At 35.9% G+C, this 288358-nt stretch overlaps 2 protein-coding genes across 6 annotated transcripts; one reads left to right on the forward strand and one right to left on the reverse strand.

Moving 5' to 3' along the window:
* Nucleotides 1-52947: 52947 nt before the first annotated feature.
* On the reverse strand, nt 52948-187953 carry LOC111597164 (stromal interaction molecule homolog). 2 transcript variants are annotated; one of them, XM_030223747.1, is made up of 7 exons: nt 111973-112460; nt 88168-88319; nt 87124-87356; nt 54014-54129; nt 53770-53942; nt 53115-53706; nt 52948-53058 (listed from the first exon to the last, which is right to left on the reverse strand). In XM_030223747.1, the coding sequence occupies exons 1-7, from the start codon at nt 112334-112336 to the stop codon at nt 52967-52969; spliced, it is 1722 nt and encodes a 573-aa protein (XP_030079607.1). In that variant the 5' UTR covers nt 112337-112460; the 3' UTR covers nt 52948-52966. The 2 variants fall into 2 exon arrangements, with proteins under 2 accessions (XP_030079607.1, XP_030079608.1); XM_030223748.1 differs by lacking the exons at nt 52948-53058; nt 53115-53706; nt 53770-53942; nt 54014-54129 and adding exons at nt 82317-82368; nt 187881-187953.
* A 175-nt stretch (nt 187954-188128) lies between these two features.
* LOC111598472 lies at nt 188129-199778 on the forward strand. 4 transcript variants are annotated; one of them, XM_023313731.2, is made up of 3 exons: nt 188129-188315; nt 188372-188457; nt 199532-199778. In XM_023313731.2, the coding sequence occupies exons 1-3, from the start codon at nt 188246-188248 to the stop codon at nt 199556-199558; spliced, it is 183 nt and encodes a 60-aa protein (XP_023169499.1). In that variant the 5' UTR covers nt 188129-188245; the 3' UTR covers nt 199559-199778. The 4 variants fall into 4 exon arrangements, with proteins under 4 accessions (XP_023169499.1, XP_023169500.1, XP_023169497.1 ...); XM_023313732.2 differs by lacking the exon at nt 199532-199778 and adding an exon at nt 188573-188654 and having other exon boundaries at nt 188132-188315; XM_023313729.2 differs by lacking the exon at nt 199532-199778 and adding an exon at nt 189168-191776 and having other exon boundaries at nt 188146-188315; nt 188372-189103.
* The last annotated feature ends 88580 nt before the right edge of the window (nt 199779-288358 follow it).

Here is a 288358-nt window from a genome sequence, read left to right on the forward strand (position 1 = left end):
CACTGAGACTGCTAAGTTGCAAGAAATAAGCTGTCCGTTGGTAGCCCACACGCTCACATACAATGTATTGAAAATTTGGCCGGTCGGATTTCACTGCGCATTTATTGGATATGGCTTACGTTAGCTTTACTATTTAATGCTTTCAAATAGTAACATTTTCCTAAGTGACCACAGGTATTTTTTAAACAAGGATTTCACTTACAAGATTTTCCTCTTTCAGTTTATTTGTCTGCTGATCGTTGCCGCGTCTTCCAGTAGAAATTGGTTGTCTGCCAAGGTGTGGGGGTTTCTGACGTTTCTTATCCCAAACCGACCGTTTGATGTAACAAATGTATTTTTCAGTTGCCTGTGTTCTCACTCGTGGCTGCGACTTTCTTCTTCTAGCCGATGAACTGGCTTTTCATATTTTATCAATTTTATAGTCTTTGGTTTGGCTTAACACAATTTATTGTTGTTTTATATTAATTTTTTTATACCCTGATCCCATTGAAAATGGAAATCAGGGTATAATGGTTTTGTGCAAATATATGTAACAGGCAGAAGGAGGCGTGGCAGACCCCATCAAGTACATCTATTCTTGATCAGGACTACATGCCGAGTCGATTGAGCCCTGTCCGTCTGTCTGTCCGTCCGTCTGTCCGTATGTGAGAACGCGTGGATCACAGCATCTATAAGATCTAGAGACTTGAAATATTTTTGTAGGTCCGTGTATAGCACGCTCATATCGAGTTTGTCTTAAGTCTTAAGAGCTAGAGCCTCCAAATTTTGTATTTAGTTTTATGTATATTTTATGCAATTTTGATTTTTGTTGAATTTTGGATCCCGGCTCTAAATTTCCCCAAATTCTTAAAATTTAAGTTCAATTGAAACAAGGGCCATTATGTGAAGGCGTTTGCATCTCAACCAAGCCGATAGGATATGTAGATAATGTGCTGAAAATTTCATTAAAATCAATTAAGTAAAACAGAAGTTATTAAACAAAACGTTTTGCCAATTTGCAAAAGCACATGTCAGCAGCGCCACTCGCAAGCATTTTTCCTATGCAACAAGTCCCAGGGTTCGAGACCGGTGGAGATGAAATATTTTTAATTGTTTTATTTTTTTTTTAATTATGAATTGGCGGTGTTGGTAGAGTTGGTGCACGTTGCTCAAACAATCCTCGTCGAATCCTGCTCTCGTAATGTCGGTTTTTATTTGTTTTCTTTTTTTTTTTAATACTCGATACAAACTACGGAAAATATTAATAAACTGAGATCAGGGTATCTCCTAGTCGGGTACCCCGACTAAAGCTTTCTTATTTGTTTTTTACTTATTTATCACTTCTCTTAAACCGGTGAGAGTTCGATTCTTTGTTGGGCGGCAATTATTCAAATCTATATTTTAGATTTATTCATGCGAGTTTTATGAGAGCAGCGCGATCGTTCCAATCAAAAACTAAAGCTAGATACAACTTCATTCTTACATCTAGCCCTAACTTTTCGCTGAGCCGTCGCTGGTGAGAAATGCACATTGTGCAAGTGTCGTGCTTTTGCGACAGGGAGTCAATGATCTGGGTGCATCTTCAGCATTATCGCAATACCAATAATGCCGGATGCCCAATTTAATTTAGCCACAGTTGCTCAAATTTTGGCTAATGTTAACTTGTACACGAAATTTGTATCCACAAATTTGTATACTGAATGACGATTCAGTCGATGATCGTCATTCAGTCGAGATATTGTTTATATATATGATATCTAAGCCCCCATGTAGGAAACACAGAAATGCCAAAAATTTTCCAAAAACCATTCTCGGTTCACCACTACACCAATAGAATGTCTTCTCAGTCCAGTCCAGACCTAATAAAACTGCTGAATTTCTTTTTCATTTTCAGAGCTCGCATTGTAAATCACCACATACACTTGGTGGCATCTTATTGAATAAACGTAAGGCAGAAAAAAATTAATGTCAAGCGACATAGCACATGCTCAACATAAGAGGCTATATGCAGTTTTTATGCTGTTGGAGAAGAATATTAGTGGCCTTTTATACAACACATATTAATTTTCGTGCTTTTGATTTGTCCTATAAGTACAACTAACATTTTGCAAACAAAAAATTGTATTTTTACATAATATTTTATTTTACATAGAACTTTCTCAGAAATATTATTTATTTATTGATTAGATGTATTGCTTTAGTAATTAATTTAATTTTTGCCCTTAGATCCTCAATAGAGGATCTTGACCTCTAGTCACTCACTGCCAAATTGTTGCTTTAATACTTAAGCATGTTTTCTTCTTTTGCCAAGCTGGGCTGAGGTCAAAATTTATTTCGCCAAAGCAGCTCCAATGAAGCAGCGACATTATCCTGATAAGCGTTAAAAAAACTCTAAAAGATGCTGGTATTCCTAGTCGTTAAGTCATTAAAAGTTCGATTATTATTAGGTAGAAGGGGTGTTAATGATTGATGGATGTCATTCTAAGCAGGCTACCGAATTGGAACAACATTTGCTAAATGGAAAGAGTCCTTGAGCAAAAAGATTAGTTATATGATGCACTATATTGAGAACTTCTTCAACTGAATGACAGAGAATGACATCTTCTCACACCGAAGCATGGAATCTGGCACATATATACACAGTATATTCAATAAATATGGGGACCCTTTATTTACATCATGGAACACGTTATCTATTAAACATTGATAGCATTAAAGAGGTACAGGACTCACTTTTCAAGCACAGCCGAATAATTCATGAAAATCGGTTGACAGATAAAAAGTTTCGCACTTTTTAATGACAGTATGTTTTGTGCTTGTACAATGTACAATGGCAAAAAAGCAAATATTATTATTATATTTTATATTTGCTTTTTTATATTTATATTTATTATATTTTGTTTTAAGCTTGGAAAAACATTTAGTGCGACGTACGACTTGATGCAAAAATAGTATGGTGGGGAATATTTAACTCGTTCAAAAGATCGTAAGTGCTTTAAACATTTAATAATGGTCGTGAAGATTTGAAAAAAATTACATCGTTTGTATGTAGTTTAAACTGTGTACATTTTGGGATGGTAACTCCTCCCCCCCCCCCCCCCCCTGTGTGGAGTGACGGCCAAAGGTTAGGAACGGCCCGCACGTAGAGTGTGTCGGGTATTGTTTCCTTAAAAATGACTTATTTCCTCCAGTGTCTTGTGAGTATGATCATGCCGATCAACAGAAGGATTATTGCAGAATAAATCGTAGTGAAGTGTGTCGTGTTTAGATGGGTTGAGTAATCATAGGTGTACGATTTTTCCTTCGAAATAGAGACTTTTTAGTTTGAGCGACTTAGTTGTCATATTAAGATACATGTGTTTGATTGTTGGCATCTCTATTTCGAATTTGTCCAGGGCTTCTGATTGGACTGCGGTGCATTGTTGGTTGTTGATGTTAAGTGTGCAGTACTCGTATTGTATTATATAGGAACCGTTGATTGATTGTGTTGGGGCGCAATCGGTTTCCACTTTTGTGTTTTCGCCGTTAAAGATGAATACGACTCCCTCTTGTGGTGTGAAGATCTGTTATTGTCGTTCGACTTCTAGGAGCTCACACGTCGGCATTTTATTACTCAACAATTTTTCTAGGCATTTGTTTCTATTAGTTGGTTTAGTTTGTCAGATATTTAGCTTATCTAGTTTTATACAGTTATTTTGGTATTCCTTAGTTTCTATGGAGTTACTTATAACATACTCAGGTATTTTTAAAAATGTTGTCCCATTAATGGGCAATGGTATTTATACAGATGGTATTCTTCTTTATACAAAATTAGTATTTTAATCTTAAAGATAATGATTTTATTTTCTATATAAAATTCCATCTGAAGGATATTGCACATTTCGTAATCTGTTTTTATGGTGATATTTTGTAAACATTGTTTTTATTTTTTCAAGTTCAAGGTCGTTAAGTATAAATCGTGGAAGTAGATTAATTTTAATAAATAGCAAACATTCTGCCAAATTGTTTAAATGGTTAAACATTATATCTATGTTAAGGCTTCCTCTATTTGCTAATAATATTGTTTGAATATTTTATTGTTCTGTGTTGATTTCTTTGAAAATTCTATTTTGATTGTTATTCCAGAATTCATTGATTGTTTTTTGCTCATTATTAATGTGTTCTAAAATGTTTTTGAACCTAATTTGGGTTTCTGCCTGTAATGAGCGTTGCATATTAGTATTATTTTGCAACATTTGCTCTAGGCTTTTCTTATTCGCTTCAAAACGAGCAGAATCCTCTGCATCCATGTTACCCCGGTTGTTAATTTAATGACAGATCCTAATCCATTAATAAGACCCCTTTTCTGTCGTACGTGTGGCATAAGATTGGAGAGTTTACTTGCAAATTGGGTTAATTTACTTTGCAATGTTATTTTTAGGTCGTGAAGATCTGGGCTTGGTAGAATATTGTTCACAAGGCTTCGAATTCCCTGATAGTGTGTTCGTAATCTCTGAGGTTATCCAGGTGGACAAGTATTTTAAATCCTGAGATTATTCTGGTTGGGCCGAGGTCAAATTTAGCGATTAGTTGGTCGTTGTCTAGTTTCTATAATTTAAGTACTTGGCTAGTGGAAAATCTGAAAGGAGAATTTATAGCGTCCGTTATATTGTAGTTTTTCTAATTTTTGCTTTATGTAGTTTTTGTCCTCTAGATGTCATTAATGTTACTCCCTCATCTCTTGTCGCTTTCTGTTCGGAAAACCTATTGGTCAATTTGCTCCTTCTATTTTCCTTTCTAAAGATGATGTCTCCTTTTTTTACAACCTCTGGTGTTTTCCTGTTGGCATTTAGTTTTTCTGTTCTCAGTTGGGCTTGTTTGTTCAGCTGCTGTCTAATTGTTGGGTATAGGTTGGATCTGAATTCGTTAAGGTAATCGTGTACTGAATTTGGCGTGAATGAACATTCGAAGGTAAGGGTTCTACCTGTGAAGGCTTCTTAGGGTAAGAGGATTATGAATTTCGGTAAGGGTTCAGTGGAGTCGTTCTACTGGGGCGTTGCTAGAAGATTGTTGGAATCATGTAATGTGGAGTTCGATATCGTGCTGTTCGCAAAAGTCTTTAAAGATTTTCCCTGCGAATTCTGGCCCTTGGTCGCAAACTATTTTCTTTGGGATGCCGAATGTTTTTATAAAATTGTTAATGGACTTTACAATGTTTATCGTGTTCCTATTATCGATTGTGTATGCTTGCGCAAATTTAGAAAATTTATCAATGACTGTCAGGTTATATGCTTTGTTAATAGTATATATGTCTATGTGTATAACTTGTAGGGGTGAAGACGTAATTTCAGGGATGACAAATGGTACTTGTTGGGGATGTCTGTCATACTTTGTTGTTAGACAAACACTGCAATTCTTAATGGTTTTGCTCACTATTTCTTATATATGTCTCATCGATTCCCCTGGGATTTTTGTCTTTGTGGTACTTTGAGATGATTTTATCCAATTGTGTCAGGTCGGTTATTACCTTTAATATGTTCTTGCATCTGACTATTTTGAATGAATCGTTATGATTGAAATGCATGTTGTATATGCTGTGAATGTTAGAAAAGTTTTGGTCGTCTGCCATTATGGCGTATATTTTATGAGGTTTGATATGATCCCTAAGTATGGTTTTTATTATTTGCTCATTGAAAGTGGAGGCTTGAATTATTCGTCTTAATTTGTTTTTAAACGGTGATATTATTTTATTTGTGAAGTTGGGCCGGTTTTCGAAGATTATTTGGGATTTAAAGTCATTTATAGGTGTCTTGGTATATGGTATGTTTGATATCGTCAAGTCAATGTTGTCATTTAAGTTGCATTCTACTCTACTCATCGCATCTGCCACTACGTTCTGGGAGCCTTATTTGTACACTACTTCATAGTCATATTTTAGGAGTTGTAACTTCCCTCGGACAAGCTTAGAGTTTGGTTCTTTGAAGTTCATTAACCAGGCGAGAGGTCTATGGTCTGTAACAAGTGTTACTTTATTGCTGAAAATATAGGGCCTGAAATGTTTTGTAGCCCAGACGATGGCTAACATTTCTTTTTCTACTGTTGAGTAGTTGATTTCCGTATCGGAAATCGTTTTACTGGCATGAAGTTACTTGCATGTGTTGTGAGAATGAAGGGCTTATTGAAGTCGGGGTGTTGTAGAATTGGGTCGTTACAGAGCAAGGTTTTGCATTTGTCGAATGCTTCTGTAAATTCGGTGTCTGTGGAGATATTTTTCTTTCCTTTTAGTTGTTTCGTCATTGGTTTGGTGATTTTGGCGAAGTCCCTAATGAATTTCCTATAATATCCGAGCAACCCTAAGAATGATTTTAGCTCCTTTCTATTCTTTGGGTAAGGGAAGTTTTTAATTGTCTCTATCTTGTCTGGATTTGGTTTTATTCCGTTTCCAGTAACAATATGCCCTAGAAAGTCGATGGTGAAAAGATAATTGTATCGTCTAAGTAGACCAAGCAAATAGGGCCAACGAGGTCGCCTAGGACGTTGCCCATGACTCGTTGGAATGTGGCGGAGGCGTTTTTCAGCACGAATGGCATACGGACAAGCTCATAATGCCCTTTTTTCCACAGTAAATGCTGTTTTTGCATTTTGTCACCAGGTTCCATTTGGATTTGGTGGAACCCCACTTCTTATTACCAGTCGAGTGAGATTTTTTTGGGACGAGCCACACGGGTGAGCTCCAAGGTGAGTAGCTATTTTGAATGATGTTTTGTTTAAGAAGAGCTGCTATTTGTTTTTTTTCTTCTAATTTGTGGATGGTGGGATATCTAAAGGACTTTTTGTAGATAGGTATGTTATCCGTTGTAGGTATCGTATGCCTAATTTTATTTGAAAAAGTGAGGTTATCGTTTTCATTATAGATCAGGTCGGAAAAGCTGTGACACAGTTGAAGGATCTTATTTTTTTCCTCTGTGTTCATATATTCCGTTCTAATACGTGTTAGATCGGTACAATGAGTGCTCAAGCTAGGGATTTGGATATTATTGTCTTCTTAGTATGACTCTACTCTTAAGGGTTGTTCTAGGCAGAACAACAGGTCCTCAGGTGAGCTATTTATTATATATTATTTTTCCCTCTGTATATATATATATATATATATATATATATATATTCCCTCTGATATGATAACGCTATCTTTGATATTTATTTGTTGACAGTAAAAGTCGCCGGTTTGAATTACAACTTGAAAAATTTCGGATGAATTATTGGCACCGTTGAAAATTTTTAATGACACTCTTGGTGTTTCGAGTAAAAGATCATTTAGATTTATTTTTGCACTAAGTGCATTTAGAACGTCCATGCCTAATAGGCCTTCGAAAAATGTATGGAATTTAAATAGCAGTAAATCGCATAAACGGGTTTGTTTGATTTCTTCTTGCGAATTTTAAAGCTGCTGAGGGCTGTTGTTATAGTTTTTGGTTCTGCTAAATCTGTTATATTCGTGATAGGGGCATATTCAGGATTAATGACTGAGTTGGTGGACCCTGTCTCCAGTAAATATTTTAGTGGTTGTTTATTGAGAGAAGTAATTAAGATATAGGGAAGGGTAGAACCGTAGGACGTTCGATCTATGTATCCTGTGGGTAGGTTGAGGCTTTTGAGCAAAAATTTTGTCCATCTTCAATGTTGGAAAGCTCGGCCTGCTTCATTGAAGTATTATTAAGATCTCCTCGTTGGTTGTCCCTATTAAATGGAATACGTCGGGTGTCCCTTTGTTCGTGTTGGCCGTTTCGCTGTCTGTCTGTTTGTCTGTGGCCATGAGAGATCGACGCGTGCACACATACGGACAGACGGGCGGACGGATAGACGGACAGGCAGACAGACGGACAGCACTCAATCGACTCGGCTTGTCGTCCTGAGCAAAAATATATATACCTTATGGGGTCTGTACGCCTCCTTCTGCCTGTTACATACATTTGCACAAAACCATTATAACCTGATTTCTCATTTTCGGGGTATAAATTTAGAGGCTCTAATTATTAATAATTTATTAACTGCATTTCAATCATATTTTTATTCGATAACGAATAAATAGGAATAGTTATCGAATGTATGAAACACTCTTAATATGCGCGAGTTATAATTGTGGTCCGAGTGGTGGAGCTTGCGACGGTGGAGACGGTGTCCCTCGGCGAGATGATCAAAATATTCTTCAAGGAATGTTTAAAGTTAGACCAAGAATAAATTTACGACTGGTTGGTTTGAGATTCAAAATTCAAGTGTTTTTATTCAATTTTCAAGTTGTTGGCTTAGTTCTGTGTGCTGCCTGAAAATTGCTGAGTAAGTTTTCTCCCGGATGTTTATTGAAGTCGGTCAGCCGCTTGCCACTCTGTAGTTTGTCATCAGATCCAATTCGCGATCAGTGCTGTTGCTCTCGCTCGTTGCTACATATGTTGTTACATATGCAGAGTTGTTGGTGGGTGCGAGGTGGCTTGAGAGGGGGTGAAGCTGTGACCAGCCTCGGGATGGTAACTCCTCCCCCCCCCCTGTGTGGAGTGACGGCCAAAGGTTAGGAACGGCCCGCACGTAGAGTGTGTCGGGTATTGTTTCCTTAAAAATGACTTCTTTCCTCCAGTGTCTTGTGAGTATGATCATGCCGATCAACAGAAGGATTATTGCAGAATAAATCGTAGTGAAGTGTGTCGTGTTTAGATGGGTTGAGTAATCATAGGTGTACGATTTTTCCTTCGAAATAGAGACTTTTTAGTTTGAGCGACTTAGTTGTCATATTAAGATACATGTGTTTGATTGTTGGCATCTCTATTTCGAATTTGTCCAGGGCTACTGATTGGACTGCGGTGCATTGTTGGTTGTTGATGTTAAGTGTGCAGTTGTCGTATTGTATTATATAGGAACCGTTGATTGATTGTGTTGGGGCGCAATCGGTTACCACTTTTGTGTTTTCGCCGTTGAAGGTGAATACGACTCCTTCTTGTGGTGTGAAGATCTGTTGTTGTCGTTCGACTTCTAGGAGCTCACACGTCAGCATTTTATTACTCAACAATTTTCCTAGGCATTTGTTTCTATTAGCTGGTTTAGCTTGACAGATATTTAGCTTATCTAGTTTTATACAGTTATTTTGGTATTCCTTAGTTTCTATGGAGTTACTTATAACATACTCAGGTATTTTTAAAAATGTTGTCCCATTAATGGGCAATGGTATTTATACAGATGGTATTCTTCTTTATACAAAATTAGTATTTTAATCTTAAAGATAATGATTTTATTTTCTATATAAAATTCCAATTCTATTTGCTAATAATATCGTTTGAATATTTTCTTGTTCTGTGTTGATTTCTTCTTTGATTGTTATTCCAGAATTCATTGATTGTTTTTTGCTCATTATTAATGTGTTCTAATATGTTTTTGAACCTAATTTGGGTTTCTGCCTGTAATGAGCGTTGCATATTAGTATTATTTTGCAACATTTGCTCTAGGCTTTTCTTATTCGCTTCAAAACGAGCAGAATCCTCTGCATCCATGTTACCGGTTGTTAATTTAATGACAGATCCTAATCCATTAATAAGACCCCTTTTCTGTCGTGCGTGTGGCATAAGATTGGAGAGTTTACTTGTAAGTTGGGTTAATTTACTTTGCAATGTTATTTTTAGGTCGTGAAGATCTGGGCTTGGTAGAATATTGTTCACAAGGCTTCGAATTCCCTGATAGTGTGTTCGTAATATCTGAGGTTATCCAGGTGGACAAGTATTTTAAATCCTGAGATTATTCTGGTTGGGCCGAGGTCAAATTTAGCGATTAGTTGGTCGTTGTCTAGTTTCTATAATTTAAGTACTTGGCTAGTGGAAAATCTGAAAGGAGAATTTATAGCGTCCGTTATATTGTAGTTTTTCTAATTTTTGCTTTATGTAGTTTTTGTCCTCTAGATGTCATTAATGTTACTCCCTCATCTCTTGTCGCTTTCTGTTCGGAAAACCTATTGGTCAATTTGCTCCTTCTATTTTCCTTTCTAAAGATGATGTCTCCTTTTTTTACAACCTCTGGTGTTTTCCTGTTGGCATTTAGTTTTTCTGTTCTCAGTTGGGCTTGTTTGTTCAGCTGCTGTCTAATTGTTGGGTATAGGTTGGATCTGAATTCGTTAAGTTTGTTAAGGTAATCGTGTACTGAATTTGGCGTGAATGAACATTCGAAGGTAAGGGTTCTACCTGTGAGGGCTTCTTAGGGTGTGAGGTTTGTGAATTTCAGTAAGGGTTGAGTGGAGTCGTTCTACTGGGGCGTTGCTAGAAGATTGTTGGAATCATGTCATGTGGAGTTCGATATCGTACTGTTCGCAAAAGTCTTTAAAGATTTTCCCTGCGAATTCTGGCCCTTGGTCGCAAACTATTTTCTTTGGGATGCCGAATGTTTTTATAAAATTGTTAATGGACTTTACAATGTTAATCGTGTTCCTATTATCGATTGTGTATGCTTGCGCAAATTTAGAAAATTTATCAATGACTGTCAGGTTATATGCTTTGTTAATAGTATATATATCTATGTGTATAACTTGTAGTGGTGAAGACGTAATTTCAGGGATGACAAATGGTACTTGTTGGGGATGTCTGTCATACTTTGTTGTTAGACAAACACTGCAATTCTTAATGGTTTTGCTCACTATTTCTTATATATGTCTCATCGATTCCCCTGGGATTTTTGTCTTTGTGGTACTTTGAGATGATTTTATCCAATTGTGTCAGGTCGGTTATTACCTTTAATATGTTCTTGCATCTGACTATTTTGAATGAATCGTTATGATTGAAATTCATGTTGTATATGCTGTGAATGTTAGAAAAGTTTTGGTCGTCTGCCATTATGGCGTATATTTTATGAGGTTTGATATGATCCCTAAGTATGGTTTTTATTATTTGCTCATTGAAAGTGGAGGCTTGAATTATTCGTCTTAATTTGTTTTTAAACGGTGATATTATTTTATTTGTGAAGTTGGGCCGGTTTTCGAAGATTATTTGGGATTTAAAGTCAAGTCAATGTTGTCATTTAAGTTGCATTCTACTCTACTCATCGCATCTGCCACTACGTTCTGGGAGCCTTATTTGTACACTACTTCATAGTCATATTTTAGGAGTTGTAACTTCCCTCGGACAAGCTTAGAGTTTGGTTCTTTGAAGTTCATTAACCAGGCGAGAGGTCTATGGTCTGTAACAAGTGTTACTTTATTGCTGAAAATATAGGGCCTGAAATGTTTTGTAGCCCAGACGATGGCTAACATTTCTTTTTCTACTGTTGAGTAGTTGATTTCCGTATCGGAAATCGTTTTACTGGCATGAAGTTACTTGCATCTGTTGTGAGAATGAAGGGTTTATTGAAGTCGGGGTGTTGTAGAATTGGGTCGTTACAGAGCAAGGTTTTGCATTTGTCGAATGCTTCTGTAAATTCGGTGTCTGTGGAGATATTTTTCTTTCCTTTTAGTTGTTTCGTCATTGGTTTGGTGATTTTGGCGAAGTCCCTAATGAATTTCCTATAATATCCGAGCAACCCTAAGAATGATTTTAGCTCCTTTCTATTCTTTGGGTAAGGGAAGTTTTTAATTGTCTCTATCTTGTCTGGATTTGGTTTTATTCCGTTTCCAGTAACAATATGCCCTAGAAAGTCGATGGTGAAAAGATAATTGTATCGTCTAAGTAGACCAAGCAAATAGGGCCAACGAGGTCGCCTAGGACGTTGTCCATGACTCGTTGGAATGTGGCGGAGGCGTTTTTCAGCACGAATGGCATACGGACAAGCTCGTAATGCCCTTTTTTCTACAGTAAATGCTGTTTTTGCATTTTGTCACCAGGTTCCATTTGGATTTGGTGGAACCCCACTTCTTATTACCAGTCGAGTGATATTTTTTTGGGACGAGCCACACGGGTGAGCTCCAGGTTAGTAGCTATTTTGAATGATGTTTTGTTTAAGAAGAGCTGCTATTTGTTTTTTTTCTTCTAATTTGTAGATGGTGGGGTATCTAAAGGACTTTTTGTAGATAGGTATGTTATCCGTTGTAGGTATCGTATGCCTAATTTTATTTGAAAAAGTGAGGTTATCGTTTTCATTATAGATCAGGTCGGAAAAGCTGTGACACAGTTGAAGGATCTTATTTTTTTCCTCTGTGTTCATATATTCCGGTCTAACACGTGTTAGATCGGTACAATGAGTGCTCAAGCTAGGGATTTGGATATTATTGTCTTCTTAGTATGACTCTACTCTTAAGGGTTGTTCTAGGCAGAACAACAGGTCCTCAGGTGAGCTATTTATTATTTCTACTTTTCCCATGTTGTCCTTTGCATTATATATTCCCTCTGATATGATAACGCTATCTTTGATATTTATTTGTTGACAGTAAAAGTCGCCGGTTTGAATTACAACTTGAAAAATTTCGGATGAATTATTGGCACCGTTGAAAATTTTTAATGACACTCTTGGTGTTTCGAGTAAAAGATCATTTAGATTTATTTTTGCACTAAGTGCATTTAGAACGTCCATGCCTAATAAGCCTTCGAAAAATGTATGGAATTTAAATAGCAGTAAATCGCATAAACCGGTTTGTTTGAATTCTTCTTGCAAATTTTAAAGCTGCTGAGGGCTGTTGTTATAGTTTTTGGTTCTGCTAAATCTGTTATATTCGTGATAGGGGCATATTCAGGATTAATGACTGAGTTGGTGGACCCTGTCTCCAGTAAATATTTTAGTGGTTGTTTATTGAGAAAAGTAATTAAGATATAGGGAAGGGTAGAACCGTAGGACGTTCGATCTATGTATCCTGTGGGTAGGTTGAGGCTTTTGAGCAAAAATTTTGTCCATCTTCAATGTTGGAAAGCTCGGCCTGCTTCATTGAAGTATTATTAAGATCTCCTCGTTGGTTGTCCCTATTAAATGGAATACGTCGGGTGTCCCTTTGTTCGTGTTGGCCGTTTCGCTGTCTGTCTGTGTCCATGAGAGATCGACGCGTGCACACATACGGACAGACGGGCGGACGGATAGACGGACAGGCAGACAGACGGACAGACAGACGGACAGACAGACGGACAGCACTCAATCGACTCGGCTTGTCATCCTGAGCAACAATATATATACCTTATGGGGTCTGTACGGCTCCTTCTGCCTGTTACATACATTTGCACAAAACCATTATAACCAGATTTCTCATTTTCGGGGTATAAATATAAAATTTAGAGGCTCTAATTATTAATAATTTATTAACTGCATTTCAATCATATTTTTATTCGATAACAAATAAATAGGAATAGTTATCGAATGTATGAAACACTCTTAATATGCGCGAGTTATAATTGTGGTCCGTGTGGTGGAGCTTGCGACGGTGGAGACGGTGTCCCTCGGCGAGATGATCAAAATATTCTTCAAGGAATGTTTAAAGTTAGACCAAGAATAAATTTGCGACTGGTTGGTTTGAGATTCAAAATTCAAGTGTTTTTAATCAATTTTCAAGTTGTTAGCTTAGTTCTGTGTGTTGCCTGAAAATTGCTGAGTAAGTTTTCTCCCGGATGTTTATTGAAGTCGGTCAGCCGCTTGCCACTCTGTAGTTTGTCATCAGATCCAATTCGCGATCAGTGCTGTTGCTCTCGCTCGTTGCTACATATGTTGTTACATATGCAGAGTTGTTGGTGGGTGCGAGGTGGCTTGAGAGGAGGTGTAGCTGTGACCAGCCTCGGGATGGTAACTCCTCCCCCCCCCCTGTGTGGAGTGACGGCCAAAGGTTAGGAACGGCCCGCACGTAGAGTGTGTCGGGTATTATTTCCTTAAAAATGACTTCTTTCCTCCAGTGTCTTGTGAGTATGATCATGCCGATCAACAGAAGGATTATTGCAGAATAAATCGTAGTGAAGTGTGTCGTGTTTAGATGGGTTGAGTAATCATAGGTGTACGATTTTTCCTTCGAAATAGAGACTTTTTAGTTTGAGCGACTTAGTTGTCATATTAAGATACATGTGTTTGATTGTTGGCATCTCTATTTCGAATTTGTCCAGGGCTTCTGATTGGACTGCGGTGCATTGTTGGTTGTTGATGTTAAGTGTGCAGTTGTCGTATTGTATTATATAGGAACCGTTGATTGATTGTGTTGGGGCGCAATCGGTTTCCACTTTTGTGTTTTCGCCGTTAAAGATGAATACGACTCCCTCTTGTGGTGTGAAGATCTGTTGTTGTCGTTCGACTTCTAGGAGCTCACACGTCGGCATTTTATTACTCAACAATTTTCCTAGGCATTTGTTTCTATTGCCTATTGTTTCTATTCTATAGCTTGACAGATATTTAGCTTATCTAGTTTTATACAGTTATTTTGGTATTCCTTAGTTTCTATGGAGTTACTTATAACATACTCAGGTATTTTTAAAAATGTTGTCCCATTAATGGGCAATGATATTTATACAGATGGTATTCTTCTTTATACAAAATTAGTATTTTAATCTTAAAGATAATGATTTTATTTTCTATATAAAATTCCAATTCTATTTGCTAATAATATCGTTTGAATATTTTCTTGTTCTGTGTTGATTTCTTCTTTGATTGTTATTCCAGAATTCATTGATTGTTTTTTGCTCATTATTAATGTGTTCTAATATGTTTTTGAACCTAATTTGGGTTTCTGCCTGTAATGAGCGTTGCATATTAGTATTATTTTGCAACATGTGCTCTAGGCTTTTCTTATTCGCTTCAAAACGAGCAGAATCCTCTGCATCCATGTTACCGGTTGTTAATTTAATGACAGATCCTAATCCATTAATAAGACCCCTTTTCTGTCGTGCGTGTGGCATAAGATTGGAGAGTTTACTTGTAAGTTGGGTTAATTTACTTTGCAATGTTATTTTTAGGTCGTGAAGATCTGGGCTTGGTAGAATATTGTTCACAAGGCTTCGAATTCCCTGATAGTGTGTTCGTAATCTCTGAGGTTATCCAGGTGGACAAGTATTTTAAATCCTGAGATTATTCTGGTTGGGCCGAGGTCAAATTTAGCGATTAGTTGGTCGTTGTCTAGTTTGTATAATTTAAGTACTTCGCTAGTGGAAAATCTGAAAGGAGAATTTATAGCGTCCATTATATTGTAGTTTTTCTAATTTTTGCTTTATGTAGTTTTTGCCCTCTAGATGTCATTAATGTTACTCCCTCATCTCTTGTCGCTTTCTGTTCGGAAAACCTATTGGTCAATTTGCTCCTTCTATTTTTCCTTTCTAAAGATGATGTCTCCTTTTTTTACAACCTCTGGTGTTTTCCTGTTGGCATTTAGTTTTTCTGTTCTCAGTTGGGCTTGTTTGTTCAGCTGCTGTCTAATTGTTGGGTATAGTTTGGATCTGAATTCGTTAAGTTTGTTAAAGTAATCGTGTACTGAATTTGGCGTGAATGAACATTCGAAGGTAAGGGTTCTACCTGTGAAGGCTTCTTAGGGTAAGAGGATTATGAATTTCGGTAAGGGTTCAGTGGAGTCGTTCTACTGGGGCGTTGCTAGAAGATTGTTGGAATCATGTCATATGGAGTTCGATATCGTGCTGTTCGCAAAAGCCTTTAAAGATTTTCCCTGCGAATTCTGGCTCTTGGTCGCAAACTATTTTCTTTGGGATGCCGAATGTTTTTATAAAATTGTTAATGGACTTTACAATGTTAATCGTATTCCTATTAACGATTGTGTATGCTTGCGCAAATTTAGAAAATTTATCAATGACTGTCAGGTTATATGCTTTGTTAATAGTATATATGTCTATGTGTATGACTTGTAGGGGTAAAGACGGGATTTCAGGGATGACAAATGGTACTTGTTGGGGATGTCTGTCATACTTTGTTGTTAGACAAACACTGCAATACTTAATGGTTTTGCTCACTATTTCTTTTATTTTGGGAATATAGAATTCTCTTTTAAGATGTTGATGTGTCTCATCGATTCCCCTGTGATTTTTGTCAGCGTGGTACTTTGAGATGATTTTATCCAATTTTGTCAGGTCGGTTAGTTCCTCCAATATGTTCTTGCATCTGACTATTTTGAATGAATCGTTATGATTGAAATAAATGTTGTATATGCTGTGAATGTTAAAAAAGTTTTGGTCGTCTGCCGTTATGGCGTATATTTTGTGAGGTTTGATATGATCCCTAAGTATGGTTTTTATTATTTGCTCATTGAAAGTGGAGGCTTGAATTATTCGTCTTAATTTGTTTTTAAACGGTGATATTATTTTATTTGTAAAGTTGGGCCGGTTTTCGAAGATTATTTGGGATTTAAAGTCATTTATAGGTGTTTTGGTATATGGTATGTTTGATATCGTCAAGTCAATGTTGTCATTTAAGTTGCTTTCTACTCTACTCATCGCATCTGCCACTACGTTCTGGGAGCCCTATTTGTACACTACTTCATAGTCATATTTTAGGAGTTGTAACTTCCCTCGGACAAGCTTAGAGTTTGGTTCTTTGAAGTTCATTAACCAGGCGAGAGGTCTATGGTCTGTAACAAGTGTTACTTTATTGCTGAAAATATAGGGCCTGAAATGTTTTGTAGCCCAGACGATGGCTAACATTTCTTTTTCTACTGTTGAGTAGTTGATTTCCGTATCGGAAATCGTTTTACTGGCATGAAGTTACTTGCATCTGTTGTGAGAATGAAGGGTTTATTGAAGTCGGGGTGTTGTAGAATTGGGTCGTTACAGAGCAAGGTTTTGCATTTGTCGAATGCTTCTGTAAATTCGGTGTCTGTGGAGATATTTTTCTTTCCTTTTAGTTGTTTCGTCATTGGTTTGGTGATTTTGGCGAAGTCCCTAATGAATTTCCTATAATATCCGAGCAACCCTAAGAATGATTTTAGCTCCTTTCTATTCTTTGGGTAAGGGAAGTTTTTAATTGTCTCTATCTTGTCTGGATTTGGTTTTATTCCGTTTCCAGTAACAATATGCCCTAGAAAGTCGATGGTGAAAAGATAATTATATCGTCTAAGTAGACCAAGCAAATAGGGCCAACGAGGTCGCCTAGGACGTTGTCCATGACTCGTTGGAATGTGGCGGAGGCGTTTTTCAGCACGAATGGCATACGGACAAGCTCATAATACCCTTTTTTCTACAGTAAATGCTGTTTTTGCATTTTGTCACCAGGTTCCATTTGGATTTGGTGGAACCCCACTTCTTATTACCAGTCGAGTGAGATTTTTTTGGGACGAGCCACACGGGTGAGCTCCAAGGTGAGTAGCTATTTTGAATGATGTTTTGTTTAAGAAGAGCTGCTATTTGTTTTTTTCTTCTAATTTGTGGATGGTGGGGTATCTAAAGGACTTTTTGTAGATAGGTATGTTATCCGTTGTAGGTATCGTATGCCTAATTTTATTTGAAAAAGTGAGGTTATCGTTTTTATTATAGATCAGGTCGGAAAAGCTGTGACACAGTTGAAGGATCTTATTTTTTTCCTCTGTGTTCATATATTCCGTTCTAATACGTGTTAGATCGGTACAATGAGTGCTTAAGCTAGGGATTTGGATATTATTGTCTTCTTAGTATGACTCTACCCTTAAGGGTTGTTCTAGGCAGAACAACAGGTCCTCAGGTGAGCTATTTATTATTTCTACTTTTCCCATGTTGTCCTTTGCATTATATATTCCCTCTGATATGATAACGCTATCTTTGATATTTATTTGTTGACAGTAAAAGTCGCCGGTTTGAATTACAACTTGAAAAATTTCAGATGAATTATTGGCACCGTTGAAAATTTTTAATGACACTCTTGGTGTTTCGAGTAAAAGATCATTTAGATTTATTTTTGCACTAAGTGCATTTAGAACGTCCATGCCTATTAGGCCTTCGAAAAATGTATGGAATTTAAATAGCAGTAAATCGCATAAACCGGTTTGTTTGAATTCTTCTTGCAAATTTTAAAGCTGCTGAGGGCTGTTGTTATAGTTTTTAGTTCTGCTAAATCTGTTATATTCGTGATAGGGGCATATTCAGGATTAATGACTGAGTTGGTGGACCCTGTCTCCAGTAAATATGTTAGTGGTTGTTTATTGAGAAAAGTAATTAAGATATAGGGAAGGGTAGAACCGTAGGACGTTCGATCTATGTATCCTGTGGGTAGGTTGAGGCTTTTGAGCAAAAATTTTGTCCATCTTCAATGTTGGAAAGCTCGGCCTGCTTCATTGAAGTATTATTAAGATCTCCTCGTTGGTTGTCCCAATTAAATGGAATACGTCGGGTGTCCCTTTGTTCGTGTTGGCCGATTCGCTGTCTGTCTGTTTGTCTGTGTCCATGAGAGTCAGATTTTTTTCCGGACTAATTACGATTTTGATTATAATTAGTATTACGGTCTCTAAGTTCACGGAAGAACACCCTCAGACATAGGTTGCTGTAAAGAGTTTCTTTAGCTTGTGCAACTTGTCCCATTACGTTTTGGGACCTCAATAGGGAAATCAATTGCTTTTTTATATTGAATATATCAGAGTATAATTTGCTTAAGGTTGAGCCCCCAGGCACATTTTCTGTGTCGCCGATTAGAGTTTCTTCACTTCGTCTAACCCCAAATGCACGTATAAAACTTCTCTTTATGTGGTCCCAATCTAAGGAGGGGCTGTCTTGGTCGAGAATATCCCTGGCCTTGCCTACGATTTTATTCCCAATGTTCCTGAGGAGGACTTGTCTATGTAATGTCCGATTTGATTCAGAGATTAATAGAATAACTTCTTCGACACTGGTTAAGAATGAGTCAAGGGTGTTGGGAGAACCGTCAAAAGTTTGCAGTTCCTTAACGTATGCTAACATATCGGAGTGTGTTAGAGTCAACCCCTTTTACTGAGGACATGCTAACCGTAGGAGTCAATGGTGCATTAGAAGGGCCGGGTTCATTAATAGAAGGTCTAGGGTCCATGTTATTCACGTCTTTATTAAACAATGTTATTTCTGTATTAATGGGAGGCTAACGCTGTTTCGAAGCGAATATCTATGTTTCTTAGGTAGAATTAGTTTCGAGACGAACCCTAATTTGTTTTTGGCATGTAGTTTAGGTATTTATGAATATCAACAAAGTGTGTTGCGTTATTGGCTAAGCGTTTAAGATGCTAGGGTGTGTGTGTTGAGGAATAGTATTATTTGTTATTTTTTTTTGTTTGTATCCTTATTTGTTTTCAGAACTGTAATATATATTTGGTTAGTGTATGTTTTGATTGAATATGCGATTGTATGAACGGTTATTCGCCGTGGCGTAAAACGTGTGTTTGATTCTGATTGTTGCACAACTGCTGAGTGGTCAACTTTGCGATGCCTTATCTCTTGTAAGCGTATTGTAAATTTTGTTACCTACAATGTAATATGCGGTAATCAAAAGAGACGCGGCGTCGTTGGCTTCACCGCTAACGCAATACACATTCACAGTATCTGGGATCTGCGGCGTCAGCGCTTGTTTTGGAATTTATATATATATTGAGACGCATTGAGTCAAGAAGTAAGATGTGTAGTACTCAAAAGTCAAATATAAATATCATTTCCCTACAATGTAATGTGTGGTACTTAAAAGAACCCCGCGGCGTCGTTGGCATCAATACATATTCACTGTATCATGGATATGCGGCGTCAGCGCTTGTTTTGGAATTTATATATATATTGAGACGCATTGAGTCAAAAAGTAAGATGTGTAGTACTCAAAAGTCAAATATAAATATCATTTCCCTACAATGTAATGTGCGGTACTCAAAAGAGACGCGGCGTCGTTGGCATCACCAATAACGCAATACACATTCACTGTATCTGTGATCTGCGGCATCAGCACTTTTACGATTTTTTATATATATATATATATGTATTGTGACGCGTTGTGTCAAGAAACTAGCTATGCGGCCTATGAAAGGCACGGCGGCGTCACCGAAATGATATCGCTATACACCGCTATCTATTGTGCACACATGTAGCCACTGTTAGGTTTTCGCAAGATTTTCTTTCTTTGTCTGTTTTTTTTTTCTATTCTTCGACACACATTCTGTCAATCATTTTACCGTTCGTACTCACACTATGTATAGGATCGTTTTCCGGCTGCGCCAGTTATACTTGTGGTCCGAGTGGTGAAGCTTGCGACGGTGGAGACGGTGTCCCTCGGCGAGATGATCAAAATATTTTTCAAGGAATGTTTAAAGTTGGACCAAGAATAAATTTGCGACAGGTTGGTTTGAGATTCAAAATTCAAGTGTTTTTATTCAATTTTCAAGTTGTTGGCTTAGTTCTGTGTGCTGCCTGAAAATTACTGTGTATGTTTTCTCCGGTCAGCCGCTTGCCACTCTGCAGTTTGTCATCCGATCCAATTCGCGGTCAGTGCCGTTGCTCGCTCTCTCGTGGCTACATATATTGTTACATATGCATATGGTGGGTGCGAGGTGGCTTGATAGGGGGTGAAGCTGTCACCAGCCTCGGGATGGTAACTCACGCGCTATACACAAAAAAGATTTCAAAAAATATTTCAAGTCTCTAGCTCTTATAGATGGACAGACAAACAGACAAGACTCAATCGACTCGGCTTGTCGACCTGATCTAGAATATATATATTTTATGCGGTCTGTCACGCCTCCTTCTGCCTGTTACATACATTTGCACAAAACCATTATACCATGATTTCCCATTTTCAATGGGATCAGGGTAAAAAAAAAACAAGTTTGTAAACGGCAGCAATAAAGAAGAGTAAAACAAAAAGGAAAGAAAGCAACAATTGCCGGTGGCAAATCGACAGTAGTAGTAGAGTAGAGTAGTTTTATTTGTATTTTAATTCTACAATTAAAACAGAACAAAAAAACTGTAAGAAAATGTAAGAAGAGTGCTCACTTTCCGTATTAAACAAACCAATTTACCAAAAATTTAAAAGTAAATAAAAATATAATTGAATTAAAATAAAAATAATTTTTCCCTGCAATGAAATTAAAAATTTCTAAACAACAAAAAAAAGCAAATTTTTTTTTTAAATATTTAATACAAATCAAGTGCAACCAAGTGCAGGTCAATTTTCTAAAGCCATTGATTTGTGGAGGGGGTTGATTCCAGAAGAAAATAGTAGTAAAAGGAAAAATGAATGCAGCTCAGTTACAGGAAGTCAGCCGTTACAGGTGAGTTAGCTGTCGCAAAATACAGATTTAGAAAACAAAATAGACGTTGTGAAGTCCCTACCAGACTTCGAGGCGGAAAGCCGCAAATATAGCATATAAAATTTTTATGCCACATAGTGGAAGCTCCAAAAACCACCAAGCGATAGCAATAATTAGAAATAATAAATATTTAATATTGTAAAATAAAAAGAATTTTAATATTGTGAACAACTTTGATGCGATCATTGACAGACTCGATGTCACGTAGGCAGACAAGCGACCAATATATCTGCTAGAACGCAAAATGTCATTCAAGGAAACTTATCTCTACAAGAATATTATGAACAAGTTTAAAGTTTGATTTACTTACAAATAATACCACTATGACACACGAGACTTCCTTAGTCAAAGTCATGAATGATAAATATATAGACTATAGACTTACCGTCAGCTCTAGCGCTAGCTCATGAGGTCGAGGCTAATCATAAGCGTTATTCCTTTGCAAGCAGTTATGTAAGAAGCAAAGAGGAAAAAACGGCTAGGACTGAAAACAGGCATCAGAATAAAGACAAAAAAGCTTATCTGGAAAATGCATATGCAGAAAAAAATCCGAATTATACGAACACCAATGATCGCGAAAAAATGGGTTTTCGTAATCAGAAACAAGGCGAGCCGTTGAGTCGAGGACGTTGATCCATCTTCTTCAAAGCATAGATAGCCGGGGAAAGTAATCCGTTTGTTAGTGGATACGGAAACTGGGAAAAACTATATAGTACCATGATTATGTGTTAAGAGTTTAGCCGCGGACTCTCCCTTCTTAATAATTATAATTTAGTTTAACATATAAGAAATGTAAAGTTAAAAATTTAGGAATAATATCCAATTTTTTCGTATTAAATTCTTTAACAATTTTTGATTGTATCATCGGTCTTGATCTGTTAAACCAGGTAAATGCAAATATCAATCTAGCCAAACGGCAGATAACATTTGATTCTTGTACGGAACATTTGAAATTCCTCCATTGTCAAAATGTTATGTTAACAATAAATGACCCTGGTGTGCCATTCGATATAAAAGACGAGCTTAAAGCCATCATCGGCAAATGAGCTAATACATTTGCCAACCCAAAAGGGTGTCTCTCACTTAACACAAATTTCGTAGCGACCATTCGCACTTAAAGTGATCGACCAGTCTTCTCGAAAATATACAACTACCCAATGGGTGTTGCCGATTTCGTGAACTCAGAGGTTAAACAACTCCTGATTACCGGAATCATCCGACCTTCTCGGTCACCATACAATAATATAATTTGGGTTGTTGGTAAGAAAGAACCGATGAAAGAGGAAATAGAAAAAAACGGTTGGTGATTGATTTTCGAAAACCCAATTAAGACACCATCGATGATAAATACCTGATCCCAAATGTCACGATGATTCTGTCCAATATGGGCAAAGCAACAGGAGAACAGGATCGCGAAAAAACAGCATTTTCCGTAAATAACGAAATATATGAATTCTGTCGGCTGCCTTTCGGACAAAAAACGCGCCAAGCGTATTTCAAAGGGCAATCGATGACGTACTAAAGGAACAACTTGGCAAATTTTTCCACGTTTACAGAGGAAAAGTCCCATTTTTTTTAAATAGCGTAGAATTCCTAAGGCTTATCGACTCGAAAAACGGAATTTGTTCTTCCCCTGAAAAAATAAAAATTATTAAGGGTTATAAAGCCCCAGAGACATTATTCAGTGTGCGCTCATTCCCTGAACTAGCAAGCTATTGAACCGTTAACAGATATCTTAAAAGGTGATAATGGCAAAGTTAGCACAAACCACTCGAGAAAAGTTGTCATTAACTTCAATGAAGTCCAATTAAAGGCACTAGAGAAATTAAAGACGTATTGTCTTCTAAAGACGTGCTGTTGCAGTACCCAGACATTCGAAAATGATCTTTCTTTAGTACCCTTAGGGGAGCAGAGCTTAGTTTTTCCACAAATGAAAAGGAGTAACTGGCCATCGTTTGGTCGTTAAGAAGTTATTTGTACGGAGTTCGGTGTCTCAACATTTATACAGACCACCAACCACTAATGTTGTTTAAGACAAATGTTACGTCATCTCGTACCTTCATTTTATTTTTCAAGAAAACTCGACAAATCGTAGTTTCATGATTGAACCGAACTATTGCCGATTTTAAAAGAAAAAATCAGTTCTAATGTTGTAAACGGGATCAAATGGTTGAAGAATTCCCATCAACAACCTTTTGGCCCTGTAAGACATTTGTTCAGGATGTTGTTAACAATGATGAGCAGGTAGAAATCGTCACCAGAGAACACAACAGAGCTCACAGGGCAGCTCAAGAAAATGTAAAACCAGTTCTGCGAGAGTACTTTTTTCCAACAATGACAAAAATCGCAATCTAAATAGTCATTAACTGCAGGGTCTGTCAGAAAGCCAAATATTGCAGACATTCTAAAAAACATGAAGTTGCTGAAACGCCAATTCCTTCATGCCCTGGGGAAATATTACATGTCGATATTTTTTCCACTGATGGAAAATATCTCCTAACCTCGATCGACAAATTTTCTAAATTAGCTGTAACAGCCGATCCCCTCGCGTGCTACTGTAGACATTAAGTCGCCGCTCCTGCAGCACCTCTAATGGACAAGTGGAACGATTTCACAGTATGCTAATCGAAATTGCTAGGAGCTTGAAATTAGATAAAAAAAATTTATGACACGGTACACCTTATGTTAATAGCTACAATTGAATATAACAACACCAACATACATACATTCGGTCACAAACAAGTCACCGTCCGAACTAATAGGTGGAGAATCGCAACAGATTTTAAGTAAAGTCGAAAATCGACTAAAAAAAGCACAAAATAATTCGCTCGAATGCCACAATAAAAACAGACAGACTAGATCCTATCAGGTAGGAAAAAAAATCATGGTCAAGAGGAATAAAAGCAGATATAGGCACAACGTTAATTATAAAAGGGGGAGAGTGGTCCATAAGGACAATATTAGATAAAAAAAAAACATTGAAAAGAAACCTTGGAGCTTATGAAATTATGTCCACAATCTCACAGGCAAAAAATTCCAAAGGCTGAGATAGAAACGTTATATAATTTACTGGCTGAATTGACGGTTCACCATAGAGTAGTTGAAGAAACCTCAGATTTTAGCAACTGGCAACCACTTACCATTCAACAAAAGGATCTTGTTAACTCAGAAAGACATCAGGTAGAAATTAACACTAAGACACAATTACAAATCAATAGGATAACAGATACACTCAACACAGTAATCAAAACAATAAAGCACACCGAAATCGACACAGAACACCTTTTCGAAATCCTACTATCAAGAACGAAAATGATTATCTCAGAATTATAAAATATAATATTGGCAATTTCACTAGCAAAAGTAAGCGTAATAAAGCCAAACATCTTAAATTTCCAAGACATAGAAAAATTGGTAAATGAGCACTCTTCTGACACAGGATTAGCCTCGATAATGGAGGTGTCTAGTATTAAGATTCTTCAATGTTCGGACTATCTATATTTTATTATTAAGTACCAAAAGCCTAGTTTAAGGTGTGGAAAAATGACTATATTCCCGGTACAAAAGAACGGTACAACTTGGCGAAAACAACAACGTAGATGAATGTGGCAACCGAATTGTCCCACTTTCAAACTGTAAAAACGCTATCTCCACAACACTTTGCAAACTAGAGGCAGGGCTTGTCGTCCTGATCAAGAATATATATACTTTATGGGGTCCGTCATGCCTCCTTCTGCCTGTTACATACATTTGCACAAAACCATTATAACCTGATTTCCCATTTTCAATGGGATCAGGGTATAAAAATTAACTATACAAACTCTTACAGATGCTACCACATAAATGCGCAATTAATAAATATTGAACATTTAACGGATAATGATAAGGTGGCACAAATAAAACTTGGAAACGCAAAAAATTGTAATTTCACATAAATATTTAATTCATAAAATCAACCTACAAGATTCAATTGACAATGTAAACAAATTCGAAATAGCGTTTAATGATCTTAAAGATGCAAAATTTTAAGGAGAAATTAATCATTCAGTCAAGACAATGTTAACACAAGTAAAATATAAAATTAATGCACTATTACCAAAAACCAGAAATAGAAGAGGGTTAATAAACGGACTAGGGAACGTAATTAAAGTAGTCACGGGAAACATGGACGCCACGGACGAAGGAATTATTACAAACAAATTCAACAAGCTAGAAGAAAACGAAAGAAAAATAATGTAGATCATATGCTCAAAATCTCATTAAAATCCATTAAGTAAAACAGAAGTTATTAAACAAAATGTTTGGCCAATGTGCAAAAGCACATGTCAGCAGCGCCACGCGCACGTATTTTTCCTATGCATGTGCACACATACATTCAAAAGCGTGTATTCTTTTCTATTCGAAGAATCCAAATTGCGCTTGAATTGTGCTGAATTATTAGCTGCTACTTATATTAAAATGCTTATGCGTCAAATCGCGGGTACATCCTAGTACATAATCCAAAATTGCAAACCTAAACAATTATCGCAGAAGATTATCGCAGCCCAGTGGCATAATATAAACACACTTTAGCAATTAGCAGCTGCGTAATATTAACATACTTTAGCAATAGACGCAAATCACAATTATTAATATAAACAAGTATCGAAGCTTCCGCTGCATAACATAAGCATAGAATCATATAATATACCTCTTATCATTGAATAAGGGGCAGTTGTATTTCTGGCTTCAAATAAAGAACATGTATTAACTCTTATGAAAAATATACAAAATTCGCGAACGCAGTTTTCCTATGCGTGTGCATACATACATTTGAAAGCTTGTATTCTTGTCTATTCAAATAATCGATATTGCGATTGAATATCAGCAGCTACTCAACTTCAAATTTGCAATTGTTTTAAAAAGCAGTGCAGTGGCTGCGTTGGTAGAGGCGGCGCTTGTATGCAGCTCGGTGCGGGGTTCGATACCGGTGGAGATGAAAGATTTTTTATTGTTTTTTTTTTAATTATGAAGTGGCGGTTTTGGTAAAGGTGCACCTCGCGCAAATAATCTGGGTTCGAAACCTAGTCTCGCAATATCGTTTTTTATTTGTTTTTTTTTTTATTTTTTTTTTGAATACTCGATACAAACTACGGAAAATATTAAAAAACTCAGAGGACTGGGATCAGGGTATCTCCTAGTCGGGCACGCCGACTAGAGCTTTCTTACTTGTTTTTTCTTAGCTTGTTGGTGTTGGTTCTTTATTTTAGATTTATGTCTCTTTTGAAAGATAAATGTTATTCCTGTGTCTTTAGATACTATGTGTTTAGTAAATCTTGGGGTTAGTTTGTTTCGTCTGTTTTCTTTTCTAAATATTATGTCCCCTGTGTCTAAAGGCAAGGGTTCTTGTCGGTCTTGATTTGCTCTTTTGATTCTAAGTTCCATTTTATTTTTTATTTCTTCTGCTATTTTAGGGTATAGATTTGCTTGGAATGCTTTTGTAGATAATCGTGTTGATTATCGAATGTCGTTTCTCTGTTAAATAAATGGGTTTTTCCTCGGAACACCTCATATGGAGTATATTTAGTCCCTGAGTGTATGGCGTTGTTGTATGTAATAAAAGTTTCAGTCCGGGTCTCGTCATGATCGTTATTTGTTCTTCTTTCTTTTGGTTTACAATAATTCGGTATATTTCGGTCAGTGTTGAGTGTAGTCTCTCGACTGTGGATATGCTCGAGGATTGTTGGAAAGAGGTGACGTGTAGTTAAATATTGTATTGGTCACAGAAATCTTAGAAAATTTTTCCGGCAAATTCCGGGCCTTGGTCGCAAACTATATTTTGTGGGATTCCAAAAAGTCCCATAAAATTTTTTATGGATCTGATTATGTTGAGACAATCCCGAGCTGGGATTGTATACCCTGAGGCAAATTTGGAGAATTTGTCGATAATCGTTAAAATGGTTTTAGCGTTTATGGTATAGAGGTCTATATGGAGAATTTGCATTGGTAGAGAAGGAATTTCTGTTTCTCGGTATATGAGCTTTTGTGGTTGTCTGTCATATTTCAACGTTTGGCAAGTATCGCAGTCATTGATAACTTTCGAAATTATTGTTTTCATTTGTGGTGAATAGATTTTTCTTTTTGGTTGAGCTAAAGTTTTGTCAATTCCTCTGTGGTTACTATCTTTGTGATATTTTTTAATTTCTGCTTCAAGTTTACTTATTTCCGTTATATCTTCTAATAGGTTTGTACATCTTATTATTTTGTACATTTTTGTAGGCAGGACATATTCTAGTAAGGTTTCTTCTATAATTTTGAAAATATTATTTGGTGCCAGTATGGCGTATGTTTTATTTGGTTTAAGAATTTTTGAAAAGGTTTGGGCCAATTTAGTTTTGTCGAAGGTATCCTCAGAAATTGTTCTTAGTTTGTTTTTAAAGGGTGTTGTAGTTATAAGCTGTACTTTATTGTCTTTTCGGAATATAATTTGTGAACTAAATTCGTTAATGGGTTTATTCGTTTCCTGTATTTTTTCTTTTTGACTACTGTCCTTGTTGCTAGTGTTTACTTCCGCGGTAATGCGGCTTACGGCATCCGCCACAACGTTTTCAGATCCTTTTTTATAAGAGATCTCAAAGTCGTACTCCAACGTTTCCAACGAACTATTTTTGAGTTTGGTTCTTTGAAATTCATCAGCCAAATTAATGGTCGATGATCTTTAACGATTTTGAATTTTTGACCAAACAAATAGGGTCGGAAATGTTTCGTTGCCCAAATAATTGCTAACATCTCTTTTTTAACCTTGGAGTAGTTTAACTCTGTATCGGTAAGGGTTCGACTAGCAAACGCAATCGGTCTTTCGTTGTTATCTGAACCTTGTGATAACATGGCACCAATTGCCACGTTACTCGTATCGGTTGTAAGGGTGAATGGTTTGTCAAAGTCGGGGTATTGTAGTAGCGGGTCATTACAAAGGAGTGTCTTACAGGTTGCATTCGTTACTAATTTTTACAGCATTCTTTCCTTTTAGCTGTTGGATTAAGGGCTTTGTAATATTTGCAAAATCCCTTATGAATTTACGATAATACCCTAAAAGGCTCAGGAAAGATTTGATTTGCTCTCTGGTCTTTGGAATTGGAAATGATTTTATGGTTTCAATCTTTTTGGGATTTGGTTTAATGCCCTTATTTGTTATAATATGCCCCAAATATTCAACTTCTTTCCTTAGGAAATCTGATTTATTAGGTTGGAGCTTCAGATTTGCGTTGTTAATTCTAGTGAACACTGTATGTAAATGTGACATGTGTTCTTGGAGTGAAGATGAGAAAATGATTATATCATCTAGATATATTAGGCAACATTTGCCATTTAGGTCTGTTAAAATGTTGTCCATAACTCTTTGGAAAGTAGCAGGAGCGTTAATAAGGCCAAAAGGCATTCTAACGAATTCGAAATGACCGTCAACGGTGGAGAAAGCTGTTTTATCTATATCTTTTGGGTGCATTTCTATTTGGTGGTATCCGCTGGCTAGATCTAGAGTTGTAAAGTATTTTGCTCTACCGATTCTATCTAGAACGTCATTGATGTTGGGCATAGGATACTTATCCTTGACTGTTTTCTCATTTAATTTGCGGTAATCGATAGTCGATAGTCGGTAGTCCATTTGGCAATATTAGATTTATCTTTCTTTTTTGCTACTAGAAAAGTTGGAGAGCTCCAGGGCGAATAGCTATGATTGATTATGTTTTGATCTAGAAGTTGTTGGATTTGATCGTTAATTTCTTTTTTTCCCCTGATACTGTATCGAAGTGGTTTTTTATGTATTGGGATTTGGGCGGTAGTTTTGATTCAGTGTTTAACTAGATTAGTGAAAGTTAGGGGCTTTCCTTCTCTATATAAAAGATGTTTGGGAATTTGGAGCAAAGTTTCTTAAGTTCATTGGTTTCTTCTTCGTTTAGGTGGTCGGTCTGAATAATTGGTTCTGTCAGGGTCTTTGGTCTTAGTTACTGTGATTGTATTGACTTCAAGATAATCCTCTTCCTCGTATTTATCGACTTCTAATTATTATTCTTCGCAGTATGAAGTCTGCCTGATATAAATACTTCTTTAGAAATGAAGGTGGGTTCAAGTAAAATGTGCCATTTTTTAGGTTTACAGTTATCGGGATGATTTTCTTTGATTCTTCTTCTATAGTGTGTACAGTGGGCACTATTTTGCTTTCTAATTCAATTTGTATATTGAATGTCTGTGTGTTTAATGATTGTTTAGGAATGTCTACTATAGCTTCAAGTTGATTAAGAATGTCTATTCCGATGAGTCCATCGAAGTAGTCATGGAATTGAATAGTAGAGAATTCTTTAAAAAGAATTAAATTTGCTTTTTTGTGTAAGGGATATGTATTTAACAATGTTTTGATGTTAATTGAAGCTTGTAAATTGATTTATTTTTCCTGCGCTACTATATTTTTTGATTTATAAAAGAGTGTGTCGCTCCTGTATCTATTAAAAATTTTAAAGGTTCGTTTGGTTTGAGATGAATCATGATATTTTCGTATTTACTATTTATCTCTTTGGGCATGATAGCCGAAACATTATTGTTTCGTCTTTTGCTGTTATCTCTGTCATAGCTCTGTTAGTGTCCACGTTTGTCCAAGCGCCTTTCGTTGTTCCTACCGTCTTCATTATTTTGTTGCCTATAGTACTTTGAGTTTTCAGTTTTGCGGTACGATTGTTGTATTTTCTTATTCTCCTGAGCAAAGTAGATTTCTCGTTCTTACAAAGTCCATTGAAAGGCCTCTCGAATGTTAGTTGGTTTCATGGCCCTGACAGTTGTGCCTAATGGGCCCTTTATTCCAGATAAAAATGAATTTAGACAAATGTCGGCAAAGAGGCTTTTCTTGGTCTTTATCGATGTTGGCACGAATTCCTTTGTGTCTGTCAATCTAAACAACGCGATTTTAATCGCGAAGGGGTAGTGAGCTTTAAACCAAATTATGTAACTCGTACATTAAAGTTGGTTCATCTCTCTTATCGGAACAATGTAGGATGAGAGCATCCTTTATTTCGTCCCAATTAAGGCTAGCTCCTTCCTCTATTATGGCTTCGTTAGCTTTTCCCTCGATTTTGTTCCTAATAGTTCTTAGGAGCATTTGACCATTTGGTGTCTGATCAGTTCCTCTAATGAGGAGAAGAATTTCTTCAACATTAGTAATGAACTCACTAACGGTTTATGGATTACCGTCATATGTTGGTAAGAAGCGAATTGCATCTGGAATTTTCAATGAGGTCAGGAAGTCCAGGTGATTATTCATTATTGGGACCTAATTGGGTGGGGAAGAACTTGTGTTGGTTTTCTTTTTTTTTTTGTCTTAAATATAATTTCTTAATTACAATTTCTTATTTATAATCTTAATTTATTTTACTTAGTGTATAATTGTGTGTATGGTACTCTGGTGGAACGTTTCCTCAATGTAGTCTGTAGAATTGAAAAATACGGTTAGTGTTTGTGTATTTGTATACTTATTTGTATTCATTTTTATTTTATTTTAAACTTTATATTTTATTTTTATTGTATATATATTCTTTCCCTCTTTTTCTTTTTATTCCTTCAATATATAATTTTGTTATTATATATTATAACTACATGAGTTAGGAAGGGAATGCAAAAGTCGACATTGCAGTCAGGTTCGATTAGCTCATGGGTGAAGTTCGTACGTATCTGTGCGACAAGTTGTAAGTCGTTTCAATAAGTCGCACTGAAATATTGGTTCGGCCGACAAGTTTTATGCAACAATTGTATCTAGCTTTCACGTCATGTTGACTTTGTCTGCTCATACCGATTGTATGAATTCCGTTTTATGCGCTCTTTCGTTTTGTTTGATATGTTAGTGTACGCAATGTTCGGACATGTCTGTGCAACGAGTCGTATGTCGCCCCAATAAGTCGCACTGAAATATTGGTTCGGCCGACAAGTTTGAATGCAACAAGTTTGTCTCAACACTCACGTCATGTTGGCCACATCTGCTCATATGCCTTGAACGTATGACGTAGCGCAACATGCTAACTCACACCGAAAATGCACAGAACTTGTTGCCATATATGGCTTTTCGGTTTTTCTTTTTATTTTGGTTGTGTATGTAATTTTGTATAAGAGGACACAATTATGTGTATACTATTTATGCATGTATATATATGTAATTCCGCGTCTGTGTTCATTATCTGCGCTTCTTCAGCATTGAGTTCCGTCCACTTTACTGGTGGATTAATGTTAAGCATAGTTCTAGCCTGACCTTGACAGTGAAGACCTGGTCGTTGTCATCGTACTCGCACGAATCCATGTAAAGTTCCATCCTGTCCATAAAATGTAGGTAAATATCTCATCTTCTTCTCGATGCAGTTCCTTTGAGTTGAAATTGGATTTCTGCCTTCACTTTCTCTTGCGATAATTACGTTTGTTAACAGTTGAATGCATTGCTGCAATTCAAAGATTTGTCGTTCATTTGCCACTGCAGTTTTTTTGTATATATTGATCCCATTGAAAATGGGAAATCAGGGTATAATGGCTTTGTGAAAATGTATGTAACAGGCAGAAGCGTGGTAGACCCCATAAAGTATATATATTCTTCATCAGGACGACAAGCTGAGTCGATTGAGCCCTGTCCGTCTGTCCGTATGTGTGAACGCGTGGATCTCTGCAACTGTAAGAGCTAAATACTTGAAACCTAAAAACATGATTGAAATGCAGTTAATAAATTATATCTCGTACGTTTTAAGTGGTAAAGGCTCCAAATTTGTATTTATTGTTATGTATATTTCATGCAATTTTGATTTTTGTTGGATTTTGGATACCCAAATTCTTAAAATTTAAGTTGAGTTGGAACTAGGGCAATTATGTGACGACTTTTGTATCTCTACCAAGCCAATAGAATATGTAGATCATATGCTGAAAATTTCATTGCAAGTGGCGCAGTGGCTGCGTTGGTAAAGGCGGCGCTCGTAAGCAGCAAGTCCGAGGGTTCGAGATCGGTGGAGATGAAATATTTTTTATTGTTTTATTTTTTTAAATTATGAAGTGGCGGTGTTGGTAGAGTTGATGCGCGTTGCGTAAAAATAGTGGGTTCGAATCCTGGTGTCGTACTGTCGATTTTTATTTATTTTTCTTTGAATACTCGATACAAACTACGGAAAATATTAAAAACTCAAAGAGGACTGGGATCAGGGTATCTCTTAGTCGGGCAGCACCACTAGGGCTTTCTTACTTATATGTCCAAAGTTTCCAGAACTATTTTTCCGTACTTGTGGCACTTTATCCGGTGTTTGTAAAACTAATTTCTTTTAATTTTGTTCACTTTCATAAGATTTCACATCATTTTTTGATAAGAGTTAATACATGTTCCTTATTTGAAGCCAGATATACAACTGCCCCTTATTCAATGTTAAGAGGTCTTTTATATGATTCTATGCTTATATTATGCAGCGCAAGCTGCGCTAACTGTTTATGTTTACAATTGTGAATTGCGTCTTATTGCTAAAGTATGTTAATATTATCCAGCTGCTAATTGCTAAAGTGTGTTTATTTTATGCCGCTGGGATGCGATAATCTTCTGCGATAATTGTTTATGTTTGTTTGGATTATGTATGTTGAAGAATATCATCTGCGAAATGATCTATCGATAAAAGCATCTACCATATACATATGAGGTGATAGGTACCATCTCTAAGTTTTAAGTAGTTACAAATAAACCATTGCAATGAAAGCACTCAGAGTTTCTATCCAACAGGTTATGGGCTCAGTTGCGGATATTTATTTGAAATATAGTGTTTGTTTTTAGTTATGAACTATGAATATTGAGGTGACTCTAATTGATAATAAGCTATGAGCGGGATTTATCAAATAGAAAATTTGGCCAAACCCAATTATGACACTTAGCGCGTTCAAATGCGAAGTGTGTTGGTACACCAGGAGCTATGGAGTGTAGCATCAGGTGAACGGGCACCAACGGATGCTCCTGAGAATGTTAATTGACAGGCCATAGATGAGAAAGCGCTGGCAGTGATCACATTAAGAGCGAAGGCTTCACAATTGGGCTATTTGAAAGATTGCAAGAAGTCTTCCGAGGCATGGAATCGGTTAAGAGATGTCCATCAGCAAACTGGACCAACACGTAAGGTTCACCATTACAAGAAATTGCTTTTCAAGCGCATGGAGCAAGGGCAAAGCATTTCGGGTTATATAAATGAATTTATGGGAATTCTGGATGGCCTTGGGACAGTAGGAATTGAGCTATGCGACGAATTGCGCATTTTGCTGTCGAACTTTCCAGAAAGTTTCGAAAATTTCGTTGTCGCCATAGACGCGAATTTTGTTTTAATTTTTAAATTATAAAACACAGTATCATTGCTGGACTTCTCCATTTTAATCCCAGAAGTGAATTCATCTTTATTCATTTTTCTTCTTATTGCTAGTCAATCTTATAATGTTGCTAGACTATCCTGGCGCCAGTTTAGCATTGCTGTTTTCTAAGAATTTTAATTTCATAATGTCGCTCAATCTGTTATCATGCTTTTATCATGTTTGTTCATCTCTTAGTGATGACATATCGCTTAAAAATATGCTTATGTCGATTAATATATATTTATATATAATGAGAAGAGTTATACATAACTTCTCCCCTATTTAGATAAGAATTCTCCTGAATTCTATTATTGTTATTAATTTTCTTATTTATAGGTAATATGTAATGTAGGTAATGATTATAATAATTGTTTTGATTAATGACTAGTAACTTGTTTATAATATTACAAATATAATATGTATATATATATGTCGGATTACTCTTATTTTCCATTTCATTAGCGCAGCGAGTTTCGGTCGCACTCGAGTTTTAACAACGACTGACTGGAGACGCACAATTCTTGTGCGTGTCTTCCACCGAACCACACTCGACGACAGTGACAGAACGCTGTCGCCCCGCTAAAACGGGACTTTACCAAACTACAAAATTTAGGCAACCAATCACATAACGTTGCAGTTATGTTTCTACGAAAATGCTCGAAGACGCACCAATATATATGAATTGTCACCTTCAAACATATTACCAGCACGCGCCTGCAAGGCGCCTATACATTTCTACTACCTACTCTCCGACACGGCCATCCTGACCATAACACGACCTCGTGTAATTCCCCAAAAATGTTTTACTACAGAAATCGTTTTATTCATAAATTATCGAATAGAATTTAACATTAACATTTTCCCTACAACTATTTTAATTATAACTACATCATTTTAGCTTCAACTTTTACTTTCTTCCATAATTTTAATTTCATCTCTTTGTATCATTCTTAAATTAATATAAAATTCATCTTTAAATTAATTTAACTTTGATTTTTTTATTTTTTTTTTTTTTTTATTTATTTAGTTTTTTATTACCATAAACCCAACTGGTTTCGATTTCCATCATCTTATGCGCCACACGCCATGATCAAAACATTTGTTTTGCACTTGTGCTTGCATTATGACATTCTTTAAGTTTTATAACTAGCCTTTCAGGCATCCATACTGTCTCTTTCAAGAGTTTCGATTATATCATTACTGTCTCTTTCAACAGTTTCTTTCCAATCATTCCATTACTGTCTCTTTCAACAGTTTCTTTTTCAATCATTCCATTACTGTCTCTTTCAACAGCTTCTTTTCCAATCAGCTCTTGATTCTGCCAAATCAACCTCTTGTGTCATGTCACGTAGTGGAAGCAACCCCAACGGACGAGCAATCTCATCCAATGCATCCTGAGACCCTTACATAAATTTCCGAAAATATGACGTCAATCCAATAAATTGTCTTAAAGTAGAGACCGACTGTGGAGGTGGAAGAGCATTAATGCTTCAATTTTCTTTGGGCTTGGACGAATTTTACCAGCACTAATATCGTAACCCGAAAATTGGACAGATGACTTTAAGAAGGAACACTTTGTAATGTTAAATGAAAATCCAGCCTCCGTAAGAACATTTAACACAATTTGTAATCTTTCTAGTGCTTCAATTTTTGTGGAAGCAGCTATCATTATGTCGTCCATTTAGACAATAACGTACGTGTTTGCTAGATCTCCTAAAGCCTGTATAACTAATCGTTGAAAGACAGAAGGTGCGTTTCGAAGTCCGAATGGCATAGATAAAAATTCGTACTGTGCATCTGGTGTCACAAACGCGGTATACTCAATAGAATCTGCATGTAAGGGAATTTGATATTTTAACTTTAGTACATGGAATACCTGTTATAAAAGAATCTGAGTAGTTTGTCAACAGTGACTGCAACTTTATTTTATCTGTCCCCCTACATTTCTACTACCTACTCTCCGACATATATGTATATACACTGGTTCACACCTTATTTCAACCAGCACCTTAAAAAAGTTTGTTGGGCTATAAAATCTAAACTATTGGGGGTATCCCGAAAATTTAAATTCAGGTTGTTAGTGTGATGTTTAAACTAATATAAAATCAATTCATTTATTTTTAAAATATTTTTTCAATATCAAAACAGTTCCACAGCTTATTTCAACCACTTATGAAATAACATTATATAACACTAAAATAACATAAAATAATAAAAAATTAATACTTAGTGTGACCACCCTTTTGGTTAACTATTATTTTAAGTCTTTTTGGGATAGATTCCACCAACTTTTTGGTGACTTCTGAAGTAATTTTTTCCCATTCCTCAACCAATGCAGCTTTTAGGTCCGAGTTGTTGGATATATTGTGTTTGCGAACTTTTTTTCCAAAGTAGACCACAAATTCTCGATTACATACGATTTCATAACGTGCGGATATTTCCAGATCAGCCAAGTCTGGACAATTCCCGCAGTGTGTTTCGGGTCATTATCTTGATCAAATCTGAAGTCCTCCTTTATGCCCAGTTTCTGAGCACTTTGAATTAAATTTGACTTCAAAATATCAAGATATTTGCCTTTATCCATCGTAGTCTTAATGAACTCTAAGTTCCCAACCATAAGGCTGCCTCCGCCATGCTTTACTGTAGCCCTCAAATGTTTTGCGTCAAGCTCTGTCTTAGGCTTACGCCACACATATGAGGGCTCATCCGACACAAACAAATTAAATTTGGACTCATCGCAAAATAAAACTGTATTCCAGAATCCAATGTCCTTGTGCAAGTGCTCTTGGGCAAATTTTAAGCGACACTTCTTGTTTTTGTCACTTATAAAAGGCTTCTTGCGTGGTACTCTGCCATTAAAGTCATGTTCCCGAAGCACACGGCGAATAGTTTCTGGGTGACATGACTTGTCCAACTCCTCCTGAACATCATTGGCTACTTGTCGAGCCGATATCCTTGGGTTATCCCGGATTTTTCTCACAATATAGCGCTCATCCGTGGGATTAAACATTTTGTTTGGAGTATTTCTGCCTTTATCGTGGGTTCTATTTTCACGGACAAACCGGTATATGATGCTTTGAACTGTAGAATCACTAAATCCAACCATCTCAGCAATTTTTCTACGGGAATGACCATTTTTATAGTGTTTGAGAACAAGTTCCCGCTGCTCAATAGGTGTGCGTGGCTAAATTCACTTTTCTGAAAGTTGAGCTTTCAAAATTCTGCAAAGATGTATTTTATCACACTGCGAAAACAGTGAATAAAGCATAGAACAAGAATCTACCGTTGCAAATAACGGATCTTTCATCAGCTGCAAATTTTGTGGTTGAAATAAGCTGTGGAACTGTTTTGGTCTCATTTTTTAGCTTTTAAACATTATTAAATATTGAAAAAATATTTAAAAAATAAATGAATTGATTTTATATTAGTTTAAACATCACACTAACAACCTGCATTTAAATTTTCGGGATACCCCCAATAGCGTAGATTTTATAGCCCAACAAACTTTTTTTAAGGTGCTGGTTGAAATAAGCTGTGAACCACTGTATATATATATATATATTTTTTATTTTCTTTTTGTATTTGTCATTGCTTGCATATCTGTTTTGTTCAAGTAATTGATGAGTCTTCAATCCTGTTGTCATTGTTCTCTTCTGTAAATTTGTAAGCACGTTTTATATGTGTTAGGTTGATATCCTTAAGTTTAGCTCTTTTAAACTTCGGTACCTCTTTGTGTCTGACTGCTCTAGAGTTTTTAATAAACCCCTCTTTTCTTTTTTCCTCATAATTTTCTCTGTTTTGGTTGTATTTATCAAGCATCTTGTTTTAGTGGTTTCTATGTTATTCTTAATTATTTTTAAATCTATTTTATTATTTTGCGCTTCAAAAGGTGTTCACTTAATAGTAAAGTGGTACCTGTCATTATAATTTCTTACTGCCCTTTGCATAGTTTGTTTAACTGATATGTTATCTATTTCTGTTTTATATATTATCCTAAACTTTTCAGCTAATAAGTTAGGCAGTCTTTCTACATCTGCATTGCCCGTATGGCTGTTTAGTTTTGTTAAATGTAATTCAATATTTTCTCGGCTTAATAGTTCTTTAATTCTTATTGAATTAAATTCATTATCAGCCACAATCTTTTTTGGTTTGCCTATTTTTGTTAAATGATTTTCGATCTGCTCTACAATGGTTATATGGTTCCTATCGTTGTAATCGGTAAACGGCTAAAAAATTCGAAAACTTATCTATAATAATAATACGTATGTGTCCAAGTGAATTGCTTGGTTCTTATCCAATGGAGTTTCTGTTTTAACAAATTTGCTTTTAACTGGATTTCTGTTATATTTAATTTCTTTGCAAGTCACATTGGTTGATAACTATCTGTATTAATTTTAATAACTTAGGATAAAATAGTTTATTTTTTATTTTGTTATACGTCTCTTGAACACCTGAATGCATACTCTCTTGTACATGGTAGATAGATATTTGTTTTACAGCTTCCGTTTCATTTTCTATATCTTGAGCTCTAAGCGTGCATTTAGTGAATTCTAATTGTTTGTTATTAGAGTATAATTGAATTTAATTTTCTTGCACTATATTATCCACACGATACGGTAGATCTGAATAAATGCCTATTTTTCCTTTTTTAAATATTTTGTAAAAATGTCTTCCATTGTTGGGAAGTCGTCTTTTGCTATGAAACTTATTGTTTTTGTAGTCATGATTTTTCTTGCTGGACTCTGCCTCAGAATTATACCTATTGGGTTTAGTTTTTTTATATTGGAATCTTATACAACTATTTTCTTATCTACGTAATATCGTTATTTTTAAAATGGCATTTAAATTTCTTTCTTCGTATATTTTATCAAGTAAAGTGCCTTGAGACATTTCTTTAGCTGCATTTACTAATAAACTTTCAACATTACTTAAATCTATAAAATGATCGTTTAGATGGTAAACTGTTAGCTAGTCGGTTTTATAACTAATATTTTGTAATTCTACCACCAGTTCGCTTACTGTGTCTACTCTTAACTCATAAATTCGACGGTAAATTTGATGGGGTTCCGTGTCTGGTCGATACCTCAGCTTCAGCGTTGACTTGATTAGCTCCCAGTTGTCTGGTTCCGGCACATTGATGACCACATCCTTCGCCTGTCCTTGGATGGTCTTGTGGAACATTATTCTAGTGGCATCTCGTTTTAGTTGAGAGTCCTCCACTACTTGGAGAAGGTACTCTACGCTGTTGAAGTAGTTAATTGTTATATCACCTGTTCCCGTGAACGTTGCCAAATAATTTATATTTCCTTCTGAGCCGTATTGGTGTTGCCTTGTAACATAACGTAAGCATGATGCAGCTCCTCTAGCTGTCGCTCCTTGTTGATCAACTGCTCCACTAATTCCTCCGGTTAAATTTGTCAACTTATTTATAGTTTGACATTTTCTTATGATCGATTTATAATTTATTCGACTTATTTTTAGTTCGCATTTATCACTGACTCCTTTAAAAAAAAAAAAGGATCCTACCGGCTGCGCTAATTTTATTTTTATTCTAACTTCTTGAACTTCTTCATTCTAGTCCCAGAAGTGAACTGATCTTTATTCATTTTTCTTCTTATGGCTAGTCAATCTTACAATGTTGCTAGACTATCCTGGCGCCAGTTTAGCATTGCTGTTTTCTAAGAATTTTAATTTCATAATGTTGCTCAATCTTCCATCATGCTTTTACCATGTTTGTTCTTCTCTTAGTGATAACAAATCGCTTAAAAATATGCTTATATCGATTAATATACATATGTTTATGTATAATTAGAAGAGTTATACATAACTAAAAAAAAAATGTCATCCCTTAGCTGCAGCGACCAACGAAGCGGCCCTTGTGTAAGCATATGTGTACTTGTTTGCATGATAAAAATTACCCTTCCAGTAACTGGAAGTAGTTTTAAGATTGTCATGTAATGTATATAAGAATAGTATTTTAAGGAAGTAAAACAGTTCCGATTTTGAATTCGGTAAATCTGGAGGTGTTTTCCTATTAATACAATCCAGTGCAGTTTCCGTATATTCGCAATCTATTATAGGTAATGTTCTGCCGAACAAGATAGAGAACTGCATTCAATTGCTACTACATTTAGTTTGGAATCATTTATGTAAACACTAGGTATGAGGCAAAAGCTGTCCATTGCGAGGTAACGAGAACGTATTCCGCGATGATCTGCATCAATAGCGCAGGTTCAGTTATAATACGATGTCTATTAGCCAAAAAGATCCACGGCATTACGCTTAACAATATTCTTAATATCTGTTTAGTTTTTTAGGACCGTGATCAAGTTTCGAGCCTAGCCTCCTCACATCGATAAAGCCAATGACATTGCAGAAGTCTTCTTGAATGTTTGGTCAAAAAAACATTTGTAGATATACTTCCGCATATGCTTCTAAGAAGTCTTATAGAAAAATGCATGCAGCATCAAGCCTGCTTACAGACGAAGGTGAGTTTACATACAAACGTAAGGCCTTCTTAAGCTGAAATGTTACTGTTACAGTTGTAAAACTGCTAAAGAGCTAGCTTATAAGAAATATTCAAAATTATATTTCAGGGCCTTGTTCACAATACTTGAAACTTTCAATTACTGTGTGTGCGATAGGTAAGTTTAGTTGGAAATGATAAAGCTACATCAAGCGCGTGAAACTATCGATTATAAGCCGCTATTTCAAAAGTTATCCATAATCAGCATTTGTAAAATTCTATAAGCCAATTTTCTCATTATGCCCAAAAATATATTTTATTTTTTATACCCTGATCCCATTGAAAATCGGAAAACAGGGTATAATGGTTTTGGCAAATGTATGTAACAGGCAGAACTTGATTAAAACGACAAGCTGAGTCGATTGAGCCCTGTCCCTGCCCTGTTTATAGTTTGTTTCAAATATTCTATAACTATTTACGTTTTATTATTATCGAATACAATCATAATTGAAATGCAGTTATTAAATTATATCTGGTACGGCTTTATAGCTAGAGCCTCCAAATTGTGTATTTAGTTTTACATATATATTTTACAAAATTTATTTGTGCTATATTTTGGATATCGGCTCCAAATTTACCCCAACTCTTTAAATTAAAGTACAAAATAAAGTTCAATATAATAATAAGTGAAGGAGTTTGTATTTTGACTAATCTAATAGAATTTGTAGATCAAACACTGAAAATTACATTCAAATTCATTAAGTAAAACGTATGTCATTAAACAAAACATTTGTGTATTTAGTTTTATATATATATTTTACAAAATTTATTTGTGCTATATTTTGGATATCGGCTCCAAATTTACCCCAACTCTTTAAATTAAAGTACAAAATAAAGTTCAATATAATAATAAGTGAAGGAGTTTGTATTTTGACTAATCTAATAAAATTTGTAGATCAAACACTGAAAATTACATTCAAATTCATTAAGTAAAAATTCATTAAACAAAACATTAAAAATTCATTAAACAAAACATTTGGAAAAGTTGCTAAAACAAATGTCAAGCAGCGTCAAGCATACGCATTTTTCTTATATATATGCTCACATACATTCAAATGTGTGTATTCTTTTCTATTCGAAGAATCGAAATTGCGATTAAATTGTGCTTTCAGCTGCAGCTTAAGCTGAGATTTCCAACTTTGTACAAGAAGTGCAGTGGCGGAGCTCGAGGCTAGGCTAGAAGTTTTTTTATATACATATATCTATATATATTTTTTTTATTTTTGTATCGCGATGCGTAGCGAACGTTGGTTCGAATTCTGACGTCGTTTCGTATGTTTTTTTTTTTAAGATATCCCATAGTCACGACTGTCTATTGCCAATTTGGCCATTTTCCCGCAAGCTCTGGCGTTGTACAAACATACAACGCTGAAGAAATTGTAAAATAGTAGCTGGCGGTAATTTTAGATTTATTGAATCATTAAATGTTTTTTTGTTATTTTTAACAACACTACTGTCAAATTTGCATACATGCATGTTTTCTGATTGAAAGATTAAAACATTCGCTGTAATTTCATGTTCAAACATAATTTTTAATAATATGCGAAGTAATTAAAAATATTCAATGTTTGTGGCGAATTTTCCTATGTATAATGCCGAAAAACAATTTTACAAAAAAAAAGTCTCGAGAGATGCCTGGATATCTTTTATTAAATGAGTGGCTAACAATACGTATTAATTTTATAATTGTCTTAATAGATAACGCATGGCAAATAAATGTTAACATAATTATAGAATACATGCAAAATATCTAAAACACTTATAAATCAGTTTTATAATAAAGCTCCCTCTAAAATACTGTTATTTGCGTATTAATCTCTCTTCTTCTTCGCATTAATTAATAATTTTCTTAATTTTCGATCAAGACACAGAAATTGTATCATAAAGGGCTTTTTTAGAAGTTTAAAACTTTAAGTTGGCAACACTGCTTTATTTGCTTTTTGTTGACTTTGATTTGACTTTTTGTTTTCAGAGTTACAACACTCGTAAATTGTTGACATTCTACCAAAATAATAGATCTATTAAACAAATTTATCGTGCACTACGACAATTTAAATGGGTACGTAAATCAGTAGAATTGTCATATTTAGAATAATGATAATCCCTAAGCTTTTGTCGAAGCACAATTACACAAAAAGACAACCACTGTTTGGTGTGCTTTATAAGTTGACGGATTCATTAATCAATTTATTTATCATAGCAGAAATAAAGCCACATTCATATGACATAAAATCTATGCTAGAATTTGTTGTATCCTGACAAATTGAAAATAAAATTGAAATTAAAATTCAGAATATAATGATTTTGTGCAAGTTGATGTAATAAGTATACATATTCTCCACCATAAACACATGTTAGCCTGTGTTTTTATCTATCCATATGAACATTCCTAAACAAAAACTATAGACTTTATATTTATGTATACCTAACGTAGTAGGTAAGTAGGTAGGTAGGAGCAAAACTGTAACACATGTTCAATGTTCTTACTTCAACGGTCTGTATTATCTTTTCTACTTTATGCATGATTATGATCATAGTCTTGTTTTGTTAGTGAAATATTTGGCTCTTTTATTTATAAATTTGAAGAAAAAAAAAAAACATTTCTAGCTAAAAGGCACATTAGTTTGCGTAGAAACTTTGCTATAATGCATGAAAATTGGGCTCTAGCTGATTGGGATGCCGTAAGTTACAAATACTAAGCTTAAACAATGCTAAAAAATTTTTTTCAAGGTTATTTGGTCAGACGAAACTAAAATTAATCGTTTTGAGTCAGACGGACGATCGTGGTATTGGACTAGGAATCCCACAGTCCAATCGGCAAATACAGTGAGGTGCACGGTGGCGGGTCCATAATGGTTTGGGGCTGTATTTGTACAAATGGAGTTGGGCCTTAGTGTTAATCGATGGGATAATGCGTAAGGAGCAATACCTAAAAATTCTGCAAGAAAATTTGGGAGGAATCATTGGCAACATGGGTCTGGCTGTTGAAAATTGCATTTTTCTGCAAGACAATGACCCAAAGCACACATCCTATTTGGTGAAAAATTGGTTATTGAACCAAGATTTCAAACTATGAAGTGGCCACCGCAATCTCCAGATATGAATCCCATAGAAAATGTATGGAGCCATCTGAAATCGCAGCTTGCGAAATATGCGGCCCCTACAAATGGCAGGATGGAGTTTTGAGAGAGAACGAAGGACGTTTGGTACTCGATTCCACCTGAAATGGTGCGACGCTACACGCAAAGTATGCCAAACCGTATAAATAATCAAAAGGGCTGTGGACCCGTTATTAAAAAAAATTTAATAAAAATATTTGTTTAAAAATATTTGCAGTGCAAAACTGTAACATTTGACTTTTTTTACTCTTTGCTATTGTATTTCTCTTATCGCTAATCAAATGTCTTCAAATTTATAGATAAAAGAGCCAAATATTTCACTAACAAAACAAGACTATGATCATAATCATGCATAAGGTAGAAAAGATAATACAGACCGTTGAAGAACATTGAACATGTGTTACAGTTTTGCTCGTCAGTGTATATAGTTGAAGTCTATTTTGAATTGTAGCATATTGAATTCCTTTCTGGATACTATAAAAAAGCGATACAAATATCTGTATAACATAATTTACTCGACTAGAGGTTATATTATGTTTAAAGTGGTTTATATATCAAAGTTTTAGTTTTGACTTTTGTTCATTAGGTAATACAGTTTTAACAACGATAGCTGGCAGTAACGATAGCTGGTCTCTGAAATGAAATATATATACAATTATTGTCGATGGTGGAAAAAGACTACCTATAAGATGATACATTTGTCCCTCAGTTTAAATAGTCAGTATGAATTTTCTCTTCTTCTTCTCTATTATATATATTTATTATCAAAGTTACTATACGGATCCCAACGTTTTTAAAATGTTCTCTTACCTATGTTCATCAGGAATAATACGTTTCTAAAAGTTAAAAAATTTTTTGATATCGGTCAATTAGTCTTGGATAAATTATTATATATAAGTTAATTATTAACATCATCTAAAATATAAAAGCTATCTAATTCACAACCCGGCTGCACACAGACACATAATATATAATAATAGTAAAAAATACATTCTGAAGTCTGAATATTATTATTTTAAGATTTTGTACTTATTCCAAAATGAAATGAGTATATTGGTTTTGTGCAATGTCAATCTTGCCCGTCCGACTCTCTGTATGAATATGCACCATTTCGGCACTATTGAAGCTAAAGACTTGAAATTTGAAATATATACTCGCATGTGGTTCTATGAACTTTTATACATGTATATACGTTATATATATATGTTATTATATTTAGATCTATCGATCTTTATTATCGGAATTATTGACGCGCAAGTATGTCTCAACATGCAGAGCGATCACTAATAATGCTGGCCAAATGAGTTAACTGCTGCCTCGCTAAGATGAGGGCTGTCCCTATAGAGAAGTTAAATTTCTAGCCTTCACGTTTCTTTTGCTTGGTTTCCAGACTCAGACTCAGGTCTTCTTGTTGGCCAGTGATTTTACGAACAACTGAAGACGCTGAACCAGGAAGTTGTTGTACTGTGGCTTTCGGGTTCCGCAACAAAGACCCATTTATTTTTACTTCATCGTCGAATGTTAGCAGGAATATACCGTGGATTATCCTTTCCATGCCACAAAACGTGGTAGCAGCACCTTCACTGATTATGATGACTGCATCGTCCACCACTACTATTTGTTTGAGGTGGCTGGGACGAGTGATGCAGTGTGCGGTGTTGACAGCGTTTAGTTGTTGGGCGCATGTAGCGAAGTCTACTTCTTTGCATAACGTTGATATAATAGTAGCATTGCAGTTTCCAATAGCCAGAATGTTACTGTTCCAATACAGGGTAGGATGACTTTTTACAAACTAAGCTAGGTTTTGGATATTTAATTATAAAATGTAAGAATGTATCAAATAACAGAGCTTTGATATCTTAAATTGTCTTTATGGACTACCCTCCCTCTAATGAGAACCGTTGTTTCTAAGTCGGCTTCCATTTCCTTCTCATCATACAGGGACGTAAGTTTAGTACCTAACCTCCTGTTAAACCTAAGAAGGACTTTTTCGACTACCTGGAATGTTTTATTTCCCAACCTTCTTATTTGAACTTCTTGGGCCCTTTTTAACCTTCCCCTTATCTCTGCATCGAATTCTGGCGTAAGGGAATTTATTATGTCAACGGGATTTTTGTTGGTTAAAGAGTGAATTGTTTAGTTGTATTCAATTGTTGACTGAAGTATCAGATCAACCGTATCATTCAGATGTTTTTCTACTTTGCAACACCGAGCAATTTCTGCATGTGAAATCTTTCTAATTGCCCGTTTAATGTGCTATGGAATAGTGGGACATTTGCTATTTGGACATCGAAGTGGTTATTTAATAACTACTTAATTGTACCAGAACTTATGAGGGCTAATTTTCGCTTGATAGTTCTATGTATATTATTGTTCTGGACGCTATGTGTTGTACAATAGCAAATTTTGAAAATGTATCTATGCAAGTTAAAAAAAGTTTTGTTGTCAATATGTACGATTTCTCCTACTTTATTTTTTATTTTATTTTTTATATTTTTAATTTTATTCATTTGTTTCTGAGGGTGACGATCGTACTTTGTTTTGTTACAAGCTTGGCAGTTTGTACGACTTCGTTTACTAAACGAGTCATCTTTGGAAAAAATAGTCCTGTAGTTTCTGATTTACGCTTTCTTAAGCTGCCCTATGCTCTCTGTTAAGTTCTGCGACTATTATTATTCCTTCTGCTCGTTTTTATCAATAACATCAATGACCATTCGTTTAGTGTAGCAGAACTTTGTGGTCCGGAATGTTTCCACAAGTTTGTTCTGGATAAACGCCAAAACTGGTAGTTCACACACGATTGCATTCACTATGTTCTTATTTACTGAACTCTTACTAACTCTAACAATTATTGTTTGTCAGAAAAATGTGTGGTATGCCTTTTCGTCAGTCGTCAAGTCAAATGGTTTTTGATCGTCGGGGTAGAGTAATAAAACGTCCTCGGAAACAAGAACACTATTTCGCTTCTCGAATGACAGATGTTGGTTTTCCTCAAGGTTAACTGGTATTTTCTTTGATCGTGCAGCACTGATTTTGACATTTTTCCTTTTAAAATTTCTGTCAGCAGTCTAGCTATTGAGGCATCATATTTTATGAAGCACCTATAATATCATGATAGACACAAAAATGATCTAACATGAAATAAGTTTGTCGGCTGCAAAAACTTAATTGCGTTAGCTTTACTGGGGCTTGCCGAAATGCCGCCTCGAGAGACTACGAGTCAAAGATACTCTACTTCTTGTTTGAAAAATTAGTACTGTTCTTTTAAAAACGCTCATATTTGCGTCATATAATTTGTTCAATACCCAAGCGATGTGCCTAACGTGTTCCTTTGTAGTTGTGCAGAAAAAATACTTACGTCATCAACGTAAACATAACACGTTTTAACAATGCTTTCCCTGAACACATCATCAAGAGCTCTTTGAAAAATTATGGAACAAAACTCATACTTCCCGTTTCCTACAGAAATGGATGTTGTTTCGTATCTTTATCGTCAGTTCCTTTTTTATCAACCACCCACAACGAATAAATATAAAATCTAGATGGCCTAATTATGCCCTCTTTCAGCAAGGTGTTAGTTTCTGAGTTTTCGAAATCGGACGCCCCCATCGGGTATGGGTATAACTTTGAGTATATTGGATCTTTGTTTTCAGTTCGTGTAGTTGCGAAAATATTGATATAGGGTAAGACTTTCTTAGGGTCTGCAGAGACAGCGGTTCTTGCTTCGAGCATTTCTTTTTCGAGGTCCCTGTGTCAATTAGCAGTTTTATGGCTCTTCCTACTATCGTTCGCTCTACAAATGGTAGCAGGGTGTTATCTCTGAAATATGTACCTCATCTCTTTGTGCAGCTTCATCATTAATATCTGTTAAATCAGCCTTAACCGTATTATCATATTCTTATTCGTGTTTGCTATATTGGTATTTTTCTTCCACAATATTGTTTATTCTTTGCTGTTTTGGGCCTGTTTCGCTCTCTGTTTTTGAAATGGTAAGTAATCCTGTTTTGCGTGGTATTGTGTAGGCTGTCTAAATCTTGACGAAGTGGCCACGTCATTAGCATCAGTCCATCATGTTTCTGTACTGAGCCATTACTTTGTGCCCTGGGTTATCCGTTCTGTATTTTTCATTAAGGCAGCCAAAGTAACGTCATATGTCATTGTAGTTTTGTTATAGTTTTACTCATCATAGTACTCTATCGTTGTCAGGTTACCTTGATGAAGCGTTGATAGTTCCTGTTCTATCATTGGCCGCTTATCACATACGCTGATAATCTCTGTTGTACAGGTCTTGTTGGCACTTTCCGTTATTATTTATATTTTTTACACGCCCGAGGGTTTTTTTATTTAATAATTTTTTGTGTTAAGTATAATAGTTAGATTTTAAGTGACGGGGTTTTTTAGATCTGGTCTATATTTATGGTCGGAATTAAACTAATGCTAGTCTTGTCACTTAAGAGCTGACACAACTCTCACTCAAACGGATTATATTTCGGGTAGCCAGCGCATATGAATGTTGTTGACGTTTAATAATGTCGCAATATGTTGAGTCTGATCGCACGATCATTATAACGCCCCAGAAGGCATTAACTGTCGCTAACCGTATGTGTTAACTTATACATGATCATTTGAAGCTGCAAATTAGCCATTGCGTTAACAGACGAAAGTGGGGTTATAACAGTTTAGTTCAGGGCCTTGTTCACTATACTTCAAATTTTCAAATACTTTGGATGCGATAGGTAAGTTTAGTTGGAGATGATAAAGCTACATCAATTGCTTGGAACTCTCGATTATAAACCGCTATTTCATAAGTTTTCCACGTTCAGCTTTTGTAAAATGCTTTAACTGACGATAATATGGCCAACTTGACAATAGAGTATTATGGTAAAAGTAAAATTTTCGATACTTGTAGCTAAGAAGACGAAAGTTCCATTCCTAGCTAAGACTTTGTACAAATACATATGTATACCCTATACTGATTGATATTTGAAATTCAAGCACGCGAATTTGTTTGTATTCTCGAATAAAAACATGATCGAAATACAGTTAACAAGTTATATTTCGTACGTCTTAAAAGCTAGAGCCTCCAAATGTTAAATTTAGTTTTATGTATGTTTTCTGCAATTTTGATTTTTGTTGGATTTTGGATACCTGTTAAAAATTTCCTTCAATTCTTTTAATTTAAGTTCAGTAGAAAATAGGGCCAATAGTAAAGGAGTTTGCATTTTCAAACCAATAGAATATGTAGATCATACACTGAAAATGTCTTTAAAATCCATTAAGTAAAACAGAAGTTATTAAACAAAACGTTTGACAGTTTGAAAAAGCACATGTCAGCAGCGCCAAGCGCATTTTTGCTATACGTGTGTACACATATTCAAATGCGTGTATTCTTTTCTATGCTATATGTTACTGTTAAGCTTATGTATTCATTGACATAAAAATTTGGATACGCCTAGTCTTTTGTAAATGTGCTGTTATTTATTAAATATTATTGATGCTAGACATGAAAATTGTGACATTAACCCTGAAACGAAAACATATAGATTATATACCTATTTCCAAAAGGGCCATTTCTGACAAAACGCAAAAATCAATATCTTGGAAAGTTTTAGTTACTGTTACTGTTCTGGAGCTGACAACGTTGATACCGCTTTATTTGATTAGAGCTTTCTTGAACCTGATACTTGATGTTTTTAATTTTGGCAGAAAATAAATTGATTTTCTGGACTCGCAGGAGTCCAACATGGAGTTCATTGGTTTGAATGGAATGGCCAGATAAATTGGGATTATCGGTATATGAGTGTACATATAACAGTTCTCTGTCGTATATTTTAGTGGTACTGCTGCTACACTGACGAGCAAAACTAACACATGCTCAATGTTCTGACTTCAATGGTCGGTATTATCTTTTCTATTTTATGCATGCTTAAGATCATAGTCTTGTTTTGTTAGTGAAATATTTGGATCTTCTATCTATAAATTTGAAGACATTTGATTAGCGATAAGAGAAATACAATGACAAAGAATTAAAAGTTTTGCACTCGCAAAGCTAAACCTATTTACTTTTGTTTCAAAGCCTTTCTTACCATTAAAGCTTATTTACTGTCGCTTAAATCGCTCAGCTTTGATCTTTTTAAGTCAATTTGTAAAATAATTATGATGAAAAGAAAAAGAAAATAATCGAATTATTGTTAGGGGGCGAATCCGTTAGGAAAGTGGCTAACAAATTTGGTGTGCATCGTTAAAAAAAAAAAATAAATAAAAATAAAGGAGGCCGACCGCGAGTTTTAAGCGAACGTGACACGCGCTACGTGTCTAACTTAGTTACAAGTAATCACGACTTTACGCAAATAAAAGCGGCTAATGTGTTAAATTTAAATGCCAGTGAGTGGACAGTCCGTCGCAGTTTCGGCAGATTGGGCCTTAAGCCCAAAGAAAGAAAAAAACACATTTCTAACTAAAAGGCACATTAGCTTGCGTATAAACTTTGCTACAATGCATGAAAATTGGACTTTAGCTGATTGGGATGCCATACGTTACAAACAAATAGCTTAAACAATGCCAAAACAAAAATTAATCGTTTTGAGTCAGACGGACGATCGTGGTATTGGACTAGGAATCCCACAGTCCAATCGGCAAATACAGTGAGGTGCACGGTGGCGGGTCCATAATGGTTTGGGGCTGTATTTGTACAAATGGAGTTGGGCCCTTAGTGTTAATCGATGGGATAATGCGTAAGGAGCAATTCCTAAAAATTCTGCAAGAAAATTTGGGAGGAGTCATTGGCAACATGAGTCTTGCTGTTGAAAATTGCATTTTTCAACAAGTCAATGACCAAAGGCACACATCCCATTTGGTTATTGAACCAAAAGTTTCAAACTATGAAGTGGCCACCGCAATCTCCAGACATGCGACCCCTCCAAATGGCACGATGGAGTAGTGGGAGAGAGTTTGGTACTCGATTCCACCTGAAATGGTGCGACGCTACACGCAAAGTATGCCAAACCGCATAAACAACCTCAAAAAATCAAATGGGTTGAGGACCCGTTATTAAACAAAATTTCATAAAAATATTTGTTTAAAAATATTTGCAGGTCAAAACTGTAACATTTGACTTTTTTACTATTTGCCATTGTATTTCTCTTATCGCTAATCAAATTTATGTCTTCAAATTTATAAATAAAAGAGCCAAATATTTCACTAACAAAACAAGACTATGATCATAATCGTGCATAAAGTAGAAAAGATAATACGTGATAATAAAATAAGTGAGAACATTGAACATGTGTTACAGTTTTGCTCATCAGTGTATATACTTAGCTCTTAAGAAAATATTTCAGTTAATAAATAAATAAACTAAGTCTCCCTGAAACAATTAAACCTTTTTGTTATTTTCTTTCCACTCGCAATCGACAACAACTAAATTGTCTTTTAACACCTTGGGAAGCAATCTCATTGCATTGCTTGTAAAATTCTCAAAACCATGCGTGGAATGCCGAGTTGAAATATCAATTCGTGTGGCGGCAAAGGGCTCAGATGTTTAAAAATTCCTGTGGATAATGGACATCGCCTTCGATGACGTAGTCAATCGACTAGGAATATTTTATCTGGCCGGGGACTTTTTGATTGTTCAGATTACTAGATTGCAGACTTCTATATGAACGCACAAAAATGTCTTACCCGATTTTAGCAATGATTATGGGACTTTACTAAGTTTCATTCCATGAATTTATAAAGTTATATTGATTTATAATTGTTGGGCATTGCCAAATGCAAAACTAGTCCCGCTCATGAGATGAGGCGCCTTATAGTAATTTACCCAGAGGCCCGGAGGTGCAGCCTGCAGTAGGCGCTCTGAGTACATAATTAACTTGAAATTATTATTGTAGTCTATTCTGAACGGTCTGTAGTTCTTTAATTAAATTGATTTTTAGCATTAAAGGTCAGTTTGACAGCAACGATAACTGATCTGCATCTGAAATTAAATACATAATTCGTAAAAATGCTGTTCCCTAAATTAATTCCAAATATTTTTTTCCACACAACTCAAATATAAATGAAAATCAAATATTAACAAACTTTCAAGTCAAAGCTGATATTAAACAATAACCATTGATGACCTTCATAGTATCTTTGATCGTAAAACAGTAAGTAGTCAAAAATGTCTGGCCATTTCTAATTATCGGGATCCACTGTTTGCATCGCCGAGTGGTTGCCGAATTGATCAGGACCTATGTGTGACAGGGTGGAATTAAATCAGTTTTGCACAGTAGTTCGATGCGCGTATGATAACGTGGCTACATACAAAAAAATTTTACTTACTCTAGATTTTCTTTGTGTCGTCGAGTACACGGCTAGTCTCAATCGCGAAGAAATTAATTTACTTGTAATGTGGAAGAAAACAGCGCACACATATATTTCAATGTGTATTTGATCTGAACACCATATGTGATATAACGTGTTTTTTAATGTTTTTCACACGTTTACTTACGTTATCGAAATTTTCATACAGATACCTAGTGTTTTTAATATTATATCACCGTTGTTAATTATGTGTTATTCTAATAATATATATATATAACTAATGTATTAGATTATGAAGTATGACATGTTTGCGCTGTTAATTTAAAAACTTAGGTAATAATAAAGATATTGACCATATTTATAAATAATTTTAGCTCAGTAAACGACATTACGGATGTCGAACTTGTCTTTACCGTTCGTGGTGGCTCTTTTACGGTAAAATCATAATACTTTACTGTAGTTCAGGCCATTAATATATGACTAAATTCACGAAAATTTGCAGATGGAAATAATATTTTACTATTATATACATATATTAAATTATACAATATTTAAATATATATATATATTCTACATATATGTATATAAGAGTAAAACAGAAACAAATATGTACAATATATATATATATATATATATATAAATATATATATATATATATACAATAAAATTATAAATATATTTTCTTATATGAGTATTTATTTTATTTGTATATCATTGTATTATTAATTGATATTTGTTCTTTAAAAAAATTGTATTTGCTTTGGATTCTTTGTTGTGCTGTGTTTGCTTATAAAAAAGGTAAGCCCGACCTTTTGAAAAATGTATTTATTAATGGTTTGAAAAGAAACAGCATAAATTCACATTACATCGTATCTCTGATTCTGCTTAAAATGTATAATATAATGATTTTTATTGTTAAGCTTAAAATTTATTTTTAACTGCCCTACGTAAACATATCTGTATTTACAAAAAAAAATCATCATACATGTATTAATAATGTTTGCGGCATTCAATAGTTTGACGTTTTACATTGACAATACCACTTTTGAAATTTAATTCGATAAATATAGACATTAATCCAATATGTTACCGTAATATAATATATAGAATAGAAACACAAAATATTCCCATTATATTATGGAAGTAATTAAATAGTTCATAGGAAAATATATATACAGACTAAATATGTTATATACGTGGAACAAATGATTGGCCACTTAAGTTTTATTATTATGACATTTAGGAAGTTTAAGAATTGAACAAAATATTTCAAAAAATAATATATATATACAAATCAATGCATACATTTGCATAAATACATATATTAAAATTTCTTTTTATATGAATATATCGTCCTAATGACAGCCCATTTTAAAGTTACGGCAGGTTTTCTTAATAGTAAAATATCGGTTTATGGTTGTAAGTAATAACGAAATAGCTACACATGATAAAATGTTTAAAAATATGTCCATTGGTCAATCACATACTGGGCCCGCAATGGAGATTTTTCCTGTACTGTCTTGCCAGTCAAACGTAACAACGTTACTCCGTTGCAAGCAGTGAAAAATTCTCAAAATGCATCTTACCTTGGACTGATTCATCGTCTAGATCGTCGGTGCTGCAAGAGATCCTTGCTACAAATAGAGACATTTCAGAAATACTTTGAATATCATTTAAAGCTGAACCTTACCTCTAGATCCTTTTGTGGAATTAACACCAACAATACTGTTAATACCACCATTACGACCATAAAGGACATTTTCTAAGTAAGATAATCCGTTATTGTTGACAATATTCAATCCTAAGTATGTTTCTATTTGTTTCCAACGTTGAAGGCGCTCTTGTAATTCGTTAGTTACTTCTCCAAGAGCATTACGTGCTTCAACAATAGAGCGGTCAACATCATCAATGCTCTTTCCGTGCGTTGAAACGAACGCGCCAACCAAGCTTGATCGCTTTTTACGTAACTTTTCACATGCTTCCCGTGCGGATTGAAGTTGCTTTTCCGCAGAAATACGTTTCTTTTGATGATTCTTGCTTTCTAACTCATATGTGTATTGTAGCCATGACTGCAACTGCTGGGGTGGGGTCCAACAATTATCCACCAACTCGTATTCAGCACGAGTTAATTCATTGCGTAACATCTCAATTTCTTTTTTTAATTGCTGTACCTCTAGATCTGAGCTTGACGAACTCGGTGAAGGCACTTCTTTAAGCCGCCTTTCAAGATCCATTTTTTCCGTTGCAACATTTTCCTGCTCCATGCGAGCTAGTTCTAATTCCTAAGTTAACAGATTAAATGTGAAATATCTGGTTATGTTCAGAACAGCAAAGCCGTAAAGTACCTTTTGCATTTCCTGCAGACTTTGTTCTGCCCGTTGTAGTCCTTCCATGTCCTGCGCCATTCGACGCAAGTGTCGCTTAGCATTTTTATTTTGCTGATAAGCATACCAACATCCTATTATAGCACTCAATAAAAGAGTGACAAGAATATAGTCCTTCCAGCGAGTACCCGTTTCTGAAAATAATAATGAAGCGCACTATTAACCAACTATAAAAATAAACGTGCAAACTTTTATTTGCACCTACCTCGAGGCGGTCCAAAGAGAACAACATCCATAGCTTTAAGCGAAATTTTTTGCTTATGTATTGGGTCTTTTATACCCAAAACATTGCTCACGTAATGTAGATTATTTACAGCCAGTCTAAAACAAATCATTTTAACAATATTAAAATAATACTTGAATTTAATTTAAATATATATACACTGACGAGCAAAACTGTAACACATGTTCAATGTTCTCACTTCAACGGTCTGTATTATCTTTTATACTTTATGCATGATTATGATCATAGTCTTGTTTTGTTAGTGAAATATTTGGCTCTTTTATCTATAAATTTGAAGACATTTTATTAGCGATAAGAGAAATACAATGGCAAAGAGTAAAAAAAGTCAAATGTTACAGTTTTGCACTCACAGAGCAAAACCTATTTACTTTTGTTTCAAAGCTTTTTTTTACCATTAAAGCTTATTTGTTTTCGTTTAAATCGCTAATCCTTGATCATTTTAAGTCATTTTGCAAAATAATTATGATGGCTGATGAAAAGAAAAAGGAAATAATCGAATTATTGATAGGGGCGAATCCGTTAGGAAAGTGGCTAATAAATTTGATGTTGGCCACATGACTGTGCAGTGTTAAAAAAAAACAGTTCAGAAAACATTGAAATCAATAAAGGAGGCCGACCGCGACTTTTAAGCCAACGTGACATGCGCCACTTGGCTAACTTAGTTACAGGCAATCGCGACTTTACGCCAATAAAAGCGGCTAGTGTGTTAAATTTAAATGCCAGTGAGTGGACAGTCCGTCGCAGTCTCGGCAGATTGGGGCTTAAGGCCAATGAAAGAAAAAAGAAACCATTTCTAGCTAAAAGGCACATTAGTTTGCGTAGAAACTTTGCTATAATGCACGAAAATTGGGCTCTAGCTGATTGGGATGCCGTAAGTTACAAATACTAAGCTTAAACAATGCTAAAAAAATTTTTTCAAGGTTATTTGGTCAGACGAAACTAAAATTAATTGTTTTAAGTCAGACAGACGATCGTGGTATTGGACTACGAATCCCACAGTCCAATCGGCAAATACAGTGCGGTGCACGGTGGCGGGTCCATAATGGTTTGAGGCTGTATTTGTACAAATGGAGTTGGGCCCTTACTGTTAATCGATGGGATAATGCGTAAGGAGCAATACCTAAAAATTCTGCAAGAAAATTTGGGAGGAGTCATTGGAAACATGGGTCTGGCTGTTGAAAATTGCATATTTCTGCAAGACAATGACCTAAAGCACACATCCTATTTGGTGAAAAATTGGTTATTGAACCAAAAGTTTCAAACTATAAAGCGGCCACCGCAATCTCCAGACATGAATCCCATAGAAAATGTATGGAGTCATCTGAAATCGCAGCTTGCGAAATATGCGGCCCCTCCAAATAGCAGGATGGAGTTTTGAGAGAGAACGAAGGACGTTTGGTACTCGATTCCACCTGAAATGGTGCGACGCTACACGCAAACTATGCCAAACCGTATAAACAACCTCAAAAAATCAAAAGGGCTGTGGACCCGTTATTAAAAAAAATTTAATAAAAATATTTGTTTAAAAATATTTGCAGGTCAAAACTGTAACATTTGACTTTTTTTACTCTTTGCTATTGTATTTCTCTTATTGCTAATCAAATGTCTTCAAATTTATAAATAAAAGAGCCAAATATTTCACTAACAAAACAAGACTATGATCATAATCGTGCATAAAGTAGAAAAGATAATACGTGATAATAAAATAAGTGAGAACATTGAACATGTGTTACAGTTTTGCTCGTCAGTGTATATGTAAATAAGTTAACAACAAATATATTGAATAATCGCATGTCAACTAAACTTCGAAATTAATTTAATAGTGATGTCACAATAAGTATTAAAAAAGTTTCTGCAAAATAAGCCTTTAGATCAGAGTTAGCGTCATAATTACAAATTCAAGACGTTTGAATATCAAGTTTAAAGTTCATGTTGAAGTTATATAAGAAAAAAATATTATTTCACATTACTTCTTGAAGTTTAAGTTTGAATATTAGCCCATTAATATTAAATAAGAGTTTAGGAAATACACCGAATCATTAAACATCATTCACCGGCCGCGCCTTTTCTTTATGCTATGCATATTGAATTTTTTAATAACGTGTAATAATAAAAATATTCATATATATTAATTCATTCAAATATAATAAGCCTAAAAATTCTAAGAATTTTAATTTTTATAAATAGCCCAGTATAATGATAAAAAATAAATAAAAAATTGTACTGGTTATAATATTTGGAGTCTGTTCTATTGCTCTCTACCGCTCTGTTACTTGTTATACCTTGAACCCATTGAAAATGGGAATTCAAAGTTTGTTTTTTTTTTTTTAAAGGATATATATTTACGAAGCCGATCTGTGTCGATCTAGTCTGTTCGAACCCCGAAATTCTCCATTACGTAACACAGAAGTTATTAAACAAAACATTGTTTTATTGTTCTTTACACATTGAGTTTTCAGTATGAGCGCATTGTTTAGGGTACTTTGGTATAAAATACATTCAATTTGTTCAATATACATCTTTTTGTTCGTCGGTGTTATGGACTAAAAGTATATCATCGCTATTGCAGACAGAGAAATTAAAAATTTGGGAAAGCCGAAGACACTCGAATTATTCAAGCAATCAAAATAAAAAAATGAGGAAGGCTAAAGTGAAGTGCAACAGTTTTTTTCTTACCACGATCAAGATCAAGGCCCAATTCAAAACGCTTCCTCTCGTTTACATTACACTTATTCACTATCATTTGTTTTCGCTTGAGTTTTGTCTTATTCGGATTCGCATTCGATTTGATCAATGCATTTAGCATTGTTCATTTGAATTTGTTTCTTTTTTTTTGCCATTTATTTATACAAAATCACAATGATACGAAGATACAAAGATACAATGATACAAAGATACAAAGGATTTTTACTTTTGATTTACAGTAAAAGTAATTTTTAAGGCTATCAGAGAGCCCCACAGCTAAACTTTTTTTCGTTAATTGGATAGGTTTCTTCGGCCTTCGAAGGCGTTCATGAGAGAAATGCGGTATGTATATTGCCTTGGGATACTACGGCACCCATTGCATCATTGGAGCCGTTAATTGGGAATTGAAATTCTTTGTTTGGGTCGGGGTAGTGGAGAGAATTACTTCTTTGAATACTAGTACATTTTTATTTTGTTAAAGGTTTCTACCAATTTCTCATGGTATGAGTTTTTCTGATGATATTTTTTTGGGAAACGCGTCCATCCCCTTCCTTCTGTATTATCCTGTTAACCCTAAAAATGGAGCTTTTAATATTTTAAATTGTCGATAATTAACTATCTCCATCATCGTTATGGTTTGGCTTTGTTTTAATGTCTTTATAGGATATGACAAAGCCGGGGAACTGAATGTAGATGGAACAAAATTTCTGTTTATGTTCATTCAAGATGTCATTAATAACAGGTTGGAATATTGAAAGAATATTCGGAAATCGGAATGGAAGAGTCGTACTCATAGTTTCCATTATTAATAAAGAATATTAAGGATTGGTCCACCTCTTTCTTTACATTCAAAATACGGTAAAGATGAGTTTCTTATTCAAAGCATGTAAGAGTGCTCTATTCGAGACAATTCGATGAGGAGATACCCTGAATCCTGCAAAGAGCTGATACTCCACTCATTATACGTTTCTTTTATACAATATAATACATACACACATACACACACACGCATAAACACAAGCTCTGCTATCATTACCGAAATTTACAAGCTACCCTAAGCTAACCCTAAGTCAATTTTTCGAATTTTTATAGACAATAAGGAATTAAAGTAAGCACGAGTACATATTTCCATAGTACATATTTACGAAATCGCTGCGGCCAGACAGCTCATCATTCCGATCAAGAATATATATACTTTGTAAGATCTGTCGCGGCTCCTTCTGTTTGTTACATAATTTTTAATAAGTATGTGCTTTTTAGCCACGCGAGTTGACAAAATTTTGGTTTGAGTGTATCTGGTCGTAAAGCTGTCATCAGAAAATACGCATTATAATTTGGATAATCTGAACCTGTAGTATCGAAATTCCAACTTGGCATCCAAGTAGTGAAATGACACAAATAGGAGAATTGATGATTCAATTGGCGGCGAAATCAAGTTTTTTATTATATTTTTATACCCTCATTGAAATAGGTAATTTAAAACAAGTAAGAAAGCTCTAGTCGGGGTGCCCCACAAGGAGATATCATGATCCCAGTCCTATTTGCGTTTATTAATATTTTACGTAGTTTGTATAGAGTATTCAAAAAAAAAAAGAAAACAAATAAAAATCGGCATTAAGAGATCAGGATTCGAACCCGGATGTTTTGCGCAACGTGCACCAACTCTACCAGCACCGCCACTTCATAATTAAAAAAAAACTAAATTAAAACAATTAAAAATATTTCATCTCCACCGGTCTCGAATCTGGGCCTAGCTGCATACGAGCGCCGCCTCTACCCACGCAGCCACTGCACCTCTTGCAAGAAGAGTTGAGTAGCAGTTGATAATTCAAGCAGTATTCATTCGCAATTTCGATTCTTGGAATAGAAAAGAATACACGCATTTGAATGTATGTATGCACACGCATAGGAAAAATGCGTGCGCGTGACGCTGCTGACATGTGCTTTTGCAAATTGGCCAAACGGCCAAATAACTTCTGTTTACTTAATAGATTTTAATGAAATATTCAGCATATGATCTACAAATCCTATTGGCTTGGTTGAGATGCAAACGTCGTCACATAATGGCCCTAGTTCCAACTGAACTTAAATGTTAAGAATTTGGGGAAATTTGGAGCCGGGATCCAAAATTCAACAAAAATCAAAATTGCATAAAATATACATAAAACTAAATACAAAATTTGGAGGCTCTAGCTCTTAAGACGTTCGAGATATAATTTATTTACTGCATTTCAATAATGTTTTTATTCGATAACAATTTAATGCGAATAGTTATCGAATATTTTTTAAGTCTCTAGCTCTTATAGATGCTGAGATCCACGCGTTCACACATACGGACAAACAGGCGGACAGGGCTCAATCGACTCGGCTTGTCGTCCTGATCAAGAATATATATACTTCATGGGGTCTGCCATGCCTCCTTCTGCATGTTACATACATTTGCACCATTTTCAATGGGATCAGGGTATAAAAATGTTATTGTTAAAATACATAATGTATGTAACAGGCAGAAGGCGGCATATAGAATATATATGCTTGATAGTCTCAACAATCTGAGTCGATTTAATCCAATCCGTTTCTATGTATGTACGAATGCGTCGATCTCAGGAACTATAAGAGCTAGAGAATTGAATTTGTATCGATAACTCCTCCCATTTTATAGTTATCGATTAAGACCGTCATCGAAAATTGTTATTCAATAATATGTACGTTTGGAATAATAGCTCCAAATTTTTTAAATTGATGTTCCGTTGCAAATATTACCAACATGAGAGAGAAATTTTATTTTACAAAATTTACATATATTCATTTGAACGTGTAGATCAAATGCTGAAATAAAATCCGTTAAGTGACAGAAGTTTTTAAGCAACATATTTGGTCAATTGGCAAAGCGGCGCCAAACGTAAGCATTATTTCCGATATACACTGATCGGCATTAAGTTGGGGTCTCCTTTTTACTCGTTTGTTTTTTCCATTTTCTATTTTCCTATTGCGCGAAATGAATATCTAGCTCAATTGGTAACCACAATTACCAATTTTTTTGCGTATACAAAGAAATTGATCTTTACGAAAAAATTTACAATGTGAAGAAATTTGAGTTTATCTCTAGGGGAAAAATCAATGATTAAAGCTTACATCGATTCTCGACTATATGGACAAAAAAACGCTTAAAAAACAGACAAACATTAAACAACTATTATTTCTTGGAAATGGCTAATTCTGTTGAAAAAAACTACATTCGTGGTAATTGGTGAGACGGAAGGATGTTCCACCCAAAAAAAATTGACGTAAGCTAAGTTCTAAAGTTCTATATCAAAAGCTGGATATCTACAGAAGCTTTAAACAATAATAAGCCCCCACTTAATAAACTTCGGAGCAAATCACACCTAAATTTTGCATAAATGTATATGATTCGGCCTTCCCAGTTGAAGTACTTATTTTGCTCCGATAAAAAATCTTAATTTGGAAGTCCCGAATGGGCTTAATTTTGAGCTCAGTTCGATTGCTTGTATAGCCGGATTAGGGTGTGATGGTGTAAGGAACCACATCTTATAATGGCACCTGTAAATTGTAATTTTTAACTTTGCGTATTATTGCGAAGAGATGTAATTACGTATTAAAAACATTTTTTCTGCAACTCGAAAAGTTGAGAATATAAACTGGCATTTCCAGCATCAAATGCCCCAAATCCTACTCCTAAAACATCGAGATTATTCAATAGCCCTCATACTCTCCCCAGGTAAATATCATCGGGAATGTTTCGGAATGATTGGCCAAAAAGGTCCGGGAAACAATATAAGCCAAAAAGGAAAGTTTTTAAAGGCGTCCAGCAAGCTTAATTCATGATTACATTAATTATATTGCTGATTTATACAATTTGATGTCCAATCCAATTTTCGAAGTGCTTCCGAAAAAAGGCGTGACCGCCATAGACTAATCTGCTCTAAAATATCTTATATTTTAAATATAACAATTTCATTATAAAAGAAAACACAAAAAAAAAATAAAAATTTTCGCTGGTGTCGCTACCCTAATTACCAAATTTGTAGTGTTTTTTTATACTTTTTCCAAATTTAATTTTTATAATATTATGTTACAGCAGCCTATTTGATTTTATTTTAAGACAAACTTATGGAAGTTGATTGGATAAATACTGCAGAGCTATGAAATGATTAATTTGGATACTATTTAACATAAACGAAGCAGCGCCAAGGGTACGCATTTTTTCTATACATACACATACATACATTCAAACGCGTACATCCTTCTTTTTTTGAATAAACGTAATTGCGATTACATTGAGTTAGAATTATCAGCTGCTATTTAATTTACATTTTTTAAATTTAGAGATGAATCGCATCGCTGATTAAATATTTCTTTGAGTCATGATGTTGGGGTCCTTCGTTTCAGGGATTTCCAACTTTCTTACATGTTATTTTTTAATTTTTAAAAATTTTGTTTTTACCACAAAATACGTGTCAGTATCATAAACCCTTGTATGATTGATGTTGATACACTCATGGAAATTCTATTTTTAAAAACTAAATCTGCTTGCAATACCAGCATGAGTAAAATGATATCAGTTAAATGTCGGGTACATTATATTACATTATTAATACTTCTTAAACTATATATAATAATTTTCAACTAATAAATGCCTATCTATGCTAAATCCAAGCAACTAAATACAATTTTATTCCTCGATTTATTTAACCATTTCAGTCAATACATCAGCTACTCTTCTATTTGTGCTTACATATACTCTTTTTATACTCTATTTTTTAAAGTAATGATCGGTAAGCGAACCAATATATTGTGTTATATTACTATAGTCAACTGAAAAGCTTGTATCAAGTTGAGTGCCGACATCCCCATATTTGCTCATCCCATATAGTTCCTACAATCTCTAATTGTGACTTCTGGCATTGCAATATTTAACCCTGTTCACCGTCCTTCTCAATTTCCGTGAATAGGAAAGAACTTATGAAACCTCCGTTGTGCATTTTGAGCTTTAATCTTCTTGATTTCGGCTGTGTCATCTTAGACTAGACATGCGATAATTATGTCGTGGACGTAGACTGCAATGTAGCTAAACGCGTTTTCAATTTACTTAATATAAGGGAATGCTTAGTTGTTGCACTGCCTAAATCCTATGGAATATATTACCTCACCGAGCTTCGATTCAATTTTTATGTAAGTGGCTATAAACCGAAATTTAGTTTTTTATCGAATGCACAGTTACTCGATTTCCCTTGCATGTTATCAATATTCATGCTGTGTATAAAGTGATTATCATTGTATTGTTTTAAGATTTTCTCCTTTGGATTATATCTCTCGCCCTTTATTTTTGCTCAATAGTCGATTGCTTGGTGCCCAATTCCTTTTTTTTTTTTTTTGCATATGTTGCAACTTCCTGCAAGAAGTGCAAGAAGCACTTTACATACTGAAAAAAAATATTTTGGATTTAGGAAAAAAAATATCCTATTATCCAAATTAACGAAAATTTGTTTATGCTAAGCTGTAAAATAAAAGGTATTGAGTTAAATTTTAAAATGGTAACGAAACCAAAAATGTAACTAAAAAATAACTAATTAAAACTACTGTTTTTAAGAGGTCAAGGAACTGTTTACACAAAATACTTTGATATTTCTAATCTTAAAATATAAAAAAAAAATGATGTTAATTTCAAAACTTAACACATGTTGGAAGTGTTCAGGAGCAAGGTTCACATTGAGACTCTGAGTGGTGTAAGAATAACCTTGCCACAATTATAGAAGAGCCAAGACCATACATTGTCTCATCTCATTGTCTTGGTACAATTTTTAAATTAGGCCTATTATTGTTTCTCTTTAAATTCATTAAAATATGTAGGCATTCGTGGAGTACTATACCAATTCGCCGACTCCTCGGCTAGAGATGCACTTTTAAGCAATAGCCGAAAGCTTTCCAAGTTATCCGGTCGGAATGATGTTTCTGCTTTCCAATGCAGATAATACATACTCTCGCTGGACGATTGTTATAGGAGGACATTACTTTTCTTTCGTAAACTGAAAATTACTTTTCTCACTTTTCTTTCGTAAACTGAAAATCTTCATTTTGGCCCCTTTACATTACATTACTTTTCTTTTGTAAACTGAAAATCTGCATTTTGCGCCCACATGTACCCTTTTCTTCACGGTTACCTTCGTTTTCCGCGTATAATCTTGTAAAATCTTGATACAAAAAACTTTTCTATTAGCTCTGTAATAGATTTGACCAACTTGACCAACTTAATCAATGACATCAAAGCCGATTAATTTATTAAGCATTTAAATTTTACAACCAAATTAAAAGAAATACAAAAATAAATATGAATTAAAAGTGGCAACAAGAAAACATAAGACAATAAATATTATTAAACCGTTTAGCATTACAAAAATTTCGTTAGTTATAATAAAAGGAAATTAGTTTGCAACCAAAATCAAAAATTGTATTCGCTTTCTTTAGTGTGTAAAGAGTTTTTAGACAAACTATACATATATTTTTGTAAATATGCTTAGATACAAACTATGACGAATTCAAGCCTGTAAAAAAGTCGTGGTTGATATTATCAACCAAGAAAATTTATTTTTTAAGTCCTTCAATAAATAATTGTTAGCGGCAACGAAGCTGGTGATATATATATATCCTTCTGCTCGTTACATACATTTTAAAAAAACCACTACATTTATGGGATTCAGAGTACTAAAAAACAATTTAAAAAAGAGTTTTCTAGATGAGACTACTCGCAGGAGAATACCTTAAACTCCGCGATGAGGTGATATTTCGATCATACATACGTACATACGCTCTGCTGGGGAAATTAATTGCTGAATAACTTTTCTTGTAGATGACGAAGAATAAGTCTCCAGAATATCAAGTATATTGCGAATTTTGGGAAAGGAGGGGTGATGTTCAAAATCAAAATAAAAAATTTTTTATTACTGTTTTATATTGTTATACAGTAGGGAGCAAAGGTGTTTCCATTGTTGACACTTTCAACTTTGTGAGTCGATAATTTCCAAACGAATGAAGCAAATCAAAAAAACTTTTTTTTCCAATAATATGTATTTAATTCTTAACAAATTGCCGTATATAACAAAAACAGATAATAATCAGTAAAATATTCAAAGAAAACTGAAACAAAACGCATGTGTACAATTTTGCACCTTCCGATATTCTTACTTTGGTTTGATTTCTTAATTTTCTTATCGGCAATAGACATTCAGTTTTACCCTTATATGTTATATTTTTGCATTCTACACCTTTATGATCCAGATCCACGTGTTTCTTATTATTTGAAGTAGATTTGTTAATTTTAGCAATAAGTCTACAAAGTACCACGAAAAAATGAAGAAGCGTTCGTCAGATGTCGAAAATAGTATTATTAGCCTAACTGAAAGTGGCTGTTCGACTCGTAGTACTTCAGATCAGCTTAATATTTTTCATTCAGCGGTGTCCGAGGTCCAGAAAAGACGCAATGGTGCATCCAAAAACACTATTAAAGGCCGCAAACGACTCTTAAAGAACTCTGACGCCAGACTGATAAGTTCCTAACACCGTAGAAGGCATCTATGGACATAGGAAAAGACGTGAGTCGGCGGGTGGCTAAAAGAGCACTAGCTAAGGTTGGATATTTGGCAAGTGTGAAAAAAAATAAACCAGCTCTATCCGAGAAGAATGTCAAGGCTCGATTGAAACACGGGAACACGGGAACGGGAACACAAGAATTGGACTGTAGATGATTGGAAACGTGTCATCTGGTCGGATGAATCCAAGTTCAACTGTTTTCAATCAGATGGCAAGCAATACTATTGGCACAGGCCCGGGGACAAGCTTCAAAAACACCTTGTGAAGCTAACTGTTAAGCATGGACGAGGCAATGGGGATGCTTTACTTGGTGGCTTATTGGACCATTGCATAAAATTGATGGTATAATGTTAAAAGAAGACTATCTCAATATTTTGAAAACCTGTCTACCCAATTTTCTGGACAAGTGTGCATATCCCGTAAAGGAAATCATTTTTCAACAAGATGGGGATCCAAAGCACACTGCCAAAATTGTCCGCGAATGGTTACAAAACCAAGATTTTATGCTGATGGAGGGGCCAGCTCAAAGTCCCGAACTTAATCCGATTGAGAACCTGTGGTCAATCGTGAAGCGACGGCTCGGGCAATATCAATCTATGCCATCCAACCTAGACGATCTTTGGAAGCGTGTAGAACTAAAGTGGAACCGAGATCCAAAGGAAACCGTAGAAAAGTTGGTCGAGAGTATGCCAAACTGAATAAAAAATGTAATAGCTAATAAGGGCCTGTGGACAAAATATTGATTTAGAATCATATTAAATTTTTTTCACTGAAGGTGCAAAATTGTACACATGCGTTTTGTTTCAGTTTTCTTTGTTTGAATATTTTACTGATTATTTTTTGTTTTTTTATATACGGCAATTTGTTAAAAATTAAATACATATTATTGGAAAAAAAAGTTTTTTTGATTTGCTTCATTCGTTTGGAAATTATCGACTCACAAAGTTGAAAGTGTCAACTATGGAAACACTTTTGCTCCCTACTGTATATAAACTACATTAGAAAATAAGCAAGTTAAATGATTGAGATTTATCGATAAAAAAGAAGTTGGAAGAGTTACGGATAAAAAATTATAAATTCTTTCTGCGTATGGTACAAACGCGTATGCATTTAAAATTTTAAGTCCCTAGCTTTTGTTATGCACGAGATCGCTGCGTCCATACAGACAGTCGGGCATGGCTAAATTTTCATTTTCAAGTAGTTCAGGGTATAAAGATGATAAATAAAAGTACCAAATAAAGTGTGAGTCAAGAAAAACCGAGTGGAAAAAAAATCAGCACTAATCGCAAAATATATGCACTCAGTGCACCATACCTATGTACATCACACAATAGATAAGATTGACCCTTGGTGCACTTGATTTGCATTTTTTCTCCTTTGTTATTTGATACATTATTTTTGTATTGACATATAAACATTAATTTCTCACTTAGCATAGGTTACAGCCTGTACTTTCACCATTTCTTCGCTGGATATATTGTTAAATTAAGCTTTATTTATACATAAGATATTATTTGTTTTTGTGTATTGTCAGTCGTTCAACATTAGTACGGGCAATCTATATACATATATATAAAAAATGCTATAAAACCATCTTTAAAGTCCTTTTTTCTTTTTTAACTTCTTTCCACTAATATTCGAAGTCAATTATGAGAGGTGCATGACCTAATTTCGGCGTGGCTTCAAACCTTTTCGTACTGCGCATGTTTCACATACCAGAATAAAAAACTAAAAAAAGCTCGTTTGGTTTCTTCGCTTTCAGATATCAGACAATTTAAGTAAGATGGCGAAGCTCAAGATTTACAATATAAATATTTTTGAGTGTACTCCCTCCTGCTGATGTTCACAGAAAGAACTTACACTGGGAAAGAAATTTGTTTTTCGGTAGATAAGGAATCATCAAACATTAATATTGCACATTGGCTACTTTTGAAAACCTCTTTTGAATGTTAAATCCATTCACGGTTAAATTAAGCTTTTTGGATCGGAGTTTGTTATATTACTATATGAAGACAAAAGGTTAATGCTCGAGTCGGTCTTGCTAATCAAAAAATCAAATTGATGACCACTTTAACGAAAATATAAATTGCAACGTCGTAAGCGCCATTAATTGTGACTTGCATGTGCTCACCACATAGTCAAGGACTCCCCCTGCTCAACCTTCTGGCACTTTAAAAATTTGCAAGTCGTCGTCAATAAAGACGAACCAACGGAGCTCATAGGCGAACACACGAAAATGGTTTTGAAAGATTACTTTACCCAAAAGTAACCAAAAAGCCAATACAATAGATACCCGATGAAATAGGAGATTGCTGAAACATAAATTTTGTTCACTTCGGAGAAATACTACACCTCGACATATTTTCCACAGATATTGTGATGATGAGAGATTTGTTAATTCGAATACAATAAAAGTGCTTAATAGAAAAAGATGTTCAGGTACTTAATGTTAGACAAGTAAAACACGATCATAATGCAATAAAACAGGTATATTTCTTCGTTGCAAACAAACCCATCCCTGAAATAATTCAAAACATATCAGCTAAATTTCTGGTTGAAATTAAATAACCAAGATTGGGAAATAAAACAACGCCTCTCTACGAAGGCTAAGTAAGTCAGCCTGATATAGAGCACCATTGGCTCACAAAAGAGATACGTGAGATGCATTCGTGATCGATAAAAAAATTTCAAAGGACAACCCTCAGAGTACACACCCGTCCGGCCTAATAGTAGACAGAGTATTATTCCTAACGATCAGAGCTCTTGCTCGTTCAAATTTGAACTCATTGAAACTTTTCATCAAATATTTCGGCTAAATTATAACCATTTTTAAAAAGGGCGGAGCTTCTTGTTTTTTTTTTTATGAAATTGAGGTGTTGGTTTGAGTCTTGATGACCTAATGCCGGATATTCTTTTGCCTTTTTTAATACTCGATTCAAGCTATGGAATATATTAAAAACGCATATAGAACCGATTTCTAGTCGGACACCCCGACTAGAGCTATCGTTATTTTTGTTTTTTAATAAGTTTGTTTGTTGCAGCTTTATCTCAGCGAGTTTACTCTCGAAACCTTATCTAGTAAGTGGCTCATACGCTAGTATGAACATGTTAAATTCTAGACTTAATTGATTCTCCAACTGTGTAGAAAATGTAATCTCTTTAACTCTCGTCTGATATCGATTGCAAAATTATCTTCAAGATGGTATTTGGAGTTGTTATTTTCGCTGTAGAAATGAAATATGAATGAAGTTACAAGTCTTACCCCATCAATGGAAAAAGGTAAGCAAGAACGCTTCGAGTTTACATAAGAACAAAATTACTTGGAGACACGAACAATCTGTCTTTTACAACGCGTAAGGTAATTCTCATAGCAAGATAATTTAAAAGATTGAAATTTGACTTGGTTATGGAATTAACTCAGATTTTTAAAATTATTATGTTATGGAGGAAGCGTAAAATTAACAAAATCTGTAAAAGTCGAGGGAGATACTATTGAATTGAATTATTTTTAAAAATTGAACACTCAACACACTTAGTTTATTTTACCAAGCATTTTGAAAAATTCAGTAATAAACCATCATTACTGATATGAACTTGATTTCACACAACCAACTGTCAAATTTTGGTAGTAGCTATTGCCCGCCTATTCGGACATAATTTCTTACATGTCATATTAGCAATTTGTATCAAACACACAAAAGAAGCAAAACAACATAATACAAAATGAAAACGAGGTAATTTGTTGAGAAAGAGAAAGACAAGACCAAAAGCACGCAGCGAGAGAATTTCGTAAAAAAAACGAAATTTGTTTCGAAAGAACAGAAACATGTATAAATGTGACTAAACATTTATACTAATAAGTAACAACTGAATATATAAAAAACAAAATATATAAAATATGTAAGAAAGCTTTGTCTACGCAACGCGCATCAATTCTACCAACACCGCCACTTCATTATTAACAAATAAAAAACAAAAACAAAAAAAACTTCCGCCTGGTTCAAACTCAGAGGTTGTCGTCTACAACGCCACCGCACTGCATATGCAAGAAATTGCAAATCTCAACTTAAGTAGCAGGTGATAATTAATTCACAATTCTATAGCAATTATGATTTTTGGAATAGAAAAGTATACACACATTTGAATGTATATGGCGATTGGCGCTACTTGCCATGTGATTTTGCAAATTGGCCAATCGTTAAGTTTAATAACTTCTGTTTTACTTAATTGTTATGACATTTGGAGCATATGATCTACATATTCTATTGGAGTAATAATTGTCAGCTTAGTAAATTTAGAGACTGTATCCAAAATAAAACAAAAGTCAAATTTATAGAAAAAATACATAAGGCTCAATAAAAAATGTTGATGCTCTAATTCTTGAGCCGAACGAGATATAATTTAATAACTACATTTCGATAAGTGTTTAATCGATAACAATAATACGGGAATAGCTATCGATCATTTGTTATGCGCGTGCTATAATCTATAGCTCCTATAGATGGTGAAATCGGCGCGTTCCCACATACGGGCAGACAGAAAGAGCTCAATCGACTTGGCCTACCAATATATATACCAATATATATTTTTTGGGGAGTGCCACGCCCTTTCTGCCTGTTACAAACATTTGCATAAAACCATTATACGTCCCCAAAAGGGCATACATTTCTTTGGTAAATCAATATAGGTCAACATTGACTCAATAATCGAATTGAAGTTTCTGCACTGAAAATTTTCTTTTAGCTTGCTACTTGCTGTACTGTATCTATAAGCGTAGATAATTGATCTTTATCTTTTCAAATACGTACGTAGTCACGAGTACCTACATATCCTGAATTTCAAGTCTATAGTAGTATAATAGAAAGTATTCAAACTATATAGTCCTTGTGTGCTTGCACGTACACCACCAAATGGATACACATACATATGAGCTGCAAGTACTTTTGAATTCGTTAATAAAGCTAGATATAAACTTTGATAGAGTCCATATATGTTTGAAGGAATCGGATTTATATTCCATTTCTAGTAAGCTACTAGCCAAATTCGAGTCGGCGTTAATAAAGTTGGAAACTATCCTTTAACGCGAAATTGGCAAAGCTTTATTCAAATCAAGCCCAAGTAATTCGCATCCCATTGCCGTTACGTAAAACCGATCGGAATATAAACTGACTAATAAACACATCGATCTCTATTCCATCGAGATGATTCCATTGCGTTCCTGTTTAAGATGTGTTACTGTGGAGTCTATCAGCTCGTGCGAGATAAAAAATTATTGTTGCGTTTGACACTATATATAATAAATGTTTTATTTTACAGGTCTACATGAGAAATCGTTATTTGGGTTGGAGAAAGCTGATACATCTTTATGCTGGCTAATTCAGTTGATTGATAGCTATACTTCTCAAAGTCGTGCAATGGATTCTCTAGTATCGAAAGAAAACAATTTTTCCTTTATACAAACAGTACTCCAGAAATTCAACAATGAATTACCATCTACTAATGACAATTTGAGCAATATTATTAAAGATGATATAGAATGATGGAATATGAAGATCAAGCCATGCAACGACAAGATAATGATGTTTGTCGGTCAGGGAAGAACGCAAATAAGCATCAAAGAAAATCATTTGTTGCTTTCACGTCCCCATGCGTTTTTCTGCGAAGACACAGGTCACATGATCTTCCAATTTAATCGGGTTAAGCAAGTGTTGCTCATATTTATCAAAAAACCGAGCTGAAAATATTGCCCCCTGTCGTGCACTCATGGACTCAACTGGACATCTCAACTACACTTCGTTACCAGTTGGTTAGCAAATTAACTTTACATTCGAAAAGCCAAATCACTGCCCATAGTTTATGGCATTGATAATACTTCTCAAAAGGCTACGGAATCTTTATATATGATTTTAGATCATTTAATCACAAGTAACACTGCAATCGTCCGTCGCCCAGCTGATAAGTTAAAATAAACTTGGGATCTCAGTTACTTTAAACTGTTTTGTGTCGCACTTTAAGTTGGTACCTATATTACCAGTTCTGCAGAAAATACAGACGTGCAGGCCAAGCAGGGACTCGATAATCGAGAGCGCAAGCTCGTTCGACATCAAACTCTTAACCTGAAAACCAAACGATCTGCGTATTTACATATACTTCATAGCTAATATTTTGATGTGAGCCATATATCTTTGGTACCCCGCGAAAAAATGCATATATGCAAATCATTGCTAACGCATCGCTGTGTAACCAAATATAACACTTCTGCAACATTATTGATTAAAAGAATAAATTTAAATGGTAAATATAAGCATTCAAAACTAGGTAAATTATTAGCCTGAGAATAAAAAGCAAAGTAAAAAATATTCCACTTTTCTATTGAATTACATGAAGACTTTTGAAAAAATTGTTAATATTTTGGTTTGTTGAAAGATATATACAACTTAATAAAAAAGAACATAATTAAGAATGTTGCAGTTGCTTGCTTATTTTTTCTCAAATAATTTAGTTGCTCTATATTGATTTTTTATCTGTAAAATTGTAGAATATAAATTTTCCCGGTTTGCCATGATTCTAGTAGACGTGCATATTTAATTTCAGGTCGATGGAGTCATTCATAACGTAACTGTAAAATGTTTTTTTAGATGCGGTCTGTACTCTCGAGTAAATATTCAGTTTCTGCTCTGTTGGCCCCACTGTTCAACATGTAACAGAATTTGACCTAATCGCTATATGTAACATTCATATAGCTGTTAAGCTATGCCAGTCGTTTAAGTCGTTTATAATATAACGACTTGTGTCCATTAAGTAACTTATTATCCATAGTGGTTGGTGCTATAACTTAATTTTTGACCTTACAAGAGAAGAAACCAACGCTAAATCATTTAAGCAACAAAGAAACCGCTTAATAAAGAATAGCTAAAGAATTTCCATTGATCGTAGGGTAATGTGATACACCATTATACATTATAAAATCAGTTCCCTAATTTAACGGGACTCTTGATGAATATGTAGCCTAAAGGCATCACATGGGCTTTTTAGACCTTACGCGGGATTAGCACATAATACCATGCGGTCACAACAATAAGGAACAAAATTAAGAGATCAGCAAGAGTGTTGTTGGAATCACATAAAGCAGCAATCAACCAACTTTGACGCTATATAGCGCGCAACTTATGCGTCAGGGGTTAGGGATGGTCAGTCACGGCAATTTTAATCTCATGCAAGACTATGATGAAGTTGAACGAATGTTAGAGTAACTCTGCTGAACGAAGAGGTCAGATACGCTTCACATGCTTTCGGCTTAAAAAGCTTTTGAAAGCAACTGTTTCCGGTTGAGCAGAGACTTGTAATATGAATTAGCTTTGGCTAGATAAGCGATTGAGCAGAAATTCAATTATGTGGACACTGAAGCTGTAACATAAGTCCAAGATGATTTCGATTATGGAGTAATGATCTAATTAATATTTCAGGAAACGTTTCCGGCGCCGATTTAATAAAAATAGAAACTAGAAAAGAAGAGACACAGCCCAAATACAGAATAGGGTAGGTGAAAAAGTATTTGCCAAGACCAAAAAAAATCCGTGCTTAACAATCAGACATAAATAAAATGAGAACTGAATCAAAGATAGTTGAATAAAAGACAGGTAGTAATAAGCACAAAGATAATACAAAATAAAGAAAAACAAATTGGTTGACACTCCACAATTATACGAGGCATTCTTTGCTTTCAATATAATATAAATAGTGGGACTACATATCTTAATACGTACAGCTACGCTTGTTAAATTTAGCATAAAAAATAGTAAGCTTTTTGATTAGGACGATTGAATTTGTATTTATTAAACATTCACCAGAAATTTTCATGGTAAGTTTGATAGAAGCAGGTCCGAAAACATATTATATTTTGATTTGATTGACGATCATACTTCTAACGAGGATTAGCTAACGGATGCCCCTCGTGATTTACGTAGCTTCGAGCAGCGACTACAGTGTAAAGTCTTGAGCGCATCAATCTTATGTATGTATATGTATATCAATCTTATCCTATGCAGTTATGGGATGTTTGAGTAGGGGCCAATGGTCTACGGAATGTGGAACTATGTGGCGCTTGAGCGATGCGCCTTTGAATTTCTAAATGTGTTGTATATATGTACATTATTAACTCATCAAAATACATGCCTTGCTATTATTGTTCCAATCAAACACTTATTCCAAGTTAATTTTATAAAGTTACTTGCTCTTCTTGGGAAACTATATTAGCTTAAACACTAGCCATGACGTGTACAAGAAACATACAAGCAAAGTACTGATAGATTAAAAATGGATGGTATGCAAACCCTTCCAATGGTATATACTATGCCTGTATGTGCTTTGGCAAATACACCAATATGAATGTTAATATCAAGCTATACAAATTTAAACAAGAAAGTCCATTTAGAAGAAATGTTATTCCAAATCTAAGTTTCCATAACATAGCCAATAAAGCAGCCTAAGGGCAACCTCTGCGTTAACTACACAATGCATGCGTGTGTGTATATATGCATGTGTTACTTGTAATTTATGTATAAAAGCAGCGTAGAACATCGTCTCGATTAGAGCCGTCTTGTTATAATCAGCCACGATATGACAATGTCCGCCTCGCTATCGGTGGATATAAACGCAAACAATTTCGTCACTATTGAAACTTGAGTTATTAAAATTCTGAATTTACTCTCGTGGGTATCCTCGTATGCTAAATTGTTAAGATTTTTCCGATACGTCGACTAAGCGTAAAGTCTATATCTTTTGAAACTCTGGACCTAAAAACATAAAATTGAATTATAAAATTAATGTTTGCCTGCTCTATCAGTGCATTCAATGCGTTTATTATTTTCTATTCAAAAAATCGAACATGTGATTGAATTTAATTTAAATTGTCAGATGCTATTTTAGTTGAGTTTTGCAACGTCTTGTGCAAGCAGTACAGTTTCGATGTTGATAGAGGCGGCGTTCGTTAACGAAAAGTTCTGTGTTCAATGACAGGCGGCGATAGGAGTTTTTTTAATAACTTTTTAAATATTAAGTTGCGGTATGGTAGAGTTAATACGCGGTGCGTAGCTGATGTTGGTCCTAATCCTGAGGTCACAATGTCAGATTTTTCTTCAAGCTAGAACAAATAAAAACAAGTAAGAAAGCTCTAGTCGGGGTGCCCGACTAGGAGATACCCTGATCCCAGTCCTTTGAGTTTTGTAATATTTTCCGTAGTTTGTATCGAGTATTAAAAAAAAAAGAAAACAAATAAAAATCGACATTGCGAGACCAGGATTCGAACCCGGATTATTTGCGCAACGTGCACAAACTCTACCAACACCGCCACTTCATAACTAAAAAAAAAAATAAAACAATAAAAAACATTTCATCTCCTCTGGTCACGAACCCGGACCAGGCTGCATACGAGCGGCTCCTCTACCAACGCAGCCACTGCCGTTCTTACGCGAACTGTTGCAAATTTGAACATAAGTAGCAGCTAATAATTCAGCACAATTCAATCGCAATTTCAATTCTTGGAATAGAAAAGAATACACGCATTTGAATGTATGTGTGCAAACATATCAGCTAAATTTCTGGTTGAAATTAAATAACCAAGATTGGGAAATAAAACAACGCCTCTCTACGAAGGCTAAGTAAGTCAGCCTGATATAGAGCACCATTGGCTCACAAAAGAGATACGTGAGATGCATTCGTGATCGATAAAAAAATTTCAAAGGACAACCCTCAGAGTACACACCCGTCCGGCCTAATAGTAGACAGAGTATTATTCCTAACGATCAGAGCTCTTGCTCGTTCAAATTTGAACTCATTGAAACTTTTCATCAAATATTTCGGCTAAATTATAACCATTTTTAAAAAGGGCGGAGCTTCTTGTTTTTTTTTTTTATGAAATTGAGGTGTTGGTTTGAGTCTTGATGACCTAATGCCGGATATTCTTTTGCCTTTTTTAATACTCGATTCAAGCTATGGAATATATTAAAAACGCATATAGAACCGATTTCTAGTCGGACACCCCGACTAGAGCTATCGTTATTTTTGTTTTTTAATAAGTTTGTTTGTTGCAGCTTTATCTCAGCGAGTTTACTCTCGAAACCTTATCTAGTAAGTGGCTCATACGCTAGTATGAACATGTTAAATTCTAGACTTAATTGATTCTCCAACTGTGTAGAAAATGTAATCTCTTTAACTCTCGTCTGATATCGATTGCAAAATTATCTTCAAGATGGTATTTGGAGTTGTTATTTTCGCTGTAGAAATGAAATATGAATGAAGTTACAAGTCTTACCCCATCAATGGAAAAAGGTAAGCAAGAACGCTTCGAGTTTACATAAGAACAAAATTACTTGGAGACACGAACAATCTGTCTTTTACAACGCGTAAGGTAATTCTCATAGCAAGATAATTTAAAAGATTGAAATTTGACTTGGTTATGGAATTAACTCAGATTTTTAAAATTATTATGTTATGGAGGAAGCGTAAAATTAACAAAATCTGTAAAAGTCGAGGGAGATACTATTGAATTGAATTATTTTTAAAAATTGAACACTCAACACACTTAGTTTATTTTACCAAGCATTTTGAAAAATTCAGTAATAAACCATCATTACTGATATGAACTTGATTTCACACAACCAACTGTCAAATTTTGGTAGTAGCTATTGCCCGCCTATTCGGACATAATTTCTTACATGTCATATTAGCAATTTGTATCAAACACACAAAAGAAGCAAAACAACATAATACAAAATGAAAACGAGGTAATTTGTTGAGAAAGAGAAAGACAAGACCAAAAGCACGCAGCGAGAGAATTTCGTAAAAAAAACGAAATTTGTTTCGAAAGAACAGAAACATGTATAAATGTGACTAAACATTTATACTAATAAGTAACAACTGAATATATAAAAAACAAAATATATAAAATATGTAAGAAAGCTTTGTCTACGCAACGCGCATCAATTCTACCAACACCGCCACTTCATTATTAACAAATAAAAAACAAAAACAAAAAAAACTTCCGCCTGGTTCAAACTCAGAGGTTGTCGTCTACAACGCCACCGCACTGCATATGCAAGAAATTGCAAATCTCAACTTAAGTAGCAGGTGATAATTAATTCACAATTCTATAGCAATTATGATTTTTGGAATAGAAAAGTATACACACATTTGAATGTATATGGCGATTGGCGCTACTTGCCATGTGATTTTGCAAATTGGCCAATCGTTAAGTTTAATAACTTCTGTTTTACTTAATTGTTATGACATTTGGAGCATATGATCTACATATTCTATTGGAGTAATAATTGTCAGCTTAGTAAATTTAGAGACTGTATCCAAAATAAAACAAAAGTCAAATTTATAGAAAAAATACATAAGGCTCAATAAAAAATGTTGATGCTCTAATTCTTGAGCCGAACGAGATATAATTTAATAACTACATTTCGATAAGTGTTTAATCGATAACAATAATACGGGAATAGCTATCGATCATTTGTTATGCGCGTGCTATAATCTATAGCTCCTATAGATGGTGAAATCGGCGCGTTCCCACATACGGGCAGACAGAAAGAGCTCAATCGACTTGGCCTACCAATATATATACCAATATATATTTTTTGGGGAGTGCCACGCCCTTTCTGCCTGTTACAAACATTTGCATAAAACCATTATACGTCCCCAAAAGGGCATACATTTCTTTGGTAAATCAATATAGGTCAACATTGACTCAATAATCGAATTGAAGTTTCTGCACTGAAAATTTTCTTTTAGCTTGCTACTTGCTGTACTGTATCTATAAGCGTAGATAATTGATCTTTATCTTTTCAAATACGTACGTAGTCACGAGTACCTACATATCCTGAATTTCAAGTCTATAGTAGTATAATAGAAAGTATTCAAACTATATAGTCCTTGTGTGCTTGCACGTACACCACCAAATGGATACACATACATATGAGCTGCAAGTACTTTTGAATTCGTTAATAAAGCTAGATATAAACTTTGATAGAGTCCATATATGTTTGAAGGAATCGGATTTATATTCCATTTCTAGTAAGCTACTAGCCAAATTCGAGTCGGCGTTAATAAAGTTGGAAACTATCCTTTAACGCGAAATTGGCAAAGCTTTATTCAAATCAAGCCCAAGTAATTCGCATCCCATTGCCGTTACGTAAAACCGATCGGAATATAAACTGACTAATAAACACATCGATCTCTATTCCATCGAGATGATTCCATTGCGTTCCTGTTTAAGATGTGTTACTGTGGAGTCTATCAGCTCGTGCGAGATAAAAAATTATTGTTGCGTTTGACACTATATATAATAAATGTTTTATTTTACAGGTCTACATGAGAAATCGTTATTTGGGTTGGAGAAAGCTGATACATCTTTATGCTGGCTAATTCAGTTGATTGATAGCTATACTTCTCAAAGTCGTGCAATGGATTCTCTAGTATCGAAAGAAAACAATTTTTCCTTTATACAAACAGTACTCCAGAAATTCAACAATGAATTACCATCTACTAATGACAATTTGAGCAATATTATTAAAGATGATATAGAATGATGGAATATGAAGATCAAGCCATGCAACGACAAGATAATGATGTTTGTCGGTCAGGGAAGAACGCAAATAAGCATCAAAGAAAATCATTTGTTGCTTTCACGTCCCCATGCGTTTTTCTGCGAAGACACAGGTCACATGATCTTCCAATTTAATCGGGTTAAGCAAGTGTTGCTCATATTTATCAAAAAACCGAGCTGAAAATATTGCCCCCTGTCGTGCACTCATGGACTCAACTGGACATCTCAACTACACTTCGTTACCAGTTGGTTAGCAAATTAACTTTACATTCGAAAAGCCAAATCACTGCCCATAGTTTATGGCATTGATAATACTTCTCAAAAGGCTACGGAATCTTTATATATGATTTTAGATCATTTAATCACAAGTAACACTGCAATCGTCCGTCGCCCAGCTGATAAGTTAAAATAAACTTGGGATCTCAGTTACTTTAAACTGTTTTGTGTCGCACTTTAAGTTGGTACCTATATTACCAGTTCTGCAGAAAATACAGACGTGCAGGCCAAGCAGGGACTCGATAATCGAGAGCGCAAGCTCGTTCGACATCAAACTCTTAACCTGAAAACCAAACGATCTGCGTATTTACATATACTTCATAGCTAATATTTTGATGTGAGCCATATATCTTTGGTACCCCGCGAAAAAATGCATATATGCAAATCATTGCTAACGCATCGCTGTGTAACCAAATATAACACTTCTGCAACATTATTGATTAAAAGAATAAATTTAAATGGTAAATATAAGCATTCAAAACTAGGTAAATTATTAGCCTGAGAATAAAAAGCAAAGTAAAAAATATTCCACTTTTCTATTGAATTACATGAAGACTTTTGAAAAAATTGTTAATATTTTGGTTTGTTGAAAGATATATACAACTTAATAAAAAAGAACATAATTAAGAATGTTGCAGTTGCTTGCTTATTTTTTCTCAAATAATTTAGTTGCTCTATATTGATTTTTTATCTGTAAAATTGTAGAATATAAATTTTCCCGGTTTGCCATGATTCTAGTAGACGTGCATATTTAATTTCAGGTCGATGGAGTCATTCATAACGTAACTGTAAAATGTTTTTTTAGATGCGGTCTGTACTCTCGAGTAAATATTCAGTTTCTGCTCTGTTGGCCCCACTGTTCAACATGTAACAGAATTTGACCTAATCGCTATATGTAACATTCATATAGCTGTTAAGCTATGCCAGTCGTTTAAGTCGTTTATAATATAACGACTTGTGTCCATTAAGTAACTTATTATCCATAGTGGTTGGTGCTATAACTTAATTTTTGACCTTACAAGAGAAGAAACCAACGCTAAATCATTTAAGCAACAAAGAAACCGCTTAATAAAGAATAGCTAAAGAATTTCCATTGATCGTAGGGTAATGTGATACACCATTATACATTATAAAATCAGTTCCCTAATTTAACGGGACTCTTGATGAATATGTAGCCTAAAGGCATCACATGGGCTTTTTAGACCTTACGCGGGATTAGCACATAATACCATGCGGTCACAACAATAAGGAACAAAATTAAGAGATCAGCAAGAGTGTTGTTGGAATCACATAAAGCAGCAATCAACCAACTTTGACGCTATATAGCGCGCAACTTATGCGTCAGGGGTTAGGGATGGTCAGTCACGGCAATTTTAATCTCATGCAAGACTATGATGAAGTTGAACGAATGTTAGAGTAACTCTGCTGAACGAAGAGGTCAGATACGCTTCACATGCTTTCGGCTTAAAAAGCTTTTGAAAGCAACTGTTTCCGGTTGAGCAGAGACTTGTAATATGAATTAGCTTTGGCTAGATAAGCGATTGAGCAGAAATTCAATTATGTGGACACTGAAGCTGTAACATAAGTCCAAGATGATTTCGATTATGGAGTAATGATCTAATTAATATTTCAGGAAACGTTTCCGGCGCCGATTTAATAAAAATAGAAACTAGAAAAGAAGAGACACAGCCCAAATACAGAATAGGGTAGGTGAAAAAGTATTTGCCAAGACCAAAAAAAATCCGTGCTTAACAATCAGACATAAATAAAATGAGAACTGAATCAAAGATAGTTGAATAAAAGACAGGTAGTAATAAGCACAAAGATAATACAAAATAAAGAAAAACAAATTGGTTGACACTCCACAATTATACGAGGCATTCTTTGCTTTCAATATAATATAAATAGTGGGACTACATATCTTAATACGTACAGCTACGCTTGTTAAATTTAGCATAAAAAATAGTAAGCTTTTTGATTAGGACGATTGAATTTGTATTTATTAAACATTCACCAGAAATTTTCATGGTAAGTTTGATAGAAGCAGGTCCGAAAACATATTATATTTTGATTTGATTGACGATCATACTTCTAACGAGGATTAGCTAACGGATGCCCCTCGTGATTTACGTAGCTTCGAGCAGCGACTACAGTGTAAAGTCTTGAGCGCATCAATCTTATGTATGTATATGTATATCAATCTTATCCTATGCAGTTATGGGATGTTTGAGTAGGGGCCAATGGTCTACGGAATGTGGAACTATGTGGCGCTTGAGCGATGCGCCTTTGAATTTCTAAATGTGTTGTATATATGTACATTATTAACTCATCAAAATACATGCCTTGCTATTATTGTTCCAATCAAACACTTATTCCAAGTTAATTTTATAAAGTTACTTGCTCTTCTTGGGAAACTATATTAGCTTAAACACTAGCCATGACGTGTACAAGAAACATACAAGCAAAGTACTGATAGATTAAAAATGGATGGTATGCAAACCCTTCCAATGGTATATACTATGCCTGTATGTGCTTTGGCAAATACACCAATATGAATGTTAATATCAAGCTATACAAATTTAAACAAGAAAGTCCATTTAGAAGAAATGTTATTCCAAATCTAAGTTTCCATAACATAGCCAATAAAGCAGCCTAAGGGCAACCTCTGCGTTAACTACACAATGCATGCGTGTGTGTATATATGCATGTGTTACTTGTAATTTATGTATAAAAGCAGCGTAGAACATCGTCTCGATTAGAGCCGTCTTGTTATAATCAGCCACGATATGACAATGTCCGCCTCGCTATCGGTGGATATAAACGCAAACAATTTCGTCACTATTGAAACTTGAGTTATTAAAATTCTGAATTTACTCTCGTGGGTATCCTCGTATGCTAAATTGTTAAGATTTTTCCGATACGTCGACTAAGCGTAAAGTCTATATCTTTTGAAACTCTGGACCTAAAAACATAAAATTGAATTATAAAATTAATGTTTGCCTGCTCTATCAGTGCATTCAATGCGTTTATTATTTTCTATTCAAAAAATCGAACATGTGATTGAATTTAATTTAAATTGTCAGATGCTATTTTAGTTGAGTTTTGCAACGTCTTGTGCAAGCAGTACAGTTTCGATGTTGATAGAGGCGGCGTTCGTTAACGAAAAGTTCTGTGTTCAATGACAGGCGGCGATAGGAGTTTTTTTAATAACTTTTTAAATATTAAGTTGCGGTATGGTAGAGTTAATACGCGGTGCGTAGCTGATGTTGGTCCTAATCCTGAGGTCACAATGTCAGATTTTTCTTCAAGCTAGAACAAATAAAAACAAGTAAGAAAGCTCTAGTCGGGGTGCCCGACTAGGAGATACCCTGATCCCAGTCCTTTGAGTTTTGTAATATTTTCCGTAGTTTGTATCGAGTATTAAAAAAAAAAGAAAACAAATAAAAATCGACATTGCGAGACCAGGATTCGAACCCGGATTATTTGCGCAACGTGCACAAACTCTACCAACACCGCCACTTCATAACTAAAAAAAAAAATAAAACAATAAAAAACATTTCATCTCCTCTGGTCACGAACCCGGACCAGGCTGCATACGAGCGGCTCCTCTACCAACGCAGCCACTGCCCTTCTTACGCGAACTGTTGCAAATTTGAACATAAGTAGCAGCTAATAATTCAGCACAATTCAATCGCAATTTCAATTCTTGGAATAGAAAAGAATACACGCATTTGAATGTATGTGTGCACACGCATAGGAAAAATGCGTGCGCGTGGCGCTGCTGACATGTGCTTTTGGAAATTGGCCAAACGTTTTGTTTAATAACTTCTGTTTTACTTAATGGATTTTAATGAAATTTTCAGCATATGATCTACATATCCTATTGACTTGGTTGAGATGCAAATCACATAATGGCCCTAGTTCCAACTAAACTTAAATTCTAAGAATTTGGGGGAATTTGGAGCCGGTATCCAAAATCCAACAAAAATCAAAATTGCATAAAATATATATAAGACTAAATACAAAATTTGGAGGCTCTAGCTCTTAAGACGTTCGAGATATAATTTATTTACTGCATTTCAATAATGTTTTTATTCGATAACAATTAAATGCGAATAGTTATCGAATATTTAAAACAAACTTGACCTGCGCGTGCTATACACGGACCTAAAAAAAAATTTCAAGTCTCTAGCTCTTATTGATGCTGAGATCCACGCGTTCACACATACGGACAGACGGACAGACGGACGGACAGACAGACGGACAGGGCTCAATCGACTCGGCTGGTCGTCCTGATCAAGAATATATATACTTTATGGGGTCTGCCACGCCTCCTTCTGCCTGTTACATACATTTGCACAAAACCATTATACCCTGATTTCCCATTTTTAATGGGATCAGGGTATAAAAATACAGATCGTACGCAATTCAGGCTAAGTTCTACCCAGACACCCCGACTAGAGCTGCCTTTAAATTTTTTTGGGCTAAATTTGTAATTTATTTATTAATCTGTCATCTAATAATTTATAGTTTATTAGTTATTTTAATACTGTATTTTTTAAAATTTATTTAAATTAATTACCTTACTTTTAAATAATTATTCTTAATTTTATTAATGATATGAGTTTTATAATTTTCATTTTATTTATTTTATTTTTTCATTGCTTTTTTTAATTTACAACTGTTTTGCTTGCAGAATTTAATTTTAATTTAATTTATGTTTTGTGAGTTTTATTTGAGCAGACCACATAAATGACTACGCAACTGCGCGTTAAGATTTGAAATCCCAACTGTACGGTGAGGTTGTAAGTCACGTAATGACTCCGCAGCTATGCAATGTGGTTAGAGGCGAACATGTTGGAAATCGTCCCTCTCAGATGGGTTTCAGCGATGGTTGCTACATTCTCCCTAGAGAAGCAAGTTGCTAATCTTTGATGATGATTAAGATAGGCAAAATCTACTTACGTTAATCAGAGCTAAAATCATTTTACAGTGCATGTGATGTCTTAATGGGATGAGACTCGTCAACCATAGCCATTGGAAATAGCTAAAACTGTATATTGAGACTACGCACATGTGTGATATGCAACGTTTTTCCATCATCTACTCCAACCGAAAGAGCAATAGTCCAATTACATACCTAATGAAAATTGTTTGAGGTGCATATTTTAAAGCATCGTGCTGAGATTCATAACTACTGTTCCAATAATGGTTTTGATTGGAAATTCATAATTCCTCATTCGCCGTTCTTAAGTGATATATTTCTCTTTTAAGTTATAGCGCTCATTTATCTTACTATATTATCTTCTTAAGTATGAAACTCAAAAAAAGATGCAGGAGTCCCAGAACATAATATGGATATGAATAAAATAAAAAAGATATAAATACGAAATTAACACTAGATAAGACAATCACCAATGGTTAGAGCAAAAACAACAAGCCCTTAAAAGAAACGGATATAAATATTAACAAATACATCATAAGCATTTCACAGAATTGCATTGTATAGATGTAGTGCATGAGTGTAATAAAGAGGGTACTCTTAGAAAAGAACTATTTTTTTTTTAAATTATGAATAAAGAATGGTGGAAGTGAATCGTCAGATTAAAATGCCCAAAGAAGAGGAAAATTAACTATGAATAAAGTATTTAAAAGATTCGTTTCTTGTTTAAAAAAAAAACTAAAAAACGTTAAAAGAGAAAAGGTTCGCATGGAAAAAATATACAAAATTTCTTATTTATTTGAGCTGCCACCAAGCCAGCGACTAGAAGGTACTGAATACCAAACAATTTATGTTTTTAATTACATTCCACAGCTTGTGCCTATTATTGGGAAATTAGAATCTAAGATACACTGACGAGCAAAACTGTAACACATGTTCAATGTTCTCACTTCAACGGTCTGTATTATCTTTTATACTTTATGCATGATTATGATCATAGTCTTGTTTTGTTAGTGAAATATTTGGCTCTTTTATCTATAAATTTGAAGACATTTTATTAGCGATAAGAGAAATACAAAGGCAAAGAGTAAAAAAAGTCAAATGTTACAGTTTTGCACCGCAAATATTTTTAAACAAATATTTTTATTACATTTTTTTTAATAACGGGTCCACAGCCCTTTTGATTTTTTGAGGTTGTTTATACGGTTTGGCATAGTTTGCGTGTAGCGTCGCACCATTTCAGGTGGAATCGAGTACCAAACGTCCTTCGTTCTCTCTCACAGACAGCAACAACTGCGATGGCTCATCAATAAAAAGAGCACCTTGCCGCTGAGATGCAAAAGAGCTGTCTACGTGCAGTGTATCCTGCCGATATGGCTCTATGGAGTGCAAATCTGGGGAATTGCTGCCAAATCTAATTATAAGCGGGTTCAGGTTTTGCAGAACCGAGTACTGCGACAGATAACCAAATCTCCCTGGTATGTGCGCGGCTCAATACTTCACAGAGACCTTAAGCTGTTTACTGTCGAAGAGCAGATTGGAAGACACACAAGCAGATACACGGACAGACTGTAACGACACCGAAGCCTACTTGCAAGAGGTCTAATCCCTGCCAGACCCCTAAGACGACTTAAACGGCAAGGCTTAGCCAGAACGATGGGAATGGTGTAAACTGTCTCCTTTGAATTCCTCATATTGTGACTGGTTTGGCTCTAATTCCATATATATACATGTGTTGTTAAGGTACTAAATTTGATTGTACAGGTTCTACACTTTTAAATATAAAAAAAATAAAAAAATAAAAATAAAATAAGTGCAAAACTGTAACATTTGACTTTTTTTACTCTTTGCTATTGTATTTCTCTTATCGCTAACCAAATGTCTTCAAATTTATAGATAAAAGAGCCAAATATTTCACTAACAAAACAAGACTATGATCATAATCATGCATAAAGTAGAAAAGATAATACAGACCGTTGAAGTGAGAACATTGAACATGTGTTACAGTTTTGCTCGTCAGTGTATATGTTATTGGTACCAGGCGCAGAAATCCAAACACGATCAAGAAGAAAAGGTATTAAACAAAGGTGATAGTTGTATTCGATGGTTCAACAATTATTACATCTGGGTTCTAAGTAAATGATTTGACTAAGACACGGTCGACTTTTAATTCTACGCTCTTTCATTTCCTCATTCTTTTTCGCATATTTTTCATTGCATTTACAGGTGACATTCATAACATATATATATATATATATAAGTCCATTTCATGGCAAGAACCCTATATTAATGATATTCAAACTTTCAAAGTGAACACTGACACCTATGGGACTAAGCCCGCTTAGCTTCTGAACATCCAAACAATGCATAAACTACTTATGGACAAGTTGTCGCAATTCCCATTTTTCATCTAAAACCATCCTGCAAGATTTCTACTTCGTAAATAAAATTGAAAATTCCATGAAGTGTATTCGAACTTCGAGGATGACTTCGTGTCTTGTTTAAAGAGCTCAATTGCATTTTTAATATTTCCTGTACAAAAAGGAAAAACTTGTTTATTTAAAATAACAAAAAACAAGTAAGAAAGCTCTAGGCGGGGTGCCCGACTAGGAGATACCCTGATCCCAGTCCTATCTGCCTTTATTAATATTTTCCGTAATTTGTATCGAGTATTAAAAAAAACAAGTAAGAAAGCTCTAGACGGGGTGCCCGACTAGGAGATACCCTGATTTAAGTCCTATCTGCGTTTATTAATATTTCCCGTAATTTGTATCGAGTATTAAAAAAACAAAAAACAAGTAAGAAAGCTCTAGACGGGGTGCCCGACTAGGAGATATCCTGATTCCCGTCCTATCTGCGTTATTAACATTTTCCGTAGTTTCTATCGAGTATACAAAAAAATATAAGCAAATATACAAGTACGAAAACTGTAGTCGGGGTGACCGATTAGGATATACTCTGATCCCAGTCCTATTTACGTTTATTACTATTTTCCGTAGTTTGTATCGAGTATTCAAAAAAAAAGAACAAAACAAATAAAAAACGACATTGCGAGACCAGGATTCGAACCCGGATTATTTGCGCAACGTGCACCAACTCTACCAACGCCGCCACTTCATAATTAAAAAAAAAAAAAAACAATAAAATCCCTGAGATTAGCTACATACGAGCTCCGCCTCTACCAACGCAGCCACTACACTGCTTACTCGAGCAGTTGCAAATTTTAACTTATGTAGCAGCTAATAATTCAGCACAATTCAATCGCAAATTTCGATTCTTCGAATAGAAAAGAATACACGCATTTGAATGTATGAAAAAAATGGGTACGCTTGGTGCTGCTTGACATGTGCCTTTGCCAATTGGCCAAATGTGGAGGCTTTAGCTCTTAAGACGTACGAGATATAATTTATTAACTGCATTTCGATCATGTTTTTATTCGATAACAATAAAATGGAAATAGTGATCTAATATTTGAAACAAACTTGATTTGCGCGTGCTATACACGGACCTACAAAATGTTTAAGTCTCTAGCTCTTATAGATGCTGAGATCCACACGTTCTCACATACGGACAGATGGACGGACAGGGCTCAATCGACTCGGCTTGTCGTCCTGATCAAGAATATATATACTTTATGGGGTCTGCCATGCCTCCTTCTGCCTGTTACATACATTTGCACAAAACCATTATACCCTGATTTCCTACACGTTCTCACATACGGACAGACGGACGGACAGGGCTCAATCGACTCGGCTTGTCGTCCTGATCAAGAATATATATACTTTATGGGGTCTGCCATGCCTCCTTCTGCCTGTTACATACATTTGCACAAAACCATTATACCCTGATTTCCCATTTTCAATGGGATCAGGGTATAAAAATTATGACAGTGCAGGACAAAAGTTTGGTTAAAATGTTACATAAGATTAGGAAACACTGTATGAATATGAGAAGGTGTACTAAAGGTAACAGTACTTATTACAGACTTTGACAATTGTGAAGAAATAAAAATAAAACAAAGACAGCTAATGAATTCCGAAAATATGCAGATCGAAATCAATTAAATGTCCACACACGACTATACAAAAAACAAAGATCTTTAAAATGGATTAGTTGGAAAAGGAACTTATATTCCAAATTCGATTAGCCAGAAATAGAAGAAGATTAAACTTGATTTAGAAAACAACAGCACGGTGGTGCGACAAATACAGACTTTCCCCGTCTGTGAATCTAAAGTTGCTGTGAACTCCATAAACGTGGAAAAAATCAGCAGTATCCTCGAAAATTAACATAACTACCTGGAATATTTGAGTTTATTCATGGCATAATTTTTTTATCATTTTTATTTCATTTCTTCTCATTCATTACTTCTCAAAATTAATACTATTTACCATAACATGGAACAACATCAAGGATAAAACAGTTTAAATATTTTTTTTTTTGTTACGAATTACATGCGTTACGAGCAGATGCATACACAATTCTTATAGATTAACAGTATTAGTGGACTCCAATGGTGTGAAAGTATTGAAAGATTTCAATGTATTATATCAGACACCATACCTGTCATCCACTCTGTTAATTTGCTTTACTGGATTTGTAAAGTACTCGCGTAATACATTAATTAAAATCTAATAAATCTATTGAATGTTTCAATTGTAAATGCATGTGTGTCTCTAAATTTGCAGCCGGTATCCAAATTATAAATAAATTGTATAAAGTTTGTATGAAACTTTATTAAAATTTTGACGCTTGCTGCAATAAAATTACAAATTTGATTTGATAACGTAGGTTGAACTTTTAACTTTTTAAATCGATTTCATTAAAAAAATAAAATATCGATTAATAGAAACAAGATTGATTTGCGCATGTAATTGACGGCCCAAGTTTACAATTTCCAGTCTTTAGCTCAAGGAGTCACACATACTAATTAAGTCCAATAACATTACGTACCTTGGTAAAGCAGCACCAGTAACTTTGTGTAGTTTAAAAAGGTCAACATACTGGGGCAGCTGAACTGATTGTGACAACCAATCGGTTGTTTGCTCAATGGTCCAATTATGCACCTCTGAGCGCAACCAAGCATCCCATAGTTCCTTTACAGAAATATGCATATCATCATTGAAATGAAATGCTTTTTGTCGTTTTTCATATCCGGAGTCATACTTAAGTTCTTCACGTAGAAACTAAAAAGATATAAACAAAGTAAAAAAACACGTAAAAGTTTGTTCACTGCGAACAAACACACAAATTTATTACACAGCAAGTAGATATTGTTAACGGTGTACTGCGTAGGTGTTTCAAATTACTGGTCTTATTGCCCTTCTTCAAATTCATAGCATATATACCAGTATATACAGTAAAATATTTAAAATTGTTGAGCCATCCCAAAAAAATTTTTTCTACTTTTAGTTTAAAGGAATCTTTACACCAAAGTTTTCGATTAGCGTTTGTAATGGTATAAGATATGATCAAATAAATAAAATGATATATTATTTTAAAATGATTTCATAAAAACAGTTTTCTATATACAAACTTATATGATCCGAGACTGATTTCTAGGTCATTTTGACTATTGTTCCTGTCAAGAATACATATACCTTATTACATCAAGTTTACATACAACGATGCTATTTTAACTATTTGAAATAGTTCATTTTTAATTTTGCGGTGACTGAGGGAGGTATCCGTAAAATCAAATTTTTTTTTTCATTCTCATTATAGAAAGATAGATACTAAATTTTAAGGTTTGCTGGTGTTCAGGTTATGTGATATAAAAAATCGAAATATAAATTTTTTTAAATAATAATTAGATGTCGAATATGTTAAATTACATATTTGAGAAAGTATTTATACGAATGAACTAACGCGAATGACTATTTCGGCTTAGCTTAAAATATGTCTCTTTTATGTGGTTGACCAGAGTTTCTTCTGTCCGTTACTATTAGACTTTTTAATGATTTTCAATAGGTTCAGGGTAAGCAATTATTCACATACGTCATCCGATTCGCTCAAGTCAATGTTTCCATTATCGTCATCATCTAATTGGCGATGCAAACTAGCAATAGCCTCCATTCCAAGCCGATCTTGTACGTTTTCGTTTTCACAATCAAATTCATCTGCATTACATGTTGCATCTGATGAAGAACCTACGGATATAAGTAAAAAATTACATATTACTATTTGTGCAACTTAGTATAGCCAGCAAGCTAGTATAGCATTAAACACATTTTAAAAGTCAAAATTTATACATTTCCATATGGCACGATTTTTAAAAAATTTTAAATAAAGGAAGTTTTTTAATATTTCACAGAGAGGTATGCCTAAAATTGAATACTCGCAATTAAGTTTACTTTTCACGAGCAACGTAAGATTTAGAATTACGATTTTCAACTTATCAATTGGTTTTTCAATTTAAAAAACATCTAAAACATCCCCGAATTTAACGAGTTGAGTTAAGGGGTAAATAATGATTTGAAAATAGGGACGTCTACATAAAAACAAGTCAGAAAGCTCTAGTCAGGGTGCCCAACTAGGAATGACCCTTATCCCAGTCGTATCTGCGTTTTTTAATATTTTCCATAGTTTGTATCGAGTATTTAGAACACACAAAAAAATATAAACTTACATTACAGCAACAACATTCGAACCCACATTATCTACGCAATACGCATTAACTCTATCAACAACGCCACTTCATAATTAAAAAAAAAAATAAAAGAAAACAATAAAATGTCTCTTCGTCGCTAGGCTCGAGCCCAGAGATTATTGCTTACGCGCATCGCCTCTACCAACACTGCTACTGAACTTGAGTAGCACATAGTGGCCCTATTTCCAACTAAACTTAAATTCTAAGAATTTGGGGGAAATTTGGAGCCGGTATCAATAATCCAACAAAAATATACATTGCAGAAGATATACATAAAACTAAATACAAAATTTGGAGGCTATAGCTCTTCTGACGTACGAGATATAAATTATTAACTTAATTTCATTTATGATTTTATTCGATAACAATTAAATGGGAATAGTTATCAAATGTTTGATGGTTATACACGGACCGACAAACAAAATCTAGCCCCTATAGACGCTGAGTTCGACATACGTTCACACATACGGACAGACAAACGGACAGAGCGACTCGGCTTGTCGTCCTGACCAAGAATATATATACTTCATGGGGTCTGCCATGCTTCCTTCTGCATGTTACATACATTTGCACCATTTTCAATGGGATCAGGGTATAAAAAATGGTATTGTTAAAATACATAATGTATGTAACAGGTAGAAGGCGGCATATAGAATATATATGCTTGATAGTCTCAACAATCTGAGTCGATTTAATCCAATCCGTTTCTATGTATGTACGAATGCAGAATTGAATTTGTAGTGTCATCTACAGAACGGAGCGGTTCAATATCGATAACTCATCCCATTTTATAGTTATCGATTAAGACCGTCATCGAAAATTGTTATTCAATAATATGTACGTTTGGAATAATAGATCCAAATTTTTTAAATTGATGTTCCGTTGCAAATATTACCAACATGAGAGAGAAATTTTATTTTACAAAATTTACATATATTCATTTGAACGTGTAGTTCAAATGCTGAAATAAAATCCGTTAAGTGACAGAAGTTCTTAAGCAACATATGTTTTTTGCATTTTCCTATTGCGCGAAACTTCGGTTTATTTTTTGGTTTTGCTAAACTCGATATAAGAACCGTTATATTTTTATGCAATGTTATGTTCAGTTTTCATCAAAAATGAATATCTAGCTCAATTGGTAACCACAATTACCAATTTTTTTGCGTATACAAAGAAATTGATCTTTACGAAAAAATTTACAATGTGAAGAAATTTGAGTTTATCTCTAGGGGAAAAATCAATGATTAAAGCTTACATCGATTCTCGACTATATGGACAAAAAAACGCTTAAAAAACAGACAAACATTAAACAACTATTATTTCTTGGAAATGGCTAATTCTGTTGAAAAAAACTACATTCGTGGTAATTGGTGAGACGGAAGGATGTTCCACCCAAAAAAAATTGTCGTAAGCTAAGTTCTAAAGTTCTATATCGAAAGCTGGATATCTACAGAAGCTTTAAACAATAATAAGCCCCCACTTAATAAACTTCGGAGCAAATCACACCTAAATTTTGCATAAATGTATATGATTCGGCCTTCCCAGTTGAAGTACTTATTTTGCTCCGATAAAAAATCTTAATTTGGAAGTCCCGAATGGGCTTAATTTTGAGCTCAGTTCGATTGCTTGTATAGCCGGATTAGGGTGTGATGGTGTAAGGAACCACATCTTATAATGGCACCTGTAAATTGTAATTTTTAACTTTGCGTATTATTGCAAAGAGATGTAATTACGTATTAAAAACATTTTGTCTGTAACTCGAAAAGTTGAGAATATAAACTGGCATTTCCAGCATCAAATGCCACAAATCCTACTCCTAAAACGTCGAGGTTATTCAATAGCCCTCATACTCTCCCCAGGTAAATATCATCGGGAATGTTTCGGAATGATTGGCCAAAAAGGTCCGGGAAACAATATAAGCCAAAAAGGAAAGTTTTTAAAGGCGTCCAGCAAGCTTAATTCATGATTACATTAATTATATTGCTGATTTATACAATTTGATGTCCAATCCAATTTTCGAAGTGCTTCCGAAAAAAGGCGTGACCGCCATAGACTAATCTGCTCTAAAATATCTTATATTTTAAATATAACAATTTCATTATAAAAAAAAAACAAAAAAAAATAAAAATTTTCGCTGGTGTCGCTACCCTAATTACCAAATTTGTAGTGTTTTTTTATACTTTTTCCAAATTTAATTTTTATAATATTATGTTACAGCAGCCTATTTGATTTTATTTTAAGACAAACTTATGGAAGTTGATTGGATAAATACTGCAGAGCTATGAAATGATTAATTTGGATACTATTTAACATAAACGAAGCAGCGCCAAGGGTACGCATTTTCTATACATACACATACATACATTCAAACGCGTACATCCTTCTTTTTTTGAATAAACGTAATTGCGATTACATTGAGTTAGGATTATCAGCTGCTATTTAATTTACATTTTTTAAATTTAGAGATGAATCGCATCGCTGATTAAATATTTCTTTGAGTCATGATGTTGGGGTCCTTCGTTTCAGGGATTTCCAACTTTCTTACATGTTATTTTTTAATTTTTAAAAATTTTGTTTTTATCACAAGATACGTGTCAGTATCATAAACCCTTGTGTGATTGATGTTGATACACTCATGGAAATTCTATTTTTAAAAACTAAATCTGCTTGCAATACCAGCATGAGTAAAATGATATCAGTTAAATGTCGGGTACATTATATTACATAATTAATACTTCTTAAACTATATATAATAATTTTCAACTAATAAATGCCTATCTATGCTAAATCCAAGCAACTAAATACAATTTTATTCCTCGATTTATTTAACCATTTCAGTCAATACATCAGCTACTCTTCTATTTGTGCTTACATATACTCTTTTTATACTCTATTTTTTAAAGTAATGATCGGTAAGCGAACCAATATATTGTGTTATATTACTATAGTCAACTGAAAAGCTTGTATCAAGTTGAGTGCCGACATCCCCATATTTGCTCATCCCATATAGTTCCTACAATCTCTAATTGTGACTTCTGGCATTGCAATATTTAACCCTGTTCACCGTCCTTCTCAATTTCCGTGAATAGGAAAGAACTTATGAAACCTCCGTTGTGCATTTTGAGCTTTAATCTTCTTGATTTCGGCTGTGTCATCTTAGACTAGACATGCGATAATTATGTCGTGGACGTAGACTGCAATGTAGCTAAACGCGTTTTCAATTTACTTAATATAAGGGAATGCTTAGTTGTTGCACTGCCTAAATCCTATGGAATATATTACCTCACCGAGCTTCGATTCAATTTTTATGTAAGTGGCTATAAACCGAAATTTAGTTTTTTATCGAATGCACAGTTACTCGATTTCCCTTGCATGTTATCAATATTCATGCTGTGTATAAAGTGATTATCATTGTATTGTTTTAAGATTTTCTCCTTTGGATTATATCTCTCGCCCTTTATTTTTGCTCAATAGTCGATTGCTTGGTGCCCAATTCCTTTTTTTTTTTTTTTTGCATATGTTGCAACTTCCTGCAAGAAGTGCAAGAAGCACTTTACATACTGAAAAAAAATATTTTGGATTTAGGAAAAAAAAATATCCTATTATCCAAATTAACGAAAATTTGTTTATGCTAAGCTGTAAAATAAAAGGTATTGAGTTAAATTTTAAAATGGTAACGAAACCAAAAATGTAACTAAAAAATAACTAATTAAAACTACTGTTTTTAAGAGGTCAAGGAACTGTTTACACAAAATACTTTGATATTTCTAATCTTAAAATATAAAAAAAAAATGATGTTAATTTCAAAACTTAACACATGTTGGAAGTGTTCAGGAGCAAAGTTCACATTGAGACTCTGAGTGGTGTAAGAATAACCTTGCCACAATTATAGAAGAGCCAAGACCATACATTGTCTCATCTCATTGTCTTGGTACAATTTTTAAATTAGGCCTATTATTGTTTCTCTTTAAATTCATTAAAATATGTAGGCATTCGTGGAGTACTATACCAATTCGCCGACTCCTCAGCTAGAGATGCACTTTTAAGCAATAGCCGAAAGCTTTCCAAGTTATCCGGTCGGAATGATGTTTCTGCTTTCCAATGCAGATAATGCATACTCTCGCTGGACGATTGTTATAGTAGGACATTACTTTTCTTTCGTAAACTGAAAATTATTTTTCTTACTTACTTTTCTTTCGTAAACTGAAAATCTTCATTTTGGCCCCTGTACATTACATTACTTTTCTTTTGTAAACTGAAAATCTTAATTTTTCGCCCACATGTACCCTTTTCTTCACGGTTACCTTCGTTTTCCGCGTATAAGTTTGTAAAATCTTGATACACAAAACTTTTCAATTAGCTCTGCAATAGATTTGACCAACTTAATCAATGACATCAAAGCCGAATATTTTACCAAGAATTTAAATTATACAACCAAATTAAAAGAAATACAAAAATAAATATGAATTACGAGTGGCAACAAGAAAACATAATAAATATTATTAAACCGTTTAGCATTAAAAAAATTTCGTTAGTTATTGTGAGTACAAATAATTGTGGTGGTGTTCAGTTGTGTAATGATCTTTATTCGTCTGAGCAAGAGTTCTTATACCCTGGCTCATTCGTATTTCATCTCTTAGCCTACGTACATAATGTAATGAGTTCTGAGGTTGAGTGGAGCTTCAAGCGGGAGACATACTATGCTCTCCCTCTGTGTAGCTTTATATATATAGCTTGAATATATTTATATGCATATGGCATAAACATTAGGCAAGCGGCATAGACCTTAGGCAAAGTGCGTACGCGGCATCTCCCACGCTGCTGGTCAGACCACACTTAAGTGGCTGATCATATTCCATTTGTTTATCTTTGCGCTCGCCCTATTTTTATGCGTAGCGACAAATGTCACTATATGCGTATTTAGTATACACTATCATATCTTAGGCATTTGACGTATTTATATGTAGAACACTCTACATTGCTTCTGGTATTATTAATACGTTATTAAATATACTACAGTATGTTCATGCCTGACCATTCTGCGGGGGGCCAAATGTGACAGCTAGCAGTTGCTGCCTCTGGTTTCTCTTCTTAATCCGTTGCCTGCGTCTCCGTCTGTATAGCAACCCAATTCTTTGGGACGTCCAGGCCCATCGTTGTTGATGCGTTGATTACCTTGTTGGTTGAAAATGACAACGTCAATACGACTGGGCTCGTTAAAATGTGGGTCAGCTAGCTCGCAGCCCATCCAATCCTTATTGACATCCATGTCAATTTTCTTGCTCGGTAGAGCTCTGAAATTTTGGCATAACAAGTGCCTGCTTTTAAACCGGGGTTTGATTGTTAAGCAAAAACAATTTCTACATTTTGCGAAATTCCTTGAATTTCCACGTTCCGTTTAGTTCGGTGCAGTTTTAACTGTTGTGCAGCTTCTTCAGATATTATGGTATTTTGCGAGCCTCCATCTATAAGGGCCCTTAGCTGCTCGTATTTTCCAGACTTATTTTTAATCTGGATGAGCGCTGCCGCCAGCAACGTATCGTGCCCTTTATTTTCATTTAAACAGTTGCTGCTGACGGTCTCATTTTTATTTGCTTCCTCGTGAAGCAAATTGTTGTGTGCTTTGGTGCATTGATTGCAATTCCAATTCTTTATGAAATTTTTAACGCTATGGCTGTTAGACATTAGTAGCAAAGCGAGTTTTTGAACACAAACTCCTTGCGTTTTTTAACCGGCTCACCTCTAAATCTCTGACACCTGGTTTTCTCATGTTCAGTCAATTGGCAAAAACGGCATCTCTTGTAGCCCGCTGTCTTTGCTTCCACTGACGTATGGGCTGCGCTCATTTGCACTGAGTCTATTGAGTTATATAATTGCCCAATAAACTTCAGCACATTGTCTAAGGACTGTATTTCTTTAGCCTTCTTTAGAGAATCGTCGCAACAGAATTTGAGCGAATAGAACGTCAGCTTCTTTACCAAATTGACCCTTTTCTTTGATAATGAAAATGCCTTCTGTTGCTGTGTCCAAGAACTTGCGGATACTGCCTTCATCATTGTTCTTCAGCAGCTCCATGTCCACTAGCTGGTTGACGGCGTTAGCAAATATTTTGCGCTTATTTTCGTAGCGCTTGCATATTAGTTCCCAAGCCGAGTTGTAGTTAGCAGATGAGCCAATTAATAAATGGCCTACGACCATTTTGGCTTCTCCCTTAAGGCATGACTTCAGGTAATTCAGCTTCCTTGTGTCGCTGATATCTCTCCTGTTGTGAATTACCTCGGAGAATAACTCGAAGAACGAAGAAGAAGAAGTGAGGAAGATCCACTTTCGGTAGCTCTGGGACGTTTTCTTGTGTATTGTGCAAGTCAGCTACTCTTCTGTTTAGTTTTTTTGTGAGTATGCTGACATTGCATTCCAGCTCATCGATGTCGAAGGCAAATTTGTCGTATTTTGCCTCTAAATCCGTAAGCGTTGACTGGACTTTGTTCCACAGGAAAATCAACTTGTCTTTATAGTCAAGGATTTCTTCATGGCTGCTGAGCTCTAGCTTGGCATAAACTTCTTGCATGTGTTGCTTTACTTTTAGAGCTCGTTTGTCCACAAGGTCAACCAGCACATCCATTGAGCTCGAGCTTCTTTGGGAAAATATTATTTCCTGCTGCCTGTGTTGTGCCTTGAATGTCTTTGGTTGGATGGATGCTGTTTCGTCGGTGTCTATGGCGTGGTCGGCAACTTCGACTTTCATCAGAGACTCCTCGTAGTTCCTGATGTTTTCCATTACGCCATCATATATTTTTTCCTTAAAATATTGATGATCGATGACACCGATTTTGACCAGCATTAGATGATTGGCAGTAAACTCTTCTGCCAATTTATCAATGGCTGGTAACGCATCCTTGTTCGTGATGCTCTGCCGGATCTTGTCATAGATCTCTGATTGCTTTTTGAGCAACTCAAGATTTTTCGCCGACAGCATTTTGATTGTGTTTTTTCGTGTGAAAATTTGATCTTAATTTACCCTTTGGCTTGACCCGTTGGAGGTGTTTTTGTTTTGATCGCCTGGTTAATCGTGCTGTGCCTCAACTCACAGCTGCTGAATTCTGAGAGGTTGCTTGAGTGCCTCAGGCAATCTCTCGATTCGAACACCAATACCTCACCGTCTACGATCGGGATGTAATTGGCGTGCGAGAAGTAGGTAATCCTAGTGTTGGCTGCTGCTATGGTGATAAGCGGCGTGAGGGCAAACTAGTTAATCGTAAGGGGAGTACCTATTTAAAGTTGTCCTTGTGGACGACCATCCCCTTAATGAGAACAGACTTTTCAGAATAAGTTCTACAGTGCCACTGATTGGCCACTTGGCCATTTGATGAGCTATGAAGAGGGGGCGCGTTCACAACGTCAATGCTGTAGTTGTTTCTGAGCATAGAAGTTATGGTTTGAGAGCTTAAAGCGCCCTTATTATCGCAATATACTGTTCTGGTATTAAGAAAAATGTTTACAAGCTTTAATAAGGGACCTGTGATGTCGACAATCGTTCTAGACAGTATTGGTTGTAAAACTGCAAATTTTGAGAACTTGTAAACATATGTTAAGAACTGATTCCTATCGGTGGGAAAATGTCCCCTGTGTAGCTCGTGATTGGGGTTTCCCCGAACTCTTGTTTCATTACCTGTCATATTTGGCTTTGGTGCCGTTTGCAACCACTTCTTTGCATAAGCTGCTCATATTGGGAAAATAGTAGACGCGAAGGACTTGTTTAAAATTTTCCTGATCCGCTCTGTGCGCACGACAGTTGTGACAATTTCGAACTGCTCACTTTTATCGGTTATGTTCTGCACAACATTTTTACAGTGACGAAATTGAGTGGCTGGGAAGTGGGGAATTAGACATTGTTGAAAGCTTGCTAAGGTGGGTAGGTCGCAGTGAATAGCGTTTATGACTTCAGTGTTCACGACTTCTTTAAGAGCTTTTTAGATGCTGCTCTTGTCGGTGAAACTGATTAAGTGACGTATTTTGCTACGGAACAGCATTTGATTTAGTTCCTGAAGCCATTTAGTGGCTTATCAGTATCAGTGACTTATCAGTTTTAGTGTACGAGATATTATTGTGATAGGCCTACATTCTTAAGATAGTACTGCGTCAATGCCATCAGCTGAGACATCGGTGGTCAGGTAAAAAGGTTTTTAAAGTCTGGATACATGAGTATGGCATCTTCTGATGCCAAAATGTTGCGCAGACGTTCGAATGCGTTACGTTGAGTTTCATTAAACTCAACAAGGATTTTCTTTGACATATGTAAAATGAACTGAGTCATCATTTTGGGCGTACTCGTTGTTACTCTTGATCGCTTCAACTGCAGCCCTTGCCGCCTTTTCGTAATCTGCCTTACGCCAAAGAGCGTCTGCCTGAACTATATTATTAAGCCTTTGGTGTCTTCGGCCTGTTAAACGATCCGACGAATTTTTTCGTTTTGCAGCGTTTGAGTCGTTGGTTTGGTTTTTATTGTGTTTCTTGTGTAGCTTTGACCTGGTGGACGAATCAATTCCCATTGGCTGTGGGGCTTCCACTTGGTTGTCCTTGTTGGACTGATCTTGGGAATTGCCCTTTTTGTGATTGACAAAGTTTGGGTTCCTATCCCGGTTTTGGTCTTCTTTGCTAAACCTGCCTAGCTTGCCATGGGAACGACTCTTGCGGTTTTCAGCCACTTGAGCCCGCCCATCTACAGCCTTAGCGTAAGAATATGCGAATATGCTCCTTTCAATGGTTGCCTCCACCTCTCTGGCCAGAGCTAGGGCAGCTGACAAGTGTTTGGGTTGTGCTAGGTAAACCACAGCTCTAAGCGGTTTTTCGAGACCCGAAATGAAGGCATGCAGGGCGTCGGCTCTAACTTCAGTGTTGAGCAAATCGGCACGGTCTTGTTCGTGCGTCATTACAATCTTATTAGTCACCAGTGTCAGATTTTTCTCGACTTCGTCGTAGTACTATATCAAGCACATGTCTTCCTGCCTGACCATTTCTAAGCCTTGCCTCAGCAAACGCAAAGATGTTTTATCAGAGTCTGATCTTGTTTCTTATGATGGCAATAGCCTGGTAGTACGCACTGCTGCCGTCATAGCTCGTAAGCATATAAAGCCTATTGACTCCATACTACATACTGATCTTGAGCACCAGCGAGCTCTGGCACAGTCTTGATTATGTCCAGAGGAATATCGCACCTTAAATCAGGACTAACAAATATTTGTATTATTTGGGATTGCAACTGGGATAGTTGCTGCGCCCAATGCCTGTCTGACGGCATTGTCAAAGAGTGATTGGATCTGACTGGGGTTCATTGCGTCAGTTGCTAACGGCTGATTTATTATGTAGCTATCTTGTTCCGCTTGTCAGCTATCATCCTCACACTCACATTCGATTTTTACGTCCTTATAAACACCTGCCCAACTCATTGGCTATTAGTTGACACTACACGAATATACTTTCGCTGATTATCAATGACCGGCAGTTTCATGAGCTTGCAAATTTGGGTCGTGTAAGAGAATAGAATATTTCCGTAATACGACGCAACTATTGCGTGGCGACTGAATTGATTCCTAGTATTTTTGGGTTATGACGAAGAATTCACTTTTCGAACTTACATGCTCAAATTGCCAATAGGTTCGTGTTGTGGTTGGGCGCCAATTAATCTACTCTAACTCGCCCTCAACGTAACTCCCTTCACGACTATTTTCGGAGCTTTATTTATTGAGACTACTTATGTCGTGGCGTATTTACTTTCAACTAAAAACAAAAAGCGCATCATAGCATATCTGTACCCTTAATTGTCAATGCATCGCGCTACATTTCTTGGAACGCAGCGTAATACTTGATACCGCTATTTGCCGTTCTCAAAACTACATTTTGGCGTATCAGCAGTGTTTAAGCAAAGCTACTTAGTTGCTAGGTTAGTACAATGTGTGTGGTCTTACTTATTGTTAACTTGTATAAAAGAAAACGTTTGGCGCCGCTTTGTTTAATAACATCGGTTTTACTTAATGGATTTTAATGGAATGTTCAGTATATGATCAACACATTCTATTGGACATTAGTAAAATTGCATACTCTTTCCAACTGAATTTAAATTAAAAAAATGTTGGAGCCGGTATCAAAATATAACAAAAATCAAAATTGTATAAAATAGACATACTAAATATAAAATATTGAGATTCGAGTTTTTAAGCCATACGAGATATAATTTTATAACTGCATTTGGACCATGTTTTAATCGATAACAATAAAACGGGAACAGTTATCAAATATTTGAGATAAACTTGTCTCTTATCGATGTTGAAATCGACAGACGTACTCGATTTGTAATCCTGATCAAGACTATATAATCTTTATGGAGTTGCCACCCCTCCTTCTGACTGTTACATACATATGCACAAAACCTGATTTCCCATTTTCCACACAGTATACAGTATACCACAGTATACAAAATGTTGAAAAAAACTGTAACAGGTAAGAAAACATAAGGACTCGACGAAGTTACCTTGAACACAACAACCTGTAAAGAGCTGATATTTAAAACATTTTATACAAAACCTGATTTCCCATTTTCAATGAGACCACAGTATACAAAATGTTGAAAAAAACTTTAACAGGTAAGAAAACATAAGGACTTGACGAAGTTACCCTGAACACAACAACCTGTAAAGAGCTGAAATTTAAAACATTTTATGCTTATTTTATATATACATTAAAGCAACATCTGCATACCCACATAGACTCGCTCGCATTAGCATGAGCTCTGCTTGCTATGAAGTTTACACAGCAACTGACCGACTGAGGTCGTTGTCTTGATACAATATATATATACTTTATAGGGCCTGCAACGCGTTACGCAAAACCTTAAATTCCCATTTTCAATGGGTTTACATGATATACTTGTAAGCAACTTAAAAATAACAAGTGTTAAAGAAAATAATTATCTTTTTTTTCTTGCAAAATTGTTTTTTTTTTATATATTTATATATACATATACTTTTCCATAATAGCATTTAAACATTCACACTATCCCTTGAATTTAAATAACAACATCTTAATTTCTAAGCAAATGCTAACGAGAAAACGTAGGAGGTTTTTCACGACTTACTACTAGCATCCCTGTTACTAAACCTGGCCTCAAGGACTCATCGAGGAATAGTAGGAAATTTACTCAAACATGACATTGCCAGAACTGGGACTGAATGTGAGCAGGAATCATGAGACTGATAAGAGAGTTTGCAGGAAATAAAATATTGTGCAGTTTTTGGCTCAAAAACGAAATATCAATAAATGTCAGAATATCAGGCATTCTCTGATTTTAAAACAAATAAATCAATTAATTCTTCAGATTACTCACAGAGAAATCGCTTTAGATGCCATTGTACGCGTACCTAATGGCGATGTAAGGTTTAGTAGAAAACCAGGGAAAACAGGAACATTTTTGCTTCGAAATTCAAGCAGCAACCTCCGGCTCTACCACCTGGAGCGAATGCTCAGACAACAGGCAACGAAACCACTCTGACATGGTTCGACTGAAGGTTATTATCATATATTTAGAGTCATTTAAAGTAGTTAGCCACACAACAAAGTTTCAAGGAATTAAGATCATAATGTCATAGTTTTGTGTCATCTGCATTCATAAATATCTTAATATGAGAAATATAGTCAGGAATGTCGTTTTAAAAATTATAAATAGTAACGGTACCAAAAACTACCGTGTATTTATATGCCATGGTGTACTGGATCACATATTTTACTGAACTCAGTGTATGACATCAGTTAACATTATATTATAATTAAAAACTGACGATGACTAGAGAAGTTAAATTTGATATCCACTAAGTTATATAGAAGTTATTAAACCAAACGTTCGACCAATTTGCGGAAGCACATATCAAGCAGCGCCAAATGCACACATTTTTCCTATATATGTGCACTTAAACAATTAAATGCATGCATTAATATCTATTCGAAGACTCGGAATTTTGTATTGATTTTGAATTGTCAGTTGCTATTTTATCTTAGATCTGCGAATTCGCACTTATTCAGTACAGTGGTGGTGTTTGTAAAGGTGGTGCGCGTTATCAACGCCAGGCAGCGTGAGTCTATTCTTGTTTTGTTTTTAATATAAAATGGCGTTGTTGATAGTTTATGCGCGTAAGAGATGTTGGTACAAACTACGGGAAAAATTTAAAACGCAGATATTAAAAACGACATTGATCTCCCAGTGGCGCTCCTCCAAATAGAGTTTTCGTCTTTGTAGATCTTGCATTGTTAATGCAGGTATAAGTTCCAAATTTCAAGTCTCTTGCACCTTAAATAAAAGCGTTTCTAAAAAACCCGATATATAACTTAATGACTTGAAACAATCATAAAAGAATACAGGAAAACTATATATATATATATATACCATCGACTAGAGATAATTACGTGACAATTCAGCAAAAATCTCAAAAATCTCAAAAATACATAAAACTGCAGTGCTCTATAAAAAACTCAATTATTCATACAAATTTAATAAACTCAGGGTCCCCCCTCGTTTATTTGTTTTACTTTTTTCGTTCTAAATAATATTTTACCTCTTATTAATTATAATTTTCTTTAAAATTCTCTCAATTTATAATGCAAGGTCAAATGTGTTGTCCGTTTACTTTAGAGTTACAATATGCTGACAGTTACGCCGCCTTTAATTTACTATACATGTTAAATTTTACGGGTTTCTCATTGTTTTTGCTTAATGATTGTTTGTCCAAGTTTAACGCATGGACAAGACCAAATCTTATTATTATAAGTATAGCCATTTAAAATAGAAAAAAAAAAAAATAATCGAGATGGCAAAACAATTTTAAATAGTTCCATCTACAATCACATCAATTCTAGACAAAACAAAATTTTTTGAAAAGGGAGAAGCTGAATATTCTTTCTATCGTCGAAAAGTTTGAAGCTTTCTTAACTCCTATTTTTTCCTGTCTCGTTAAATGAAAATCTTGATAAGCCGTACAGCCGTGTAATTCGTACAAATAACGAATTAATTCCATCTATACATACATATAACTCCGGGCAGTAGCGGGGATTATAGAGGCGATACGTGTAGTCGTAGTGTAGTGGGGACTAGGGATCGATTCGTGGCGATAGCGAATTTCATAATTAATAAGAAATTTAAATAAAAACAAAAAACTGTAAGACTCACGAAGCGACGATGAGGTTAGTAAACTCGTTGTACGCTCACAAGGAAGTGGGTATGTAAACAGACTAAAGCTTTCTTATTTGTTTTTGATCATGATTACTAATCCCTTGTTAACGGTAACGGTATAAAGGTTTTTGTACACCGATGTAATTTTCTCCTCCACTTTTGCATAAGGTAGTAAGGAATTACGCCTCCTGTTTTGACTTAATATCACAACACTGACCATAACATTGCATAGAGTTGGAATTTTTCTTAATCAGGAAAAGCTTTATCATCTACACTTTACAAACTTGAATTTCGACACATTAAGCGCCACAAAAAATGTCAATGTTTTATAATTACGACCATTGGGAATTAGAGGTGGAGAACAATCGATGGCACTATCGGCACTATCGAACCACGCTCGATAGTAGCGGACACTTTCGATGATGCCATCGATAGAGGGCGTCTCTATTAAAAGCCGTCCGAAGAATCTGAAAGGGCATTCAGCAAGGCGGGCCACATTATTTCGGAGAGGCGGACACGACTTAAAGAAGAAAATTTAAACATTCTTTTGTTTCTGAATCGTAACTTTTGGTTAAAATAAAGCACAATTTTCTTATATATGTCGGGCAATACTATAGATGGTTACGATGGTTCAAAAAAACAATCGTTGAATATCGATGGTGCCCACTAAAATAATAAGTATTAAATAATTTTATTGCTCGAATTCCAAAATTTGATATTCTTTTAGTTATTTAGATATGCTGTATTTGTTCCGTTGCTGTATTTAGACAATGAAATGGACATGTATTGTTCAGGTGATTTTCACAAGTTCCAATGTTCGTATTTTTGCGTACTAAAAATGTTTGTAGTAGATATTCTATGTGTCCTTTTGTTAGCGATACGGAATATTATAATATTTGCATACAATAATATTTAAAGATGCTTAATAGTTATTTAAACTGAGGTGGAACATACCCACCGAACTGTGTGGTCTTCGACCTTAAAGAATGGCAAATACAAATTTTGTTAAATAAGCAATCCAAAAAGTTATCAAAAAATTTTAAATCTATAAATACTTTGAAAATGGATGAAAGTAACTGATAACATAATTTATTATATATCAAGAAAGTGTGGGCTTCTAGTAGTTTTCGAAAATTTACTCTCGTTATTTAAAGTCACCTAGTAACAATAAATTAGAATGTCCACAAAAAAACGTTAGAGTGCTTTATTCGAAAAGACTGGATTAAAAGATACCCTGCGAAGATCAGATATTCCAATCATTTTACGTTTATTTGATATCTATTTATGTTACACAAACACTAGGACGCACAAAAAGGAGCCCTGCCTACAACCCAGTTTGCACAACGTCGATACTTTCCAAAGCACAAGCCAATAGATTTTTAAATACGTTTGCGAATTTGGGTGAAGAAAAGGAGGATCCAAAATCGAACATTTATTCAAGCTAACAAAGCCAGCAAAAGACGAAGCCAAATGATCGATTTGTATCGATTATAAGAGAATGAGATGAATTAACGAAACAAATAATAAAGCCGTACTGCGTATGGTACACATGAGTATAAATTATGGATAATATAAGTGTATGTCATTAACTTCGAAAATTTATCACCGATTTGTGTACATCGTGCAAGGGTTCTTATAAAACTGACCTAAACATAATTCCCTTAACATAACCTAAGCTATCGACTTCGGCAGCGATGCCGACGGCGTTCCCAATAGAATACTGACCACGCGCCTCGTGACATTCCTCAGTTTGATAGCAGGTTTCCCATGATTGCGTTCCTTTCTCGAAGTTATGCTCGTCGATGAATTTTTGACGCTAGTCCCAAACAAATGAGGACGATAGCCAAAGTATTACCACAGCTCCATATGGGCTCGTGCAAGAGTGGAAACTAAGGTGTTCTCGGTGCTGCGTGACGTTAACTTGGGAGACTGCTGAAACCACTGGTTTTCTTCTAAGTACGCCGTAGTTGTTTATGTACTGCGTTTTGTTCACGATGGTTTTATCGTCGTTGCTGAACCTGCGTAGCTTGTTATGATCACAGTTGCGTCATTGATGATAATGGCACCGTCGTCTATCACCATTACTTCCTCCTGATGTCCGGGTCGAGTTTTGCATTGTACCAGCGTACCAGCCACTAGTTGTTGAGCGCAGCTTGCTCAAGTCAGCTTCTTGCCCACCGTCGCTTCACATTCTGCAACGATGATGGTTTCCTCGAAGTCGAAAATTCTGCCGGAATGTCGTACGGGAAAAACATGGATTTTTTACATACTAGCTTAGGTATAGGGTACTTAATTAGGAAATACAAAATATCGTTACTTTGAGAAGTTTTAATATTGGCTACTTCTAATACGTTAGTTATGCTAATATTTGTAAACTGCTTAAATGCCATCTCTTAAACATCGATATTATTTAGCATCGCAGGACTGATCAAGTTGACTTTCGAAAGGGTTATAGCAAAAATTAAATTTTGTAAGTCTGATGTGATAACTCTGTTTTTAGCCAGAACAGTTTCATATAAGTGGTTGGTGTCGGTTTGGTCCGTTTTACTTATTGAATTAAGCAACATGGTCAGTTCGTTGAGTCGAGATTGAAATTTTGAGTTTAGTTCTATTTGTTCATTTTCGGAGTTTACTAATTGATTTTGTCTAAACTTAATCTGTTCCCAGTCATCATCAAAGTCAGGAGTCCCAGCTATCACCTTAAGGGCTGTTTCCAACAGGTTTATTTGAAGCGTTTTAATTAGCTTCTCAGTTAACAAGTGCCCCTCGGGAACAGAGGTATAACTTACTGAGTACCCTTTGGAATAGTTGGACGACGTAAGCAGACCAAAAGCATTGAGCTGATTAGGCAAATGTCAGTTCAACACCCGAGAGTATCAGGCCATTGGCGGTAATCTGATATCTTGCACATGCCGCAAGATCAACATTATCGCTGGAGTCAAGTCGGCTTGCCGACTGCTATTTTGTATCTTTTAAGTTCTTATATTTTGTAATAATTTTGCTTCGCTTGTGCCTTAGCTCGCTGGCGGCACCAAGTCAGTTCAGTTTAAGACGTTTAGAAATAAAGTTACTTGCTCCGGCATTCAGCCGTTAAATATTGTTGTTTTTAATTATTCATATTGCTAAGCCACAAGGCTAGTAATCAAAGAGAGGAAGTCAACTGTCCAACGTAATCTTCATAAACAACAATCTAATCACAACACAGCCTGGACAAGAAGCTGACGCAACTGGATCCCAGCTGTAACTTCGCGGGAGCGGAATCAATCAATTTTAATAATTTCTTTATATGTCTGAGGTCTGTGATCAGTACGTCCCTTACATGTTGTTGTTTGAATAAGTCTATCATCTGTCATCTGAAATTGTTCAACTTGACCGTTCGAGACACTGTGGGAAGGAGGTGCATTTGCAATTTGAATATTAAACTTTGACAAAATGACTTAACTGTTTCTGAATTTAGAGACCATTCTTTATAGCAAAAAATTGTATGAACGTTGGGAAAGAGATTTACAAGTTTTAGAAGTAGGGTTTTTATATCAACGATAGCTCTTGAGCAAATTAGCTGGGTCCCGGCGAATTTGGAGAATTTATCGACACATGTAAAAAAGTATTTTTGGTCTGTGAAAAACACATCGACATATTAACGCTCTCCTACAAAGGTGGGAATGGGTGTTTTGCATAACATCTGTTTTTTTGGATGTCGTTTATATTTGGCACTAGAGCATGTATTATAATTTGCAACATCTTCTGCTGCAAGTTTTGTCATGTTAGGAAAAAATTAGTCGCACATTATTTGCTTAACATTTTCCTGTGCCACTCGGTGAGCTCTCTCGTGTTCACGTACCACAATTTCTTTTTGGTCAATTTTGTCGGTAATATCCGCCACTAGATACTTAAAGTATCGAAAAGTAGTTGACGGAAAAAGTTCAATCAGGCAGTGTTGAATAAAGGCAAGAATTGGCAACTCGCAGGTAATTCCACTGACAACTCCTGTGTTTACTACAGAAGAGTGCCACGGTCCTATGACGTGTCTTGTTTCGTTCTGAAACAATAAGAACGTTTTTAAGGAAGGGGAATCATATTGTTCGATTATTATCTGATTCCTAAAGCAGTTTACTGGTTTGTCGGTCTCGATAGTGTAGGTAAGGGATTCTTCGCTATGGATTGTAGCGAGGTCCGAACACTGAGACTCCGAGTCCAAAGCATTCACGTTTTGTCGTGACAATGCATCTGCTACGTAATTCTCCTTGCCAGGTTTGTACGGGAGTTTGGCGCTTTATTTTGGCGTTTGTATTGCGATCAGATACCGCAAAGGTCAAAGGCTGATGATCAGTAAATATGTTTAGGTCTCTAACTCTGTACAGATAATTCCGGAGATTCTTGAGTGCCCAAACTATTGCCAGTAGTTCTCGCTCGTTTGTAGCGAAATCTGTCTCTTTATCCCGCAATGTTCTTGAAATCATTGTAATCGGGCGACCTTCTTGTGAAAGAACGACGCCAAGGCCATGTGCCGAGGCGTCAGTTGTTAGATCAAAACTCTTTTTGAAATCCGGGTATCTTAACAGACATGAGAATGTTTTTCAGTCTATCGAAAGTTTGCAGCTATTTAGCTGTTAAGTCAATTTTGACCTTTCTTGACTGATTAGCGCATACCTTCCCCTTATCTCTTTTCAAGAGTTCGGTTAACGGTTTTGCTATCGCGGCGTAATTCCTTATGAAACACCGGTAATAACTGGATAACCCTAGGAACGACCTAAGATCAAACAAGGTTGAAGGTGGCTTGAAGTTTGAAATTGCTTGTACTTTCTCGATGGTGTTTTAACACCGCCTCTATTTACGACAAAACCCAAATATTTCACAGTTTTCTTAAAAAACTTGGACTTTTCTTGGGATACTCTCATGCCAGCTTCGTAAAGGCTTTTTAGACCCAGTCAATGTGTTTGACGTGATCCTCTTTATTTTCAGAGAAAATTATTACGTCGTCAACGTAGACGTCACAAGTTTTCCCTATTTGTTCTCTCAATACATTGTCTGTGGCCCTTTTGAGAATTTGCTGAACTTCCGAATTTACGAAGTCGGCTACACCCATTGGGTAAGGGTATAATTTGGAGTAAACTGGCTCGTTATCCGTTATTCTCTTCCAAGGACCGATAATCATTATCGTAAGTTTCTTATTCTTGAGCAGAGTAGATGACGTTTTGTCGACTCTGAGTGGAGTTTGTTTTTTTGTTGATATTGGCTGGTTGTCGGAAACGCGACATTGATGGATCAATGTCCATGGGTTCTGGTGCCTAATATTTCTCTCGAGTCTGGAACCGTTGCCTAAAGGATTTCTGCTGGGGGCTTGTTTGAAATTGTGGTTGGCCACTTACCGTGTTGTTATTGTTATTTTGTGAATAATTTCCCTGCTTTGTGTTGCTATCGCTATTCTGGTAATACGGATGTCGTTGCGAAAATGATTTTTGTGTTTTTTCGTCGTTTGCTTTTGCGAAACTTGCAGCGAACTGCGAATATTCATTGCAAACCTCAGCTTCCTGAGCTAGCGCTAAAGCTGTGGGTAAATCTTCAGGTTGGGCAGGAAAAACTACAGCTTTAAAAGACTTTTCCAAACCAGCAACGAAGGAGTGAAGAGCATCTTTCCTGAATTGTTTATTTAAAGTGACTGCTGCCGCATTGTCATGGGTCATGTTCGTTTTATTGGTGAGAAGAGTCAATGTCTTCTCAACCTCATCGTAGTATTCCAACAGAGTAAGTTTGCCTTGTCTGAGCGTACCAAGTTTTTGTAGAATAACGTGTACGGGTGTCTAATCCGCGTACGTAAAATCGATTCTAGCTATAATAGTTCTGAAATTTAAGACAGTGTTGCACTAGCTGCGCCTCTGATCTTATTTTTGATAATACAGACAGCGTGATAGTGTTTTGAACTATCGATATAAGGTTCATAAATTTCATAAGCAGATGTTGCTGCTTCTCGCCAGGCAACGTATTCACTTTGTTTGCCGTCGAATTCCGGCAAGGATTTGACCAAATCTAAAGATTCGTCGCATTTAATTTCTGGGTTAACTTTCACCCTTTGATATTCTATAATATTCTTTTTTTTTATTTGAGATTGTATTGCCTTTATCTTACAGTCAAAATCGCTTTGCATTTGCCTTATTACTGTTTGGAATCTTTGTTCCTGCTCCTCAAGGGCTAACCTTATATTTGCCTCCATAATATTGATCACCTCTTGTGTCGTCATGTTTTTTTTTTAGTAAATTGGCTAATTCTTCGTTACTGTCACAGCGCTGTTCGTTACCTAAACTTCTCGACATAAATTATGTAACTGTCTAGTTTTCTGTCTTAGTTTTTCACAACAAAATGATAAAATTTATTAACCATAGATTCCTGTTCACTTGATCAGTGCACAACTTACTTATTTTATTTTTCAAGAGAAACACTTAAGCAATTTACCTACGTGAGTTTCATTTTTGTTCTGCTTATGGCCTTAGAGGTCGAATATAAGACGCAGCGACGATGATCCAAGGGCGAGAGGGGCAGTTGGAGAAGCGAAGCGGCTGGAGCGACGTAGTTGCTGATAATTAGTTTTAATCTCTTTGGATTCAATTCGCATCGAAACTTAACTCGCGGTGTGGTGGGCGTGTGTTACGGAGTTTTTTTTTTATTTGCCTTTGACACGCGGCGAAGGCGGGAGTGTTTTAATTTTTGACGAAACTATACTCGCGGTGTTAACAGGAGTTGTTACGGAGTTTTATTAAGCCGTTGGGCGCCAATTATGCAAAATATAAATGTATTTCATTAACTTCGAAAACTTATGTAAAAACTAACTTAAACATAATTATCTAATCATAACCTAAGCTATCGACTTCGGCAGCGATGCCGACGGCGTTCCCAATAGAATACTGACCACGCGCTTCGTGACATTCCTCACTGGCTCGTCACGGTGCATCAGCTTACATTCGCGTCAGTGACTTCTGTGCGACTTTGTTGCACACGCATCCGGTTGGCCTGATTAGCCTTCGTTGTGTTAACTTATACTTTTCAAATTTCAATTCTTTCGTCATTCTGACCCAGAATATATATAATTTATGGGGTATGAAACGCTTCTTTTTGCGTATAACATACATTTCTAGAAACCATTATACCTTTATTTCCCATTTTTTATTTAGGGTGTACTGCATATATATATATTCGCCGTGATTCGAACCATTTTATATACCAGGCTGCGCATGGTGTTCGGGAATTGAAACTTAAAACTTCAAGTCTCTAGCTTTAGTTGAAACATCTTAAGTTGAAACACATGAATTAACTAACTTGAAGTGTTTTACGACCAAAAAGTGTACAAGACTTCAAAACTTACATTGTTGATGCTTCATTGAATTCTATCATTTGAAATTTGATCACGTTACGAAATACTGATATTACGAAAAATATAAGCATAAGACCTTGGAGCCTTCTGGCTAATATACACCGTATTAAAAATGCAGCAGCACTAGTGACGTAGATAACCTCGAAATACGCTATCAATTCACTGCTTATTAGAAAGCAATGCACGAAGAAAAAAAGAACAGAATTTAACTAGACCAATACCGTGACAGCATTCCAGAAAAAAGAACTGTCGAATGCTATCTTGCACAGCAACGAAAACCAATGGAAATAGCTTTAAAAACAAATCGATATGATATGAAGAACTTAATGCAGCACCAAATGTTAATGACTCACTGGATGACGTAGTAAGAACAATAATTGCAACACACATCCATAATGGAGGACACATCCCATGGAGAGTGTACCTTCTAGAAATAGACTGAAAAATATGACAGATTTAGTAGAAAACACTAAATATTCAGATCCAATTTACCACGCCAATAGTTTACGTCGACATATTATTTATTGATTTATTTGTAGAATCGTAAATCCAGTCTTAATCGATTTGGAATACTCTTAGCGCTCGTAGATAAATTCACTATATATTTTGATCTTGGGATGTCAACACAAGTTCTATTTCAAATTTAATCGATTTTTAGAACTTTAACTAGTTGTTTTTCCGACAAACCAGATGTATTTCCCAATTTGCCAAGCCCCCAGTTGACGCATCGGGACAAGCTTAACACAATCATACAAGCGTACCCACAAGAATATATTGCAGTTTCAAGTCCCTAGCTTCAATAGGATCGACATAATCTGCGTACATAATACTGACGGACGTACAGCATTATATAAACAAAATATTATATGCCTAGTATATACATTTTCACAAAACCATTATAACCTAATTTCAAATTTTTTAATTAGGGTATACAAATGTATTTCAGTTTCTCGCCTCTCCCAGCGCTGTCATTTTGTATACCAGGCTGCACATGGTGCACAGTAATTGAAATTTTAAATTTCAAGACTAACATTAATGGATTACGACAGTTTATTACTATTTCACTATTATTTTATTTATCGTGCAAAAACATCTCAGCTTGAAACATATGAACTAACTAACATGAAATTTTTACGACCAAACATGCTAAGACTTCAAAAGACATTGGTGATGATTACTTGATTTCTGTCACTTGATGAGAGTACTGAGGCGAGTATCCTCATTTGAAATTTGATCACGTTACCAACGAAATAAACAGATATTACGAAAACCATAAGCATAATACCATGGATCTTTATGACTACTATACATCGTATTAAAAATGCAGCCGCTCTATTGACGTAGATAACCTTGAAATACACTATCGATTTAGTGGTTACCTGAGAGCAATACAAGCAGAACACAAAAACGGAATTTGTCTAGAGCACGAGACGAATACTGTGGCACCATCCAGAAAAAGGAGTTGTCGAATGATATATTGCACAGCAACGAAAACCAAGGGAAATGACTTTGAAAACATATCGAATTGATATAAGGAACTTAGGCCAGCGCCAAAGGTAGAGGATGACACAATGGATGACGTAGTGAGAACAGTTCATGAGAACACATTCATGACGGAGAAGTGTACACATAAAAAGCGTACCTTCTAGAAACAGAGTGAAAATATGACAGATTTTGTACAAAACACTAAATATTCAGATCCAATTTGCCACGCCAATAGTTTACGTCGACATATTATTTATTGATTGATTTGTATAGATTCGTAACTCCCATGTCAAATTTGTTAACTCTAAATCATTGGAAAATTCAACTTTACCAGCTGTTACCAGCCGTCTACGCACTCAACCACTTGTAGAGATTGCAATAGGAATAGATCAAATTGCATGCTTAGATTCTAAAATTAGACATACGAGCGCTGACCCTTACACAGTCAGCACTTGATAAACTAGATTTAAGAGATGAAATACGCTTGAGTCTGGGAATAAGAACTCTAGCTCAGACGAGCACAGACGAGTACGAGTACAGACTACAGTCAAGTGTATTCACCCCTAGCGCTCGTATATTTGATCTTCTGATGTCAACACGAGTTTTATTTCAAATTTTAATTCTCAAGCATTTCAACTTGTGGTGTTTCTGACAGTGTATTTCACAATTTTCCAACAAAGGTACCCACGAGTAGCATCGAAATGGTATGCGTCCATACGAACAGATGATGTATTTATGATGTATTTAAAGTTTCTAAATTCAAAAAAAAAAAAAAAATTTTTGTGAAAAATTGAAGAAAGTGATAATATTATATTTTTTACTAGGACTGAAATATTTTTGAAAGCAGTAAGAGTAAGAAAAACAAAGGCGTGCCTTGAGAATCGGGATCTTGAGAAAATATAAAGTTGTATTGGAAATCCCGTTCAAATTCATGTTTGAAATTGGTAAATAATTTCCATGTATTCTAGTATGGTTAATAGTAGAATAATATAAAATAAAGGTTAAGTAATTTATTACTTATGATACTGAAAATAAAAAGTGATCAAACAATTTTTGTACCAAAATGCATCAATATTATAAACTTACTGTACTCGTTGCTGACCGCCTGTGACATGGCTTCACTTAGAAGGTTGTATGAGCTTCTATGATGTTGTTGATCGCTGTGTGGAACATTTTCTCCACTTCCCGTATTAGACAGTGAAGTAACGTCATGCATAATGTGCAATGGTCCAGAAGGTGCTGGAGTTGTTGCCATAGGCATGGGAGATGTTCTTATGTGCATGCTGAGTAATTTTCCGTTTGCTTCCTGCTGTTGATAATGTGTATTGTAACGATTTGAAGTTGCATCGTCTTCTACAGAACTTCCGGTTATAATGCATTCCAGACAAACGGTATTGAATAAGTAGTATAAAAGAAGAAGTAAGTAGCTCCAAATACATTTATCGCGCATATTAAAGAGCGTATATATTTTTCAAGTATTTAGTAGCGTATAATAGAACGACACTTTGAAGTCAGTTTATTCACATTTATTTTGTTATCTTTATCTTCGATGACAAACGCGTTTGGGTAGATTTCTGTGTTTTAAAAACAGTAATTAAAATGGGTTTTATTGTTAAATATACGAAAATTAATTGTTTGCAAATAATGGTAAAAATATTAAGCAGTTGGTTGCACTTGTAACACCTTAGTAGGTAGTTGATTATGTTTAGTGCACAGATTTAATCAATGACTAAACTATTTTATAAAGAATTCTCGAGTACATAATATTACATATACTCTTTACTTATAACTCTAAGCTTATTTAAAATGGACACAAAAATTAATAAAAAATATCTTTATTCACTATCAACTTAAAATGTATGATATTCACATAGAAATATTTCACTTTGCGGATTGGATACAGGCACCTAATCCTAAAATATTTACAAAAATTGAAGGTCAAATACAGATAATCTTCAACAGAATTATCACAATAGAACAATTTACTCTAATAAGTTCCTACCGTTACATAACACTAAAATCTTAAAGACAAGAAAGAACGTTGTAATCAAACGATCTGTGTTTTTAAATACATCTCAACTAATGCTACTAACGCATAGAAACAAAAAACAATTAAATTGTAATTTCGACTCTTTGAGAAGAAAAAAATGGAGGACTTTAAATGTATGTGCACAAGTTAACGAGTACAACAATTTAACAAAATCTTACTGTCAATCTAAACATGCGCGCATAGTGTGGTCAAAGTCGGTAACTCGATCCCTTGTCCGTAGGCAAGAGCAGCGTTATCGCACTATAATCTTCATAAGAAGATCACTTCTATCACAACTCGGACTACGAGCATACAATATTTCATCGTACATCGCATACTGCGCGAAGCTCATTATTATTGGCGCTCAACTAATATAATAATATAAAAGATTTCCACGTCCAACACCGAAGGAAAAATTAGAGTGGCTTGTTCTACTCATCAGTTCATTGTAACGGCAAGTGTTGTTTTTGCGAGACATTTATTTAATTTGCCAAGAATTACATAGACTATCGCGATTTACGAGATGGCGAAGTGTTGCTAGCCAGTTTTTTTTTTACTTTTTGCCAACAAGCTGATAACCTTCTCAGCTTTTAGGGAAATTAAAAGGGAATTAGATACTGAAGAAGAGTGGGAATCATACTCGGATTTAAATCATGTTAATAGTGACGTGAACACTATGGACGCAAATCAGCTGCAGGCTTTAATCAACGCTGTGCCAAAAGCTTTACAGCACCAAAAATTCAGCTCTTTCAAGATATGATGAGTGGAGAGAGGCAGAACAACAATCGTACAAGCTTTTCAGCCCGTACGACGGTAGCTATTTCCATTATCAGGCGGTAGTGAGACTGGGAAACAAAATTGGGGTGGCAGTAAAGTCGCTATTGGTGTCTTATCAGACACCACTGCCATGCTAGCTTTATTAGACGACGTATACGTGGATGCAACACCTCTATGGATCCTAAGATGGGGCCTAGAGACAGTTAAGCAAAACAATGACTCGCTAATAGAGTTCTATGATAGAATCCAGCCAAAAAACATCCTTTTTTAGGACGAATGCAAGAAAAGAATGCCTTTTATAAGAAACAGGGACAACATCACGGCAATGCAATGGTACACAGAAGAACTAAAGCCATGCCAAGACGCCAGAGTCCATGGACGTTGACCTTTAAGTGTCAAAGGTCAGGCAGCAGATAGATTCATTCGAAAGAATCGCAGCTCAGAGCTGCCAGCGGGTGAAGAATACTGTGCAAGGGGTGCTTTTTCATGAGGGTGAATGCAATAATGTAGCTCAAGAACTAAGTGTTGGGATGGAAGACGAACGTGAGTCTCAGTATGATAGCCCGTTACATTTTTTAGGGAACGCTCCCGCCTATTCCTCGACCGACTGTTGGCTAACTAAAGTTCCTTATCGACACGAGCGTGGCAAAGAATTACATCAAATGAACGCACTGTCCTATAAATCTAAATGCCAAACATACCAACATGATAGTCTCAAGAGAAAACTCTTTTCGAGCTAATAATTGGTGCAGTTCTATCGCAAGATAATAGAGAGACCAAAGATGCAACCCACGAAAGAGAACTATTGGCTGAAGTTTGGGTCCTGGACAAGTACAACATTACCTGTGCGGCGTAAGGGACAATTATTATACACAGACCATACACCACTAACCTTTTTGGTTTCGGACAATAATCCAAATGACAAGGTAAAGAAGTGGAAGTGATTTCCGATCAAATCGTTCTGGCGGAAGCAGCTTTCCCTCTACGACGCAACTTCACACCATTTGGCAAAAAAAGCCGCCATGTGACCACATTTACAAAAAAAATGATTGTGGGAGTGCGACCTGCCCACGCTTGCATTTATCCAACATGAGCTGGAGAAAACCTTTCCAGCAACAAAGTTTTAGTACTGCAAACAGAGAGTTATGGACGTCACAGACAAAACAGAACGAAGTTAGATAGTACAAACAAAACACAATCATGCCGACTGAGCTGTACAAGAAAACGTTAAATAGATTTTAGAGGAATATTACTTTCCAAAAATTACCAAATTGGTCAAAGAGATAGTTGCAAATTGCAAAACCTGTACTAAGGCAAAATAAAACAGACATCCAAAAATCCAAGGCCTTGGTGAAACCCCAATTCTGTGGTATTCCACCGAATTTATTCGAGCGTAGTAAATTTTTAAAATAATTTAATCTTTATTGGTTAAAGCAGTAGGTGAACTTAAAAACGATTTAAAATATAGTATTTGTTGGTCGTTAAATTTTAAGTTTGTCAATGTAAAACTGTAGATATACAGTTTTTCCCAATTCGCCACGCCGCAATATGTATAGATATAATTATTGTCCGATTCTGTTAAGAGACTAATACTTCCGTTGCTTTTCCATGCGTAATAAAGTCTTTGTCCAGTATCTTTGCGACTTAAATTTACTAAAATAACGAAAATATCGACGGTTATGTTATTTGAACAAACAATTAATAGTCCGAATTAAATCATCTAAAATGAGTTAACTTCGTGAAACATGATAAAGGTTTTAAAGTAGCAGTAGCAATTAATAGTCCGAATTAAATCATCTAAAATGAGTTAACTTCGTGAAACATGATAAAGGTTTTACAGTAGCAGTGTTCTGATAACAGTGAAAAAAAAAAAAACAAATAACGAACTTTGTAACTCAAAAATATTACTCTGTTCTTCACCCAAAAAATGATGAGGCTAAGATAAAAAACAAGTAAGAAAGCTCTAGTCGGGGTATTTTAGTAAGCTAAGATAAAAAGCAAGTAAGAAAGCTCTAGTCGGGGTGCCCGACTAGGAGATACCCTGATCCCAGTCCTCTGAGTTTTTCTTAAATTTTCCGTAGTTTGTATCGAGTATTCAAAAAAAAAAAAAAAAAAAACAAATAAAAGTCGACATTGCGAGACCAGGTTTCGAACCCGGATTATTTGCGCAATGTGCACCAACTCTACCAACACCGCCACTAGATAATTAAAAAAAAAATAAAACAATAAAAAAGGTCTCATCTCCACTGGGCTCGAACCCCGGACCGAGCTGCATACGAGCGCCGCCTCTACCAACGCAGCCACTGCTCTGATTACGCGAACAGTTGCAAATTTGAACATAAGTAGCAGCTAATAATTCAGCACAATTCAAGCGCAACTTCAATTCTTGGAATAGAAAAGAATACACGCATTTGGATGTATGTGTGCACACGCATAGGAAAAATGCGTGCGGGTGGCGCTGCTGGCATGTGCTTTTGCAAATTGGCCAAACATTTTGTTTAATAACTTCTGTTTTACTTAATGGATTTTAATGAAATTTTCAGCATATGATCTACATATTCTATTGGCTTGGTTAAGATGCAAACGCCGTCACATAATGGCCCTAGTTCCAACTAAACTTAAATTTTAAGAATTTGGGGAAATTTGGAGCCGGTATCCAAAATCCAACAAAAATCAAAATTGCATAAAATATATAAAAAATAAATACAATATATATAAAATATATACAATACAAAATTTGGAGGCTCTAGCTCTTAAGGCGTTCGAGATATAATTTATTAACTGCAATTCATTTATGTTTTTATTCGATAACAATTAAATGCAAATTGTTATCGAATTTTTGAAACAAACTTGACCTGCGCGTGCTATACACGGACCTACAAAAAGTCTCTAGCTCTTATAGATGCTGAGATCCACGCGTTCACACATACAGACAGACGGACGGACGGACAGGGCTCAATCGACTCGGCTTGTCGTCCTGATCAAGAATATATATACTTTATGGGGTCTGCCACGCCTCCTTCTGCCTGTAACATACATTTGCACAAAACCATTATACCCTGATTTCCCATTTTCAATGGGATCAGGGTATAATAACAATTTTGAAGAAACAGAGGTGTGACGACCAAATTATATTAAAGTACAACGACAGCATCTACAAACTCGTATTTAAGAGACAAAATTTACATTATAAGTCGTAAATTGTATTAAATAATTATCAACAATTAAGATATCAGAGCAGATTATTGAAAATTCAATCGAACTTAGCATCCACCCTGAGGGCCTTAGAAGCATTACAAGATAATATGACAGCCTTATTGCTAAAAGTTGGTATTATATACCTACAATTCATATACTACAAACAATTTAATAATTATGTAATGTAAATGTACAAATGAGGAGTACTCAAAATGAAGTGACAGATAATTAACAGAAACATAAATGAGGAAGAGCTCGAACACAAGGTAAAAATAAAAAAATATTTGTTATAAGTCTAGAAAGGCATTTCAAAAGGAAATAGGAATTCTTAAAAGAAGAACAAGGTACTATTTTTATGAACCAAAATTTAATATATAATGAGCTATAAAGCAAATATGATGTAAGATTAACAAATTAGAGAGCCTAAAATATTGTCAGGAGAGTTTCAAGTTCCAATTTTTTCATAGCTTTTTGTTGAACTAATTGATTGAATATCTTACTTCTTAAATTTGTTATTTAAAATCCTCCGTAAGAGAAGAGGCAAAATGCATGGTTCACAGTAGCTTCCAAGAGTATTAATTTTTTATTGACACCATAAAAATAAGTCGATACACATAATTAAAAATATAGCTCAACTTTCAGAAGTCGATACTTGGAAAGTTTAGTCAAGCACCACTTCAATTATATTCTGGCAAAATAAAATAAGACAAAAGACATACTGTTAATGATTGACCGACGAAAATTAACATTTAGAGCAGCGTTGTCTGCATTAAATAAAGAAAGTCTTTAGAAACGCAAATACTAATGCAACTTGTTATGTCATATATGCCAAATGTATGCCATATGTCATAATGCAACTTGCTATGTAATATACTATGCAATGCATTAAATTTAAAGCAATGAAATCAAGTGAAGGAACCAAGAGTATGAATGAGGTGAGTTTGGATGATATAATAGTATATATACTCAGTAGGTAGCGAATAAATATTTAACAGTTAAAAGAGTCTTTAATTAATTGCCTCCCAAATTAAAAAAATAAGTAACTAAATTAAATAAAGTACTTAATAAATGAAACTCCGTAGGAGTACGTCTTCGATAAAGTAATCGCGAACCCACGGGAAAATCGAACGCCAATGCGTGTGAAAGCCTGTGATTTATACAGACACAAAACTGTTTCAAAGAACAACAAAATTATATATATATAAAATAAAAATACATCAAATTATCACTGTCACCTATCCACCACTTTGCCACTGGACTATTAAGGGATATTTTATATATCAAATGTTCTGCAGTCAATGTATTCCATGTAAGTAAGAATTTTATATTTGTGAACTAAGTACAAAGAAAAAACAAAAATATAAAAATAAAAAAATTATATAATTGAATTCGAAATTTTTATGACAAATACCGATTGTTGCAATGGCGAAAAGTTAGCTGAGCTGTGTGAGGAATTCAATTTTAACACTGAAAGTGAAAAAAAATAAAGAAAAGAAATTTACAGAAATAGAAAAAGAAAAAGTCGGAGTTTTAGCGTTACAGTTTAATGATCTTAAACTTTCAACACCAAAGGTAGAAATTTATGAAACGGTAAAGATAATACCGGGAGTGTAATGTAAAGAATCAATAAAAAAAAATCGATGGTCATAAGAATTCGGGTCAAGTTATGAATCCTCAATATAACAAAAGACAGAACTGCACTGGCAAGGGAAATCAAAGTACCAGTCAGTCGAATAATTCGAAGTCTTAATTTTCTAATCGAAATCAGACTCAACCCGTGGAACCAATGGATGTTGATCAATCAACAACACAAAATTCAAACAAAAATTGTGTATCAGAAACGCGAAGCCAATACAAATTCGATGCAAAGCAATCAGAATAAATCATCATCAAACAATAGCGAAGATGTCAGCATCCCTCTTCCCTTTCATCATAAGGTAACATTTTATTTAATGGAGCATCTGAGGATATTGAGTATGTAAATTTCATCGAGATAAATGAAGAAGATGTCCCTCCCCCCGCTATGAAGGAAAAATTTTAGAAAATTATTAGCCTAAAAGCTTCCTCTTTTGCAGACCCCAAAGCAGCTCTTCCATTTACACAGGGAGCACGTTTTTTTTTCAATTATATCCATACCCTTTGGGGGTACCTGACTTCATTCTTGCGGAGATCAAACGGCATTATAAGACCATCGAAGTCGTCTTATAATAAGCCCATTTTGATAGCAGATAAGAAAGGTGTGGACGAACATGGCCATAAAAATAAAACAGTAGTCATTGATTTCCGGAAATTAAACCAAGAAACTGTGTCGGATAAGTATCTAATTCCCTCAATTACGCCAATACTGTCGAACATGGGAAACGCGCAGTATTTCTAGACTTTGGACCTGAAATCAGGATTTCATTAGATCGAGCTGGCAGAAGGGGATAGAGAGAAAACCGCCCTTTTCTGTCAACAGTGGAAAGTCAGAGTTTTGCTAACTTCCATTTGGATTGAGAAACGCCCCCAAGTATTTTTCAGAGGTTAATAGATGTTCTAAGAGAACACATCGGGAAAATATGTCACGTTTATGTAGATGATGTCATTATATTTTCAGAAACTAAAGAGGAGCACGTTCAACATATTGACTGTGTTCTTCAATGTCCTTGATGTTTCCCAAGAAAAGTTGAAGTTTTTCAAAAAGAACGTCGAATATCTCGGGGTTGTTGTTGCTAGAGGAGGTATAAAAACTTCACTAGAAAAGGTACGGGCTATACAGTCCAAACCGCCAACATCGCTATACGGGTGAAGGTCATTTTTGGCCTGTCTAGTTATTATAGATGTTTTATAAAAAGCTCTGCTGCAATAGCAAGACAGATATACTTAAAAAAAATGGTAAGGTAAGCCACCAACTATTCCAGAAAGGTCTAACTTACAGCTAAAGAGTTGAAAACGTTTGATAGACTCAAGAACATCTAGCATCTGAAGGTGTCATGTTAAGATATACGGATTATAAGAAGCCATTTGATCTAACAACTGATGCATCAGGAAACGGCTTTGGAGCAGTATTGTCACAAGACGGGAGACCGATAACGATGATTTCAATGACTTTGCGAAATAAGGAACATGAGTTAGCTACTAATGAGAGGGAACTCTTGGCCATTGTTTGGAGTTACCTTTATGGAGTTAGAGACTTAAACATTTATACGAACCACCAATCGCTCACATTTGCGGTTTCGGATCGAAATACATATGCGAAAATATATCGCCGGAAATCCTTCATTGGTAAACACAGTGGATGGCGCTCTATCACTATCAAGAGTCTGATATTGCCAAAATACACAGCGAAGTTTCCCTTTCCTACACCATTGAACCAACGGACAAGCCGGTCAATTGTTTCAGGAATCAAATTACCATTAAATAAGCAGACTTTTCATCAGTAAGAACATTCTTACTTTTTCAAACAAAGATGTGACATGTCATTCAAACTTATGACAAAAATACATTAATACAAACATTGCAAGATGTAGTAAATGCTGACGTCATCAACGCAATACATTGCGAGCTCCCAGTGCTTGCCTTTATTCGGCATAAGCTAATAGAAATGTTTCCAGCAACAACCTTTAGGTATTCAAAACTGATAAAAGTGAACAAAGAGAAATATTTACGACTGAGCATAATAGAGCAGATACTCCCTGATTATTTTTTTCCAAATATGACCTCATTAACTACAGAACGATTCATTCGTTATACGGGGAAAACTCGAAAAAACACAACGCAAACACTCGCAACAGGGTTATAAGAAAATAACTGATAAAAGATATCAAGTGGGCGAAAAGGGAGGGTAGTCGATAAAGACAATCTTCATTAAAATACTTTTTCTTTCTTAGCTTTAATATTTAATATTCCATTTAGAATAAAACTCGTTCTGCCGTTATTAATGGCTTACATGGTCACCTCGATAAAATTGACGGATTACTCTACGTCAAATTATATATCAGTAATGGATGGAGAGGTAACGATTTGGGATGAATATAAATACATTGGACACACTACACACGTCACTTCCTACCAAATCTATGCTGAGGAGACGAAGATATTTGTAGAATTACTCATTTCTTCAAGAAACTGTTGGCACATTGCCATTTCAAATTCTGTTTTACTCCAATTTTTAGAAGCAACGATGCTTTACCTTGATGCTTGATTGAGTACGCATTTCAAAGTAAATTACTTTTATTTCAAAAAATGGCTGACAAAAGATTAAGCTTTAATGTGATACAATAGATTGATTATAATCACAAGTTTTGAATTTTGTTGCAGAATTTTTTAAAGATTTTTCCTTATCAGATAAAATAGTTTACAATGCAATAATTACGAATGCAGACTTGAAGAAAGGGTTCAGGTCGGCGAAGGTCAGGTCAGGAAGAATATAGCCTAGGTACTCTTGAATAGCTGCACGAAAGAAACTTCTGTTTCCATTGGTTAATGAACAAAAGCACTTTAATTTTGATGTGAAGATGACTAGCCATCCAGCAGAGCAACGCAAAAATGTCATATTTTGCGATGCAACAAAAGTAATGCTGTACAGCAACAATACTCCACCCAGAGTATGACTCAGTGCATTAACTGCGTTGGAAACAAAAACATAATTTCGACTGCAAAATTTGGATAGCTTACGGTTACGGTTTGGGAGTGTATCTCTCGCAGAGGAGACCGAAGACAGACATTTATAGTGGACATCAAGAATGCGGTTCTGTACATCCAAGTGTGAGAGACAAATGTGATACAAGCCTAGTGTCACACAACCCCAGATTCCCGATCTTAATCTCATTAAACTTGTAGAGGCATACCTAAATACAAGTGTGGGAAATCGGAATCAAAGGAACCGCTTACAGCTGAAAGCTGCTATCCTAGAACTATGACAAAATATCTCTCCTGAATACCTAATCAAGTTGCTGATCAACCTTCACTTAAGCGCTCGGCCCTGTAAATATTTTTTATGTCATTTTTACATACTGAAAACAAAATAAAACAATCTTTGACTTTAGGTGCAACATGAATAGCCTTTTATTTAAATAAACGATTTTTAAACGCTTTATTGTTTAATAATAAGTTTTGAATAAGATAATAAAAAACATTTTTTACTTAATGGATTTTAATGGAATTTTCAGCATATGCTTTACATATTCTATTGGCTTATTTGAGATGCAAACGCCTTCACATAATGGCCCTATATCCCACTAAACTTAAATTTTAAGAATTTGGGCAAATTTAGAACCGGTATTCAAAATCCAACAAAAATAAAAATTGCATAAAATAACATAAGCCTAAATACGTACGAGATATAATTTATTTACTACATTTCAATGTTTTTATTCGATAACAATTAAATGGGAACAGTTATCGAATATTTGAAACAAACTTGACATGCGCGTGCTATACACGGACCTACAAAAATTTCAAGTCTCTAGCTCTTATAGAAGCTAAGATCGACGCGTTCACACATACGGACAGACAGATGAACAGAGCTCAATCGACTCGGCTTGTCGTCCTGATCAATATGTATACTTTATGGGGTCTGCCACGCCTCCTTCTGCCTGTTACATACATTTGCAATGGGATCAGGATATAAAATTAGAGACAAACTTAAATGTGTAACAAAATAAAAAACAAAAATTAAAATTACTATTTTTTTTCAAGCTATCAAGAAACTATGTTGTCTATGCTTTATCCGTTTCTTAATACATGTTTATTTTTGTATATCTCTAAATTTGGCTGTGAAATTTTGTTGAGACCGAATCTAAAACTGATTAAGCTTTGATGTTGTCCAATTGATTTATTATAATCACAAAATTGGCAAATGTGTTTCATTAGTTGAATTAGTTAAAGGGTTTTCTATATCAAGGAAATCAATTTTCAACAATTTTTCGAAAGAAGCAGTGGTTTCTTATTGATAAATATAGAAGAACGATTTAATTTAGATGTAAACATGATTGATCAGCAGGCAAAATATGGGGAGGATATATTCTGCGACGAAACAATAGTAATACTGTATAGTCGCATTAACTGTATTGGAAAGCAGAATCATCAGATTAAGTGTAAAGCTTGAAAATCTATCGATTATGGTCTGGGAGTCTATCAACATAAATTTAAAGAGAAGTGCGAAAAAATTTAGTTTGTTTAATATCAGTAAGCTTAATTTTAAATTCTATCAAAACATTGAATCAAAGCTTGAGCAGATTAATGTACGGACTTGGATCCTCTGTTCGAGTTCATGTCTTCTAACAACAGACGGTCTTCAGAACTCTCCCTACATAATATATAATATAGCTGGCATAATGCTTATCAGCTTGATCAGATTGTAAGCAGATGCTTTATCCGTTTTTTTGTTAGTTTTAAGAGAACCCTTGACCGTCATAAAACCTTTTTTATGTATATTTAGGATACATGTAATGTAATGTCATAAATCATTATTGATCTTTAGAACCTAAGATAACTGTATATAAGACCATAAAATTTACAAAATAAACCGGTATGAATTTAGCACTTGAAAATATAGCACCGTGTCTCGCCCTTCTCTAATTCAACTCATCTCCGTTGTCCAACTGGTTCAAGTATTAGTTGCGACGCCCGTAGTCACTGGTTCTGTTCTAGAGACTTACAATAAAGATCACAAACAAATACTTAGTCTTGGTTCTGTACCAAGGACTGAAATAAACACACAACATTTGGTGACCCCGACGTGATTATTACAGGCATTCTGTAATACAATCACAAGCACTTGGTCAACTTGGCGACCAACTTGGCGATTGGTTAGGAGATCCAAGTTCTTATTAGAAACTACAAAAAGGATACTCAGGAACGGAAGTCACATCCAAAATACTTCAAAAATAAGGCTGCGCATTTAAGTCAGCTCTGGACTGCCCTCGAGCAAGGCGATGAAAAACTAAGGACCCTAATGGCCGGGAATCCCGTTGAGAATTCATATTCAAACGATAACTACTCAAAAATCAAAGATATTGTTATAAAATATCAAGAGGAATTTTCCGAAAATTTGAGCGAAGTTGACCATATGGAGACAACACGTTTGGAAATGCTACCTCTCCCAAGACAACAAACTGTTCCACTAGCAGCATTGAAAAGAATGATTGACCAGATCACACAAGAATCACAGGCCCGCTTCAGGCCTCTGGTAAAGGAATATTGGGAAAAAATTAACCAAACTCATTTTGAGATCTTCCGAATGTTCGAAGATCAAATCGCGCATGGGTACAACATGTCAAACTATCTGAATGCAGAGACAGCCAAATCCAAATCCAAGGCACGCCAACTGATGAAAAACCAGCAGTTACTACTTCGACTACACATCCCCAAGTGCAGCTGTCAAAGGTATCCATACCAAAATTTGATGGATGCTATTTAAAATGGCAGCAGTTTCATGATCTATTCAAGAAAATGATCCATGAAACATGCAAAAGTACAAAAAATGTTGTACTTAAAAACAAACCTCTTTGGAGACGCGGAAAGACTGATCAGACAATTGTATTTGACAAAATCCAACTACGAAACCTCCTGGACTATGCTGAAGGAGCGTTTCGGCAACAAGCGAGTACTGACGACAACGATCCTGAACAAACTGCTGGATCAACCGTCAGTAACAAACGAGGCATCATCAATAACGAACTTCCACAACAACATTCACGAAACGCTTGCTGCACTAAGAAGCATTGAGGTGGATACAAACAGTTGGGATACACGTTTGCTATTGCTACTAGCAAAGAAGTTAAACAGGATGATTCATGCACTATATGAGCAATCCATCAAGGAGACAAAAAGAATGCAGCCAATTTAGGAGTTCTTAATCTTCTTGGAACAAAGATTCCTTGCGCTGGAAGCCATCGGAGGAAAACAATACATGCATAAGGAAAGGCAAAAAATATGTGCATCTGCCGCATCCGAAAAAGATCAGAATTGTCAATTCTGCAACTCTTCAGATCATTGAATTTATCGATGTAGGCGCACATTTAAAATGGGCACAAATCCAAATATTGTGCTTAAATTGTCTGCGGCCAAATCATATGGCAAAATCATGCTTCCTACGCAACTGCATATAAAAAACAATAAAAAATATACATTGTTGTACTTCGAGAAGACACCAGATGTGAAAATAACTGCTACAGCAAACACTGCAAAAAACAATTATGTTCTACTCGCTACTGCTCGAGTTGAAGTACAGGGAAACAACGGCCGAATCGGAGATTTCAGAGCACTTCTGGATTCAGAGCCGTAAAGACATTGGCAATAGCAGCTAAAAATTTACATATGCGATTTGAAGGCGTCGGAGGAAACCCAAATTCACTAAAATCCAGGGTAAATATCCTCATCAAATCCAAGAGCGGAAACTATACGCCACATATTGTGGCGGATCAACCAACCCACAAATTAAATGACGTATCGTGGGTATCAAGCAATCTACCACTGGCGGACCCAACATTTGAGAAACCTGAAAAGGTTGACCTACTACTTGGAGCAGAATACTATTTCGAGCTCATTCTGCCGGAGCAAATTAAAAGAAGCCCAAAATTCCCAATGATTCAAAATTCCAAATTGGGCTGGATAGAAGCTGGAAAACTGCGCACTACAGCTCCGAGATCTGCTACTTGCTCTGTAGCAACTACAAATGATGGCACAGACGATTTATTGGAACGCTTCTGGAAATTAGACACGTTGGAATCAGCAGAACCCTTTCGGGCCCCAGCAGATGCATATTGTGAAACCCATTTCAAAAATAATATACAAAGAACAGTGGATGGAAAATTCATTGTAAAACTGCCAAATTCTGAAGATATTTCAGCGCTGGGAGAGTCTCGTGAGTTGGCGACACGGCGTTTTCTTTCATTGGAAAGAAGGCTCTGTAGGGATACAGATCTACAAGGCAATTACGTAGAGTTCATGAAGGAATATGAATGACTCGGCCACATGAAGACACTGTGTATTAAAACCGGACAGCAGTACAACGAAACTACGAGTTGTATTCGACGCCTCTGCCAAATCATCATCCGGCAAGGCCCTAAATTATATCTTGTACGCTGGTCCAACGGTACAAAGTGAATTGTTGTTAATTCTTCTGCGTTTTAGGACTCACAAAAATGTATTTACCGCCGACATCGAAAAAATGTATCGTCAGATGTGGATGAATCCGGCAGACCAATTTCATCAGGTGATAGTTTGGAGAAACTCACCCCAGGAAGAGCTAAAGTACTACAGATTAAAAACTGTCACATACGGCACAACGTCAGCCCCGTTTTTAGCAACAAAATGATTGGAGCATTTGGCAAATGTTAACAAGCTGCAATATCCATTAGGAGCAAAAACAGTCAAAAATTAATTCTATGTCGATGACTGTCTAACCGGAACGGATTCATTAACAGAAGCCATAAAATCCGAGATGAAATCAATAAAATACTTCTACCAGCAGGATTAAGACTCATTCAAGGAATCTCAAAGGAAGACACAATACCACAAGTAAAACTGGATGACTCGGAAGACAACAGCATCAAAACATTAGGTCTACATATGGAGTCCAAAAACTGACAGCCTCCATGGACGAGCTCAAGCAGCAGAAGCAACTAAAATTATCAAAAGTGTTGTATGCTCAGAATTGGCAAAAATATTTGACCTACTAGGCCTATTTGCCCAATATATTTATGCAACAACTGTGGGAGTCAAACCTTGATTGGGATGAGGAGCTATCCACAAGCCTACAAAGGGATTGGACAACATATCGTGACGACCTTCTAAGCCTTAATAAAATCAAAATTCCTCGACACATATTAGATGGAAAAATGCCAGTTGCTAAAGAAATACACACATTTGTTGGCGCCTCGGAAAAGACGTATGGAGCTGCAGTCTACATCCGAGCGACATATAAGGACAAAACAACAACCGTCCGTTTATTATGTGCAAAATCCAAGGTAGCACCATTAGCAAGACAATCATTAACTCGGTTGGAGTTGTGTGCAGCTGTATTAGGTGCACACTACTATCTGCGTTTTATTATATTTTTTATCGTTTGTACCTAGTATTAAAAAAAACCGCATAGAAATCGACATTTCGACTCCGAGATTCGAACCAACGTTGCCTCCGCAACGCGCATCAACTCAATCAACTCAATCAATCAAGACATAATTAAAATATAATAATAAATACGAACAAAAAAAAATCTCTTCGCGTCTACCAACACCACCACTGTAATTCTTGTAAAAGTTGCAATTTTGAACTTAAGTACCAGGTCATATATCAAGCACAATTCAATAGTAATTTCGGTTCTGCGAATGGAAAAGAATACACGCATTTACATGTATGTATGCACATGTATAGCAAAAATGCATGCGCGTGGCGCTGCTGTACTTTTGCAAATTGGACAAACGTTTTGTTTAATAATTTCTGTTTTACTTAATGGATTTTAATAAAATTTTCAGCATATGCTCTACATATTCTATTGGCTTGGTTGAGATGCAAACGCCTTCACATAATGGCCCTATATCCAACTAAACTTAAATTTTAAGAATTTTGGAAAATTTAGAGCCGGTATTCAAAATCCAACAAAAATCAAAATTGCATAAAATAACATAAGCCTAAATACGTACGAGATATAATTTATTTACTACATTTCAATGTTTTTATTCGATAACAATTAAATGGGAACAGTTATCGAATATTTGAAACAAACTTGACATGCGCGTGCTATACACGGACCTCTAGCTCTTATAGAAGCTGAGATCGACGCGCTCACACATACGGACAGACAGATGAACAGAGCTCAATCGACTCGGCTTGTCGTTCTGATCAATATGTATAATTTATGGGGTCTGCCACGCCTCCATCTGCCTGTTACATACATTTGCAATGGGATCAGGATATAAAATTAGAGACAAACCTAAATGTGTAACAAAATAAACAAAAAAAATTAATATTACTATTTTTTTTCAAGCTATCAAGAAACTATGTTGTCTTTGCATTATCCGTTTCTTAATACATGTTTATTTTTGTATATCTCTAAATTTAACTGTGAAATTTTGTTGAGACCGAATCTAAAACTGAATTACATTCATTTTTACAATGCCTGGCAAGAGATTAAGCTTTGATGTAGTTCAATTGATTTATTATAATCACAAAATTGGCAAATGTGTTTCATTAGTTGAATTAGTTGAAGGGTTTTCTATATCAAGGAAAACAATTTTCAATGTATAAACACGCAGAAAACGAAGAGAGGCTTGAAAAAAATGGAACAGGTGGGCGTAACAGAAATATTTGCAGTTGGACAAGCGGCTTAATAATGCGGAAGATTGACCAAAGTCCGCAAATGTCAGTACGACCACTTGCCTAGAATCTTAAGGAAGAATGTGACTTAGATTTATCACATGAAACAGTACGCCAGGCCATCATACAGCATAGGTACTCTTCAAGAGTTGCACGAAAGAAGCAGTGGTTTCTTATTGATAAATGTAGAAGAACGCTGTAAATTAGCTGTAAACATGATTGATCAGCAGGCAAAATATGTGGAAGGTATATTCTGCGACGAAACAATAGTAATACTGTATAGTCGCATTAACTGTATTGGAAAGCAGAATCATTAGTTTAAGTGCAAAACTTAAAAATCTATCGATTATGGTCTGGGAGTCTATCAACATAAATTTAAAGAGAAGCGCGAAAAAATTTAGTTTGTTTAATATCAGTAAGCTTAATTTTAAATTCTATCAAGACATTGAATCAAAGCTTGAGGAGATTAATGTACGGACTTGGATCCTCTGTTCGAGTTCATATCTTCTAACAAAAGACGCTCTTCAGAGCTCACCCTACATAATATATAATATAGCTGGCATAATGCTTATCAGCTTGACCAGATTGTAAGCAGATGCTCTATCCGTTCGCTAACTATATATATATACATGTTAGTTTTAAGAGAAACCTTGACCGTCATAAAACCTTTTTTATGTATATTTAGGATACATGTAATGTAATGAATTTAGTACTTGAAAATATAGCACCTCATCTCCGTTGTCCAACTGGTTCAAGTATTAGTTGCGACGCCCGTAGTCACTGGTTCTGTTCTAGGGGCTTACAACAAAGCACGTAAACAAATACTTAGTCTTGGTTCTGTACCAAGGACTGAAATAAACACACAACATTTGGTGACCCCGATGTGATTATTACAAGCATTCTGTAATACAATCACAAGCACTTCGTCAACTTGACGACCAATTTCTTCATGGAAAATAGTGGATTCATTTGGCGAACCCTATTTGTCTACATTGATCAACAGGTGATCAACGACGAGATCAACGGGTAACTCTGGCACCCAGATCTATCAACCCATCAATCTTGTCATTTGGCGGCAAGGCGGCATCTTCGTCAGCTTTATATCATTGTCATTAAAAAAAAAATATAAAGAAATAAATAAAATGGAAAGATTAAGTCATAATCAGACCTCGATTGGTGAGGAGATCCAAGTTCTTTTTAGAAACTACAAAATGGATACTCAGGAACGGAAGTCACATCCAAAATACTTCCAAAATAAGGCTGCGCATTTAAGTCAGCTCTGGACTGCCCTCGAGCAAGGCGATGAAAAACTAAGGATCCTAATGGCTGGGAATCCCGTTGAGAATTCATATTCAAACGAAAACTACTCGAAAATCAAAGATATTGTTATAAAATATCAAGAGGAATTTTCCGAAAATTTGAGCGAAGTTGACCATATGGATAGAGCACGTTTGGAAATGCTAGCTCTCCCAAGACAACAAACTGTTCCACTGGCAGCATTGAAAAGAATGTTTGACCAGATCACACAAGAATCACAGGTCCGCTTCAGGCCTCTGGTAAAGGAAAATTGGGAAAAAATTAACCAAACTCATTTTGAGATCTTCCGAATGTTCGAAGATCAAATCGGGGTACAACATGTCAAACTATCCGAATGCAGAGACAGCCATCTTCCAAATCCAAGGCACGCCAACTGATGAAAAACCAGCAGTTACTACTTCAACTACACATCCCTAAGTGCAGCTGTCAAAGGTATCCATACAAAAATTTGATGGATGCTATTTAAAATGGCAGCAGTTTCATGATCTATTCAAGAAAATATCCATGAAACATGCCAACAGTACAAAAAATGTTGTACTTAAAAACAAACCTCTTTGGAGACGCGGAAAGACTGATCAGACATTTGTATTTGACAAAATCCAACTACGAAACCTCCTGGACTATGCTGAAGGAGCGTTTCGGCAACAAGCGAGTACTGACGACAACGATCCTTAACAAACTGCTGGATCAACCGTCAGTAACAAACGAGGCATCATCAATAAAGAACTTCCACGACAACATTCACGAAACGCTTGCTGCACTAAGAATCACTGAGGTGGATACAAATAATTGGGATCCACTTTTGCTATTGCTACTAGCAAAGAAGTTAAACAGGATGACTCATGCACTATATGAGCAATCCATCAAGGAGACAAAAAGAATGCAGCCAATTTAGGAGTTCTTAATCTTCTTGGAACAAAGATTCCTTGCGCTGGAAGCCATCGGAGGAAAACAATACATGCATAAGGAAAGGCAAAAAATATGTGCATCTGCCGCATCCGAAAAAGATCAGAATTGTCAATTCTGCAACTCTTCAGATCTTAAAGACATTGGCAATAGCAACTAAAAATTTACATATGCGATTTGAAGGCGTCGGAGGAAACCCAAATTCACTAAAATCCAGGGTAAATATCATCAAATCCAAGAGCGGAAACTATACGCCACATATTGTGGCGGATCAACCAACCCACAAATTAAATGACGTATCGTGGGTATCAAGCAATCTACCACTGGCGGACCCAACATTTGAGAAACCTGAAAAGGTTGACCTACTACTTGGAGCAGAATACTATTTCGAGCTCATTCTGCCGGAGCAAATTAAAAGAAGCCCAAAATTCCCAATGATTCAAAATTCCAAATTGGGCTGGATAGTAGCTGGAAAACTGCGCACTACAGCTCCGAGAGCAGCTACTTGCTCTGTAGCAACTACAAATGATAGCACAGACGATTTATTGGAACGCTTCTGGAAATTAGACACGTTGGAATCAGCACAACCCTTTCGGACCCCAGCAGATGCATATTGTGAAACCCATTTCAAAAATAATATACTAAGAGCAGTGGATGGAAAATTCATTGTAAAACTGCCGAATTCAGCGCTGGGAGAGTCTCGTGAGTTGGCGACACGGCGTTTTCTTTCATTGGAAAGAAGGCTCTGTAGGGATACAAATCTACAAGGCAATTACGTAGAGTTCATGAGTTCATGTGTTGTATGCTCAGAATTGGCAAAAATATTTGACCTACTAGGCCTATTTGCCCAATATATTTACGCAACAACTGTGGGAGTCAAACCTTGATTGGGATGAGGAGCTATCCACAAGCCTACAAAGGGATTGGACAACATATCGTGACGACCTTCTAAGCCTTAATAAAATCAAAATTCCTCGACACATATTCGATGGAAAAATGCCAGTTGCTAAAGAAATACACACATTTGTTGACGCCTCGGAAAAGACGTATGGAGCTGCAGTCTACATCCGAGCGATATATAAGGACAAACAACAACCGTCTGTTTATTATATGCAAAATCCAAGGTAGCACCATTAGCAAGACAATCACTAACTCGGTTGGAATTGTGTGCAGCTGTATTAGGTGCGGAAGTAACTTCCCGAGTCAGAAAGGATCTACACATGAAAAGCAGTTGCAATCCAGCGAATTTATGGACAAAAATCCAGGATCTAGCTACAGCAACTCACTACTACCTACGTTTTTTTATATTTTGTATCGTTTGTATCTAGTATTAAAAAAAACGCATAAAACCCGACATTTCGACTCCGAGATTCGAACCAACGTTGCCTCCGCAACGCGCATCAACTCAATCAACTCAATCAATCAACACTTAATTAAAATATAATAATAAATACGAACAAAAAAAAATCTCTTCGCGCCTCTACCAACACCACCACTGTAATTCTTGTAAAAGTTGCAATTTTGAACTTAAGTACCAGGTCATATATCAAGCACAATTCAATAGTAATTTCGGTTCTGCGAATGGAAAAGAATACACGCATTTACATGTATGTATGCACATGTATAGCAAAAATGCATGCGCGTGGCGCTGCTGTACTTTTGCAAATTGGACAAACGTTTTGTTTAATAATTTCTGTTTTACTTAATGGATTTTAATGAAATTTTCAGCATATGCTCTACATATTCTATTGGCTTGGTTGAGATGCAAACGCCTTCACATAATGGCCCTATATCCAACTAAACTTAAATTTTAAGAATTTTGGAAAATTTAGAGCCGGTATTCAAAATCCAACAAAAATCAAAATTGCATAAAATAACATAAGCCTAAATACGTACGAGATATAATTTATTTACTACATTTCAATGTTTTTATTCGATAACAATTAAATGGGAACAGTTATCGAATATTTGAAACAAACTTGACATGCGCGTGCTATACACGGACCTACAAAAATTTCAAGTCTCTAGCTCTTATAGAAGCTGAGATCGACGCGCTCACACATACGGACAGACAGACAAACAGAGCTCAATCGACTCGGCTTGTCGTCCTGATCAATATGTATACTTTATGAGGTCTGCCACGCCTCATTCTGCCTGTTACATACATTTGCAATGGGATCAGGATATAAAATTAGAGACAAACCTAAATGTGTAACAAAATAAACAAAAAAAATTAATATTACTATTTTTTTTCAAGCTATCAAGAAACTATGTTGTCTTTGCATTATCCGTTTCTTAATACATGTTTATTTTTGTATATCTCTAAATTTAACTGTGAAATTTTGTTGAGACCGAATCTAAAACTGAATTACATTCATTTTTACAATGCCTGGTAAGAGATTAAGCTTTGATGTAGTTCAATTGATTTATTATAATCACAAAATTGGCAAATGTGTTTCATTAGTTGAATTAGTTGAAGGGTTTTCTATATCAAGGAAAACAATTTTCAATGTATAAACACACAGAAAACGAAGAGAGGCTTGAAAAAAATGGAACAGGTGGGCGTAACAGAAATATTTGCAGTTGGACAAGCGGCTTAATAATGCGGAAGATTGACCAAAGTCCGCAAATGTCAGTACGACCACTTCCTTAAGATTCTAGGAAGAATGTGACTTAGATTTATCACATGAAACAGTACGGCAGGCCATCATACAGCATAGGTACTCTTCAAGAGTTGCACGAAAGAAGCAGTGGTTTCTTATTGATAAATGTAGAAGAACGCTGTAAATTAGCTGTAAACATGATTGATCAGCAGGCAAAATATGTGGAAGGTATATTCTGCGACGAAACAATAGTAATACTGTATAGTCGCATTAACTGTATTGGAAAGCAGAATCATTAGTTTAAGTGTAAAACTTAAAAATCTATCGATTATGGTCTGGGAGTCTGTCAACATAAATTTAAAGAGAAGCGCGAAAAAATTTAGTTTGTTTAATATCAGTAAGCTTAATTTTAAATTCTATCAAGACATTGAATCAAAGCTTGAGGAGATTAATGTACGGACTTGGATCCTCTGTTCGAGTTCATGTCTTCTAACAAAAGACGCTCTTCAGAACTCACCCTACAATATATATAATATAGCTGGCATAATGCTTATCAGCTTGATCAGATTGTAAGCAGATGCTCTATCCGGTCGCTAACTATATATATACATGTTAGTTTTAAGAGAAACCTTGACCGTCATAAAACATTTTTTATGTATATTTAGGATACATGTAATGAATTTAGCACTTGAAAATATAGCACCGTGTCTCGTCCTTCACTAATTCTACTCATCTCCGTTGTCCAACTGGTTCAAGTATTAGTTGCGACGCCCGTAGTCACTGGTTCTGTTCTAGAGGCTTACAACAAAGCACGTAAACAAATATTTAGTCTTGGTTCTGTACCAAGGACTGAAATAAACACACAACATTTGGTGACCCCGATGTGATTATTACAAGCATTCTGTAATACAATCACAAGCACTTGGTCAACTTGACGACCAATTTCTTCAAGGAAAATAGTGGATTCATTTGGCGAACCCTATTTGTCTACATTGATCAACAGGTGATCAACGACGAGATCAACGGGTAACTCTGGCACCCAGATCTATCAACCCATCAATCTTGTCATTTGGCGGCAAGGCGGCATCTTCGTCAGCTTTATATCATTGTCATTAAAAAAAAATATAAAGAAATAAATAAAATGGAAAGATTAAGTCATAATCAGACCTCGATTGGTGAGGAGATCCAAGTTCTTTTTAGAAACTACAAAAAGGATACTCAGGAACGGAAGTCACATCCAAAATACTTCCAAAATAAGGCTGCGCATTTAAGTCAGCTCTGGACTGCCCTCGAGCAAGGCGATGAAAAACTAAGGATCCTAATGGCTGGGAATCCCGTTGAGAATTCATATTCAAACGAAAACTACTCGAAAATCAAAGATATTGTTATAAAATATCAAGAGGAATTTTCCGAAAATTTGAGCGAAGTTGACCAAATGGAGAGAGCACGTTTGGAAATGCTAGCTCTCCCAAGACAACAAACTGTTCCACTGGCAGCATTGAAAAGAATGTTTGACCAGATCACACAAGAATCACAGGTCCGCTTCAGGCCTCTGGTAAAGGAAAATTGGGAAAAAATTAACCAAACTCATTTTGAGATCTTCCGAATGTTCGAAGATCAAATCGGGGTACAACATGTCAAACTATCTGAATGCAGAGACAGCCATCTTCCAAATCCAAGGCACGCCAACTGATGAAAAACCAGCAGTTACTACTTCAACTACACATCCCTAAGTGCAGCTGTCAAAGGTATCCATACAAAAATTTGATGGATGCTATTTAAAATGGCAGCAGTTTCATGATCTATTCAAGAAAATATCCATGAAACATGCCAACAGTACAAAAAATGTTGTACTTAAAAACAAACCTCTTTGGAGACGCGGAAAGACTGATCAGACATTTGTATTTGACAAAATCCAACTACGAAACCTCCTGGACTATGCTGAAGGAGCGTTTCGGCAACAAGCGAGTACTGACGACAACGATCCTTAACAAACTGCTGGATCAACCGTCAGTAACAAACGAGGCATCATCAATAAAGAACTTCCACGACAACATTCACGAAACGCTTGCTGCACTAAGAATCACTGAGGTGGATACAAATAATTGGGATCCACTTTTGCTATTGCTACTAGCAAAGAAGTTAAACAGGATGACTCATGCACTATATGAGCAATCCATCAAGGAGACAAAAAGAATGCAGCCAATTTAGGAGTTCTTAATCTTCTTGGAACAAAGATTCCTTGCGCTGGAAGCCATCGGAGGAAAACAATACATGCATAAGGAAAGGCAAAAAATATGTGCATCTGCCGCATCCGAAAAAGATCAGAATTGTCAATTCTGCAACTCTTCAGATCATTGAATTTATCGATGTGAAAACTTTGCGTCTAACTCTGTAGGCGCACATTTAAAATGGGCACAAATCCAAATATTGTGCTTAAATTGTCTGCGGCCAAATCATATGGCAAAATTTTGCTTCCTACGTAACTGCATATAAAAAACAATAAAAAATATACATTGTTGCAATTCGAGAAGACACCAGATGTGAAAATAACTGCTACAGCAAACACTGTAAAAAACAATTATGTTCTACTCGCTACTGCTCGAGTTGAAGTACAGGGAAACAACGGCCGAATCGGAGATTTCAGAGCACTTCTGGATTCAGAGCCGTAAAGACATTGGCAATAGCAACTAAAAATTTACATATGCGATTTGAAGGCGTCGGAGGAAACCCAAATTCACTAAAATCCAGGGTAAATATCCTCATCAAATCCAAGAGCGGAAACTATACGCCACATATTGTGGCGGATCAACCAACCCACAAATTAAATGACGTATCGTGGGTATCAAGCAATCTACCACTGGCGGACCCAACATTTGAGAAACCTGAAAAGGTTGACCTACTACTTGGAGCAGAATACTATTTCGAGCTCATTCTGCCGGAGCAAATTAAAAGAAGCCCAAAATTCCCAATGATTCAAAATTCCAAATTGGGCTGGATAGAAGCTGGAAAACTGCGCACTACAGCTCCGAGAGCTGCTACTTGCTCTGTAGCAACTACAAATGATGGCACAGACGATTTATTGGAACGCTTCTGGAAATTAGACACGTTGGAATCAGCAGAACCCTTTCAGGCCCCAGCAGATGCATATTGTGAAACCCATTTCAAAAATAATATACAAAGAACAGTGGATGGAAAATTCATTGTAAAACTGCCAAATTCTGAAGATATTTCAGCGCTGGGAGAGTCTCGTGAGTTGGCGACACGGCGTTTTCTTTCATTGGAAAGAAGGCTCTGTAGGGATACAGATCTACAAGGCAATTACGTAGAGTTCATGAAGGAATATGAATGACTCGGCCACATGAAGACACTGTGTATTAAAACCGGACAGCAGTACAACGAAACTACGAGTTGTATTCGACGCCTCTGCCAAATCATCATCCGGCAAGGCCCTAAATTATATCTTGTACGCTGGTCCAACGGTACAAAGTGAATTGTTGTTAATTCTTCTGCGTTTTAGGACTCACAAAAATGTATTTACCGCCGACATCGAAAAAATGTATCGTCAGATGTGGATGAATCCGGCAGACCAATTTCATCAGGTGATAGTTTGGAGAAACTCACCCCAGGAAGAGCTAAAGTACTACAGATTAAAAACTGTCACATACGGCACAACGTCAGCCCCGTTTTTAGCAACAAAATGATTGGAGCATTTGGCAAATGTTAACAAGCTGCAATATCCATTAGGAGCAAAAACAGTCAAAAATTAATTCTATGTCGATGACTGTCTAACCGGAACGGATTCATTAACAGAAGCCATAAAATCCGAGATGAAATCAATAAAATACTTCTACCAGCAGGATTAAGACTCATTCAAGGAATCTCAAAGGAAGACACAATACCACAAGTAAAACTGGATGACTCGGAAGACAACAGCATCAAAACATTAGGTCTACATATGGAGTCCAAAAACTGACAGCCTCCATGGACGAGCTCAAGCAGCAGAAGCAACTAAAATTATCAAAAGTGTTGTATGCTCAGAATTGGCAAAAATATTTGACCTACTAGGCCTATTTGCCCAATATATTTATGCAACAACTGTGGGAGTCAAACCTTGATTGGGATGAGGAGCTATCCACAAGCCTACAAAGGGATTGGACAACATATCGTGACGACCTTCTAAGCCTTAATAAAATCAAAATTCCTCGACACATATTAGATGGAAAAATGCCAGTTGCTAAAGAAATACACACATTTGTTGGCGCCTCGGAAAAGACGTATGGAGCTGCAGTCTACATCCGAGCGACATATAAGGACAAAACAACAACCGTCCGTTTATTATGTGCAAAATCCAAGGTAGCACCATTAGCAAGACAATCACTAACTCGGTTGGAGTTGTGTGCAGCTGTATTAGGTGCACACTACTATCTGCGTTTTATTATATTTTTTATCGTTTGTATCTAGTATTAAAAAAAAACGCATAGAAATCGACATTTCGACTCCGAGATTCGAACCAACGTTGCCTCCGCAACGCGCATCAACTCAATCAACTCAATCAATCAAGACATAATTAAAATATAATAATAAATACGAACAAAAAAAAATCTCTTCGCGTCTACCAACACCACCACTGTAATTCTTGTAAAAGTTGCAATTTTGAACTTAAGTACCAGGTCATATATCAAGCACAATTCAATAGTAATTTCGGTTCTGCGAATGGAAAAGAATACACGCATTTACATGTATGTATGCACATGTATAGCAAAAATGCATGCGCGTGGCGCTGCTGTACTTTTGCAAATTGGACAAACGTTTTGTTTAATAATTTCTGTTTTACTTAATGGATTTTAATAAAATTTTCAGCATATGCTCTACATATTCTATTGGCTTGGTTGAGATGCAAACGCCTTCACATAATGGCCCTATATCCAACTAAACTTAAATTTTAAGAATTTTGGAAAATTTAGAGCCGGTATTCAAAATCCAACAAAAATCAAAATTGCATAAAATAACATAAGCCTAAATACGTACGAGATATAATTTATTTACTACATTTCAATGTTTTTATTCGATAACAATTAAATGGGAACAGTTATCGAATATTTGAAACAAACTTGACATGCGCGTGCTATACACGGACCTCTAGCTCTTATAGAAGCTGAGATCGACGCGGTCACACATACGGACAGACAGATGAACAGAGCTCAATCGACTCGGCTTGTCGTTCTGATCAATATGTATAATTTATGGGGTCTGCCACGCCTCCATCTGCCTGTTACATACATTTGCAATGGGATCAGGATATAAAATTAGAGACAAACCTAAATGTGTAACAAAATAAACAAAAAAAATTAATATTACTATTTTTTTTCAAGCTATCAAGAAACTATGTTGTCTTTGCATTATCCGTTTCTTAATACATGTTTATTTTTGTATATCTCTAAATTTAACTGTGAAATTTTGTTGAGACCGAATCTAAAACTGAATTACATTCATTTTTACAATGCCTGGCAAGAGATTAAGCTTTGATGTATTTCAATTGATTTATTATAATCACAAAATTGGCAAATGTGTTTCATTAGTTGAATTAGTTGAAGGGTTTTCTATATCAAGGAAAACAATTTTCAATGTATAAACACACAGAAAACGAAGAGAGGCTTGAAAAAAATGGAACAGGTGGGCGTAACAGAAATATTTGCAGTTGGACAAGCGGCTTAATAATGCGGAAGATTGACCAAAGTCCGCAAATGTCAGTACGACCACTTGCCTAGAATCTTAAGGAAGAATGTGACTTAGATTTATCACATGAAACAGTACGCCAGGCCATCATACAGCATAGGTACTCTTCAAGAGTTGCACGAAAGAAGCAGTGGTTTCTTATTGATAAATGTAGAAGAACGCTGTAAATTAGCTGTAAACATGATTGATCAGCAGGCAAAATATGTGGAAGGTATATTCTGCGACGAAACAATAGTAATACTGTATAGTCGCATTAACTGTATTGGAAAGCAGAATCATTAGTTTAAGTGTAAAACTTAAAAATCTATCGATTATGGTCTGGGAGTCTATCAACATAAATTTAAAGAGAAGCGCGAAAAAATTTAGTTTGTTTAATATCAGTAAGCTTAATTTTAAATTCTATCAAGACATTGAATCAAAGCTTGAGGAGATTAATGTACGGACTTGGATCCTCTGTTCGAGTTCATGTCTTCTAACAAAAGACGCTCTTCAGAGCTCACCCTACATAATATATAATATAGCTGGCATAATGCTTATCAGCTTGACCAGATTGTAAGCAGATGCTCTATCCGTTCGCTAACTATATATATATACATGTTAGTTTTAAGAGAAACCTTGACCGTCATAAAACCTTTTTTATGTATATTTAGGATACATGTAATGTAATGAATTTAGTACTTGAAAATATAGCACCTCATCTCCGTTGTCCAACTGGTTCAAGTATTAGTTGCGACGCCCGTAGTCACTGGTTCTGTTCTAGGGGCTTACAACAAAGCACGTAAACAAATACTTAGTCTTGGTTCTGTACCAAGGACTGAAATAAACACACAACATTTGGTGACCCCGATGTGATTATTACACGCATTCTGTAATACAATCACAAGCACTTCGTCAACTTGACGACCAATTTCTTCAAGGAAAATAGTGGATTCATTTGGCGAACCCTATTTGTCTACATTGATCAACAGGTGATCAACGACGAGATCAACGGGTAACTCTGGCACCCAGATCTATCAACCCATCAATCTTGTCATTTGGCGGCAAGGCGGCATCTTCGTCAGCTTTATATCATTGTCATTAAAAAAAAAATATAAAGAAATAAATAAAATGGAAAGATTAAGTCATAATCAGACCTCGATTGGTGAGGAGATCCAAGTTCTTTTTAGAAACTACAAAAAGGATACTCAGGAACGGAAGTCACATCCAAAATACTTCCAAAATAAGGCTGCGCATTTAAGTCAGCTCTGGACTGCCCTCGAGCAAGGCGATGAAAAACTAAGGATCCTAATGGCTGGGAATCCCGTTGAGAATTCATATTCAAACGAAAACTACTCGAAAATCAAAGATATTGTTATAAAATATCAAGAGGAATTTTCCGAAAATTTGAGCGAAGTTGACCATATGGAGAGAGCACGTTTGGAAATGCTAGCTCTCCCAAGACAACAAACTGTTCCACTGGCAGCATTGAAAAGAATGTTTGACCAGATCACACAAGAATCACAGGTCCGCTTCAGGCCTCTGGTAAAGGAAAATTGGGAAAAAATTAACCAAACTCATTTTGAGATCTTCCGAATGTTCGAAGATCAAATCGGGGTACAACATGTCAAACTATCTGAATGCAGAGACAGCCATCTTCCAAATCCAAGGCACGCCAACTGATGAAAAACCAGCAGTTACTACTTCATCTACACATCCCTAAGTGCAGCTGTCAAAGGTATCCATACAAAAATTTGATGGATGCTATTTAAAATGGCAGCAGTTTCATGATCTATTCAAGAAAATATCCATGAAACATGCCAACAGTACAAAAAATGTTGTACTTAAAAACAAACCTCTTTGGAGACGCGGAAAGACTGATCAGACATTTGTATTTGACAAAATCCAACTACGAAACCTCCTGGACTATGCTGAAGGAGCGTTTCGGCAACAAGCGAGTACTGACGACAACGATCCTTAACAAACTGCTGGATCAACCGTCAGTAACAAACGAGGCATCATCAATAAAGAACTTCCACGACAACATTCACGAAACGCTTGCTGCACTAAGAATCACTGAGGTGGATACAAATAATTGGGATCCACTTTTGCTATTGCTACTAGCAAAGAAGTTAAACAGGATGACTCATGCACTATATGAGCAATCCATCAAGGAGACAAAAAGAATGCAGCCAATTTAGGAGTTCTTAATCTTCTTGGAACAAAGATTCCTTGCGCTGGAAGCCATCGGAGGAAAACAATACATGCATAAGGAAAGGCAAAAAATATGTGCATCTGCCGCATCCGAAAAAGATCAGAATTGTCAATTCTGCAACTATTCAGATCATTGAATTTATCGATGTGAAAACTTTGCGTCTAACTCTGTAGGCGCACATTTAAAATGGGCACAAATCCAAATATTGTGCTTAAATTGTCTGCGGCCAAATCATATGGCAAAATCTTGCTTCCTACGTAACTGCATATAAAAAACAATAAAAAATATACATTGTTGCAATTCGAGAAGACACCAGATGTGAAAATAACTGCTACAGCAAACACTGTAAAAAACAATTATGTTCTACTCGCTACTGCTCGAGTTGAAGTACAGGGAAACAACGGCCGAATCGGAGATTTCAGAGCACTTCTGGATTCAGAGCCGTAAAGACATTGGCAAAAGCAACTAAAAATTTACATATGCGATTTGAAGGCGTCGGAGGAAACCCAAATTCACTAAAATCCAGGGTAAATATCATCAAATCCAAGAGCGGAAACTATACGCCACATATTGTGGCGGATCAACCAACCCACAAATTAAATGACGTATCGTGGGTATCAAGCAATCTACCACTGGCGGACCCAACATTTGAGAAACCTGAAAAGGTTGACCTACTACTTGGAGCAGAATACTATTTCGAGCTCATTCTGCCGGAGCAAATTAAAAGAAGCCCAAAATTCCCAATGATTCAAAATTCCAAATTGGGCTGGATAGTAGCTGGAAAACTGCGCACTACAGCTCCGAGAGCTGCTACTTGCTCTGTAGCAACTACAAATGATAGCACAGACGATTTATTGGAACGCTTCTGGAAATTAGACACGTTGGAATCAGCACAACCCTTTCGGACCCCAGCAGATGCATATTGTGAAACCCATTTCAAAAATAATATACTAAGAGCAGTGGATGGAAAATTCATTGTAAAACTGCCGAATTCAGCGCTGGGAGAGTCTCGTGAGTTGGCGACACGGCGTTTTCTTTCATTGGAAAGAAGGCTCTGTAGGGATACAAATCTACAAGGCAATTACGTAGAGTTCATGAGTTCATGTGTTGTATGCTCAGAATTGGCAAAAATATTTGACCTACTAGGCCTATTTGCCCAATATATTTACGCAACAACTGTGGGAGTCAAACCTTGATTGGGATGAGGAGCTATCCACAAGCCTACAAAGGGATTGGACAACATATCGTGACGACCTTCTAAGCCTTAATAAAATCAAAATTCCTCGACACATATTCGATGGAAAAATGCCAGTTGCTAAAGAAATACACACATTTGTTGACGCCTCGGAAAAGACGTATGGAGCTGCAGTCTACATCCGAGCGATATATAAGGACAAACAACAACCGTCTGTTTATTATATGCAAAATCCAAGGTAGCACCATTAGCAAGACAATCACTAACTCGGTTGGAATTGTGTGCAGCTGTATTAGGTGCGGAAGTAACTTCCCGAGTCAGAAAGGATCTACACATGAAAAGCAGTTGCAATCCAGCGAATTTATGGACAAAAATCCAGGATCTAGCTACAGCAACTCACTACTACCTACGTTTTTTTATATTTTGTATCGTTTGTATCTAGTATTAAAAAAAACGCATAAAACCCGACATTTCGACTCCGAGATTCGAACCAACGTTGCCTCCGCAACGCGCATCAACTCAATCAACTCAATCAATCAACACTTAATTAAAATATAATAATAAATACGAACAAAAAAAAATCTCTTCGCGCCTCTACCAACACCACCACTGTAATTCTTGTAAAAGTTGCAATTTTGAACTTAAGTACCAGGTCATATATCAAGCACAATTCAATAGTAATTTCGGTTCTGCGAATGGAAAAGAATACACGCATTTACATGTATGTATGCACATGTATAGCAAAAATGCATGCGCGTGGCGCTGCTGTACTTTTGCAAATTGGACAAACGTTTTGTTTAATAATTTCTGTTTTACTTAATGGATTTTAATGAAATTTTCAGCATATGCTCTACATATTCTATTGGCTTGGTTGAGATGCAAACGCCTTCACATAATGGCCCTATATCCAACTAAACTTAAATTTTAAGAATTTTGGAAAATTTAGAGCCGGTATTCAAAATCCAACAAAAATCAAAATTGCATAAAATAACATAAGCCTAAATACGTACGAGATATAATTTATTTACTACATTTCAATGTTTTTATTCGATAACAATTAAATGGGAACAGTTATCGAATATTTGAAACAAACTTGACATGCGCGTGCTATACACGGACCTACAAAAATTTCAAGTCTCTAGCTCTTATAGAAGCTGAGATCGACGCGCTCACACATACGGACAGACAGACAAACAGAGCTCAATCGACTCGGCTTGTCGTCCTGATCAATATGTATACTTTATGAGGTCTGCCACGCCTCATTCTGCCTGTTACATACATTTGCAATGGGATCAGGATATAAAATTAGAGACAAACCTAAATGTGTAACAAAATAAACAAAAAAAATTAATATTACTATTTTTTTTCAAGCTATCAAGAAACTATGTTGTCTTTGCATTATCCGTTTCTTAATACATGTTTATTTTTGTATATCTCTAAATTTAACTGTGAAATTTTGTTGAGACCGAATCTAAAACTGAATTACATTCATTTTTACAATGCCTGGTAAGAGATTAAGCTTTGATGTAGTTCAATTGATTTATTATAATCACAAAATTGGCAAATGTGTTTCATTAGTTGAATTAGTTGAAGGGTTTTCTATATCAAGGAAAACAATTTTCAATGTATAAACACACAGAAAACGAAGAGAGGCTTGAAAAAAATGGAACAGGTGGGCGTAACAGAAATATTTGCAGTTGGACAAGCGGCTTAATAATGCGGAAGATTGACCAAAGTCCGCAAATGTCAGTACGACCACTTCCTTAAGATTCTAGGAAGAATGTGACTTAGATTTATCACATGAAACAGTACGGCAGGCCATCATACAGCATAGGTACTCTTCAAGAGTTGCACGAAAGAAGCAGTGGTTTCTTATTGATAAATGTAGAAGAACGCTGTAAATTAGCTGTAAACATGATTGATCAGCAGGCAAAATATGTGGAAGGTATATTCTGCGACGAAACAATAGTAATACTGTATAGTCGCATTAACTGTATTGGAAAGCAGAATCATTAGTTTAAGTGTAAAACTTAAAAATCTATCGATTATGGTCTGGGAGTCTATCAACATAAATTTAAAGAGAAGCGCGAAAAAATTTAGTTTGTTTAATATCAGTAAGCTTAATTTTAAATTCTATCAAGACATTGAATCAAAGCTTGAGGAGATTAATGTACGGACTTGGATCCTCTGTTCGAGTTCATGTCTTCTAACAAAAGACGCTCTTCAGAACTCACCCTACAATATATATAATATAGCTGGCATAATGCTTATCAGCTTGATCAGATTGTAAGCAGATGCTCTATCCGGTCGCTAACTATATATATACATGTTAGTTTTAAGAGAAACCTTGACCGTCATAAAACCTTTTTTATGTATATTTAGGATACATGTAATGAATTTAGCACTTGAAAATATAGCACCGTGTCTCGTCCTTCACTAATTCTACTCATCTCCGTTGTCCAACTGGTTCAAGTATTAGTTGCGACGCCCGTAGTCACTGGTTCTGTTCTAGAGGCTTACAACAAAGCACGTAAACAAATATTTAGTCTTGGTTCTGTACCAAGGACTGAAATAAACACACAACATTTGGTGACCCCGATGTGATTATTACAAGCATTCTGTAATACAATCACAAGCACTTCGTCAACTTGACGACCAATTTCTTCAAGGAAAATAGTGGATTCATTTGGCGAACCCTATTTGTCTACATTGATCAACAGGTGATCAACGACGAGATCAACGGGTAACTCTGGCACCCAGATCTATCAACCCATCAATCTTGTCATTTGGCGGCAAGGCGGCATCTTCGTCAGCTTTATATCATTGTCATTAAAAAAAAAATATAAAGAAATAAATAAAATGGAAAGATTAAGTCATAATCAGACCTCGATTGGTGAGGAGATCCAAGTTCTTTTTAGAAACTACAAAAAGGATACTCAGGAACGGAAGTCACATCCAAAATACTTCCAAAATAAGGCTGCGCATTTAAGTCAGCTCTGGACTGCCCTCGAGCAAGGCGATGAAAAACTAAGGATCCTAATGGCTGGGAATCCCGTTGAGAATTCATATTCAAACGAAAACTACTCGAAAATCAAAGATATTGTTATAAAATATCAAGAGGAATTTTCCGAAAATTTGAGCGAAGTTGACCATATGGAGAGAGCACGTTTGGAAATGCTAGCTCTCCCAAGACAACAAACTGTTCCACTGGCAGCATTGAAAAGAATGTTTGACCAGATCACACAAGAATCACAGGTCCGCTTCAGGCCTCTGGTAAAGGAAAATTGGGAAAAAATTAACCAAACTCATTTTGAGATCTTCCGAATGTTCGAAGATCAAATCGGGGTAGAACATGTCAAACTATCTGAATGCAGAGACAGCCATCTTCCAAATCCAAGGCACGCCAACTGATGAAAAACCAGCAGTTACTACTTCAACTACACATCCCTAAGTGCAGCTGTCAAAGGTATCCATACAAAAATTTGATGGATGCTATTTAAAATGGCAGCAGTTTCATGATCTATTCAAGAAAATATCCATGAAACATGCCAACAGTACAAAAAATGTTGTACTTAAAAACAAACCTCTTTGGAGACGCGGAAAGACTGATCAGACATTTGTATTTGACAAAATCCAACTACGAAACCTCCTGGACTATGCTGAAGGAGCGTTTCGGCAACAAGCGAGTACTGACGACAACGATCCTTAACAAACTGCTGGATCAACCGTCAGTAACAAACGAGGCATCATCAATAAAGAACTTCCACGACAACATTCACGAAACGCTTGCTGCACTAAGAATCACTGAGGTGGATACAAATAATTGGGATCCACTTTTGCTATTGCTACTAGCAAAGAAGTTAAACAGGATGACTCATGCACTATATGAGCAATCCATCAAGGAGACAAAAAGAATGCAGCCAATTTAGGAGTTCTTAATCTTCTTGGAACAAAGATTCCTTGCGCTGGAAGCCATCGGAGGAAAACAATACATGCATAAGGAAAGGCAAAAAATATGTGCATCTGCCGCATCCGAAAAAGATCAGAATTGTCAATTCTGCAACTCTTCAGATCATTGAATTTATCGATGTGAAAACTTTGCGTCTAACTCTGTAGGCGCACATTTAAAATGGGCACAAATCCAAATATTGTGCTTAAATTGTCTGCGGCCAAATCATATGGCAAAAATCATGCTTCCTACGTAACTGCATATAAAAAACAATAAAAAATATACATTGTTGCAATTCGAGAAGACACCAGATGTGAAAATAACTGCTACAGCAAACACTGTAAAAAACAATTATGTTCTACTCGCTACTGCTCGAGTTGAAGTACAGGGAAACAACGGCCGAATCGGAGATTTCAGAGCACTTCTGGATTCAGAGCCGTAAAGACATTGGCAATAGCAACTAAAAATTTACATATGCGATTTGAAGGCGTCGGAGGAAACCCAAATTCACTAAAATCCAGGGTAAATATCATCAAATCCAAGAGCGGAAACTATACGCCACATATTGTGGCGGATCAACCAACCCACAAATTAAATGACGTATCGTGGGTATCAAGCAATCTACCACTGGCGGACCCAACATTTGAGAAACCTGAAAAGGTTGACCTACTACTTGGAGCAGAATACTATTTCGAGCTCATTCTGCCGGAGCAAATTAAAAGAAGCCCAAAATTCCCAATGATTCAAAATTCCAAATTGGGCTGGATAGTAGCTGGAAAACTGCGCACTACAGCTCCGAGAGCTGCTACTTGCTCTGTAGCAACTACAAATGATAGCACAGACGATTTATTGGAACGCTTCTGGAAATTAGACACGTTGGAATCAGCACAACCCTTTCGGACCCCAGCAGATGCATATTGTGAAACCCATTTCAAAAATAATATACTAAGAGCAGTGGATGGAAAATTCATTGTAAAACTGCCGAATTCAGCGCTGGGAGAGTCTCGTGAGTTGGCGACACGGCGTTTTCTTTCATTGGAAAGAAGGCTCTGTAGGGATACAAATCTACAAGGCAATTACGTAGAGTTCATGAGTTCATGTGTTGTATGCTCAGAATTGGCAAAAATATTTGACCTACTAGGCCTATTTGCCCAATATATTTACGCAACAACTGTGGGAGTCAAACCTTGATTGGGATGAGGAGCTATCCACAAGCCTACAAAGGGATTGGACAACATATCGTGACGACCTTCTAAGCCTTAATAAAATCAAAATTCCTCGACACATATTCGATGGAAAAATGCCAGTTGCTAAAGAAATACACACATTTGTTGACGCCTCGGAAAAGACGTATGGAGCTGCAGTCTACATCCGAGCGATATATAAGGACAAACAACAACCGTCTGTTTATTATATGCAAAATCCAAGGTAGCACCATTAGCAAGACAATCACTAACTCGGTTGGAATTGTGTGCAGCTGTATTAGGTGCGGAAGTAACTTCCCGAGTCAGAAAGGATCTACACATGAAAAGCAGTTGCAATCCAGCGAATTTATGGACAAAAATCCAGGATCTAGCTACAGCAACTCACTACTACCTACGTTTTTTTATATTTTGTATCGTTTGTATCTAGTATTAAAAAAAACGCATAAAACCCGACATTTCGACTCCGAGATTCGAACCAACGTTGCCTCCGCAACGCGCATCAACTCAATCAACTCAATCAATCAACACTTAATTAAAATATAATAATAAATACGAACAAAAAAAAATCTCTTCGCGCCTCTACCAACACCACCACTGTAATTCTTGTAAAAGTTGCAATTTTGAACTTAAGTACCAGGTCATATATCAAGCACAATTCAATAGTAATTTCGGTTCTGCGAATGGAAAAGAATACACGCATTTACATGTATGTATGCACATGTATAGCAAAAATGCATGCGCGTGGCGCTGCTGTACTTTTGCAAATTGGACAAACGTTTTGTTTAATAATTTCTGTTTTACTTAATGGATTTTAATGAAATTGGCAAATGTGTTTCATTAGTTGAATTAGTTGAAGGGTTTTCTATATCAAGGAAAACAATTTTCAATGTATAAACACACAGAAAACGAAGAGAGGCTTGAAAAAAATGGAACAGGTGGGCGTAACAGAAATATTTGCAGTTGGACAAGCGGCTTAATAATGCGGAAGATTGACCAAAGTCCGCAAATGTCAGTACGACCACTTCCTTAAGATTCTAGGAAGAATGTGACTTAGATTTATCACATGAAACAGTACGGCAGGCCATCATACAGCATAGGTACTCTTCAAGAGTTGCACGAAAGAAGCAGTGGTTTCTTATTGATAAATGTAGAAGAACGCTGTAAATTAGCTGTAAACATGATTGATCAGCAGGCAAAATATGTGGAAGGTATATTCTGCGACGAAACAATAGTAATACTGTATAGTCGCATTAACTGTATTGGAAAGCAGAATCATTAGTTTAAGTGTAAAACTTAAAAATCTATCGATTATGGTCTGGGAGTCTATCAACATAAATTTAAAGAGAAGCGCGAAAAAATTTAGTTTGTTTAATATCAGTAAGCTTAATTTTAAATTCTATCAAGACATTGAATCAAAGCTTGAGGAGATTAATGTACGGACTTGGATCCTCTGTTCGAGTTCATGTCTTCTAACAAAAGACGCTCTTCAGAACTCACCCTACAATATATATAATATAGCTGGCATAATGCTTATCAGCTTGATCAGATTGTAAGCAGATGCTCTATCCGGTCGCTAACTATATATATACATGTTAGTTTTAAGAGAAACCTTGACCGTCATAAAACCTTTTTTATGTATATTTAGGATACATGTAATGAATTTAGCACTTGAAAATATAGCACCGTGTCTCGTCCTTCACTAATTCTACTCATCTCCGTTGTCCAACTGGTTCAAGTATTAGTTGCGACGCCCGTAGTCACTGGTTCTGTTCTAGAGGCTTACAACAAAGCACGTAAACAAATATTTAGTCTTGGTTCTGTACCAAGGACTGAAATAAACACACAACATTTGGTGACCCCTATGTGATTATTACAAGCATTCTGTAATACAATCACAAGCACTTCGTCAACTTGACGACCAATTTCTTCAAGGAAAATAGTGGATTCATTTGGCGAACCCTATTTGTCTACATTGATCAACAGGTGATCAACGACGAGATCAACGGGTAACTCTGGCACCCAGATCTATCAACCCATCAATCTTGTCATTTGGCGGCAAGGCGGCATCTTCGTCAGCTTTATATCATTGTCATTAAAAAAAAATATATAAAGAAATAAATAAAATGGAAAGATTAAGTCATAATCAGACCTCGATTGGTGAGGAGATCCAAGTTCTTTTTAGAAACTACAAAAAGGATACTCAGGAACGGAAGTCACATCCAAAATACTTCCAAAATAAGGCTGCGCATTTAAGTCAGCTCTGGACTGCCCTCGAGCAAGGCGATGAAAAACTAAGGATCCTAATGGCTGGGAATCCCGTTGAGAATTCATATTCAAACGAAAACTACTCGAAAATCAAAGATATTGTTATAAAATATCAAGAGGAATTTTCCGAAAATTTGAGCGAAGTTGACCATATGGAGAGAGCACGTTTGGAAATGCTAGCTCTCCCAAGACAACAAACTGTTCCACTGGCAGCATTGAAAAGAATGTTTGACCAGATCACACAAGAATCACAGGTCCGCTTCAGGCCTCTGGTAAAGGAAAATTGGGAAAAAATTAACCAAACTCATTTTGAGATCTTCCGAATGTTCGAAGATCAAATCGGGGTACAACATGTCAAACTATCTGAATGCAGAGACAGCCATCTTCCAAACCCAAGGCACGCCAACTGATGAAAAACCAGCAGTTACTACTTCAACTACACATCCCTAAGTGCAGCTGTCAAAGGTATCCATACAAAAATTTGATGGATGCTATTTAAAATGGCAGCAGTTTCATGATCTATTCAAGAAAATATCCATGAAACATGCCAACAGTACAAAAAATGTTGTACTTAAAAACAAACCTCTTTGGAGACGCGGAAAGACTGATCAGACATTTGTATTTGACAAAATCCAACTACGAAACCTCCTGGACTATGCTGAAGGAGCGTTTCGGCAACAAGCGAGTACTGACGACAACGATCCTTAACAAACTGCTGGATCAACCGTCAGTAACAAACGAGGCATCATCAATAAAGAACTTCCACGACAACATTCACGAAACGCTTGCTGCACTAAGAATCACTGAGGTGGATACAAATAATTGGGATCCACTTTTGCTATTGCTACTAGCAAAGAAGTTAAACAGGATGACTCATGCACTATATGAGCAATCCATCAAGGAGACAAAAAGAATGCAGCCAATTTAGGAGTTCTTAATCTTCTTGGAACAAAGATTCCTTGCGCTGGAAGCCATCGGAGGAAAACAATACATGCATAAGGAAAGGCAAAAAATATGTGCATCTGCCGCATCCGAAAAAGATCAGAATTGTCAATTCTGCAACTCTTCAGATCATTGAATTTATCGATGTGAAAACTTTGCGTCTAACTCTGTAGGCGCACATTTAAAATGGGCACAAATCCAAATATTGTGCTTAAATTGTCTGCGGCCAAATCATATGGCAAAATCATGCTTCCTACGTAACTGCATATAAAAAACAATAAAAAATATACATTGTTGCAATTCGAGAAGACACCAGATGTGAAAATAACTGCTACAGCAAACACTGTAAAAAACAATTATGTTCTACTCGCTACTGCTCGAGTTGAAGTACAGGGAAACAACGGCCGAATCGGAGATTTCAGAGCACTTCTGGATTCAGAGCCGTAAAGACATTGGCAAAAGCAACTAAAAATTTACATATGCGATTTGAAGGCGTCGGAGGAAACCCAAATTCACTAAAATCCAGGGTAAATATCATCAAATCCAAGAGCGGAAACTATACGCCACATATTGTGGCGGATCAACCAACCCACAAATTAAATGACGTATCGTGGGTATCAAGCAATCTACCACTGGCGGACACAACATTTGAGAAACCTGAAAAGGTTGACCTACTACTTGGAGCAGAATACTATTTCGAGCTCATTCTGCCGGAGCAAATTAAAAGAAGCCCAAAATTCCCAATGATTCAAAATTCCAAATTGGGCTGGATAGTAGCTGGAAAACTGCGCACTACAGCTCCGAGAGCTGCTACTTGCTCTGTAGCAACTACAAATGATAGCACAGACGATTTATTGGAACGCTTCTGGAAATTAGACACGTTGGAATCAGCACAACCCTTTCGGACCCCAGCAGATGCATATTGTGAAACCCATTTCAAAAATAATATACTAAGAGCAGTGGATGGAAAATTCATTGTAAAACTGCCGAATTCAGCGCTGGGAGAGTCTCGTGAGTTGGCGACACGGCGTTTTCTTTCATTGGAAAGAAGGCTCTGTAGGGATACAAATCTACAAGGCAATTACGTAGAGTTCATGAGTTCATGTGTTGTATGCTCAGAATTGGCAAAAATATTTGACCTACTAGGCCTATTTGCCCAATATATTTACGCAACAACTGTGGGAGTCAAACCTTGATTGGGATGAGGAGCTATCCACAAGCCTACAAAGGGATTGGACCTTCAAAGCCTTAATAAAATCAAAATTCCTCGACACATATTCGATGGAAAAATGCCAGTTGCTAAAGAAATACACACATTTGTTGACGCCTCGGAAAAGACGTATGGAGCTGCAGTCTACATCCGAGCGATATATAAGGACAAAACAACAACCGTCTGTTTATTATATGCAAAATCCAAGGTAGCACCATTAGCAAGACAATCACTAACTCGGTTGGAATTGTGTGCAGCTGTATTAGGTGCGGAAGTAACTTCCCGAGTCAGAAAGGATCTACACATGAAAAGCAGTTGCAATCCAGCGAATTTATGGACAAAAATCCAGGATCTAGCTACAGCAACTCACTACTACCTACGTTTTTTTATATTTTGTATCGTTTGTATCTAGTATTAAAAAAAACGCATAAAACCCGACATTTCGACTCCGAGATTCGAACCAACGTTGCCTCCGCAACGCGCATCAACTCAATCAACTCAATCAATCAACACATAATTAAAATATAATAATAAATACGAACAAAAAAAAATCTCTTCGCGCCTCTACCAACACCACCACTGTAATTCTTGTAAAAGTTGCAATTTTGAACTTAAGTACCAGGTCATATATCAAGCACAATTCAATAGTAATTTCGGTTCTGCAAATGGAAAAGAATACACGCATTTACATGTATGTATGCACATGTATAGCAAAAATGCATGCGCGTGGCGCTGCTGTACTTTTGCAAATTGGACAAACGTTTTGTTTAATAATTTCTGTTTTACTTAATGGATTTTAATGAAATTTTCAGCATATGCTCTACATATTCTATTGGCTTGGTTGAGATGCAAACGCCTTCACATAATGGCCCTATATCCAACTAAACTTAAATTTTAAGAATTTTGGAAAATTTAGAGCCGGTATTCAAAATCCAACAAAAATCAAAATTGCATAAAATAACATAAGCCTAAATACGTACGAGATATAATTTATTTACTACATTTCAATGTTTTTATTCGATAACAATTAAATGGGAACAGTTATCGAATATTTGAAACAAACTTGACATGCGCGTGCTATACACGGACCTACAAAAATTTCAAGTCTCTAGCTCTTATAGAAGCTGAGATCGACGCGCTCACACATACGGACAGACAGACAAACAGAGCTCAATCGACTCGGCTTGTCGTCCTGATCAATATGTATACTTTATGAGGTCTGCCACGCCTCATTCTGCCTGTTACATACATTTGCAATGGGATCAGGATATAAAATTAGAGACAAACCTAAATGTGTAACAAAATAAACAAAAAAAATTAATATTACTATTTTTTTTCAAGCTATCAAGAAACTATGTTGTCTTTGCATTATCCGTTTCTTAATACATGTTTATTTTTGTATATCTCTAAATTTAACTGTGAAATTTTGTTGAGACCGAATCTAAAACTGAATTACATTCATTTTTACAATGCCTGGTAAGAGATTAAGCTTTGATGTAGTTCAATTGATTTATTATAATCACAAAATTGGCAAATGTGTTTCATTAGTTGAATTAGTTGAAGGGTTTTCTATATCAAGGAAAACAATTTTCAATGTATAAACACACAGAAAACGAAGAGAGGCTTGAAAAAAATGGAACAGGTGGGCGTAACAGAAATATTTGCAGTTGGACAAGCGGCTTAATAATGCGGAAGATTGACCAAAGTCCGCAAATGTCAGTACGACCACTTCCTTAAGATTCTAGGAAGAATGTGACTTAGATTTATCACATGAAACAGTACGGCAGGCCATCATACAGCATAGGTACTCTTCAAGAGTTGCACGAAAGAAGCAGTGGTTTCTTATTGATAAATGTAGAAGAACGCTGTAAATTAGCTGTAAACATGATTGATCAGCAGGCAAAATATGTGGAAGGTATATTCTGCGACGAAACAATAGTAATACTGTATAGTCGCATTAACTGTATTGGAAAGCAGAATCATTAGTTTAAGTGTAAAACTTAAAAATCTATCGATTATGGTCTGGGAGTCTATCAACATAAATTTAAAGAGAAGCGCGAAAAAATTTAGTTTGTTTAATATCAGTAAGCTTAATTTTAAATTCTATCAAGACATTGAATCAAAGCTTGAGGAGATTAATGTACGGACTTGGATCCTCTGTTCGAGTTCATGTCTTCTAACAAAAGACGCTCTTCAGAACTCACCCTACAATATATATAATATAGATGGCATAATGCTTATCAGCTTGATCAGATTGTAAGCAGATGCTCTATCCGGTCGCTAACTATATATATACATGTTAGTTTTAAGAGAAACCTTGACCGTCATAAAACCTTTTTTATGTATATTTAGGATACATGTAATGAATTTAGCACTTGAAAATATAGCACCGTGTCTCGTCCTTCACTAATTCTACTCATCTCCGTTGTCCAACTGGTTCAAGTATTAGTTGCGACGCCCGTAGTCACTGGTTCTGTTCTAGAGGCTTACAACAAAGCACGTAAACAAATATTTAGTCTTGGTTCTGTACCAAGGACTGAAATAAACACACAACATTTGGTGACCCCGACGTGATTATTACAAGCATTCTGTAATACAATCACAAGCACTTCGTCAACTTGACGACCAATCTCTTCAAGGAAAATAGTGGATTCATTTGGCGAACCCTATTTGTCTACATTGATCAACAGGTGATCAACGACGAGATCAACGGGTAACTCTGGCACCCAGATCTATCAACCCATCAATCTTGTCATTTGGCGGCAAGGCGGCATCTTCGTCAGCTTTATATCATTGTCATTAAAAAAAAAAAATATAAAGAAATAAATAAAATGGAAAGATTAAGTCATAATCAGACCTCGATTGGTGAGGAGATCCAAGTTCTTTTTAGAAACTACAAAAAGGATACTCAGGAACGGAAGTCACATCCAAAATACTTCCAAAATAAGGCTGCGCATTTAAGTCAGCTCTGGACTGCCCTCGAGCAAGGCGATGAAAAACTAAGGACCCTAATGGCTGGGAATCCCGTTGAGAATTCATATTCAAACGAAAACTACTCGAAAATCAAAGATATTGTTATAAAATATCAAGAGGAATTTTCCGAAAATTTGAGCGAAGTTGACCATATGGAGAGAGCACGTTTGGAAATGCTAGCTCTCCCAAGACAACAAACTGTTCCACTGGCAGCATTGAAAAGAATGTTTGACCAGATCACACAAGAATCACAGGTCCGCTTCAGGCCTCTGGTAAAGGAAAATTGGGAAAAAATTAACCAAACTCATTTTGAGATCTTCCGAATGTTCGAAGATCAAATCGGGGTACAACATGTCAAACTATCTGAATGCAGAGACAGCCATCTTCCAAATCCAAGGCACGCCAACTGATGAAAAACCAGCAGTTACTACTTCAACTACACATCCCTAAGTGCAGCTGTCAAAGGTATCCATACAAAAATTTGATGGATGCTATTTAAAATGGCAGCAGTTTCATGATCTATTCAAGAAAATATCCATGAAACATGCCAACAGTACAAAAAATGTTGTACTTAAAAACAAACCTCTTTGGAGACGCGGAAAGACTGATCAGACATTTGTATTTGACAAAATCCAACTACGAAACCTCCTGGACTATGCTGAAGGAGCGTTTCGGCAACAAGCGAGTACTGACGACAACGATCCTTAACAAACTGCTGGATCAACCGTCAGTAACAAACGAGGCATCATCAATAAAGAACTTCCACGACAACATTCACGAAACGCTTGCTGCACTAAGAATCACTGAGGTGGATACAAATAATTGGGATCCACTTTTGCTATTGCTACTAGCAAAGAAGTTAAACAGGATGACTCATGCACTATATGAGCAATCCATCAAGGAGACAAAAAGAATGCAGCCAATTTAGGAGTTCTTAATCTTCTTGGAACAAAGATTCCTTGCGCTGGAAGCCATCGGAGGAAAACAATACATGCATAAGGAAAGGCAAAAAATATGTGCATCTGCCGCATCCGAAAAAGATCAGAATTGTCAATTCTGCAACTCTTCAGATCATTGAATTTATCGATGTGAAAACTTTGCGTCTAACTCTGTAGGCGCACATTTAAAATGGGCACAAATCCAAATATTGTGCTTAAATTGTCTGCGGCCAAATCATATGGCAAAATTTTGCTTCCTACGTAACTGCATATAAAAAACAATAAAAAATATACATTGTTGCAATTCGAGAAGACACCAGATGTGAAAATAACTGCTACAGCAAACACTGTAAAAAACAATTATGTTCTACTCGCTACTGCTCGAGTTGAAGTACAGGGAAACAACGGCCGAATCGGAGATTTCAGAGCACTTCTGGATTCAGAGCCGTAAAGACATTGGCAATAGCAACTAAAAATTTACATATGCGATTTGAAGGCGTCGGAGGAAACCCAAATTCACTAAAATCCAGGGTAAATATCATCAAATCCAAGAGCGGAAACTATACGCCACATATTGTGGCGGATCAACCAACCCACAAATTAAATGACGTATCGTGGGTATCAAGCAATCTACCACTGGCGGACCCAACATTTGAGAAACCTGAAAAGGTTGACCTACTACTTGGAGCAGAATACTATTTCGAGCTCATTCTGCCGGAGCAAATTAAAAGAAGCCCAAAATTCCCAATGATTCAAAATTCCAAATTGGGCTGGATAGTAGCTGGAAAACTGCGCACTACAGCTCCGAGAGCTGCTACTTGCTCTGTAGCAACTACAAATGATAGCACAGACGATTTATTGGAACGCTTCTGGAAATTAGACACGTTGGAATCAGCACAACCCTTTCGGACCCCAGCAGATGCATATTGTGAAACCCATTTCAAAAATAATATACTAAGAGCAGTGGATGGAAAATTCATTGTAAAACTGCCGAATTCAGCGCTGGGAGAGTCTCGTGAGTTGGCGACACGGCGTTTTCTTTCATTGGAAAGAAGGCTCTGTAGGGATACAAATCTACAAGGCAATTACGTAGAGTTCATGAGTTCATGTGTTGTATGCTCAGAATTGGCAAAAATATTTGACCTACTAGGCCTATTTGCCCAATATATTTACGCAACAACTGTGGGAGTCAAACCTTGATTGGGATGAGGAGCTATCCACAAGCCTACAAAGGGATTGGACAACATATCGTGACGACCTTCAAAGCCTTAATAAAATCAAAATTCCTCGACACATATTCGATGGAAAAATGCCAGTTGCTAAAGAAATACACACATTTGTTGACGCCTCGGAAAAGACGTATGGAGCTGCAGTCTACATCCGAGCGATATATAAGGACAAAACAACAACCGTCTGTTTATTATATGCAAAATCCAAGGTAGCACCATTAGCAAGACAATCACTAACTCGGTTGGAATTGTGTGCAGCTGTATTAGGTGCGGAAGTAACTTCCCGAGTCAGAAAGGATCTACACATGAAAAGCAGTTGCAATCCAGCGAATTTATGGACAAAAATCCAGGATCTAGCTACAGCAACTCACTACTACCTACGTTTTTTTATATTTTGTATCGTTTGTATCTAGTATTAAAAAAAATGCATAAAACCCGACATTTCGACTCCGAGATTCGAACCAACGTTGCCTCCGCAACGCGCATCAACTCAATCAACTCAATCAATCAACACATAATTAATATATAATAATAAATACGAACAAAAAAAATCTCTTCGCGCCTCTACCAACACCACCACTGTAATTCTTGTAAAAGTTGCAATTTTGAACTTAAGTACCAGGTCATATATCAAGCACAATTCAATAGTAATTTCGGTTCTGCGAATGGAAAAGAATACACGCATTTACATGTATGTATGCACATGTATAGCAAAAATGCATGCGCGTGGCGCTGCTGTACTTTTGCAAATTGGACAAACGTTTTGTTTAATAATTTCTGTTTTACTTAATGGATTTTAATGAAATTTTCAGCATATGCTCTACATATTCTATTGGCTTGGTTGAGATGCAAACGCCTTCACATAATGGCCCTATATCCAACTAAACTTAAATTTTAAGAATTTTGGAAAATTTAGAGCCGGTATTCAAAATCCAACAAAAATCAAAATTGCATAAAATAACATAAGCCTAAATACGTACGAGATATAATTTATTTACTACATTTCAATGTTTTTATTCGATAACAATTAAATGGGAACAGTTATCGAATATTTGAAACAAACTTGACATGCGCGTGCTATACACGGACCTACAAAAATTTCAAGTCTCTAGCTCTTATAGAAGCTGAGATCGACGCGCTCACACATACGGACAGACAGACAAACAGAGCTCAATCGACTCGGCTTGTCGTCCTGATCAATATGTATACTTTATGAGGTCTGCCACGCCTCATTCTGCCTGTTACATACATTTGCAATGGGATCAGGATATAAAATTAGAGACAAACCTAAATGTGTAACAAAATAAACAAAAAAAATTAATATTACTATTTTTTTTCAAGCTATCAAGAAACTATGTTGTCTTTGCATTATCCGTTTCTTAATACATGTTTATTTTTGTATATCTCTAAATTTAACTGTGAAATTTTGTTGAGACCGAATCTAAAACTGAATTACATTCATTTTTACAATGCCTGGTAAGAGATTAAGCTTTGATGTAGTTCAATTGATTTATTATAATCACAAAATTGGCAAATGTGTTTCATTAGTTGAATTAGTTGAAGGGTTTTCTATATCAAGGAAAACAATTTTCAATGTATAAACACACAGAAAACGAAGAGAGGCTTGAAAAAAATGGAACAGGTGGGCGTAACAGAAATATTTGCAGTTGGACAAGCGGCTTAATAATGCGGAAGATTGACCAAAGTCCGCAAATGTCAGTACCACCACTTCCTTAAGATTCTAGGAAGAATGTGACTTAGATTTATCACATGTAACAGTACGGCAGGCCATCATACAGCATAGGTACTCTTCAAGAGTTGCACGAAAGAAGCAGTGGTTTCTTATTGATAAATGTAGAAGAACGCTGTAAATTAGCTGTAAACATGATTGATCAGCAGGCAAAATATGTGGAAGGTATATTCTGCGACGAAACAATAGTAATACTGTATAGTCGCATTAACTGTATTGGAAAGCAGAATCATTAGTTTAAGTGTAAAACTTAAAAATCTATCGATTATGGTCTGGGAGTCTATCAACATAAATTTAAAGAGAAGCGCGAAAAAATTTAGTTTGTTTAATATCAGTAAGCTTAATTTTAAATTCTATCAAGACATTGAATCAAAGCTTGAGGAGATTAATGTACGGACTTGGATCCTCTGTTCGAGTTCATGTCTTCTAACAAAAGACGCTCTTCAGAACTCACCCTACAATATATATAATATAGATGGCATAATGCTTATCAGCTTGATCAGATTGTAAGCAGATGCTCTATCCGGTCGCTAACTATATATATACATGTTAGTTTTAAGAGAAACCTTGACCGTCATAAAACCTTTTTTATGTATATTTAGGATACATGTAATGAATTTAGCACTTGAAAATATAGCACCGTGTCTCGTCCTTCACTAATTCTACTCATCTCCGTTGTCCAACTGGTTCAAGTATTAGTTGCGACGCCCGTAGTCACTGGTTCTGTTCTAGAGGCTTACAACAAAGCACGTAAACAAATATTTAGTCTTGGTTCTGTACCAAGGACTGAAATAAACACACAACATTTGGTGACCCCGACGTGATTATTACAAGCATTCTGTAATACAATCACAAGCACTTCGTCAACTTGACGACCAATCTCTTCAAGGAAAATAGTGGATTCATTTGGCGAACCCTATTTGTCTACATTGATCAACAGGTGATCAACGACGAGATCAACGGGTAACTCTGGCACCCAGATCTATCAACCCATCAATCTTGTCATTTGGCGGCAAGGCGGCATCTTCGTCAGCTTTATATCATTGTCATTAAAAAAAATATAAAGAAATAAATAAAATGGAAAGATTAAGTCATAATCAGACCTCGATTGGTGAGGAGATCCAAGTTCTTTTTAGAAACTACAAAAAGGATACTCAGGAACGGAAGTCACATCCAAAATACTTCCAAAATAAGGCTGCGCATTTAAGTCAGCTCTGGACTGCCCTCGAGCAAGGCGATGAAAAACTAAGGACCCTAATGGCTGGGAATCCCGTTGAGAATTCATATTCAAACGAAAACTACTTCTCAAAAATCAAACATATTGTTATAAAATATCAAGAGGAATTTTCCGAAAATTTGAGCGAAGTTGACCATATGGAGAGAGCACGTTTGGAAATGCTAGCTCTCCCAAGACAACAAACTGTTCCACTGGCAGCATTGAAAAGAATGATTGACCAGATCACACAAGAATCACAGGCCCGCTTCAGGCCTCTGGTAAAGGAAAATTGGGTAAAAATTACCCAAATTCATTTTGAGATCTTCCGAATGTTCGAAGATCAAATCGGGGTACAACATGTCAAACTATCTGAATGCAGAGACAGCCATCTTCCAAATCCAAGGCACGCCAACTGATGAAAAACCAGCAGTTACTACTTCAACTACACATCCCTAAGTGCAGCTGTCAAAGGTATCCATACAAAAATTTGATGGATGCTATTTAAAATGGCTGCAGTTTCATGATCTATTCAAGAAAATATCCATGAAACATGCCAACAGTACAAAAAATGTTGTACTTAAAAACAAACCTCTTTGGAGACGCGGAAAGACTGATCAGACATTTGTATTTGACAAAATCCAACTACGAAACCTCCTGGACTATGCTGAAGGAGCGTTTCGGCAACAAGCGAGTACTGACGACAACGGTCCTTAACAAACTGCTGGATCAACCGTCAGTAACAAACGAGGCATCATCAATAAAGAACTTCCACGACAACATTCACGAAACGCTTGCTGCACTAAGAATCACTGAGGTGGATACAAATAATTGGGATCCACTTTTGCTATTGCTACTAGCAAAGAAGTTAAACAGGATGACTCATGCACTTATATGAGCAATCCATCAAGGAGACAAAAAGAATGCAGCCAATTTAGGAGTTTTTAATCTTCTTGGAACAAAGATTCCTTGCGCTGGAAGCCATCGGAGGAAAACAATACATGCATAAGGAAAGGCAAAAAATATGTGCATCTGCCGCATCCGAAAAAGATCAGAATTGTCAATTCTGCAACTCTTCAGATCATTGAATTTATCGATGTGAAAACTTTGCGTCTAACTCTGTAGGCGCACATTTAAAATGGGCACAAATCCAAATATTGTGCTTAAATTGTCTGCGGCCAAATCATATGGCAAAATCTTGCTTCCTACGTAACTGCATATAAAAAACAATAAAAAATATACATTGTTGCACTTCGAGAAGACACCAGATGTGAAAATAACTGCTACAGCAAACACTGTAAAAAACAATTATGTTCTACTCGCTACTGCTCGAGTTGAAGTACAGGGAAACAACGGCCGAATCGGAGATTTCAGAGCACTTCTGGATTCAGAGCCGTAAAGACATTAGCAATAGCAGCTAAAAATTTACATATGTGATTTGAAGGCGTCGGAGGAAACCCAAATTCACTAAAATCCAGGGTAAATATCCTCATCAAATCCAAGAGCGGAAACTATACGCCACAAATTAAATGACGTATCGTGGGTACCAAGCAATCTACCACTGGCGGACCCAACATTTGAGAAACCTGAAAAGGTTGACCTACTACTTGGAGCAGAATACTATTTCGAGCTCATTCTGCCGGAGCAAATTAAAAGAAGCCCACAATTCCCAATGATTCAAAATTCCAAATTGGGTTGGATAGTAGCTGGAAAACTGCGCACTACAGCTCCGAGAGCTGCTACTTGCTCTGTAGCAACTACAAATGATGGCACAGACGATTTATTGGAACGCTTCTGGAAATTAGACACGTTGGAATCAGCACAACCCTTTCGGACCCCAGCAGATGCATATTGTGAAACCCATTTCAAAAATAATATACAAAGAGCAGTGGATGGAAAATGCATTGTAAAACTGCCAAATTCAGCGCTGGGAGAGTCTCGTGAGTTGGCGACACGGCGTTTTCTTTCATTGGAAAGAAGGCTCTGTAGGGATACAGATCTACAAGGCAATTACGTAGAGTTCATGAGTTCATGTGTTGTATGCTCAGAATTGGCAAAAATATTTGACCTACTAGGCCTATCTGTGGGAGTCAAACCTTGATTGGGATGAGGAGCTATCCACAAGCCTACAAAGGGATTGGACAACATATCGTGACGACCTTCAAAGCCTTAATAAAATCAAAATTCCTCGACACATATTCGATGGAAAAATGCCAGTTGCTAAAGAAATACACACAGACGTATGGAGCTGCAGTCTACATCCGAGCGATATATAAGGACAAAACAACAACCGTCCGTTTATTATATGCAAAATCCAAGGTAGCACCATTAGCAAGACAATCACTAACTCCGTTGGAATTGTGTGCAGCTGTATTAGGTGCGGAAGTAACTTCCCGAGTCAGAAAGGATCTACACATGAAAAGCAGTTGCAATCCAGCGAATTTATGGACAAAAATCCAGGATCCAACTACAGCAACTCACTACTACCTGCGTTTTTTTATATTTTGTATCGTTTGTATCTAGTATTAAAAAAAACGCATAAAAACCGACATTTCGACTCCGAGATTCGAACCAACGTTGCCTCCGCAACGCGCATCAACTCAATCAACTCAATCAACTCAATCAATCAAGACATAATTAAAATATAATCATAAAAAAAGAACAAAAAAAAATCTCTTTGCGCCTCTACCAACACCACCACTTCTTGTAAAAGTTGCAATTTTGAACTTAAGTACCAGGTCATATATCAAGCACAATTCAATAGTAATTTCGATTCTGCGAATGGAAAAGAATACACGCATTTACATGTATGTATGCACATGTATAGCAAAAATGCATGCGCGTGGCGCTGCTGTACTTTTGCAAATTGGACAAACGTTTTGTTTAATAATTTCTGTTTTACTTAATGGATTTTAATGAAATTTTCAGCATATGCTCTACATATTCTATTGGCTTGGTTGAGATGCAAACGACTTCGCATAATGGCCCTGTATCCAACTAAACTTAAATTTTAAGAATTTTGGAAAATTTAGAGCCGGTATTCAAAATCCAACAAAAATCAAAATTGCATAAAATAACAAGCCTAAATATGTACGAGATATAATTTATTTACTGCATTTCAATGTTTTTATTCGATAACAATTAAATGGGAATAGTTATCGAATATTTGAAACAAACTTGACATGCGCGTGCTATACACGGACCTACAAAAATTTCAAGTCTCTAGCTCTTATAGAAGCTGAGATCGACGCGTTCACACATACGGACAGACAGACGAACAGAGCTCAATCGACTCGGCTTGTCGTCCTGATCAATATGTATACTTTATGGGGTCTGCCATGCCTCCTTCTGCCTGTTACATACATTTGCAATGGGATCAGGATATAAAATTAGAGACAATCCTAAATGTGTAACAAAATAAACAAAAAAAATTAATATTACTATTTTTTTTCAAGCTATCAAGAAACTATGTTGTCTTTGCTTTATCCGTTTCTTAATACATGTTTATTTTTGTATATCTCTAAATTTAACTGTGAAATTTTGTTGAGACCGAATCTAAAACTGAATTACATTCATTTTTACAATGCCTGGCAAGAGATTAAGCTTTGATGTAGTCCAATTGATTTATTATAATCACAAAATTGGCAAATGTGTTTCATTAGTTGAATTAGTTGAAAGGTTTTCTATATCAAGGAAAACAATTTTCAATGTATAAACACACAGAAAACGAAGAGAGGCTTGAAAAAAATGGAACAGGTGGGCGTAACAGAAAGATTTGCAGTTGGGCAAGCGGCTTAATAATGCGGAAGATTGACCAAAATCCGCAAATGTCAGTACGACCACTTGCCTAGAACCTTAAGGAAGAATGTCACTTAGATTTATCACATGAAACAGTACGCCAGGCCATCATGCAGCATAGGTACTCTTCAAGAGTTGCACGAAAGAAGCAGTGGTTTCTTATTGATAAATGTAGAAGAACGCTTTAAATTACCTGTAAACATGATTGATCAGCAGGCAAAATATGTGGAAGATATATTCTGCGACGAAACAATAGTCGCATCAACTGTATTGGAAAGCAGAATCATTAGTTTAAGTGTAAAACTTAAAAATCTATCGATTATGGTCTGGGAGTCTAACAAGATAAATTTAAAGAGAAGCGCGAAAAAATTTAGTTTGTTTAATATCAGTAAGCTTAATTTTAAATTCTATCAAGACATTGAATCAAAGCTTGAGGAGATTAATGTACGGACTTGGATCCTCTGTTCGAGTTCATGTCTTCTAACAAAAGACGCTCTTCAGAACTCACCCTACATAATATATAATATAGCTGGCGGCATAATGCTTATCAGCTTGACCAGATTGTAAGCAGATGCTCTATCCGGTCGCTAACTATATATATACATGTTAGTTTTAAGAGAAACCTTGACCGTCATAAAACCTTTTTTATGTATATTTAGGATACATGTAATGAATTTAGCACTTGAAAATATAGCACCGTGTCTCGCCCTTCACTAATTCTACTCATCTCCGTTGTCCAACTGGTTCAAGTATTAGTTGCGACGCCCGTAGTCACTGGTTCTGTTCTAGAGGCTTACAACAAAGCACGTAAACAAATACTTAGTCTTGGTTCTGTACCAAGGACTGAAATAAACACACAACATTTGGTGTGACCCCGATGTGATTATTACAAGCATTCTGTAATACAATCACAAGCACTTCGTCAACTTGACGACCAATTTCTTCAAGGAAAATAGTGGATTCATTTGGCGAACCCTATTTGTCTACATTGATCAACAGGTGATCAACGACGAGATCAACGGGTAACTCTGGCACCCAGATCTATCAACCCATCAATCTTGTCATTTGGCGGCAAGGCGGCATCTTCGTCAGCTTTATATCATTGTCATTAAAAAAAAAATATAAAGAAATAAATAAAATGGAAAGATTAAGTCATAATCAGACCTCGATTGGTGAGAAGATCCAAGTTCTTATTAGAAACTACAAAAAGGATACTCAGGAACGGAAGTCACATCCAAAATACTTCCAAAATAAGGCTGCGCATTTAAGTCAGCTCTGGACTGCCCTCGAGCAAGGCGATGAAAAACTAAGGACCCTAATGGCTGGGAATCCCGTTGAGAATTCATATTCAAACGAAAACTACTTCTCAAAAATCAAACATTGTTATAAAATATCAAGAGGAATTTTCCGAAAATTTGAGCGAAGTTGACCATATGGAGACAGCACGTTTGGAAATGCTACCTCTCCCAAGACAACAAACTGCTCCACTGGCAGCATTGAAAAGAATGATTGACCAGATCACACAAGAATCACAGGCCCGCTTCAGGCCTCTGGTAAAGGAAAATTGGGTAAAAATTACCCAAATTCATTTTGAGATCATCCGAATGTTCGAAGATCAAATCGGGGTACAACATGTCAAACTATCTGAATGCAGAGACAGCCATCTTCCAAATCCAAGGCACGCCAACTGATGAAAAACCAGCAGTTACTACTTCGACTACACATCCCCAAGTGCAGCTGTCAAAGGTATCCATACCAAAATTTGATGGATGCTATTTAAAATTGCAGCAGTTTCATGATCTATTCAAGAAAATGATCCATGAAACATGCCAAAAGTACAAAAAATGTTGTACTTAAAAACAAACCTCTTTGGAGACGCGGAAAGACTGATCAGACATTTGTATTTGACAAAATCCAACTTCGAAACCTCCTGGACTATGCTGAAGGAGCGTTTCGGCAACAAGCGAGTACTGACGACAACGATCCTTAACAAACTGCTGGATTAACCGTCAGCAACAAACGAGGCATCATCAATAAAGCACTAAGAAGCATTGAGGTGGATACAAACAATTGGGATCCACTTTTGCTATTGCTACTAGCAAAGAAGTTAAACAGGATGACTCATGCACTATATGAGCAATCCATCAAGGAGACAAAAAGAATGCAGCCAATTTAGGAGTTCTTAATCATCTTGGAACAAAGATTCCTTGCGCTGGAAGCCATCGGAGGAAAACAATACATGCATAAGGAAAGGCAAAAAATATGTGCATCTGCCGCATCCGAAAAAGATCAGAATTGTCAATTCTGCAACTCTTCAGATCATTGAATTTATCGATGTGAAAACTTTGCGTCTAACTCTGTAGGCGCACATTTAAAATGGGCACAAATCCAAATATTGTGCTTAAATTGTCTGCGGCCAAATCATATGGCAAAATCATGCTTCCTTCGCAACTGCATATAAAAAACAATAAAAAATATACATTGTTGCACTTCGAGAAGACACCAGATGTGAAAATAACTGCTGCAGCAAACACTGTAAAAAACAATTATGTTCTACTCGCTACTGCTCGAGTTGAAGTACAGGGAAACAACGGCCGAATCAGAAATTTCAGAGCACTTCTGGATTCAGAGCCGCAAAGACATTGGCAATAGCAGCTAAAAATTTACATATGCGATTTGAAGGCGTCGGAGGAAACCCAAATTCACTAAAATCCAGGGTAAATATCCTCATCAAATCCAAGAGCGGAAACTATACGCCACATATTGTGGCGGATCAACCAACCCACAAATTAAATGACGTATCGTGGGTACCAAGCAATCTACCACTGGCGGACCCAACATTTGAGAAACCTGAAAAAGTTGACCTACTACTTGGAGCAGAATACTATTTCGAGCTCATTCTGCCGGAGCAAATTAAAAGAAGCCCACAATTCCCAATGATTCAAAATTCCAAATTGGGCTGGATAGTAGCTGGAAAACTGCGCACTACAGCTCCGAGAGCTGCTACTTGCTCTGTAGCAACTACAAATGATAGCACAGACGATTTATTGGAACGCTTCTGGAAATTAGACACGTTGGAATCAGCACAACCCTTTCGGACCCCAGCAGATGCATATTGTGAAACCCATTTCAAAAATAATATACAAAGAGCAGTGGATGGAAAATTCATTGTAAAACTGCCGAATTCAGCGCTGGGAGAGTCTCGTGAGTTGGCGACACGGCGTTTTCTTTCATTGGAAAGAAGGCTCTGTAGGGATACAGATCTACAAGGCAATTACGTAGAGTTCATGAGTTCATGTATTGTATGCTCAGAATTGGCAAAAATATTTGACCTACTAGACCTATTTGCCCAATATATTTATGCAACAACTGTGGGAGTCAAACCTTGATTGGGATGAGGAGCTATCCACAAGCCTACAAAGGGATTGGACAACATATCGTGACGACCTTCAAAGCCTTAATAAAATCAAAATTCCTCGACACATATTCGATGGAAAAATGCCAGTTGCTAAAGAAATACACACAGACGTATGGAGCTGCAGTCTACATCCGAGCGATATATAAGGACAAAACAACAACCGTCCGTTTATTATATGCAAAATCCAAGGTAGCACCATTAGCAAGACAATCACTAACTCCGTTGGAATTGTGTGCAGCTGTATTAGGTGCGGAAGTAACTTCCCGAGTCAGAAAGGATCTACACATGAAAAGCAGTTGCAATCCAGCGAATTTATGGACAAAAATCCAGGATCCAACTACAGCAACTCACTACTACCTGCGTTTTTTTATATTTTGTATCGTTTGTATCTAGTATTAAAAAAAACGCATAAAAACCGACATTTCGACTCCGAGATTCGAACCAACGTTGCCTCCGCAACGCGCATCAACTCAATCAACTCAATCAACTCAATCAATCAAGACATAATTAAAATATAATCATAAAAAAAGAACAAAAAAAAATCTCTTTGCGCCTCTACCAACACCACCACTGTACTTCTTGTAAAAGTTGCAATTTTGAACTTAAGTACCAGGTCATATATCAAGCACAATTCAATAGTAATTTCGATTCTGCGAATGGAAAAGAATACACGCATTTACATGTATGTATGCACATGTATAGCAAAAATGCATGCGCGTGGCGCTGCTGTACTTTTGCAAATTGGACAAACGTTTTGTTTAATAATTTCTGTTTTACTTAATGGATTTTAATGAAATTTTCAGCATATGCTCTACATATTCTATTGGCTTGGTTGAGATGCAAACGACTTCGCATAATGGCCCTGTATCCAACTAAACTTAAATTTTAAGAATTTTGGAAAATTTAGAGCCGGTATTCAAAATCCAACAAAAATCAAAATTGCATAAAATAACAAGCCTAAATATGTACGAGATATAAATTTCAAGTCTCTAGCTCTTATAGAAGCTGAGATCGACGCGTTCACACATACGGACAGACAGACGAACAGAGCTCAATCGACTCGGCTTGTCGTCCTGATCAATATGTATACTTTATGGGGTCTGCCATGCCTCCTTCTGCCTGTTACATACATTTGCAATGGGATCAGGATATAAAATTAGAGACAATCCTAAATGTGTAACAAAATAAACAACAAAAATTAATATTACTATTTTTTTTCAAGCTATCAAGAAACTATGTTGTCTTTGCTTTATCCGTTTCTTAATACATGTTTATTTTTGTATATCTCTAAATTTAACTGTGAAATTTTGTTGAGACCGAATCTAAAACTGAATTACATTCATTTTTACAATGCCTGGCAAGAGATTAAATTTGATGTAGTCCAATTGATTTATTATAATCACAAAATTGGCAAATGTGTTTCATTAGTTGAATTAGTTGAAGGGTTTTCTATATCAAGGAAAACAATTTTCAATGTATAAACACACAGAAAACGAAGAGAGGCTTGAAAAAAATGGAACAGGTGGGCGTAACAGAAAGATTTGCAGTTGGGCAAGCGGCTTAATAATGCGGAAGATTGACCAAATTCCGCAAATGTCAGTACGACCACTTGCATAGAACCTTAAGGAAGAATGTGACTTAGATTTATCACATGAAACAGTACGCCAGGCCATCATACAGCATAGGTACTCTTCAAGAGTTGCACGAAAGAAGCAGTGGTTTCTTATTGATAAATGTAGAAGAACGCTGTAAATTAGCTGTAAACATGATTGATCAGCAGGCAAAATATGTGGAAGGTATATTCTGCGACGAAACAATAGTAATACTGTATAGTCGCATTAACTGTATTGGAAAGCAGAATCATTAGTTTAAGTGCAAAACTTAAAAATCTATCGATTATGGTCTGGGAGTCTATCAACATAAATTTAAAGAGAAGCGCGAAAAAATTTAGTTTGTTTAATATCAGTAAGCTTAATTTTAAATTCTATCAAGACATTGAATCAAAGCTTGAGGAGATTAATGTACGGACTTGGATCCTCTGTTCGAGCTCATGTCTTTTAACAAAAGACGCTCTTCAGAACTCACCCTACATAATATATAATATAGCTGGCGGCATAATGCTTATCAGCTTGACCAGATTGTAAGCAGATGCTCTATCCGGTCGCTAACTATATATATACATGTTAGTTTTAAGAGAAACCTTGACCGTCATAAAACCTTTTTTATGTATATTTAGGATACATGTAATGAATTTAGCACTTGAAAATATAGCACCGTGTCTCGCCCTTCTCTAATTCTACTCATCTCCGTTGTCCAACTGGTTCAAGTATTAGTTGCGACGCCCGTAGTCACTGGTTCTGTTCTAGAGGCTTACAACAAAGCACGTAAGCAAATACTTAGTCTTGGTTTTGTACCAAGGACTGAAATAAACACACAACATTTGGTGACCCCGATGTGATTATTACAAGCATTCTGTAATACAATCACAAGCACTTGGTCAACTTGACGACCAATCTCTTCAAGGAAAATATTGGATTCATTTGGCGAACCCTATTTGTCTACATTGATCAACAGGTGATCAACGACGAGATCAACGGGTAACTCTGGCACCCAGATCTATCAACCCATCAATCTTGTCATTTGGCGGCAAGGCGGCATCTTCGTCAGCTTTATATCATTGTCATTAAAAAAAAAAATATAAAGAAATAAATAAAATGGAAAGATTAAGTCATAATCAGACCTCGATTGGTGAGGAGATCCAAGTTCTTATTAGAAACTACAAAAAGGATACTCAGGAACGGAAGTCACATCCAAAATACTTCCAAAATAAGGCTGCGCATTTAAGTCAGCTCTGGACTGCCCTCGAGCAAGGCGATGAAAAACTAAGGACCCTAATGGCTGGGAATCCCGTTGAGAATTCATATTCAAACGAAAACTACTTCTCAAAAATCAAACATATTGTTATAAAATATCAAGAGGAATTTTCCGAAAATTTGAGCGAAGTTGACCATATGGAGACAGCACGTTTGGAAATGCTACCTCTCCCAAGACAACAAACTGCTCCACTGGCAGCATTGAAAAGAATGATTGACCAGATCACACAAGAATCACAGGCCCGCTTCAGGCCTCTGGTAAAGGAAAATTGGGTAAAAATTACCCAAATTCATTTTGAGATCATCCGAATGTTCGAAGATCAAATTGGGGTACAACATGTCAAACTATCTGAATGCAGAGACAGCCATCTTCCAAATCCAAGGCACGCCAACTGATGAAAAACCAGCAGTTACTACTTCGACTACACATCCCCAAGTGCAGCTGTCAAAGGTATCCATACCAAAATTTGATGGATGCTATTTAAAATTGCAGCAGTTTCATGATCTATTCAAGAAAATGATCCATGAAACATGCCAAAAGTACAAAAAATGTTGTACTTAAAAACAAACCTCTTTGGAGACGCGGAAAGACTGATCAGACAATTGTATTTGACAAAATCCAACTACGAAACCTCCTGGACTATGCTGAAGGAGCGTTTCGGCAACAAGCGAGTACTGACGACAACGATCCTTAACAAACTGCTGGATTAACCGTCAGTAACAAACGAGGCATCATCAATAAAGCACTAAGAAGCATTGAGGTGGATACAAACAATTGGGATCCACTTTTGCTATTGCTACTAGCAAAGAAGTTAAACAGGATGACTCATGCACTATATGAGCAATCCATCAAGGAGACAAAAAGAATGCAGCCAATTTAGGAGTTCTTAATCATCTTGGAACAAAGATTCCTTGCGCTGGAAGCCATCGGAGGAAAACAATACATGCATAAGGAAAGGCAAAAAATATGTGCATCTGCCGCATCCGAAAAAGATCAGAATTGTCAATTCTGCAACTCTTCAGATCATTGAATTTATCGATGTGAAAACTTTGCGTCTAACTCTGTAGGCGCACATTTAAAATGGGCACAAATCCAAATATTGTGCTTAAATTGTCTGCGGCCAAATCATATGGCAAAATCATGCTTCCTTCGCAACTGCATATAAAAAACAATAAAAAATATACATTGTTGCACTTCGAGAAGACACCAGATGTGAAAATAACTGCTACAGCAAACACTGTAAAAAACAATTATGTTCTACTCGCTACTGCTCGAGTTGAAGTACAGGGAAACAACGGCCGAATCAGAAATTTCAGAGCACTTCTGGATTCAGAGCCGCAAAGACATTGGCAATAGCAGCTAAAAATTTACATATGCGATTTGAAGGCGTCGGAGGAAACCCAAATTCACTAAAATCCAGGGTAAATATCCTCATCAAATCCAAGAGCGGAAACTATACGCCACATATTGTGGCGGATCAACCAACCCACAAATTAAATGACGTATCGTGGGTACCAAGCAATCTACCACTGGCGGACCCAACATTTGAGAAACCTGAAAAGGTTGACCTACTACTTGGAGCAGAATACTATTTCGAGCTCATTCTGCCGGAGCAAATTAAAAGAAGCCCAAAATTCCCAATGATTCAAAATTCCAAATTGGGCTGGATAGTAGCTGGAAAACTGCGCACTACAGCTCCGAGAGCTGCTACTTGCTCTGTAGCAACTACAAATGATAGCACAGACGATTTATTGGAACGCTTCTGGAAATTAGACACGTTGGAATCAGCACAACCCTTTCGGACCCCAGCAGATGCATATTGTGAAACCCATTTCAAAAATAATATACTAAGAGCAGTGGATGGAAAATTCATTGTAAAACTGCCGAATTCAGCGCTGGGAGAGTCTCGTGAGTTGGCGACACGGCGTTTTCTTTCATTGGAAAGAAGGCTCTGTAGGGATACAGATCTACAAGGCAATTACGTAGAGTTCATGAGTTCATGTATTGTATGCTCAGAATTGGCAAAAATATTTGACCTACTAGGCCTATTTGCCCAATATATTTATGCAACAACTGTGGGAGTCAAACCTTGATTGGGATGAGGAGCTATCCACAAGCCTACAAAGGGATTGGACAACATATTGTGACGACCTTCAAAGCCTTAATAAAATCAAAATTCCTCGACACATATTCGATGGAAAAATGCCAGTTGCTAATGAAATACACACATTTGTTGACGCCTCGGAAAATATGTATGGAGCTGCAGTCTACATCCGAGCGATATATAAAAACAAAACAACAACCGTCCGTTTATTATATGCAAAAGTAACTTCCCGAGTCAGAAAGGATCTACACATGAAAAGCAGTTGCAATCCAGCGAATTTATGGACAAAAATCCAGAATCTAACTACAGCAACTCACTACTACCTGCGTTTTTTTATATTTTGTATCGTTTGTATCTAGTATTAAAAAAAAACGCATAAAAACCGACATTTCGACTCCGAGATTCGAACCAACGTTGCCTCCGCAACGCGCATCAACTCAATCAATCAACACATAATTAAAATATAATCATAAAAAAAGAACAAAAAAAAATCTCTTCGCGCCTCTACCAACACCACCACTGTACTTCTTGTAAAAGTTGCAATTTTGAACTTAAGTACCAGGTCATATATCAAGCACAATTCAATAGTAATTTCGATTCTGCGAATGGAAAAGAATACACGCATTTACATGTATGTATGCACATGTATAGCAAAAATGCATGCGCGTGGCGCTGCTGTACTTTTGCAAATTGGACAAACGTTTTGTTTAATAATTTCTGTTTTACTTAATGGATTTTAATGAAATTTTCAGCATATGCTCTACATATTCTATTGGCTTGGTTGAGATGCAAACGACTTCGCATAATGGCCCTGTATCCAACTAAACTTAAATTTTAAGAATTTTGGAAAATTTAGAGCCGGTATTCGAAATCCAACAAAAAGCAAAATTGCATAAAATAACAAGCCTAAATATGTACGAGATATAATTTATTAAATTTATTAACAATTAAATGGGAATAGTTATCGAATATTTGAAACAAACTTGACATGCGCGTGCTATACACGGACCTACAAAAATTTCAAGTCTCTAGCTCTTATAGAAGCTGAGATCGACGCGCTCACACATACGGACAGACAGACGAACAGAGCTCAATCGACTCGGCTTGTCGTCCTGATCAATATGTATACTTTATGGGGTCTGCCATGCCTCCTTCTGCCTGTTACATACATTTGCAATGGGATCAGGATATAAAATTAGAGACAATCCTAAATGTGTAACAAAATAAACAACAAAAATTAATATTACTATTTTTTTCAAGCTATCAAGAAACTATGTTGTCTTTGCTTTATCCGTTTCTTAATACATGTTTATTTTTGTATATCTCTAAATTTAACTGTGAAATTTTGTTGAGACCGAATCTAAAACTGAATTACATTCATTTTTACAATGCCTGGCAAGAGATTAAGCTTTGATGTAGTCCAATTGATTTATTATAATCACAAAATTGGCAAATGTGTTTCATTAGTTGAATTAGTTGAAAGGTTTTCTATATCAAGGAAAACAATTTTCAATGTATAAACACACAGAAGACGAAGAGAGGCTTGAAAAAAATGGAACAGGTGGGCGTAACAGAAATATTTGCAGTTGGACAAGCGGCTTAATAATGCGGAAGATTGACCAAAGTCCGCAAATGTCAGTACGACCACTTGCCTAGAATCTTAAGGAAGAATGTGACTTAGATTTATCACATGAAACAGTACGCCAGGCCATCATACAGCATAGGTACTCTTCAAGAGTTGCACGAAAGAAGCAGTGGTTTCTTATTGATAAATGTAGAAGAACGCTGTAAATTAGCTGTAAACATGATTGATCAGCAGGCAAAATATGTGGAAGGTATATTCTGCGACGAAACAATAGTAATACTGTATAGTCGCATTAACTGTATTGGAAAGCAGAATCATTAGTTTAAGTGTAAAACGTAAAAATCTATCGATTATGGTCTGGGAGTCTATCAACATAAATTTAAAGAGAAGCGCGAAAAAATTTAGTTTGTTTAATATCAGTAAGCTTAATTTTAAATTCTATCAAGACATTGAATCAAAGCTTGAGGAGATTAATGTACGGACTTGGATCCTCTGTTCGAGTTCATGTCTTCTAACAAAAGACGCTCTTCAGAACTCACCCTACATAATATATAATATAGCTGGCGGCATAATGCTTATCAGCTTGACCAGATTGTAAGCAGATGCTCTATCCGGTCGCTAACTATATATATACATGTTAGTTTTAAGAGAAACCTTGACCGTCATAAAACCTTTTTTATGTATATTTAGGATACATGTAATGTAATGAATTTATCACTTGAAAATATAGCACCTCATCTCCGTTGTCCAAATGGTTCAAGTATTAGTTGCGACGCCCGTAGTCACTGGTTCTGTTCTAGAGGCTTACAACAAAGCACGTAAGCAAATACTTAGTCTTGGTTTTGTACCAAGGACTGAAATAAACACACAACATTTGGTGACCCCGATGTGATTATTACAAGCATTCTGTAATACAATCACAAGCACTTGGTCAACTTGACGACCAATCTCTTCAAGGAAAATATTGGATTCATTTGGCGAACCCTATTTGTCTACATTGATCAACAGGTGATCAACGACGAGATCAACGGGTAACTCTGGCACCCAGATCTATCAACCCATCAATCTTGTCATTTGGCGGCAAGGCGGCATCTTCGTCAGCTTTATATCATTGTCATTAAAAAAAAAAATATAAAGAAATAAATAAAATGGAAAGATTAAGTCATAATCAGACCTCGATTGGTGAGGAGATCCAAGTTCTTTTTAGAAACTACAAAAAGGATACTCAGGAACGGAAGTCACATCCAAAATACTTCCAAAATAAGGCTGCGCATTTAAGTCAGCTCTGGACTGCCCTCGAGCAAGGCGATGAAAAACTAAGGACCCTAATGGCTGGGAATCCCGTTGAGAATTCATATTCAAACGAAAACTACTTCTCAAAAATCAAACATATTGTTATAAAATATCAAGAGGAATTTTCCGAAAATTTGAGCGAAGTTGACCATATGGAGACAGCACGTTTGGAAATGCTACCTCTCCCAAGACAACAAACTGCTCCACTGGCAGCATTGAAAAGAATGATTGACCAGATCACACAAGAATCACAGGCCCGCTTCAGGCCTCTGGTAAAGGAAAATTGGGAAAAAATTACCCAAATTCATTTTGAGATCTTCCGAATGTTCGAAGATCAAATCACGCTTGGGTACAACATGTCAAACTATCTGAATGCAGAGACAGCCATCTTCCAAATCCAAGGCACGCCAACTGATGAAAAACCAGCAGTTACTACTTCTTCTACACATACCCAAGTGCAGCTGTCAAAGGTATCCATACCAAAATTTGATGGATGCTATTTAAAATTGCAGCAGTTTCATGATCTATTCAAGAAAATATCCATGAAACATGCCAACAGTACAAAAAATGTTGTACTTAAAAACAAACCTCTTTGGAGACGCGGAAAGACTGATCAGACATTTGTATTTGACAAAATCCAACTACGAAACCTCCTGGACTATGCTGAAGGAGCGTTTCGGCAACAAGCGAGTACTGACGACAACGATCCTTAACAAACTGCTGGATCAACCGTCAGTAACAAACGAGGCATCATCAATAAAGAACTTCCACGACAACATTCACGAAACGCTTGCTGCACTAAGAATCACTGAGGTGGATACAAATAATTGGGATCCACTTTTGCTATTGCTACTAGCAAAGAAGTTAAACAGGATGACTCATGCACTATATGAGCAATCCATCAAGGAGACAAAAAGAATGCAGCCAATTTAGGAGTTCTTAATCTTCTTGGAACAAAGATTCCTTGCGCTGGAAGCCATCGGAGGAAAACAATACATGCATAAAGAAAGGCAAAAAATATGTGCATCTGCCGCATCCGAAAAAGATCAGAATGGTCAATTCTGGAACTCTTCAGATCATTGAATTTATCGATGTGAAAACTTTGCGTCTAACTCTGTAGGCGCACATTTAAAATGGGCACAAATCCAAATATTGTGCTTAAATTGTCTGCGGCCAAATCATATGGCAAAATCATGCTTCCTACGCAACTGCATATAAAAAACAATAAAAAATATACATTGTTGCACTTCGAGAAGACACCAGATGTGAAAATAACTGCTACAGCAAACACTGCAAAAAACAATTATGTTCTACTCGCTACTGCTCGAGTTGAAGTACAGGGAAACAACGGCCGAATTGGAGATTTCAGAGCACTTCTGGATTCAGAGCCATAACGACATTGGCAATAGCAGCTAAAAATCTACATATGCGATTTGAAGGCGTCGGAGGATACCCACTCACTAAAATTCAGGGTATATATCCTCATCAAATCCAAGAGCGGAAACTATACGCCACATATGGTGGCGGATGTTGGTTGATCCGCCACCATATGTGGCGTATAGTTTCCGCTCTTGGATTTGATGAGGATATATACCCTGAATTACCACAAATTAAATGACGTATCGTGGGTATCAAGCAATCTACCACTGGCGGACCCAACATTTGAGAAACCTGAAAAGGTTGACCTACCACTTGGAGCAGAATACTATTTCGAGCTCATTCTGCCGAAGCAAATTAAAAGCCCAAAATTCCCAATGATTCAAAATTCCAAATTGGGCTGGATAGTAGCTGGAAAACTGCGCACTACAGCTCCGAGAGCTGCTACTTGCTCTGTAGCAACTACAAATGATGGCACAGTCGATTTATTGGAACGCTTCTGGAAATTAGACACGTTGGAATCAGCACAACCCTTTCGGACCCCAGCAGATGGATATTGTGAAACCCATTTCAAAAATAATATACAAAGAGTAGTGGATGGAAAATTCATTGTGAAATTGCCAAATTCTGAAGATATTTCAGCGCTGGGAGAGTCTCGTGAGTTGGCGACACGGCGTTTTCTTTCATTGGAAAAAAGGCTCTGTAGGAATACAGATCTACAAGGCAATTACGTAGAGTTCATGAAGGAATATGAAAGACTCGGCCACATGAAGACACTGTGTATTAAAACCGAACAGCAGTACAACGAAACTACGAGTTGTGCTCGACGCCTCTGCCAAATCATCATCCGGCAAGGCCCTAAATGATATCTTGTACGCTGGTCCAACGGTACAAAGTGAATTGTTGTTAATTCTTCTGCGTTTTAGGACTCACAAAAATGTATTTAACGCCGACATCGAAAAAATGTATCGTCAGATATGGATGAATCCGGCAGACCAATTTCATCAGGTGATAGTTTGGAGAAACTCACCCCAGGAAGAGCTAAAGTACTACAGATTAAAAACTGTCACATACGGCACAACGTCAGCCCCGTTTTTAGCAACAAAATGATTGGAGCATTTGGCAAATGTTAACAAGCTGCAATATCCATTAGGAGCAAAAACAGTCAAAAATTAATTCTATGTCGATGACTGTCTAACCGGAGCGGATTCATTAACAGAAGCCATAAAATCCGAGATGAAATCAATAAAATACTTCTACCAGCAGGATTAAGACTCATTCAAGGGATCTCAAAGGAAGGCACAATACCACAGGTAAAACTGGATGACTCGGAAGACAACAGCATCAAGACCTTAGGTCTAACATGGAGTCCAAAAACTGACAGCCTCCATGGACGAGCTCAAGCAACAGAAGCAACTAAAATTACCAAAAGAGTTGTATGCTCAAAAATATTTGACCTACTAGGCCTATTTGCCCAATATATTTATGCAACAACTGTGGGGGTCAAACCTTGATTGGGATGAGGAGCTATCCACAAGCCTACAAAGGGATTGGACAACATATCGTGACGACCTTCAAAGACTTAATAAAATCAAAATTCCTCGACACATATTCGATGGGAAAAAGCCAGTTGCTAAAGAAATACACACATTTGTTGACGCCTCGGAAAAGACGTATGGAGCTGCACACTACATCCGAGCGACATATAACGACAACACAACAACCGTCCGTTTATTATGTGCAAAATCCAAGGTAGCACACCATTAGCAAGACAATCACTAACTCGGTTGGAATTGTGTGCAGCAGTATTAGGTGCGGAAGTAACTTCCCGAGTCAGAAAGGATCTACACATGAAAATGGCGTCATGTTTCTTCGCAAAACAATGCTGCAGACATACTGTCACGTGGAACCCTAGCAAGGAATCTGGATGCAACTAGCATTTGGTTACATGGACCACTATTCCTCAATGGAGCACCATCCAAGTGGTCAGAACCATTTGCTAAGTTGCCCAGCGATACTCGATCAACTTCAACTTCATATACTCGATCAACTTCAACGATTCATTTCGAAGACTACAGCGAATTACAGCGTATATAATGCGAGTACAACAGCCAATTAAGAACTGTAATACACATACACATAGAGAGTTGGAACGTGCAAGAATCATCATAATACGCAAGATTCAACAGGCTGACTTTCCTGAGAAATTAAGTGACCTCGCAAAACATGGAACAGTAATTGAACAGTAGATAACAAAAGCAACCTCAAATCCATGTCACCACTGCTTGACAAGGATGCAATTATTCGAGTGGGTGGCAGGATCGAGAAGTCAGCATTTCCCTTGAACAAAAAACATCCAATTTTGTTATCATACAACGATATACTGGTAAAATCTCTTCTACGAGGACTTCATGAGGACAATTTGCACTGTGGACCACACTACTTGTTGATAACTTGGTTGATTGCTGTGGTCCATTTTGGATTCATCACAATGTTCGAGGTAAATATGACCAGACAAAGCCTATACAGCAATTTTTTTTGCTTTGCGACAAAGGCCGTTCATATGGATACAGTAAGTGAGCTGACCACGAAAAAATTCATCGCAGCCCTAAAGAGATTCAAGGGACGTCGTGGAAATTGCAAACGTTACATTGTGACAATGCTACGAATTTTGTGAGTGGCAACAACAAATTGCGAGAATTGGAAGAGGCCATTTACAACGACAAAGCCATGGCCAATATACTAACTGAATGCCAAAAAAGAAATATAAAATTCGAGTGTATTCCACCTCGTGCACCACATTTTGGAACTGGAAACCGTAGTAATTGAGATAGAGGCAATTCTCAATTCTCGCCCTATAACTCCAATGTCAACCGACCCAAATGATTTTGCTGCACTGATGCCTGTGCACTTCCTGATTGGAGAACCATTAAAAGCACAAGCTCATGATGCCGAAAATATATAATCAAAAAATTTATTTTTTCTTTCAATGTGTAAAGAGTTTATTGACTAACACTGTAAATTGATTTCCATGATACAAAAAACTCTTCAAAAAGATCTGTAATAGATTTGCCCAATTTGTGATTATGATAAATTAATAGGACCACATCAAAGCTCAATCTCTTGTCAGGTATTTTAAAAATTAAAGTAATTAAGTTTTAGATTCGTTCTTAAAAAAATTTCACAGACAAATTGAAAAAAATACATATATAATCATGTATTAACAAACGGAAAAAGCATAGATAAAGGTAAAGCACCGTTCTATCGAAGAAAAACATTGCAATACGAATATGTAATCAATTTCTTGACAGCTTACAAAAATTTGTTCATTTTTAGTCGTTTATTTTGTTTCCCATTTTCAATATTACTCTCTTTTTATACCCTGATTCCATTGAAAATGGGAAATCAGGGTATAATGGTTTTGTGCAAATGTATGTGACAGGCAGGAAGCGTGGCAGACCCCATAAAGTATATACACTTGCCAGAAAAACTATGCGTACAGGCCTAATGAGCGACTTTGATAGAGAATAAATGTGATAAATAATAGTATATTTATCAATATTATATTTTTTAATGGAAAACAATTTAATAACATACATTTATCAACAATTTTTTTTTTTATAATATTAAAAAGTTTTTTTTTTATATTTAAAATAAGAAAAAAACAACGAAAATTCACTTAGAAAAAGTATGCGTACAAACTAAAAAACAAAAGAAAAATAACTTTTTTTCAATGAGAATTTGCAAAATTAATATGAGGTTGGATACCGCTTTCGCTTCTTGGTCTCTTCCAACCGTTTTGGCATCGATGCCACCAATTTCCGGGTGAAATCAACCGGAATTTTTAGCCATTCCGCCATCAGAACCGATTTGAGCATGTCCTTTGATGTAATTATGCGCTCTCTGATCCTGCGCTCCATAAAATCCCATAAATGCTCTATGGGATTAAGGTCCCGTGACTGGGGAGGCGAATAAAGCTGGTGTCTAGTATTGTAGAGCAACCAGAGCTTGACATTGTGGGCTATGTGTTTGGGGTCATTGTCCTGTTGGAAGAAAAAGTCCTCCCCAAGACCCAATTGTCTGGCGCTTTGGTGCAAATTGGTTTTCAATATATGGAGGTAATCCATATGGTTCATTGTGGACTCAATAAAAACCAAATTGCCCACTCCAATTGCTGCCGTACACCCCCACACCATTACGCCACCTCCGCCGTGCTTAACGGTTGGAGCTAGATTTTGGACATCGAACGCTGTGCCCCTCTTTCGCCACACAAGCTTTCTCCCCTTGATTCCCAATATACAGAATTTGCTCTCATTACTAAAAATTACTTGGTTCCAATAGTCTGGACTGACCAAGTATTTTCTGGCGAAATCCAGCCGCTTGATTTTATTTGGCTCAGATGAGCGGCTTTCTTCGAGCAACACGGGCATTTATTTCATTTTTCTTTCAAAATTTTCTTATGCTGTCTTCGTGAAGCTCTTTCTTGTACTTCTGTTTAACTTCCTGATTAATCTTTGCTGCAGTTAATCCAGGGTTTAGCAGCACAGTCTTCAGCACGTCCCTCTTCTCAGCTTTGAGGGCCTTCCCGAGCGTGGCTTTGACTTAACTGAGCCAGTCAAATTAAAGTTATTGACTACTCTTTGGACAGAAGAATGAGTTCTGCCAACAATTTCGTCAATTTCTCTGAAAGATTTCCCTTCATCGCGTAATTTTACGATGAGTTTCCTCAGATCGGGATCAATCTCTTTTGTTTTTCTGCCCATGACGAAATCTATCAACTTAATGACAAAATTTGCAAACCAACACGTGATTGACATCCTTTAATACTTTCTTTACCGTAATATGCTGTTTAACGGTACTAAAAGCTTTGCAAGACGATTAAGAACAATGGGTTGTTAGTTTGTACGCATACTTTTTGTGAATTTTAGTGAATTTTCGTTGTTTTTTTTTCATATTTTAAATATAACAAAAAAACTGTTTAATATTATAAAAAATATTGTTGATAAATGTGTGTTATTAAAATATGATATTGATACATATACTATTATTTATCACATTTATTCTCTACCAAAGTCGCTCATTAGGCCTGTACACCTAGTTTTTCTGGCAAGTGTATATATTTGATCAGAACGACAAACCGAGTCGATTGAGCCCTGTCCGTCTGTCTGTCAGTACAAATGTGTGAACGCGACGATCTCAGCATCTATAAGAGCTTGAGACTTTTGCAGGCCAGTGTGTAGCACACGCATATCAAGATTGTTTCATATATTCGACAACTATTCCCATTTAATTGTTTTCGAATAAAAACATGATCGAAATGCATTTAATACATTATAGCTAGAGCCTCAAAATTTTGTATTTAGTTTTATGTATATCTTATGCAATTTTGATTTTTGTTGGATTTTGGATACTGGCTCCGAACTTCACCAAATGCTTAAGATTTAAGTTCGGTGGAAAATAGGGCCATTATATGAAAGCGTTTGGATTTGTACCAAGTCAATAGAATATGCAGATCATATGCTGAAAAGTTCCTCAAAATCCATTAAGTAAAACCGAAGTTATTAAACAAAATGTTTGGCCAATTTGCAAAAGCACGTCAGAAGCGCTAAGCGCACGTATTTTTCCTATACGTGTGCACACATACATTCAAATGAATGTGTTCTTTTCTATTCGAAGAAGCGAAATTGCGATTGAATTGTGCTGAATTATTAGGTACTACTTAAATTAAAATTTTCAACTCTTCTTACAAGTGGTGCAGTGGCAGCGTTGGTAGAGGCGGCGTTCGTAAGCAGTTAATCCCTTTTTTTATTTTTTTATTCTTTTATTTTTTAATTATGAAGTGGCGGTGTTGGTGGAGTTGACGCGCGTTGCGTAGAAATTGTGAGTTCGAATCTTGGTGTAGTATTGTCGATTTTAATTTGTTTTTTATACTCTGGGATCAGGGTATCTCCTAGTCGGGCACCCGGACTGGAGCTTTCTTACATGTTTTATAATGTAACTCAATAAAGCTAATCGTTAAAAATGATTAGCGAATTTTAATAAAAGGAATTTAATTTTGTATCTAAAATCAAAAAATGTATTCCTCATCAGTGTGTAGAGTTGATTGACAATCTGTAATTAATTTCATGGCAGATCAGACCAATTCAGTTTTAAAGCTTTAGCGATACAACTTAGAGGGCTTATAAGTGGAAGAAACGTCTGTGCATAGCTAAAATTATCTTAATAATCAAGTCATAGACACGATTGCTCTACATGATTCTTTCCATGAGTCACAACATACATAAACACTTACCATATTAACAATCAAACAATACTTCCATACATATGCACAAACAATTATTTTCGACACAGCACTAAATAGCACGAACATACAAAAAGTTTTGTAATGGTCAATTTAAAAAAAAATTAAGCGTTAAGTTGTAAATGTACTTACAATTTAACGATTAAGGAAATATCAATTTTACAAACAAAATTGAAACATGCATATTCAGCAAATAATAATTTTTTCTCACACTTCACCCAACATTTAATTTGGAAATCAATAGAAAAATTTTAAATATTAAATATAATATATATAAAATCAAATAAAAACTTTTTAGACAAGATTACATACATGTACATACGTATACCAATATAAGGAAGTGTAAAACAAGGTTGAATTTCGATTATATCATAAATCGAAATAGCCGAGTCGAATTTGGTTCCATATTTATAACATTTGTCAACAACATAGCGTCACTGTTTAAAAAGTTTGTAATCTTCAATTAATTCTAAATTAACTGTACATATATGATTGAAAAATCGACTTACCTAACTAACCGTGGAAAATATAATATATGTACATTTGGACGATTCTGATATGAAATAGTATGATATGATTTTTTTTCCAAATCCACCGTTTAAAAAATCAAAATTCATCAGGAAATTCGATCCAAAGTTTTCATGAGGGTTGTTTTAAAATGATTTTAAAATGGTACAAGTAAAAAGCTTAGGATAAGCAATATTTTTCCATATACTCAAAAAATATGAATGGTCACCGCATCGTTCGAATTTAGTTTTTCTTGATGAAATAGCAAATATTTTCCAAGCAAACAAAAATAAAAAACAGGATAGATGAGAATCTCCTCAGCAAGGCTAGTCACCTCTACACACACTGGTGCTATTTTCAGCACACATAACATATTAATTTGCATATTTATCATTAGACTAGGTATACAAGCTAATTTACAAAATTTGGTAAAAATATATTAATTAAATATAAGTTAACACATCCAACTAGCAACTAGCTTCACTTAGAACCTTTGGTATTTCAGATTCTAGTTAGTCACAGCCGGCAGTCCCAGCTGGCAGTCACACCCACAGTCTCAGTGCTCTCTCATCTAAAATAATAATTTAAAATTAAGTCTGATCCAAACAATAAGACGGAACAGAACTTTAAATACGTTTGTCCTTATTCTGTAATACAAAAAAGCAAAGGCTACATATTAACTTTTATATAACACACAACAATAGAATATTGAAGACCTAATTAAAATCAAGAAAAGTCTAGCGACTCAACGACTAGCAGGTGTTGCAATAAAATTAGATAAGACCACATATTTTGAATCTAAAATTAGGCTGCTCAACGCTGAGCTTTACAAATTCAGCAATAGATAAGCTAGATTTAAGGTTTAAATATGCATGAGTGAGGGTATATATATCATAGTCAAGAGAATAAAAATAACAAAACTGAACAATACCACAGTCAAGTGTATAGACAAGCCATAATTGAGGTGTCAAAACCCCATACATTAAAAATGTGCGGTTGGTCCTACCCACCGCGTGCTCTAGGACGCTTTTCATAGAAAATTCCATAATCAGCATATTTTGCTCCATATCTGTCTTTATATATAAGTTACCAACATACCAAAAGTTCATGCACTAGTCGCTAGGTAAGAGTGAGTTATAGGGATGCCCGACTAGGTGATACCCTTTCCAGTGATACCCTGCTTCCAGTCCTTTCTGCGCTGCTTCATATTTCCATAATTTGTTTCTAGTTTTCAAAAGAAAACAAGAAGATAAAAACTGAAATTACGACATCAAGATTTGAACCACAATTGTATATGCAACGCTCATCACCTCTACAAACGAGCCACCAACACCACCACTGCCCTGCTTGTGTAAGAAATTTCAAACCTCAATTTAAGTAGCAGTTGATAATATAAACACATTTCAATCTCAATTTCGATTCTTCGAATCGAAAAGAATAGACTCCTTTGAATGTAAGTGAAGGTATACAAGAAAAATGCATACAGTTGACACTGGTGTCCACGTTCTTATGCAAATTGGCGAAAAGTTTTGTTTGATAATTTTTCTACATAATTAATTAGAGTAATTGTCAGCTTAGTAAAACTGCAAGCTCTTTCACATATTGGACCTATTTGCAACTGAACTTAAATATAAATAAATGGGGGAAAATTGGAGCCGGTATCCAAAATATTACAAAAATCAAAAATGTTGACAATATACATTAAACTAAATATATAAAATGTGGAGGCTCTATTCAATACACAGACCTCTCTAGCACTTAAAGTTGCTGAGATCTACGCGTTCACACATACAGATAGACGGACAGGGCTTAATCGACTCAGCCTGCCGTTCAATAAAAAATATAAAATATATATGACACGAAAATGTTTTCACATGGGAAAAAAATTATATTTTTGTTCTTTAACATACAAAAAATATAATAAGTATGAGATTTCAATATTTTTTAAATTATATTATGTTTTTTCTAATTGTTGTCTTACAAAAATAATTAATAAAAATTAAAAAACTATTAACAAAGGCATAAAAAAACAATAACAACTAAAAACATATTCAAATTCAAGTGACACGAAAGTGTCAAAAAATAAGGCAATATTAACTTAATTAACTATTAAAATTAGTATTTGGTATGACCCCCGTTGGCTTCAATGACCGCTTCCAACCGTCTATTCATGGAATATATTACGTTTTGAACATATTCCACCGGTGTCTTCTCCCATTCCTCCAATATATAAGACTTAAAATCCCTTTTATTTGTTGGACCTCGCTTGGCTGTCCTTTTTTTAAGATCAGCCCACAGATTCTCTATGGGACTAAGGTCGGGGCTTTGTACAGGAGTATCCAACACCTTTGCACAATTGTAATGAAGTCAACACCTGACTGTGTTGGCTTTATGTTTGGGGTCATTGTCTTGGTAAAATCTGAAAGTTGGTTTACCATCCCTAAAAAATGCAAACTTTCGGGCACTGGACACTAGATACGTGCGCAAAATCTCCAAATACTGTTTGGCATCCATTGAATTTTCTATAAAATATAGTTCTCCAACTCCTTTACTAGAAATACACCCCCAGACCATCACTGAAAGTTTTCCGAACTTTACAGTAGGAATTATATTTTTTCGTTCAAGGGCTTTCAACGGCTTTCGCCACACACGGCTGGGTCCATCGGTGTAGTACAACATCATCTTCGTCTCGTCGCAAAATATGGTTTCATCCCAATATGATTCCACATGTCCCACATGCATCCTGGCGAATGTTAGACGTCTTTTTTATGATCAGACGACAATAATGATTTTTTCCGCGCAACTCGGGATGCAAACTCGTTCCTTTTTAGGGCTCGGCGGACACTTTCGCGGGATATGTCAATACGACACTCTTCCTGCAGCTCCCTGGCAAGCGTTCTGGTCGAAATTGTTGGGTTATCATTAACTTTCCTGGCCAGAATACGCTCTGCCCTATCTGTTAACGCTCGAGGTCGTCCGGTAGAACGCTTTGGCTCCAGTGTTTCATCGTTCTCTGCCCGGCTTAAAATTTTGTAAACGGTCCTCTTCGATATTATAAACATTTCTGCTATCTCCGAGACCGATTTTCCTATGGAGTGGTTATAATAAACCAATTGAATCATGTCAAATGACAATCGCTTTCCTAGCATTTTTAATTTGTTCAAATTTGTTCAAGATTGTAATGAATGTATATCGATTCTTACAAAATATGACGAAATTCTTCAGAACATAGCATCAGCCACATATTGAAAACGCCGAAAATAACGGTAAATGCGTGTCACTTGAATTTGAATATGTTTTTAGTTGTTATTGTTTTTTTATGCCTTTGTTAAAAGTTTTTTAATTTTTATTAATTATTTTTGTAAGACAATAATTTAAAAAAAACATAATATAATTTAAAAAAATATTGAAATCTCATACTTAGTATATTTTTTTTATGTTAAAGAACAAAAATATAATTTTTTCGCCATGTGAAAACAGTTTCGTGTCAAACTGTATATATTTTATGAGGTCTGCCACGCCTCCATCTGCCTGTTAAATATATTTGCACAACGCACAACGCCATACCCTAATGTCCCATTTTCAATGGAATCAGGGTATGAAAACTAAAATTACTTTTTATTAAAGCTGTCAAGAAACGTATTCACTTGATTACTTGCAATTTTAGTTTTTGTTGCTTATTTTGTTACACAATTGAAGTTTTGCTCTCTCTTTTTATAATCTTATTCAGAACCTATTATTAAACAATAAAACATTAAAAAAATCGTTAATTTAAATAAAAGGCTATTCATTTTGCACCTAACATGTATTTATAAAAAAAATTAATCTTTATTAAATATTCAAGAGGGCTCTTTTGCCACATTTCTATGATAGCAGCTTTCAGTTGTAAGCGGTTCCTTTGATTCCGATTTCCCACTCTTTTCATTAGGTAAGCCCACATAAGTTTGGTGATGTTCAGATAGGGAATCTGTGGTTGTTTATCACTAGCCTTGCCACAATTAAAAAAGAGCTCAGAGCACATATTAATATCCTGCTACTTTTGATCATTGCCTTGATAGAATATAAATTTGGCTTCTTGTTGTTATAAAGCAAAACTTTTTACATTTCTCTTTCAAACTTGAAAGTACAGAACCGCATTTATGGTGTCCGCTATAAATGTCAGTTCTCCGGCTCCTCTGCGAAAGATGCACCCCCAAACCATAACTGTTAGCTATCCAAATTTTGCAATCGAAATAATGTTTCTGTTTCCACTGAGTTAATGCATTGCGTCATACTCTAATTATCAAACAGCTTAGCAGTACAAATTTCGTAAATTCGAATAAAAGGCCTTTTAATTTACGTCTAAAATCAAAAATTATATTTTTTTGCAGTGTTTAAAAGTGACAAGCTGCTTATTTTATATACAGACGAAACCGATCATATATGTATATAATTTAAATAAACTATGAGATACCCTGAAAACAGTTATGTATGTTTTATTTTTTAGTATGTTCTGCCTAAATTAAACACGCAATAAACTATTTTTGCCTTAAATATGATTTGTACTCTGTATTTACCATTATGTAACTCACATGTATAAAGCTTTAATCAATTTAAAAAATTAGATAAAATAAGCTTAAAATGAAGAATTTAATTTTAATTAAATTGTCCCATTTTAATTTAATCTTGTGCACAAGGTAACCTACAGAGCTTAAAGTTATTTATTTTTGTATTTAATATTAATATATAGATGATTGCACTGTGCATTAATAATAAGTGCCTACAAAGTAAGTTAAAAATATAGTTAGAGTTAGAGTCTGTCGCTTACAGAGAGAGCACAAAGTATTGTTGAGATGTACCATAGCGTCCATACACGTACTTTCAATTTTTGAACTTGAATTTTTACATTCAAATAGTTTTGTAAGCATTAGAACTGTACAAGATATTCGCACACATCAATGTTTCGAAGCTTTTAAGGGATAAATAGCACAATTAAAATGAATCGATCTGTAATTGTCGTCCGTTTATTATGTTTTCCGAATTGAAATGCATCGGAGAAAAATATCGATGATTAACAAATTGTACGCGATTAGTATCTTCCACCGCTAAATTTTACTGTACATGGTGAAACAACGAGTTAACCATTTTTGTTTCGAGATTTAACACATTTAATTGTGAAAAGAAATTTGAAATATGAGTGCAAAACAGATCTTATTTACGGATGCATTATCAGTGAATATCTCAAATAACTCCTTACTGACTGGTATGTTGCAATAGTTAAAATGGATATGTGATCCACTTACATGTATTTATTTTTAGCTGTTGGCAATGAAGTGTTTTACCTTAGAAGAAATTCGATTGTACGGGTGACAAATAAAATGCATTATAAAAAAATACATGGCTCGGTATGTAACCAAAAATCTGAGCTTACAGGATTGATACTACTTTTTGCCGAAAATGAGTTCTCTCTTTATAAATATGATCTTACTCAGAAAGAAATGTTTATATTAATTTACGAAGGTGAGACAAAGGACTGGATAAATGCAGCCATATATATAAAGGACGAAGAAGGCTGTCAATTTGTGTTACATATGGCTCACAGCTCGCTTTTGCGTTTACAATACGATAACATGAATAATATGAAATTTGGAAAATGTACTGTATTAGAACTAGCACGTTGTACAGATTATTCTATGTTATATAACACGGCCTTATATGGTAGTAGCTATAATAAGCTTATTATTATAAGCGGAAATTCATTTGGAGAAATTCTTATTTGGCAGCCCCATACTCCAGTTAATTTTAATAATAGTGCTCGTTCAAACATATACCCACTTCTCTTGCGTCTTAAGGCGCATAATGGTGTTGTATTTTCTATTGACTTCAATTTAACAGCTCAATTGCTGGTAACCACATCCGATGACCGCTCCTTAAAACTTTGGAAATTAAATTCTAATCTAGAGATGAAATTTGATTCATCGCTGATTAAACCTCTTTGCAGTTGCTATGGACATACTGCACGAGTTCTTTGTGCTATAATTGCGAAATATGGTAAGTAGGAAAATTATTTTGAAAAAATAAAATCCTTTTTTAAATAAAGCATTTTATTTCATAGGGGATCGAATTTTTATTATTAGTGGCGGAGAGGATTCTTATATATGTGTTTGGAGTCAAACAGGTGAAATGATATTTAAACGACGTGAACAATTTGGAGCATCGATATGGCGTCTTGCTTTTGACCATGTTTCAGCGAAACTCTATAGCACTGGCTCAACTGGAAATATTCTTACCTATAATCTAAAAAACATTTTAGTTTCAAAAAAAAACTATTCAATTCAACAAATGCATATGGGTTCATCTAATGAATTTTTGATAAAAGTTAAATACCTTAATTACAGTACAATCATTGCTCTAAGCAATAAAAATAACATGTACTACATGCGTCTTGTGAATTCACAAAAAACGCCAATTTGGGAATCAGTTTCCATTTTTCCCGCATATAAGTGCACAGTTCTAACTGTATCTGATAATATAGTCGCTACTTGTGGCTATCAGCGTGTTACACTTCTAAGCTATCACGTCGATACAGGATGTTTTAAACAACTTTATGATGGAATAAAGCTTGAAGGTCTTATTCAATCATTTCACTTTCTGACAAAACAGTTATATTTAATATCTGATGAATATGGAAACTGTCTTCTACTAAAGGGATGTAATATGGATGTTGAAGGTAGTATAAATATCAGCAATTGTCGTAATACTTGGATTACAGCTGCTGTACTTGTGAAGTCAAATTGTTTTATAATAAGCTGTCGCAATGGAAATATTATGCTCGTCACACGAGAAAAGTCTTCGCATTTACAACTAAAGAAGATACTTAAAGGTTTGCATGGCAAAATTGGATCGATTGTCCTAAAATTGTTAAAGATTGATGATAAATATGCATACATATTAAGTGCGGCGCATGAATCAACTTTAAGAGTTATATGTTTAAATTTAACTGATTATCGATTAACTGTTTTACAACGTCAGAGTGTACCTCTAGCTTGGATAGAAGCAATGCCGACATTAGATGTATTGATTGGATTCAATGATAATCATCTTGTGGCATGGTCTCATAAAAATGGCGTAATTTTACAATTGCAATGCGGTGGGGGCCATCGTTGTTGGGATTACCAATTAAATAATGAAGTACTTGATATAATATATATTAAGCAAAAGCGTGTATTTCATCATCGTGAACAACTTTACAATGAAGCGCCTGGATGCTTAAGTAGGGCTTTTCGAAATAAATGGCATATAAGAAGCTGTAATATTATACAAATAGTTGAGCAAAATAATAATTCGCAACCATATCTTGTATCAGCTGGTGATGACAATATTATAAAAATTAGTCAACTGAATGGTAAATCATTTAACCCATGTGCCGAGTTGCATACGCACATTTCAACCGTACGTCATCTCGTATTGCATCCAATTAAATCTGAAACTGATGTTATATATTGGCTAATATTCTCAGTTGGAGGGCGGGCGCAGTTATGCATCAATAAGTTTGAGCCAAATGGTCCAGTCGCAAGTGAATTGTGTTCACATACAGTCAGAATAAATAGTGACGGCAACAATGCCTTACTCGATGCTCGATTGATGGCAGTTAACGTTCTACAAAGCGCTACAGATGGAACATTTTTTCTTTATGTTGCCAGTGCCGATGGAAAAATTCGTTTGCTTCAATGGCAACTAGAAAAACCTTCTCAACTTGTCTTAGATTACATTATTGATATTAAACGATGTCCGCTGCAGATGCAGGCTTTAAATAATCATAATTTGTTGCTTATCACAACCACAAACGGAATACTTTATGGTTTTGAAAACAGTCTACGTTTTAAGCGATTTGAAATACAGTTGCATGCTACTAGTATCAGCGCTTTTGAAACACTTTATGATGGTTTACATTTACATATTTTATCCGGTGGAGATGACGAAACGATAAAGCACACCATAATTAAAACAACTGATATGACTATATTACAAAGCGTGAAGTTTTCGGAGATACATAATGCTCAAATAACCGCATTGAATCTTCACTTATCACAAGGCGCTTGTCAAACCATATATGCATATACATGTAGCATGGATAAGCAAATATATAAGTTAAACCTAAAGACTTTGCAATACAACCGTATTGGTTTTACATGTTTATCCGATGTCAAGGGAATACTTAATATAAATCAGTGCTTATTTATTTATGGCTGTGGACTACAAGTAATCGCTCTGGACAATAAATAAAATATTTTATAACATTAAACATAGTAATATAAAGTACATGTGTGCTTAACTTGACTGTTTAGCCAATGTTTTCACTTGTGCTTTTATGAACATTTTTTTACATCGAAATTATAATTAAAATAAGGATATAAAAATGCATGCAAGATGCCTTTTCTGACCGCCGACACTATTACAACTATGTACATACTTTTGGGTCGCGGTAATTTGTCCCCTGCTAAATTGATTTCAATATGTTTTGCAAATTTTAAAATAAATGATGTTGAGAACTAAACTATCGATAACTATTGCCATTTATTGTTATCGAAGAAAAAATTTATCGAGTGTCAGCTATTAAATTATAACTCCTACGTCTTTGAAGTCAGACTCGCAAAATAGCTGTCGTTTTATATACACATGCCAGAAAAACTATGCGTACAGGCCTAATGAGCGACTTTGATAGAGAATAAATATGATAAATAATAGTATATTTATCAATATTATATTTTTTAATGGAAAACAATTTAATAACAAACATTTATCAACAATTTTTTTTTTTATAATATTAAAAAGTTTTTTTATATTTAAAATAAGAAAAAAAGATCGAAAATTCACTTAGAAAAAGTATGCGTACAAACTAAAAAACAAAAGAAAAATAACTTTTTTTCAATGAGAATTTGCAAAATTAATATGAGGTTGGATACCGCTTTCGCTTCTTGGTCTCTTCCAACCGTTTTGGCATCGATGCCACCAATTTCCGGGTGAAATCAACCGAAATTTTTAGCCATTCCTCCATCAGAACCGATTTGATCATGTCCTTTGATGTAATTATTCGCTCTCTGATCATGCGTTCCAAAAAATCCTATAAATGCTCAATGGGATTAAGGTCCCGTGACTGGGGAGGCGAATGAAGCTGGTGTTTAGTATTGTAGAGCAACCAGAGCTTGACATTGTGGGCTGTGTGTTTGGGGTCATTGTCCTGTTGGAAGACAAAGTCCTTCCTAAGACCCAATTGTCTGGCGCTTTGGTGCAAATTGGCTTTCAATAAATGGACTTAATCCATATGGTTCATTGTGGACTCAATAAAAACCAAATTGCCCACTCCAATTGCTGCCGTACACCCCACACTATTACGCCACCTCCGGCGTTCTTAACGGTTGGAGCTAGATTTTGGACATCGAACGCCACACAAGCTTTCTCCCCTTGATTCCCAATATACAGAATTTGCTCTCATCACTAAAAATTACTTGGTTCCAATAGTCTGGACTGACCAAGTATTTTCTGGCGAAATCCAGCCGCTTGATTTTATTTGGCTCAGATGAGCGGCTTTCTTCGAGCAACACGGGCATTTATTTCATTTTTCTTTCAAAATTTTCTTATGCTGTCTTCGTGAAGCTCTTTCTTGTACTTCTGTTTAACTTCCTGATTAATCTTTGCTGCAGTTAATCCAGGGTTTAGCAGCACAGTCTTCAGCACGTCCCTCTTCTCAGCTTTGAGGGCCTTCCCGAGCGTGGCTTTGACTTAACTGAGCCAGTCAAATTAAAGTTATTGACTACTCTTTGGACTGAAGAATGAGTTCTGCCAACAATTTCGTCAATTTCTCTGAAAGATTTCCCTTCATCGCGTAATTTTACGATGAGTTTCCTCAGATCGGGATCAATCTCTTTTGTTTTTCTGCCCATGACGAAATCTATCAACTTAATGACAAAATTTGCAAACCAACACGTGATTGACATCCTTTAATACTTTCTTTACCGTAATATGCTGTTTAACGGTACTAAAAGCTTTGCAAGACGATTAAGAACAATGGGTTGTTAGTTTGTACGCATACTTTTTCTAAGTGAATTTTCGTTGTTTTTTTCTTATTTTAAATATAACAAAAAAACTGTTTAATATTATAAAAAATATTGTTGATAAATGTGTGTTATTAAAATATGATATTGATACATATACTATTATTTATCACATTTATTCTCTACCAAAGTCGCTCATTAGGCCTGTACACCTAGTTTTTCTGGCAAGTGTATATATTTGATCAGAACGACAAACCGAGTCGATTGAGCCCTGTCCGTCTGTCTGTCAGTACAAATGTGTGAACGCGACGATCTCAGAATCTATAAGAGCTTGATACTTTTGCAGGCCAGTGTGTAGCACACGCATATCAAGATTGTTTCATATATTCGACAACTATTCCCATTTAATTGTTTTCGAATAAAAACATGATCGAAATGCATTTAATACATTATAGCTAGAGCCTCAAAATTTTGTATTTAGTTTTATGTATATCTTATGCAATTTTGATTTTTGTTGGATTTTGGATACTGGCTCCGAACTTCACCAAATGCTTAAGATTTAAGTTCGGTGGAAAATAGGGCCATTATATGAAAGCGTTTGGATTTGTACCAAGTCAATAGAATATGCAGATCATATGCTGAAAAGTTCCTCAAAATCCATTAAGTAAAACCGAAGTTATTAAACAAAATGTTTGGCCAATTTGCAAAAGCACGTCAGAAGCGCTAAGCGCACGTATTTTTCCTATACGTGTGCACACATACATTCAAATGAATGTGTTCTTTTCTATTCGAAGAAGCGAAATTGCGATTGAATTGTGCTGAATTATTAGGTACTACTTAAATTAAAATTTTCAACTCTTCTTACAAGTGGTGCAGTGGCAGCGTTGGTAGAGGCGGCGTTCGTAAGCAGTTAATCCCTTTTTTTATTTTTTTATTCTTTTATTTTTTAATTATGAAGTGGCGGTGTTGGTGGAGTTGACGCGCGTTGCGTAGAAATTGTGAGTTCGAATCTTGGTGTAGTATTGTCGATTTTAATTTGTTTTTTATACTCTGGGATCAGGGTATCTCCTAGTCGGGCACCCGGACTGGAGCTTTCTTACATGTTTTATAATGTAACTCAATAAAGCTAATCGTTAAAAATGATTAGCGAATTTTAATAAAAGGAATTTAATTTTGTATCTAAAATCAAAAAATGTATTCCTCATCAGTGTGTAGAGTTGATTGACAATCTGTAATTAATTTCATGGCAGATCAGACCAATTCAGTTTTAAAGCTTTAGCGATACAACTTAGAGGGCTTATAAGTGGAAGAAACGTCTGTGCATAGCTAAAATTATCTTAATAATCAAGTCATAGACACGATTGCTCTACATGATTCTTTCCATGAGTCACAACATACATAAACACTTACCCTCTTTCGCCACACAAGCTTTCTCCCCTTGATTCCCAATATACAGAATTTGCTCTCATTACTAAAAATTACTTGGTTCCAATAGTCTGGACTGACTTCCAAGTATTTTCTGACTAAATCCAGCCGCTTGATTTTATTTGGCTCAGCGATGAGCGGCTTTCTTCGAGCAACACGGACATTTAATTAATTTTTCTTTCAAAATTTTCTTGTCAGTGTAACTGATCAAGTGGCGTGTTTTGCTGCGAAACAGCAACAAGTTTCGCTTTAGCGGAAAACGCGATTCCTCTAGGACAATCTGGTTCCTAAAGCAATTCAAAGGTTTGTCTGTTGTCTCGACCGTGTAGGTCAGGGAAAGTTCGCTGTGAACGGTTGCAGCGTCCGAACGGAGCCATTCTTGCAGAGCATTAATGTTTTGCTTTGAAAGGGCATCCGCCGCCCGGTTTATAAAACATTTTGGCATTGTGCTGGTCAATGTAAGATTTCCATCTTTTAATCTTGGAATTCGTGTTCTTGTCCGACACAGCGAACGTGAGCGGCTGGTGGTCCGTGAAAATGTTAATTTCCTTAGAACCGTACAGAAAGTTCTGCAGTCTGCCTAAAGCCCACACAATGGCCAGTAATTCTCTTTCGTTTGTGGCATAGTTTTGTTCGGCCTGTTTTAAGGCGCGAGAAATCATTGTTATTGGCCTATTGCCTTGGGAAAGAACCGCGCCAATTCCACTGGCCGAAGCATCAGTGGTTAAATCGAACGGTTTCTGGAAGTCTGGATACATTAACAGGACATCTGATGCCAAAATACTCCGCAGACGGTGAAATGCATCGCGTTGAACTTCATTAAATTCAACAGGGATTTTCTTTGGACGCGCGACAAAGTCCTTAATAAAGACCCTATAGTAGCTGACTAACCCCAAGAAGGACCTAACGCTGTAGACACTCTTTGGTTCAGGGAATTCCTGAATGGCTTTACCTTTTTTGGGATCGGATGTTGCTCCGTCTTTGGTTACGATGAAACCCAGGAATTCGATACTTTTCTTGAAGAATCGAGTCTTTTCAGGGCCTACACGCATGTTGGCGTCGATTAGACATTTTAACGTTTCGTTTTTAGAAAAAAATATGACGTCGTCTACATAGACAAAGCAAATCTTTCCTATATGTTCCCTCAGGATATCGTCTATTGCCCTTTGGAATATGCTGCTTGCATTGCGCAGGCCGAATGGTAGGCGCCAGAACTCGTACTTGCCGCTGCTTACTGAAAACGAAGTCTTTTCGCGGTCATGCTCCGCAAGGTAGATTTGATGGTACCCAGACTTTAAGTCGAGGGTAGTGAAGTACTTTGCCTTTCCTAGATTTGCTAAGATCATGGGGATGCTCGGCATGGGGTAACGGTCCGGTATGGTTTTTTCGTTCAGTTTCCTGAAGTCGATTACTAACCATTTTTTTGGGTTACCGTATGAGTCAGTGCCTTTTTTATCAACCACCCATGTTGGGCTGTTGTAAGGCGATCTGGAGGCCCTGATTATGCCATCGTCCAGTAATTGTTTGACTTCTTTGTTTATGAAGTCAGAAACACCCATGAGACTCGGGTATCTTGAATACAAAGGCTCGTTGTCTACTGTTCGGATTGTAGCGATGACAGCAGTATTAAAAGGGAGAGCTTCATCTGCATTTGAGAAGGCTCTTTTGCTTCTGAGTATCATCTCCCTAAACTCTTTCTTTACGGAGGGGGGACTACGATGTCGTTGAAGTTCACATCGGCACATTGATAGTACTGGAGTTTTTCGGATGTACTCTGGTATTCCAGAGTGTTTTTTGCCAAGTTCAATTTGACTCCGGCTTGTGTTAGCAAGTCGAAGCCTATGATGGCGTCGAAAGAACTTAGGGTGTCGAGGAGAAAAAACGGGGAAGTATGTTGGAAAATATTCATAAAGCATTTGCGCTTGATTTCGGTAGTCCCGTGGATCGAGTTTACCGAGAATGACTTGGCGACCGGCGTTATGGTCTTTAGCTCTGTTAAGGGCTTCACATAATTTTTTGCCGCGCCAGTGTCAATCAACATCTTCAGAGTTCTCCCAGCCAACCGTCGTTCAATGTACGGAAGCCGGGAGTGTTCCCTAAAAAATTAATCGAGTCTTCACCAGGTGCGTACTCGTTCTCACTCTCTAGTTCTTTAACTGCCTCTTTGGCCGCCTTCTCGAATTCTGTTACGGCTTCTTTGGAATCTGATTGTACAACATTGTTAACGCGTTGTCGCCCTTGACCTGTTGAACGGTATGACGAATTCTTGCGTTTTGGTGCGTTGGACTCAATAGCCTAACGCTTGCTGTAGTCGGTTTTTGTCTAAATCTGGAGGAAGAGTCAACTTCCATGGGCTGTGGATCTCCGGTTTGATTGTCTTTAGGGGCCTGGGGCTGGGGACCGCCCTTTTAACGTTTCACAAAATGGGGATTTCTCTCTTGATTTTGCTCATCTTTGTTAAATCTGGTTTGTTTGCCTTGGGCAAGGTTTTTGTTACCTTCAGCAGTTTGCGCTCGGTCTTGCAAGGCTTTAGCGTAAGAGTTCGCGAAAATGCTCCTCTTAATGCTAGCTTCTGTCTCTCTGACAAGGGCCAGTGCGGATGGTAGATCTTTTGGTTGTGCAGGGAACACAACCGCTCTCAACGGCTTTCTAAGACCGGAGATAAAGGCGTGTAAGGCGTCTTCTCTGACATCCCGGTTGAGCAAATCGGCGCCTTCTTGATCGTGAGACATTACGATTTTGTTAGTTACGAGCGTGAGTTTCTTTTCGACGTTAGCGTAGTATCGCATCAGGGACATTTCGCCCTGCGTAACTAACTCCAAACATTATCTCAACAAGCGCAAGGATGTTTTATCCGAGTATGTGCAATCTAGCCTAGCTAGTATTGCATCAAAATTTAGGACAGTGTTGTGAGACACTAGTAAGGCTCCAGCTGGGCCTTTGATCTTGTTCCTAATGATCGCTACCGCTATTGTGCAGTCCTCTTTGGATAATTCTTGAATAGTTCGTATGCGTTAATGGCTGCTTGCCTCCACGCTACATACTCATCCTGTACGCCGGAGAAATCCGACACAGATTTAATAATGTCTAAGGGAATATCGCATTTGGCGTTAGAATCGACGGATATTTTCTCGTATGTGACGATTTGCGGCGCTTTCACCTGCAAACTCTGTACTTGTGAAGTTAAAGCGGGTTTTTGTGCTTGAAACTGATTTTGTTGTTGCGCTAAAGCTTGCCTGATGGCACCCTCAATGAGAGTCTGAACTTGACCCGGCTCCATTTCTTCAGTTACAACGGTATCTACAGGAGTAGGATCTACTGAGCAATTGATTTCCCCCTCCCAGCTATCGTCACTATTATATTCGACTTTTACCTCCCTATAATTCCAACTCATTGGCTTATGGATGGCACTTTTCAAAACTTAGGCTGATCGAGAAAGATCGGCAGGTAAAACTGTTGGCAATAACGGAAACTGGTGTATCTTGGGGTATGCAATATTTATCATAAAAATTGTTAAGGGTATGCAGCAAAAAATATAATGCTGCCGAAAGTATTCTATAATTATTCGGTTACGGTATGCAATGCTTTATTCTGGCGGGAATAACACTACAGCAACCAGCACAGGCGAAATATCTTGGAATCACACTGGACAGGCGTCTCACCTTTGGGCCGCACCTCAAAGCTGCGGTGAAAAAATGTCGTCACAGACAGCAACAACTGCGATGGCTCGTCAATAAAAAGAGCACCTTGCCGCTGAGATTCAAAAGAGCTGTCTACGTGCAGTGTATCCTACCGATATGGCTCAATTATAAGCGGGTTCAGGTATTGCAGAACCAAGTACTGCGACAAATAACCAACTCTCCCTGGTATATACGCGGCTCAATACTCCACAGAGACCTTAAGCTGTTTACTGTCGAAGAGCAGATTGGAAGACACACAACGACACCGAAGCCTACTTGCAAGAGGTCTTATCCCTGCCAGACCCCTAAGACGACTTAAGCGGCAAGGCTTTGCCAGAACGATGGGAATGGTGTAAACTGTCTCCTTTGAATTCCTCATATTGTGACCATATATATACATGTGTTGTTAAGGTACTAAATTTGATAGTACAGGTTCTACACTTTTATAAATATAATCAAAAAAAATGCTTTATTGACAAGGAACGCTGGTAAAAGTATGCAACAATTTTTGTAAAAGTATGCAATGATTTAAAGGAATGAAATGCTTGCAGAAGAAAGCAGCAATATTTATCGATTGAGCGATCGTTTGTTAGTTCACCGATTCTAAAAGGAAGATACCCGAACAAATACGCAGTTAAGTGGGGTCTAACGATCAAATTGTATAAGTTCAAAATGTTTGTATCTCCAAGTCGGTCACTGCCCACGAACATATCCTTACTTGTTTTTAATTGCGGATTCAATTTGTATTTTTTTTTATTCTCGACAATTGATGGGCTTTCTGCATTTATGTATGTTTTGCAGGTTATATAAAAGTAAAATTAATTTTATTGAAGTAATAACAGAAGGCAAGCGAATAAATCCATTAAGAACTGTAGATTATGTGTCTATTTTAAAACTCACTTAATACAAAAAGACATGCCAAGCTAATTTCTATAGCTTTTAAGAGTAAAGACTTTGCATAAATTCCAATAAAATCATTTCATTAACCTCACATCCTGCAATTTCACTTAAATTCACCCATGTCAAATTTAATTAATTATTATCCTCATACTGAAAATATGCATAGAGTTCATAATGTTTAAGTAATTGAGGGAGAATGTATGTAAACTATTTCACTACAGTAAAACATATAGCTATCCCAAGTTTCTAATTCAATTCCACGTCTTGTTTTGATCATAGTTAAGTCATAAATTTAGATAAATTTAGTCATAAACTTAGAAGGTTGCAGTAGATCGCAAAATATTGTTTACAACTCTTCCGATAATATAAGAATGTTGACAAATGTAAAGTTCCCCCTATTTCGAATATGAATTTTGCAGATACATACAATGGGTACTTGCGTTTGATGTATGGATTTTATTATGTATTTAGATGTATGGCTATCATAGAATTCTATGAACGGAGTCATTGATTGACACATCTCACCATCGTCACAGCCAAATGAATTTAACTAGTTTAACGGTTGTGGAAGTTTCTGAAATCAAGTGCAAGTGAACCTTTGTCAAGATCGACTCATTTGGTCAATGACTACATGGTATCTTCAATGGTATAAAACAATTGGATTAGGTGAGATTCAGATTCAGAGATTCAGATTTTCTTAGCAATTTGTTAAATCTGCTTCTATTAAAGCAAGCTGATCTATTTTTAGTGGTTGTACATTCCGCAGCTGTTGTAGTTCTTAATTGTTCTTGAAAGCTGTTTTCCCGATCCTTTTATGTGGCTACAATCCCAATTTGGGTTTCCGCGGGAAGTTCTTTTGTAAATTACAATATGATAAAAATAGACATTTTTGATATCTTATCTGTCAATCATCGACTCCGTTCTTACAATTCTCTGATAGCATTACATCTGTTGGAAAACGATTTTCATGGAGCTGTTACTATCCTGAACTGCCAACGACTGATGACAATCATAAGTAAGCACTATATTAACCAGTAATTATCTTTGCATTCATTGAAATTAACAGAAAAGAGATTTCAAAAAATATTACTTTTACTATTTTCTTGACATTGCAGGTAAATCTCCAATTAACTAACAAATATAAAATATACAAGTTACGGACCAATATTAGATACCCAAAACGGAACTCTTACAACATAATACAAATCAAGAAACAATATCAAGAAACTATAAACCCTAATTGTTGCAACATAGTGCAACAAACCCAAGCGCTAAATTCTCAGAATAAACAAACACGAGTCGAATCAACATCCGGACGACAACAAGTGCTGATAACGCACTAGTCACAAGATCGCTACGGTCACCAACTCTGCCGCTGCATTGCGCCCGAGCAGGAACCAACGTAGTATATCGGCAGATTAAGTTCCAGTAGGAAATAGCAGTACAAACAGGACACAATCTAGACCACCAGAAGGAGCAAACACATCAAAAGTATCATGTAAGCTAGTGATAAGTTTTAGAATTAAGAAACTAATAAACCTATGACACAAGTGTACCAAGCGTAAAATAAAAGTTTAACACAAAAAAAAAAACAACGTAAAACGATAAACAAAATTGACTTATTTGCAAGAAATTACTTGACAAGTCTGTATAACACAACCCAATTCTGCGAATCCTACCGAAGGACCCTCCAGGATAAAAGGGTAAAACCAGCCACTGATTTTCAGCAACAATTTCAAAATAACCATACATTTTTTTAAATTATTAATTCAGCAAAATATTTACAAAAATTAAATTTGAAAAAAAAAAAACATTTATTTTGAAAACTTAATTTACAAAATATACAACAACAATATAATAGAAATAGATACAACGACAAAGAATATAACGACGGGTAACGAATTTGGAAAGACTACCAGTACTAAATAGTGAGCAAAATTCTAGTGCAGTAATAATAGAAGAAAGTGAAGACATTAATAGGCAACGTTCACAATCATTACAACAAGGCAGGCAATCAAATAGACAGGAAACTTACCAACAGTTTAGAGACATGGCCAATCCAGCAGAGATAGAAGCGATAATTCAAAGAATAGTTACCGAGCAATTGCCCACGTTAATGTTGAATGCCCAAAACAAAGCACTTGATTTTTCAACTCTTGACGATGAGGAAATTACAGGAGATAGTAGAGGAGATACAAGTGGATTTGACAAGGTACCAGATGTGATAAATGCTTACGAGAATTTTCTGGTAATTCAGCCGAATTTAGTTCCCGGAAGAAAGGGGAATTTTATCGGTCTATAGCAGTCAAGTAGGAACCACAAAATATTACGAATATTGCATACAATACGCTGCTCTAGAAGCTTTCAACATTCCCCTCAACTAGACTGCAATTTCTAAGTGTCTTACATTGCATTATGCAGATAAACGGGACTTGAGTTCTCTAGAATACCAGATGACACCTCTGATTCAAGGTACCAACCAAACAGTAGAGGAATTTCATAGAGCCGTTTGCAAGCATCTTTCACTTATTCTAAACAAGATAGGATACATGGAGTTAGGAAGAGATTGAGAAAAGCTGATGACAAAGTTATATAGGGACAGAGCCCTAGATACCTTTGTCAGAAGAACCATCGTATATGACCTCGGCTTTATATTTGTGCCTCAAATTAGTGAAACAAAACTATAGGTCTAATCATGCAGCGAACAAAGGTCAACCTTTAATTTTTAGAAATCAGTCTTAGAAACCAGCAACATCTCGACAGCACTCTAACAACACTATTTATTATCCACCACCCATACCTCCGCCAATACTTTTGTCACATTCAGTAGTGCACAACAATTATATCCTTTGACTCGAAAGGCTATAACAGTCTACACGAACCAACCAAGACCAGAACCCATGGATGTGGACAGATCTATACAAACTCGACAGGTAATTTACATGAATAGACCCCAAATCCATGGCAGGAGTCAGCTTAAAAACAAAGAAATCTTAATATAGAATCTAATACAGATCAACGGACAGAATCAAACGAAAAAAAATCGAATGAAGGTAATATGGCTATAGCTAATTATGACCAATTTGTTGCTAAGGCTGATTCACAAATTAACTACGAAGAAACTTTGCAGGAATATGTTGCAGTCGTAGAAGCGAATGACGCAGACAACCAATATAACTACACTTACTTTAATTTTTTAGAATAAGCGATTCCTCGCCACCTTATTTTGAGTGTAAGTTGAGAAATGGACAAATACTAAAAAATTTAATAGACATAGGCTTCAATAGAATCTCTCTAAATACGTTAACAATCCAGTCCAAAAATTTGAAGCTGTTAACAATATCATACCAAAAGTAGAACATCTCACTGTAATTCAAAATAAGGTCCTATGCCATTTAGTAAAGAAGTATGCAAACCTCTTCGCAGACCCCAATGAAACATTAACTTACAAATCAAAAGTAAGAGCATAAATTCGAACAAATTTAGATACACCACTTTATTAAAAATTCTATCAATATCCTAAAAGATGAGGTTAATAAACAAGTTCAAGAATTGCTACAAAACACTATCATTCGACCATCTCTATATAATTCACCCGTATGGATTATTACTAAAAAGCTAGACGCTTCTAATAAAAAAATATAGAATGGCAATCGACTATAGGAAACTTAATAGTGTCACTATAGCGGACAGATATCCCTTTCCTGATATAAATGGAGTACTTGCTCAGTTAGGAATTCATAAACTGATTTCAGTTCTAGACTTAAAAAGTGGATTTCACCAATTTTTTTTTTTTTTTTTTTTTTGATTATATTTAGAAAAGTGTAGAACCTGTACAATCAAATTTAGTACCTTAACAACACATGTATATATATGGAATTAGAGCCAAACCAGTCACAATATGAGGAATTCAAAGGAGACAGTTTACACCATTCCCATCGTTCTGGCAAAGCTTTGCCGTTTAAGTCGTCTTAGGGGTCTGGCAGGGATTAGACCTCTTGCAAGTAGGCTTCGGTGTCGTTGCAGTCTGTCCGTGTATCTGCTTGTGTGTCTTCCAATCTGCTCTTCGACAGTAAACAGCTTAAGGTCTCTGTGAAGTATTGAGCCGCGTATATACCAGGGAGATTTGGTTATCTGTCGCAGTACTCGGTTCTTGAAAACCTGAACCCGCTTATAATTGGATTTGGCGGCAATTCCCCAGATTTGCACTCCATAGAGCCATATCGGTAGGATACACTGCACGTAGACAGCTCTTTTGCATCTCAGCGGCAAGGTGCTCTTTTTATTGATGAGCCATCGCAGTTGTTGCTGTCTGTGACGACATTTTTTCACCGCAGCTTTGAGGTGCGGCCCAAAAGTGAGACGCCTGTCCAGTGTGCTTCCAAGATATTTCGCCTGTGCTGGTTGCTGTAGTGTTATTCCCGCCAGCTGGATTGGGGGAGTATGCATTGGCAGCCTTTTTAAGGTGAAGCAAGGGTTTAATGTTTTTAGCGGGTTGACTTTTAGATTCCATCGTATGCACCAATCAGCGAGAGTATCAAGATACCTCTGTAGTCCATAACTTGCCTCAATAGGACTTTTAGAGTTATAGATGATTGCAACATCATCAGCATAAGTTGCAATGAGGGCTTTCGAGGGAGCATCCATATGTTGAAAGGACGGGCTAGGTATATCTGAGGTATACAAGGAGTACAGCTACGGACCAAGAACACTACCCTGCGGCACACTCACGGCCTTCTAGATAAGACCTTAAGAGGCCATAGTACGGGGCAGGTAGAAGGTTTTTTATTTTGCACAGCAATCCATCGTGCCACACCTTATCAAACGCTTGCTGCATGCCAATGAAGACAGCGTTGGAGTATTCTGAGTCATCAAAAGCCTGCAGGATGTGTTTCACCAACCTGTGAACTTGTTCCACTGTTCTGTATCCCTCCCGAAATCCAAATTGGTGGTCCGGTAATATATTAGACTGTCTTATTATGGCATTAATGCGATTGGCAATGGTCCGCTCCCAAAGTTTAGACAGAGCGGGGAGTAGGCTTATAGGCCGATATGACTCTGGGTCCTCTTCCGGTTTGCCCGGCTTATGAATCATCAATATCGCAGCTAATTTCCATTGCCTTGGGAACACTTGGAGCCTGATGATGGCATTAAAAATTAGTTCAATGTAAAGCAGCGCTCTAGTAGGCAAAGCCTTCAGCGTAGCATTGCAAATCTTGTCTATTCCAGGTGCTTTGTTTTTCGGCAATAGTTGGATCGCTTCAGTTATTTCTTCGATGCTTATAGGCTGAATAGGCAGGGACATCTGCAATGGGGTCTCCAAATTGAGATGTGTCGCCATGGTCTGCTCAATCGTAGCATAATTAAACGGAGTAAAACGATCCTCTAGATGGTATCCGAATGCGTTAGCCTGTTCCAATTCGCATTTAGCAAGTTCGCCACTGGGGCATCGGACAGGTACCTGTCTAAATGGTTGTCGTTTGAGCGATTTTGTGCATTTCCATAGAGAGTAGTTTGCATCTATTGTGTAGTCCATAGAAGCCAATTTTTGCTCGAAGAAATCACCTCTGAGCTCCCTTAAAAGGTTACGTAGCTGTCTTGCTGCACGGTTCCACAAAATTCGGACCCAAGGATCTTGTGATCGAATTGCTCTTCTCCGAAGTCGCCTTTTTGTTCTGATAAGCTCTTTGGCCTCTCTAGTTAATACAATACCGTAATTAGGACGAGTCGCAGGATTAAGCGGCGTTGTAGCAGCAGCAGCTCTATATATGTTTTCCGAAAGAAGATCAACCGCGTTCTCGATGTCTTCACCAGAGCTCAGACTCGAATTTAATTGAATTGAGTCATCCAACAGTTGTCTGAAAGCCGTGATGTCAGTACGGTTGCTTATTAGCCTTGGGCTTGGCCTGATATTAGAACCATCAATGTGCAGCTCAGCGATGAGAGCTAAATGGTCAGAATCTAAGTCCCAGTTTTCGTAGATATTTGTTAGGTGATCCTGTATCCCATGGTATAATGCAAAATCAATACAAGAGGGTGTGTGACTGGATATATATGGGTATCTAGTTGGTGATCCTGTTGCAAGAATATTAGAGCCTCTGGCTTTGATGGCTTCTGCTAGTTCTCTGCCCCTGGGTGAATTATAGGTATCTCCCCACAGCCAATGTCGCTCATTCCAGTCACCACCAATAAGATACCTTTGGCCGCAAGAAGCGAGTATGTCGCTGAATTGCCTTTCTTTTATTCTGTTCCTTGGTGGACAGTATATGGCGCAAAATTCAATGTCTCCCAATCCTGTGGTAACTTTGATTGCAGACATTTGTATGTTTGGAGTTTCAATAACCCTTTGTGGGAAGTGGCGGAGAGAACTTCTAACGAATATAGCCGCTCCTCCCATACCATGGTTGTGACTTGAAGGTTTGTAAGCCGGATAAAAGGTATAACCATAAATTTTGATTGTATCTCCGCGATTCAGTCTGATCTCATTTAATAATAGAATGTCGACGTTGTTGTTCTGCGCGAATAGTTCCACATCTCTGGCTTTTCCTGCAATGCCATTGACATTCCATATGAGAATCTTTAGTGAGTTCATTGTGAGTCAGAGGCGTTGTTATGAAGCTTGTGAGTCGATGAAACCCCAGTCCATTGCCTTAGCATGCTGGCCATATCGTAGACCATTTTTTCGAGCCATTCTAGACGTTCGCTGTTTTTCTTGTTTTGTTGTTGTTGTTCACGTTGTTGCGCCTGAAGCCACAAGAGAAATTGTTGCTGCTGCTGCACTTGCAGCTCTTGTTGCCATTTCAAAAACTGTTGTTGTTGTTCCAATAGAGATTGGACGTCAACTAGGTGCTGCTGCTGTGAGTTATTACCAGTAGGTTTAGCTATCTGGACTTGCCCTTGAATGTTATGTATGCGACTCTGAACAGATGCATTTCCACTTCTTGCTACCGAGGCATAGAATATTCCACCTGTTCCGATTCTGGAAGTATTAGGAAGCTGTTGCGGTTGCTGGCGAGTTGGTTGTTGTTTTCGTTGTGGCTGTTGCGTCCTTGCTTGCTGCTTCTTGATCATTGAAGAGCCCATTGATCGTCTATAGAACTCCTGGTACCACTGGCAACCTTTGTAGCTTGCCATGTGGCTACCTCCACAGTGAATGCAGGTAGGCGATTCATCTTTTGAACGTGTGCATAGGTTTGTGGAATGGTCCCCGCCACAACGCGCACAGTTAGGATATCGGCGGCAGTATTTGGCTGTATGTCCATAATCCTGGCAACGTATACATATGACGATTTCAGAACTTTTGCGCATCCTTTCTACTCTCACCATTTGGCGGCAAAGTGTTTTTATATTGTATACTTCATTAATTTTGTTGCATGGTTTGATATTTATAATGAATATATTTAGTTTTTCATCCCTGTTTGTCCTTGATCTTGGGTTGTGTACTTGCAGAGCATCAAAACCATATTTTTTAAAACTGGAAATTATTTCTTTGTTCAAAGTGCTATGGTGAAGCCCCCTTACCACAATTCTGTAAGGTTTTTCTTCCTTCAGCTGATATGTATGGAACTCAATTCCTATTGTATCAAAATTACTTACAATAGCTCTGTAAGTGTCGCTGTCTTTTGGAAATATTCTTGCCGTAACTCCTTGGTTGACTTTGACTGCCACGTTGTCAATACTAGTGACTTCACTAATGACCTCAAATAGATCATTAAGATCAGTGATACTCACAACAATTTGCGGTGGCTTTGGTGAGCGGATAGGCTGTTTGTTATTGCTCGGTTCCTCATGTTGAGGGTTGTTGACTGCATCAGTTGCATCAGACGTTGGGCGTGCTCTTGTGCTTTTGGAATTCACTTCATCATCACTTTTCCATGTCCGTGTCTAGTAAAGCAAATCTGTTGGTGGATTTTGCCATGTTAGCTGAAGCGGAGTGTGAGACCATATCTCTGTTTGCTCTTTTACAACTATTATGGGGAGAAAGAGGTTTCTTCCTCTTAGTTTTTAGCATTTTTTGGGCCGCCGCCAGTTTTGTAGCAGCAGTTGGGAAGCGGGTTGCATGACTAGTCATGCTTCCACTAGGGATCGCGCTACAGATTGCAGCAGTTGCAGTGGTTGTTGTTGTCGTGCTGAGGTTCTGAGCGTCAGCACGTGATAGGCGTTGGTTATTATTAAACTCAGTCCTTAATTCCAACGGAGTTTTACCAGCTATTTGGTACATTCTTTCGTAATCAATCGGCTTGTTTCGAAGCTGAGTGTTAGGAGAAAGGTTTTTATCCATTTTGATTTATATAATGATAATATAATTTAGAATATGATGAATGTTTAGCCCAAACGGGCAACGAGTGCAGTCTTGTCTCAGTAAACTTTTTTTTTTTGTCTGGCTGCCGACACTGGACAACGCAGCGCCCAAAAAGTTTATGACTTGTGCTATTTTTAGCAAGCGAATTAGCAATAGTATTGGATCAGTGAGTTCTTTACAATGCGCGACGCGACCGATCTCGAAGAGCTTATCTTAGCGACACAAATAATTTAAATAAAATAAAATATTTTACTCGTTTACTTTTTTCCTGTTGACAGTCTCACAGTCAACGTTCGACTCATTTCACCAAATACTTTTAAAAGAAAATGACATAACAAAGACAGATTTTTCAGTTAACAACGGGAAGTACGAATTTACCCGGCTTCCCTTTCGTTTAAAAAATGCACCATCGTTATTCAAACGTGCACTAGATGACATACTTAGAGAACACATAGGTAAAATTAGCTACATTTACATAGATTACATAATAGTATTTAGTGAAGACGAAGAAACGCATACAGAAAATTTAGAAAAAATCTTCAAAATATTAACTAACGCAAACATCAAATGTCAATTGGATAAATGCATATTCTACGCACTGCTAAAAACTTTGAAGGAATTACGATCTTTCCTTGGTCTGTCAGGTTACTACAGGCGATTTATATGCTCCAATAGCAAAGCCCTTAACAGCTTAAGCTTATTAAGAGGGGAAGACGGACGCAAATCTAAAAATATCTCAGCAAAATATGAGGAATTCAAAGGAGACAGTTTACACCATTCCCATCGTTCTGGCAAAGCTTTGCCGTTTAAGTCGTCTTAGGGGTCTGGCAGGGATTAGACCTCTTGCAAGTAGGCTTCGGTGTCGTTGCAGTCTGTCCGTGTATCTGCTTGTGTGTCTTCCAATCTGCTCTTCGACAGTAAACAGCTTAAGGTCTCTGTGAAGTATTGAGCCGCGTATATACCAGGGAGAGTTGGTTATCTGTCGCAGTACTCGGTTCTTGAAAACCTGAACCCGCTTATAATTGGATTTGGCAGCAATTCCCCAGATTTGCACTCCATAGAGCCATATCGGTAGGATACACTGCACGTAGACAGCTCTTTTGCATCTCAGCGGCAAGGTGCTCTTTTTATTGATGAGCCATCGCAGTTGTTGCTGTCTGTGACGACATTTTTTCACCGCAGCTTTGAGGTGCGGCCCAAAGGTGAGACGCCTGTCCAGTGTGCTTCCAAGATATTTCGCCTGTGCTGGTTGCTGTAGTATTATTCCCGCCAGCTGGATTGGGGGAGTATGCATTGGCAGCCTTTTTAAGGTGAAGCAAGGGTTTAATGTTTTTAGCGGGTTGACTTTTAGATTCCATCGTATGCACCAATCAGCGAGAGTATCAAGATACCTCTGTAGTCCATAACTTGCCTCAATAGGACTTTTAGAGTTATAGATGATTGCAACATCATCAGCATAAGTTGCAATGAGGGCTTTCGAGGGAGCATCCATATGTTGAAAGGACGGGCTAGGTATATCTGAGGTATACAAGGAGTACAGCAACGGACCAAGAACACTACCCTGCGGCACACCTGCTCTCATAGGATATGTGGACGAAAGTGTATCCTTTACCTTGACTTTAAACTCACGGCCTTCTAGATAAGACCTTAAGAGGCCATAGTACGGGGCAGGTAGAAGGTTTTTTATTTTGCACAGCAATCCATCGTGCCACACCTTATCAAACGCTTGCTGCATGCCAATGAAGACAGCGTTGGAGTATTCTGAGTCATCAAAAGCCTGCAGGATGTGTTTCACCAACCTGTGAACTTGTTCCACTGTTCTGTATCCCTCCCGAAATCCAAATTGGTGGTCCGGTAATATATTAGACTGTCTTATTATGGCATTAATGCGATTGGCAATGGTCCGCTCCCAAAGTTTAGACAGAGCGGGGAGTAGGCTTATAGGCCGATATGACTCTGGGTCCTCTTCCGGTTTGCCCGGCTTATGAATCATCAATATCGCAGCTAATTTCCATTGCCTTGGGAACACTTGGAGCCTGATGATGGCATTAAAAATTAGTTCAATGTAAAGCAGCGCTCTAGTAGGCAAAGCCTTCAGCGTAGCATTGCAAATCTTGTCTATTCCAGGTGCTTTGTTTTTCGGCAATAGTTGGATCGCTTCAGTTATTTCTTCGATGCTTATAGGCTGAATAGGCAGGGACATCTGCAATGGGGTCTCCAAATTGAGATGTGTCGCCATGGTCTGCTCAATCGTAGCATAATTAAACGGAGTAAAACGATCCTCTAGATGGTATCCGAATGCGTTAGCCTGTTCCAATTCGCATTTAGCAAGTTCGCCACTGGGGCATCGGACAGGTACCTGTCTAAATGGTTGTCGTTTGAGCGATTTTGTGCATTTCCATAGAGAGTAGTTTGCATCTATTGTGTAGTCCATGGAAGCCAATTTTTGCTCGAAGAAATCACCTCTGAGCTCCCTTAAAAGGTTACGTAGCTGTCTTGCTGCACGGTTCCACAAAATTCGGACCCAAGGATCTTGTAATCGAATTGCTCTTCTCCGAAGTCGCCTTTTTGTTCTGATAAGCTCTTTGGCCTCTCTAGTTAATACAATACCGTAATTAGGACGAGTCGCAGGATTAAGCGGCGTTGTAGCAGCAGCAGCTCTATATATGTTCTCCGAAAGAAGATCAACCGCGTTCTCGATGTCTTCACCAGAGCTCAGACTCGAATTTAATTGAATTGAGTCATCCAACAGTTGTCTGAAAGCCGTGATGTCAGTACGGTTGCTTATTAGCCTTGGGCTTGGCCTGATATTAGAACCATCAATGTGCAGCTCAGCGATGAGAGCTAAATGGTCAGAATCTAAGTCCCAGTTTTCGTAGATATTTGTTAGGTGATCCTGTATCCCATGGTATAATGCAAAATCAATACAAGAGGGTGTGTGACTGGATATATATGGGTATCTAGTTGGTGATCCTGTTGCAAGAATATTAGAGCCTCTGGCTTTGATGGCTTCTGCTAGTTCTCTGCCCCTGGGTGAATTATAGGTATCTCCCCACAGCCAATGTCGCTCATTCCAGTCACCACCAATAAGATACCTTTGGCCGCAAGAAGCGAGTATGTCGCTGAATTGCCTTTCTTTTATTCTGTTCCTTGGTGGACAGTATATGGCGCAAAATTCAATGTCTCCCAATCCTGTGGTAACTTTGATTGCAGACATTTGTATGTTTGGAGTTTCAATAACCCTTTGTGGGAAGTGGCGGAGAGAACTTCTAACGAATATAGCCGCTCCTCCCATACCATGGTTGTGACTTGAAGGTTTGTAAGCCGGATAAAAGGTATAACCATAAATTTTGATTGTATCTCCGCGATTCAGTCTGATCTCATTTAATAATAGAATGTCGACGTTGTTGTTCTGCGCGAATAGTTCCACATCTCTGGCTTTTCCTGCAATGCCATTGACATTCCATATGAGAATCTTTAGTGAGTTCATTGTGAGTCAGAGGCGTTGTTATGAAGCTTGTGAGTCGATGAAACCCCAGTCCATTGCCTTAGCATGCTGGCCATATCGTAGACCATTTTTTCGAGCCATTCTAGACGTTCGCTGTTTTTCTTGTTTTGTTGTTGTTGTTCACGTTGTTGCGCCTGAAGCCACAAGAGAAATTGTTGCTGCTGCTGCACTTGCAGCTCTTGTTGCCATTTCAAAAACTGTTGTTGTTGTTCCAATAGAGATTGGACGTCAACTAGGTGCTGCTGCTGTGAGTTATTACCAGTAGGTTTAGCTATCTGGACTTGCCCTTGAATGTTATGTATGCGACTCTGAACAGATGCATTTCCACTTCTTGCTACCGAGGCATAGAATATTCCACCTGTTCCGATTCTGGAAGTATTAGGAAGCTGTTGCGGTTGCTGGCGAGTTGGTTGTTGTTTTCGTTGTGGCTGTTGCGTCCTTGCTTGCTGCTTCTTGATCATTGAAGAGCCCATTGATCGTCTATAGAACTCCTGGTACCACTGGCAACCTTTGTAGCTTGCCATGTGGCTACCTCCATAGTGAATGCAGGTAGGCGATTCATCTTTTGAACGTGTGCATAGGTTTGTGGAATGGTCCCCGCCACAACGCGCACAGTTAGGATATCGGCGGCAGTATTTGGCTGTATGTCCATAATCCTGGGAACGTATACATATGACGATTTCAGAACTTTTGCGCATCCTTTCTACTCTCACCATTTGGCGGCAAAGTGTTTTTATATTGTATACTTCATTAATTTTGTTGCATGGTTTGATATTTATAATGAATATATTTAGTTTTTCATCCCTGTTTGTCCTTGATCTTGGGTTGTGTACTTGCAGAGCATCAAAACCATATTTTTTAAAACTGGAAATTATTTCTTTGTTCAAAGTGCTATGGTGAAGCCCCCTTACCACAATTCTGTAAGGTTTTTCTTCCTTCAGCTGATATGTATGGAACTCAATTCCTATTGTATCAAAATTACTTACAATAGCTCTGTAAGTGTCGCTGTCTTTTGGAAATATTCTTGCCGTAACTCCTTGGTTGACTTTGACTGCCACGTTGTCAATACTAGTGACTTCACTAATGACCTCAAATAGATCATTAAGATCAGTGATACTCACAACAATTTGCGGTGGCTTTGGTGAGCGGATAGGCTGTTTGTTATTGCTCGGTTCCTCATGTTGAGGGTTGTTGACTGCATCAGTTGCATCAGACGTTGGGCGTGCTCTTGTGCTTTTGGAATTCACTTCATCATCGCTTTCGGAAGTAACATCCATGTCCGTGTCTAGTAAAGCAAATCTGTTGGTGGATTTTGCCATGTTAGCTGAAGCGGAGTGTGAGACCATATCTCTGTTTGCTCTTTTACAACTATTATGGGGAGAAAGAGGTTTCTTCCTCTTAGTTTTTAGCATTTTTTGGGCCGCCGCCAGTTTTGTAGCAGCAGTTGGGAAGCGGGTTGCATGACTAGTCATGCTTCCACTAGGGATCGCGCTACAGATTGCAGCAGTTGCAGTGGTTGTTGTTGTCGTGCTGAGGTTCTGAGCGTCAGCACGTGATAGGCGTTGGTTATTATTAAACTCAGTCCTTAGTTCCAACGGAGTTTTACCAGCTATTTGGTACATTCTTTCGTAATCAATCGGCTTGTTTCGAAGCTGAGTGTTAGGAGAAAGGTTTTTATCCATTTTGATTTATATAATGATAATATAATTTAGAATATGATGAATGTTTAGCCCAAACGGGCAACGAGTGCAGTCTTGTCTCAGTACACTTTTTTTTTTGTCTGGCTGCCGACACTGGACAAGGCGGCGCCCAAAAAGTTTATGACTTGTGCTATTTTTAGCAAGCGAATTAGCAATAGTATTGGATCAGTGAGTTCTTTACAATGCGCGACGCGACCGATCTCGAAGAGCTTATCTTAGCGACACAAATAATTTAAATAAAATAAAATATTTTACTCGTTTACTTTTTTCCTGTTGACAGTCTCACAGTCAACGTTCGACTCATTTCACCAAATACTTTTAAAAGAAAATGACATAGCAAAGACAGATTTTTCAGTTAACAACGGGAAGTACGAATTTACCCGGCTTCCCTTTCGTTTAAAAAATGCACCATCGTTATTCAAACGTGCACTAGATGACATACTTAGAGAACACATAGGTAAAATTAGCTACATTTACATAGATTAGATAATAGTATTTAGTGAAGACGAAGAAACGCATACAGAAAATTTAGAAAAAATCTTCAAAATATTAATTAACGCAAACATCAAATGTCAATTGGATAAATGCATATTCTTTCAAGAAAAGTTAGAATTTCTAGGATTTGTTATTTTAAGCACAGGTATAGAAACAAATCCCTCAAGAGTAGAAACCATAGCAGACTACGCACTGCCAAAAACTTTGAAGGAATTACGATCTTTCCTTGGTCTGTCAGGTTACTACAGGCGATTTATATGCTCCAATAGCAAAGCCCTTAACAGCTTAAGCTTATTAAGAGGGGAAGACGGACGCAAATCTAAAAATATCTCAGCAAAAAAACCAATTACCATAGACTGCGAGGTAAAATAAGCATTTCATAAACTAAAGAACACTCTTATCTGTGATGAGGTAATATTACACTATTCAGACTTTAATAAAGAATTCACTTAAACGCTTCAGATTTTGCACTATCACAAAATGATAGACCCATAGCATTTATATCCCGAACCGTATCAATAATAAAGGAAAGCAATGTAGAATATGTAAAGAGGAAAAATACGATACACACCCGAGTAACCTAGAACTTGGAAATCCTCGAATTCCGGAATACCCGGTCATACAGTACATATAGACATATACTGCACTAAAAAAAAATCGTATTCTCACTGCCATAGATAAAATTTCAAAATTAGCTCAAACAAAAATCATAAAATCCAAATCAATAAAAGACATTAAGAAACCTTTACATGATATACTATTTTATTTGAGTGTGCCGAAATTCATTGAATCGACAATGAAAAATCACTTAAATCCGCGTCTATAACTTTAATGCTTAGAGATCAATTAGGTATTCAAATTTATAAGCCCCCTGCTTACAAAAGTTCCATAAATAGATAAATTGAAAGATTCCACTCAACGCTCTCAGAAATAATGAGATATTTAAAGAAGAAAAGAGTATATCGGACATTTGAGAAACTTCTCGACAACGATGTATACGCATATAATTTTTCAGTACACTCCGTAACAGGGAAAAAACCGTAAAAAATATTCTTTGGAAGAAACGTATCAACCGACTCGGAAAAATATGACATTAGGAGGCACGAAAACATAGACAGATTACAAGAAAAACAGAAAGCAGATTTAACAGCACACAACAAACAAAGAAAAGAAATCATTGATTACACACCTGGTCATGAAATATTCGTGAAAATTAACACCAGAATCGTTTCAAAATTATCCTCATCTTATCAACAGGAAATAGTCAAAGAAAACTTTCACACAGCAGTCGTTACAGAAAAAGGGGAGTTGTCCATAAGTACAATATAAAAAGTTAGGAAACTCCGGAGACATTTTTATTCAATTCAGACTATCATTCATTTCATTACGAATTGATTCGATCGGATCAGCATAGAAGTATATTGCAGGAAACTCCGATTTAGTTATGATAGAACATAATCTTAATCTTAATAATCTAATAATAAATAATAATCAACAAGTTATTGTAAACACACAACTAGAAGGCAGACTCAATAAACTCAGTAAAGTGTCCAATGACCTTACAAACTCGATTAAAAGAGACAGTTTCCTTACCAATGGACTAGCAGTTAGTTTGCAAAATCAAGTCAGGCTAATAAAAGAAAAAGTTATTAATATCAGATATGCAACTCAGTGGGCCAAATTTAATATGATAAATTCCATTTTTTTAAATGAGGTAGAACTAAACGAAATAAAGAAAATATTTAATAGAAATAGAATGATAAGAGGGACATATCAGTAGACAAAATGTTAGAATTCTCTGATGTATCAATGTTACATAACAAAACTCTCAAAACACTCATCTATCTCGTTAAAATACCAAATCTCTCTAAAAGAAAATCGAACAACATAATTGTAAAAAAAAAAAAACGTATTTAAAAATCTCATCATTCACATAGAAAATAAGGCATTTTTCCACTTGAATACGGAAATTGATGAAAGAAAGCAAAATTGTAAGGAACTCAAAAATTAAAAAATATGTAGTAGAAATGACTTTATTAATATAAGCAATACCTATTGTATCCCTAATTTAGTTAAAGGCGAAAGAACACTATGTAATTTTAGTAATACTGAGCATATGCCAAATATCGAAGTGGTCGGCGACGGTATCCTCGTATAATACAAGGAACCACCTGTACGGCACATACCTTTTAAATTTCTGGAACGACATCATTCACATCAATGAGACAGAATTCAGCAATGTAGAAAAACCACTTATAATCCCCGATGAACCCCTTATACAAATCACACCCACAGAACAATTAATAATATTGTCCCTTCAATCACTGGAAGCTCCACATATCAACTTTACAATTTAAAGGAACACACTTCAATAAAAAGAGCAACCATCATTATACTATTTTGTTTGGCAATTATCTTAACAGCTGCACATCTGTCAAAAGAATAAAAACGTCATTCTACAAATGAACACCATCCCAACAGAAGCACGCCACCACTCAACCGGCTCCACAATTTAACAATATACCCTTTTTCTAATACCTGTTTGAGGACAACCAGGATTTAAAGGAGGAGCAGTTACAGACCCATATTAGAAGCCCAAAACGGAATTATTACAACATAGTATAATATTGTACAATATCAAGAAACTAGAAACCCTAATTGTTGCAACATAGTGTAACAAACCCAAACGCTAAATTCTCATAATAAATAACCACGAGTCGAAGCGACATCCGAACGACAACAAGTGCTGAAAGCGCACTAGTCACAAGATCTGTACGGTCTGCAACTCTGCCGCTGCATTGCCGTCCACTTAGTTGTGTAGATTTAGTCTGATTTAATCATTCAATAAATGAAGTTAGATTTTTAAACCATTGAATTTTAACTTATATAGACAATATTGGATCGAAACATGGAGCTCCAACAACGGAAAGGGGAAGGTACAATTCACAAAAAGCTATCGACACTGAACCTGTACCTGCTCCACTTTTTCTGTGCGTTTTTATTGCGATGTTAGTTTTATATCCTGATCCCATTGAAAATGAGAAATCAGGGCTTAATGGCCCCTTAAAGTCTATATATTATTGTTTAGGACGGCCGAGTCGATTGAACCCTGTCCGTCTGTCTGTATGTGTGAACACGTCGACCTCAGCATCTGTAAGAGCTTGTGACTTGAAGTAGGTATTCGATATCAATTCGATATCGATATCAAATAAAAGCATGATCGAAATGCAGTTGATAAATTATATCTCGTTCGTCTTAAAAGCTAGAGCAAATTGTATTGTATTGAGTTTTTATGTAGTTTTATGTATATTTTATGCAATTTTGATTTTTGTTGGATTCTTTAAATTCTTTAATTTCTTTAAATTCTTTAAATTTAAGTTCAGTAAGAAATGGGGTCATTGTGTTTGCCTCTGTTCAAAACCAATATGATATCTAGATCATATGCTGAAAATTTCATTAAAATCCATTAAGTAAAAAAGAAGAAGCAGTGCCAAACCCACGCTTTTTTTCCTAAACATGTGCAAGTTAACTTGTCCAATCAGTAATAAGCAAATAATAAGCTAAACGTCTCAAATATCTTTTTGTGCATAAGCAAGTTCCGAACTTGATCGTTGCACAGAATAATATTGCAACGAGGTTGCAGTCAGCGAATTCCAAGAACCTTTGAGTAGTGGTCAACGTACCATGTACGAACCACATGATCCGTTAGCCAAATCGTTGAGTCAGCGAATATAGGGCAGGGCTAGCTTCACATAAGAATATTTTTGTATTTTTAGTTTAAGTTTGATTTGAACATTAAACCGGCACAGAACGAAAATACCTTTGTCTTTATTTCGTTAAGCTAATCAATGGAAGACGAGAAACATAAACTGATGTCCAACGGTGGTTCGAACTACTCAACCCAAAATTTGTAAGCAGCAAGTCAGCATCGCTGGATCGGCATCGCGTGAACTGCAACATAAGAAAACAACGCAAACAAAATAAAAAATAATTTAAGCTAACAATAAAATAAGCAAAGCTGAGAAAGTCATGTAAGTGGAGTGCTCATCTAAAACAAAAAAAAAGAAATAATAATAATAAAAATATATTAAATATAAAGTAAATCCAATTGACGTGCTTAAAATTTGAATCGTTGCATACAAAATTTTTAATAGAGAAACAGTGAAAATCTTATGAGTGATCTTAAAGTTGAGGAAGTTGACACCGAGTTAGAAAAACTAAGGGGAGATTTAAAAGACAGTGTTAATCTGTCTAACTCAAGTAAAATCAAAAATGCCTTTTGACGAAACAATTAGATGTCTACTTGAGTATGCCGTAACTTCTGCACTTGAAAACCAAGCAGCAATATTTAAAAGACAGATGGAAGATATGAAAAAAATAATTACAAAAAACAGCAGTGTCCGTAACTGAGGTGGAAGTTTTTGAAGATGCAATAATAGATCGCAATGTTAAGTGTGAGGAAAGTCTTTACCCGAGTTCGACGGAAAAATCGAAGCATATATTTCATGGCGTACAGCGGCACACACAGCATATAAAGTTTTTGAGGACTATGTAGGCAGCTCAAGACATTACCAGGCATTAGGCATAATTAGGAATACAGTAAGAGGTCCTGCCAATATGGTATTATCTTCGTATAGCACACCACTAAATTTCAAGGCGATTATCAACAGACCCGACTTTACAAACGCAGATAAGCGGCCTGTCTATATAATTGATCAAGAATTGTCTGTTCTGCGCTAAGGAAACCTTACGATATTCCAATATCATGGGGAAATAGAACAAACGTTAACACTTCTAACAAATAAGAAAATAATGACTTATGACTATCAGTTGGCTACTTCAATGAACGAAAAGTATAAATCTGACGCTTTGAAAGTATTTATTTCAGGAGCTAAGAAATCCCTGAGTGATATGCTTTTTTCGGCAAGACCAAAAGATTTACCATCTGCTCTGGCCTTTGCCCAAAACGTAGAATCTAATCACGAACAGTTCCAGTTTGCAAGTAGTTTTTCAAGAATCAGTGAGGAAAAAGCTCAACGTTTTGAGCAAAGGCATCAAAAAAATTTTACTCCAGAAAATAGCTCGCATCAAGGGAAAAATCCTTTCAATAAACAAAAGCCACAATTTAATAACCAAGGTCAAAAACAAGAACCGCCACAACCAATGGAAGTTGATACTTCTTCTAGATTCAGACAACCGACCCAAGCAAATCAAGGTAACGTAATGTCTCTTATCAAAACCAATTTCCGAAAAGAACAAATAGCAGATCAGCTAGATACACAGGCCCAAAGCAAGAGAGAGTAAATCATATCTCTCAGGAAGGAAACTCAGAAAATTTAGAGCAGGAATACCAAGCAGTTGCAGAATCCGAGGTATCAGACATTGCAACGATTATTGACACAGGTGCTTCTAAAAATTACATTAAACCTATTCCGGAATTAAGAGGTGTAACGAAAGTAAAAGACATATTTCAGGTCAAATCACTTCATGGCTTTACTTGAATTCAAAATAAATGTCGCATGTACCTCTTTAATACCACAACCACATTTTTTTTACTTCCAAATCTAACAAGCTTTGATGGAATAATAGGACTTGATCTTCTTAATAAAGTAAACGCAACACTAGACTTCAAAAATAAAATTCTAGAAACTGAATCTGGATCAACTTTACAGAAATAGAAAACATAGCAGTTCCTCAAAATTCGAAAGCATGTTAAAAGAGACAATAGGCGTTTTTGCTGATCCTAACGAAGCTGTTCCATACAATATTAACGTCATTGCTACAATTCGAACTGAAGACAACGATGCAATTTACTCAAAATTTTATCAGTACCCATTAGGAGTAACTGAGTTCGTTAATAATGAAACAAGCAACATGTTAAGGGATAATATTATTAGACCATCCAGTTCACCGTATAACAACCCGGTGTGGGTAGTCGATAAAAAAGAAACAGATGAACAGGGAAACAAAATAACGTCTTGTCATTGATTTTAGAAAACTAAATTCAAAAACAGTTGATGATAAATATCCGATACCATATCCGATAACATAGTAGCTATCCTCTCAAACCTAGGAAAGGCAAAGTACATCACAACTCTTGACTTAAACTCAGGATTTCACCAAATCCTTCACGCGGAGAAATATAGAGAAAATATCGCATTTTCGATAGGAAACGGGAAGTATGAATTCTGCAAACTTCCCTTCGGTCTAAAAATGCTCCTGGAATATTCCAACGAGCAATTGATGACGTACTTCGGGAACAGATCGGCAAGTCGTGCTACGTTCACGTGGATGACGTGATTATATTCTCAGAAGACATGGAAAACCACGTATATCACATTGCCTGGGTATTAGACAAACTATTTAATGCTAACATGAGGGTATCATGAGAAAAGTCTCATTTTTTCAAAGAGAAAGTAGAGAGATTCGTAATGTCCCGTGGCGGCATTACAACCAATCACGGCAAAGTAGAAGCAATCGATAAATTCGAGAAACCAACTACTTTATTCTATCTTAGATCATTCCTTGGCTTAGCAAGCTATTACAGATGCTTAATATAATATTTTGCGTCTTTTGCCAAACCACTAACGAAAATACCGGGACAAACCGGGAAAGGAAAATTTTGTCGCTGACGCTCTCTCAAGGCAAAACCTTTATGCCCTAGAAGAAAATGCTCAATCTGACCTGGCCATTATACATAGCGAATTGTCGCCAACATACACCATTGAGTCCACAGACAAACCGGTGAACTGCTTTCGAAATCAAATAATTATCGAAGAAAATTATGGCTTTTGAGAAAATTATTGGTATGTTCGGACAAAAAACACGACACCTCATATGCTACACTAGTAGAGAAAACTTAGTGGAAAAGGTGTGCGATGCAGTTAAAAAGGACGTGGTGAATGCGATTAAATGCGATTTACCAACATTAGCATTTACTCAAAACGCATTAATCGAAACCTTCCCTTCAACCCAATTCTGGCATTCCAACAAGTTGGTCATAGATGCCCTCGATAAAAACGAGCAGAAACAAATAATAATTGCAGAACAAAGCAGAGCTCATAGAGTAGTTCAGGAAAATGTAAAGCAAATTCTACAAGATTATTTTTTCCCTATAATGACTCGTTTGGCAAGTGAAATAGTTGCAAATTGCAAGATTTGTAATAAGTCAAAATATGACCGGCATCCGAAAAACCAGCTTATTAGTGAAACGCTAATTCCCAATCGAGTAGGCGAAATCCTCCACATAGACATTTTTTCAACAGACAAGAAATATTTCTTAACTTGTATTGATAAATTTTCAAAATTTGCAATTGTTCAACCTATACCCTCAAGAACCAGAGTGGACATTGAACCACTTATTCTACAACTCATGAACTTTTACCCCCACACCAAAATTGTATATTGCGACAATGAACCATTACAAAATCAGGATCCATTACAAATTCCCCTCCGCTACATAGTACATCAAATGGTCAAGTAGAGAGATTCCATAGTACTCTCGCGGAAATTGCCAGATGTTTAAAACTTGAAAAACAATTACGGGATATAACCGAGTTAATTTTACAAGCTACAATAGAATATAACAGAACAATTCATTCTGTTATAAAGGAAAAGCCAATAAATATAATACATTTGAAGCAGAAATAAGGAAAAGACTCAATATATCACAGAATGTACTATTACAAAGACACAACACAGACAGAAAAAACAGAACCTTTCAAGTATGTGACAAGGTCATCGTGAAATTAAATAAAAGACTCGGGAATAAGTTAACGCCCTTATTTAAGGAGGTTACTGTAAAAGCCGATTTGGGGACAACGGTTCTTCTAAAGGCGAGGGAGGTACATAAGGATAATTTAAGATAAAATATTCCCGTTACAAATTCGAATATTTAATATATTTATTAGGATAACAGCCGGAAAGATCATCGACTACACTAGCTCGGACTACATACCGATAATGGACAAAAACCATTATTTGGAAGGAGTTCAGATATCTTAGACATTCCTCTAATCTGAGCATGTACTCGGAAATTACCGAGGAGACAAATTCTTCAATGATACACTTCCCACAGTCGCACATGAAAAAAATTCTTGAATCAGACATAGGTTATATCAAAACACTTTTAGATACAGTTAACATCCATCATAGACGGACAAGGAATATAAATATTCTGGGAACAGCTCTGAAGATTGTTGCTGAAACTACTGACTTTGAAGACTTTGAAGAATTAAATTTCAATCAACAAAAATTAACAGAATCAATGAATAGGCAAGAACTAATAAATACAAAAATCCAAGAGAGAATTAATAATTTAACAGAATCTATAAACACTATAATTAAATTTGCAAAAGAAAAACAGATTGACTCAGATCACCTTTACGAAACATTACTCTCAAGAAATAGAAATGTAATTTCAGAGCTTGAGACAATAATATTGTCTATTACACTCGCAAAGACTCAAATAATAAGCCCAGCCTAAAAGAAATTTTAAATGACCACTCTTCAATTATAACTATAACAGATTTATTGGAATTAGCTTATGTAAAAATTTTCGTAGATCATAGGTTTATACACTTTATAATGAAATATCCTAATCCTTATTTAATATGTAAAAAGATAATCATTTTTCCTGTTCAGCATAAAGGCACAATATTAAATTTCAATGGCGACAACAACGTGGCAGACTGTGGTAATACAATTTTACCAATTGAAAATTGCACTGCTACGCTCACTTCAACATTCTGTAAGGAATTGCCTTCAGCGACATGCGCACAATAATTACACTCTGGAGATATTGCACATTGTAGTACTCGTCCCAGTCCCCTTCAGTCACTGGCAGTGATAGATGATGGGATCATCATACTAAATGCGAAAACGGCTACAATAAAAATGAACAGCGGAACAGATCAAATTCGCCATGGAACGTTTTTGCTGACATTCGATGACGAAATCAACATCAATATAAGAACATCAGAAGCATCGTCCGAAGACGTCCAGGCTCTGCAACATCAACTCTCATTAATATTACTGGTCATCAAGAAATTTTGAGCTTACCTTACCTTCAAAGACTAAATTTCGAAAACTTACAACACTTTTTAATGAGGGAGAAGTTAACACGTCCAATCAGCAATAAGCCAATAATAAGCTCAACGTCTCAAATATCTTTTTGTGCATAAGCAAGTTCCGAACTTGATCGTTGCACAGAATAATATTGCAACGATGTTGCAGTCAGCGAATTCCAAGAACCCTTGATTAGCGGTCAACGTACCATATACGAACTACATGATCCGTTGGCCACATCGCTGTGTCAGCGAATATAGGGAAGGGCTAGCTTCACATAAGAATCTTTTTGTATTTTTAGTTTTAGTTTGATTTGAACACTAAACCGGCACAGAACGAAAATACCTATGTCTCTATTTCGTAAAGCAAAACAAGTGCAGAAGAGAAACATTAACTTGCACACATATATTCATCTGCGTATATTTTTCTCTATTCGAATAATCGAAATTACGGTTGAATTGTGCTTGAATTATTTTATACTTAAGTTCAAATTTGTATCTTTTTTTTGCAAGCAGTGCAGTGGCTTCGATTATACCTTGGGTTCGAGCCTGGCAGCGAAGGAACATTTTTTATTTTTTATTTTTTAATTATGAAGTGGCGCTGCTAGTACAGTTGATGCGCGTTTCGTAAAAATTGTGGGTTCGAATCTTAGTGTCGTAATGTTAATTTTTCTTTATTTATTTATTTCATTTAATACTCGATAAAAACTACGGAAAACACGCAGATGGTCCATAAGAAATAGAACACATCAGAGGGTGACATACTCGAGTCGATAATGAATTAATAACGTTGTACAAAATGACACCGCTAATCAGACCAGGAGTATAACAAATCGGCTGTTACGGCTACCGTTTATCAAACGAAAGCTGGCTGGGAGAACCCCACACAGGGGTGGTTGGTATAAGTCGACCAACTTATTATAAGATCATTATTATTATTATTAGACCATTAGGGTTACCCTAAGGCAGCCTGAAATGGGTCGCTTATATGAAATGATGGCCGCCAAAGATCACAAAAATATACGAGTTGCGATCGACTTTAGCAAGCTAAATGACCGAACTATTCCTTATTGGTACCCAATGGCCAGCATTCCTCTAATTTCAGCGAACATAGCGAAGGCGAAGCTCTTGACAACCTTAGACCTATAGTAAGGTTTTCATCTCATCTATCTGGCGGAACAAGACCGCGAGAAGACATAGTTTTTGGTATGCCGCGGAAAATATAAATGTTGTTGCTTTTGGCCAAATACCATTTGACCTGAAAAATGTAGGGAGCATTTACCCAAAAACTATTGACGGTTTTATACTGGACCAAATTGATACAAATTTCTAATATCTATGTAGATTGCGTCACAATTTTCTCGACAAAAGATACAGACCATATGAAACACATTGACAAAGTTTTGAAATGCCTAATCGAAGCTAACACGGCCGTTTCCCTGGAAAAGAAAATAAGACTCAACTGGTAAGCCTTTTCCTTCAATTTAGCAGTTATTGCCAAGAGTATTTAAATCGACAAAAGCTAATGACACGACTTAAATAGAGTGTTTGGGCAAAAAGTATTTGTATTAAAGGAATCTTGGAAACAAACTGACACCCTTATGCGTAGAAGAAGTAATATAAACGGATGTGGGAGTCTCGGCTTTTATTAAAGGATGGGTGGTCCATAAAGACAACTTAAAGTAAGTAAGGATAGGAGTTTAAATACACCAGTTTAATTTTTTCCACCATTTGTCTTTTAAAGGCTTAATTTAAACGAAAATGCTATATGAAATCATAACAGCAAAACAGAGCGAATTTGTTGACACGCCACACCTTTATTAAACATTGATATAACATTATAACAAAAGTTCAAAATTTAATACTCAAAAAAACAAAACAAAAACTACGCTCAAAAAGTCGACCAGAACGACTTAAACGCAATTCACAATGAACACCCCTTAGAAGTCCCAATAATAGTTTAAGTATGATACTATCATTCGAATAGCTAAATACTATCAAATCGAACGGGTCATCAACAACTTCTGGCATACTATTCGCATCGCCTCTAGCGTCTCAGTCAGGTGTTTGTAACAAAAAAGGACCATTCTATCGAAAGAGTTGTAAGGAGCCAGCAACAAATAGTGAGGGGTAGTTTACAATTAACCCTCACTCGATAGCCCATTAGTGTTTAAGCCGAAGGGAAGGGCATAGCTGCAAAGTAAGAGATGGTATTAACATACATTATGCTGATCCTCAATTCAGCTCTAGTTTTAAGATTTAAATATCTTTAATTTTGTTTTTGACAATATCGGAAACATAACAAAGATACTTGCTCCGGACTAGCTAGACGATAACCTTAGGAACGTACTTTACCTTAATTTTTAAAACCTTATGATCAGCTACCTCTAAGGCTCAGTGATTTCGATGAATGGAGTTACATAAGTTCTAGTCAGATTCAATTTGTATTGACCCTAGAAGGCGTTGATCTGTAGAAGTTATTAACAGTAACTTTATGTCCAATTTTAGAATTCTAGCTCTGTGGGAGATACAGTATTACCCCATTTGTCTAGATTCGTTAATGTATTGTCCTGTGGATTCAACGTGACTTTGCTGTAGTTTTAGCCGCCCCAGTGCTTATTAAATTATAAAATAAGATTTACACAATTTAAAGGAGATGACCTAAGGAAATAAGTAGAACAAGACGAACAAATTTTGGAAATTCATAACAGAGCTAATAGAAACGCACACGAAAACACAATTCAACTCTCAGAAAAATTTTATTTTCCCAAGATGAAACAAAGAATAGCGGCTATAGTAAAATAATGTAGAATATTTAAGATGAAAAATACGATAGACATCCGAGTAATAGAACTTGGACCGGAATACCCGGTCATACAGTATATATAGACATATACTTCACTAAAAAGAATCGTATTCTCACTGTCATAGATAAATTTTCCAAATTAGCTCAGACAAAAATCATAAAATCCAAATCAATAAAAGACATTAAGAAACCTTTACATGATATACTATTTTATTTGGGTGTGCCGAAATTCATTGAATCGACAATGAAAAATCACTTAAATCCGCGTCTATAACTTTAATGCTTAGAGTTCAATTAGGCATTCAAATTTATAAGGCCCCTCCTTACAAAAGTTCCATAAATAGATAAATTGAAAGATTCCACTCAACGCTCTCAGAAATAATGAGATATTTAAAGAAGAAAAGAGTATATCGGACATTTGAGAAACTTCTCGACAGCGATGTATACGCATATAATTTTTCAGTACACTCCGTAACAGGGAAAAAACCGTAAAAAATATTCTTTGAAAGAATCGTATCAACCGACTCGGAAGAATATGACATTAGGAGGCACGAAAACATAGACAGATTAAAAGAAAAACAGAAAGCAGATTTAACAGCACACAACAAACAAAGAAAAGAAATCATTGATTACACACCTGGTCATGAAATATTCGTGAAAATGAACACCAGAATCGTTTCAAAATTATCCTCATCTTATCAACAGGAAATAGTCAAAGAAAACTTTCACACAGCAGTCGTTACAGAAAAAGGGGAGTTGTCCATAAGTACAATATAAAAAGTTAGGACACTCCGGATACATTTTTATTCAATTCAGACTATCTTTCATTTCATTACGAATTGATTCGATCGGATCAACATAGAAGTATATTGGAGGAAACTCCGATTTAGTTATGATAGAACATAATCTTAATCTTAATAATCTAATAATAAATAATAATCAACAAGTTATTGTAAACACACAACTAGAAGACAGGCTCAATAAACTCAGTAAAGTGTCCAATGACCTTACAAACTCGATTAAAAGAGACAGTTTCCTTACCAATGGACTAGCAGTTAGTTTGCAAAATCAAGTCAGGCTAATAAAAGAAAAAGTTATTAATATCAGATATGCAACTCAGTGGGCCAAATTTAATATGATAAATTCCATTTTTTTAAATGAGGTAGAACTAAACGAAATAAAGAAAATATTTAATAGAAATAGAATGATAAGAGGGACATATCAGTAGACAAAATGTTAGAATTCTCTGATGTATCAATGTTACATAACAAAACTCTCAAAACACTCATCTATCTCGTTAAAATACCAAATCTCTCTAAAAGAAAATCGAACAACATAATTGTAAAAAAAAAAACGTATTTAAAAATCTCATCATTCACATAGAAAATAAGTCATTTTTCCACTTGAATACGGAAATTGATGAAAGAAAGCAAAATTGTAAGGAACTCAAAAATTAAAAAATATGTAGTAGAAATGACTTTATTAATATAGCAATACCTATTGTATCCCTAATTTAGTTAAAGGCGAAAGAACACTATGTAATTTTAGTAATACTGAGCATATGCCAAAAATCGAAGTGGTCGGCGACGGTATCCTCGTATAATACAAGGAACCACCTGTACGGCACATACCTTTTAAATTTCTGGAACGACATCATTCACATCAATGAGACAGAATTCAGCAATGTAGAAAAACCACTTATAAATCACACCCACAGAACAATTAATAATATTGTCCTTACAATCACTGGAAGCTCCACATATCAACTTTACAATTTAAAGGAACACACTTCAATAAAAAGAGCAACCATCATTATACTATTTTGTTTGGCAATTATCTTAACAGCTGCACATCTGTCAAAAGAATAAAAACGTCATTCTACAAATGAACACCATCCCAACAGAAGCACGAGTCGAAGCGACATCCGAACGACAACAAGTACTGAAAACGCACTAGTCACAAGATCTGTACGGTCTGCAACTCTGCCGCTGCATTGCCGTCCACTTAGTTGTGTAGATTTAGTCTGATTTAATCATTCAATAAATGAAGTTAGATTTTTAAACCATTGAATTTTAACTTATATAGACAATATTGGATCGAAACATGGAGCTCCAACAACGGAAAGGGGAAGGTACAATTGACAAAAAGCTATCGACACTGAACCTGTACCTGCTCCACTTTTTCTGTGCGTTTTTATTGCGATGTTAGTTTTATATCCTGATCCCATTGAAAATGAGAAATCAGGGCTTAATGGCTTTTTGGCAAACCCCTTAAAGTCTATATATTATTGTTTAGGACGGCAAGCCGAGTCGATGGAACCCTGTCCGTCTGTCTGTATGTGTGAACACGTCGACCTCAGCATTTGATATGTATTCCCATTTAATAGTTATCAAATAAAAGCATGATCGAAATATAGTTGATAAATTATATCTCGTACGTCTTAAAAGCTAGAGCAAATTGTATTGTATTGAGTTTTTATGTAATTTTATGTATATTTTATGCAATTTTGATTTTTGTTGGATTCTTTAAATTCTTTAATTTCTTTAAATTCTTTAAATTTAAGTTCAGTAAGAAATGGGGCCATTGTGTTTGCCTCTGTACAAAACCAATATAATATCTAGATCATATGCTGAAAGTTTCATTAAAATCCATTAAGTAAAAAAGAAGAAGCAGTGCCAAACCCACGCATTTTTTCCTAAACATGTGCAAGTTAATTTGTCCAATCAGTAATAAGCAAATAATAAGCTAAACGTCTCAAATATCTTTTTGTGCATAAGCAAGTTCCGAACTTGATCGTTGCACAGAATAATATTGCAACGATGTTGCAGTCAGCGAATTCCAAGAACCCTTGATTAGCGGTCAACGTACCATATACGAACTACATGATCCGTTGGCCACATCGCTGTGTCAGCGAATATAGGGAAGGGCTAGCTTCACATAAGAATCTTTTTGTTTTTTTTAGTTTTAGTTTGATTTGAACACTAAACCGGCCCAGAACGAAAATACCTTTGTCTCTATTTCGTAAAACCAAAACAAGTGCAGACGAGAAACATTAACTTGCACACATATATTCATCTGCGTATATATATTACGTTTGAATTGTGCTTGAATTATTTTATACTTAAGTTCAAATTTGTATCTTTTTTTTGCAAGCAGTGCAGTGGCTTCGATTATACCCTGGTTTCGAGCCTGGCAGCGAAGGAACATTTTTTATTTTTTATTTTTTAATTATGAAGTGGCGCTGCTAGTACAGTTGATGCGCGTTTCGTAAAAATTGTGGGTTCGAATCTTAGTGTCGTTATGTTAATTTTTCTTGATTTATTTATTTTTCTGAATACTCGATAAAAACTACGGAAAAAACGGAGATGGTCCATAAGAAATAAAAACCCATACAGGGGTGGTTGGTATAAGTCGACCAATATGATCATTATTATTATTATTAGACCATTAGGGTTACCCTAAGGCAGCCTGAAATGGGTCGCTTATATGAAATGATGGCCGCCAAAGATCACAAAAATATACGAGTTGCGATCGACTTTAGCTAGCTAAATGACCGAACTATTCCTTATTGGTACCCAATGGCCAGCATTCCTCTAATTTCAGCGAACATAGCGAAGGCGAAGCTCTTGACAACCTTAGACCTATAGTAAGGTTTTCATCTCATCTCATGTTGTTGCTTTTGGCCAAATACCATTTGACCTGAAAAATGTAGGGAGCATTTACCCAAAAACTATTGACGGTTTTATACTGGACCAAATTGATACAAATTTCTAATATCTATGTAGATTGCGTCACAATTTTCTCGACAAAAGATACAGACCATATGAAACACATTGACAAAGTTTTGAAATGCCTAATCGAAGCTAACACGGCCGTTTCCCTGGAAAAGAAAATAAGACTCAACTGGTAAGCCTTTTCCTTCAATTTAGCAGTTATTGCCAAGAGTATATAAATCGACAAAAGCTAATGACACGACTTAAATAGAGTGTTTGGGCAAAAAGTATTTGTATTAAAGGAATCTTGGAAACAAACTGACACCCTTATGCGTAGAAGAAGTAATATAAACGGATGTGGGAGTCTCGGCTTTTATTAAAGGATGGGTGGTCCATAAAGACAAGTTAAAGTAAATAAGGATAGGAGTTAAAATAAACCAGTTTAATTTTTTCCCACCATTTGTCTTTTAAAGGCTTAATTTAAACGAAAATGCTATATGAGATCATAACAGCAAAACAGAGCGAATTTATTGACACGCCACACCTTTATTAAACATTGATATAACATTATAACAAAAGTTCAAAATTTAATACTCAAAAAAACAAAACAAAAACTACGCTTAAGAAGTCGACCAGAACGACTTGAAAGCAATTCACAATGAACACCCCTTAGAAGTCCCAATAATAGTTTATTTAACTAGCAGCATCTAGCATTAAGTATGATACTATCATTCGAATAGCTAATTACTATCAAATCGAACGGGTCATCAACAACTTCTGGCATACTATTCGCAAGCCTCTAGCGTCTCAGTCAGGTGTTTGTAACAAAAAGGACCATTCTATCGAAAGAGTTGTAAGGAGCCAGCAACAAATAGTGAGGGGTAGTTTACAATTAACCCTCACTCGATAGCCCATTAGTGTTTAAACCGAAGGGAAGGGCATAGCTGCAAAGTAAGAGATGGTATTATCATACATTATGCTGATCCTCAATTCAGCTCTAGTTTTAAGATTCAAATATCTTTAATTTTGTTTTTGACAATATCGGAAACATAACAAAGATACTTGCTCCGGACTAGCTAGACGATAACGTACGATAGGAACGTACTTTACCTTAATTTTTATAACCTTATGATCAGCTACCTCTAAGGCTCAGTGATTTCGATGAATGGAGTTACATAAGTTCTAGTCAGATTCAATTTGCATTGACCCTAGAAGGCGTTGATCTGTAGAAGTTATTAACAGTAACTTTATGTCCAATTTTAGAATTCTAGCTCTGTGGGAGATACAGTATTACCCCATTTGTCTAGAATCGTTAATGTATTGTCCTGTGGATTCAACATGACTTTGCTAAAGTTTTAGCCGCCCCAGTGCTTATTAAATTATAAAATAAGATTTACACAATTTAAAGGAGATGACCTAAGGAAATAAGTAGAACAAGACGAACAAATTTTGGAAATTCATAACAGAGCTAATAGAAACGCACACGAAAACACAATTCAACTCTCAGAAAAATTTTATTTTCCCAAGATGAAACAAAGAATAGCGGCTATAGTAAAATAATGTAGAATATTTAAGAGGAAAAATACGATAGACATCCGAGTAATAGAACTTGGACCGGAATACCCGGTCATACAGTATATATAGACATATACTCCACTAAAAAGAATCGTATTCTTACTGCCATAGATAAATTTTCCAAATTAGCTCAGACAAAAATCATAAAATCCAAATCAATAAAAGACATTAAGAAACCTTTCATGATATACTATTTTATTTGGGTGTGCCGAAATTCATTGAATCGACAATGAAAAATCACATAAATCCGTGTCTATAACTTTAATGCTTAGAGATCAATTAGGCATTCAAATTTATAAGGCCCCTCCTTACAAAAGTTCCATAAATAGATAAATTGAAAGATTCCACTCAACTCTCTCAGAAATAATGAGATATTTAAAGAAGAATAGAGTATATCGGACAGTTGAGAAACTTCTCGACAGCGATGTATACGCATATAATTTTTCAGTACACGCCGTAACAGGGAAAAAACCGTAAAAAATATTCTTTGGAAGAAACGTATCAACCGACTCGGAAAAATATGACATTAGGAGGCACGACAACATAGACAGATTAAAAGAAAAACAGAAAACAGATTTAACAGCAAACAACAAAAAAAGAAAAGAAATCATTGATTACACAGCTGGTCATGAAATATTCGTGAAAATGAACACCAGAATCGTTTCAAAATTATCCTCATCTTATCAACAGGAAATAGTCAAAGAAAACTTTCACACAGCAGTCGTTACAGAAAAAGGGCGAGTTGTCCATAAGTATAATATAAAAAGTTAGGACACTCCGGAAACATTTTTATTCAATTCAGACTATCATTCATTTCATTACGAATTGATTCGATCGGATCAGCATAGAAGTATATTGGAGGAAACTCCGATTTAGTTATGATAGAACATAATCTTAATCTTAATAATCTAATAATAAATAATAATCAACAAGTTATTGTAAACACACAACTAGAAGACAGACTCAATAAACTCAGTAAAGTGTCCAATGACCTTACAAACTCGATTAAAAGAGACAGTTTCCTTATCAACGGACTAGCAGTTAGTTTGCAAAATCAAGTCAGGCTAATAAAAGAAAAAGTTATTAATATCAGATATGCAACTCAGTGGGCCAAATTTAATATGATAAATTCCATTTTTTTAAATGAGGTAGAACTAAACGAAATAAAGAAAATATTTAATAGAAATAGAATGATAAGAGGGACATATCAGTAGACAAAATGTTAGAATTCTCTGATGTATCAATGTTACATAACAAAACTCTCAAAACACTCATCTATCTCGTTAAAATACCAAATCTCTCTAAAAGAAAATCGAAAAACATAATTGTAAAACCCGTATTTAAAAATCTCATCATTCACATAGAAAATAAGTAATTTTTCCACTTGAATACGGAAATTGATGAAAGAAAGCAAAATTGTAAGGAACTCAAAAATTAAAAAATATGTAGTAGAATTGACTTTATTAATATAGCAATACCTATTGTATTCCTAATTTAGTTAAAGGCGAAAGAACACTATGTAATTTTAGTAATACTGAGCATATGCCAAATATCGAAGTGGTCGGCGACGGTATCCTCGTATAATACAAGGAACCACCTGTACGGCACATACCTTTTAAATTTCTGGAATGACATCATTCACATCAATGAGACAGAATTCAGCAATGTAGAAAAACCACTTATAATCCCCGATGAACCCCTTATACAAATCACACCCACAGAACAATTAATAATATTGTCCCTACAATCACTGGAAGCTCCACATATCAACTTTACAATTTAAAGGAACACACTTCAATAAAAAGAGCAACCATCATTATACTATTTTGTTTGGCAATTATCTTAACAGCTGCACATCTGTCAAAAGAATAAAAACGTCATTCTACAAATGAACACCATCCCAACAGAAGCACGCCACCACTCAACCGGCTCCACAATTTAACAATATACCCTTTTTCTAATACCTGTTTGAGGACAACCAGGATTTAAAGGAGGAGCAGTTACAGACCCATATTAGAAGCCCAAAACGGAATTATTACAACATAGTATAATATTGTACAATATCAAGAAACTAGAAGCCCTAATTGTTGCAACATAGTGTAACAAACCCAAACGCTAAATTCTCATAATAAATAACCACGAGTCGAAGCGACATCCGAACGACAACAAGTACTGAAAACGCACTAGTCACAAGATCTGTACGGTCTGCAACTCTGCCGCTGCATTGCCGTCCACTTAGTTGTGTAGATTTAGTCTGACTTTATCATTCAATAAATGAAGTTAGATTTTTAAACCATTGAATTTTAACTTATATAGACAATATTGGATCGAAACATGGAGCTCCAACAACGGAAAGGGGAAGGTACAATTGACAAAAAGCTATCGACACTGAACCTGTACCTGCTCCACTTTTTCTGTGCGTTTTTATTGCGATGTTAGTTTTATATCCTGATCCCATTGAAAATGAGAAATCAGGGCTTAATGGCTTTTTGGCAAACCCCTTAAAGTCTATATATTATTGTTTAGGACGGCAAGCCGAGTCGATGGAACCCTGTCCGTCTGTCTGTATGTGTGAACACGTCGACCTCAGCATTTGATATGTATTCCCATTTAATAGTTATCAAATAAAAGCATGATCGAAATATAGTTGATAAATTATATCTCGTACGTCTTAAAAGCTAGAGCAAATTGTATTGTATTGAGTTTTTATGTAATTTTATGTATATTTTATGCAATTTTGATTTTTGTTGGATTCTTTAAATTCTTTAATTTCTTTAAATTCTTTAAATTTAAGTTCAGTAAGAAATGGGGCCATTGTGTTTGCCTCTGTACAAAACCAATATAATATCTAGATCATATGCTGAAAGTTTCATTAAAATCCATTAAGTAAAAAAGAAGAAGCAGTGCCAAACCCACGCATTTTTTCCTAAACATGTGCAAGTTAACTTGTCCAATCAGTAATAAGCAAATAATAAGCTAAACGTCTCAAATATCTTTTTGTGCATAAGCAAGTTCCGAACTTGATCGTTGCACAGAATAATATTGCAACGATGTTGCAGTCAGCGAATTCCAAGAACCCTTGATTAGCGGTCAACGTACCATATACGAACTACATGATCCGTTGGCCACATCGCTGTGTCAGCGATGTGTGAACACGTCGATCTCAGCATCTAACAGAGCTTGAGACTTGAAGTAGGTCCGTGTATAGCACGCGCATATTAAGTTTGTTTCATATATTCGATATGTATTCCCATTTAATAGTTATCAAATAAATGCATGAACGAAATGCAGTTGATAAATTATATCTCGTACGTCTTAAAAGCTAGAGCCTCCAAATAGTATTGTATTTAGTTTGAATGTAGTTTTATGTATATTTTATGCAATTTTGATTTTTGTTGGATTTTTGATTACCCCAAATTCTTCAAATTTATGTTCAGTAGGAAATGTGGCCATTGTGTTTGCCTCTGTACCAAACCAATATAATATGTAGATCATATGCTGAAAATTTCATTAAAAAAGAAGTTATCAAACAAAACGTTTGGCTAATTCACAAAGGCACTTGTCAGCAGCGCCAAACCCACGCATTTTTTCCTATACATGTGCACACATATATTCATCTGCGTATATTTTGCTCTATACGAATAATCGAAATTACGGTTGAATTGTGCTTGAATTATTTTATACTTAAGTTCAAATTTGTAACATTGTTTGCAAGCAGTGCAATGGCTGCGATTATACCCTGGGTTCGAGCCTGGCAGCGAAGGAACATTTTTTGTTTTTTAATTTTTTAATTATGAAGTGGCGCTGCTAGTACAGTTGATGCGCGTTTCTTAAAAATTGTGGGTTCGAATCTAAGTGTCGTAATGTCAATTTTTATTTATTTATTTATTTTTTTGAATACTCGATAAAAAACTACGGAAAAAACGCAGATGATCCATAAGAAATAGAACACATCAGAGAAGGTAACATACTCGAGTCGACAACGAATTAACAACCTTGTTCAAAATGACACCGCTAATCAGACCAGGAGTATAACAAATCGACTGAAATTACATTTTAAGGCTACCGTTTATCAAACGAAAGCTGGCTGGTAGAACCTTTCGCAGGGGTGGTTGGTATAAGTCGACCAACTTATTATTAGATCATTATTATTATTATTAGACCATTAAGGTTACCCTAAGGCAGCCCGAAATGGGTCGCTTATATGAAATGATGGACGCCAAAGATCACAAAACTATACGAGTTGCGATCGACTTTAACAAGCTAAATGACCGAACTATTCCTTATTGGTACCCAATGGCCAGCATTCCTCTAATTTCAGCGAACATAGCGAAGGCGAAGCTCTTGACAACTTTAGACGTAAAGTAAGGTTTTCATCTCTCTCCCGCGAGAAGACATAGTTTTTGGTACGCTGCGGAAAATATAAATGTTGTCACTTTTGGCCAAATACCATTTGACTTGAAAAATGTAGGAAGCATTTACCAAAAAACTATTGACGGTTTTATACTGGACCAAATTGATACAAATTTCTAATATCTATGTAGATTGCGTCACAATTTTCTCGACAAAAGATACAGACCATATGAAACACATTGACAAAGTTTTGAAATGCCTAATCGAAGCTAACACGGCCGTTTCCCTGGAAAAGAAAATAAGACTCAACTGGTAAGCCTTTTCCTTCAATTTAGCAGTTATTGCCAAGAGTATATAAATCGACAAAAGCTAATGACACGACTTAAATAGAGTGTTTGGGCAAAAAGTATTTGTATTAAAGGAATCTTGGAAACAAACTGACACCCTTATGCGTAGAAGAAGTAATATAAACGGATGTGGGAGTCTCGGCTTTTATTAAAGGATGGGTGGTCCATAAAGACAACTTAAAGTAAGTAAGGATAGGAGTTAAAATACACCAGTTTAATTTTTTCCACCATTTGTCTTTTAAAGGCTTAATTTAAACGAAAATGCTATATGAAATCATAACAGCAAAACAGAGCGAATTTGTTGACACGCCACACCTTTATTAAACATTGATATAACATTATAACAAAAATTCAAAAATTCAAAATTTAATACTCAAAAAAACAAAACAAAAACTATGCTCAAAAAGTCGACCACAACGACTTGAAAGCAATTCACAAATACAAATATATTGAGAGCCCAGGTGAAGCGGGATCACCCCAACGTAACACAATCAGTCATGAAATATTGTTGAGCATCTCACTATTCCGCAAGATTCCAGCTCGTCCTGGAACTCTTAAATGAATTACAAATTGTCGCTATTACTTTGCAATTCATTTAAGAGCGCAGGGATTAACTGAAATCGAACGGGTCATCATTCGCATCGCCTCTAGCGTCTCAATCAGGTTTCTTCCTCGTGCAACACTCTGTAAAAAAGGACCATTCTATCGAAAGAGTTGTAAGGAGCCAGCAACAAATAGTGAGGGGTAGTTTACAATTAACCTTCATTCGCTTGCCCATTAGTGCTTAAACCGAAGGGAAGGACATAGCTGCAAAGTATCATATATTATATGATATTTTTATTTTTGACAATATCGGAAATATAACAAAGATACTTGCTCCGGACTAGCTAGACGATAACCATAGGAACGTACTTTATCTTAATTTTAATAACCTTATGATCAGCTACCTCTAAGGCTCAGTGATTTCGATGAATGGAGTTACATAAGTTCTAGTCAGATTCAATTTGCATTGACCCTAGAAGGCGTTGATCTGTAGAAGTTATTAACAGTAACTTTATGTTCAATTTTAGAATTCTAGCTCTGTGGGAGATACAGTATTACCCCATTAGAAATCTTCCTTAATAGCTGATACTTTAGGTGTTTGTCTAGAATCGTTAATGTATTGTCCTGTGGATTCAACGTGACTTTGCTGTAGTTTTAGTCTTATAAAATAAGATTTACACAATTTAAAGGAGATGACCTAAGAAAATAAGTAGAACAAGACGAACAAATTTTGGAAATTCATAACAGAGCTAATAGAAACGCACACGAAAACACAATTCAACTCTCAGAAAAATTTTATTTTCCCAAGATGAAACAAAGAATAGCGGCTATAGTAAAATAATGTAGAATATTTAAGAGGAAAAATACGATAGACATCCGAGTAATAGAACTTGGACCGGAATACCCGGTCATACAGTATATATAGACATATACTCCACTAAAAAGAATCGTATTCTTACTGCCATAGATAAATTTTCCAAATTAGCTCAGACAAAAATCATAAAATCCAAATCAATAAAAGACATTAAGAAACCTTTCATGATATACTATTTTATTTGGGTGTGCCGAAATTCATTGAATCGACAATGAAAAATCACATAAATCCGCGTCTATAACTTTAATGCTTAGAGATCAATTAGGCATTCAAATTTATAAGGCCCCTCCTTACAAAAGTTCCATAAATAGATAAATTGAAAGATTCCACTCAACTCTCTCAGAAATAATGAGATATTTAAAGAAGAAAAGAGTATATCGGACAGTTGAGAAACTTCTCGACAACGATGTATACGCATATAATTTTTCAGTACACTCCGTAACAGGGAAAAAATCGTAAAAAATATTCTTTGGAAGAAACGTATCAACCGACTCGGAAAAATATGACATTAGGAGGCACGACAACATAGACTGATTAAAAGAAAAACAGAAAGCAGATTTAACAGCACACAACAAACAAAGAAAAGAAATCATTGATTATCAACAGGAAATAGTCAAAGAAAACTTTCACACAGCAGTCGTTACAGAAAAAGGGGAGTTGTCCATAAGTACAATATAAAAAGTTAGGACACTCCGGAGACATTTTTATTCAATTCAGACTATCATTCATTTCATTACGAATTGATTCGATCGGATCAGCATGATTTCAAGGGCGCTTAACCTAAGTGAATCACATTATGTGATAAACGAATTTTTGGCCTTAGTAAAGACCTTAAGGATCTCAAAAATCAAAAGGTGGGAAACATTCATTTTATAACCCAGGAAAATAAAACTTCGTGGTTGATGCCCTATCCAGGCTTAATATAAATGCCTTGCAAGATGATCTGGAGCCAGACTTTGTCACACTCTCGAACTTTTTCTGACTTATACATTAAAGAAGACCGAAAACCAACAAACTGATTCATGAATCAAATAGTTCTAGAAGCATAAATTTCATTGCAGCGAAAAATTTAACTGTTCGGTAAAAAAAACGACACATAATCAACTTTATAGACAAGAACTCCCTTATTGAGACGTTATGTTCTCTCGTCATCACAGAACATTTTTAGTACTATGTATCAGACATCACTAATAGAACCGAACAAATTAAAATAATTATGGCCGAGCATAACCGCGCACATAACCGAGCCCAGTTAGAAAGTGTCAAGCAAATCCTTTGTGACAACAACTTCCCTAAAATTTCTTGGAAAGAGAAGTTATCATAAGGTTTCGAAATTTGCTGTCGTACAACCACTTATGTCGCGTACAATAGTGAAAATAAGAACCAACTAGTAGGCCTTTTCCTTCAATTTAGCAGTATTTGTAATAAAGGAATCTTGGAAACAAACTGACACCCTTATGCGTAGAAGAAGTAATATAAACGGATGTGGGAGTCTCGGCATTTATTAAAGGATGGGTGGTCCATAAAGACAACTTAAAGTAGTAGCTAAGGATAGGAGGTTAATTTTTTTCCCACCATTTGTCTTTTAAAATCTTAAGGTAATTTATTTATTCCGTATTATTTGTTAGAAGTAATCAGATCTTCGATTAATCGATTAGAGGTTGATATAGATCATATGAGAAGCCCCTTGTCTGTGGTGGAATGGTCAGAAGTTGACACCTTTGGGGCATAGCATTTAAATTGGTAGCAAGCACACCAGAAGTATCCGACTCTGATAGGGTAAGAATATTCGAGTCGAAGCCCATTGAATAACACTAAATAATATTTGCTAATAAGCAAATAACACTAAATTCCGAAGAATATAAGATGATCAACCTGTACGAAAATGGTATATGAGATCATAAAAGCAAAACAGGGCGAATTTGTTGACACGCCACACCTTTATTAAACATTGATATAACATTATAACAAAAATTCAAAAATTCAAAATTTAATACTCAAAAAAACAAAACAAAAACTATGCTCAAAAAGTCGACCACAACGACTTGAAAGCAATTCACAATGAACACCCCTTAGAAGTCCCAATAATAATTAATTTAACTGGCAGCATCTATCATTAAGTACGATACTATCATTTACGTACTATTATCATATTTCAGGGTCAAGATTATCTGTGGAAAGAATATTGCATTTCCCTTATTCCCTATCAAGAGGTATATACCGAAGGCACAGCTAATTGCCACTCCCAGCATAGCAGCTAGAAACCTATCACACACTTGGATGGTAGGCGTGATGATTGCTAACGATTGAGACAAATATATTGAGAGCCCAGGTGAAACGGGATCACCCCAACGTAACATAATCAGTCATGAAATATTGTTGAGCATCTCACTATTCCGCAAGATTCCAGCTCGTCCTGGAACTCTTAAATGAATTACAAATTGTCGCTATTACTTTGCAATTCATTTAAGAGCGCAGGGATTAACTGAAATCGAACGGGTCATCATTCGCATCGCCTCTAGCGTCTCAATCAGGTTTCTTCCTCGTGCAACACTCTGTAAAAAAGGACCATTCTATCGAAAGAGTTGTAAGGAGCCAGCAACAAATAGTGAGGGGTAGTTTACAATTAACCTTCATTCGCTTGCCCATTAGTGCTTAAACCGGACATAGCTGCAAAGTATCATATATTATATGATATTTTTATTTTTGACAATATCGGAAATATAACAAAGATACTTGCTCCGGACTAGCTAGACGCTAACCATAGGAACGTACTTTATCTTAATTTTAATAACCTTATGATCAGCTACCTCTAAGGCTCAGTGATTTCGATAAATGGAGTTACCTACCTCTAAGGCTCAGTGATTTCGATGAATGGAGTTAAGTTCTAGACAGATTCAATTTGCATTGACCCTAGAAGGCGTTGATCTGTAGAAGTTATTAACAGTAACTTTATGTTCAATTTTAGAATTCTAGCTCTGTGGGAGATACAGTATTACCCCATTAGAAATCTTCCTTAATAGCTGATACTTTAGGTGTTTGTCTAGAATCGTTAATGTATTGTCCTGTGGATTCAACGTGACTTTGCTGTAGTTTTAGTCTTATAAAATAAGATTTACACAATTTAAAGGAGATGACCTAAGAAAATAAGTAGAACAAGACGAACAAATTTTGGAAATTCATAACAGAGCTAATAGAAACGCACACGAAAACACAATTCAACTCTCAGAAAAATTTTATTTTCCCAAGATGAAACAAAGAATAGCGGCTATAGTAAAATAATGTAGAATATTTAAGAGGAAAAATACGATAGACATCCGAGTAATAGAACTTGGACCGGAATACCCGGTCATACAGTATATATAGACATATACTCCACTAAAAAGAATCGTATTCTTACTGCCATAGATAAATTTTCCAAATTAGCTCAGACAAAAATCATAAAATCCAAATCAATAAAAGACATTAAGAAACCTTTCATGATATACTATTTTATTTGGGTGTGCCGAAATTCATTGAATCGACAATGAAAAATCACATAAATCCGCGTCTATAACTTTAATGCTTAGAGATCAATTAGGCATTCAAATTTATAAGGCCCCTCCTTACAAAAGTTCCATAAATAGATAAATTGAAAGATTCCACTCAACTCTCTCAGAAATAATGAGATATTTAAAGAAGAAAAGAGTATATCGGACAGTTGAGAAACTTCTCGACAACGATGTATACGCATATAATTTTTCAGTACACTCCGTAACAGGGAAAAAATCGTAAAAAATATTCTTTGGAAGAAACGTATCAACCGACTCGGAAAAATATGACATTAGGAGGCACGACAACATAGACTGATTAAAAGAAAAACAGAAAGCAGATTTAACAGCACACAACAAACAAAGAAAAGAAATCATTGATTATCAACAGGAAATAGTCAAAGAAAACTTTCACACAGCAGTCGTTACAGAAAAAGGGGAGTTGTCCATAAGTACAATATAAAAAGTTAGAACACTCCGGAGACATTTTTATTCAATTCAGACTATCATTCATTTCATTACGAATTGATTCGATCGGATCAGCATGATTTCAAGGGCGCTTAACCTAAGTGAATCACATTATGTGATAAACGAATTTTTGGCCTTAGTAAAGACCTTAAGGATCTCAAAAATCAAAAGGTGGGAAACATTCATTTTATAACCCAGGAAAATAAAACTTCGTGGTTGATGCCCTATCCAGGCTTAATATAAATGCCTTGCAAGATGATCTGGAGCCAGACTTTGTCACACTCTCGAACTTTTTCTGACTTATACAATAAAGAAGACCGAAAACCAACAAACTGATTCATGAATCAAATAGTTCTAGAAGCATAAATTTCATTGCAGCGAAAAATTTAACTGTTCGGTAAAAAAAACGACACATAATCAACTTTATAGACAAGAACTCCCTTATTGAGACGTTATGTTCTCTCGTCATCACAGAACATTTTTAGTACTATGTATCAGACATCACTAATAGAACCGAACAAATTAAAATAATTATGGCCGAGCATAACCGCGCACATAACCGAGCCCAGTTAGAAAGTGTCAAGCAAATCCTTCGTGACAACAACTTCCCTAAAATTTCTTGGAAAGAGAAGTTATCATAAGGTTTCGAAATTTGCTGTCGTACAACCACTTATGTCGCGTACAATAGTGAAAATAAGAACCAACTAGTAGGCCTTTTCCTTCAATTTAGCAGTATTTGTAATAAAGGAATCTTGGAAACAAACTGACACCCTTATGCGTAGAAGAAGTAATATAAACGGATGTGGGAGTCTCGGCATTTATTAAAGGATGGGTGGTCCATAAAGACAACTTAAAGTAGTAGCTAAGGATAGGAGGTTAATTTTTTTCCCACCATTTGTCTTTTAAAATCTTAAGGTAATTTATTTATTCCGTATTATTTGTTAGAAGTAATCAGATCTTCGATTAATCGATTAGAGGTTGATATAGATCATATGAGAAGCCCCTTGTCTGTGGTGGAATGGTCAGAAGTTGACACCTTTTGGGCATAGCATTTAAATTGGTAGCAAGCACACCAGAAGTATCCGACTCTGATAGGGTAAGAATATTCGAGTCGAAGCCCATTGAATAACACTAAATAATATTTGCTAATAAGCAAATAACACTAAATTCCGAAGAATATAAGATGATCAACCTGTACGAAAATGGTATATGAGATCATAAAAGCAAAACAGGGCGAATTTGTTGACACGCCACACCTTTATTAAACATTGATATAACATTATAACAAAAATTCAAAAATTCAAAATTTAATACTCAAAAAAACAAAACAAAAACTATGCTCAAAAAGTCGACCACAACGACTTGAAAGCAATTCACAATGAACACCCCTTAGAAGTCCCAATAATAATTAATTTAACTGGCAGCATCTATCATTAAGTACGATACTATCATTTACGTACTATTATCATATTTCAGGGTCAAGATTATCTGTGGAAAGAATATTGCATTTCCCTTATTCCCTATCAAGAGGTATATACCGAAGGCACAGCTAATTGCCACTCCCAGCATAGCAGCTAGAAACCTATCACACACTTGGATGGTAGGCGTGATGATTGCTAACGATTGAGACAAATATATTGAGAGCCCAGGTGAAACGGGATCACCCCAACGTAACATAATCAGTCATGAAATATTGTTGAGCATCTCACTATTCCGCAAGATTCCAGCTCGTCCTGGAACTCTTAAATGAATTACAAATTGTCGCTATTACTTTGCAATTCATTTAAGAGCGCAGGGATTAACTGAAATCGAACGGGTCATCATTCGCATCGCCTCTAGCGTCTCAATCAGGTTTCTTCCTCGTGCAACACTCTGTAAAAAAGGACCATTCTATCGAAAGAGTTGTAAGGAGCCAGCAACAAATAGTGAGGGGTAGTTTACAATTAACCTTCATTCGCTTGCCCATTAGTGCTTAAACCGGACATAGCTGCAAAGTATCATATATTATATGATATTTTTATTTTTGACAATATCGGAAATATAACAAAGATACTTGCTCCGGACTAGCTAGACGCTAACCATAGGAACGTACTTTATCTTAATTTTAATAACCTTATGATCAGCTACCTCTAAGGCTCAGTGATTTCGATAAATGGAGTTACCTACCTCTAAGGCTCAGTGATTTCGATGAATGGAGTTAAGTTCTAGACAGATTCAATTTGCATTGACCCTAGAAGGCGTTGATCTGTAGAAGTTATTAACAGTAACTTTATGTTCAATTTTAGAATTTTAGCTCTGTGGGAGATACAGTATTACCCCATTAGAAATCTTCCTTAATAGCTGATACTTTAGGTGTTTGTCTAGAATCGTTAATGTATTGTCCTGTGGATTCAACGTGACTTTGCTGTAGTTTTAGTCTTATAAAATAAGATTTACACAATTTAAAGGAGATGACCTAAGAAAATAAGTAGAACAAGACGAACAAATTTTGGAAATTCATAACAGAGCTAATAGAAACGCACACGAAAACACAATTCAACTCTCAGAAAAATTTTATTTTCCCAAGATGAAACAAAGAATAGCGGCTATAGTAAAATAATGTAGAATATTTAAGAGGAAAAATACGATAGACATCCGAGTAATAGAACTTGGACCGGAATACCCGGTCATACAGTATATATAGACATATACTCCACTAAAAAGAATCGTATTCTCACTGCCATAGATAAATTTTCCAAATTAGCTCAGACAAAAATCATAAAATCCAAATCAATAAAAGACATTAAGAAACCTTTACATGATATACTATTTTATTTGGGTGTGCCGAAATTCATTGAATCGACAATGAAAAATCACTTAAATCCGCGTCTATAACTTTAATGCTTAGAGATCAATTAGGCATTCAAATTTATAAGGCCCCTCCTTACAAAAGTTCCATAAATAGATAAATTGAAAGATTCCACTCAACTCTCTCAGAAATAATGAGATATTTAAAGAAGAAAAGAGTATATCGGACAGTTGAGAAACTTCTCGACAACGATGTATACGCATATAATTTTTCAGTACACTTCGTAACAGGGAAAAAATCGTAAAAAATATTCTTTGGAAGAAACGTATCAACGGACTCGGAAAAATATGACATTAGGAGGCACGACAACATAGACAGATTAAAAGAAAAACAGAAAGCAGATTTAACAGCACACAACAAACAAAGAAAAGAAATCATTGATTACACACCTGGTCATGAAATATTCGTGAAAATTAACACCAGAATCGTTTCAAAATTATCCTCATCTTATCAACAGGAAATAGTCAAAGAAAACTTTCACACAGCAGTCGTTACAGAAAAAGGGGAGTTGTCCATAAGTACAATATAAAAAGTTAGGAAACTCCGGAGACATTTTTATTCAATTCAGACTATCATTCATTTCATTACGAATTGATTCGATCGGATCAGCATAGAAGTATATTGCAGGAAACTCCGATTTAGTTATGATAGAACATAATCTTAATCTTAATAATCTAATAATAAACAATAATCAACAAGTTATTGTAAACACACAACTAGAAGACAGACTCAATAAACTCAGTAAAGTGTCCAATGACCTTACAAACTCGATTAAAAGAGACAGTTTCCTTATCAATGGACTAGCAGTTAGTTTGCAAAATCAAGTCAGGCTAATAAAAGAAAAAGTTATTAATATCAGATATGCAACTCAGTGGGCCAAATTTAATATGATAAATTCCATTTTTTTAAATGAGGTAGAACTAAACGAAATAAAGAAAATATTTAATAGAAATAGAATGATAAGAGGGACATATCAGTAGACAAAATGTTAGAATTCTCTGATGTATCAATGTTACATAACAAAACTCTCAAAACACTCATCTATCTCGTTAAAATACCAAATCTCTCTAAAAGAAAATCGAAAAACATAATTGTAAAACCCGTATTTAAAAATCTCATCATTCACATAGAAAATAAGTAATTTTTCCACTTGAATACGGAAATTGATGAAAGAAAGCAAAATTGTAAGGAACTCAAAAATTAAAAAATATGTAGTAGAAATGACTTTATTAATATAGCAATACCTATTGTATTCCTAATTTAGTTAAAGGCGAAAGAACACTATGTAATTTTAGTAATACTGAGCATATGCCAAATATCGAAGTGGTCGGCGACGGTATCCTCGTATAATACAAGGAACCACCTGTACGGCACATACCTTTTAAATTTCTGGAATGACATCATTCACATCAATGAGACAGAATTCAGCAATGTAGAAAAACCACTTATAATCCCCGATGAACCCCTTATACAAATCACACCCACAGAACAATTAATAATATTGTCCCTACAATCACTGGAAGCTCCACATATCAACTTTACAATTTAAAGGAACACACTTCAATAAAAAGAGCAACCATCATTATACTATTTTGTTTGGCAATTATCTTAACAGCTGCACATCTGTCAAAAGAATAAAAACGTCATTCTACAAATGAACACCATCCCAACAGAAGCACGCCACCACTCAACCGGCTCCACAATTTAACAATATACCCTTTTTCTAATACCTGTTTGAGGACAACCAGGATTTAAAGGAGGAGCAGTTACAGACCCATATTAGAAGCCCAAAACGGAATTATTACAACATAGTATAATATTGTACAATATCAAGAAACTAGAAGCCCTAATTGTTGCAACATAGTGTAACAAACCCAAACGCTAAATTCTCATAATAAATAACCACGAGTCGAAGCGACATCCGAACGACAACAAGTACTGAAAACGCACTAGTCACAAGATCTGTACGGTCTGCAACTCTGCCGCTGCATTGCCGTCCACTTAGTTGTGTAGATTTAGTCTGACTTTATCATTCAATAAATGAAGTTAGATTTTTAAACCATTGAATTTTAACTTATATAGACAATATTGGATCGAAACATGGAGCTCCAACAACGGAAAGGGGAAGGTACAATTGACAAAAAGCTATCGACACTGAACCTGTACCTGCTCCACTTTTTCTGTGCGTTTTTATTGCGATGTTAGTTTTATATCCTGATCCCATTGAAAATGAGAAATCAGGGCTTAATGGCTTTTTGGCAAACCCCTTAAAGTCTATATATTATTGTTTAGGACGGCAAGCCGAGTCGATGGAACCCTGTCCGTCTGTCTGTATGTGTGAACACGTCGACCTCAGCATTTGATATGTATTCCCATTTAATAGTTATCAAATAAAAGCATGATCGAAATATAGTTGATAAATTATATCTCGTACGTCTTAAAAGCTAGAGCAAATTGTATTGTATTGAGTTTTTATGTAATTTTATGTATATTTTATGCAATTTTGATTTTTGTTGGATTCTTTAAATTCTTTAATTTCTTTAAATTCTTTAAATTTAAGTTCAGTAAGAAATGGGGCCATTGTGTTTGCCTCTGTACAAAACCAATATAATATCTAGATCATATGCTGAAAGTTTCATTAAAATCCATTAAGTAAAAAAGAAGAAGCAGTGCCAAACCCACGCATTTTTTCCTAAACATGTGCAAGTTAACTTGTCCAATCAGTAATAAGCAAATAATAAGCTAAACGTCTCAAATATCTTTTTGTGCATAAGCAAGTTCCGAACTTGATCGTTGCACAGAATAATATTGCAACGATGTTGCAGTCAGCGAATTCCAAGAACCCTTGATTAGCGGTCAACGTACCATATACGAACTACATGATCCGTTGGCCACATCGCTGTGTCAGCGATGTGTGAACACGTCGATCTCAGCATCTAACAGAGCTTGAGACTTGAAGTAGGTCCGTGTATAGCACGCGCATATTAAGTTTGTTTCATATATTCGATATGTATTCCCATTTAATAGTTATCAAATAAATGCATGAACGAAATGCAGTTGATAAATTATATCTCGTACGTCTTAAAAGCTAGAGCCTCCAAATAGTATTGTATTTAGTTTGAATGTAGTTTTATGTATATTTTATGCAATTTTGATTTTTGTTGGATTTTTGATTACCCCAAATTCTTCAAATTTATGTTCAGTAGGAAATGTGGCCATTGTGTTTGCCTCTGTACCAAACCAATATAATATGTAGATCATATGCTGAAAATTTCATTAAAAAAGAAGTTATCAAACAAAACGTTTGGCTAATTCACAAAGGCACTTGTCAGCAGCGCCAAACCCACGCATTTTTTCCTATACATGTGCACACATATATTCATCTGCGTATATTTTGCTCTATACGAATAATCGAAATTACGGTTGAATTGTGCTTGAATTATTTTATACTTAAGTTCAAATTTGTAACATTGTTTGCAAGCAGTGCAATGGCTGCGATTATACCCTGGGTTCGAGCCTGGCAGCGAAGGAACATTTTTTGTTTTTTAATTTTTTAATTATGAAGTGGCGCTGCTAGTACAGTTGATGCGCGTTTCTTAAAAATTGTGGGTTCGAATCTAAGTGTCGTAATGTCAATTTTTATTTATTTATTTATTTTTTTGAATACTCGATAAAAAACTACGGAAAAAACGCAGATGATCCATAAGAAATAGAACACATCAGAGAAGGTAACATACTCGAGTCGACAACGAATTAACAACCTTGTTCAAAATGACACCGCTAATCAGACCAGGAGTATAACAAATCGACTGAAATTACATTTTAAGGCTACCGTTTATCAAACGAAAGCTGGCTGGTAGAACCTTTCGCAGGGGTGGTTGGTATAAGTCGACCAACTTATTATTAGATCATTATTATTATTATTAGACCATTAAGGTTACCCTAAGGCAGCCCGAAATGGGTCGCTTATATGAAATGATGGACGCCAAAGATCACAAAACTATACGAGTTGCGATCGACTTTAACAAGCTAAATGACCGAACTATTCCTTATTGGTACCCAATGGCCAGCATTCCTCTAATTTCAGCGAACATAGCGAAGGCGAAGCTCTTGACAACTTTAGACGTAAAGTAAGGTTTTCATCTCTCTCCCGCGAGAAGACATAGTTTTTGGTACGCTGCGGAAAATATAAATGTTGTCACTTTTGGCCAAATACCATTTGACTTGAAAAATGTAGGAAGCATTTACCAAAAAACTATTGACGGTTTTATACTGGACCAAATTGATACAAATTTCTAATATCTATGTAGATTGCGTCACAATTTTCTCGACAAAAGATACAGACCATATGAAACACATTGACAAAGTTTTGAAATGCCTAATCGAAGCTAACACGGCCGTTTCCCTGGAAAAGAAAATAAGACTCAACTGGTAAGCCTTTTCCTTCAATTTAGCAGTTATTGCCAAGAGTATATAAATCGACAAAAGCTAATGACACGACTTAAATAGAGTGTTTGGGCAAAAAGTATTTGTATTAAAGGAATCTTGGAAACAAACTGACACCCTTATGCGTAGAAGAAGTAATATAAACGGATGTGGGAGTCTCGGCTTTTATTAAAGGATGGGTGGTCCATAAAGACAACTTAAAGTAAGTAAGGATAGGAGTTTAAATACACCAGTTTAATTTTTTCCACCATTTGTCTTTTAAAGGCTTAATTTAAACGAAAATGCTATATGAAATCATAACAGCAAAACAGAGCGAATTTGTTGACACGCCACACCTTTATTAAACATTGATATAACATTATAACAAAAATTCAAAAATTCAAAATTTAATACTCAAAAAAACAAAACAAAAACTATGCTCAAAAAGTCGACCACAACGACTTGAAAGCAATTCACAATGAACACCCCTTAGAAGTCCCAATAATAATTAATTTAACTGGCAGCATCTATCATTAAGTACGATACTATCATTTACGTACTATTATCATATTTCAGGGTCAAGATTATCTGTGGAAAGAATATTGCATTTCCCGTATTCCCTATCAAGAGGTATATACCGAAGGCACAGCTAATTGCCACTCCCAGCATAGCAGCTAGAAACCTATCACACACTTGGATGGTAGGCGTGATGATTGCTAACGATTGAGACAAATATATTGAGAGCCCAGGTGAAGCGGGATCACCCCAACGTAACACAATCAGTCATGAAATATTGTTGAGCATCTCACTATTCCGCAAGATTCCAGCTCGTCCTGGAACTCTTAAATGAATTACAAATTGTCGCTATTACTTTGCAATTCATTTAAGAGCGCAGGGATTAACTGAAATCGAACGGGTCATCATTCGCATCGCCTCTAGCGTCTCAATCAGGTTTCTTCCTCGTGCAACACTCTGTAAAAAAGGACCATTCTATCGAAAGAGTTGTAAGGAGCCAGCAACAAATAGTGAGGGGTAGTTTACAATTAACCTTCATTCGCTTGCCCATTAGTGCTTAAACCGAAGGGAAGGACATAGCTGCAAAGTATCATATATTATATGATATTTTTATTTTTGACAATATCGGAAATATAACAAAGATACTTGCTCCGGACTAGCTAGACGATAACCATAGGAACGTACTTTATCTTAATTTTAATAACCTTATGATCAGCTACCTCTAAGGCTCAGTGATTTCGATGAATGGAGTTACATAAGTTCTAGTCAGATTCAATTTGCATTGACCCTAGAAGGCGTTGATCTGTAGAAGTTATTAACAGTAACTTTATGTTCAATTTTAGAATTCTAGCTCTGTGGGAGATACAGTATTACCCCATTAGAAATCTTCCTTAATAGCTGATACTTTAGGTGTTTGTCTAGAATCGTTAATGTATTGTCCTGTGGATTCAACGTGACTTTGCTGTAGTTTTAGTCTTATAAAATAAGATTTACACAATTTAAAGGAGATGACCTAAGAAAATAAGTAGAACAAGACGAACAAATTTTGGAAATTCATAACAGAGCTAATAGAAACGCACACGAAAACACAATTCAACTCTCAGAAAAATTTTATTTTCCCAAGATGAAACAAAGAATAGCGGCTATAGTAAAATAATGTAGAATATTTAAGAGGAAAAATACGATAGACATCCGAGTAATAGAACTTGGACCGGAATACCCGGTCATACAGTATATATAGACATATACTCCACTAAAAAGAATCGTATTCTTACTGCCATAGATAAATTTTCCAAATTAGCTCAGACAAAAATCATAAAATCCAAATCAATAAAAGACATTAAGAAACCTTTCATGATATACTATTTTATTTGGGTGTGCCGAAATTCATTGAATCGACAATGAAAAATCACATAAATCCGCGTCTATAACTTTAATGCTTAGAGATCAATTAGGCATTCAAATTTATAAGGCCCCTCCTTACAAAAGTTCCATAAATAGATAAATTGAAAGATTCCACTCAACTCTCTCAGAAATAATGAGATATTTAAAGAAGAAAAGAGTATATCGGACAGTTGAGAAACTTCTCGACAACGATGTATACGCATATAATTTTTCAGTACACTCCGTAACAGGGAAAAAATCGTAAAAAATATTCTTTGGAAGAAACGTATCAACCGACTCGGAAAAATATGACATTAGGAGGCACGACAACATAGACTGATTAAAAGAAAAACAGAAAGCAGATTTAACAGCACACAACAAACAAAGAAAAGAAATCATTGATTATCAACAGGAAATAGTCAAAGAAAACTTTCACACAGCAGTCGTTACAGAAAAAGGGGAGTTGTCCATAAGTACAATATAAAAAGTTAGGACACTCCGGAGACATTTTTATTCAATTCAGACTATCATTCATTTCATTACGAATTGATTCGATCGGATCAGCATGATTTCAAGGGCGCTTAACCTAAGTGAATCACATTATGTGATAAACGAATTTTTGGCCTTAGTAAAGACCTTAAGGATCTCAAAAATCAAAAGGTGGGAAACATTCATTTTATAACCCAGGAAAATAAAACTTCGTGGTTGATGCCCTATCCAGGCTTAATATAAATGCCTTGCAAGATGATCTGGAGCCAGACTTTGTCACACTCTCGAACTTTTTCTGACTTATACAATAAAGAAGACCGAAAACCAACAAACTGATTCATGAATCAAATAGTTCTAGAAGCATAAATTTCATTGCAGCGAAAAATTTAACTGTTCGGTAAAAAAAACGACACATAATCAACTTTATAGACAAGAACTCCCTTATTGAGACGTTATGTTCTCTCGTCATCACAGAACATTTTTAGTACTATGTATCAGACATCACTAATAGAACCGAACAAATTAAAATAATTATGGCCGAGCATAACCGCGCACATAACCGAGCCCAGTTAGAAAGTGTCAAGCAAATCCTTCGTGACAACAACTTCCCTAAAATTTCTTGGAAAGAGAAGTTATCATAAGGTTTCGAAATTTGCTGTCGTACAACCACTTATGTCGCGTACAATAGTGAAAATAAGAACCAACTAGTAGGCCTTTTCCTTCAATTTAGCAGTATTTGTAATAAAGGAATCTTGGAAACAAACTGACACCCTTATGCGTAGAAGAAGTAATATAAACGGATGTGGGAGTCTCGGCATTTATTAAAGGATGGGTGGTCCATAAAGACAACTTAAAGTAGTAGCTAAGGATAGGAGGTTAATTTTTTTCCCACCATTTGTCTTTTAAAATCTTAAGGTAATTTATTTATTCCGTATTATTTGTTAGAAGTAATCAGATCTTCGATTAATCGATTAGAGGTTGATATAGATCATATGAGAAGCCCCTTGTCTGTGGTGGAATGGTCAGAAGTTGACACCTTTTGGGCATAGCATTTAAATTGGTAGCAAGCACACCAGAAGTATCCGACTCTGATAGGGTAAGAATATTCGAGTCGAAGCCCATTGAATAACACTAAATAATATTTGCTAATAAGCAAATAACACTAAATTCCGAAGAATATAAGATGATCAACCTGTACGAAAATGGTATATGAGATCATAAAAGCAAAACAGGGCGAATTTGTTGACACGCCACACCTTTATTAAACATTGATATAACATTATAACAAAAATTCAAAAATTCAAAATTTAATACTCAAAAAAACAAAACAAAAACAAGTAAGAAAGCTCTAGTCGGGGTGCCCGACTAGGAGATACCCTGATCCCAGTCCTTTGAGTTTTGTTATTACAAACTCATTTAAATAATATTTAAATAATAACAAATAAAAATCGACATTGCGAGACCAGGATTCGAACCCGGATTATTTACGCAACGTGCACAAACTCTACCAACACCGCCACTTCATAACTAAAAAAAAAAAATAAAACAATAAAAAACACTTCATCTCCACTGGTATCGAACCCGAACCAAGCTGCATGCGAGCGGCGCCTCTACCAACGCCGCCACCGTTCTTCTTACATGGACTGTTGCATATTTGAACATAAGTAGCAGCTAATATTCAGCACAATTCAATCGCAATTTCAATTCTTGGAATAGAAAAGAATACACGCATTTGAATGAATGTGTGCACATGCATAGGAAAAATGCGTGCGCGTGGCGCTGCTGACATGTGCTTTTGCAAATTGGCCAAACGTTTTGTTTAATAACTTCTGTTTTACTTAATGGATTTTAATGAAATTTTCAGCATATGATCTACATATCCTATTGGCTTAGTTGAGATGCAAACGCCTTGACATAATGGCCCTAGTTCCAACTAAACTTAAATTCTAAGAATTTGGGGGAATTTGGATCCGGTATCCAAAATCCAACAAAAATCAAAATTGCATAAAATATACATAAGACTAAATACAAAATTTGGAGTCTCTAGCTCTTAAGATGTTCGAGATATAATTTATTTACTGTATTTCAATAATGTTTTTATTCGATAACAATTAAATGCGAATAGTTATCGAATATTTGAAACAAACTTGACCTGCGCGTGCTATACACGGACCTACAAAAAAAATTTCAAGTCTCTAGCTCTTATAGATGCTGAGATCCACGCGTTCACACATACGGACAGACGGACAGACGGACAGACGGACAGACGGACAGACAGACAGACGGACAGGGCTCAATCGACTCGGCTTGTCGTCCTGATCAAGAATATATATACTTTATGGGGTCTGCCACGCCTCCTTCTGCCTGTTACATACATTTGCACAAAACCATTATACCCTGATTTCCCATTTTTAATGGGATCAGGGTATAACTAAGCTCAAAAAGTCGACCACAACGACTTGAAAGCAATTCACAATGAACACCCCTTAGAAGTCCCAATAATAATTAATTTAACTGGCAGCATCTATCATTAAGTACGATACTATCATTTACGTACTATTATCATATTTCAGGGTCAAGATTATCTGTGGAAAGAATATTGCATTTCCCTTATTCCCTATCAAGAGGTATATACCGAAGGCACAGCTAATTGCCACTCCCAGCATAGCAGCTAGAAACCTATCACACACTTGGATGGTAGGCGTGATGATTGCTAACGATTGAGACAAATATATTGAGAGCCCAGGTGAAACGGGATCACCCCAACGTAACATAATCAGTCATGAAATATTGTTGAGCATCTCACTATTCCGCAAGATTCCAGCTCGTCCTGGAACTCTTAAATGAATTACAAATTGTCGCTATTACTTTGCAATTCATTTAAGAGCGCAGGGATTAACTGAAATCGAACGGGTCATCATTCGCATCGCCTCTAGCGTCTCAATCAGGTTTCTTCCTCGTGCAACACTCTGTAAAAAAGGACCATTCTATCGAAAGAGTTGTAAGGAGCCAGCAACAAATAGTGAGGGGTAGTTTACAATTAACCTTCATTCGCTTGCCCATTAGTGCTTAAACCGGACATAGCTGCAAAGTATCATATATTATATGATATTTTTATTTTTGACAATATCGGAAATATAACAAAGATACTTGCTCCGGACTAGCTAGACGCTAACCATAGGAACGTACTTTATCTTAATTTTAATAACCTTATGATCAGCTACCTCTAAGGCTCAGTGATTTCGATAAATGGAGTTACCTACCTCTAAGGCTCAGTGATTTCGATGAATGGAGTTAAGTTCTAGACAGATTCAATTTGCATTGACCCTAGAAGGCGTTGATCTGTAGAAGTTATTAACAGTAACTTTATGTTCAATTTTAGAATTTTAGCTCTGTGGGAGATACAGTATTACCCCATTAGAAATCTTCCTTAATAGCTGATACTTTAGGTGTTTGTCTAGAATCGTTAATGTATTGTCCTGTGGATTCAACGTGACTTTGCTGTAGTTTTAGTCTTATAAAATAAGATTTACACAATTTAAAGGAGATGACCTAAGAAAATAAGTAGAACAAGACGAACAAATTTTGGAAATTCATAACAGAGCTAATAGAAACGCACACGAAAACACAATTCAACTCTCAGAAAAATTTTATTTTCCCAAGATGAAACAAAGAATAGCGGCTATAGTAAAATAATGTAGAATATTTAAGAGGAAAAATACGATAGACATCCGAGTAATAGAACTTGGACCGGAATACCCGGTCATACAGTATATATAGACATATACTCCACTAAAAAGAATCGTATTCTCACTGCCATAGATAAATTTTCCAAATTAGCTCAGACAAAAATCATAAAATCCAAATCAATAAAAGACATTAAGAAACCTTTACATGATATACTATTTTATTTGGGTGTGCCGAAATTCATTGAATCGACAATGAAAAATCACTTAAATCCGCGTCTATAACTTTAATGCTTAGAGATCAATTAGGCATTCAAATTTATAAGGCCCCTCCTTACAAAAGTTCCATAAATAGATAAATTGAAAGATTCCACTCAACTCTCTCAGAAATAATGAGATATTTAAAGAAGAAAAGAGTATATCGGACAGTTGAGAAACTTCTCGACAACGATGTATACGCATATAATTTTTCAGTACACTTCGTAACAGGGAAAAAATCGTAAAAAATATTCTTTGGAAGAAACGTATCAACGGACTCGGAAAAATATGACATTAGGAGGCACGACAACATAGACAGATTAAAAGAAAAACAGAAAGCAGATTTAACAGCACACAACAAACAAAGAAAAGAAATCATTGATTACACACCTGGTCATGAAATATTCGTGAAAATTAACACCAGAATCGTTTCAAAATTATCCTCATCTTATCAACAGGAAATAGTCAAAGAAAACTTTCACACAGCAGTCGTTACAGAAAAAGGGGAGTTGTCCATAAGTACAATATAAAAAGTTAGGAAACTCCGGAGACATTTTTATTCAATTCAGACTATCATTCATTTCATTACGAATTGATTCGATCGGATCAGCATAGAAGTATATTGCAGGAAACTCCGATTTAGTTATGATAGAACATAATCTTAATCTTAATAATCTAATAATAAACAATAATCAACAAGTTATTGTAAACACACAACTAGAAGACAGACTCAATAAACTCAGTAAAGTGTCCAATGACCTTACAAACTCGATTAAAAGAGACAGTTTCCTTATCAATGGACTAGCAGTTAGTTTGCAAAATCAAGTCAGGCTAATAAAAGAAAAAGTTATTAATATCAGATATGCAACTCAGTGGGCCAAATTTAATATGATAAATTCCATTTTTTTAAATGAGGTAGAACTAAACGAAATAAAGAAAATATTTAATAGAAATAGAATGATAAGAGGGACATATCAGTAGACAAAATGTTAGAATTCTCTGATGTATCAATGTTACATAACAAAACTCTCAAAACACTCATCTATCTCGTTAAAATACCAAATCTCTCTAAAAGAAAATCGAAAAACATAATTGTAAAACCCGTATTTAAAAATCTCATCATTCACATAGAAAATAAGTCATTTTTCCACTTGAATACGGAAATTGATGAAAGAAAGCAAAATTGTAAGGAACTCAAAAATTAAAAAATATGTAGTAGAAATGACTTTATTAATATAGCAATACCTATTGTATTCCTAATTTAGTTAAAGGCGAAAGAACACTATGTAATTTTAGTAATACTGAGCATATGCCAAATATCGAAGTGGTCGGCGACGGTATCCTCGTATAATACAAGGAACCACCTGTACGGCACATACCTTTTAAATTTCTGGAACGACATCATTCACATCAATGAGACAGAATTCAGCAATGTAGAAAAACCACTTATAATCCCCGATGAACCCCTTATACAAATCACACCCACAGAAAAATTAATAATATTGTCCCTACAATCACAGGAAGCTCCACATATCAACTTTACAATTTAAAGGAACACACTTCAATAAAAAGAGCAACCATCATTATACTATTTTGTTTGGCAATTATCTTAACAGCTGCACATCTGTCAAAAGAATAAAAACGTCATTCTACAAATGAACACCATCCCAACAGAAGCACGCCACCACTCAACCGGCTCCACAATTTAACAATATACCCTTTTTCTAATACCTGTTTGAGGACAACCAGGATTTAAAGGAGGAGCAGTTACAGACCCATATTAGAAGCCCAAAACGGAATTATTACAACATAGTATAATATTGTACAATATCAAGAAACTAGAAGCCCTAATTGTTGCAACATAGTGTAACAAACCCAAACGCTAAATTCTCATAATAAATAACCACGAGTCGAAGCGACATCCGAACGACAACAAGTACTGAAAACGCACTAGTCACAAGATCTGTACGGTCTGCAACTCTGCCGCTGCATTGCCGTCCACTTAGTTGTGTCGATTTAGTCTGACTTTATCATTCAATAAATGAAGTTAGATTTTTAAACCATTGAATTTTAACTTATATAGACAATATTGGATCGAAACATGGAGCTCCAACAACGGAAAGGGGAAGGTACAATTGACAAAAAGCTATCGACACTGAACCTGTACCTGCTCCACTTTTTCTGTGCGTTTTTATTGCGATGTTAGTTTTATATCCTGATCCCATTGAAAATGAGAAATTAGGGCTTAATGGCTTTTTGGCAAACCCCTTAAAGTCTATATATTATTGTTTAGGACGGCAAGCCGAGTCGATTGAACCCTGTCCGTCTGTCTGCATGTGTGAACACGTCGACCTCAGCATCTATAAGAGCTTGAGACTTGAAGTAGGTATTCGATATATATTCCCATTTAATAGTTATCAAATAAAAGCATGATCGAAATGCAGTTGATAAATTATATCTCGTTCGTCTTAAAAGCTAGAGCAAATTGTATTGTATTGAGTTTTTATGTAGTTTTATGTATATTTTATGAAATTTTGATTTTTGTTGGATTCTTTAATTTCTTTAAATTCTTTAAATTTAAGTTCAGTAAGAAATGGGGTCATTGTGTTTGCCTCTGTACAAAACCAATATAATATCTAGATCATATGCTGAAAGTTTCATTAAAATCCATTAAGTAAAACAGAAGAAGCAGTGCCAAACCCACGCATTTTTTCCTAAACATGTGCAAGTTAACTTGTCCAATCAGTAATAAGCAAATAATAAGCTAAACGTCTCAAATATCTTTTTGTGCATAAGCAAGTTCCGAACTTGATCGTTGCACAGAATAATATTGCAACGAGGTTGCAGTCAGCGAATTCCAAGAACCTTTGAGTAGTGGTCAACGTACCATGTACGAACCACATGATCCGTTAGCCAAATCGTTGAGTCAGCGAATATAGGGCAGGGCTAGCTTCACATAAGAATCGTTTTGTATTTTTAGTTTTAGTTGGATTTGAACATTAATCCGGCACAGAACGAAAATTCCTTTGTATTTATTTCGTTAAGCTAATCAATTGAAGACGAGAAACATAAACTGATGTCCAACGGTGGTTCGAACTACTCAACCCAAAATTTGTAAGCAGCAAGTCAGCATCGCTGGATCGGCATCGCGGAAACTGCAACATAAGAAAACAACGCAAACAAAATAATTTAAGCTAACAATAAAATAAGCAAAGCTGAGAAAGTCATATAAATGGAGTGCTCATCTAAAAAAAAAAAAAAAAAGAAATAATAATAATAAAAATATATTAAATATAAAGTAAATCCAATTGACGTGCTTAAAATTTGAATCGTTGCATACAAAATTTTTAATAGAGAAACAGTGAAAATCTTATGAGTGATCGTAAAGTTGAGGAAGTTGAAACCGAGTTAGAAAAACTAAGGGGAGATTTCAAAGACAGTGTTAATCTGTGTTCAGGCATGAACATACTGTAGTATATTTAATAACATATCAATAATACCCGAAGCAATGTTGAGTATTCTGCATATAGATGCGTCATACGCCTAACTTATGATAGTTTATACTAAATACGCATTTGTCTCTACGCATAAACATAGGGCGAGCGCAAAGATAAACAAATGTAATATGATCAGCCACTTATGGTCAGACTCCAGCAGCGCGGGAGATGCCGAGTACGCACTTTGCCTAAGGTCGCTTGCCTAATGTTTATGCCACATGCATATAAGTATATACAAGCTATATGTATGAAGCTACACAACGGGAGAGCATAGTATGTCTCCCGCTTGGAGCTCCACTCATTACATAATGTACTTAGGTTAAGAGATGAAATACGCATGAGCCAGAGTATAAGAACTCTTGCTCAGACGAATAAAGATGATTACACAACTGAACACCACCACAGTTATTTGTATTCACAATCTGTCTAACTCAAATAAAATCAAAAATGCCTTTTGACGAAACTATTAGATGTCTACTTGAGTATGCCGTAAATTTCTGCACTTGAAAACCAAGCAGCAATATTTAAAAGATGGATGGAAGATATGAAAAAAATAATTACAGAAAACAGCAGTGTCCGTACCTGAGGTGGAAGTTTTTGAAGATGCAATAATAGATCGCAATGTTAAGTGTGAGGAAAGTCTGTACCCGAGTTCGACGGAAAAATCGAAGCATATATTTCATGGCGTACAGCGGCACACACAGCATATACAGTTTTTTAGGACTATGTAGGCAGCTCAAGACATTACCAGGCATTAGGTATGGCCGATATGGTATTGTCTTCGTATAGCACACCACTAAATTTCAAGGCGATTATCAACAGACCCGACTTTACATACAAAGTTAACACTTCTAACAAATAAGACAATAATGACTTATGACTATCAGTTGGCCACTTCAATGAACGAAAAGTATAAATCTGACGCTTTGAAAGTATTTATTTCAGGAGCTAAGAAATCCCTGAGTGATATTCTTTTTTCGGCAAGACCAAAAGATTTAACATCTGCTCTGGCCTTTGCCCAAGACGTAGAATCTAATCACGAACAGTTCCAGTTTGCAAGTAGTTTTTCAAGAATCAGTGAGGAAAAAGCTCAACGTTTTGAGCAAAGACATCAAAAAAATTTTACTCCAGAAAATAGCTCGCATCAAGGGAAAAATCCTTTCAATAAACAAAAGCCACAATTTAATAACCAAGGTCAAAAACAAGAACCGCCACAACCAATGGAAGTTGATACTTCTTCCAGATTCAGACAACCGACCCAAGCAAATCAAGGTAACGTAATGTCTCTTATCAAAACCAATTTCCGAAAAGAACAAATAGCAGATCAGCTAGATACACAGGCCCAAAGCAAGAGAGAGTAAATCATATCTCTCAAGAAGGAAACTCAGAATATTTAGAGCAGGAATACCAAGCAGTTGCAGAATCCGAGGTATCAGACATTGCAACGATTATTGACACAGGTGCTTCTAAAAATTACATTAAACCTATTTCGGAATTAAGAGGTGTAACGAAAGTAAAAGACATATTTCAGGTGAAATCACTTCATGGCTTTACTTGAATTCAAAATAAATGTCGCATGTACCTCTTTAATACCACAACCACATTTTTTTTACTTCCAAATCTAACAAGCTTTGATGGAATAATAGGACTTGATCTTCTTAATAAAGTAAACGCAACACTAGACTTCAAAAATAAAATTCTAGAAACTGAATCTGGATCAACTTTACAGAAATAGAAAACATAGCAGTTCCTCAAAATTCGAAAGCATGTTAAAAGAGACAATAGGCGTTTTTGCTGATCCTAACGAAGCTGTTCCATACAATATTAACGTCATTGCTACAATTCGAACTGAAGACAACGATGCAATTTACTCAAAATTTTATCAGTACCCATTAGGAGTAACTGAGTTCGTTAATAATGAAACAAGCAACATGTTAAGGGATAATATTATTAGACCATCCAGTTCACCGTATAACAATCCGGTGTGGGTAGTCGATAAAAAAGAAACAGATGAACAGGGAAACAAAATAATGTCTTGTCATTGATTTTAGAAAACTAAATTCAAAAACGGTGGATGACAAATATCCGATACCGAACATAGTAGCTATCCTCTCAAACCCAGGAAAGGCAAAGTACTTCACAACTCTTGACTTAAACTCAGGATTTCACCAAATCCTTCACGCGGAGAAACATAGAGAAAATACCGCATTTTCGATAGGAAACGGGAAGTATGAATTCTGCAAACTTCCCTTCGGTCTAAGAAATGCTCCTGGAATATTCCAACGAGCAATTGATGACGTATTTCGGGAACAGATCGGCAAGTCGTGCTACGTTCACGTGGATGACGTGATTATATTCTCAGAAGACATGGAAAACCACGTATATCACATTGCCTGGGTATTAGCCAAACTATTTAATGCTAACATGAGGGCTTCACGAGAAAAGTCATTTTTCATCATTTTTTCAAAGAGAAAGTAGAGTATCTTGGATTCATTACATTACATTACAACTAATCCCGGAAAAGTAGAAGCAATCGGTAAATTCGAGCATCCAACTACTTTGTTCCATCTTAGATCATTTCTTGGTTTAGCAAGCTATTACAGATGCTTTATATAAGATTTTGCGTCTTTAGCCAAACCACTATCGGACATATTAAAAGGTGACAACTGCAAAGTAAGCGTCGGACAGTCAAAGAAAATCCTAGTGAGCCTCAATGAAAAACAAAAGTTGACCGTTGAGAAACTCAAGAACATACTAGTTTCTGAAGACGTAATGTTCCTTTACCCTGATTACCAAAAGCCTTTCGACTTGACAACAGACTCTTCATCATCTGGCCCCGGTGCAGTCTTATCACAAGATAAGAAGCCAATTACCATGATCCCTAAGACCTTAAGGGACAATGAATTAAATTTCGCAACAAATGAACATGAGCTTCTTGCGATAGTATGGCTTTTGAAAACTCTGAGAAACTATCTGTTTGGTGTAAAAATTTAAAAATTTATACCGATCACCAGCCACTAACATTTGCAGTCTCAGATAAGAATCTGAATTCGAAAATAAAGAGATGGAAATCATTCATCGATGAGCATAATACTCACATTTTCTTTAAACTGGGAAAGGAAATTTTTGTCGCTGACGCTCTCTGAAGGCAAAACCTTTATGCCCTAGAAGAAAATGCTCAATCTGACCTGGCCATTATACATAGCGAATTGTCGCCAACATACACCATTGAGTCCACAGACAAACCGGTGAACTGCTTTCGAAATCAAATAATTATCGAAGAAGGCATTATGGCTTTTGAGAAAATTATTGTTATATTCGGACAAAAGATACGACACCTCATATGCTAAACTAGTAGAGAAAACTTAGTGGAAAAGGTGTGCGATGCAGTTAAAAAGGTCGTGGTGAATGCGATTTACCAACACTAGCATTTACTCAAAACGCATTAATCGAAACTTTCCCTTCAACCCAATTCTGGCATTCCAACAAGTTGGTCATAGATGCCCTCGATAAAAACGAGCAGAAACAAATAATAATTGCAGAACATAGCAGAGCTCATAGAGTAGTTCAGGAAAATGTAAAGCAAATTCTACAAGATTATTTTTTCCCTATAATGACTCGTTTGGCAAGTGAAATAGTTGCAAATTGCAAGATTTGTAATAAGTCAAAATATGACCGGCATCCGAAAAACCAGCTTATTAGTGAAACGCTAATTCCCAATCGAGTAGGCGAAATCCTCCACATAGACATTTTTTCAACAGACAAGAAATATTTCTTAACTTGTATTGATAAATTTTCAAAATTTGCAATTGTTCAACCTATACCCTCAAGAACCATAGTGGACATTTAACCACTTATTCTACAACTCATGAACTTTTACCCCCACACCAAAATTGTATATTGCGACAATGAACCATTACAAAATCCAGGAATCATTTTAAATCATTTTAACGTTGACATTGTAAATTCCCCTCCGCTACATAGTACATCAAATGGTCAAGTAGAGAGATTCCATAGTACTCTCGCGGAAATTGCCAGATGCTTAAAACTTGAAAAACAATTACGGGATACAACCGAGTTAATTTTACAAGCTACAATAGAATATAACAGAACAATTCATTCTGTTATAAAGGAAAAGCCAATAAATATAATACATTTGAAGCAGAAATAAGGAAAAGACTCAATATATCACAGAATGTACTATTACAAAGACACAACACAGACAGAAAAAACAGAACCTTTCAAGTATGTGACAAGGTCATCGTGAATTTAAATTAAAGACTCGGGAATAAGTTAACGCCCTTATTTAAGGAGGTTACTGTAAAAGCCGATTTGGGGACAACGGTTCTTCTAAAGACGAGGGAGGTACATAAGGATAATTTAAGATAAAATATTCCCATGGTACAAATTCGAATATTTAATATGTTTATTAGGATAACAGCCGGAAAGATCATCGACTACACTAGCTCGGACTACATACCGATAATGGACAAAAACCATTATTTGGAAGGAGTTGAGATATCTTAGACATTCCTCTAATCTGAGCATGTACTCGGAAATTACCGAGGAGACAAATTCTTCAATGATACACTTCCCACAGTCGCACATGAAAAAAATTCTTGAATCAGACATAGGTTATATCAAAACACTTTTAGATACAGTTAACATCCATCATAGACGGACAAGGAATATAAATATTCTGGGAACAGCTCTGAAGATTGTTGCTGAAACTACTGACTTTGAAGACTTTGAAGAATTAAATTTCAATCAACAAAAACTAACAGAATCAATGAATAGGCAAGAACTAATAAATACAAAAATCCAAGAGAGAATTAATAATTTAACAGAATCTATAAACACTATAATTAAATTTGCAAAAGAAAAACAGATTGACTCAGATCACCTTTACGAAACATTACTCTCAAGAAATAGAAATGTAATTTCAGAGCTTGAGACAATAATGTTGTCTATTACACTCGCAAAGACTCAAATAATAATAATAATAATAAGAAATTTTAAATGACCACTCTTCAATTATAACTGTAACAGATTTAATGGAATTAGCCTATGTAAACATTTTGTTGGATCATAAGTTTATACACTTTATAATGAAATATCCTAATCCTAATTTAATATGTAAAAAGATAATCATTTTTCCTGTTCAGCATAATGGCACAATATTAAATTTCAATGGCGACAACAACGTGGCAGACTGTGGTAATAAAATTTCACCAATTGGAAAATGCACTGCTACGCTCACTTCAACATTCTGTAAGGAGTTGCCTTCAGCGACATGCGCACAACAATTACACTCTGGAGATATTGCACATTGTAGTACTCGTCCCAGTCCCCTTCAGTCACTGGCAGTGATAGATGATGGGATCATCATACTAAATGCGGAAACGGCTACAATAAAAATGAACAGCGGAACAGATCAAATTCTCCATGGAACGTTTTTGCTAACATTCGATGACGAAATCAACATCAATGGGTCTCTATATAAGAACATCAGAAGCATCGTCCGAAGACGTCCAGGCTCTGCAACATCAACTCTCATTAATATTACTGGTCATCACGAAATTTTGAGCTTACCTTACCTTCAAAGACTAAATTTCGAAAACTTACAACACATTGGCAACGTTGAGAAAAAACTAATAACATGGCCTACGGTGTTCATCATACTTACTATCGTTCTCCTGGTCGTAGGATTCTTCCTTTCCAAAATATATCAAAAATGGACAGCAAATGGGCAACAAATGGGCAACAAACGCCTGTCGGAGCTGTCATTGAGTCTTTAAGAAAATCCGAGGGCGGCCTTCACTTTAATGAGGGGGAAGTTAACACGTCCAATCAGCAATAAGCCAATAATAAGCTCAACGTCTCAAATATCTTTTTGTGCATAAGCAAGTTCCGAACTTGATCGTTGCACAGAATAATATTGCAACGATGTTGCAGTCAGCGAAATCCAAGAACCCTTGATTAGCGGTCAACGTACCATATACGAACTACATGATCCGTTGGCCACATCGCTGTGTCAGCGAATATAGGGAAGGGCTAGCTTCACATAAGAATCTTTTTGTATTTTAAGTTTTAGTTTGATTTGAACACTAAACCGGCACAGAACGAAAATACCTTTGTCTCTATTTCGTAAAACAAAACAAGTACAGACGAGAAACATTAACTTGCACACATATATTCATCTGCGTATATTTTTCTCTATTCTATTCGAATAATCGAAATTACGGTTGAATTGTGCTTGAATTATTTTATACTTAAGTTCAAATTTGTATCTTTTTTTTGCAAGCAGTGCAGTGGCTTCGATTATACCCTGGTTTCGAGCCTGGCAGCGAAGGAACATTTTTTATTTTTTATTTTTTAATTATGAAGTGGCGCTGCTAGTACAGTTGATGCGCGTTTCGTAAAAATTGTGGGTTCGAATCTTAGTGTCGTTATGTTAATTTTTCTTGATTTATTTATTTTTCTGAATACTCGATAAAAACTACGGAAAAAACGGAGATGGTCCATAAGAAATAAAACACATCAGAGAAGGTGACATACTCGAGTCGACAATGAATTAATAACGTTGTACAAAATGACACCGCTAATCAGACCAGGAGTATAACAAATCGGCTGTTACGGCTACCGTTTATCAAACGAAAGCTGGCTGGGAGAACCCCATACAGGGGTGGTTGGTATAAGTCGATCAACTTATTATAATATCATTATTATTATTATTAGACCATTAAGGTTACCCTAAGGCAGACTGAAATGGGTCGCTTATATGAAATGATAGACGCCAAAGATCACAAAAATATACGAGTTGCGATCGACTTTAGCAAGCTAAATGACCGAACTATTCCTTATTGGTACCCAATGGCCAGCATTCCTCTAATTTCAGCGAACATAGTGAAGGCGAAGCTCTTGACAACCTTAGACCTATAGTAAGGTTTTCATCTCATCTACAAGACCGCAAGAAGACATAGTTTTTTGGTATGCCGCGGAAAATATAAATGTTGTCGCTTTTGGCCAAATACCATTTGACCTGAAAAATGTAGGGAGCATTCACCCAAAAACTATTGACGGTTTTATACTGGACCAAATTGATACAAATTTTTAATATCTATGTAGATTGCGTCACAATTTTCTCGACAAAAGATACAGACCATATGAAACACATTGACAAAGTTTTGAAATGCCTAATCGAAGCTAACACGGCCGTTTCCCTGGAAAAGAAAATAAGACTCAACTGGTAAGCCTTTTCCTTCAATTTAGCAGTTATTGCCAAGAGTATATAAATCGACAAAAGCTAATGACACGACTTAAACAGAGTGTTTGGGCAAAAAGTATTTGTATTAAAGGAATCTTGGAAACAAACTGACACCCTTATGCGTAGAAGAAGTAATATAAACGGATGTTGGAGTCTCGGCTTTTATTAAAGAATGGGTGGTCCATAAAGACAACTTAAAGTAAGTAAGGATAGGAGTTAAAATACACCAGTTTAATTTTTGCCCACCATTTGTCTTTTAAAGGCTTAATTTAAACGAAAATGGTATATGACATCATAAAAGCAAAACAGGGCGAATTTGTTGACACGCCACACCTTTATTAAACATTGATATAACATTATAACAAAAGTTAAAAATTTAATACTCAAAACAACAAAACAAAAACTACGCTCAAAAAGTCGACCACAACGACTTGAAAGCAATTCACAATGAACACCCCTTAGAAGTCGCATCGCCTCTAGCGTCTCAGTCAGGTGTTTGTAACAAAAAGGACCATTCTATCGAAAGAGTTGTAAGGAGCCAGCAACAAATAGTGAGGGGTAGTTTACAATTAACCCTCACTCGATAGCCCATTAGTGTTTAAACCGAAGGGAAGGGCATAGCTGCAAAGTAAGAGATGGTATTATCATACATTATGCTGATCCTCAATTCAGCTCTAGTTTTAAGATTCAAATATCTTTAATTTTGATTTTGACAATATCGGAAACATAACAAAGATACTTGCTCCGGACTAGCTAGACGATAACCTTAGGAACGTACTTTACCTTAATTTTTATAACCTTATGATCAGCTATCTCTAACGCTCAGTGATTCCGATGAATGGAGTTACATAAGTTCTAGTCAGATTCAATTTTCCTCGACCCTAGAAGGCGTTGCTCTGTAGAAGTTATTAACAGTAACTTTGTCAAATTTTAGAATTCTAGCTCTGTGGGAGATACATTATTACCGCATTAGCCATCTTCCTTAATAGCTGATACTTTAGGTGTTTGTCTACAATCGTTAATGTATTGTCCTGTGGGTTCAACGTGACTTTAGCTGCAGTTTTAGCCGCCATAGTGCTTATTTTAGCAGTTTTTAAAAATGTTTTTTACTGTGAACCTCTTTCAATTTTAGTAAACTATTATTAGATTAAATTGGATTCAAATAAACAAAATAACATCGCAATGAAAACGGAAAAAAAGAGTGGAAATTACGCGTTGCAGTTGCGTGCAGCAGTACAGTGTGTATAGCAAATGATTTATTGAAGGTATTCGATATTTTTGTATGGGAATTGTGCCTTCCCTTGTCGTTAGTGTATCTTATTTTTTTTATCTTATGTCCAATGTTGTCGATGCATATTTTACATTTGTTAATTAGAGTGCCTTTGCTGCTTATTTGTTATATTTATATTTATTTATAAATGGGAAATCAAGGTATAATGGTTTTGTTAAAATGTTAACACGCGTCGCAAACCCCATATAGTATATATTTTCTACATCAGGACGGCAAGCCGAGGCGATTAACCGAATGTGTGAACGCGAGGATCCCAGCATCTATAAGAGCTAGAGACATTGATGTTCTAGTGTCGACTTTATTTTGTTGTTTTTTTTTAATGCTAAGCAAAATATCTCTCTCTCGATAACTTTTCTTTCTTACTTTTTTTCATTTATTTTTTGTTAAATATATTTATGAATCCAAATTTTGGTTCGGCGTCAATTAAGCAGTTACTGCGACGAGTAAATAATTATAACGCGCATTGCTGCGTAGAACAACGAGAAGTGACCAAATGGGGCGCGGCGATGACCGACGTGATATATTTCCAAAAAATTTTACATCCATTGCTCACGCTATAAACTAAATGGGATAACCGTGCGCTTCGTACATATTACATAAGGCATCTTTTTACGTAGCGAAGCATTCTCCGCAAAATTGTTGCTGACATAAGCTTGAGCTCCTGGTGTCGTTGCGTAATATATTATCATAATATAGTAATAATATTTTAATTAATATTACCATTATCATGATGAATGATCAATGATTATATGTCTGCTTATACAACATATTTAAAATCAATGCGTTTTTCCTATTTAATTAAAAATGTAGTTTTATTTAAGTAAAACTATGTATTTTCAAATTATTCTTAAATGTAAAAAGCAAAAGTAACATTGGACGAAAATTTCAAAAATATTTTTTATTTTAATTTTTTTATTAACTTCCTGAACGGAATGACATTAGGGAATCTAGGTATTTGGTTTTGTTAATATGTAACCGGCAAGCCCTAAGGAATATATTCTTGATCAGGACGTCAAGCCGTCTCGATTGAGCCGTGTCCGCCTGTTTGTCCGCCTACGAGAGTTTGTTTCAAATAATCAATAGCAATTTCCGCCAATTGGAATGAGGGCCTTTATGAAAAAGAATTTTCGATTTTCCTAAAATATTGCAATAGATCAGATGCTGAAAATTTCAATACGAGGCACGTGGCAAGCAGTGCTAAGCGGACGCATTTTCCTTTTTTTTTCAAAGAATCACACATGCGATTGAGTTGTGTTTTAAATGGTAGATGCTACTCTAGTTATATGTCTAGTTTTTCTTTTAAGCAGTGAAGTGGCGGTTTTGTAGACTAGATATGAGTTGCCAAATAGTGGTTAATAATGTATGAATAAATGATGCGTCGAATGTTTAAAGTACATCACGAACTCACAGGGTTCACAGTGTCTCCTTGTTGAGCTGTTTCGATTAGAGCTCTATTAGTGTTTTTTTTAATATGTTAAGTTTTTGTCGTTTAATTAGCTGTAGCCGTAAAATGTAGCGACAGCCGATTTATTATACTCCTGGTCTGATAAGCTTCTTTTCCTATGGAATTACAAGAAACTTATTGCGTATTTTATTAATATTTTGGTTTGATTGAAAAGATATGTACAATTACAACGAAAAGTTGTTCTTAAATTAATTTATTAATTAATACTGTGAACCTTTTTCAATTTCAGTAAACTATAATCCGCAACGATTAAATTGGATTCAAATAAAAAAATAACAACGTGGTATATTTCCAAAAGTTTTTACATCCATTGCTCACCCAATGAACTATACGGGCTAACCGTGCGCTTCGTACATATTACATAAGGCATCTTTTTACGTAGCGAAGCATTCTCCGCAAAATTGTTGCTGACATAAGCTTGAGCTCCTGGTGTCGTTGCGTAATATATTATCATAATATAGTAATAATATTTTAATTAATATTACCATTATCATGATGAATGATCAATGATCAATGTCTGCTTATACAACATATTTAAAATCAATGCTTTTTGCCTATTTAATTAAAAATTTTGTCTTATTTAAGTAAAACTATGTATTTTCAAATTATTCTTAAATGTATAAAGCAAGAGTAACACTGTACGAAAATTTCAAAAATATTTTTTTATTTTAATTTTTTTTTACTTACCTACTCACAGGGTTCGTAGTGTCTCCATGTTGAGCTGTTTCGACTAGAGCTCTATTAGTGTTTTTTTAATATCTTAAATTTTTATCGTTTAATAAGCTGTAGCCGTAAAATGTAGCGACAGCCGATTTATTATACTCCTGGTCTGATTAGCTTCTTTTCCTTTGGAATTGCAAGGAACTTAATGTACTTTATTAATATTTTGGTTTGATTGAAAACATATTTACAATTACAACGAAAATTTGATCTTAAACTAATTAATTTAGCAGTTTTTAAAAATATTTTTTACTGTGAACCTCTTTCAATTTAGTAAACTTTTATTAGATTAAAGTGGATTCAAATAAAAAAATAACATCGCAATGAAAACGGAAAAACAGAGTGGAAATTACGCGTTGCAGTTGCGGGCAGCAGTACAGTGTCTATAGCAAATGATTTATTAAAGGTCTTCGATATTTTTGTATGGAAATTGACCCTTCCGTTTTCGTTAGTGTATCTTATTGTTTTTATCTATCTTATTGTTTTTATCCAATATTGTCTATGCATATTTTACATTTGTTAATTAGAGTGCCTTTGCTGCTTATTTGTTATATTTATATTTATTTATAAATGGGAAATCAAGGTATAATGGATTTGTTAAAATGTTAACACGCGTCGCAAACCCCATATAGTATATATTTTCTACATCAGGACGGCAAGCCGAGACGATTAATCGAATGTGTGAACGCGAGGATCCCAGCATCTATAAGAGCTAGAGACATTGATGTTCTTTTGTAGACTTTTGTTTTTTGTTTTTTTTTTTTTAATGCTAAGCAAAATATCTCTCTCTCGGTAACTTTTCTTTCTTACTTTTTTTCATTTATTTTTTGTTAAATATATTTATGAATCCAAATTTTGGTTCGGCGTCAATTAAGCAGTTACTGCGACGAGTAAATAATTATAACGCGCATTGCTGCAGAACAACGAGAAGTGACCAAATGGGGCGAGGCGATGACCGACGTGATATATTTCCAAAAAATTTTACATCCATTGCTCACGCTATAAACTAAATGGGCTAACCGTGCGCTTCGTACATATTACATAAGACACCTTTTTACGTAGTGAAGCATTATCCGCAAAATTGTTGCTGACATAAGCTTGAGCTCCTCGTGTCGTTGCGTAATATATTATCATAATATAGTAATAATATTTTAATTAATATTACCATTATCATGATGAATGATCAATGATTATATGTCTGCTTATACAACATATTTAAAATCAATGCGTTTTTCCTATTTAATTAAAAATGTAGTTTTATTTAAGTAAAACTATGTATTTTCAAATTATTCTTAAATGTATGAAACAAAAGTAACATTGGACGAAAATCTCAAAAATATTTTTTATTTTAATTTTTTTATTAACTCCCTGAACGGAATGACATTAGGGAATCTAGGTATTTGGTTTTGTTAATATGTAACCGGCAAGCCCTAAGGAATATATTCTTGATCAGGACGTCAAGCCGTCTCGATTGAGCCGTGTCCGCCTGTTTGTCCGCCTACGAGAGTTTGTTTCAAATAATCAATAGCAATTTCCGCCAATTGGAATGAGGGCCTTTATGAAAAAGAATTTTCGATTTTCCTAAAATATTGCAATAGATCAGATGCTGAAAATTTCAATACGAGGCACGTGGCAAGCAGTACTAAGCGGACGCATTTTCCTTTTTTTTTCAAAGAATCACACATGCGATTGAGTTGTGTTTTAAATGGTAGATGCTACTCTAGTTATATGTCTAGTTTTTCTTTTAAGCAGTGAAGTGGCGGTTTTGTAGACTAGATATGAGTTGCCAAATAGTGGTTAATAATGTATGAATAAATGAAGCGTCGAATGTTTAAAGTACATCACGAACTCACAGGGTTCACAGTGTCTCCTTGTTGAGCTGTTTCGATTAGAGCTCTATTAGTGTTTTTTTCTTAATATGTTAAGTTTTTGTCGTTTAATTAGCTGTAGCCGTAAAATGTAGCGACAGCCGATTTATTATACTCCTGGTCTGATTAGCTTCTTTTCCTATGGAATTACAAGAAACTTATTGCGTATTTTATTAATATTTTGGTTTGATTGAAAAGATATGTACAATTACAACGAAAAGTTGTTCTTAAATTAATTTATTAATTAATACTGTGAACCTTTTTCAATTTCAGTAAACTATAATCCGCAACGATTAAATTGGATTCAAATAAAAAAATAACAACGTGGTATATTTCCAAAAATTTTTACATCCATTGCTCACGCTATAAACTAAACGGGCTAACCGTGCGCTTCGTATATATTACATAAGGCATCTTTTTACGTAGCGAAGCATTCTCCGCAAAATTGTTGCTGACATAAGCTTGAGCTCCTGGTGTCGTTGCGTAATATATTATCATAATATAGTAATAATATTTTAATTAATATTACCATTATCATGATGAATGATCAATGATTATATGTCTGCTTATACAACATATTTAAAATCAATGCTTTTTTCCTATTTGATTAAAAATTTAGTTTTATTTAAGTAAAACTATGTATTTTCAAATTATTCTTAAATGTAAAAAGCAAGAGTAACATTGGACGAAAATTTCAAAAATATTTTTTTATTTTAATTTTTTCATTAACTCCCTGAACGGAATGACATTAGGGAGTCTAGGTATTTGGTTTTGTTAACATGTAACCGGCAAGCCCTAAGGAATATATTCTTGATCAGGACGTCAAGCCGTCTCGATTGAGCCGTGTCCGCCTGTTTGTCCGCCTACGAGAGTTTGTTTCAAATAATCAATAGCAATTTCCGCCAATTGGAATGAGGGCCTTTATGTAAAACAATTTTCGATTTTACTAAAATATTGGAATCAATCATATGCTGAAAATTTCAATACGAGGCACGTGGCAAGCAGTGCTAAGCGGACGCATTTTCCTGTCTTTTTAAAGAATCACACATGCGATTGAATTGTGTTTTAAATGTTAGATGCTACTTTCTTTATATATCTAATTTTTCTTTTATGCAGTGAAATGGCGGTTTTGTAGACTAGATATGAGTTGCCAAAGAGTGGTTAATAATGCATGAATAAATGAAGCGTCGAATGTTTAAATTACATCACCTATTCACTGGGTTCACAGTGTCTCCTTGTTGAGCTGTTTCGACTAGAGCTCTATTAGTGTTTTTTTAATATGTTAAGTTTTTGTGTTTTGATCTTGTTTTGATTTAATTTTTTTTATTTGATTGTTTAAGTTACTTGCAAGTTAATCGTGTGTGTGAGCTCCTGTTGTAGTTGGGCTCCATATATATTTTGGATCTAGGACCGATACTCGTTAGGAAAGCCATCCCTGATTTTATCAACCGATGCCCAACTTGCCGAAAGGTGTGTTTTCTAATGAGTTTCCATCTCGCTTTCTCATCCCTTTTGGTTATTTGTTTAATATACTATACCTGGAGTTGCAGATTCTCTCGAAATACCAAACCGTCTTCTTCGTGAAATCAAAAACCAATGGATGCAGCGCATGCTCTGCAAATATTTTCCATCTACATACATTATGTGCATAAATTTGGCGCCATCATGTTTCGACTTGCTAGTGCAAGCAGGTGTGATATGAAAATTAGATAATAAGAAATGTAACATTTTTTAAAATCCTTGATTTCAAATCTGGGGAAATCACCAAGTTTATAAAGCGGACGAAGACTGCAAGATAAAAAAATAAAGACTTTGACGATTGCCCAAGGCGGATACAAAACGGACTGTGAAATAGAATGTATTGATACAGGAATACACCGAGCCAAGCTACTATTAAGGATTCTTTAAAAATATTTCGTGAATTGCAAGACTGTTGGCGAACATACTTAGAGACGAAATGCAACGGTCAACAAACATAGCTTAATGAAACCAAACTTTAGACCGCCTAAGTGACACGTTTGGCATCGGAAAATGTCAATTGGATGGTAAGCTGATAAATTATTTGCACAGAACAAAAAAAATGAACATTTTCACCGATCATCAACCTGTTAGTCACGGTTACAAATACCAACTTAAAAGTTAAAAGGCAGAAAGAGTTCGTTGATGGAAAGGAAAACTTTGTGTTTGATGGCTTACCTAGGCAAAACAGTTCTGCTCTGAAAAATAAACCTCAGAAAAACACTACGAAAATTTACGGAAATCTCTCGACTTTAGCGCATCTATTAACATTACTTGCTGGAACTAAATATTCCTTTGTTTTACTGAACTTCGTTATATGGATCGAAATTTTTATTTTATATTTTTATAAGTTAGAATTTATAATGCAATTGATTATGCGGATCTACTAAACAATTCCTTATTACTTCTCAGTATGTCAGTTCAACTTTACTGTTCAAATCAGACTAAAGCTACAATATAAAAATGTTCTTATTCATAGCTAACCCTGACCTATAATCGCTGTGTCAGCGATTATGCTGCATGGATCCCGTTACGGAGCCGCACTGCGCAAAGCTTGGCGTAAATGGCATTAACATTGTTGCCGCTTTGCTGATCTTGCATAATTGAAGGTGTTCATTTATGCCTGGCCGGATATGTTAACTTCTCCCTCCTTAGATTGAAGGCCGTCCTCGGATTTCCTTAAAGCTTCAATGACAGTTTTCAGAGTGGCTTGTTGTCTATTTGCTTTCCATTTCCGATACATTTTAAAAAGGAAGAATCCTATGACCAGGAGGAATATGATGAGTACAGTAAACGTTGCGGGCCAGGTTACCAGTTTTTTTTTGCGACGTCTCCAATGTATTGTAAGGTTTCAAAGCTTAACCTCTGAAGGTATGGTAGGCTCAGGATTTCTTGGCGACCAGTGATGTTGAGGAGAGTTGAAGTTGCGGAAGCCGGTTATCTTCGGACGATGCTCCTCATGTTTTTGTATATGGACCCGTTGATATTAATTTCCTCGTCGAATGTCAGCAGGAATGTACCATGGATAAGCTTTTCTATTCCGCTGTCCATTCTTATTGTGGCCGTTTCCTCACTTAGTATGAAGATACCATCGTTTACCATGTCCATTGGTTGAAGGTGACTGGGACGTGTACTACAGTGTGCGATACCCTCAGAGTGTAGCTGTTGTGCGCATGTTGCTGAAGGCAGTTGCTTACAGAATGTCGAAGTGAGCGTAGCACTACAATTTCCGATTGGTAAAATTGTATTACCACAGTCAGCAACGTCGTTGTCGCCATTGAAGTTTAGTATTGTACCATTTCGTTGAACAGGAAAAATGATTATCTTTTTACATATTAAATTAGGATTAGGATATATCATTATAAAGTGTATAAACTTATGATCCAACAAAATGTTTACATAGGCTAATTTCATTAAATCTGTTACAGTTATAATTGAAGAGTGGTCATTTAAAATTTCTTTTAGGTCTTTCGAATCGAGAATTGCTGGGCTTATTATTTGAGTCTTTGCGAGTGTAATAGACAACATTATTGTCTCAAGCTCAGAAATTACATTTCTATTTCTTGAGAGTAATGTTTCGTAAAGGTGATCTGAGTCAATCTGTTTTTCTTTGCAAATTTAATTATAGTGTTTATAGATTCTGTTAAATTATTAATTCTCTCTTGGATTTTTGTATTTATTGGTTCTTGTCTATTCATTGATTCTGTTAGTTTTTGTTGATTGAAATTTAATTCTTCAAAGTCTTCAAAGTCAGTAGTTTCAGCAACAATCTTCAGAGCTGTTCCCAGAATATTTATATTCCTTGTCCGTCTATGATGGATGTTAACTGTATCTAAAAGTGTTTTGATATAACCTATGTCTGATTCAAGAATTTTTTTCATGTGCGACTGTGGGAAGTGTATCATTGAAGAATTTGTCTCCTCGGTAATTTCCGAGTACATGCTCAGATTAGAGGAATGTCTAAGATATCTCAACTCCTTCCAAATAATGGTTTTTGTCCATTATCGGTATGTAGTCCGAGCTAGTGTAGTCGATGATCTTTCCGGCTGTTATCCTAATAAACATATTAAATATTCGAATTTGTACCATGGGAATATTTTATCTTAAATTATCCTTATGTACCTCCCTCGTCTTTAGAAGAACCGTTGTCCCCAAATCGGCTTTTACAGTAACCTCCTTAAATAAGGGCGTTAACTTATTCCCGAGTCTTTTATTTAAATTCACGATGACCTTGTCACATACTTGAAAGGTTCTGTTTTTTCTGTCTGTGTTGTGTCTTTGTAATAGTACATTCTGTGATATATTGAGTCTTTTCCTTATTTCTGCTTCAAATGTATTATATTTATTGGCTTTTCCTTTATAACAGAATGAATTGTTCTGTTATATTCTATTGTAGCTTGTAAAATTAACTCGGTTGTATCCCGTAATTGTTTTTCAAGTTTTAAGCATCTGGCAATTTCCGCGAGAGTACTATGGAATCTCTCTACTTGACCATTTGATGTACTATGTAGCGGAGGGGAATTTACAATGTCAACGTTAAAATGATTTAAAATGATTCCTGGATTTTGTAATGGTTCATTGTCGCAATATACAATTTTGGTGTGGGGGTAAAAGTTCATGAGTTGTAGAATAAGTGGTTCAATGTCCACTATGGTTCTTGAGGGTATAGGTTGAACAATTGCAAATTTTGAAAATTTATCAATACAAGTTAAGAAATATTTCTTGTCTGTTGAAAAAATGTCTATGTGGAGGATTTCGCCTACTCGATTGGGAATTAGCGTTTCACTAATAAGCTGGTTTTTCGGATGCCGGTCATATTTTGACTTATTACAAATCTTGCAATTTGCAACTATTTCACTTGCCAAACGAGTCATTATAGGGAAAAAATAATCTTGTAGAATTTGCTTTACATTTTCCTGAACTACTCTATGAGCTCTGCTATGTTCTGCAATTATTATTTGTTTCTGCTCGTTTTTATCGAGGGCATCTATGACCAACTTGTTGGAATGCCAGAATTGGGTTGAAGGGAAAGTTTCGATTAATGCGTTTTGAGTAAATGCTAGTGTTGGTAAATCGCATTCACCACGACCTTTTTAACTGCATCGCACACCTTTTCCACTAAGTTTTCTCTACTAGTTTAGCATATGAGGTGTCGTGTCTTTTGTCCGAATATAACAATAATTTTCTCAAAAGCCATAATGCCTTCTTCGATAATTATTTGATTTCGAAAGCAGTTCACCGGTTTGTCTGTGGACTCAATGGTGTATGTTGGCGACAATTCGCTATGTATAATGGCCAGGTCAGATTGAGCATTTTCTTCTAGGGCATAAAGGTTTTGCCTTCAGAGAGCGTCAGCGACAAAAATTTCCTTTCCCAGTTTAAAGAAAATGTGAGTATTATGCTCATCGATGAATGATTTCCATCTCTTTATTTTCGAATTCAGATTCTTATCTGAGACTGCAAATGTTAGTGGCTGGTGATCGGTATAAATTTTTAAATTTTTACACCAAACAGATAGTTTCTCAGAGTTTTCAAAAGCCATACTATCGCAAGAAGCTCATGTTCATTTGTTGCGAAATTTAATTCATTGTCCCTTAAGGTCTTAGGGATCATGGTAATTGGCTTCTTATCTTGTGATAAGACTGCACCGGGGCCAGATGATGAAGAGTCTGTTGTCAAGTCGAAAGGCTTTTGGTAATCAGAGTAAAGGAACATTACGTCTTCAGAAACTAGTATGTTCTTGAGTTTCTCAACGGTCAACTTTTGTTTTTCATTGAGGCTCACTAGGATTTTCTTTGACTGTCCGACGCTTACTTTGCAGTTGTCACCTTTTAATATGTCCGATAGTGGTTTGGCTAAAGACGCAAAATCTTATATAAAGCATCTGTAATAGCTTGCTAAACCAAGAAATGATCTAAGATGGAACAAAGTAGTTGGATGCTCGAATTTACCGATTGCTTCTACTTTTCCGGGATTAGTTGTAATGTAATGTAATGAATCCAAGATACTCTACTTTCTCTTTGAAAAAATGATGAAAAATGACTTTTCTCGTGAAGCCCTCATGTTAGCATTAAATAGTTTGGCTAATACCCAGGCAATGTGATATACGTGGTTTTCCATGTCTTCTGAGAATATTATCACGTCATCCACGTGAACGTAGCACGACTTGCCGATCTGTTCCCGAAGTACGTCATCAATTGCTCGTTGGAATATTCCAGGAGCATTTTTAGACCGAAGGGAAGATTGCAGAACTCATACTTCCCGTTTCCTATCGAAAATGCGATATTTTCTCTATATTTCTCCGCGTGAAGGATTTGGTGAAATCCTGAGTTTAAGTCAAGAGTTGTGATGTACTTTGCCTTTCCTAGGTTTGAGAGGATAGCTACTATGTTCGGTATCGGATATTTGTCATCAACTGTTTTTGAATTTAGTTTTCTAAAATCAATGACAAGACGTTATTTTGTTTCCCTGTTCATCTGTTTCTTTTTATCGACTACCCACACCGGATTGTTATACGGTGAACTGGATGGTCTAATAATATTATCCCTTAACATGTTGCTTGTTTCATTATTAACGAACTCAGTTACTCCTAATGGGTACTGATAAAATTTTAAGTAAAATCCATCGTTGTCTTCAGTTCGAATTGTAGCAATGACGTTAATATTGTATGGAACAGCTTCGTTAGGATCAGCAAAAACGCCTATTGTCTCTTTTAACATGCTTTCGAATTTTGAGGAACTCCTATGTTTTCTATTTCTGTAAAGTTGATCAGATTCAGTTTCTAGAATTTTATTTTTGAAGTCTAGTGTTGCGTTTACTTTATTAAGAAGATCAAGTCCTATTATTCCATCAAAGCTTGTTAGATTTGGAAGTAAAAAAAATGTGGTTGTGGTATTAAAGAGGTACATGCGACATTTATTTTGAATTCAAGTAAAGCCATGAAGTGGTTTGACCTGAAATATGTCTTTTACTTTCGTTACACCTCTTAATTCCGGAATAGGTTTAATGTAATTTTTAGAAGCACCTGTGTCAATAATCGTTGCAATGTCTGATACCTCGGATTCTGCAACTGCTTGGTATTCCTGCTCTAAATTTTCTGAGTTTCCTTCTTGAGAGATATGATTTAATCTCTCTTGCTTTGGGCCTGTGTATCTAGCTGATCTGCTATTTGTTCTTTTCGAAAATTGGTTTTGATAAGAGACATTAGGTTACCTTGAGTAGCTTGATGCTTGATGCGGGTTTTTTTCTGGAGTAAAATTTTGTTAATGTCTTTGCTCATAACGTTGAGCTTTTTCCTCACTTTTTCTTGAAAAACTACTTGCAAACTGGAACCGTTCGTGATTAGATTCTACTTCTTGGGCTAAGGCCAGAGCAGATGGTAAATCTTTTAGTCTTGCCGAAAAAAGAATATCACTCAGGGGTTTCTTAGCTCCCGAAATAAATACTCTCAATGCGTCAGATTTATACTTTTCGTTCATTGAAGTAGCCAATTGATAGTCGGGTCTGTTGATAATCGCCTTGAAATTTAGTGGTGTGCTATACGAAGATAATACCATATCGGCAGGACCTCTTACTTTATTCCTAATTATGCCTAATGCCTGGTAATGTCTTGAGCTGTCTACATAGTCCTCAAAAACTTTATATGCTGTGTGTGCGGCTGTACGCCATGAAATATATGCTTCGATTTTTCCGTCGAACTCGGGTACAGACTTTCCTCACACTTAACATTGCGATCTATTATTGCATCTTCGAAAACTTCCACCTCAGGTACGGACACTGCTGTATTCTGTAATTCTTTTTTCATATCTTCCATCTGTCTTTTAAATATTGCTGCTTGGTTTTCAAGTGCAGAAATTTACGGCATACTCAAGTAGAATTCTAATAGTTGTTTCGTCAAAAGGCATTTTTGATATTACTTGAATTAGACAGACACTGTCTTTTTAATCTCCTCTTAGTTTTTCTAACTCGGTGTCAACTTCCGTACAGCACTCCACTTACATGGCTTTGCTTATTTTATTGTTAGCTTAAATTATTTTTTTATTTTCTTTGCGTTGTTTCCTTATGTTGCAGTTCCCGCGATACCGATCCAGCGATGCTGACTTGAGTAGTTGGGTTGAGTAAGTCGAACCACCGTTGGGCGTCAGTTTATGTTTCTCGTCTTCACTTGATTAGCTTACCGAAATAAAGACAAAGGTATTTTCGTTCTGTGCCGGTTTAATGTTCAAATCAAACTAAAACTAAAATTACAAAAAGATTCTTATGTGAAGCTAGCCCTGCCCTATATTCGCTGACTCAACGATTTGGCTAACGGATCATGTGGTTCGTATATGGTACGTTGACCACTACTCAAAGGTTCTTGGAATTCGCTGACTGCAACCTCGTTGCAATATTATTCTGTGCAACGATCAAGTTCGGAACTTGCTTATGCACAAAAAGATATTTGAGACGTTTAGCTTATTATTTGCTTATTACTGATTGGACAAGTTAACTTGCACATGTTTAGGAAAAAATGCGTGGGTTTGGCACTGCTTCTTCTTTTTTACTTAATGGATTTTAATGAAACTTTCAGCATATGATCTAGATATTATATTGGTTTTGTACAGAGGCAAACACAATGACCCAATTTCTTACTGAACTTAAATTTAAAGAATTTAAAGAAATTAAAGAATTTAAAGAATCCAACAAAAATCAAAATTGCATAAAATATACATAAAACTACATAAAAACTCAATACAATACAATTTGCTCTAGCTTTTAAGACGTACGAGATATAATTTATCAACTGCATTTCGATCATGCTTTTATTTGATAACTATTAAATGGGAATACATATCGAATACCTACTTCAAGTCTCAAGCTCTTATAGATGCTGAGGTCGACGTGTTCACACATACAGACAGACGGACAGGGTTCAATCGACTCGGCTTGCCGTCCTAAACAATAATATATAGACTTTAAGGGGTTTGCCAAAAAGCCATTAAGCCCTTATTTCTCATTTTCAATGGGATCAGGATATAAAACTAACATCGCAATAAAAACGCACAGAAAGCGTGGAGCAGACACAGGTTCAGTGTCGATAGCTTTTTGTCAATTGTACCTTCCCCTTTCCGTTGTTGTAGCTCCATGTTTCGATCCAATATTGTCTATATAAGTTAAAATTCAATTGTTTAAAAATCGAACTTCATTTATTGAATGATAAAATCAGACTAAATCTACACAACTAAGTGGACGGCAATGCAGCGGCAGAGTTGCAGACCGTACAGATCTTGTGACTAGTGCGCTTTCAGCACTTGTTGTCGTTCGGATGTCGCTTCGACTCGTGTTTATTTATTATGAGAATTTATCGTTTGGGTTTGTTACACTATGTTGCAACAATTAGGGCTTCTAGTTTCTTGATATTGTACAATATTATATTATGTTGTAATGATTCCGTTTTGGGCTTCTAATATGGGTCTGTAACTGCTCCTCCTTTAAATCCTGGTTGTCCTCAAACAGGTATTAGAAAAAGGGTATATTGTTAAATTGTGGAGCCGGTTGAGTGGTGGCGTGCTTCTGTTGGGATGGTGTTCATTTGTAGAATGACGTTTTTATTCTTTTGACAGATGTGCAGCTGTTAAGATAATTGCCAAACAAAATAGTATAATGATGGTTGCTCTTTTTATTGAAGTGTGTTCCTTTAAATTGTAAAGTTGATATGTGGAGCTTCCAGTGATTGTAGGGACAATATTATTAATTTTTCTGTGGGTGTGATTTGTATAAGGGGTTCATCGGGGATTATAAGTGGTTTTTCTACATTGCTGAATTCTGTCTCATTGATGTGAATGATGTCGTTCCAGAAATTTAAAAGGTATGTGCCGTACAGGTGGTTCCTTGTATTATACGAGGATACCGTCGCCGACCACTTCGATATTTGGCATATGCTCAGTATTACTAAAATTACATAGTGTTCTTTCGCCTTTAACTAAATTAGGGATACAATAGGTATTGCTTATATTAATAAAGTCATTTCTACTACATATTTTTTAATTTTTGAGTTCCTTACAATTTTGCTTTCTTTCATAAATTTCCGTATTCAAGTGGAAAAATGACTTATTTTCTATGTGAACGATGAGATTTTTAAATACGGGTTTTACAATTATGTTTTTCGATTTTTTTTAGAGAGATTTGGTATTTTAACGAGATAGATGAGTGTTTTGAGAGTTTTGTTATGTAACATTGATACATCAGAGAATTCTAACATTTTGTCTACTGATATGTCCCTCTTATCATTCTATTTCTATTAAATATTTTCTTTATTTCGTTTAGTTCTACCTCATTTAAAAAAATGGAATTTATCATATTAAGTTTGGCCCACTGAGTTGCATATCTGATATTAATAACTTTTTCTTTTATTAGCCTGACTTGATTTTGCAAACTAACTGCTAGTCCATTGATAAGGAAACTGTCTCTTTTAATCGAGTTTGTAAGGTCATTGGACACTTTACTGAGTTTATTGAGTCTGTCTTCTAGTTGTGTGTTTACAATAACTTGTTGATTATTATTTATTATTAGATTATTAAGATTAAGATTATGTTCTATTATAACTAAATCATTGTGTCGGAGTTTCCTGCAATATACTTCTATGCTGCTCCGATCCAATCAGTTCGTAATGAAATGAATGATAGTCTGAAGTGAACAAAAATGTTTCCGGAGTGTCCTAACTTTTTATATTATACTTATGGACAACTCGCCCTTTTTCTGTAACGACTGTTGTGTGAAAGTTTTCTTTGACTATTTCCTGTTGATAAGATGAGGATAATTTTGAAACGATTCTGGTGTTAATTTTCACGAATATTTCATGACCAGGTGTGTAATCAATGATTTCTTTTCTTTGTTTGTTGTGTGCTGTTAAATCTGCTTTCTGTTTTTCTTTTAATCTGTCTATGTTTTCGTGCCTCCTAATGTCATATTTTTCCGAGTCGGTTGATACGTTTCTTCCAAAGAATATTTTTTACGGTTTTTTCCCTGTTACGGAGTGTACTGAAAAATTATATTCGTATACATCGTTGTCGAGAAGTTTCTCAAATGTCCGATATACTCTTTTCTTCTTAAATATCTCATTATTTCTGAGAGCGTTGAGTGGAATCTTTCAATTTATCTATTTATGGAACTTTTGTAAGGAGGGGCCTTATAAATTTGAATGCCTAATTGATCTCTAAGCATTAAAGTTATAGACGTGGATTTAACTGATATTTCATTGTCGATTCAATGAATTTCGGCACACCCAAATAAAATAGTATATCATGTAAAGCTTTCTTAATGTCTTTTATTGATTTGGATTTTATGATTTTTGTCTGAGTGAGAATACGATTTTTTTAGTGGAGTATATGTCTATATGTACTGTATGACCGGGTATTCTGGGTTATTCTGGGTTACTCGGTTGCTTATCGTATTTTTCCTCTTTACATATTCTACATTGTTTTACTATTGCTGCCATTCTTTGTTTCATCTTGGGTAATAAAATTTTTCTGAGAGTTGAATTTTTTTTCGTGTGCTCTATTATGAATATGAGCTCTATTATGAATATCCAAAATTTGTTCGTCTTTTTCTACTTCTTTTCTTAGGTCATCTTCTTTAAATTGTGTAAATTTTATTTTATAATTTAATAAGCACTGGTGCGGCTAAAACTACAGCAAAGTCACGTTGAATTCACAGGGCAATACATTAACGATTCTAGACAAACACCTAAAGTATCAGCTATTAAGGAAGATTTTTAATGGGGTAATACTGTATCTCCCACAGAGCTAGAATTCTAAAATTGGACATAAAGTTACTGTTAATAACTTCTACAGATCAACGCCTTCTAGGATCAATGCAAATTGAATCTGACTAGAACTTATGTAACTCCATTCATCGAAATCACTGAGCCTTAGAGGTAGCTGATCATAAGGTTATAAAAATTAAGGTAAAGTACGTTCCTAAGGTTATCGTCTAGCTAGTCCGGAGCAAGTATCTTTGTTATGTTTCTGATATTGTCAAAAACAAAATTAAAGATATTTGAATCTTAAAACTAGAGCTGAATTGGGTCTCAGAATAATATATGATACTTTGCAGCTATGTCCTTCTCTTCGGTTTAAGCACTAATGGGCAAGCGAATGAGGGTTAATTGTAAACTACCCCGCACTACTTTTTGCTGGCTCCTTACAACTCTTTCGAGAGAATGGTCCTTTTTTACAGAGTGTTGCACGAGGAAGAAACCTGATTGAGACGCTAGAGGCGATGCGAATGATGACCCGTTCGATTTCAGTTAATCCCTGAGCTCTTAAATGAATTGCAAATGAATAGCGACAATTTGTAATTCATTTAAGAGTTCCAGGACGAGCTGAAATCTTGTGGAATAGTGCAATGCTCAACAATATTTCATGACTGATTATGTTACGTTGGGGTGATCCCGCTTCACCTGGGCTCTCAATATATTTGTCTCAATCGTTAGCAATCATCACGCCTACCATCCAAGTGTGTGATAGGTTTCTAGCTGCTATGCTGGGAGTGGCAATTAGCTGTGCCTCCGGAATATACCGCTTGATACGGAATACGGGAAATGCAATATTCTTTCCACAGATAATCTGGACCCTGGAATATGATAATAGTACGTGAATGATAGTATCGTACTTAATGATAGATGCTGCTAGTTAAATTAATCATTATTGGGACTTCTAAGGGGTGTTCATTGTGAATTGCTTTCAAGTCGTTGTGGTCGACTTTTAGAGCGTAGTTTTTGTTTTGTTTTTTTGAGTATTAAATTTTGAACTTTTTTATAATGTTATATAAATGTTTAATAAAGGTGTGGCGTGTCAACAAATTCGCCCTGTTTTGCTTTTATGATGTCATATACCATTTTCGTTTAAATTAAGCCTTTAAAAGACAAATGGTGGGAAAAAATTAAACTGGTTTATTTTAACTCCTATACTTATTTACTTTAACTTGTCTTTATGGACCACCCATCCTTTAATAAAAGCCGAGACTCCCACATCCGTTTATATTACTTCTTCTACGCATAAGGGTGTCAGTTTGTTTCCAAGATTCCTTTAATACAAATACTTTTTGCCCAAACACTCTGTTTAAGTCGTGTCATTAGTTTTGTCGATTTATATACTCTTGGCAATAACTGCTAAATTGAAGGAAAAGGCTTACCAGTTGAGTCTTATTTTCTTTTCCAGGGAAACGGCCGTGTTAGCTTCGATTAGGCATTTCAAAACTTTGTCAATGTGTTTCATATGGTCTGTATCTTTTGTCGAGAAAATTGTGACGCAATCTACATAGATATTAGAAATTTGTATCAATTTGGTCTAGTATAAAACCGTCAATAGTTTTTGGGTAAATGTTCCCTACATTTTTCAGGTCAAATGGTATTTGGCCAAAAGCGGCAACATTTATATTTTCCGCGGCATACCAAAAAACTATGTCTTCTTGCGGTCTTGTTCCGCCAGATAGATGAGATGAAAACCTTACAATAGGTCTAAGGTTGTCAAGAGCTTCGCGTTCCCTATGTTCGCTGAAATTAGAGGAATGCTGGCCATTGGGTACCAATAAGGAATAGTTCGGTCATTTAGCTTGCTAAAGTCGATCGCAACTCGTATATTTTTGTGATCTTTGGCGTCTATCATTTCATATAAGCGACCCATTTCAGGCTGCCTTAGGGTAACCTTAATGGTCTAATAATAATAATAATGATCTTATAATAAGTTGATCGACTTATACCAACCACCCCTGTATGGGGTTCTCCCAGCCAGCTTTCGTTTGATAAACGGTAGCCGTAACAGCCGATTTGTTATACTCCTGGTCTGATTAGCGGTGTCATTTTGTACAACGTTATTAATTCATTGTTGACTCGAGTATGTCACCTTCTCTGATGTGTTTTATTTCTTAAGGACCATCTGCGTTTTTTCCGTAGTTTTTATCGAGTATTCAGAAAAATAAATAAATCAAGAAAAATTAACATTACGACACTAAGATTCGAACCCACAATTTTTACGAAGCGCGCATCAATTGTAATAGCGGCGCCACTTCATAATTAAAAAATAAAAAACAAAAAATGTTCCTTCGCTGCCAGGCTCGAACCCAGGGTATAATCGAAGCCCCTGCACTGCTTGCAAAAAAATGATACAAATTTGAACTTAAGTATAAAATAATTCAAGCACAATTCAACCGTAATTTCGATTATTCGAATAGAATAGAGAAAAATATACGCAGATGAATATATGTGTGCAAGTTAATGTTTCTCGTCTGTACTTGTTTTGTTTTACGAAATAGAGACAAAGGTATTTTCGTTCTGTGCCGGTTTAGTGTTCAAATCAAACTAAAACTTAAAATACAAAAAGATTCTTATGTGAAGCCCTTCTAGCCCTTCTTCTAGCCCTTCCCTATATTCGCTGACACAGCGATGTGGCCAACGGATCATGTAGTTCGTATATGGTACGTTGACCGCTAATCAAGGGTTCTTGGATTTCGCTGACTGCAACATCGTTGCAATATTATTCTGTACAACGATCAAGTTCGGAACTTGCTTATGCACAAAAAGATATTTGAGACATTGAGCTTATTATTGGCTTATTGCTGATTGGACGTGTTAACTTCCCCCTCATTAAAGTGAAGGCCGCCCTCGGATTTTCTTAAAGACTCAATGACAGCTCTGAGAGTGGTTTGTTGCCCATTTGCTGTCCATTTTTGATATATTTTGGAAAGGAAGAATCCTACGACCAGGAGAACGATAGTAAGTATGATGAACACCGTAGGCCATGTTATTAGTTTTTTCTCAACGTTGCCAATGTGTTGTAAGTTTTCGAAATTTAGTCTTTGAAGGTAAGGTAAGCTCAAAATTTCTTGATTACCAGTAATATTAATGAGAGTTGATGTTGCAGAGCCTGGACGTCTTCGGACGATGCTTCTGATGTTCTTATATAGAGACCCATTGATGTTGATTTCGTCATCGAATGTCAGCAAAAACGTGCCATGGAGAATTTGATCTGCTCCGCTGTTCATTTTTATTGAAGCCGTTTCCGCATTTAGTATAATGATCCCATCATCTATCACTGCCAGTGACTGAAGGGGACTGGGACGAGTACTACAATGTGCAATATCTCCAGAGTGTAATTGTTGTGCGCATGTCGCTGAAGGCAACTCCTTACAGAATGTTGAAGTGAGCGTAGCAGTGCATTTTCCAATTGGTGAAATTTTATTACCACAGTCTGCCACGTTGTTGTCGCCATTGAAATTTAATATTGTGCCATTATGCTGAACAGGAAAAATGATTATCTTTTTACACACTAAGCTAGCGTTAAGATACTTAATTATAAAGTGTACAAATTGATCAGTTAACATTACATTTATATAAGCTATTTCCATTAAGTCGGCTAAAGTTATGTCTGAAGAGTGCTCGTTTAAAATTTCTTTTATATCTTCTGATCGAGAATTATTGGGTTTATGATTTGAATCTTAGCGAGTGTAATGGACAATTTTATGGTTTCATGTTCTATTCCTTGTGAGTAATGTTTCATAGATGTGTTCTGAATTAATCTGTTTCTGCTTTGTGAAGTTAATTATGCTTACAGATTCTGTTGTTAATTTTTTCTTGTACTTTTGTATTTATAGCTGCATGTCTATTAACCGTTTCAGTTAATTATTGCTTATCGAATTTTAATTGTTCAAAATCTTCGAAGTCCGGGGTTCGTGCAACAATTTTTAGAGCTGTTCCCAGGATGTTTATACTCCTTGTATACCTATGGTGAATATTGACTGTCTCTAAAAGTGTTCTTATATGACCTATATTCAGATATAATTTATATAATTTTATATTTTTGTCATATGGGACTGTGGGAAATGTATCATTAAAGAATTTGTTTCCTCGGCGATTTCCGAGTACATGCTTAAATTAGAGGAACGTCTAAGAAAGTTCAATTCTTTCCAAATAACAGCGTTTCCGTCCATTATATGGATATAGTCCGAGTTTGTGTAGTCAATGATCTTTCCGGTCGTTATCGCTACGAAAAGTAGGGGGTATAGAATCCAAGTCCTAATAAAGATATTAGATATTAGCATTTGTAACGTAAGGATATAAATTTATCTTAAATTATCCTTATATACCTCCCTCTCCTTTATAAGAACCGTTGTCACCAAATCGGCTTCAACAATGACCACCTCAAACAAAGGGGTTAACTTATTTCCAAGCCTTTTGTTCAATTTGCGAGGACTTTGTCTCCTACCCGGAAAGTTATATTTCTTCTGTTTATGTTATGAAGTTGCAATAATAATTCCTGTGCTTTAATGATTCTATTTCTTATTTCTGTTTCAAATTCCGTTTTTTTTCTACAACTGAGTAAATTGTTTTGTTATATTCTGTTGTTGCAAGTATAATTAATTGGACTGTGTCGTTTAATTGTTTTTCCAGTTTTAAACATCTGGCAATTTCCGCAAAAGTATTGTGGAATCTCTCCACTTGCCCATTTGATGTGCTATGAAGCGGAAGGGAGCTTACAATGTCAATGTTAAAATGGTTTTTTAGGAGTGTTTTAATTGTTCCTGAATTTAGGGACGGTTCATTGTCACAGTATATAATTTTAGCGTTAGGGTAAAAATTCATCAACTGTAAAATGTTTGGTTCTATGTCTACTATGGTTCTTGAAGCTATTGGTTGGACAATTGCAAATTTTTACAATTTATCGATGCAAGAAATCGATTAAGAAATATTTTTTGTCTGTTGAAAATATGTCTATGTGCAGAATTTCGCCTACTTGGTTATTAATGGGTGTTTCACCAATGATTTTTTTTTTGTGGATGTTGGTCATATTTTGCCTTATTGCAAATCTTGCAATTTGCAACTATTTCATTTGTTAAGCGAGTCATCTTGGGGAAATAATCATCTTCAATAATTAGTTTTATGTTTTCTTGAGCTGCTCTGTGAGCTCTGTTATGTTCTGCAATTGTTATTTCTTTTTGCTCAATTGGATCGACGACGTCCATAGCCAATTTGTTGGAAGGCCAAAATTTAGTTGAAGGAAAAATAAAGGTTCTGTCTTGATAGAGCATCAGAGACAAAATTTTCCTTTCCTGGTTTAAAGAAAATGTGAGCATTATGCTTATCGATGAAGGATTTCCATCTCTTTATTTTCGCGTTTGGGGTTTTTTCTGAGACTGCAAATGTAAGGGGTTGGTGATCGGTGTAAATGAGCGATCTTAAAGCCCAAACTATCGCGAGTAGCTCACGTTCATTTGTTGCGAAATTTAATTCATTGTCTCTTAGGGTTCTAGAGATCATGGTTATTGGTTTCCTATCCTGTGATAAGAGTGCACCTAGGCCAGACGATGAAGCATCTGTCGTCAAGTCGAAAGGTTTCTGAGAATCAGGGTAAAGGACCGTTACATCTTCGGAAACTAATATGTTCTTTAGTTTCTCAAAGGCCAACTTTTGTTTCTCGTTAAGGCTCACAGGAATTTTTTTTTGACTGTCCGGCGCTTGCTTTGCCGTTGTCACCCTTTAGTATGTCTGTTAATGGTTTGGCTATAGGTGCAAAGTCTTTTATGAAGCATCTGTAAAAGCTTGCTAAACCAAGGAATGATCTAAGATGGAACAAGGTAGTTGGCTGTTCAAATTTGCCAATTGCTTCCACCTTGCTGGGATTTGTTGTAATGCCGCCACGAGATACTACGATCACTCATCATTGTTTTGAATATTTTCTCAATTTCTTGAGTAACTATTATGTTTAACATTTCTGTGGTGTTAACATTTGGGCACTTTTTAAATTGAATTAACTCAGAGCCGGATTCAGTATTTAAAATTTTATTTTTGAAGTCCAAGTAAAGAGTAAATGCCACACTCTATTTAGAAGATCAAGTCCTAAAATGTGGTTTTAGTGTTGAAAAGATACATACGGCATTTATGTTTAACTGAGGTAAAGCCATGAAGTGACTTAACCTGAAATGTGTTTTTAACTTTAATTACGCCGTTCAATTCCGGAATAGGTTTAATGTAATTTTTTGAGGCGCCTGTATCGATGAGAAGTTTTATTGTCCTACCTGCTATCGTTCGCTCCACAAACAGTAACAGGGAGCTATGTTTAAAAAATTTAGCTCTTGGAGTGCATCCTCATCGTCAATACTTCATTTTCAGCATTTTCTTGATATTCTTGTTCTTCGTTTTCGGGAGTTTGCTCTTGTGAGATGTGATTTATTCTCTGCTGTTTTGGGCCTGTGTACCTAGC

The sequence above is a fragment of the Drosophila hydei genome, unplaced genomic scaffold, assembly GCF_003285905.1.
Source record: "Drosophila hydei strain 15085-1641.00,03,60 unplaced genomic scaffold, DhydRS2 tig00000271-arrow-arrow-pilon, whole genome shotgun sequence".
Taxonomy (NCBI): Eukaryota; Metazoa; Arthropoda; class Insecta; order Diptera; family Drosophilidae; genus Drosophila; species Drosophila hydei.

Coding starts and splice junctions, on each gene's coding strand:
- LOC111597164 (XM_030223747.1), bottom strand. CDS start 112,336: ATGCGCGATAAATGTATTTGGAGCTACTTACTTCTTCTTTTATACTAC. Junction 87,357..88,167: donor ACTTGAGCGAATCGGATGAC/GTATGTGAATAA, acceptor ATATCTTTTTAG/TTTCTACGTGAAGAACTTAA. Junction 54,130..87,123: donor ACTGGTGCTGCTTTACCAAG/GTACGTAATGTT, acceptor GATTTGTTTTAG/ACTGGCTGTAAATAATCTAC.
- LOC111598472 (XM_023313729.2), top strand. CDS start 188,246: ATGAGTGCAAAACAGATCTTATTTACGGATGCATTATCAGTGAATATC. Junction 188,316..188,371: donor AAATAACTCCTTACTGACTG/GTATGTTGCAAT, acceptor ATTTATTTTTAG/CTGTTGGCAATGAAGTGTTT. Junction 189,104..189,167: donor TGCTATAATTGCGAAATATG/GTAAGTAGGAAA, acceptor TTTATTTCATAG/GGGATCGAATTTTTATTATT.